Source organism: Lepidochelys kempii, chromosome 3 (assembly GCF_965140265.1).
Source record: "Lepidochelys kempii isolate rLepKem1 chromosome 3, rLepKem1.hap2, whole genome shotgun sequence".
Lineage (NCBI taxonomy): Eukaryota > Metazoa > Chordata > Testudines > Cheloniidae > Lepidochelys > Lepidochelys kempii.
This window is the reverse complement of record NC_133258.1, coordinates 67,271,413-67,559,770: the sequence shown is the minus strand read 5'-3', so window position 1 is coordinate 67,559,770 and position 288,358 is coordinate 67,271,413. Positions and strand designations below refer to the sequence as shown.

Sequence of the window (288,358 nt, the reverse complement as noted above, 5' to 3'; positions counted from 1 at the left end):
TTTCATATGTCATCTCATGGTTTTATACCATCGTGTCACTCTGCTGACTTCAGTAGAGTTACTCCTGATTTATACTGATATAAATATCATAGCCCCCTGTATTTTATGGCTTAATATCAGTACTATGTGTGTCATTTTCACCATTTACCTAATATATGATGCAGCAGGCAAGCAGTTAAGAAACATATCATCTAGGGTCTAAATTATTTGAATTGCAAATGGTGTTTGTTATGTTATATCAAATAATCCTTTTGTGTGTGTGTGTGTGTGTGTGTGCACATGCTCATGTGTGCATCTATAAAAGATGGAAGAGACAATATCCTTTATCAGAGAGGCATGAACGAGGATTAATTTAAAAACATTAAACTTCAGATGGTTATCACAGAGTGGCTGATGTGTGACACAATCAGCTCTTTAATATTCCATTTTTTTAACCTTGCTTGACTCTGACTGGGTAAAGTCAGTCTGAAAGCGACAGCTACTTTATAGACATTATGACCCTGGGACTGGCTGTTTGCTAACACAATTTCCATTAAGTGGAGGCTATGTTGAATAAAAGGTTTTATTGAGAACAATATATAGTCAAGGTTGGGCCTCATTAAACACATTTGTATTTATTGCCCCCTCAGTGTAGGAAACAAATAAAATTACCTCTCCTTTTCAGACGATTTAACTGACACAAAAGTCTGCTTTGATTTTTTTTAGAACAAAAGAACATAAGAATGACTATATTGGGTCAGACCAATGGTCCATCCAGCCCAGGATCCTGTCTTTCAACAGAGGCCAACGTCAGACGCTTCAGCGGGAATTAACAAAACAAGACAATTTCAAGTGATTCATCCTGTCATCCAGTCCCAGCTTTTGGCAGTCGGCGGTTTAGGGACACCCAGTGCATGGGGTTGCAACCCCATGCACCCCTCACCACCTTGACGAACCTATCCTCCATGAACTTATTAATTCTTTTTTGAACCCAGTTGTCCTTCTGTTGTAGTTCCTTTTAGGAACCTTGGAGTACATTTTCAAAATGCTATATACTATTTACATGTGTGAAAACCAAGCATTGTGCCTGTGTTTCTGTGCACTGACTGCTGCAGGCAAAGTTAAATCCATGTAACGTGTAAGAGTGCACTGATTGCTGTACCCAACATTAGGCAATATCCACTGGGGAAGTATTAGAAGGAAAACAATGAGAAAGATGCAAACATGGTAGCATCTATGATGGGCAAAGCACTTTGTCCTTTCAGGAATGTCTGGAAAGGTGCTAACACTTTGTGGGTGCTGTCTCATTCACAAAGAGTAAAGCTAAATGCAGATTATGTTGAATCAATGGAACTTTATTAACCTCTGTATACAGCTCTGTTCACATGACTACATTGCTTACTTCCTGCCTAATTCCTTGTATTCCCTGGTGTCCCATCAATAACAGTCCCTCCAGATAACATGGGCCTTCTGACTGCAGTTCCACTGATCCTGACACAGTTATTAGCAGAAACAAACTAACAATAGCAAAATTTGTTTTCCTTCTGATATTTCCTTTCCATTCCACTCTCTCTTAATTACAGATGCAGGCATAAATATACTGACGCATGAAGAGAAGGGAGTTACCTTACTAGTGGAAAACCAGTGTTGACAGAACCAATTCAATCAGGGTGGATGCGGTCCACTCCCAATAATTGATGACGAGATGTCAATACCAAGAGAGGGAAAATTGCTTTTGTAGTGAGCCAGCCACTCCCAGTCCCTATTCAAGCCCAAATTAATGGTGTTAAATTTGCAAATGAATTGTAGCTCTGCAGTTTCTCTTTGAAGTCTGTTTTAGAAGTTTTTTTGTTGAAGTATGGCTACTTTTAAATCTGTTATAGAATGTCCAGGGAGATTGAAGTGTTCTCCTACTGTCTTTTGTATGTTACCATTCCTGATGTCTGATTTGTGTCCATTTATTCTTTTACGTAGAGACTGTCTGGTTTGGCCAATGTACACGGCAAAGGGGCATTGCATATATCACATTAGTAGATGTGCAGGTGAATGAGCCTCTGATGGTGTCGCTATAGTAGATATGGGGACAGAGTAGGCATCGGGGTTTGTTACAGTGATTGGCTCCTGGGTTAGTGTTTCTGTGGTGTGGTGTGTAGTTGCTGGTGAGTATTTGCTTCAGGTTAGGGGGCTGTCTGTAAGCAAGGACTGGCCTGCCTCCCAAGGTCTGTGAGAGTGACGGATCATTTTCTAGGATACGTTGTAGATCATTGATGATATGATGGACAGGTTTTAGCTGGGGGCTGTACGTGATGCCCAGTGGTGTTCTGTTATTTTCTTTGTTGGGCCTGTCCTGTAGTAAGTGACTTCTGGGTACCCGCCTGGTTCTGTCAATCTGTTTCCTCACTTCCCCAGGTGGGTATTGTAGTTTTAAGAATGCTTGATAAAGATCTTGTAGGTGTTTGTCTCTGTCTGAGGGATTGGAGCAAATGTGGTTGTATCTTAGGGCTTGGCTGTAGACAATGGATCTTATGATGTGTCCTGGATAGAAGCTGGAGGCATGTAGGTAAGTATAGTGGTCAGTAGGTTTCTGGTATAGGGTGGTGTTTATGTGACCATCACTTATTTGCACTGTAGTGTCCAGGAAGTGGATCTCTTGTTTGGACTGGTCCAGGCTGAGATTGATGGTGGGGTGGAAATTGTTGAAATCATGGTGGAATTCTTCAAGGGCCTCCTTCCCGTGGGTCCATATGATGAAGATGTCATCAATGTAGCGCAAGTAGAGGAGGAGCACTAGGGAACAAGAGCTGAGGAAGCGTTGTTCTAAGTCAGCCATAAAAATGTTGGCATACAGTGGGGCCATGCGGGAACCCGTAGCGGTGCCGCTGACTTGAAGGTATAAATTGTCCCAAATCTCAAATGATTGTGGGTGAGGACAAAGTCACAAAGTTCAGCTGCCAGGTGTGCTGTGGCCTCATCAGGGATATTGTTCCTGACAGCTTGTAGTCCATCCTCGTGTGGAATGTTGGTAGAGAGGGCTTCTACATCCATGGTGGCCAGGATGGTGTTTTCAGGAAGATCACCAATGCATTGTAGGTTCCTCAGGAAGTCGGTGGTGTCTCGAAGATAGCTAGGAGTGCTGGTAATGTAGGGTCTGAGGAGAGAGTCCAAATAACCAGATAATCGTGCTATAAGAGTGCCAATGCCTGAGATAATGGGGCATCCAGGGTTTCCAGGTTTATGGATCTTGGGTAGCAGATAGAATAACCCTGGTCAGAGCTCTAGAGGTGTGTCTGTGTAGATTTGTTCCTATACTATAGCAGGGAGTTTCTTGAGCAGATGGTGTAGTTTCTTTTGGTACTCCTCAGTGGGACCAGAGGAGAGTGGCCTGTAGAATGTGGTGTTGGAGAGTTGCCTGGAAACCTCCTGTTCATAATCCAACCTGTTCATTATGACTACAGCACCTCCTTTGTCAGCCCCTTTGATTATAATGTCAGAGTTGTTTCTGAGGCTGTGGATGGCGTTGCGTTCTGTACGGCTGAGATTATGGGGCAAGTGTTGCTGTTTGTTCACAATTTCAGCCTGTGCACGTCTCAGCATTTTCCTCGAGGCATTTGAAAACTGAGGTGAGGGCAGAGAAAGTTGAAGGGTGGGGAATTGTCGGAATAGGAGGGGCATTCGAGATTTTTAAATTGTCTAGCTCACTGGTGGTGGTTTATATTAAAATACAATACAAATAATAAATATAGTAATGCAGCAATACAGTTTAAGTTATGACAAGGGCACCTAGGATGTATGGACAGGGACCTTTTATGTACAGAAATGCTGTAGCAGTATTAAGGCTAGCAAACTCTCTTGGCCAGCCACAAGAGGGCAATATAAGCAAGCACACCCTTGAGCATCTCTGCCCTTCCACCCAGAATAAAGAAGTTGCAGAGTTCAATCCTGCAAGGTGCCGAGTGCTCTGGCCCTCATTCAGAAAAGCCGTTAGGCTCATGCATAACTTTAACCATGTGACCAGTCCCACTGAAGCCAATGAAACTGCTCATGTACTTAAAATTACACACATGCTTACTTGAACTTGCATCGCTGAATCAGGGCCATACATGTTAGTCTGAACATTAAAACAACAAGACAAAGTGTGTATGTGTGATATGTTGGTGTAGCCATGTTGGCCCCAGGATATTAGAGACAAGGCAGGTGAGATCATGTCTTTTATTGGACCAACTGCTGTTGGTGAGAAAGACAGGGACCTGAAAAAGAGCTATGTGTAAACTCAAAAGCTTGTCTCTCTCACCAATAGAAGTAGATCAGGTAAAAGATATTACCTCATCCACCTTGTCTCGCTAAAGCTGTGTATGGCATTCACAGGACATTATTCTTCAATTCTATGAGCTATAGATTGAAACAATGTGGGTTCAAAATTACAAACCACAAAATAATAAATTATGTCCACATATTAAAATCACTTTAATCCAAAAAAATATAAAATGAAAAGATGAGGTTTTAAAATGTTTTTCAAAATCCTCCAGAATAAATTGTATTAAATAGGAACTATTTAATAATAAACCAAAACCATGGATTTTTAACATAATAAAAAAAAAAAAGGCCATGCTGTCTGAAATATCTAAACTGCTAACTTTATACACACAAGCCAATTGTAGCTTTATATTTAGAGCTATATACCTAGCTAACTAACTCAATATAATAAGCACACACTGTAAAGTGGTTTTCATAGAATCGTAGGACTGGAAGATACCTTGAGAGGTCATCTAGTCTAGACCCAGTATTTACTAGACCAGGCAGGATCAGATTAACCTTTTGTGGGCCTTCGTGGCTGGATCATAGCCACACACCCCACTTCACCCTGAGGCCCTGCCCCGTGCTCTGCCCCAAGGCCCCACCCCTGCTTGACCTCTTCTCCCAAAGGCCCTGCCCACTACTCACATGGGGGCTGAGGGCAGAGAGGAGCGAGCAGCAAGTGAGGGGAAGGGATGGAGAGGAGTGAGCAGGGGGCACAGCCAGCAGGGGGCGGAGAGAAGTGAGCCGGGGGAAGAAGCCAAGCAGGGCCTTAGGGCAGAGCACAGGTGGAGCCAGGGGCATGGCCACAGTCTGGACACCAGCGCCCCTTCTGAGTGTGGGCCCGATGCCACGGCACCACTGGCACCATTGTAAACCTGGTTCTGAGACCAGAGGTGGCCAAATTTACTGACCGTCTAAGCTGAATACGATTTTTGCCAGGGTTTGCTGGCCCCACTCAGTCACATGGTGCTGCTGGGCCCCCTCCCAGCACATAGCTCTGTGGCCATGGGGAGAGGCAGGTGGGAGCTGCGGGGAGAGCTGCTGCTTTTGCTGATGCCTATTCCCATGGAGCTAAAGCAGTGGCCCCTCCCTGCAGTTCCCAGCTGTTTGCCACTGCCTCTCCATGCGGAGCTAACACCTGGGAGCTGTAGGGAGGGGCCACTGAGAGTAAGAGTGAGGGTGTGCCTGGGAGGGCATGACTCAAGCTGCTTGGGGGTGGTGAACCTTTAAATTGTGCCACCTCACTCTCAGCAGGCACCTGTTGTCTCTGGCAGAAGTCCCTAGCCGCACCACAAGGCAGAAGCTCATAGCTCCTTACACCCCACACCCCGCAGTCTGGTACGTGGAGAATGGAGGGAACCTGGGGGGCTCTGCAAGCTGGACTTTAACTGTACAAAAGCTGCATGCAACTCACAAACTGCAGTTTGGCCATCCCTGATCTAGACCATCCCTGACAGGTGTTCGTCTAACCTGCTCTTAAAAATCTCCAATGACAAGATTCCATAACCTCCCCAGGCAATTTATTCCAGGGCTTAACCACCCCGACAGTTAGGAAGTTTTTCCTAATGTCCAACCTAAACCTCCCTTGCTGCAATTTAAGCCCATTGCTTCTTGTCCTATCCTCATAGGTTAAAAAGAACAATTTTTCTTCCTCCTCCTTGTAACAACTTTTTATGTACTTGAAAACTGTTATATCATGTCCTCCCTCAGTCTTCTCTTCTCCAGACTAAGAAAACCCAATTTTTTCAATCTTCCCTCATAGGTCATGTTTGCTAAACTTTTATCCATTTTTGTTGTTCTCTGGACTTTCTCCAATTTGTCCTGAAATGTGGCGCCCAGAACTGGACACAATACTCCAGTTGAGGCCTAATCAGCACGGAGTAGAGCCGAAGAATTACTTATCGTGTCTTGCTTACAATGCTCCTGCTAACGCATCCCAGAATGATGTTTGCTTTTTTTGCAATCGTTACACTGTTCACTTATATTTAGTTTGAGATCCACTATGGTCCCCAAATCCCTTTCCGCAGTACTCCTTCCTCGGCAGTCATTTCCCATTTTGTATGTGTGCAACTGATTGTTTTGAGTGCTTATCTATGCTAATGCCCTCTGTTTGAGGAGTGTCTAATCTAAGTGAGAGAATGTGCTACCAAGATAGCATGCCAATACCCTTTGAAAATCACAAGAAAAAGCATGTGCATGACAAAAGCTATGAATAATTGTAAGTATAACAACACATACAAATATGGGAAGGCCTAGGATAAAGGGGACTGGAATATGTATCAGCTTGGTAATGCAATAATGGTCCCTTCTGACCTTAATACCTATGAGTCTATGAGCCATTCACCTCTAGACAGCTGGTTCAAATCTAAGGTTGGTCAATAGTAAATGAAAGTAGCTGCCATTTGGTGGCCTATACATAAGGAGTTGATGGCCTCAGTCAGGTATCTGTCGTCATCAATATTTGTACTAGTTGGTGTTTACAGCAGAGGCCAAGGGTTAAATGAGCATGGAACTACCCTCTCATCCTTGAAGTCGGTTCCCACCAGGACAGAATACCTTGAGAGTCAACTGGTGTTTAATTAACCCTAGTACCAGCAACACAATACCAGTCTCACCAATTTTAAATTGAATGCCTAAAGGAAATACTTAACATATTAACATCAATTGAGGAGTAAAGGGCTTGTTTTCATTGCAAAGTTAACTCATGTTATAACTCGAGTGTTGCCCCTAACTCAAGTCCCATTCCCACCCACATACCCTTAAATCTAGTGTAGCTTTTAATTCAAGTTAGCTGGCCTGAGAGATGGGTAAGGACTAAAATTCAAGTGAGCACAATTCATCAGCTGCTAACACAACACAGATTAGCTCCACTTGCGTGCCAAGAGTCTTCCAATGCCTTTCTACCACTCCCCCGTGTGCCCAGAAATTGCAGACAAGTTCTCCCACAATTCACTGGGAAACAATTCATTACAGCTCAACTTACTGCAGCACAAAGAACCATGGGATCTGTCCCAGAAGTCCTAAAGCCTCACACTAGTGAATGCAGTGCCCAGGTGGACACAGTGGCTTTGAGTTTATTTTGCAGTGGTCAATCTCACTTGAGTTAGGCTAACTGCAGAGGAGTGACTTAAATTAACTTTGTCTACAGTGAAGTCACACCCAAAATTATACATGGCACCACTGGGGCCATGATTACTCCCACAATACAGTAAAGAGAGTTAAGGGGGGGCTCCAATCCAATCAGCTGATTTCAGGGGGAGAGAGTCAATGTAGGTAGTGGGGAGACAGGGTGTATAAGCCACAAAGCATGAGTACCACACGGTGGTGCCCATTCAAACTGGCTCTGAAAGTTGCTTGAAACCTCAGTTATTAGAGTGGCTTTGTGTTATGACGCTTTAGGACTATCATGTAGGCTCATGAGGAATGTGCCATGGCAGTTGGGGAGAGGATGTTAACGTGCGCATATTTCTTTTACTTCACCACTGTCTGTAGAGAAGTGAAATTAGGAGGCACTGAATAGCTTCTTCCTTGTTTTTAGAATTCATATAGAGTGGTTTTAAATAATTAAATAAGCAGAAATAATTGTGCGTGCAAAGACTAAATTAAAATAATAAGAGAAAGTACATAAAGTTCTTCGTGGCAACCCTTGCCTGCAGCGACTCTGCAAGTTTCAGATAAACATAGCAGACACTGCAAGAATCGCTTAGAGGTTAATCAAAACCTCTAACACAACAATAAAATATTCTCACAGCTGGAGCTAGAGAACTGCATTAATATTTACTAACACAGATGCATATATTTACATGAAAGAAAGAAGAGAATTTTAAGAGGATTTTCCATAAGGCAATTAAGGCATAAACATGAGCTAGACGGAAAATAAGATAAATCTTCCACATATTGATACCTCTGCTAATGTACTAGCCTCTATAAATGTACATTTGAGGCCCTCGCAATAGGTGATGGCACACTGTGGTTTTTATCCTAGCTAAACTGACTCAAGTCAAATCTAGCATTAAAATATAGGACAGAATAATGGAGGACAACGCTTAAATGTGGGATTAACTTTTTTAACATGGATGTTTTCTGTAAACAAAGTTTCTTGATTAGGACTTGTGGTGTAATGCACAAACATTGGGACAGCAGTAGAACCCTGTGAGAACTGCTGGACGAAAAATTTGTTTGAAAATAACCAGGGGAAAATGTTGAGACAATGCCCCATAAATCTATTGTGGAACTCTCAGTGTTGGGGCTTCAATCTGGGGTAAGATGTAATAGCAAATGGTGCTGGATTTCAACATGAGATCTTGTAGCGCTTGCAAACTATTAGAAGAGTGGGGGCTGGTCAGAACGTGAATGGGAGACCTCCAAGGTAAGCCTCTGTGTTATAGGAAATGGTGTTGGTGAACGCTTCCCTTCTCTTCTTGTGGAGAGCTTGTCTCTACTAGTTTTTGCTCTTGTTTTGACAAGCAATTAGTGCAAGCTAATTAATTTAAATTAGGATTTGTCTATATACAAACGTTTTACCAGTTTACCTGAAGGTGTGATGTTGCACTAATTTAGTTAAACCAGTGCAACTCCACATATGGACACTCTTCCATGGGTGTAAACCTGGTTTACATTGATTTAGGCCTGGTCTAAACTAGGAAATTAGATTGGTATAACTATGTCATTTGGGGCTGTGAAAAATTCACACCCCGAGCGATTCAGTTAAAGCAACATAACCCATAGTGTAGACAGCATAGGTCGACAGGAGAATTCTGCCATTGACCTAACTGCTGCCCCTGAGGGACACGGATTACCTGTGATGATGGGAGAACTCCTGTCAGCATAGGTGGCATCTTCGCTGAAGCACTACAGTGCCACCACCAGTGCGGCCCTGCGTGCAGCTTCATTCCCCACCCCGGGACCCAGACAAGAAAAAGAACATTCTCTCTTATCTCCCCCCCAGTTTTTCATTCTTTTTTCTTCATCCTCCTCCTATATTATAAGTAATAGGAAGTAAATGAAAATAAAGTGAGGTACTAACTTTAGTCTAACTTTTTTTTCACAGACCACTTGAAAATTGCTGAAGGTCTCGGTGGACAATTTAATGATCTTTCCAAATATTGTTTGTACCGTTAGCTAACTATTGTGAAGTGCTTTGGATAAGAGTGCATTATAAAAAAAGCTCAATAACCTTTCCTTTATCCACCTGAATGGAGTTCTCAGACCACCGTTTGAGAAAGCCTGGTCTAGATGAAAGCTTGTTTTTGCATTACGCTAGTGTGAAAAATGTGTAAAAATAAAAAGTATAGATGACACATGAATGGAAAAATAAAAGTTAACTTCCTTGGAAGAAACTTTTTCAATTTGGAAAAAAAAATTTATTCAGATAGCTTTTTTCTAACTTTTTCTTTACAATATCATCACTTAAGTCATCGTAAGTAATATTTTGTAAAGAGGCACTTTCAATTGTCAACATTGCCGAACTTGTCAAATGTTCCTGACTCATTGTATTTCTCAAATAATTTTTAACTCATTTCAATACAGAAAAAGAACATTCACCAGAAGCATTTGTGACAGGTATTGTTAAAAAAAAATTCAGATGTAATGGTTTCTACATTTGGAAAGGCTGCCTGCAAACCATCACATACAAGTCTATACAAATCAACTGGTGATTTCGAAGCACAGACTTCATCATTTTCAATAAAATGAATTAAATGTTTCACTTCATCTTCAAAAAGATTTATGTCTATGTCCTCACTTAATTTCTTACTGTAGTGGCTTTTAACATTTTCGTCAATACTTCTGTCAAAAAACATGCAACATAAATCAACAGTTTTCTTTAGAAATTCACCTCTACTCTGCAATTGCACTATTATTGTGTGACAGATAACACTGACAGTCTCAGTGATGATCTTCTCTTTCCCTTTTAAATTGATTTCATTGTCTCTAGTTTCATTGAAAAATAACTTCCTGCTTTTTTTACACTTCTCAGCGGATATATCAGAGGAACTTATCTTTTCTGTTGATGTTAGTGCCTCTGCTTCCACCGAGCTATAGTCATTTTGAACTTCCATGACAAAACTTTTAACTGAGGCTAACAATTGTGCAGCATTCATTACATTTGTATCAACCTTTTGCAGCGATTTGCTGGCGGCATTAATTCTTTGAAGTAAATGATTCTACAAAAGAGTAAAAACAGCAACATTGTACTTTGCAAACTTTTCTGCTAATGATTTTGCTTCAGTTTTCGCAGAATTTGATGTGGCTATGTTTAAGAAGGTTTTCTTTATATCTTCATAGCTCATTTTCAAAGCCAAAACAGCATCTGCACGAGCAGACCACCTGGTGTCACAAATTGTTTTGACCATCAAATGTTTTTCATTTGCCTGCTCCAAGCGTGATTGTAGCACACTTCACCGATGTGTGGAAACCGAAAAAAAGGCATACCTGTTTTGAACAAAGTCAAAAAAATTTGTAGCTCCTTCACAAGATTCAGCTGCAGCGTTGCAGATTAAATTTAAGGAATGGCTGGAACATGGTATGAATAAAGCAGAGGGGCTTGCATTGTTCAGTCTTGCCTGTAGACCTGAATATTTTCCTGCCATATTTGCGATGTTATCGGAGCTCTGCCCATTGCCATTTTTGAAGTCCAAACCTAAATTTGCAATGATTTCCGAAACAGTTGTCTCTAGAAATTCAGAAGTGTGGGATTTTAGCAGGACAAAACAAAGAAATCACTCTACAACTTCACCTTTGCCGGTCATGTATCTTAAAATTAATGTTAATTGGTCTACATGAGTCACATCTGGTGTTGAATTGACTATTATGGAATAGTACTTGGCATCCTTTACTTCATCAGTGAATTGGTTTCTGAGCCGCTCTGCCATTATAGTGATGAATTCATTGTAGGTTTGGTGCATTAAAAAGTTGGTCTTCCCTGAGTCACAATACTGATAATTTTTCAAATGTTCTTTGAGAAAATCATCAAATTCACTAAGATAGTCAAGGCAGGTTAAAAAATTTCCTTTTTGATTTGACAATGATGACTCATCATGTCCTCTTAGAGGTAGTCCCAAAGAAGACAGCAGTTTGACCGTGGCAAAAACACGTCTCAGCACTTTCCTCCAACCAGAACCTTTTCAAGCTGAGCCGATAACACAGAATCAATTCTTCCAGATAATTTACATCTTTGAACAAACTTACACATAGCATTAATATGAGCTTTGGAAGTTTCATGATCAACAGTATGTCTTGCAACGTTTCTCCAATTACAGTGTCTGTCAATGAATGTTTGTTTTCCGTTACTATGGTCAGGGAATAATTTGCAAACATAACAGTAGACTGCCTTAATGTTTTCCCAAAAAATCAACCAAATTCTCATTTCTGTTGTCCCATTTTTCTTCATCCTCAGAAAATGGGATTCATGAAGACTTCTAAATTACTTTCATCCTGCAACCTCATATTCTTTTCTCAAATTTTCCATATTACCTACATTTTTTGGTTTATTTACTAAGAAATATTCTATCATATCCAATGAAACAGATTTTGGCCATAATGCAATGTCTTCAGGGTAGGTTTCTTCCCTTACTTCGACAAAATTACCAATATTTTGTAGTTCCGTTGTCACTTCAGAGTCCACTTGTTCAACTTTTGCAGTCATTGTGGTCTCCCCACAACTCGGCAAGTGATCAGATAATTCAGATGTTTCCTTGCCCATACTTTTTGATTAATGTCCATTATTCAATACGTCAAGTTTTTTAAAATAAGATGACAAACTGTCTTTTTGCTTAGCTTTGTCTTCTTGTCTTCATTTTTTTGCGTTTTTGACTGCCAGACTCATAGTGTCGCTTCATTATTGCTAAAAAACTGACCTTGATTTTAGGCAGATTAAAAATGTCTAAAAGAGCAGGGCGTAGCCACGGGTGGGCCTGGGTGGGCCGTGGACCACCGAATTAGGTTTAATATAGTTAATCCCATGTTTTTATCAGGTTCTGTAAAAATGGGATTTTGAACCATTACATACTAGTGACAAATCATGGGCATTGTTGCAAAGTGAGGGGGAGGGTGCTTTTGTTCAACTGGATAATTGGTCAAGCAGATAGACTTTGATTGGCAAATGACAGTTTTGCATAGTTGCTGTTATGCTATTGCCGAGACAGCAAAAAAAATGGCAAAGCAAAATTCTTTGCTAGACTACTTCTAAAAACCACATTTAGAACACAGTTCGCAGAATGCAGAAAGCCTGGACTGCTTCATGACTTGTAACACTTATTAAATTCAGTCATTTGTCCTGCATTTTGGGGGCCCCAGTCATTGGGGGCCCCATGCCACCGCACAGTTTATTTCATGGTAAATCCAACACTGGGCACCATTGCAGTGTTTTAAGTGTAGACAAGCCTTTAGATTGCCCCTAAAAAAATGTAAGCCAGGTTTAAATCTATGTAGAGTGTCTACACACAGAGTTGCACTGGTTTAACTAAATTGGTGCCACATCACACCTTCAGTTAAGTTAGTGCAATGTTGTGTCTAAGCCAGGTAATATATTTGTAAATACTAATCTAGATCCTCCACAAATGCTTGTTCCAGGACACACAGATTTGTTACTTACCTTAGGAATAGTCATATGCTCAAAGTTAAGCTTGTGCTTAAGTGCTTTGCTGGATCTTACTGTATATATTACCACAACAGTCTGCATTCTATTCTGGCATTGCAGATGTATTATTATTAATTATTATTATTATTAATATGTATTTGTGTTATAATAGCATCTACCAAAACAGACTAAGGGTAGGAGAAAGGAAGTATTATTATTCATTCTTTGAAAACTCACTTGTGTAGATTCTCTGTGTCTTGGCAAGTTTCCTCTATAAATAATAGAGATCACACCACAGTCAAACTATAGTACTGCGTCTATTGCTGCCAGATTACTTATTCGGTATTCATATTGCAGGCTTTGTTAGAGGGACACTGTCAACTTAAAAATAATATATTGTAAACAAACAAGTTAGCTTAGATATGTTACTAATAACATTGGTTATTAAAAAGGACATAATTTTTAAAAATTCAATTTATGTACGTGTGTGTATGTGCGTTTCTCTCATCTTGGATTAATGAAAATTCACCAAAGCCAGTTTCACTTCTATGGCATTAGTTTCACTTTCATGTTCTTGGTGCTCCAATGTTTGGGTTGCTATTGCCAGTGGTGCCGGAGGAGCTTTATTGCTTCAAGTACACTTGTTTCCACTGGATTTAGAGGAAAATAGCATGGAAATATTTCTATTGGGTGAAGGTTTCATAGAGGGTTATGGTTGTGTGTCTTGTTATTTTTTTTAAACAAAACCAAAGGTTGGGACTAGATTTGAGTTAACGGCCAGTATCTCTTCAATCTTCTTATTTCAGAGTAACAGCCGTGTTAGTCTGTATTCGCAAAAAGAAAAGGAGTACTTGTGGCACCTTAGAGACTAACCAATTTATTTGAGCATGAGCTTTCGTGAGCTACAGCTCACTTCATCGGATGCATGCCGTGGAAACTGCAGCAGACTTTATTTATACACTTTATTTATACACATATATACATTCTCTGTGTATAAATAAAGTCTGCTGCAGTTTCCACGGCATGCATCCGATGAAGTGAGATGTAGCTCATGAAAGCTCATGCTCAAATAAATTGGTTAGTCTCTAAGGTGCCACAAGTACTCCTTTTCTTTTTGCGAATCTTCTTATTGAATGTGGAGCCTGCCAGGCCAATTTGCAGCAATCAGTGAAGTATCCCTTCAATAACAAGTATTTTTTCTGCACTGGAAGAAAGAGATTACAGAATTATCAACTGCCTAACCAATCTATACCTAAAGCTGTCCCTGAGGTTAAAGGAAACCACTAATCAAGACTTCAGGTCATGTACAAGTATCACATCTCCTCTACCCCGTTAACAGCATCAGCCCTGATTAGAGTATATGGACACAAAAAGTTGCCTGATTCTGACCTGAGAGTGCAGTTTAAGGTTGTTTTTCTTATTTAAACCATTTTGTTATTCCAACCAAGGGTGCTAATTTTGTTTCAAATGCAAGAAACAAAATTAGCATCCTTTGAAAGGCATTTAGCAGCTCTCTGTATAGGAAGGATACAGGCCAGAGGACAAATGATTGACCATACCTCTAAAGAGCTGATGGAAAAGGGCAGGTCTGGAACCATTTTTTATCTATGCTTTCCTATCTTCCTTTCTAGCACTGCATAAAGTACCCTATAAGTCACATTTTCCAGAAATAAGTCTGAGGAAAAAAGAGAAGAAAAGAAACAGAGAAGTATATCACTATGGAGCAGGACACAGATAAGGAAAATAAGCTGTCTAATTTTAAGATGAGACATAGAAAGAGGAATTAAGAAAACTGATGGATTTTATAGGCAGAAAGATGTTGGGGAAGGATAAGGAAAATAGAACTGTTTCTTTTGGGTGAAGATACACAAAGCCACACCCTATTCCTAGTGCACAGCCCAAGTAACCAAGTTCTGCACTCGGGATTTTCCATGAGGTTCAGAACTCTCCCCAAGCCACGGAAAAGAAGTAGGATCCCTCCCTTGTTGCTACTATAGCTTTGGGCCTAATGTAGACCCCAGTGTCCCTGCAACCCTTTCTGTGGAAAGACATGATTGGTGGATCCCCATCCTTGGTGATCCACCAGCCCTCATTCCACTCCCTAAGTCCGCCTGCCTATCAAAGCACAGGGAGCCCCTATGAAGCACAGAGGGTGCAGATCCCCTACGTGAGGTGCCAGTATGCCAGCCTGTCCGTAGGTGCAGTTCTGCTGTAGTCAGGGCTTTCTACATCTGGAGGACAGTGAGTGGGAGCACGGTTTGCCTCAGAGAGAATAAGAGGCTCGCAAATACTCCGGAGCAAAGAGAATTCTGGAAATATGCAATCACAATTTTTGGAGAAGTCACATGGGCACAATTACTTTCTGTGAATGTTCATGGGATAAATTTCACAAGCACAAGTGTTTGCAGAAAGCAAATTCTTCACCCACTTTAAAATAAATCATTCAGGCTAAAAGTAGATGGAAAAGCATAATGGGACAGATCCGTGGCCCTGTGAAGAAGCAGCACAAAGGCACCTCAAAACATTCTCTCAATAGGCAACTGAGGATTCCCCTGGCATGGAAAAGGGAATGCCAGTAAGAGTCTTCTCCTATGCAAGAGCATGTACGTGACAGCTACATTTGCTCTTTCCTGCGGTCAGCATTTATAGCAGAAAAGGAAAAGCAGTATCAGCCAAGCAGGTAAGCAGCCATTGCTGTTGATAAGACCTTGAAAGCTGGCAGTGCAGGCTAAAGTGGATGTGGATGTGGATGTGGATGTGGATGTGTTTGGAACCTGCTCAACAGCTGCAGGGGCTGAATTTACACTGACACAGTTTGGACTGTGCAATCAATCACAGAACAAAGGCACTAGCTATGCAGCTGCTCTAGACACATTTTGCATTGTTTACTTTGCCCAGTGCCTAGTTTTATTTAGGCTCTGTCTGGGACTAAGAAGTTCTCAAGTGAAGTCAGTGAGTATGCCCAAACCCACACTTCAGATAGATTTTCCAGCTGTTCTCTATGTCAGGAAAGACATGTGACTAAAGCTCTGTTCACATGTCAAAACCACTATTTGGGGATGGGGGAACATAGGAATTGTCATATCAGCTTTGACCAGTGCTTCAGCTAATCTGGTATCCTGCCTCTCATAATAGTCAATAAGAAGAAGATGTAAGAAACTCTAATTTATTATTATGGAATAATGTGCTCATTTTATGCCCTGAGTTGTAAGGGTTTATATTTCTTTTAAATGTTTAATTTTATATAACGTAACTATGGACACTAAGCTCTTCATCTCAATGATATCTTGTAGCAACAAGGCCCATGGGTTAAATTTGCATCATGCTAAAGTATTTTCTTTCAGTGCATAATGTGTTTAAAACTACGAGAAGAATATTATGAGGGATTCTATCTCAAAGAGAACGTTCTTATGTATTCAACAGGCCCTGTATGTAATTCTAAAGGCATGGCTATTTAGGATCATATTTGTACCTGGGTTACATTCAGGGAAAAGAAGAGTATCCTATTTTCCCAACAGACTCATTTCCTTGATCCCATCCTGACACTGTCAGAATAACTGGTAGCTTCACACTCAGCTGCAGGGATTTTGCCAAATTATGATTACACCTGTTGCTTGAGTTTGGACAGAATTTCCCTAAGCTGTTGTGACCACTTCAGGGCTCTTGACAAATCACTGCATGGACTCTGGAAGCAGAAAGCCAACAGAGATTTACTGAAGGAATTCATCCCCTTTAGCATAGGCCATGGGTATAATAGGCCAAGGGAAACTCTGGCCCCACCCATACGCTGTCCTCTCCCCAAGCCAGTGGGACTAGGAGCATCAGCTCCACGGCCAGCTGGAGGCCAGAAGGCTGGAGCAGCCAGTGGCCCAGTGCTGGGGCCGGTGCTGAGGCCCGGCACAGTTCAGCCAGGGCTCCTCTGGCCGGGGGACGGAAGGGGGTACTCAGGGCTCCAGTGGATGGGGTAGCAGCAGGGCCTTGGACAGAAGGGGCAGGGCTGCATGGCTAGCCTCCCGGAAGGGGGGGCTCATGTGCTGCTCATGCCTTCAGGGCTGTTGACAGCAGTAGTCCCATTCAGCAGGTCCTGGGTAGAACAAAATACTCCAGGTCAAACAGGGATCACAACAGTCCGATGCCAGACCTACCTTCCCTCAGGGAGGCTCTGGCATCTTGCAGTCCCTAGTTCAGTCCTGGACCCAGCCAGGCCTTCCTACAGGGATCTAGCACAAGAGATCTGCTCTCCCACAACTGAACTGACTCTCTCCTTTTAGCCACCCCCTCCAAGCCTCACAGTTCTTGCAGGTGAAGCAGGACAGGTTGACTGAGCCCACAGAAATTCACTAACCCTTCCCTAGCCAGTGTGGGGATTGTACAATCTCATCATAGTTTCATTTGGGCTCACAGCCAAGTGGGCTCACAGCCAAGTTTTAAAGTGATGCCTAAACCAAGGTTGAACTTAATTGCAGCCACATGGGATTCTGAAGACATGGGTTGCCCACCTCCTGTGGATGGGTCCAAGCTGCGTTAGGTCCCTCTTATACTGACAAAACTACAGTGTTCAGCTGCATGTGTTATAACAATGGTTCCTGGATCGTGTTATAACATGGTTTGTTCTTATCTGTGAAGACGGGACTAAATAATTTCATAACCAATTTGAATCATGTTTCAGCCATGAGGGGGTGAAAAGAGAGTGATGTGTTTATCCAGGAATAACTGCATAGTTAGTCCCCATAATCTGTGATGGGCTGTAAAGTGAGCAAAACAATTGATCAAATCATGTTATAACATGGTCAGAAAGTATCAAGACATGTCATAACACCGTCACACAACATCATAGGTTTTGTAATCCACAATTGTTTTCCTTAAAGCCTCAGTTCCTGGCATCAAGTGGAGATGTGATGATTTCAGCCTTCATTCTTAAAGAAAAAGTAAGTTTCTAGCCCTCGTGGCTGTGGAGAAAGCTTCAAAATGTGACCCCAGTGCACCCTAAAGGCTCCAAAAGCAGAAGGCAAATAAAAAGAACACCCCATCTATTATTTTTACAAAATCTCATGATTTTAAAGCAAATTTTATGATTTTTAGTAAGCCTGACTCATGATTTTTGAACAATACTGAGGCCATGGCTACACTACCACTGTGGTCGGTATAACTCATGACACTCAGGGGGTTGAAAAAACTACCTAAATTACGACAGAAGTGCCAGTGTTGGAGGTGGCTACAGGAGCGATTTCACAGCAGTGCAGCTGCGTCAGTACAGCTGTGCCGCTGTAAGCCTGCTCTCGCATCGACATGGCCTGAGGCTGCCTCCCCTACTCTTCTGCTTAAGCACTCACCCTTCTCTGGCTCTTTTCCCTCACAATACAAACATGCTTAAGTCTCTCCCATCTCAAAAAGGTTTCAGAGTAGAGGCCGTGTTAGTCTGTATTCGCAAAAAGAAAAGGAGGACTTGTGGCACCTTAGAGACTAACAAATTTATTTGAGCATGAGCTTTCGTGAGCTACAGCTCACGTCATCGGATGCATTCAGTGGAAAATGCAGTGGAAAATTCATTTCCACTGAATGCATCCGATGAAGTGAGCTGTAGCTCACAAAAGCTTATGCTCAAATAAATTTGTTAGTCTCTAAGGTGCCACAAGTACTCCTTTTCCATCTCAAAAACACACTCTTGACCCCCACTAACCTCTCTAACTATTGCCTCATCTCCTTTACAGCTCTTGACTTATTGAATGCAGTTTACAATCTCTGTCTGGAGTTCCTCTCCTCCAATTCCATCTTGGACCTTCTCCCTTCCAGCTTCTACTCCTTGCACTCCACTGGAACTGCTCTCACCAAAGTCTCTAATGAATGACGTCTTCTTAGCCAAAGCTCTAAACCAGTACTCCTGCCTCATCCTCCTGGACCTGTTAGCCACCTTCAACACTATCAACCATGCTTTCTTCTTGAAATCTTGGCCTCCCTTGGTATCCATGACTCTCCTGGTTCTCCTTCTACCCATCTAATTGCTCCTTCAGAGTGTCCTTCAGTGGAGCCTCCTTATTCCCCATCCAACTTTCTGTGTGGGCTCCACAGGGCTCTGCCTTTGGTACCCCTTTTTTTCTCCCTATACCAGTGGTACCCAAAGTTTTTACCTCATGCCCCTCCTTACCCTTGTCCACACACACCACGGTGCTGGGGCCAGGAGCGGGGCTGCAACTCCGGGAGGGGGCAGGGGAACAAGGACATGGGTAAGGGAGCCAAGGCTGGGGCCATAGCTGCGGCAGGGGCAAGGCTGGGAGCAGAGAGTCGGCCAGGGGCCGGGCCCGCAGCTGGGACCCTGGGCACAGGGCCAGCAGCCAGGGCTGGGGCCAGGAGCGGAGCTGGATGCCTCCCATGGGGACAGGCTTGGGCCCCAACCACGGCCCCCTGAACATTCCTCCACAACCCCCTAGGGGGCATGCCCCACAGTTTGGGGACCTCTGCCCTACACACTTTATCTCTGGGTGATTTCATCTGTAAATACAAATTCAAGTATTATCTCTATGCTGATGATCACAGATCTACCTCTCTGCACCTAGAGTGACCAGATGTCCTGATTTTATAGGGACTGTCCCGATATTTGGGGCTTTGTCTTATATAGGGGCCTATTACCCCCCACCTGGTCCCAATTTTTCACCCTTGCTGTCTGGTCACCCTATCTGCTCCAGACTGGTCTCTTTCTGTCCAAACTAAAATCTCAGCCTGTCTGACAGCTCCTTGTGGATGTCTAGCTATCAGCTCGAGCTCAACATGGCTAAAAAAGAAGGTTTTATATCTTTTTCCCGCACCCTAGCAATCCTCCAATGTCTCCTTTCTTAATCACTGTGGCCAAACCATCCTGCCCATCACTCAGGCCCAAAACCTGGATGTTATTTTCATCTCACATCCAGGCTGTCTAACTCTTGCATATTCTTTCTGCATAACATCTCAGAGATACAGCTTTTCCAATCCATTCACACGGCTAAAACTCTCACACAGGCTCCGATAATCTTGTATCTTGATTACTGAAACATTCTCTTCTCTGGCCTTGACAAATTTTGCTCCACTCATATCCACTCAGAATGCTGTTGCAAACACCATTCTCCTATCCTAATGCTTTGCACACATCACCACTCTTTTTGCATCCCTTTACTAGCTCCCCCTTCTCTATTGCATCAAACTGAGCTACTTGTCTTCACTTTCAATGCTGTTCATGACCTACCCCCCCTTAGCTATTATCTTCCACTCATTTTCAAGATGTTGACTCCCACATTTGATCAGCCCATGATGCCAGCCTCCATCACCCACGTATTACATCTTCAAACAAGCACCTTTGTGCTTTCTTCCTTGCTGCCCCTCACTCTTGGGAGGAGCTCCCCACAAACATCCACAAAGCTACTTCATTATCCTCCTTCAGATCCCTCCTTAAAAAACTCTCCTTTGCCATGATGCCCACAAAAACCTGGACAGCAGTTAGACTGCTGGTGTGCTGAGTCCACTGCCTCTCATACTGACCAATATTGCCTTTTTTTTAACTGTTTCCCTGTTGGTCTGTCTATCTCCATCAATTGTCTTATACATAAAGTGTAAGTTCTCTGGCACAGGAACTGAGTTATTTTGGCTGTGTAGTCCCATGACTAGGCCTCCTAGGTGCTACAGTAATACAAATAATTAATAAATAATAATTTAAGCCATGTTCAGGCCAGTGTAGACGGAGCCTTGAAGCATTGCTGTGGACACTGGTTGTCTAGTTCAGAGCTATATTCTAATTAGCCTTTTGGGCCTTTCAGTGATTCCACAGCCAGGAACCATCTCCCAGCAATGCACCTAGTAGCCACTAAAAGAAAAGGAGTACTTGTGGCACCTTAGAGACTAACCAATTTATTTGAGCATGAGCTTTCGTGAGCTACAGCTCACTTCATCGGATGCATGCCGTGGAAACTGCAGCAGGCTTTATTTATACACAGAGAATATGAAAAAATACCTCCTCCCACCCCACTGTCCTGCTGGTAATAGCTTATCTAAAGTGATCATCAGGTGGGCCATTTCCAGCACAAATCCAGGTTTTCTCACCCTCTACCCCCCCCACACAAATTCACTCTCCTGCTGGTGATAGCCCATCCAAAGTGACAACTCTTTACACAATGTGCATGATAATAAAGTTGGGCCATTTCCTGCACAAATCCAGGTTCTCTCACCCCCTCACCCCCCTCCCAAAAACCACACACACAAACTCACTCTCCTGCTGGTAATAGCTCATCCAAAGTGACCATTCTCCCTACAATGTGCATAATTAAGGTGGGCCATTTCCAGCACAAATCCAGGTTTTCTCACATCCCCCCCACCCCCATACACACACAAACTCACTCTCCTGCTGGTAATAGCTCATCCAAACTGACCACTCTCCAAGTTTAAATCCAAGTTAAACCAGAACATCTGGGGGGGGGGGTAGGAAAAAACAAGAGGAAATAGGCTACCTTGCATAATGACTTAGCCACTCCCAGTCTCTATTTAAGCCTAAATTAATAGTATCCAATTGACTCCCTCCTCAGGCCCTACGCTACCAGCACTCCCAGCTACCTTCGAGACACCACTGACTTCCTAAGGAAACTTCAATCCATCGGTGATCTTCCTGATAACACCATCCTGGCCACTATGGATGTAGAAGCCCTCTACACCAACATTCCACACAAAGATGGACTACAAACCGTCAGGAACACTATCCCCGATAATGTCACGGCTAACCTGGTGGCTGAACTTTGTGACTTTGTGCTTACCCATAACTATTTCACATTTGGGGACAATGTATACCTTCAGATCAGCGGCACTGCTATGGGTACCCGCATGGCCCCACAGTATGCCAACATTTTTATGGCTGATTTAGAACAATGCTTCCTCAGCTCTCGTCCCCTAAAGCCCCTACTCTATTTGCACTATATTGATGACATCTTCATCATCTGGACCCATGGAAAAGAAGCCCTTGAGGAATTCCACCATGATTTCAACAATTTCCATCCCACCACCAACCTCAGCCTGGTCCAGTCCACACAAGAGATCCACTTCCTGGACACTACAGTGCTAATAAACAATGGTCACATAAACACCACCCTATACCGGAAACCTACTGACCGCTATTCCTACCTGCATGCCTCCAGCTTTCACCCTGACCACACCACACGATCCATCGTCTACAGCCAAGCTCTGCGATACAACCGCATTTGCTCCAACCCCTCAGACAAACACCTACAAGATCTCTGTCAAGCTTTCTTACAACTACAATACCCACCTGCTGAAGTAAAGAAACAGATTGATAGAGCCAGAAGAGTTCCCAGAAGTTACCTACTACAGGACAGGCCTAACAAAGAAAATAACAGAACGCCACTAGCCGTCACCTTCAGCCCCCAACTAAAACCCCTCCAACGCATTATTAAGGATCTACAACCTATCCTAAAGGATGACCCAACACCCTCACAAATCTTGGGAGGCAGGCCAGTCCTTGCCTACAGACAGCCCCGCAACCTGAAGCAAATACTCACCAACAACCACATACCACACAACAGAACCACTAACCCAGGAACTTATCCTTGCAACAAAGCCCGTTGCCAATTGTGCCCACATATCTATTCAGGGGACACCATCACAGGGCCTAATAACATCAGCCACACTATCAGAGGCTCGTATACCTCCACATCCACCAATGTGATATATGCCATCATGTGCCAGCAATGCCCCTCTGCCATGTACATTGGTCAAACTGGACAGTCTCTACGTAAAAGAATAAATGGACACAAATCAGATGTCAAGAATTATAACATTCATAAACCAGTCGGAGAACACTTCAATCTCTCTGGTCACGCAATCACAGACATGAAGGTCGCTATCTTAAAACAAAAAAACTTCAAATCCAGACTCCAGCGAGAAACTGCTGAATTGGAATTCATTTGCAAATTGGATACTATTAATTTAGGCTTAAATAGAGACTGGGAGTGGCTAAGTCATTATGCAAGGTAGTCTATTTCCTCTTGTTTTTTCCTACCCCCCCCCCAGATGTTCTGGTTTAACTTGGATTTAAACTTGGAGAGTGGTCAGTTTGGATGAGCTATTACCAGCAGGAGAGTGAGTTTGTGTGTGTATGGGGGTGGGGGGGATGTGAGAAAACCTGGATTTGTGCTGGAAATGGCCCACCTTAATTATGCACATTGTAGGGAGAATGGTCACTTTGGATGAGCTATTACCAGCAGGAGAGTGAGTTTGTGTGTGTGGTTTTTCGGAGGGGGGCGAGGGGGTGAGAGAACCTGGATTTGTGCAGGAAATGGCCCAACTTTATTATCATGCACATTGTGTAAAGAGTTGTCACTTTGGATGGGCTATCACCAGCAGGAGAGTGAATTTGTGTGGGGGGGGTAGAGGGTGAGAAAACCTGGATTTGTGCTGGAAATGGCCCACCTGATGATCACTTTAGATAAGCTATTACCAGCAGGACAGTGGGGTAGGAGGAGGTATTTTTTCATATTCTCTGTGTATAAATAAAGCCTGCTGCAGTTTCCACGGCATGCATCCGATGAAGTGAGCTGTAGCTCACGAAAGCTCATGCTCAAATAAATTGGTTAGTCTCTAAGGTGCCACAAGTACTCCTTTTCTTTTTGCAAATACAGACTAACAGGGCTGTTACTCTGAAACCTGTCATTAGTAGCCACTAAAGATTTATGTAAATTAACTTTGCCTAACTTTCAGCAAGAGGGCCCCCCCATTGTGCCTCACAATCACCTTCATTAGGGTCACTCTGCATCACAATGCAGAGCAGACAGACAACCCATTGCAACAATGCTTCACTTCCCTCAATGGTTTGATGCTCCCACTACACAGAAGTTACCCATCCTCTTAGAAGTGCTACGTATCTAGGAACTATGGTTTTCTAACACAAGCAGTCTAGACCAGTGCTTCTCAAGCTATCTGATGTGGGAGACGAGCATTTTTTTTCCCCAATGTGCGCCCAGACCGGCAGCCGATGGCTCGCAGACCCGCATCGGTCTGCAGACCACCACTTTGAGTAGCACTGATGTAGAGGATTTCCAGAACCTTGCAGGAAGTAGATTTTTTTTCCCCCCTCACTTTTGCTATGGGTTAGACAACATGAGGGAGAATAGGGACCAGCTGCTGTCTCCGCTGGGGACCCTTTCCTACTGCTGGTGGAGCTGCACCAATGGTGGGAAGTCTGAGGAATTTAAAGTGTAGGCTGGAGACAGCCAAAAGCTGAGACAGGGTGGGTGAGATAATTGAACCAACTTCTCTTGGTGAGAGAAACAAGCTTTTGAGCATACATAGAGCTCTTCTTTACACAGAGCTCATTCTGAAGAAGAGGTCTGTGACAGCTCAAAAGCTTGTCTCTCTCACCAACAGAAGTTGGTCCAATAAAAAATATATGTTACCTCACCCACCTTGTCTCTGTAATATCCTGGAACTAACACTGCATACAGCCAAAAGCTTTTGATATTTAAAAACTTTCCCAGCCATGAGTGTCACACCAGGATGTGCATTCCTAAGCTCGTTTCACTTCTAGGGTACTTGAACCTCTTGTCATGACTTATTGTTAGTAGAACACACTTAAAGAAAACCTTCCACCACCTAAGATAAGTAACATTAACCTCCTAATGTACACCCTGTTGTAGCTAAATGGTGTAATGATTCAAAGGACCTCTGGCATAGAGTCCCCATTGCCCTTAAGCACCCCTTACGGGCTATTTCGTGAGTCAATTAAGGCAGTTAAAGTTTTATTGCCTATTTTCATTGCTTTGAATTTATTTAAGATGTGCCCACACATTAAGCTAAGTGCATGTACACCATTTGTTTGCATCAATAGGACTAATTTCTCCAATTAAAACTCCTTCCAACACACCCAAATTAAGACTCTCCTCCCTCGTCCATTCCCACCCGCTCAACATCCCCACCCTGATTAGTTTTGCACTAGGACTGAATAGTGGCATATTTGAGCTGTGATGAGCCAAAGGGGAAAGAGAATTCCAGAGTCAAAGATTCTTCTCTGGAAAGGGCTGACCTCCCTCCTCTCTTCTTTAATCCCAGATAGCATTAACTCCAGTTACTGCTGATCCCTGCGTCTTAGTTATCTGTAATTATCTTCATATCTGTTATTTGTTATATATAATGCCATGGGTGTACATGGTCTATCATTATTCTGAGGCCTCCCCTTGAGAAACACCCAGCAAGGCTTGTCACACCTAACAATGGACAAACACATTTGATCACTTGTATGAAGGATAAGACTTCAGACACCCATTAGCAGAAGGCTTTGCTATAATTAAGCTTGGGAGAATTCAATTTTTATTTTTTTTCTAATTTCAAGGGATGATATTGATGTTTATTTTTAAACAGTTTTTATTTTCATCCATTTACATTTTCACAGTTGTGCAAAATTATGACAGTGAGATGCTGGGGGCTTGTCTACTCTTAAAACACTACAGCCGCAAAGCCAAAGCACCGCAGCTGCACCGCTGTCACACATCAGCGTAGACATTACCTACCATGACAGGAGGGGTTCTCCTGTCAGTTTAGGCAATCCACCTCTCTGAGACGTGGTAGCTAAATCAGCAGAAGAATTCTTCCATCAGTCTAGCACTGTCTATTCCAGGGGTTAGGTCAGTTTAACTATATTGCTCAGGGGGTTGGATTTTTCACATCCCTGAGCAACATAGCTCAGTCAACGTAACTTTTTAGTTTAGACCAGGCCTCAGATTCAAAAAGTTAAAGCTTTATAACCATTGAATCCAAATTTGTCAACATCACTTGCCAAAATGTACATGTATCCTTAAATCACATGCTAATTATTCCTCAAGCAGCATTTTTCTTACTTTGCCTATCTGTACATTTGAATTATTATCAACGGAAATATTTTTCGTTGGTTTGAATGTGTACGGTGGAATCAACATTTACTGATAAAAAGCTAATCCTTCCAAGCCTAACTACAACAAACCACACTTGTCTACTTTTCTCTTTTTAAAAAACAACCCCTCAGTTCATGGAATTTAAAAAATGAAGCTTTTTCCAGGTCAACCAACAGCTCTGTTTTATTTTCTAGGATTTCTAGCCTGAAATATTGTACAATTGTGCTTTATAAATATATATATAATGTACTGTTTGATAAACAGAAGAAGTTTGCTCTCTAGTGGCTGAATTTTTAAAATGGCTCTGGGAATAACATACGCTGTTTGAGAGAGAAAAGGTTTTAGTCAAAATTATATTTCATTCCTTAGCCTTTGTGCATACAAACCCAAATATTTGCTCCTCGATGCTATTTTATCTCGAAGAACTGCCTGTGATCAGTATCAGTGCTGAGGACAGGCAAATTATGTGGTTTTAAAGATACAGCCTGATGGATTTTCTGTGTGGAAAGGGGGTCATTTTGGACTTCAAAAGGTTCATATTGAGAAGGGGATTAATTTGGACCTGGGGAGGTTCATGATAGGGGAGGGGGATTAACTGGTGTTGGGAGAGATCGCTGCATGAGCCAATTGACGGGTGCCAAGGGAGATCACAATGGCCTAGGCCCTCACTAGGGGATTCTTCTTGTTCTCATATAGCCTGAGAATATGTATAAGGCCAGGTTTGTATCAGAACATTGGAACTAGCTCCTGAAACAATTTTCACAATTTTAGGTCTTAATTTTTAAGGGTTTTCTTTAAAATATACATTTTTTCTTTGCTTCTTTTTTAGGTTCCAGGCACCAACTACCAGGTACCTCAGTGTGTACCAGCCTTTGCCACTAATAGCACTCAGGACATTTCACAGCTCTCTTGTCTGTTATTATGATTCATTATTTGTATTCCAATAGCGCGTAGCAGACCCAACAAGACAGACAAAGGCTTGGAGGGGAAATAGTTCCAGGGAGTAGTGATCAATGGCTCCATGTCTAGTTGGCAGCCGGTATCAAGTGGAGTGCCCCAAGGGTCGGTCCTGGGGCCGGTTTTATTCAATATCTTCATAAATGATCTGGAGGATGGTGTGGATTGCACTCTCAGCAAATTTGCGGATGATACTAAACTGGGAGGAGTGGTAGATACGCTGGAGGGGAGGGATAGGATACAGAAGGACCTAGACCAATTGGAAGATTGGGCCAAAAGGAATCTGATGAGGTTCAATAAGGATAAGTGCAGGGTCCTGCACTTAGGACGGAAGAACCCAATGCACAGCTACAGACTAGGGACCGAATGGCTAGGCAGCAGTTCTGCAGAAAAGGACCTAGGGGTGACAGTGGACGAGAAGCTGGATATGAGTCAGCAGTGTGCCCTTGTTGCCAAGAAGGCCAATGGCATTTTGGGATGTATAAGTAGGGGCATAGCGAGCAGATCGAGGGACGTGATCGTTCCCCTCTATTCGACATTGGTGAGGCCTCATCTGGAGTACTGTGTCCAGTTTTGGGCCCCACACTTCAAGAAGGATGTGGATAAATTGGAGAGAGTCCAGCGAAGGGCAACAAAAATGATTAGGGGACTGGAACACATGACTTATGAGGAGAGGCTGAGGGAGCTGGGATTGTTTAGCCTGCAGAAGAGAAGAATGAGGGGGGATTTGATAGCTGCTTTCAACTACCTGAAAGGGGGTTCCAAAGAGGATGGCTCTAGACTGTTCTCAATGGTAGCAGATGACAGAACGAGGAGTAATGGTCTCAAGTTGCAGTGGGGGAGGTTTAGATTGGATATTAGGAAATACTTTTTCACTAAGAGGGTGGTGAAACACTGGAATGCGTTACCTAGGGAGGTGGTAGAATCTCCTTCCTTAGAGGTTTTTAAGGTCAGGCTTGACAAAGCCCTGGCTGGGATGATTTAACTGGGAATTGGTCCTGCTTTGAGCAGGGGGTTGGACTAGATGACCTTCTGGGGTCCCTTCCAACCCTGATATTCTATGATTCTATGATTCTATGGAGGTGGAGCGATTTGCCTCAGGTCTCACAGCAGGTCGGTGACAGAGCTGGAAACAAAGCCCAGGTGTCCCAAGTCCCACATCCCTGCCCTATCTGGACGATGATGCCTCTCAAATCTAGTCAGTCAGTCACAAGGTCTGAGGGAGGTTTTTCTGTCAGCCAAATAACTGTTTGGGATTTGTACTGAAAGGGAGCGGGGCCTGATTCCTGTCTGCCCAGTGCAGTCATTTAACTTAAACAAAGGGAGTGCAAGTGATTCTGAGCTGGCAGCGTGTTATGCTCACTTTGCCCAGGCGTGTTCATCTACACAGGGTGTAAGGAATCAGACCAAGTGGAGTTACACTAGTGTGAGAGGAAAACCAGACACAGAATTAAAAGGACAGCGAGAAGATCCAATATCCTCCCCTCTCCCCATGCCACCCAGCCACTAGGGCTCTCCCTTTTCTAATTAAAAAGAACACCACTAAATCCCCAGACTGCTATAGGCCCCTTCTATCAAGACTAACTGAGTTGTTAGGACCTGTTGTTTTCATGGGCAGCACCTCCACATTAAAGATGAGGTCAACTGCAGGCCAGACTTCTACCACCCCTGTTTTATTGCTTTTGGTTAGAGCATGTATTGTAAGTTGAGCTGAAAACAAAGCCATTAGTGTGACAGGGTTAGCCAAGGAGCAGAAAAGAACCAGACAGTTAGTATTAATAATTACTGAGAAAGAAAAAACAAACTCCCAAACAAGTCCAATGTCATGGGTTTTTCCCCCTTTTCAATTGTTTTTTTAATGGGAAAGCCTGCAAGTTATTCTTTATCAGCCAGCTGGAGAATGAAACAAGGTACCTGAGAGTCAACAAGGCTCACCCACTCCCAAGGTCTAGTCCCAAATATAATTGCCATTCAGCAACAAATTCCTTTATAACTAAACTGTTGTATTAGTTATGCACTTGTGCACCTTGTGCACTAAGGTGAGGCAGAATGGCACTGATAGAGGGGTCCAGCCAGTACCCACTGATATCAATGAGTGCTTTGCCATTTATCTAAGACAGGCTAAGAATAGATCCAGCAGGGGCATTAAATAATAATCTATGAGCCAAAATCTGCTCTCATGCTAATGTAAATCAGGAGTAACTCCGCTGAGACTCTTTTCCACGCCTCTCTCGCTCCCTTTGGAGTGCTGTGCACCCCAGAGGAGTAGTCACTTAAAATTTAGATAGGTCGGCTTAATTATGGCACACCCTGAGCAACGTAGCTTGGTCTAATGCCCAGGGTAGACACAGCTAAGTCAATGGAAGAATACCCATAGTATCACGGGTGGCAGGTATTGTAGGCCAGGAAATGCTTAGTGCCCGCCCCCCAACCCAGGCCATGGCCCCACCCACGCTCCACCCCAAGGCCCTGCCTCCCTCCCACGCTCCCCTGAAGCCGGCAGGGCCTCAACTCCAGACGGCAGCCTGAAGCAGCCCAGGGGTCGGGCTGGTGGCTAGAGGCTGGGGCAGCCAGGGGCAGCTCTAGACGGCCGGTGGCCCAGGGGTCGGGCCGGTACTCGGACCAGCTGGTGACCTGAGGGTCAGGCCAGCCCGGGGGTTTGTCCAGCTGGCGTGGCTGGGGCGCGATGACTGGCGGCTCAGGGCAGCTGGGGCAGTGGGGCCAGGGCTCCTCTGGCCGTGGGGAGTGGAAGGGGCTCAGCTCAATGTGGGGCTTTAGCCACAGGGGGCGCTCAGGGCTCCAGCGGGGGTGGGACTGGCCTTCCCGAACGGGGGGGGAGGTTCACCCACCGCCCATGTCTGTAGAGATAGGAGTGCAGGGGCTGCACTGTCAGCATGGGAGCTGCAGTTCTGCTTTGTCCATACATGGACTGCACAAGGTGAGGTTGGCTCATAATACCTTCATCCCACACACTGCACACCCACCCAGTGTCAGGATCCAGGCATAATCTCTGTGGGGTTCAGTGTAGGGTTGCCATACGTCTGGGTTTTCCCAAACACTGCCTCTTTTTTGATCCTCTGCCCTCTCTCTGGGTGGATTTTTCAAATAACAGGAAATGTCAGGGATTTTTGTGGAGCAGACATTGCAGCTCAGAGCTCCAGTTGGTCCCTCCCCTGCATGCGCATCTGATTTGTCCCTCACAGCTACCAGATCCCTCCCACCCAGGCCCCAGCTCCCAGCCCTAAGGAGTAGGAGCTACACGGGGGGCACTGATTGACAGCGGTCGCTGCATCCTGGGTCTGTGCCAGCCACCCTGCCACTGTGACAGGGAGCAACACTGCCCTCCCACCTCATGAGTGAGGCCCAAGGTACCCCTGCCCAGTACACATGCACATTCCTTCAGCATCCCCCAAATTCCCCTTCCAGCACCTCCCCAGGTACTCCCCATTACACACACACCCCTCCAACATTCCCCAACTGTACCCCCTCCAACACTCCCTCCCTCCCCCAGCAGTGTCCTCTTTTTGGGAACCTGAAACATGGTAACCCTAGTTCAGTGATCACTCAGTACTTATATTGCCTGCAAGAGCTCTGCTTTAGTCTGTGTCTGGTTCTACCTAGTCCTGCATAACAAGACCTTCACAGCACCCTGCCCAGACTCTGTCTGGGAAGCTGAGTCCTTACTGGCACTATCACCAGTATCAAAATCTGGCCCTTAAAGATTAGTTCATTGACAGCAAAACCAAGCTCCTCAAAGGTATTTCAGCACCTAATTCCCAGTGATTTCAATGTAAGTTAAGCACCTAAATATTTTGGGGCATCTGGGCCCTAGTGTGTGTCATTATGAATCACCATAGCCTAGGTGCAGGCAACATTTCACCACTTCAGCACTCATCTTTACTGCTCTATTTCTAGCCAGCTGCCCAGTTCTCATGCTGCCCTGAATTGACACTTCCTGAGCAGTGGACCAAAGAGAGCCTATATTTTGGCGTATTTTCACTATGATCTGCTTTTGCTGCAGTGTACTTATCATTGTTGCCAACTCTCACACTATCATAAGCCTCATGATTTTAGGTGGTTTTAGTTTCTCACAATCTCCTGACAGAGGGACTAAGTCCTGGGGGATGAGTGGGGGAGGCGAGAGGCAGAAGAGTGATAAGGAAAAAGGAGGAGAAGGAAAGAGTATCAGCTCCTCCCCCCCTGCGGCCAGGAGAGGGTACACGGGGTCTTCTTTGCACCCAGAGGAAACATCCAAATTTACAGTTGAATTTTCATCCTGAAACAAATCACACCCAAATTTGGGCAGATGAGGGGACCGTCCACAGCTCTAAAGTGAGACTGTACCATTATTAATTTTTGAGGATGTTGTCTAACTCATTTTTTTTAAAATGTACAGTTACTGGGAAATGAAGAAGCAGCTTTGGAAACTATTTCTGGGATGTTGTTTAATCAGCCTACTGGAGATGAGGAAGTGATGCAATTGCTGTCTGTGACTGTCTTTAGCACCCATTGTTGCCCATTACTGGCTAGTTCTAAGAAGAACGGCCTTAGCTCAGCCCCAGAAGAAGCCAGTAATTCTTTCTTCTGGCAGGAGGTGGGGATAATATTACTGATGATGGCGTCTGGAAAAGTGTCTCAGATCAAACAAACAAGAGGCATCACAGCACTGTAAACCTGACAGTTCTCTTTCAGTGAGGGTATTTATTTCAAAAAGCCTCAAAAGAAAATTTACCCTCGGTCTCACTGATTGTTTCAGACCCTCCTGAGAGGCACCCACCCCCAAATCATTATTTTTTAAAAAAAGATTACAAAGCAAGTTGATAAAAGAAGGAGTTTTACCTACCCACATTCCTCCCAAAAGACCATCAGCACATCCCAGAAACCTCAGATCTCTCTACATCTTGTGGAAGGGTTACTGTTTATATACTCCTGGATGTATGACTTTATATTTGCCTTATGTAAACATGTATTGTTTGCTTGCACTCAGTTTACCCAGGATCCAGGTCGAGTGGTCTCAGTGACCTGTCCTCTTCCTTATTTACCTCTCACCCAATCTTTGTAGCATTTGCAAACTTTATCAGTGATGGTTTTATGTTTTCTCCCACATCATAGATAAACATGTTAAATAGCGTAGGGCCAAGAATTGATCCCTTTGGGACCCCACTAGAAACACACTCGCTCAATGATGATTCCCAATATACAAATTACATTTTGAGACCTATAATGTCTCAGCGACAGACTGGCTGGAACCACCAAGAGGCAGTCTGATCCCTCATCAGTGAGGAGAGAGGACAATTCTTGTCCTCATACAGATAGAACTTGGCCCTAAAGCCAGAGTTAGCAGCACAGAGTCCTTTATAAACTTGAGTCCACTTCTCCGAGACTACTTTCTGTCTCTCTGTGACAGTCTCCCCTGTCCCACAAATGTTTTTGAAGGCAAACCTTGAACAGAGTAATGCAGTCTCAGGAGAGTTCCCCTCATAAGCCTCAAATGATCTGCTGATGAAACATGAAGCAACCAAGGTGATGAAATGTCTTTCATATATTTTTAATTTCTTAAGAAGGTTGGCAGACATAGTAAAAAGAACAGTGTGTGCATGCATGTGTGAGTGAATCGGAAGAAAAAGGAGGCAGAAGTGGAAAACGTCTAAGACCAAGCTCTGATGCCTGAGGTCCCTAAAATGTGCTGGAAAAATCCTCTCCTATTTCCTGTCCAGGACTTCTAAGCAAGTGAAAGAAATGCTGCCCGGGGACAATCCATCCAAGGTTTTACACACAAGAGGTAGTGAATGCTGAATGGGACACACTGGAAGTTTACAAGTGCATCATAACTAGATATATTCAATAAAAGCTGCTAATTTATCTCTGTTGGGTCTGAATTAACACATTAAAGGCTCCCAGTAATCTAAGAAACAACAGAGCCCAAGGAAAAAAAAGGTAGGGGCCAAATTTTTCTCTCACTCACACCATTGCTGTCAGTGGTGTACAGAGAATAGGATTTGGCCCTATTTACACAGGCATATTTCTTCAGAGGGTTTTATTTAAGTGAATTTTCATGTTTTATTGTGAATATTGCTTGTGGACTGACACCCTTATTCCCCCCAGATTTACAGCTGTAGCTTTCTATAGACTACTCCTCACGTAATTTTGCACCACTGCACATGCACAGAATTTATGTCCCCTGCAGATTACTTTGCTTCCCCACAGAAAAATGACTTTCTGACGCGGATGCAAAAGAAAGCCACAAGAGCGATCATGCGACCCTCCCCAGCAATATGTTTTGGGTGCCCAGGGCAGCGGGCAGAGAGGTAAATCACTGTGGGGCAGGGGACGGGACTGAGGAAGATCTGGCTGGTAGCTTCTACGCTGCGCCAAGCTCAGCTGCTAGTCCCAGCTAGGCTAGGGAGGACGGACTTCCACTTCCCCTGCACAGCATTTGGGGGTGGGGCTGACTCCCCCCAGCTGCAGGAAGCTCTGCAAACTCCCTCCACTCGCTTCCTGCACCCATCACTCCTGATCTCCCACCTCTGTGCAGCCAGTGGCTGGTGCTCCCCAATGCCATGCTGGAGCCTCCACATTTATTTGACATATAAAATTTGCAGAATTTTAAAATATTGTTCGCAAAATATTTATTTTTTGGAGCAGAATGCCCTCAGGAGTAATAGATTTAAGTCATCAGTTGATCAAGATGCATAAAAAAGCAGATTAAATATATTAAAAGTAAGATTACTGAACTTTTCCAGGTAATGCTGCATGTCATCAGATCATACTGAAGAGATGACCGGAGGTTTCAGATATATATGCCTGGTAGTAGCTAGTGGCTGAGTGCAGTGTGTAGGTGAAACTGCATTTGGTCTCCTTTTGCCCCATCTAACAGCCAAAGGGGATATTCAGAAGAATGCCTGACTTTATTACTGTGAATGACTAAACACCAATTTAAACATTGCCCTTGATGAAGATATTCTTTCTTACTGTAAGTGTTGCTAAGGAAACCGTCTTTCCGCCCATATGCTCTGCATACTTATCCCAATTTGTCTTTGTCTTCGAGTGCCTCTGGGAAATAATAAAGGGGGGAGATAGAAGGGTGGAACCTTCCAAAACATAATAAGCAACACTTTGGGATGGGTAATGGGATACAGAGCCTCTCAACTCTAGGTCATGGGTTAGGATTCAGCCCAAGTCAGTAGTGACTGAAAGATGCTCCCATTTGATGGGCATTCAGTGGTCTTTATGTAGCACGTTTAGTGTTCTCTATCCAGTCCCCAGTGGACGTCACAGACACCATAGGCTCTGACAGGCATCCTGGTCAGCAGTCTCAGCAGAAAGGCCAAGGGCAAGTGGGCCTTGGAGACTCACCACTCTCACCCTTAGAGGTGGTTCTTCCACATCAAGGTTGAGACACATTTGCAGAGTGCTGCCTGGGCAGGTAAATAGAGGACTTCAGCCTCTTGTGACATCCACCCAGCACTTTGCACACACAAGAACTAAACTAACTTTCCCTCCTCCAATCAAACAGAACATATAATAAGAGTGATGAAATTGTCTGACGTAGGATGTTCAGTATTGGGCCCAGAATCTCAATTCCTCCAACTGAAATGGAATGGAATGACTATATCCCAAGAGAAAGTACAGAAAAATAAGGGGAAATACATTAGTGTGTGTAAGGCACTGAATATCTGAACCCAGCAGAGAGGCTAACAGAGGGAGTGTACCTGGGAGTTCGCCTGGGGTGAGCCCACTGAGGCTTACATCTTGCCGGCTTCTCTGAGTAGTTACTACAACTCCTGAGGAAGCTCATAGAAGGAAGGTAATATGGATGGGGAGCATTCAGCTCTTGTGACCTGCACTGGATGTGCCATGTTTGTCTTTCTTCCACAGGACAGAAGTGACTTTGTCTGTACAAAGTGCAAGCTGGTCTCCATATTGGAAGAGAAGGTTCAAGGTCTGAAGAAACAAGTATCGACCCTGCGTTGCATAAGAGAAACTGAAGATTTCCTGGACAGATGTCAGGATATGCTTCTACGGACACAACATTCTGAAGATTCAGAGCAGGCTACGCAGCGGAGACAGAAGGAAGGTGAAGAAATTTGGCAGCATGTGACCTCCAGAAGAAGAAAGGGGAACATCCATGTACCAGCAATGCAGATACAGGTAAGCAACCGTTTTCATGTTCTCTCCACAGGTACTAATGCGGAAAGTGGACTAGATGATACATCTGAGGGAAGGGAACAGAAGGAGACTCTGCCAATTTGAAGGCATGAGATGCACTGTCCTAGGGATGAGGGTGCCACGGCCACCACTCCCAAGAGAAGGAGGCAGGTGATGTAGTCAGGGACTCTCTCCTCAGGGGGACTGAGTCATCTATCTGCTGCCCCGACTGCTGCTTGCCAGGAGCTAGGATTCACGATGTGATGGAGAGACTGCCAAGACTCATCAAGCCCTCGGATCACTACCCCTTCCTGCTTCTCCACATGGGCACCAATGATACTGCCAAGAATGACCTTGAGTAAATCACTGCAGACTATGTGGCTCTGGGAAGAAGGATAAAGGAGTTCGAGGCGCAAGTGGTGTTATTGTCCATCCTCCCCATGGAAGAAAAAGGCCTGGGTAGAGACTGTTGAATTGTGGAAGTCAATGAATGGCTATACAGGTGGTGTCGGAGAGAAGGCTTTGGATTCTTTGACCATGGGATGGTGTTCCAAGAAGGAGGAGTGCTAGGCAGAGACGGGCTCCACCTAACAAAGAGAGGGAAGAGCATCTTTGCAAGCAGGCTGGCTAACCTAGTGAGGAGGGCTTTAAACTAGGTTCACTGGGGGAAGGAGACCAAAGCCCTGAGGTAAGTAGGATACCGGAAGGAAACACAAGCAGGAGAGCGCGAGAGGGGAGGGCTCCTGCCTCATACTGAGAAAGAGGGATGATCAGCGAGTTTTCTCAAGTGCCTATACACAAATGCAAGAAGCCTGGGAAACAAGCAGGGAGAACTGGAAGTCCTGGCACAGTCAAGGAATTATGATGTGATTGGAATAACAGAGACTTGGTGGGATAACTCACATGATTGGAGTACTGTCATGGATGGATATAAACTGTTCAGGAAGGATAGGCAGGGCAGAAAAGGTGGAGGAGTCGCATTGTATGTAAGAGAGCAGTATGACTGCTCAGAGCTCAAGTATGAAACTCCAGAAAAACCTGAGAGTCTCTAGATTAAGTTTAGAAGTGTGAGCAACAAGGGTGATGTCATGGTGGGAGTCTGCTATAGACCACTGGACCAGGAGGATGAGGTGGACGAGGATCTCTTCTGGCAACTCACAGAAGTTACTAGATCGCAGGTCCTGGTTCTCATGGGAGACTTCAATCCCCCTGACATCTGCTGGGAGAGCAACACAGCGGTGCACAGACAATCCAGGAAGTTTTTGGAAAGGGTAGGGGACAATTTCCTGGTGCAAGTGCTGGAGGAACCAACTAGGGGCAGAGCTCTTCTTGACCTGCTGCTCACAAACCGGAGAAGAATTAGTAGGGGAAGCAAAAGTGGATGGGAACCTCAGAGGCAGTGACCATGAGATGGTCGAGTTCAGGATCCTGACACAAGGAAGAAAGGAGAGCAGCAGAATATGGACCTTGGTCTTCAGAAAAGCAGACTTTGACTCCCTCAGGGAACTGATGGGCAGGATCCCCTGGGAGAATAACATGAGGGGGAAAGGAGTCCAGGAGAGCGGGCTGTATTTTAAAGAATCCTTATTGAGGTTACAGGGATAAACCATCCCGACATGTAGAAAGAATGGTAAATATAGCAGGTGACCAGCTTGGCTTAACAGTGAAATCCTTGCTGATCTTGAACACAAAAAAGAAGCTTACAAGAAGTGGAAGATTGGACAAACGACCAGGGAAGAGTATAAAAATATTGCTCGGGCATGCAGGAGTGAAATCAGGAAGGCCAAATCACACCTGGAGTTGCAGCTGGCAAGAGACGTTAAGAGTAACAAGAAGGGTTTCTTCAGGTATGTTAGCAACAAAAAGAAAGTCAAGGAAAATGTGGGCCCCTTACTGAATGAGGGAGGCAACCTAGTGACTGAGGATGTGGAAAAAGCTAATGTACTCAATGCTTTTTTTGCCTCTGTCTTCACGAACAAGGTCAGCTTCCAGACTACTGCACTGGGCAGCACAGCACGGGGAGGAGGTGACCAGCCCTTTGTGGAGAAAGAAGTGGTTCGGAACTATTTAGAAAAGCTGGACGAGCACAAGTCCATGGGGCTGGATACGCTGCATCCAAGAGTGCTAAAGTAGTTGGCTGATTTGATTGCAGAGCCATTGGCCATTATCTTTGAAAACTCATGGTGATCGAAGGAGGTCGCAGACGACTGGAAAAAGGCTAATGTAGTGCCCATCTTTAAAAAAGGAGGAGGATCCTGGAAACTACAGACCAGTCAGCCTTACCTCAGTCCCTGGAAAAATCATGGAGCAGGTCCTCAAGGAATCAATTCTGAAGCACTGAGAGGAGAGGAAAGTGATCAGGAACAGTCAGCATGGATTCACCAAGGGCAAGTCATGCCTGACTAATCTAATTGCCTTCTATGACGAGATAACTGGCTCTGTGGATGAGGGGAAAGCAGTGGACGTGTTATTCCTTGACTTTAGCAAAGCTTTTGACACGGTCTCCCACAGTATTCTTGCCAGCAATTTAAAGAAGTATGGGCTGGATGAATGAACTATAAGGTGGATAGAAAGTTGGCTAGATTGTCGGGCTCAACGGGTAGTGATCAATGGCTCCTGGTCTAGTTGGCAGCCGGAATCAAGAGGAGTGCCCAAAGGGTCGGTCCTGGGGCCAGTTTTATTCAATATCTTCATTAATGATCTGGAGGATGGGCGTGGATTGCACCCTCACCAAGTTTGCAGATGACACTAAACTGGGAAGAGTGGTAGATACGCTGGAGGGTAGGGATAGGATACAGAGGGACCTAGACAAATTAGAGGATTGGGCCAAAAGAAATCTGATGAGGTTCAACAAGGACAAGTTTCCTGCACTTAGGATGGAAGAATCCCATGCTCCGCTACAGACTAGGGACCGAATGGCTCGGCAGCAGTTCTACAGAAAAGGACCTAGGGGTTACAGTGGATGAGAAGCTGGATATGAGTCAACAGTGTGCCCTTGTTGCCAAGAATGCCAATGGCATTTTGGGATATACAAGTAGGGGCATTGCCAGCAGATCAAGGGACGTGATCATTCCCCTCCATTCGACATTGGTGAGGCCTCATCTGAACTAGTTCTGTGTCCAGTTTTGGGCCCCACACTACAAGAAGGATGTGGAAAAATTGGAAAGAGTCCAGCAGAGGGCAACAAAAATGATTAGGGGACTGGAACACATGACTTACGAGGAGAGGCTGAGGGAACTGGGATTGTTTAGTCTGTGGAAGAGAAGAATGAGGTGGGATTTAATAGCTGCTTTCAACTACCTGAAAGGGGGTTCCAAAGAGGATGGATCTAGGCTGTTCTCAGTGGCAGCAGATGACAGAACAAGGAGTAATGATCTCAAATTGCAGTGAGGGAGGTTTAGATTGGATATTAGGAAAAACTTTTTCACTAAGAGGGTGGTGAAGCACTGGAGTGCGTTACCTAGGGAGGTGGTGGAATTTCTTTCCTTTGAAATTTTTAAGGTCATGCTTGACAAAGCTCTGGCTAGGATGATTTAGTTGGGGATTGGTCCTGCTTTGAGCAGGGGGTTGGACTAGATGACCTCCTGAGGTCCCTTCCAACCCTCATATTCTATGATTGTATGGTTCGGATTGTGGGTATGATGGATTAGCTGTGTGGGTCCAGCTCCCTCACTCTCCTGGTTGAGTTGAATATAGGCGAGTGCTTAGGATGCTAGTTTGGAACTCGAGTTAGCTTGGCTCAATGTCCTGCTCTGTTATAGACTCTGTGACCTTGGGATAATAGTGTTTCCTTAGCGCACAGAAGATAATTCTGTTAAAGATTGAGAGGTGCTCAGATACCCTGGTAAGGGAGGGCCATATAACTACTTAAGATATATGCTGCCTTTTTTATTAAAATGCTGTAATTGTGGATAGTATTCTTCTGCCCATCTTCCCCTGCCCCACAAACAAACAAATATTAAATAATGATTCCATTCTTCTAATTGTGCTTCTCAGACGGTGGCTTTAGATGTTCACTACAGGTAGTGCGCCACCTACCCAAAAAGGACCTCCTAGGAATGGAATCACCCCTTCGAAGAACCCACCCACTGACAAAACAATTATCTGCAAAGTGCCCAGTTATCTCTCAGGAGGTGGAGGAGCCTGTGAAAGATAAAAATAAAATAAAGGAAAAGGAGGAGGGAATGGAGGTAGAGAGACACAGGAGAGGGAAATAGAAAGGGTGAAAGAAAGAAAAAATGAGAGAAGGGGCTGGTCTACACAAGGATATTCAGCCACTGGTGCAGCTACACTAATGGAGCTATATGCCAGTACTAACCTCCTAATGTAGACGTGCTGCACTGGTGTAACAGTGATTGATGCTGGAGAGCATCAGTGCAAGGCATGATTTCAAACCAGTTCAGCACTAGCGCTGGGCATTTGCACTGATGCAGCTAGGAAAACTTTTCTTTTTGCGGATACAGACTAACACAGCTGCTACTCTGAAGCTACACTGATGTAAACATACTGGTGACTAAAACCCTAATGTAGACAAGGCCAAAGAATGTGAAGGGAGGAGAAGAAACAGAAAACCACACATGTTTTTCATATATATCTGTCTCCTTTTCCCCCACTTTATTAAACATTTATATTTCCCTATGTCAGGGTCATATTATAGTGGTGAAGCCCTCATCAAGAACTATATTGAAATATATTTAAACAATGTAGCTAAAAATATTTTTCAGTCTAGTACATGTTTTGGAGCTTGTAAGCCTGCTTGGCCTGTAAGCTTTTCAATTTAACAAGCTCCTGATACTGCAAACACTTAAGGTGAAATATTGGTCCCATTGAAGTTAAGGGCAGTTTTTTCACTGATTGCAGTGCAGCCAGGATTTCACTCTTTATGCTTACTGCCTGCATAGGTCCACCGATGTCAGGGGGACTACTCATGTTGTAAGCACTACGTCTGGCAGCAAGTGTTTGCAGAATCAGAGCCTCAAACGGGAAATGATAAACCAGATGATGAAAAGCCAAGAGGAACTTGACACTTTAACAACCAAATAGAACTTTCTGTACTTTCCTCTTCTTTTCAAAAGACGCATTCCCATGTCTTAACCAAATTCCCCGTAGGCCTGCACCAAGGTAATTCAAGTTATGTTTTTAAACACATTTAGTTAAAATAGTGCAAAATCCAGTGTAGCCGCTTTTATTTTGGTTCAAAAGTGCCTTATATTGATTTAGCTTAAATTGATTACCATCCAACTTAAACTAAATCAAAATAAATCACTCAAACTGATATGGGTGTCTATGAAGGGTCTCACACTAGTTTAACAAATCAGTTTTTAAACCCATCTAAATTAAACTGGTACACCTATATCATGTAGACAAGCCCTCAGTGACAACTGCTGGAGCAAAATTTGGCCTGCAGAATCCACTAGGGTTGATTCTGATCTTGACTGTATATATTTAGGAATTATTGGATTATTGTAAATACAGTGGAACTATCTTAGATATATAATATTTAACCATAACAAAGGTTAATGTTTTGCAATATTCAGAATAGAATCTGAAATTATTACACATTTTCCTGTCTCTTAAACCAGTACTCTCCCTGCAACTTTCACTTGTCCAGTCAATGAAAGGATGGGGTGTTAATATTGAAGAGAAGTGATTCTATTTTGTTAATTAAGAAAACAAAGTTCATGTGTGATGTTAAACGTCAGCTCTGGAACTTTGACTATTCGGTGGCATTTACTCTACTATTTAATGACAGGATAATTTTTCTAGCCCTTTTAAAATTATGAGTACATAGTCCCTAATGTTAAGCAAATTTCAACTTATAATTTGCTAATTCTGAATGTTTGAGCAGATGGATGTGAATTTCTCTTAGCTTATTAGGAGTTGAAGGTTGTCATACCGAGTGCCATTTAATTTCCCGTAAATTTCCAATACCATCTTGATTTGAACTATAACTTCTTGTATTTGACCTATAAGCTTGAACAGTCAGGTGTTAACATTACCTACTGAGTTCTGACAGTGTGCTTTAGGAGTTGACTAGTTAGACAATAAAGCATAGTGATAATCCACTCAGAGAGCAAGCTCCACCCACCTGAGATGCCAAAACAAGATGCCAAACAGTGGTTACCATGCTAAATTTCCATAGTGTAGGCAAAGACTATAGCCAGGCATTAACCAGGATCAGATGACATGTTAAACACAATCTTTGTCTAGTCAGAGGCCAGTCCTTGCCTACAGACAGCCCCGCAACCTGAAGCAAATACTCACCAACAACCACATACCACACAACAGAACCACTAACCCAGGAACTTATCCTTGCAACAAAGCCCGTTGCCAATTGTGCCCACATATCTATTCAGGGGACACCATCACAGGGCCTAATAACATCAGCCACACTATCAGAGACTCGTATACCTGCACATCCACCAATGTGATATATGCCATCATGTGCCAGCAATGCCCCTCTGCCATGTACATTGGTCAAACTGGACAGTCTCTACGTAAAAGAATAAATGGACACAAATCAGATGTCAAGAATTATAACATTCATAAACCAGTCAGAGAACACTTCAATCTCTCTGGTCACACAATCACAGACATGAAGGTCGCTATCTTAAAACAAAAAAACTTCAAATCCAGACTCCAGCGAGAAACTGCTGAATTGGAATTCATTTGCAAATTGGATACTATTAATTTAGGCTTAAATAGAGACTGGGAGTGGCTAAGTCATTATGCAAGGTAGCCTATTTCCTCTTGTTTTTTCCTACCCCCCCCCCCCCCCAGATGTTCTGGTTTAACTTGGATTTAAACTTGGAGAGTGGTCAGTTTGGATGAGCTATTACCAGCAGGAGAGTGAGTTTGTGTGTGTATGGGGGTGGGGGGGAATGTGAGAAAACCTGGATTTGTGCTGGAAATGGCCCACCTTAATTATGCACATTGTAGGGAGAATGGTCACTTTGGATGAGCTATTACCAGCAGGATAGTGAGTTTGTGTGTGTGGTTTTTGGGAGGGGGGTGAGAGAACCTGGATTTGTGCAGGAAATGGCCCAACTTTATTATCATGCACATTGTGTAAAGAGTTGTCACTTTGGATGGGCTATCACCAGCAGGAGAGTGAATTTGTGTGGCGGGGTGGAGGGTGAGAAAACCTGGATTTGTGCTGGAAATGGCCCACCTGATGATCACTTTAGATAAGCTATTACCAGCAGGACAGTGGGGTGGGAGGAGGTATTTTTTCATATTCTCTGTGTATAAATAAAGTCTGCTGCAGTTTCCACGGCATGCATCCGATGAAGTGAGCTGTAGCTCACGAAAGCTCATGCTCAAATAAATTGGTTAGTCTCTAAGGTGCCACAAGTACTCCTTTTCTTTTTGCGAATACAGACTAACACGGCTGTTACTCTGAAACTTAACACATGATGTAATTACCCAATGTAGAGAAGGCCTATGGATAGTTGCTTCAGGTGTTCCAGGCTGCAAATACAAACCACAGTTGTAAGACCCCCAAGGCTTTATCTAACACTGTAAAACCAATTGTGATGAGGGACCCAGCTATAACACATTTGTCTCCTGGCATAGCCGAAGCACCATTTGGAAGTGAAGTGTAGATGGTACCAAATTATGTTTTAACAGTGTCCTTAAGACATGGACTGTGGAATGGTTAGTGGACGCAGCTAAAGTATGGTTCAGTCTCATCTACACTGCAAGACCAAACAGTGCTCTACACATGTTGGGAGCCAGCCATGTTTTAAGAGGGTTTCCTGGCATAGTTCTACTGCAGTGATTCTCAAACTTTTATACTGGTGACCACTTTCACATAGCAAGCCTCTGAGTGCAACCCCCCTTATAAATTAAAAACACTTTTTTATATATTTAACACCATTATAAATGCTGAATGCAAAGCGGGGTTTGAGGTGGAGGCTGACAGCTCATGACCCCCCATGTAATAACCTCACAACCCTCTGAGGGGTCCCAACCCTCTGAGAACCCCTGTTCTACTGGAAGTGCAGACAGATAGGGCACTGAAGTGGTACCTGTTGAGACTCCAGTGTTATGCTATAGGTCTGGCTGCACAGCACTCTTTAGCCAAGCACTATGTAGCAACAGTTGGTGGGAAAGAGAGTTTTACACCCATCATTCATTGTAAAGCAATTGTCACTGTTGCAGCAATTGGGAAACAAAAGGACAATGATTTAGCCAAAGCCTTAACTCCAGCTGAGTGTTTGTGCCTTCTATTTCTGTCGCTTGAAATTGTTTGCATTTAAATGGTCCCAATTAAGCTTTAAAGATAACACCTCGGAGAGGAATGAGGTGGGATGGGTAGTACTTTACAAAGGTTTAGGTCTTTGCTCAGCTGTTACCTGGTTGGAGACAGTGTTCTGCATAGACAGATTAACAAGGTAACACTGTATCATTTTACATTGCATCTGTCATGAATGGGCTAGAAAATCTAACTAGTTTTTAAAATGGAAATTTAAATTCTATGGAAAGCAGCAAAAATCTCTGAGCAGCTATAAAATTCTGGGATCTGTGATTATTTTCAAGCACGCATTTCCATTTCATTTTCCAGTGATCATGACCTTTGCTTCTGGGTCATCTAGGAATTCCCTCCCCTGCTCCAGCAAATATATACCATAGAAAAAAGTAAGGGAGAAGGCTGATAATTCTAAGGTCTTCATCAACAAAGGAAGGCTAGCCCAACCGCCACGTGCACAACACAAACGACACAGTCCAGAAGAATTCATATCAAAGACAGAACCAATCTAGTTGTTCACGCACATGCTAAAACCACTAGCCAAAGACCACCCTACTTGCTTAAATTTAAGCATGTACCTAAGTGCAGCATCAGGGCCCCAAACCTCAGAAGGTGTAACTTGACATAACTCCATTGACTTCAATGGACTCTTCCAGTTGATGCAGTATTGTTGTAGCTATGTTGGTCCCAGGATAATAGAGAGGTAATATCTTTATTGGACCAAATTCTGCTGGTGACAGGGACAAGCTTTCAAGCATACGCTGACCCCTCTTCTTCAGGTTTGGGAAATGTAGTGAGAGTGTCACATAAGAACAGCCATACTGGGTCAGATCAATGGTCCATCTAGCCCAGTATCCTGTCTCTCAAAGTGATCAGTGCCAGGTGTTTAAGAGGGAATGAACAGACCAGGCAGTCACTGAGTGGATCCATCCCATCATCTATTCCCAGCTTCTGGAAAACAGAGGCTAGGGACAAGCTAAATACAAGTAAGTAGTTAACACATATTTCAAGGGACCATTCTTTGTGAAGTGGCCTGTTAACCGCGCTCCAGTCATGGGGGGAGGAAGGAAAGCTGAGGGGTGTTTAGTGGGTTATAGATGCTTGTAATCAGCGCTGTCCTTACCGATACAAAAAGTACGCAGCTGCGTAGAGCACCAGGAAATTTGGGGCACAAAATTTCCTGGTGCCCTGCTCAGCTGCATGCTGCTCCAGCCCCTGCTCTAGCTCTTCCCCCACCCCACCCCTTCTCACTCCTGCTCCACCCCTTCCCCAAAGGCCCCACCCTGCCCCTTCCAGCCCCTGCTCTGCCCCTTCACTGCCCCAGCCCCGCCTCTTCCTGCCCCTGCTCCACCCCCACTCCCCTGAGGAATGCTGGGGGGCGGTTCCCCCCTGACCCCAAGCCAGCACCCCCCACTGCAGAGGCCTGCCTCCCACCCCCGCAGGGGGGCTACGTAGGGCCCCAGAATAGCTAGGGACGGCTCTGCTTGTAATCAACCATAAATCCAGTGTCTCTATTCAGTCCATGATTTTTAGGTTATGTCTACAGTAGCACTTTTGTCTGCCGGTCAGAGTTGGTAGCAACAAGGGCCGGGTTCAGTATCTAGGGGATCCATTCCAATAACACAATGCAAAACCAGCTCGAGCCCCCACCCAGTGACCTGGGACAAATATATACCACCCCCGCTGGGCACCTCCAAGAGACAATACTTCCCCTCTCGCAAGCACATAGTCTGAGTGTAGCAAAAGCCTTTTAATAACAGAGAGAAACAATGTGGCATTATGTTGGGGAAACACCACCAACAGGATTCATAACACAACCCATGAGCAAAAACCCCACCGCAAGCAAATTGGGGCATGTCCTTTCCCTTTGGTTCTTGAGTCCAGCAACCCAAAATCACCCAAAGTCCCAAAAGTCCAACAACCCAAAAGTCTCTGTCCCTGGTCAGGGCAGCCCCAGAGTTCAAAAGTTTATCTGCAGAGTTTTACCTCCCAACCTGGGTGGAGATGGGGGAGGGGAGTTAAAGGGCACCTTTCATGGCCAAAGCTGATTGCCCACCTCTCCATAGGACTCTGTCCACTCCACCAGCCGTCCCACGAATTGCTCCACTCTGCCAGCCACCCCAAAGAGCTGCTCCAGGCATCCGACAAACTGCTCCACAATATATCTTCAGGCTCCCCCACTACTTAACACAACACTCAGTGATTTCAGCTCTTAGTAAGATTAGCTCTTTTGTGATTTCAGGTTGTAGTAGGGGAGCCTCAGTACCGGCGCACCATTAGCCCAAAGTGAATTCAGCTCAGCAGCCTGTAACTAGACTCCTAATAGAATCAAAATTAGCTCTGATATTCCACAGTGGAGAGAGGAGGAAGTACAATTAGCATGTAAAGCCCTTACCAGCAGGCCCATACCACCAAGTATTAATACCTATCCCCAACCTCTCTCCATTCACTGGGTTTTGGCACCCATGACCCTTGCCAAGCGAGTGCTGCTTAGCTGATGGTGAGTTCCTCCATCATAACAAAAGGCCAAGTACAGTTCCACTGTCCTTGATTCACATAATCAGGATAATAACAGTTTATTTCTGCCCCAATAACAGAGAAACTGGGGCTCGTACAGCAGCCAAAGTGACCATCTAGGCAGGGTGGGTGTGCCTATGCAAATGAGATCAGCCCCTGAAGTTCTTTTCCACAACCCACCATGACTCGCCACCAGATGTCAGGGTAGAGCTCATCCTGACTCTGCTTACATCAATAAAACTTTTGTTGGTTGGGGTTGTGAAAAGAAAACACCCCTGACCTACATAAGTTTAATCAAGAAGCATCGGTGTGAACAGCACTGTGTCGGCATGATATGCTTTCCTGCTGATATAGCTACCACCGCTCCTTGGGGTGGTTTAATTATGCCAACGGGAGAGCTCTCAGCATAGTGCGGCTACACAGGAGACCTTACAGCGGCACACTTGCCCGGTTAGGGCTGCGCCACTGTAAGGTCTATAGTGTAGACACATAGCCTTAGTGTCTAGCAAAGTTGTGGATTTAAGCCAGGGGTGGGCAAACTTTTTGGCCCGAGGGCCACATCTGGGTATGGAAATTGTATGGTGGGCCGTGAATGCTCACGAAACTGGGGGTTGGGGTAAGGGAGGGGGTGAGGGCTCCAACTGGGCTTGCGGGCTCTGGGGTGGGGCAAGAAATTAGGAGTTCAGGGTGCTGGAGGGGGCTCCAGGCCTGGGCAGGGGGTTGCAGTGCAGGTTGGGAGGGCTCCGGCTGGGGGTGCGGGCTCTGGAGTGGGGCTGGAGGTGAGGGGTTTGGGGTACAGGAGGGTGCTCTGGGCTGGGACTGAGGGATTCAGAGGGCAGGAGGGGGTCAGAGCTGGGGCAGGGGGTTGGGGTGCAAGAGGGGAGGGCTCCGGCTGGGGGTGCAGGCTCTGGAGTGGGGCTGGGGGTGCTCTGGGCTGGAACCAAGGGGTTTGGAGAGCAGGAGGGGGATCAGAACAAAAGTCACAGAAAGGCAAAGCATTTCCAGGAAGGGGCCCTAACTGCATGATTCACTCTTGACACAGCTATACTGTTGTTGCTCAAGTCAGTCCTTGTCATGCCAAAGCAGCCTGATAGTATCAGGAACTGCATACACATTTGTCAAACAGGATGACATCTAGAGATAGCATTGACCCCAAGGGGAAGGAATTTAAAAGAAAACAAATCACCATGGTTACAGTGTATGAGAAGTACAGCTCCGAAGTGTTCCTTAAGCACAGAAATTTGACTTTGGGGACCTTCATTAATATGGGCTACTTCTTCTGAAACAGAAATAATCTTGACAGGTTTCAGAGTAACAGCCGTGTTAGTCTGTATTCGCAAAAAGAAAAGGAGTACTTGTGGCACCTTAGAGACTAACCAATTTATTTGAGCATGAGCTTTCGTGAGCTACAGCTCACTTCATCGGATGCATGCCGTGGAAACTGCAGCAGACTTTATATACACACAGAGAATATGAAACAATACCTCCTCCCACCCCACTGTCCTGCTGGTAATAGCTTATCTAAAGTGATCATCAGGTGGGCCATTTCCAGCACAAATCCAGGTTTTCTCACCCTCCACACCCCCCCCCCCCCCACAAATTCACTCTCCTGCTGGTGATAACAAGAAATAATCTTGTTACAAACCTAGTGAAATTTAAAACAAAAATCTAACATCAGCTGAGTCCCAAGAAACAAGTACAGATGCTTTTTGAGTCAGAAAACTCTTCTTAATCTAGCCATTCAGTTAATAATAATGCTTAGTGTTTCACAAGTTCCAAGTGTGATCAGAGCATTAATGGATAGATTCTGACCTGGGCTGTGTACCCAAATGGCGGGGGGGGGTGAGGTGGGGGGAGAGCTTTGCTCTTCCTTGCACCAACCCTTTGTGCAGACTAGCCAGCTGTGTGTGGGAGTAAGGGGTGTCTGCACATCCTTTACTGCCCCCTGAAGGCAGGAGGTTGGACTCGTGCGTCTGCCACGTCTCACAATGCACTAGCCAGCATAACTGTGTTAGTGTTGGGGGCATAGTCCTGGCATAGTCCAGGAGCAAATTTCTTCTCGCCCCGCCTTGGAACCAGGGGAAAGAAAGGAGAGAGTTGTTACTGCGCCTCCCAGAAGCACAAGATGTTGCTCTGGTGCATTATGCACATGCTTACGGCACAGCCACTCTCAGCCCGAAATATGAAATTACACAGGAACAAGAATGAATGAACGCAAGGTCAATCTTATCCTGTCAATTTTACAGCTGGGGAAATGGAAGCACCTGGCAACCCAAGGGATCAGGGCAGTGCAGAAGTCCTTTCTTTTCTTTCTCATGTATCCTGCACTGAGTACAGATCTGAAGAATTCAAGGATCTGGGTTGGGGTCGCTGACATATAGAGATGACTGAGTACAAAACAAAATTAGGGATCAATGGGTGCACCATAGTTCCAAAACTCTCCTGAGGAATGTGGTTAAGAAGACGTATATTTAATGTAGGGTTACCATATTTCAAGTTCCTAAATAGTGGTCACTGCGGAAAGAGTGGGAGCTGGAGGCGGGGTGTGTGCGGGGGTATAGTTTCTATGGCAATACCATACCATGCCACCCTTACTTCGTGCTGCCTTCAGAGCTGGGCGCTTGGCCAGCAGCCGCTGCTCTCCAGCCACCCAGCTTTAAAGGGGGCGCCGCCACCAAGAGCAGCTCTGAAGTAAGGACGGCAAATCCAGTAAACATGCACGTCGCTATTAGTGCACGCTGGGAATTGCAATTCTACGAGAATCAATGTTGGAAAAAGGACAAGCAAGGAAAAATCACAGACATTTGTTCCTATTTCAAAAATCTGCCCACACGGGGCTCCAAGGACCCCAAAAGAGGTTATGTCTGGGAAACCCCAGGCGTATGGTAACCCGAGTTTAATGCCTTGATATCTCAGGGAAAAGCCATTAAAAGTAGATTTTCTCCTGAATTTTTCATTTGGTACACTTGCTGATGAAGGGCTTCTCTCCCAAGGTAGGATTTATAACTGGGGCAGGGACTGTCTTTTTGGTCTGTGTTAGTACAGCACCTAGCACACTGGGGGGCCTAGTCCATGACTGGGGCTCCAAGGTACTATGATAATATAAATAATTAGTAATAAAAATACTGTTTGTTCTATGTCACTATTCAGAGTTTTCTGTGGTGTATGCAACACCCAGGAGAGGGTAAAATTTGTATGAGGGGATTGCTTCCACAGGAAACTAGAAAGCTTAGTATAATCAGAGTGTGGTTAGCCAGTGAGAATTTGCTGTGGTGAAGTAACCTAGATAATATGATATTGTGCTAGGTAACTCTGGTGGGTGGAGGTTCCATGGAAACAGACAGAACTGGAAATCTCCATTTCAGCTTGCTCATGTAGTTTCAATTAAACTCAGCTGAATTAGTCTTTTACTCTCCAAGTCTGTTCTAATTTTTCTACTTAGCTTATGGCCTTCTAAATACACTTACTTCTAACACAATATTTCCTTCAAATTATATTGCTGTTGCACCCAAGAGTAATATGGCCTGTATACCGTGAGCAGTGATGAAGTTGTTATACAGTGAAAGTTATAACAGTATCTTCTACTTCTATAGTACCTTTTGTCTGATGGTGTCAAAGAACTTTACAGGTATGATTATAATGACATTTGTGTGCCTAATAATTTGAGAAAGTTATAAATAAACTGGTGGGCATCTGTGGAAAATACATAGGTTGGTATAATTGTGATAGAGCTAGTGACAATTCCTCCCTTCTCTTAACCCCAACACTCATTCCCCCCCTTTCCTTCCTTCACTTCTCCTTCTGCTGCTACCCTATGAAAGACTCCTTGTTGAGTGGTGCAATTGTGATGTTAGAATACAATAAAAGTATAGATACTTAACTTGACTCAAACCAAATGGCTAGACCACAAAATCATCCCCTCCAACCTACAGAATATCTTTTAGGAGTAAAGGTTCCAAGGGTCTTTTTACATAAAGGAATTTTACAAATCAAGCCTGTGTCTCTTGGTTTGTTGTGGGTTGTTTTAACCTCCTTGGTTTTTATCATAGAAATGTCAGGCATGTCAACTCTGGTCTTCCCTGATTTTTGTTGGAGGATCTCTGTGGGTGGATGGGGGGAATCTCAGGAATGTATTTTGTGAACTCTCATACCTTAATTGAAGGGAGGTCGAGGGGGCTGAACATTTAACCAAGATGTTTTTTCTCCAAAGTGTTATTTAGTCATTTAAGTTAAATACATGTTAACAAAAAACAGAATTTTTAACAATCTGACTGAAATCCCATTTCCTCAGCTGTCTTGCTTGATTTTTCTGATATCACTAGTTCTCCAGTCATCGCAGAGTCTATCAGGACCTCAATTTCTAATGTAAAATACAAGCAGAAATTTAAAAAGCAAAACAAAAGCAAGACTTTTCATACCTGCATTTTAAAGAAGTCAAAAAATGAAAAAGCTCCCCCCATAACATTTTTCTTCTCTCCCCCCCCCCCAGCCAGCCCCCATTTTCAGGTCACCTTTAAGACCAGTGAGCCAAAACTATAAATGGTCATGCAATACATGGTGGAACTGTATATATAGTATGACTAAGTCTAGAAAGCTCTTTGCGTAATTTACATGTAACCACTTGGTAACATAAACCATCTCATCATTTATTCCCCCAAACTTTTATACCAATATAGCACAGTTTCGTTGTTTATTATACCATAATATTGCAACATCTTAGCAAACCCTAATGATATAAGGCAAGCCTCAAGAGAACTTGTCGGAACTATTTACAATTGGTAGGAAGTGCAAAGGGGCTAGATGGGAATTTAAATTTGCTGGAAATCTAGACAAAAATTGGAAGGAAAATTAAATTCCAAAAACCTTCCAGTCTATAGTAGCAACATAATGAATGCTCTTGATTTGTGTTTCTTGATAAAGAGGCAAAAATTCCATGATAAACTGATGTAGCTCCTGGGACAAATAGAATCAATAATGTAATAACGCTGAGTTAATTCCTAGATGACATTGATTGAGAATGACTGCATAGAATTTGAGGTCTCTTTCCACATATAAGCAGATATTGGTAAATGCAAGACGGATTTCCAATTAAATGTTATTTCAATGCAAAATAAAACTAAATAATGTGTGATAAAGTGAGTATGTCAAGAAAAAAGTTATTTAAATGGAAACCTGCTATGCATGTAGTCTATGATTCCTGAATAGGAGTGTTTGAAGAAGTTAATAATGTCCTCAGAAGGTTTGATCATCTATGATATATTTTCCAGAATTATTGGTGTACAGATATAATTATTGGGGATAGGCTTAATTTAAGACTTTAGTTTAAAAAACCTGTAATCAGAGTAATGAATTAATACTCACAACCCTCCTCTTCTTTTACCCCACCCCCTCCAGTGAGATAGCTATATATTACTATTTTACCTTTTATAATGGGGAAACTGAGGCATGACTAGGCCTGATCCAACTACCATTAAGTTGCATTTCTTCTAGTGACTGTAAAACTAGCACCTTTGTTCTCAATAGACTTGTTCCCCCTGTGAGTATTCAGTCATAGTGCCGCTTGTAGTGAGGGGGCCTGGTCTCCCTCCCGGACGGACAGGAAGAGAACCACGACTGCCCCCTGGTGTGCAGAACCGGGACACCCCGTGGCAGCCCCGCCGGAAGCAGAGGGGCAGGACAGGCACTGGAAATATAAAAGACAGGCCCTCCAGCTCTGTGGAGGGAGAGCTGCCAGAGGAGCAGGCCATCTACCCTCTGCTGCTGGAGCCCAGACCCGACAGAGGTCTCTACAGTGCCAGAGACCCAGAGGGACTGCTGGAGCTGCCAGATGCCGGGGACCCCGAGGAGCTGTTGGGGCTGCCACTTGCTGTTTACCCCAGCAATGCAAACGACAACCCTGGGACCCAGATACCCCCTGACTGACAGTGTAGGAAGGAGTCCAGGGAAGCTGAATAGGGTTCGGCTGTGTTACTAACTGCAAGCCAGCTAGCGTGTTGTGGCCGGATTTCCCCGCTGACCCAGTGGCGGACCACTCCGCCACTGTTAGGGCCCTGGGCTGGGACACGATGCAGTGGAGCGAGTGGGCCTGAGTCCCCCTGCCAGCCCACCCCTGGGGGTGGCAGTCTCCCCACCTTTTGGCCAGGAGGTCTGCATTACTCTGGTGCCCGCCCGAGCTAGGACACCAGATGGTTTTGCTGGCTCTCTTGCCAGAGAGCTAATCCCCCCTAGACTCCTGTATTGCTCTACCTGACTGCAGGCCAAAGCCATTACCTGATTGCTGCCCCGCCCTGACTGAGGGCCTTGGAGCCTATAGACTTACTGCTACCCTGCCTGACGGCGGGCCAGAAGCATTAACTGCGTGCTGCCCCGTTCTGGCTGCGGGCCGGGGATCATAGACCCAGCTGCTGCCTGGCCTGGACTGCAGGCTTGGGGCTATCAACTGTCAGCTAATTCCCCTCTGAACGTAGTCGCTGTAGGAGCATTGCAGCGAGAGGGCGTGGTCTCCCTCTCTGACGGATGGGGAGAGAACCACCACCGCCTCACACCGCTCCGCTCTAGTTAAGGTTATGGGCTTGTCGACACTCACAGCACTGTAGTGGGGCAGCTGCACCAATGCAGCTCCAAGCATTGCTGTAGCACTTAGTGAAGACCCTGCCTGTCAGCGTAGGTATTCCACCTCCCCAACAGGCAGTAGCTATGTTGACAGGCGAAGCACTCCCTTTGACACAGCACTGCCTACACCAGGAGTTCAGTTGGTGTAACTGCATCGCTCAGGGGTGTCAAAAATCCAGAGCAATGTAGTTATATCGACATAAGTTCATCGTACTGTAGACCAGGGCTAAGCCTGCTTACATTTTGCTCAGCACAGCAGAACCAATACAGCTATAAGAAGTGTTGTAGCTGTGTTAGTCGCAGAATATTAGAGAGACAAGGTGGATGAAGTCATAATACCTTTTATTGGACAAACTTCTGTTGGTGAGAGAGAGACCAGCTTTTAAGCTAGACCTGATCTCTCTCTCACCAACAGAAGCTGATCCAATAGAAGATATTACTTCACCCACTTTGTCTCTTCAGTACAGCTATGGGAGAGTGAGCTGGATTCTAGTTTGGGCACCATGAGTAGATTTACTAAGTTCTGATTGCAGAAACTTCTTATTGGTGATGTGCAAGCTAGAAAGTAGATCTGATCAGGTACTTTTTGACAAAACCATTTTTCACTGAAACCAAACTGTTTGTGGGAATATACCAAAGTTCAACTAAAGTTTCATCAGGTGCAGGATGAAATTTATGGTCTAAACCAGAGAGAGCAAGAGAGCTCACACCCCAGAACTGCCAATAGCCTCAGCCACTCACCTGTGACATAGGAGAGCTGGGTTCAAGTCCCTGCCCCAAATCAGGCAGAGCAGGGACATAAGCCCAGGCTCGCACATCTGCAGTAAATGCCCTAACCACCAGGCTATTGGCATTTCTGAGAAGTTGGCTTGCTACTCTCTCAAAGCTTGGAAAGGTCTCACTTTTCTTCCAGTATGGAACAGGAGAAATCTCATTGTTCACAGGATGGGAAAACTGTTTCCCATCCAACCTGGCTTTCGGACTCCAGGTTGGGTTCACAGAACTGAGAGTTAGAGAAAAGTACATCTTGTAAACTGAGCAGATTTGATCATGAATCATTGAGAAACAACAGGTATGGAACCTCATGATGTCATTTATTGTATACAATCACTTTTAAGACTAGATTTACACTTTGAAGTCAATGGGAGTCTTTTCACGGACTTTAATGGGAGTTGCATCAAGATGAAGTGACTTGCCCAGAGTTATGCAGGAAGCCTGTGCAGATCCAGAAATACAACCAGATTTCATCATTCCTAGTCCTGTGCTTAAAACTCAAACCCATCTCTCCCCGCCTCCGGATGCAAGACAAACAGCAGCTGGATTCCTTCTGTGATGAAAAATTTAGACATATGCACACATATATTACAGCCCCACTTTCAAAGGAGATCCTCTCAGAGGCACAGCTCTTTCCCTGCACTGATCCAGGGGTGACATAGCTATTCATCACCCTAAGCACAGAACTTGTAGCAAAGCCACAGTCTATGTGCATTCACAGTAGATATGTGTCTGCACTGTATAAATCACTTTATTAACCAATAATAAATAATATACATTATCCATATATCTTTCAAATATACAGTTCAAGTCCTATATAAATGTACATATTTATTTGGGGTTTTTTACACACCAATCACTTGATCTTGCTCCCGCTAAATTAAATGGACTTTTTTGTCATTGACTTCAGTGGGAATAGCACAGAGCCCTTTTTGCTCTGTAGTGTTCTGTGCCAGACATTCTCATAAGCAAACTAGGGAAATGTGGTCTAGAAAAAGTTACTCTAACGTAGGTGCACAATTTGTTGAACGAGGATTCTCAAAGAGTAATTATCAAGGGTTTGCTGTCAAACAGGGAGGATGTATCTAGTCAGGTCCCACAGGTACTATTAAATATTTTCATTAATGACTAGGATAATGGAGTGGAGAGTATGCTTATAAAATCTGCAGATGACACCACGCTGGGAGGGGTTGCAAGCACTTTGGAGGACAGGATTAGAATTTGAAACAATCTTGACAAATTGGAGAATTGGTTTGAAATCAGCAGGATGAAATTCAATAGAGAGAAGTGCAAAGTACTTCACTTAGGAAGGAAAAAATCAAATGCACAACTACAAAATGGGGAATAACTGGCTAGATGGTAGTACTGCTGAAAAGGATCTGCGGGTTATTGTGGATCACAAATTGAATATGAATCTAAATGTGATGCAGTTGCAAATATGGTTAATATTCTGGGGTGTATTAACTGCAGTGCTGTATCCAAGACATGGGAGGTAACTGTCCTGCTCTACTCAGCACTGGTGAGGCTTCATCTGGAGTAATGCATCCAATTCTGAGCACCACACTTTAGGAAAGATGGGGATAGATTGGAGACAGTCCAAAGAAGAGCAAAAATAACAAGAACAAACGGATATAAACTGGCCATTGGGCAGTTTAGACTTGAAATTAGATGAAGGTTTCTAACCATCAGAGGAGTGAAGTTCTGGAACAGCCTTCCAAGGGAAGCAGTGGGGGCAAAAGACCTATCTGGCTTCAAGATTAAACTCGATAAGTTTATGGAGGAGATGGTATGATAGGATAATATGATTTTGGCAATTAATTGATCTTTAACTATTCATGGTAAATAGGCCCAATGGCCTGTGACGGGATGTTAGATGGGGTGGAATCTGAGTTACTACAGAGAATTCTTTCCTGGATATCTAGATGGTGAATCTTGCCCACATGCCCAGGGTTCAGCTGGGGTTGAGAAGAAATTTTCCTCCAGGGCAGATTTTCCTCCATGGGGCACGGGTCACTTGCTGGAGGATTCTCTGCACCTTGAAGTCTTTAAACCATGATTTGTGGACTTCAATAGCTCGGACATAGGTGAGAGGTTTATTGCAGGAGTGGGTGGGTGAGATTCTATGGCCTGCATTGTGCAGGAGGTCAGACTAGATGATCATAATGGTCCCTTCTGACCTTAATATCTATGAATCTATGAATAATGATAAAAGGGTCAGAAAACCTGACTTATGAAGAAAGGTTTAAAAAAATGGGTCTGTTTAGTCTTGACAGAAGAAGACTGAGGGGAGACCTGATAGCAGTCTTTAAATATGTTAAGGGCTGCTATAAAGAGAACAGTGATCAATTGTTTACCAGGTCCATTGAAGGTAAGACGAGAAGTAACTGGCTTAATCTGCTGCAAGGGAGATATAGGTTAGATATTAGGAAAATTTTTCTAACTATAAGGGTAGTTAAGCTCTGGAATAGGCTTCCAATGATGGGGATTCCACAGCCTCCCATGGAAGTTTTAAATAACAGGTTGGACAAACACCTGTCAGGGATGGTCTAGGTTTACTTGGTCCTGCCTCAGCCCTGGGGCCTGGACTTGATGACTTCTCCAGGTCCCTTCCAGCCCTACATTTCTATGATCTTGTTTTCTAATTGTAATGTCTGCTGTTTATGACTGTAAGAAGGGAAGGAAGCTGCTACTGCAGTAATATCATACAGGGATCAGGAGACCATCCATATTCCTGTGTATTATACAAAAGAACTAGGGGTTATTTGGCCACAGTGTAATTCATTCAACTTCTCCAACAAAAGTAAAATATCAAATTCCCTTATTACAGTCAGCCACCCATAACAGCTATTTTCAGTCCAAATAGCTAACATGGATAGATAATCACAAATAGTTTAGGATTTGTAAGTAAAACAATTAAGGGTTAAAAGGACAACTTGGCATGGGCCTTTAGTGAACATAAATTGATCTGTTTATTGTTGTTCATTGGTTCAAATTCAATTCATAAGCTTATCTCCAAATTTCATTTTATATGGTACCATAAACAAACTCCCACTCAGCCTGATCAAAAGCTTTTCCGGCATTGAGAGACTAAGCAACAGTCCGTTCCCTTGTTCATTTAGCCAAGTTAATGTTCTTAATCAGAGTAAAAACATTAGAAGCCAAATGGTGGTTTTTAATAAAACTGGTTTGATCAGGCTCCAAGTTGGTGGCAGTAATTTAAGCAAAGAAACATTCTCCTAAAAAATGCAGGCAGACACTGCAAACTACAGGACTATGAGAAGGCCATGTGGCACAGTGAGGGCTGCCCTTCCTACCATAGGAAAAGAGATTTACCATAGCCTTTCATTCTAATCCACCACAAACCCTGAACCCTCTCTGGTTCTATACTGCTGAAATCTCATTTGTCTCAGTTCCTTCCATTAGAAAATAATCAAGCCCCTAGGCTTTGCTAGAGATCAAAGTAATTATTGCTTCAATTGTCTCAGTTTAAAAATCTATCATTTCCTTTAACTTAATTGCTGCTGCTTATTCAGCCAAGGCAGTTTTATGGGAAAAGGAAAGTCCACAGCACTGAGAATACGGCCAAGAAGGCTTTTTTGAAGTTACTCAGAAAGCACAGCATCTGTCTTTCTAGGCATTTATATCACTCATGAGTCTCATCACTATAGCACTCAAGAGGAGGCAGGTACAATGTCTTCAGGTGCACTGCAGAGAGCATGCTCATGAATGACACTTCTAACACCTGCAGAACAGCTATAGCATGCACTCCTCTCAGTGTAGGCCCACAGCCACTAGCCAGGAAACAGTGGCCATACCCTCATGCCACCCAGACATATCCCCTTTCAACAATTCAGCACTGACAGAAGTGCTGGATAATTGTGATGCTAAGAAGCCAGCTCTTGCCAAGTCTGTAGGCATCAGCTGAGCACTGAAAAATTCATAGCTGGAAACCAGACCAGCTCACCTACCTGTTAATGTTGTTCAAGAGAGATATTAGACTTGTAAGGATGTGTTTAGACTCCATAAAAGGCGTGTAAATTGCTGCATGCATTAATCTTACTTGTAATGTTTGTGTTCCATGCTACAAGGTAAAATATAAGTTTGTTTTATAATTTTAAAAATGCCTGCTTTGAACTTGTGAACTCAGATGGGAAGAATGACTCCCCCTGCCCATCCAGGAGAACTATCAAAATGAAGTGGGCCATTGTAGGACAAAAGCTTTGTTGATTGCGAAGGCCTCATCCCATTGGTTGGAGTGCTGGAAGAAGGAAATAAAGATAGTTGACATCAAGATTTTTCATCTCTTTGCTGTATGGACTCTTACAAGGGCTGGAGCTAAGAAACAAAAGCAGAGATCCCTCAGTTGACCTGGATTAAGCCCTGAGAAGACATAGAATGCTGACATTATTACTACTTCTCTGTCATCTTTTGGAATCATAGTCTGAACTCATTTGTGCATATATGTTGCCTGCTTTAACCTGTAAATAACTCTCATTTCTTTTTCCTAGTTAATAAATCCTTAGTTAGTTTACTATAGGACTGGCTACCAGGGTTGTCTTTGGTGTGAAAGACAAAGTACAAATTGATCTGGGGTAAGTGACTGGTCTCTTGGGACTGGAAGCAACCTGAATATTTTATGGTCTTTGGTGTAAGTGACCATTTATTACTAAGTCTAGCTTGCCTGGGTGGCAAGATAGACTGGAGAGCCTAAGGGACTGTCTGTGACCCCATGGTAAAAGTATTACAGTGATCCAGGAGTTCACATTTGTTACTGGGTTGTGAAATCTAATTATAAAACCTACAGCAAGTTTGGGGTGTCTGCCCTGCTTCTGAAAGTCTGCCCTGAGATTGGCACTCACAGTGGTGAACCACTCCAGACAGCGTGACAATAACTTCCTCCCTTGAGCTCTTGCAGTGCAAGCAACCAAATTATATCTGCTTCTTGCATGGAAGTGTTGGTGGGGCGGGGAAGGAGATCCCTTAATCCCCTCTCTCCTACCCCAGTCCACCCATGATAGAGCAGCCATAGTTTGGTTCAACATTTTAATACTTGGTTATTTTGGTTGAGGAGTCAATGGTCCTGTTTACAACAGAAAATCAATTGTACCAGAGTTCCTCTGGCAGTGCCGATGGTTCCTCACCATGTTTAAGCCATGACCCCAAATCATGTTAAAGCTCCCAATTCTTTAGCATGATTTGGGGATGCAGTTAAGAAGACACAGTTGAGTCTCATCTGAATTACAACATGGAATTATAAAAAGAAAAGGAGTACTTGTGGCACCTTAGAGACTAACCAATTTATTTGAGCATAAGCTTTTGTCAGCTACAGCTCACTTCATCGGAAGCTCACGAAAGCTTATGCTCAAATAAATTGGTTAGTCTCTAAGGTGCCACAAGTACTCCTTTTCTTTTTGCGAATACGGACTAACACGGCTGTTACTCTGAAACCCGTCAACATGGAATTATGTTTTAATAGTGCCTGGGGGCAGCTGTGCTGTAACCAGGTTTCCTGGTGGCCTTCCAACACAGATGATTTTGCATTATTGTCAGGATCTATGCTGGAAATTGTATTCTATCAGTTTGCTAGAATACTGGCTGCCAGAAACCATTTTACTATGAGAAGACTAGCTCAGCTCTGTGCGTCTATATAGCTGCAATAAAGAACAATCATCAAACAAAAAGCGCTGTCTGTTGAGCTTGGATTGAGAATCAGTAGGGAAAATGAGGCCAGTACTGAGATAAAATTACTTTTTTTATTAACTCTTGATTTATAAAACATTTAGGACCAGTTAACTTGATGTGAATTAAATTTAGATCCAGGTAATTAAACATTACTCTGTTCGTGAAAAATGAAGGTAAAAAGACAGTGGTGTTGTTTTAGTTTCACACGCTGGGGAAAATGAATGAAGATTAGGGCACTTTTGTATTCATGGCCTCCCCTCCTCTCTTAAAAATGCTGTACGCAGAAGTTGGAGATAAGGCCATTACTGTGGAGACTGCTTCAGCAATGGTTCCCTGATTCCACATACACTCATATACCTGTGAGCAACAAACACAAAGACCAGTGGGCGAGGTAATGTCTTTTATTGGACCAACTTCTGTGGATGAGAGAGACACGCTTTTGAGCCACACACAGCTCTTCTTCAGACCAACACGGCTAAAAACACTGCAACTTGGGGAAACTTTCACACTTAGCAGAAAGACCCTTTTCTCCCACTGAAATAGTCTTTATTGGAAAATATTACCTGCCAACATCAGGTTTGCCAGACAGATCTCTGCTCCAAATAGGGTAAAATGTCTGGCTCAACCTTTTTTTGAGAACCACTTGAGCAGGTCCCTGCATCTGTGCGGAGCCTTACTCATAGGGTTTGTGTGGGTGCAGGGATCTGCCCACATATGTTTGTCAGTCCGGGGTCTAATGAGGCCTTAATGTGACAAGTAGGGACATAATGTCCACTGGGAAGTTGGAACCATGAGGAAGGACACAGCTAACAGATTTATGCTTATATGGATACTCAGTTTAGGCCTACTTGTACCTTGGGGGTTCAAATGTGTGTGGATGGTTTTTTGTTTGTTTTAAGAACTTCAAGTAAAAGGCAGGAAGGGTATCTGATCCTTAACTGGTCCCTACTGGGTTGTTCTACTTTTCTGCCAATTCAGACAGAGAGCATAACTCAGGAACCCTTTTGCAGATTTCACTCTAAGGGAGGTCCTTACTCTGGACGCAGCCCCTCCCTGATCTATTACATGCACACAAGAGGAAAGGAGGGGACAGCAGACTGAAGTTTTTAGCTGCTCAGCACTTTTGAAAAATCAGTCTATTTACTTAGGTGCTTACAGATGGACTTAGGACCCTAACTTGCTTTAGGCACACATGTTTGAAAGTCTTGGCTGATTGTCTGAAAATGATCTGTGAGTAACTCATGTCTTCAGTAATCATACCTTCCTGAACATCAGTATTGCCCCAGTTTTCAGGGCCTGCCCTTGTGTCACTACCAGTTTTACAAAAAAAAAAAAAAAAAAGTGTTTTGTCCTGGTTTTAGCAAACCTTGGCAGATAGGCTGCCTGATGGAACCTCAGCTGAGCTGGTAAATTGATGAGACCCAGACTGAAGACATGTGCCCTCAAAGATCTCACCCCATTGGGTCTGTCACTTGCTGACAATTTCTTCTCCCTCTAAACCTTCCCGTGAGATTCTGCTCTATATAACTCCTGAAGCCAGCCCTCCCCAACCCATACAGTTAAATCCACAGGGAAACAATAGGAGACTGATTGGCTGAGGAAAGGGAAAAGAGGCACCATTTTCTCTCACTTTTCTCCGGACATCTCCCCTGATGCCCATTAAAACCATCTCCTGTGTGTGCTCCAACCTTCCGTCTTTTCCCACCCACTGCAACAAACATCTCAATTCTTCACTTTGAAAATCTCATCACACTATCCATGCTACATATTGGTTAGACTGTAACCAATGCCACATCTGCCGATCCATTTTTGGACCTACACAGTAGGTTACGATCCAGGTCACTCGTTCAGCTTCCGTTAATCCCATTGGCCAACAAGCATGATTTCAGTGTTAGAGTTTGCGTGCAGTGGAATTCAAGGACCAACATTCACCAACTGTAAGGTTCGAGTCAGGAAATTTCTAATAGTATATTGTCCTTGTGCTGCTGAGCTGTCTCTCTCTGACAATTATGAACTAGGGACATAATGAATCCAATAAAAATGGATTCTTCAATAACATCAATCAGAAGCCTGGGTAGTAGGGACACATCACACAGTTGCCTGAAAATAATGTCTTATTTATTCCTATAGTCTATTGACATCTATTGTGATCTACCCTACTGTGTGTATGTGTAAAATATTGTTCACATGTGTTTTTTCTGTACAAGGCACCTGACTGCATGGCAGAAAATGTTGATGCAGGGCAGCTCTAAGATCACCATTGGGTGAGGCAGTACCCAATATGCCTCAACCTAAAATGGGATCCACAGAGGAATTGGTTGCTTAGAAATTATAGATATTGACTTGCTGTCATTCTTTGTCATTATATTTATTACCCTGTGTACTAGATTATTAAGGGCTTGGTCCTGCACAATCAAAAACATTAGAAGTCTGGCTATTGACTTCAGAAGGAACAGGAGTAGGGTCTCACTTCTTTTCCTATTTTTATTTTGCTCAATAAAGGGAATTAGGAGGCAAGAAGCTGAAATAGCAAATTATAAAACCCTCATGTTTCCAGGCTTAAGACAGCCACTAACAGATAGTGGAAATTTCTTTTAAGCCTATGAACTGTTTCATAGTTGTCCACCACAGTGCTTCTCACATTGTCCTCGGAAGCAGCAAGCATTGGCTCCTGTCTGAAACAGGACACTGCACTAGGTGGGTCTGGTCCAGCATGGCAATCCCCATGACCCTGTGTTCCGATAGATCTTTTATAGTGAGGACAAGCTATGTCAGATCTGTGCCCCTACAGTGAGATTGTTGTGGCCAGCAACCTTTCCCCATTAAAGCTGCGCTGATATGACAGCAGCTGTGCAAGGAGGAGGCAGTTCAAGGACTGTCACAGGCCATTCAGGGCCATGATGCACCACATCAGAGTAAGTTGATACATTTTTCTCTTGGGATTTTATGTTATCTTTACATTGTGTCAATAATTTTAGCAGCTGTGAGGGCTTTTTTGTACCTAATTAACTTAGTTTTTTTCTTTCATTCAAGGAAACAGTGGAAAGACTGAGAGCAACAGCCTGAGGAATAGGAAGCGTTTTTAATTATAAATGTCTGTTTGTGTAAAACTTTGCTGCAAACCCTTTGTAATTGTAATGTAATTTTACACATGGAGTAGGGGCTACCCATATGCACAGAGTTACTCACACATGTAGCTGTTTGCAGGATCATGGTGAAGATTAGAATGGATGGTCAAGATTTTCACAAGAGTAACTTGGGGGCGTAACTTGATACAGCTTCAGATTTTCAGAAAGTACTCCCAAAATCAGACCGCTTTAAAATGTTTCATTTTTGGAACCCAAAATTGGAGCTCTGTGGCAAACAGTTTTCCATCCCAGAAAAATGTTCCCACTCTGCATCAGGACAAACCTGAGACCTTTCACGTTTTGACATAGGTTGACATCTCTGCTCTGCTGGATACAGTGCTGGGGAAGTGAACCTGGGTTTCCCTATAGCCTAGCTGAGCGCCCTAACCACTGGACTCTTGGCTATTCTGGGCGGGACTCCCACATTTTGATCAGAAATTCCATTCTGGGCCTAAGAAACCTTTTTGACACATCAACATTTTCCAACAACAACAACAAAACTTTCATCAAAAAATTCCCAAGCAGCTGTACCCAAACATCACTAGGTGCTTTTGGAAACCCTGACACTATTTTCCTTGTTTTTTTAGGACCCAGTGTAAAGCAGCTGCAGGTTTATTCTTCCTTCATTAAATTGGTTTTTCTCAAATAGAACTATTTCATTCTAGTGCTGGGCAGAGACGGGCTCCACCTAATGAAGAGAGGGAAGAGCATCTTCGCAAGCAGGCTGGCTAACTTAGTGAGGAGGGCTTTAAACTAGGTTCACCATGGGAAGGAGACCAAAGCCCTGAGGTAAGTGGGGAAGTGGGATACCAGCAGGAAGCACAAGCAGGAGCGTGCGAGAGGGGAAGGCTCCTGCCTCATACTGAGAAAGAGGGACGATCAGCGAGTTATCTCAAGTGCCTATACACAAATGCAAGAAGCCTGGGAAACAGGCAGGGAGAACTAGAAGTCCTGGCACAGTCAAGGAATTATGATATGATTGGAATAACAGAGACTTGGTGGGATAACTCACATGACTGGAGTACTGTCATGGATGGATATAAACTGTTCAGGAAGGACAGGCAGGGCAGAAAAGGTGGAGGAGTGGCATTGTATGTAAGAGAGCAGTATGACTGCTCAGAGCTCAAGTATGAAACTCCAGAAAAACCTGAGAGTCTCTGGATTAAGCTTAGAAGTGTGAGCAACAAGGGTGATGTCATGGTGGGAGCTGCTATAGACCACCGGACCAGGGGGATGAGGTGGACGAGGCTTTCTTCCGGCAACTCACAAAAGTTACTAGATCGCAGGCCCTGGTTCTCATGGGAGACTTCAATCCCCCTGACATCTGCTGGGAGAGCAATACAGCGGTGCACAGACAATCCAGGAAGTTTTTGGAAAGGGTAGGGGACAATTTCCTGGTGCAAGTGCTGGAGGAACCAACTAGGGGCAGAGCTCTTCTTGACCTGCAGCTCACAAACCAGGAAGAATTAGTAGGGGAAGCAAAAGTGGATGGGAACCTGGGAGGCAGTGACCATGAGATGGTCGAGTTCAGGATCCTGCCATAAGGAAGAAAGGAGAGCAGCAGAATATAGACCCTGGACTTCAGAAAAGCAGACTTAGACTCCCTCAGGGAACTGATGGGCAGGATCCCCTGGGAGAATAACATGAGGGGGAAAGGAGTCCAGGAGAGCCGGCTGTATTTTAAAGAATCCTTATTGAGGTTACAGGGACAAACCATCCCGACGTGTAGAAAGAATAGTAAATATGGCAGGCGACCAGCTTGGCTTAACAGTGAAATCCTTGCTGATCTTAAACACAAAAAAGAAGCTTACAAGAAGTGGAAGTTTGGACAAATGACCAGGGAAGAGTATAAAAATATTGCTCGGGCATGCAGGAATGAAATTAAAAAGGCCAAATCACACCTGGAGTTGCAGCTAGCAAGAGATGTTAAGAGTAACAAGAAGGGTTTCTTCAGGTATGTTAGCAACAAAAAGAAAGTCAAGGAAAATGTGGGCCCCTTACTGAATGAGGGAGGCAACCTAGTGACAGAGGATGTGGAAAAAGCTAATGTACTCAGTAGTTTTTTTGCCTTTGTCTTCACGAACAAGGTCAGCTCCCAGACTACTGCACTGGACAGCACAGCATGCGGAGGAGGTGACCAGCCCTCTGTAGAAAAAGAAGTGGTTTGGGACTATTTAGAAAAGCTGGATGACACAAGTCCATGGGGCCAGATGCACTGCATCCTAGAGTGCTAAAGGAGATGGCGGATGTGATTGCAGAGCCATTGGCCATTATCTTTGAAAACTCATGGCGATCGGGGGAAGTCCCGGACGATTGGAAAAAGGCTAATGTAGTGCCCATCTTTAAAAAAGGGAAGGAGGATGATCCTGGGAACTACAGGCCAGTCAGCCTCACCTCAGTCCCTGGAAAAATCATGGAGCAGGTCCTCAAGGAATCAATTCTGAAGCACTTAGAGAAGAAGAAAGTGATCAGGAACAGTCAGCATGGATTCACCAAGGGCAAGTCATGCCTGACTTATCTAATTGCCTTCTATGATGAGATAACTGGCTCTGTGGATGAGGGGAAAGCAGTGGACGTGTTGTTCCTTGACTTTAGCAATGCTTTTGACATGGTCTCCCACAGTATTCTTGCCAGCAAGTGAAAGAAGTATGGGCTGGATGAATGGACTATAAGGTGGATAGAAAGTTGGCTAGATTGTCAGGCTCAACGGGTAGTGATCAATGGCTCCATGTCTAGTTGGCAGCTGGTATCAAGTGGAGTGCCCCAAGGGTCGGTCCTCGGGCCGGTTTTGTTCAATATCTTCATAAATGATCTGGAGGATGGTGTGGATTGCACCCTCACCAAGTTTGCAGATGACACTAAACTGGGAGGAGAGGTAGATACGCTGGAGGGTGGGGATAGGATACAGAGGGACCCAGACAAATTAGAGGATTGGGCCAAAAGAAATCTGATGAGGTTCAACAAGGACAAGTGCAGAGTCCTGCACTTAGGACGGAAGAATCCCATGCACTGCTACAGACTAGGGACCGAATGGCTCGGCAGCAGTTCTGCAGAAAAGGACCTAGGGGTTACAGTGGATGAGAAGCTGGATATGAGTCAACAGTGTGCCCTTGTTGCCAAGAAGGCCAATGGCATTTTGGGATGTATCAGTAGGGGCACTGCCAGCAGATCAAGGGATGTGATCATTTCCCTCTATTCAACATTGGTGACGCCTCATCTGGACTAGTACTGTGTCCAGTTTTGGGCCCCACACTACAAGAAGGATGTGGAAAAATTGGAAAACATCTAGCGGAGGGCAACAAAAATTATTAGGGGACTGGAACACATGACTTATGAGGAGAGGCTGAGGGAACTGGGATTGTTTAGTCTGCGGAAGAGAAGAATGAGCGGGGATTTGATAGCTGCTTTCAACCACCTGAAAAGGGGTTCCAAAGAGGATGGATCTAGACTGTTCTCAGTGGTAGCAGATGACAGAACAAGGAGTAATAGTCTCAAGTTGCAGTGGGGGAGGTTTAGGTTGGATGTTAGGAAAAACTTTTTCACTAGGAGGGTGGTGAAACACTGGAATGCATTACCGAGGGAGGTGATGGAATCTCCTTCCTTAGAAGTTTTTAAGGTCAGGCTTGACAAAGACCTGGCTAGGATAATTTAGTTGGGGATTGGTCCTGCTTTGAGCAGGGGTTTGGACTCGATGACCTCCTGAGGTTCCTTCCAACCCTGATATTCTATGATTCTATGATTCCAGGTCTGTGTTTTGAGGTGCTTATTGTCAATCCTCTCAGTGCTTTTATGTGAGTGGTGGGAGGGAGTATGAGGGAGGGCTTAGAGAGGCATGTTGGGTAGTATGAGGAAGAATGGAAGAGGAGCCTGGTTATCCACTACCATAATCATATACACTTAGATAAAGTAGATGTAAAATGCTGCCATCTCTGTAGGTGGAGAATTCTGATTTAGGAGCTAGTGAAAGAGGGGAAGCAGGCTGAGTAGCAAGAAGGAACAAAAAGAGGACCAAGCTGTATTTACATAGTTACGTGGCTGTTGCCATGTTAAATACTATTCAGACATTTTGCTGTTAGGGCTGTAGAAATATGAATCTGGCAAAACTGTCAGATGTGCACAGATTAGTTGCGCTGTGGGGAATTGTCACACCCCTTGCTAGGTAGTGGAGGAAGGAAAGCAAGATGGTGATGTTTCCCCTTCAAGGTAAGTCAATCTTGTGATGGTGGCAGGAGCACCCAAGTGTGGGGCAAAACAGGCAGTTTGCCCTGGGCCCCTCTTTGAGAGAGGCCCCAAACCAACTGGAGTTCCAAACTGGCATGCTGGGTCACAGCGTCGCTCAGGTTTGGCCTAGCTGCCCCTCTGTCATGCTGTGGAGGAGGGTTGGGAAAGACTTGAATGCTGTGACCCTATGTACAAATCACAGTGCCCAGAGCGGGAAGTCAGGCCCAGCCTCGTGGGACAAAAGCTACTGCTATGGGATAGTGCAGTCCTGACTGCTCTTAACTGCCACCAGACGTCTCCTTGGTGGTAAATTTTCTGGGGAAGGACGTGGGGTGTGTTTGTGTCTGTTTTTGGTCCCCAAAAAATTCTGTATGGCTCTGAATGCAGGAGCACCCAAACTTTTCCCAACTGAAGGCTGCATTAGCAGCTTGCCAAAAGTGTAACTGCCATGAAATGGAGATTGTTACAGCAACCCACACCTTCAAAAAAGGGTTGTGGCCCACAGTGGCTTCATGCTATGGCATGCAATTGTCCATCCTTACCTTAACGGCCCTCTAGTTGATTTAGCAGCAAACATGTGTGACCTGCAATCTTCACAGGCCTTACCTATATACTATCGGTGGGACTAGTAGTACTGCCTCTTCAGGTTGCCTGACATGTCCCATTATAAGTCCTTGTTTTCAGTTGCTTACAACTTTACCAAACATTAACTATTTGAACTAAATGTTTCCATGTCACCAGTGAAGGAGTGGCCTTTGTGTCAGGGCTGTACCTTTTGCCATCCCAAATTTGGCCAGGTTATAAGACTTTGAAACATTGCAGTTGGCAAATGCTCAGCTGAGACATTCCATTTTAGTAGCTAGAAGTCCTGAAGATTCCATCTTCACTGAGCATGCTCAAGTCTAGTCCCAGCACTGACCAGACTGTACACGCACCATCCTCACAGAGCAACTAAACATGGGACTGGGAACTGGAGGTGCGGAGGGCAGGCAGGAACTGGTTGGGCAAGGAGCCTGGAATTAGGAGCCAGGTGGGTAGAGTGGGACTGGGAACGAGTGAGGGAAACAGGATGGTCTAAGAGCCAACTGACTGTGGTAGGGATTGTGGGACCCTGAAATCAGACAAGGAACCGAAGGAAGAGAGCTAGACTGCAACTTGCTGGACAAGGAGACAGGGACTAGGAACCAATGGGGGGAAATGAGTGGGTGGGAAGAGATCTGACAAGGAACTAGGGTGTGAGGAGGGGTAGAACTGGGAGTAGCTGGGCAAGGATACTGGAACTGGGTGTGGGGAATGGGAGAGACTAGGAATGAGGGAGATTAGAACTCAGACAGTGAGCCCGGAGCAGGAGACTGGCTTTCTTTGTTTTTGCTCCACTTCTGATAGGAGTGCTGCTGAGTTTCCTAGCATCTGGGCCACCAAGACAGAAAGGATGGGGTTTACAGCACCACTGGAGGTTAGAAACATCTTGTTTTGGAATGAACATTCAGAAAACTGTATATGGACCCCACCGAATGAGACTAAATATATGAAACTCTGAGATGTCATTTTAATCATACTTCTATTCATGAACACACTTTAAACCTCTCAGAAGATTATAATAAGGGGTTGCTCATCATTTTCATAAGATGACAAAGTGTTCTCTCTCTCTCAACCCCTAACTGTGTACAAATTAGCAAGTTAAAACATGAAAATGTACACTGCATTCAGAACACTCCTCCACCCCCATGAAGTACCATTTGTACTCTTGATAAAAATGATGAACTGCTTCTAACAGCTGCGCTAAATACTTTAGCCTAACAAGGTAAACACTGAGGTCACATTATTTCAAGAGTCCTATCAGTTAAAACAAAGGTTCTCCAGCAAATTCCCAAACCCGCTAAAGTACCACAGCGCTCTACCCATACGATAGGGAGCTGAGGATCTTGTTGAATCATTATCATTGTACAATAATTTCAATCATTAACACACTGGCCCCAAAATGGCCTCTTCCTCCTCATTGAGGTCTTTGGTTTTCTGTCACCCTGACCCAGATGAAGAGAAAGGGTAGAAACTCAAATGCTGAGAGCAGAAAGCAAAGGCTGATACAGACAGGATGAAACATTAATTCCTCAAAGTCTATATGGAGGCCATATTGTACAGCAAGAGAGCCGTCCCTTCAGCCTCCACTGAAGCTGCAAAATCTCACCCCCAAAAAGCTATCCAGGGTAGTAAGCCGCTTCATCAACTCTGAGTGCCTACAACCTGCATCAGAAGTGAGCAGCAAGTGCTACAAAGAATTATCACCCTACTTCACGAAAAAAGATCACGTACATTCAGAAAGCCTTCTCAAACAGCATGCATCCATTCTGCCTACATCCACCAGCCCACCTGCCTTCCTGGAGCTCAATACAAACAATCATCAAGAAGTTCTGGACACCCTAATGGATTTTCAACCCAAGATCTGTGAATCTGACCCAGGGCTTTCCTGACTTGGGAAAGACAGTCATGAACCACTGGTGCCACTCCTGACAAAAAGAGCCCGTGCATCACTCAGAGGAGAAATCTTTCCTTTCTCCTTGAAACATGCAATATCACACCACTACCACCAATATGGCCCAGTGTTTGGATGAGATCAGCACATGGATGAACAGGTAGGTGATGCTAAACCTGAGCAAAACAGAAATGATCCTGGTGGGCAGAGGAAAGAATCTAACAGAGTTTTCAGCCATTGCACAGTCTCCTTTGGTTGAAGGCACTCACCCACAATTGGTCAATTCAGTCTGAAGTTTAGGAGTACTGTTGGATTTGTCGCAGATGCTAAGCTTCCACATAGCAGCATCCACAAGCAATGCTTTCTACCATTTCCAGTTGTAGGATGCAGACCCAACCTCAGTTATTCATACCCTTGTCACCTCTTGGCTAGACTACAGGAATGTGGAATACCTGGGCATGAAGCCTTCTGCACTTAAGAAACTCCAACTAGTACAAAATACTGCAGCATGTCTCGTCAACAACACAGGCTACCACAAGTACATGAAACCTGTCCTCTGCTCTCCACACAGGTTTCTCATACAGTATCAAATCTAGTTCAAGGTCTTGGTCCTATCTTCAAGGTGCTCCATCACCTGGGTCCAGGATACCTAAAAGCCCACCTAAAGCTCCAGGATGAAGACTGTGGTTGACAACTCTGCTTCCCTGGCAGAATGGAACTTTCAACAATAAGAGTAAAGCTTGTCTGTGCAAGAGAGAGAACTTTCTCAGGGATGAGCCCAGACAAACTCCCAAAGAAATTAAGGACCATTACAAACCTCACCACCTTCCATTCCAAGTGCAAGGGGCATTTATTTGACCTTGCCTTCACTAATACATACAGCAAGACTCTCCAGTGCCTATGCATCTCCTCTTGGGGAGAAAGTGAGAGACCAAGTAGCATGTGACAGATGTTTAGTCACATTGCTTAATGCACTTCTAGAAGGCACAAAGATATACAACGATGAGCACTGTAGGAGAACCTACGCAGAATAGTATATGTGAAATTCTCTGTGTTTCATGGATTCTAGTCTCTCTGACTCTCTTGATTTCCCAGTGACATGGTAACAATTTGTGCACATTGTTCTAAAGTCAACTACATGGGTACTTTAGGTAGCTTTTCTCCCTTGTACAAACCAATGTCTTGTTCCTTTAAACCCCATTTAAACTTAGTTTGGTTCCTGTTTCTCTACATGGACAGGACATACACAGGGAAGTGAGAGTGACTATTTATGCTCAAATAAATTGGTTAGTCTCTAAGGTGCCACAAGTACTCCTTTTCTTTTAGTGACTATTTCTGTTTCACTTCACTGCTCTGTACAGCATGTCTGAAACTGTACAAGGGACACTGATATCTTCTAGTGACAGGGGTGAAAGTAGGCCGGTACAGCGTACCAGTAAGAAGTGGCCGCCAGTTGCAGCCCATAAACAACCGATGTTAAAGCGCTGGTGCTTTAACGTCGATGCCCCTTTCCCCCCTCACCTCTGTCAGTAGCCCTGCTGGTAGAGACCCTACCAGGGCCACCAGTGGGGGTGAGGGCAGTAAAAGGGGCAACTGCCCCAGGGACTGGTGATTTAAAAGGGCCTGGGGCTCCTGGCCACTGCTGCTGCAGCAGAAGCTGCAGGCCCTTTTAAATCGCTGCTGGAGCCCCGGGTGGCGTGGGCCAGGCAGGGCGGATGGGCTGGCTGGGGGAGTCTGACCCCCAGCCCCGCCCCTTCCACCCAAGGCCCCGCCCCTCCTGGGGGCCCAGAGCCAGGCCCCATACCGGTAAGTCTTCTGTGTTACTTTCACCCCTGCAGTGATTAGTGAACCTCTTTCCAGTTCAGAGCAAAAGGGATCCTCAAAAATTAAATTAACCCCTAAGTACAAAATTACACACACACACACAACAACACACTTGTCTACAATGGGAATCTGCTCTGATTTTAGCAATTTATGGCCAGCCACTGGTGTAGCATCACCAGTGCAGACCCCATCTGTAGAAAGGAAAGCCACAATTTCTATCAGTGGAGCTCACCTTGTAGGTTAAAATAAAAGGTAAAGCAAATAGTTTATTCATTTAACTGACTATGTTTAGTTGGCTCTTTTGCAGGGCCCTGCTTGTATTTGAGGATCCTTGCTCCTGAGGCTACCTCCAAGGCTTTCAGAGATGGTGATGGGGTTAGTGTTATGTAGTTGCTATAGGAATCCCAGGGTGCTGTTCCTTTTCTGGCTTTATTCACTGGGAAGTGAGAAACACTTGAATGAGTGCTTTCATCTAAGACCGCAACTAGATAACTCCAAGACATCTAGTGTGACTCTGCAATGGAAACAAATTGAGTTTGTACCTTCCCCCCCCCTTTTTTTTTATGATGTACATAGGCAACCTGAAAGGTTATTTTCCCCTTTTTTTAATAAAAGGAAGAGGGGAAAGGTGAGGGAGGGTGTTGGCTTGCATTTTAATTTAGAAATACAGATTATGTCTCTTCCTTGACATCTATGGAGAACTGATAGGATTATGATCTCTCTTGAGATTGAAAGCTCAGCTTTTGAGACAGGGAAGGACATGCAGTGAGACTGTTTATAACTTTTGGGGTTTTGTTTTGACCTATTTAATGCCAATGTTTAAAACATTTAGGAGAAAGGTGCACTTTGTTAAAAAATTGATAATCCAGCCCGTTCATTGGGGTTATGGGGTGAGAAAAGTCACATGTAATAGCTCCAGCAAGCCTTCCAGCAAAACTAGGGAAGATCAGACTGATATTCCTCAATTAAAAAACAAACATATCCTGCCACTAATCCCCTTCAAGACACTTCTTTATACATCATAAAGTAGTAAAAAGGGATACAACCCCTTTTTCCCCATTCTGCACATAACTTCTAAACATTATTCATTTATTCTTTATTACCATAGCACTAGAAACCCGAGTCGTGGACCAGGACCCCATTGTGCTAGGCACTGTACAAACAGAGCAAAAAGACAATCTCTGCCCCAAAGAGTGTGCAATCTAAATATAAAAACTTGTCTCTCCTCTTCCTTTCTTTTCATCACATAATGTCTATAAGGACACGTGGTTTGGCAAGTGACAGGAAGAGGCCAGGTTATCATAATTATTTATGTATTTATATAGCTCCTAAGAGCATGCTAGGAATTGTTGAGTAGGGTGGGAAGGCCTCACAATGGACAAATTGTGCTGCCACTCCTTAAAAAAAAAAAAAAAACTTAGAAAAGATAAAGGGCAGTCCAGTCTTTTGTGTATATCATGCAATCTAATATGAAATAAATATCAGACATTAGGCAACTGGCTTTCCACACCCTCTTCTACCTGAATGACATTCTTCCATGTCTCAAAACAAAGATTTTGTATATAGAATAAATTATTTGCTACATATTCTCAGTCACTAGAGCTCACACATACTCAAAGGGGATAACTAGACTCCTCCAAAACATTCAGGCTCATTTAAAAAAGAATTCCAAAGATGATAAAGTTTTCCTTTACCAAAACTACTGGCAGTATGACAGAAATGTGATCTTATCCTTGAAGCAGGGTGTTTCTTAGGCTCTCAGCCAATGTAATTGGCCTAGTCATATCCTTCCTTACCAGGTTACCTCAGGGCAATTGACATGTTGGAAGCCTATAAACACTGATGAGTCAGTGCATGAAAACCAGAAATATTGTTCTGAGTCTGACATGCGCCTAACAGTCCCTCAGCCACAAACTAATTGTTGTTGGTTGGAGCAGCCCAACAGACACTAAACCTTTTCCTTCCCCCTCAGATTATCAAAACTGGAGAGGCTTCCAAAATGCAATTTGAAGGAATGGGGCATCTTTTCCTTCAAATAGGTTGCTAGGAGAAAATCGTCCAGGAACGATGTACAGGAAGCTGTTGGCCACCAGGGTAGGCTTTCATTTTTGGACTCCCAACAATCTCATTCCAGATTTCTTCAACGAGACAACTGCTCTGCCGCACTGTACATATGTCCCTTTGAAGGCATTGGCTCCCTCTGATTTTCCACAGATAAAGCTCTTGGACTGAGCTCTAAAGAAAGACAAATATGGAGGCAACTTACTTCTCCCTGGCCACAAAACACAACCTCCTCTCTCACAACATATCAACCACTGGGCATTATTTAGAGATTATGGCCTTAGCATAAAGTGGTGCAACTTCCATTGGTATCAAGGTTTCATTAATTTACATCAGGGCTGAATCTGATTTTATAGTTCATGTGAGAAATATTCCCCAGATCCACTCAGAATGCACATTTACCACCAAAAAATTAAAGCACCAAAAGATTGTCAGTCATTCATGAACAAACAAGAGCTTTGCTTTGCCACTTCCCTGAATAAACATCCTGGGTATTTATAAATTTCCTCCTGTCCCTACTCTCACCCCGCCCCTGCCATGTGCAGCATTAAAAGTTTACATAAAATCCCCCAGAAAGCTTTAAAAAAACATACTTCAGGTACATCCTCAGGAAGTCTGAGTCTTGATTCTGACACAAAAAAAGGCAGTCATTCAGTATACCTTCAAAGCAGAATACCATCATGCCATATTCAAAGAGATACCTTTTCTCCTTATGTTTTATGCCTCTCCAGTATATAGAAGAAAGTTTCTTGCTTCAAAATCAAAATATAAATGCCAGCTACAAAGCAGCTAATGCTAAATCCACTCTCTTTCTGAATGTTTCCATTTTAATTTTTAAAAACTATCTCCACACTTAATAGCTCTCTCATAAAGACTACAAAGCAGCATTAATCTGTTTGACAGCAAGATTTACATAGTCTTAAGCAGGGTAGATAAAAATCAATTACTTTTTTAAAAATAAAAAAATCAGATTTTTTTATTTAAATTGGATTTTTTTTTATAAAATGCTTTTTGAGGAAAAAAACCTATCTAAAGATAGGTTTAATTAAGATACATTATAGCTCAAAGATATCTCATCATGGAACAGGGATTATAAATTCTAATTCTATAGTATGAGACAATATATTCATGTAATGTTTAAGAAAAGTTTTGTAAATGAGTTCCAATAGTTCATGTATTAGGGACCCAATTTTATGGGATTCCAGGGGCTTCTGTATAGATTATTTAGGTTAATCTTTCTATCTACCCAATGGGACTTAGTGTTTAGTCTAGAAGATACCATCAGAGATACTTAGTTTTGCAGTTCTCAAACTGTGGATTTGTGTCTCCAGAGATTACATGCTTGTTAACAGCAAACATGTTTTTCAGTACATAAATAATATATAGAGGTGAGAAATAACAGACCTCAACCCTATTGTCCCTCTCCATATTTGTGTACACAGAGTCAATCCCTTACTTTTCCCTAAAAGTGAAAAGTTTCAAAAAGTTCAACTAATAGAAGATTGTTGGGGGCAGAATAGATCTGGACAAGGAGAAGAAGTCTAGAGATAAATGTGAGAAGGGAGGAACTGGCAGTAGAAACAAAAGTGAAACTGTTTGAGCAGCATATTCCAGAAGTCTTGAGGTCTTTCTGAGTATAGCCTTCATTGATTTGAGATCTACCATACCATTCTCTCACTAGAAGAGAAAACCTATAATGGCAGCAGGCTCTAAAAGAGACCCCGTTTGGGAATATTTTAATGAAGTTCCTCTACCTATGGCTAAGACAGGCATGCATGCAAAATGCAAGCAGTGTAACAAAGAAACACAAGGCCTGGTTGCCTGAATGAAACATCATCATGAGAAGTGTTCCATCTCAGGAGGAAGCTGCACTGAAGATGATGAAAGGAACACGTCAGAATATGCAGGATCTTCAGGTTGGTAAACTTTTTTATTTCATACTTCTTTCTTAAGGACTGCCTGTCTTCCTTCTGGACTATTCTTAAATTCTTGTGTTTGAGCAAAAAATACAGTTGTTACTCTATGGTACTATCATTTTAGATGCAGTTGTGATAAAAAATAAATAGCTTAAATAGGCAGATCTTCCTTTTACAATTTCACCTTTAAAGTAGTACTGAGTGTCAGTGAATTCAATGAGTAATACTAAATGAGCACTGTGGTAATAATAATTAAATAACTGCATTGACTTACTTTGTTTAGGAGAATCCATCCTCAACATACAGGATTCTGAAGACTATCCACCTTCAAGATCACCATCATTTTCTATAGTTTCAGAGTTATCTGCCAATGATAGCGTTTCAGTCACATCATGTATGTCACGTAGCCACAGTATATCACCTGCAGCAAAAAGAAAAAAACAGTCTCTGTCATCCAGAAACAACCATAGGTAAATTTGTGATAAGAACCAGCAGATTACAAAAAGAGGTAATTGATTAAAAAATTGCCCGGTTTGTTTATGGAACAAACTGTCCTTTCCGTATGATTGAGAACCCACACTTCATTAACATGGTTCAGTCATTAAGACCAGGATACTGTCCACCCAACAGAGCTGATGTCGCGGGCAAATTGCTGGATAAAGTGTATAAAAGAAAAATTGAGCAGTGTTCAAAAGTCTAGAGGGTGAAATTGTTAACCTGAATCTTGATGGGTGGAGCAATGTCCACAATGACCCTGCTGTAGGTGCTTGTGTGACAACAGAAGAAGGGAATGTCTTCCTTACAGAAACAACTGATACATCAGGAAATGCACACACAGCAGAATACTTACAAATAGCAGCAGTAAAAGGTATAACAAACTGCGGGGAAAAAATTCAAATGTCCAGTACACAGCTTGGTCACAGACAATGCTGCAAATGTATCCAAGATGAGAAGAAATTTAGAAGAGAGTGAAGAGAGTCCCAAGCTAATGACATACGGTTGCAGTGCTCATTTGACGTACCTCCTAGCCAAAGACTTCAGTGTTCCAGAAATAAACCCTAATGTTGTTGAAATTGCAAAATTCTTCCGTAACAACCACTTTGCAGCAGCTGCTCTGAAAAAAGTGGGAGGAACCAAGCTAACTCTCCCACAAGACGTGCGATGGAACTCAGCAGTGGACTGTTTTGAGCACTACATCAAGAACTGGCCTAATCTGATGACAATTGTGAACAAAATCGTGAAAAAAATAGATGGCATTGCAACAGCCAGGGTTCTCAACATTGGGCTTAAGAGACATGTTGAACACACGCTGAGTACTCTGAAGCCTATTTCTGTAGCCTTGAACAAAATGCAGGTAAATCGCTGTTTTATTGCTGACACTGTTGAAAATTGGAAGGAACTGAGTGAGATCTTAAAAAGAGAAATATGCAATGACAGAGTTAAATTACAAGCATTAAAAAAACGAATGGGACAAGCACTATCTCCAGCTCATTTTCTTGCAAATATTCTCAATACTTGGTACCAGGGTCAAACCTTAACTGCTGACAAAGAGGAGTTGGCTATGACATGGACATCCAGCAATCATCCCTCCATAATGCCAACTATAATAAACTTCAGAGCTAAGGGTGAACCATTCAAGAAATCTATGTTTGTTGATGATGTTTTAAAGAAAGTCACACCAGTGACCTGGTGGAAGTCACTTAAGCACTTGGGTTCAGAGACTGTTGAAGTGATAATCTCACTTTTAACAGCAGTAGCTTCTTCTGCTGGTGTAGAAAGAAAATTTTCTTCCTTTGGACTAATTCATTCCAAATTGAGAAATCGTTTGGGACCTGAAAAAGCAGGAAAGCTTCTTTTTCTTTTCCAGATTAAGAACAAACAGGAAAATGAAGGTGAGGACGACTGAGTTAGCTGCAGAAGCCAATATTTTAAGTTTCTCATGTTGACCTGGCTGACATAGTCGATTTAATTTTTGTTTTGTTTTTTAAAAATTTCATTTAACTATTTTAGTTAAAAACAATTTTAACAAAAACAAACCTGATTTTAAAAAACTTGAATGTTTAACTGAATTCAAAAATTCATATGCTTATTTTGTTAAAATATTATATGTTTGCTGTTGAAGAAAAAAAATCCAGAATACATAACGTTGTTGTTTTAGTTATATAAAACAATTTAAATGTCTGGTGATGTTCTCCTCCTAATACAGCATGGCAAGAAAACCCTCCAAATATTAATGATTAACCTGTTCAATTGGAGATAGTTCACCGCCCAATGACTTCATAAATATCTGTTTATTTATCTTTGGTAAATGAAATAACCAGACAATCATTCATTTTCTGATATAGCTGTAAAGCTAATCTGAAAAGTTTTCAAAATAAATCACTTTAAAAATATATTGAGTGTACCTTCTAAAACTGAAACCTACATCTATCTCTGAGTTGTGAAGAATATATATTAAGGTTATAACAACCAACAAGAATGCACTTTTATGTAGAAATCCATGATTAAATCAAGTCTTCCTGGCTAGTAATTTAAACCATGATTTGGTTTAAGTTTGATTTAAATTTGATTTAAATCAATCCACCCTGGTCTTAGGTAGCAACAAGTTCCCTTATAAGGCAGCCCTCACTATTCTGATATTTGCTCTTTCTCTTCAGAATATAATTTACTAATAGAGTTTTCGGTACTTTGTGCACATTTAATATCTACCCCAGATTTAACACATTTCTGCCATTCCAGCATCAGTATTCCATAATCAGACACTTTTGAATCAGCACAAATACCTCAAAGCTGACCTGCTTTTTTGCACTGGCATTTTGTGGTTAGATGTGTTATATATCTATATGACCTACCTGCATATTAAAACTTACATACAGCAGTTCATTCATATTTGCATATACATATATATAGACTATAATTATCTGTGATACTTCTGTATGTATACATATTGATTTTAAATAGCATTGATCATCCAAGTTTTATAGAACTGTACAGAAATAAATAAGTAAATACAAATTAACAACTCTGTGGCTTTTAGTATATAATATAGGTAGAGTCTGTAGATATGATAGAGCTGGGATAAAGAAAATTTGACTCAGATGCAAAGAAAGACTACAAAAAGGAAAAAAAAACTTTTCATAATAAAACATAGCTTCTGTGAATGGCAAGAGGGGTTCACTCATATTATATCCAGTTTCAAAGAATCATTTATACCACAAACAATCCAGTGCATATAAGAAGTCCCCTGTAGGAACTGATATTTCAGAGTATTGAGGAGGTACAGCATATCCAACAGCAATAAACCAAGAACGGTTACAATGCAGTCCAGAGAAATCTGCACTCCAGATCCACTGCAAGAAATCAAAAGCCTGGCAGCCCTGAGGATTCTATTTCTTTGATCCACAATGAAAAGGGATAATAAGACTGTATGTACTCTACCCACCTCTAGTTTTCACTCTCTTCAAGGGAAGAAGTAATGCTGATTCTGGACTTTAAGCAAGACCCCCTGAGAATTTTGTTCCTATGTTCCAACATATCAGAGCTCTACTTTAAAAAAAGTTCTCAAGATTTTTCTGTCTCTTTACGTAATCTAATTCATTACAAAATTCACATATCTTTGGTGCTCATCCCCAAAGTATATTTAGCATTGTGGATGATCCCTCATTTCATAGCTGAATTTCAAAGGAGTCAGTTCTGACCTTAAACTCTTTTGTTTACTTTCAAAATCATTTTGAACAAGTTGTACTCCTCTGAATTTGCTTCAAGGACAGAATATTTCCTTGAGTCATTCTAATACTTATTCTGAAATGTCTCAAACTTAGGATCAAGTACAGAAATAAAATTCTATAGCCCATCTGTTCTCTTGTTAATAGCATTGTTGCTGGTCATTCATTTCAGATAGCCACCTAAAATTACATGTTGAAGATAACAACACAGAAAATGATGCTGAATATTTGCTTATGTTATCTTGCTTATGGACAAGAGAAGCTGTGATTGTATTTTACTTGGAAGTGACTTGTAAGGATCCAACTTTCAAGTAGCCCCACAGCTGAACACCAATATTTCTGTCACTCCTTTTGCAACCGGGTTGACTGCTGTAATGGATGCCATCCCTCAGCTGCTTTGGATCTACCTAGCAGAGGAAGTTGGTGTGCTTCCTCACATATTTAAGTCCTAAACCAGCAAAGCACTAAACCACACACTTAACTTATGGATGGAGAACCTGCTCCTGCTCCCCCTGAAGTTAATTGAAGTTCTGTCACTGACTTCAGTAATCATAAAAGAAAACTTCTTTTCTGTTCTTTAAACAACAATCGATATGTTTTATGTGGCTACTTACTTATTATAGCCATGCTTATAATTATTACAGCAATGCCCAGAGGTTCCAGTCAGGATTGGCTGGGGACTACTGAGTAAACTAGGCATTGTGCAAACACATAGGAAGGGATGGAATGCTGGAAGTCATATAATTCCATTTGAGAACATCTAAAGTCAGAAATAGCTAATCTCATTGTTTTGTAACTAGTGTGGGTGTATTATTATTATTTTCATTTTTATGACAAGAAAAAGAGTGATGGGAAAGGCACTCGACTTTATGGAAGAAGTACATTTCGTGGAAAGATCTAAAAGAGAAAAGGGTGGATTTGTTTTACAAGATCAGGACAGTTGTTCCAGAAACAAAGCTCAGCATGAAAGAAATTACTAAGGCCTGGTCTAAACCCAAAACATAGGTCAACCTAGCTACATTACTACATTCGTATTCCTGAAACACATAGCTAAACTAGCCTATGCCCCAGTATAGACACTGCTAGATTGACAAAAGAATTACTAGCTACTGCCTCTTGAGGGTGAGGTGGGGATTAACTGTAGCAATGGAAAAACCTGTTCTGTCCCTGTAGCAAGTATCTACACTATTGCACTACAGTGGCACAGCTGCACCACTATCGCCATCTTTCGTGTAGACATACCCTAAGATGAGAGGTAAGGAAGGGGAAGGCTTGGGTTGAACAACTTGTGTGGGAGCAAAGACAGAAAGGCAGTAACAAAGCTGTGCAGGGCCCTGAAAGTGAGGACAGAAGATTTTACCTGATGCAGAAGGCAATGGGTCCCAATGAAAGCATTCAAAAAGGAAAGTGACATGGTCTCAGTGGTGGCCAACAAAAACCATTTTAACAAATGAATGGTTGATGGACGAGGGCGGGGCAAAGTGAGAATCAGAAAAGAGAGGCGGGAAGAGATTTCATGCTTCACAGATATAGTGCTTTGAGATACCTGATACAAGGATCTATAGAAGCATAACATAGTAACTGAGGCAAGAGATGACCTACAGTTGGAGCAGAGCTTTGGTAGTAAGGATTGATAGGAACGGGCAGGTGTAAGATGTTATAAGGAAGAATTGACAGGTTTGGCACCATCTTATATATAGTGGGAGAAAAGGAGTCAAATGTGACACCACAGTTGTACAGCTTGGTGATGGGGAGAAGAAGCACAGAATTATCAATGGTAATAAAGAAGGGAGGAGAAAGGGATTTTTTCAGAGGAAAATTAAGATTTTCTTAAAAACAAAGACAGTAGGGCAAACTGAGTGTGAAATATGCTGTGTGGGATGTCAGAGGCACACATAGATGTGGGACTGAACAGGGAGGTAGATCAGAGATGGAGAGGTGGATTCAGGAGTCATTGACATAGAGATGGTAGTGGTGCCCATGAAACACATGATGTCCCCAGGGACAGACTGGGTGTAGAGAGAGAAGAGGATCCTGAAACCAAAGCCCTCTGGGATACTAGAATAAAAACTAACAACACAGGAGAGGAGAACAGGAGGAAAAGCTGATGTGGCACATGGAAAGAGCAGTCTAAAAAACAAGAAAAGAACAAGGAGAATACAGAATCATGAAAGTCCACAGTTCTTACTTGCTCATTGTAGAGGAGGGCTAAAGGGCTAAGTTTTCAGCAAGTCTCTGTTGTGTTTACATGCAAAATGTGTCTATATAAACAGTAAATTTGCACACACAAATAAATATGCATTTCTCCCATTTGCACACACAAATAAATATGGGTTTTGTATGAGTAAACAAAATGTAGGCTGCCTGAAAGTTTGGATGTTTGAAGAAATGTTTGGTTAACAGCCAGTCATTGATTTAAATTGTGTTTATATTCTCGGAAGTGATAGTAAACCACACTGGAATTTCATGTTTGTCTCTTAATGTCTTGCTTGGCTAACAAATTATTTTTTCTAACTGCCAATATTGCAAACCCAGTCTAAGATCTGAGTATGAAAGTTATGTTTTCTCCTTTATGCATCATAGTTAACAGTTTGGTTGATGGCATATGAGACACCACCCCTTTCCTCAACTGTACTTTTCAGCTGTTACCGTACCCTTTGTAGTTCTCTACTCTTTGATCTGCTCACATAGCTGAAATCCATGGTTTTCACTGCATCTGGGCACCTTACCCAGCTGCACAAGTCTGTTCAGGGACTTCAGTGAGACTACTTGTGTGCTTAAAATTAAGGATTTGATTAAGTGCTTTCCTGGATCAGGCCCTTGGCCTATAATTTTTCCACCAGTGTAGTTTAACTTTAGATGACTCTGTTCCACACTCTGATTATTAAGCAATGCTTTACTGTTCCCTTAGCTTATGGGAAATGGCATCTGCAAAAAGTGAACACGTACTCTTTTGGAAAGCTATGAACAAAAGGATTCATTCCCCTTTATGCTAATATGTAACATTTATTTAAGCTTCAAAGACCAACACTAATTTAAAGTTTAGTTTAGTGCAGTGTTTCTCAACTTTTTGAGGCCGGAGGCCCCTTACATGAAGAAAAAAAAATTCACAACACCTCTTACATATTTACTCTTACTTTTGTAGTATCAATGATAACAAGGAAAAGCCTGTATAACTTATGTGTGCATGTTTTTCAAGAGATTGACAGAGAATACTTGACCCTGAAGGGTAAGGGCGTGCAAGGAATGAGTGAGTGAGATTTTCTTTGGTTTAGATCAGTGGTGGGGAACCTGCAGCCTGCGGCTGCACACGGACCATCAGGGTAATCCGCTGGCGGGCCACAATACAGTTTGTTTACATTGACCATCCACAGGCACGGCTGCCCACAACTCCCAGTGGCCGCGGTTCATTGTTCCCTGCCAATTCTTCAATTCTCCTGCCGTTCTCCAACTCTTCCCCTGTTTCAGTCTTAGTGTAGCCCCATCACAGGGGCCTACATGAGACGTAAAGAGAGCGAGGGGAGGATAGAAGATAAAAAAAAAGAAAACTAGCAAGATATTGAGATGGCAGAACAAGGGGGAGAAATAGGGTGAGGATAGAAAGAACGGGAGGACAGAGGAAAGAAGATAATGTAAAGACTAATACTCAAGGAGCCTGAAAAAGAGGTTTGTCATAATTGTCCAAAAGTTATAAGCTAGAGCAACTATTCCACCACTTCCTCTAAAACCACAACAACGTCCAAAGCCCTGGGCTACATCTGGCCTTTAGCCCTTTTAATAGGTCTTACACTTGAAGTACAGAATTAATAAAAGCACAGCTATATGGCATCACTACTAAACAAATCATTTTTTCAATCCCACCCTTCATGTTAATACAATTAGTGGATGCTACTTGTGTAAAATAAGATTATAAAATATAGATTTTAACAGGATCGTGTATAATTGATTACAGTACAATACATTTTGTTTTGACAATAAATATATATAAATATATAAAGAAAGAACAATAATATAACAAATAGATTGAAGCCCTGACTTTAAAGGTATTTTCAACTACAATTAAATTGGAAACATATGCCCTCTGACAACCCTCAACCACTGTTACTGTTACTGGACATTTTGCTGCCTTAGGGCTCGTCTGCAGGAAAAACTGCACTGGTTTAGTTTAAGGTGTAACTTTAAATTGCATGAAACTGGTGCAAAAAGTTGTGTGTATTTTGGTTTACATTAGGCTTATTTCAATTTAGTTTAACAGATTTAAGATAAACTGAAACCTGTGCAAATTTGTGTATAGACAATGCCCTAGTCAACTGCTTCTTCTAACTATGGTCCTGTCTCTCTGGGCAAAAAAGCTGTATTTTCAGTTATATATCAGTGTATGCGCAATGTGCCCAGCCATTTGATGGCATTGTCATCAGCCAGGTGGAGAGGCAGTAGTCTGTCACTGAAATAAGTCAGTGGACACTCGTCAAGGATATGTGATATAGTCTGAAGTTGACGGCTGCTGAATTGTGGGTCATTAGAAAAAACCCATTTAAAGCGACTGTCCACACAGCTGCCCTGTCCTGTTCAAAACTGGTTCAGAGATGGCCACACAAGTGTCTTGGTAGACAAAAATCTAGCAGACAGATGGTTGGGTCACAGATGAGAGAGTGATTAACGACTGTCATCCCTGACCACTCATTGCACCAAGCAGATTCCACCGTCATGTCCTGTGGTGGCATAAATGACCATAAAGGGTGTCTAGAAGACAGGCAAGCTGGATTTTCAGTTAAATTAGCTCAATTGAGTTAGTTTACCTTGACTGACTCGCCCCCTACCCCAACATTCAGGTAGACACAGCTCAAAGTATCTTATTGGACTAAACTGGACTAAATCATCAAAGGTATTTTGGCGCCCAGCTCTCTGATTTCAATGGGAGTTGGGCACCTACATACCTTTGAAGGTCTGGGCCATTGTGTCTATGTGGCTGTTACGATGGGAAGCTGGAGCAGAAGTACAGCTGAGTTAAGCTAACTTGACTGAGCTAACTCAATTGGAAGAAAGCCCCTTTTTTGCTAAGATAGATAGGGCCTATATGATAGAACCAAATGTAAATTAAACTTAGAGGATATGGATTATGACAAAACTTGGTATAACTGATTATATATTGTGCCAGAACAACAAGTCTCTCAAAATGTAGATGAAGACAGAGTCAGCTTTCCAGGTTCTGATAGGTCTTGAGCACTCTGCTAGGTGTAAAACATACGTTGAGAGATGGACAGGATTACCCTGATTCAAAGCCATCACTGTAAGAAAGCTTTGCCTTGGTCTTATTGGCTCATGGAATGTTTCATTTTACCGTTTAAGTCAGTTATGTGCCCATATGAACCCTTGTCTACATGAGGAAATTTATCAGCATTACTATACCAGCATAATTGCACCACAGTAGTTAGACTTGTCTAAGTCCCACCATGGGCTTTTCCGGTTTAGCTTACTTTGCAAATAAAGCTGAACTGAAAAAAGGCCATGTGACGGGTTGGATCACAGAAACCCCTTTGGGACTGCCACCTGATGTGCTGAGACTACCTCTGAGCCTGTTTTCCCTGCCAGCTTGGGACTTCAGTGCCCTGCCTGATTTGAGCCAGACACTCTAGTCTGCTACAAACACAGACCCAAGACTGAACCACGTCCCCCAAAAGCAGCAGGCTTAACTGAAAACAGTTGAAGAAGTGCTCCTGTCTCCAGCACTCAGATACCCATCTTCCAATGGGGTCCAAACCCCAAATAAATCCGTTTTACCCTGTATAAAGCTTATACAGGGTAAACTCATACATTTTTCACCCTCTGTAACACTGATAGAGAGATATGCACAGCTGTTTGCCGCCCCCCCCAGGGATTTCTCATGACTGCAGCCCCCTTTGTTCTGTTCTACCCCCTTATATATCTTTTGAAGAAGGCGGGAATCCTTTGTCCCTCTCTGGGTTCCCACCCCTCCTTTTAAATGGAAAAGCACCAGGTTAAAGATGGATTCCAGTTCAGGTGACATGATCACATGTCACTGTAAGACTTCAGTACCCACTTGCCAGCACACAGGTATACAGGAAGACTTACAAGTAAACAGAGCCATCTACAGTCATTTGTCCTATTTAATGGGAACCATCAAGATTCCAAACCACCATTAATGGCTCACACTTTGCATAATTACAATAGGCCCTCAGAGTTATATTTCATGTTTCTAGTTTCAGATACAAGAGTGATACATTTATACAAATAGGATGACCCCACTCAGTAGATTATAAGCTTTGTAATAAGAAAAGGAGTACTTGTGGCACCTTAGAGACTAACCAATTTATTTGAGCATGAGCTTTCGTGAGCTACAGCTCACTTCATCGGATGGGGTTTTCATAACCAGATGCAGCTGGAAAAGGGTTTTCCTAACTTGAACAGACCTAAAAGTAACTAACTCCTGTAGCAAACTAGTTCTTCTTACTGCAGTTTCCACGGTATGCATCCGATGAAGTGAGCTGTAGCTCACGAAAGCTCATGCTCAAATAAATTGGTTAGTCTCTAAGGTGCCACAAGTACTCCTTTTCTTTTTGCGAATACAGACTAACACGGCTGTTACTCTGAAGCTTTGTAATGATACCTTACAACAGACCTTTGGTAGGAAGCATATTCCAGTTACATTATATTCACACTCATTAGCATATTTTCATAAAATCATATAGAGTGCAATGTCACAGGCCAGTTATTCTGAATAACAGTGTCCTTCCAGGGAAGAATAATTGTAACAGTATAATCATATTGGTATAGTAATGATGGTACTTTTCCTCATGTAGACAAGCCCTTAGTCATGTAGGGCCTTGTTTTACATGTTGCCTTGGTTAAAGAAAGGCTTATCAGAATCCACTTTAATGAAATGTTTTGACTACTTCAAGTCTGTCCAAAAGAAAAGACAACAGTAAGAAGAACTAGTTTGCTACAGGAGTTAGTTACTTTTAGGTCTGTTCAAGTTAGGAAAACCCTTTTCCAGCTGCATCTGGTTATGAAAACCCTATTCTAGTTATTCCAGGCCTGACATGTGCTATTGTTAACAGGGAAAGCAAGTTATTTATTATTTATTCATATTAGAGTAGTACCCATAAGCCCAATCGGGATCAGCCTGATAGTGCTAGGAACTGTACAAACATGTTGTCATCAGGATAATTAAATGTATATTTAGACTGATATGACCCTCTTTTGGTTTAGTAGACATTACTTATACATTAATCTTGGCCTGTAAAACTGAGATTCATTTCCAGATGTTAGGTTTTATTCCAATGTATAGTCACATCCTTTAGAGAACTGTTTGTTTGATTTGTTAAAAATAAGACAAAACCCAAACCCAAGTAATTTATGAAAGGGACTATTTCCCTAATCTCTAAAAATGTTACTAATTTACCAAGAACATACCGTATCTTTATCTTTTGTTGCTACTAATAGTTAAATTGACTGTTATATTTTGCACAGTGGTAAACTGTAGTTTGATAGGTTTCAGAGTAGCAGCCGTGTTAGTCTGTATTCGCAAAAAGAAAAGGAGTACTAGTGGCACCTTAGAGACTAACCAATTTATTTGAGTATAAGCTTTCGTGAATGAACAGTAACTCACGAAAGCTTATGCTCAAATAAATTTGTTATTCTCTAAGGTGCCACAAGTCCTCCTTTTCTTTTTGTAGTTTGATGTTGCCCTATAGAAAACAGTTTTTTAAACCTATTCCCCTGCCCTCCATTTGCTTCCTTCTACAAGATAGCAGTTTAAGTAATTGTAAGAATATCACTTTATCATATTGAAGAAACAATTTTTCAACTAAGGTCTTTTCCAGTATGTTATTAGTTAGGATGTGTACCTGTGTTCTCATATTTTTTTCTATTCACACACTATTGTACTTGTTGGTACAATTCTGACACTAAAAGCTTTTGAGACCACAAATTTTACTTAAGAGCATTTGTGCAGTATATTTTACTTGTTGTAAAGTACCATGTACACCTGTGGTGTCATAAAGAAATAATAAGAGTTTGTGCAGCATCCCAGCAGGAGTGCACTTACGTATAAAATCACTATTATTGCTGAGAACAAGTAATGCTCCTTTCCTCAAACAGAATCTTAGATTGCCAGCCCCAACCATATTCAGAAGGCCTCTTCCCTTTTCATTTCTTATCTTCCTGATCTGCTTTGTGGTTCAGGAAATCTTGCCATATGAACTTCCCCCCCAAGAGTTAGGCCTATTTTCCTGGGTGCAACTGTGTTTTATATTTCTCTCAGCGCTAAAGCTCTTCTTCCCTGCCTGCCTGACTGTTATTTGCCTGCTTTCTGCACTAGAGACATATAAGGCTACCACTCTCAGTCACTTGTCCTTTAACCTACATCCCACACTGCAGCCTCTGTGGGATTTAAATTCTACCCCGGAAGTTAGGGCTCCGGCGCGCTGCATGGCGGGAAGTGTAGTTCATCCCCACTCCCTTTGAACGCCTTCGCATAGTGCCAGGGAAGACGGTAAAAAACCACAAGTCCCCTGAGCCTTGGCGGTGGCCACCGCCCCTGCTACGCAGGCGCAGTGAAGAGGGCTGGTTTTTGAATCAGCGGCGTTGTTATTGACGCCATATTGCTGGTGTGGGAGAGTCACAGAGGGAAGTGCCGCCGCTGCCGCTGCCATCGCTTTTCATCGGCGGCCCCTGACCGGCGAGCCGAGCCCAGCTCCGCACCTACCGTCCCAGCAACCGTCCCGGGAACGGCCGGGGGCGGAATTCGCGAGGGCGGGGCGGGCGGAGAGCGAATCCGTCGGCGAAGGCGCCGCCGGGGGGGCCGGAGCCGCTCCCTGGAGAGGGCGATAGGGAGGAGGCGGAGGCCCTGACGCAGCTCCCCCTCCCATCCGCCCCAGACGGTGGGGAAGGCGCCTCTGGGCTGGGCCGGCTGCTGCCGTCTCCCCCCTCCCCTCGCACCGAGCCCCCTTAGCCCGCTCTCCCCGGGTCTCCGCAGCCCCCGGCCCGCTCCCCCCCGGCCATGGCTTGCGGCGCCACATTGAAAAGGACTCTGGATTTCGACCCTCTGCTGAGCCCGGCCTCCCCGAAGCGGAGGCGATGTGCGCCATTGTCAGCCCCGGCCTCCTCGGCCGCCGCCGCCGCCTCCTCCTTCGCCGCCGCCTCGCCGCAGAAATACCTGCGCATGGAGCCCTCGCCCTTCGGGGAGGTGTCCTCCCGCCTCACCACAGGTGGGTGCCGGGGGCCCCGTGGTGGGTGGGTGGGTGGGGGGGGGGGCGTTTGGGTGGGGCAGGGAAGCGGGTCCTGACTGGGGGGGGGTGGCGCTGTCGGCCCTCCTGGGGAGTGCGCAGGGCCGGGGGGGGGGGGGGGGGAAGAGCCCGGCTCTGGGTAGGGGAGGAGGGCAGCGGGGTGGGTCCCGAGTCTCCTCCAGCCATTTTCTCTCGGGCTGCGGGAATGGCAGCGGCACAGGCGGGGAGATTCCGGCTCTGCCTGGCATCGCCACGGAGGCGACACAATAGAAATGGCCGTTGGCAGCGGAGGGGGAGGGCTGGGCCGATGCCGGCCGGGGGGTGGGGGAGGTGCGGGCTGAGGCGACAGGTCGGGGCCGGGCTGGCTGGGGGATGGGAAGAGCCTCTTTCTAGCCAGGGGGCGCCGGGGTGGGGGGCGGGTTTCTTTGCGCTGGGGCGGGCGTGGAGGGTTTCGTTGGGCGGCTGGGGAGCCGCAGGGGCGAGTCAAACTGCGGAAATCCTGGGGGCGGAGGGGGGTGAGCATGTACGTAGGGGCGTGGGGGCGGCGCGATCGCACCCGGGAAAGGTGCCTGGGCTCGAGGCCCCTCTCTCTGGTCCCCCGATCGATTTGTTGCAGCCATTAGCGCCGGGAGCGAGTGGTGGTGCCTCAGTGAGGCGGGCGGCGGCACCTCCTCTCCTGCTGTTCAGATATTGGAGGGGGAGGGGGCATGTCCTGTCATCAATCACCCACAAAACGCCACCTGGGTAGGGGCGAAAGCGAATACAACAAAGGGAAAATGCCTTTTCCAGTCGCCTAGTGTGTGGCACGGACCGAAATGACAGTCTGTGGTGTCTTTAAAGTTTCATGGAAAAAACAGGTGATGAAAGCGATTGGCTTTAAATGCGTAAGTTGCCTTCGGGGCAAATAAAATGTAATTAGCGAGTCTCCCTCGTCACAGAGATGTTGGAGGAAAGAAACCCTTGCATGTTCTTCACAAGTAAGAGAAGATTCAACTGGTGGCCCTAAGACTTAGCTCTAGGCATGTTTGTGCAATTGTTTCAATTTTAAAAAACAACTTGATCAATTTCACAAACGAACCCAGGGGAAAATGAATTTTGGCTGAGTGTGCAGAGTGCTGGCTTCTGTGTCAAGTGTAGCCTACAGCTTCCAGTAATGCACTTCACACCGTTTGTCATCCGTGCATTCAGTCATGAGTTTTTTGTGGTGCTGCTGAGGTGTAAATCTCTCCTTTGTGTGCAGAAAAAGCCTTTCCTAAATTGTCACTAACTCAGGTCCTTTGTTAAATTTGTTACCCCTTTTGATAAGAATTGCTGGATTCTTATGTTTCCGGTGCTAAACTGTAGTTTTAAGTGTGTATTTTAAGTTCTTTGTTACTAGGACAGTTCTAATCTTACTGTAGCTTGCTTAACTCGATAGACAGCAGGCCCTGACTAAACACTTCTGGTTCTACAGGCTTTAGTCAAACACGAAAAAAGATCAAGTTTAAGGAATCATGATATTATAAGTATAAAATGGTAGTTTCTTAAATTTAGTGATGATGACTTAATATTTGATTTTTTTTGTAATAAAAATGTTTAAAGGGTTTTGAATGGATCACCAGGCAGCTTTGTAAAGGATAACACTGCAATAAGACATTTAAATGTCTGTACATATGTAATCTTTAAAAACAGGCTTAGTTTGCTTATCTTTTCAAAATATGGGTTACTGTTTAAATACTAAGATTTCAGTTAGATAATTTCTTAGGGAAATGGAAGGATCCATGCTATGAATAATTAATGTAAATGAGGTTTAAAAAAAAGCTGGTCAGGCCACTGCACTGTAATAGTAATACATCTTGCTCAAGGGAGGAGGAGTATTGATACAATTTCAAGGCATGGGCGGTAGTTAAAATCATTTCCTATCTTAATGCTAAATGGTCTTTATAGGGCCTTAAGATAAGATTTATTATTGGTTGATAATGTTGAGCATATATAGTTGGCCTGTCTGGGGTCCCTACCTCATCTTTTCTTTGAAAAAACTTAAATTCAAAGAATTTATAATGTCAAGAATATATATAATAATCCAGTAAATGCATCTTAAATGAACAAATTAAAGAAATTGTTCAGGTAGGAAAGATTATTATAATACACTAGTTTTTGGAGGGAAAATGCCAAAATCTAAGTGATTCTGTACAGCTGATCCAGATTCAACATCAGCTTTTATTTATGGGTCTTTGAATCCATACACCAGTTTTTAAACTTAATCTTCAAAATAAAATGTAAGAGACATTTGCTGTCAACAATTGTCAGTTTGGCAATGTCTCTAATCTCATCCAGCTGTCTGAATAGTAATGATAAAATGTTGAATAATAATTCAAGCATTAAAATTTCATCATAATTGATTTTTACTTTCCCAGCAGAAATAAGTGTTATAGTAGTCTTTAAACTGTGTTTTCCACTATTAGGTTCTAAATTGTGATCTTTTGATATGGTGTAGTTGGTTCTAATTATCGGAGTAATTATGGTGGCTTTGAATTATAATGTAATAAAAGATAAGGCACAAATCAATAAAAATGTTTGTGTTACTGAATGGTCTTGAACAACAACCTTGCTCAATTTAATTGGGAGTTATGCATGCTCACACATGGGTGTGCTCTGACATAAGATTGCTATAATAATGTTGTAATAATAGGAGCTTTTGCTTTGCCATGTCTCTTTAGTGTTTACGGAGCATATTGAAGTTCCGCCTAATTTTATGCTTTTCACTAAACATAGTTATAAGTAACATTTCTAAGTGTATTATTATCCTGGTCTTGCTAATACACTATTTAAAAATGAGAGCCTTCCCTTTTAAAGGCGCACTGTAAAGAGCCATAGTGCCTGTAGGTATATAACAGAGAATATTTTTTAAAAAACATTTCAAATTTAACCCAAACTTTCACTACTCAATTAATTTTTGCACTTATGGACAGTGAAATATACTCACAATAGGTAGAGTTTAGTTAATTTCACTCACGGTTTCTCAAGTACAATGCCCTAGTGTTTAGGTTTTCAATGCTTGCAGCCAGAATTTGTGTTAAATTTTGTTTAATGAACAGATTTCTAGTAATTTGAGACCTAAATTGTGTATGTAAAACAACTTGATGCTGCTGTTTAAATCAAGATGGTACTTCATACAACAAATACATTATTCTTTCTTTGACCTGTCAGTCCTGGTGCTGTTTAACTCCAGTTTATGTCTGTGCACCTCAGTATTTCAACACTTGATTGCTCTTTTCAGAAACAAATGTGTTATCTGGAAACAAAATGCAACTTGAATGGCAATAGTGTCTGCAGGAACACACATTGTATGCTAGCCAGATGAGACACCAGCTGTCTTAAGTATAAAATGCTTATAGGCAAATAAATGATATGGCTATTTGGGAGAGGGATGACTTTAGGATGAAATTTATATCTAATAGGAATGTTTTAATATTTTGTGGTTATTTGGACAGCTGTTAAGTCGCTTTTAGTTTCTCAGTGGATTTGACAGCTGAATTGTGTTTTTGTGGTTTCTCATCTATACCTCCTGTAGATCTTGTATCTAGTACTGTTATGACTATTTTGAATCATTCTTCCATTCCATAGCATGAAGTGTTTTGCATCTGTAAGGAATTATCTATCTTAAACTTTTAAATCAGGGTTTACTTACATCCACTATTTGCAGTGTGCAGACAATGCTATTTACCTACAACGATTCTGGTAGGAAAAGAGTGGCACTATCTTAATGTTAGTAAGATTCCCCCCCCCCCCTTTTTTTTTTTGAGTAGATTAGTCTTTGTACTCTCACTTGCCTGAAATTCCTTTTACGTATGTTCTAGCTAAGATTTGATTAGGTAAGAATATTTTGTGTGTATGTATATATAGAGGAGAGGGAGAGACAGACTGACTAGAAGGACAGAGCACTTTTTATTATAATTTATATTTGTTTGAAGGGCTAGGATTAAACCAAAATCATCAGAGGTGCTCACTTTCTTGTATCTGGAGGATTTCCCAGTGCAACATGGATTAGAATACATGCTTTATTGTGGTACCTCAAAAACAGATTGGCGGGTGGGCATTTAACTACAATGTAGTGAGTGATTTCAGTTATTCTGAAAATAAAGCATAAATGGTAGTGTCTTGAGTGTCTCCTTTTTTTAATAGTGAGGCCCAGGTTTCTCAAAGAGGCAGCCAGTTGTGTCAGGGTTTTTTGGTGGTTTTGTGTTCTGGGCACATAGGGACTAGAATGAGTCCACCAAGTTCAAATTCATTTGTGGCCTTGGCATGACTTTAAGCTTAGGTGTCCTGTGATAACTTGCTGTACCTTAAAACTTTCCCCTGTGAAATCTTAAAGCTACTGTGATCTTTTTATCAAGCTGATAAATGTAGGTGGTGGAAGTGGTGGGCGGAATGATGTATTTTTCCTCATTAAGATGTCAAGACAGGTTTATCTTCAATTGCTTTTGCTGAGGAGAGGAACGTATTCAGGGCAAAAATAGTAGTAATATTTTACTAATTGATAATTCTAGCATTGTGCTTATAATTAAAAGGCAGACTATGCTGTACTGGCTACAGGCTCTTCTGAAACTGAAGCTTTTAGGTTGATTGAAAGTGGGTCGGGTGGGAAACCGTCCAAAGAAATAAAAATACAGTGCAGATCTCGTCACTAGCTGTTTTAAATCTCCTTAACACTGATAGTAACTTCAGATGGCTTCTCTGCATCTCTGCTCCAGATTGCATATTGTACCTTTAAACAAACTCATATTTCAGGGGCATGCGTCCTTGAAAATGGCTTAGTCTCAAAGGTTAAATAGCAGCTAATACCTTACAAAATCATGAAAAACGTGTTTAGAATTAGCCTGAAAAATCTCTATTAAAAACACACGAACAAGATCTTTGAGTTCATCTACATTTGCAGTTTATTTTCCATCTGAAGTAATCATTCTCATGAGCATGTCCCTAGTAAGTAATTGATGTTACAAACCAAAGATTATAGGGGATGGATAGCTATTGGGAATACAAGGCCTTTCATTTCAGATGTCACTGGTTCAAATCCAGGCAGAGATTAGTAGTGAATGAAACTAATTAAACTAGTTCAACTTCCCAGATACCATCAGAAGTCTGCTTTTTCAGTGAGCACATATCCACATCACAAACCCACAATCTCTAAGTTCACCTTTATTGCTATCCTTGGCATAGAGGCCACTAATTGAACAGGTGTAAAAAACCGGATCATCTTCTCTAACTCTAGTTCAGGATTGAGGCACATTGGTTGATGATTTTGAAGAATACTGTATAGCTTTTGACCATGCTGTGTACCTGTTCTCATCCTTCATGAGTACTAAATTATTCTAAAATGGGATTTAACCTTCTTCTCACCTTCCCTTTTAAAGATATTGAAAAAGTGGAAAACAAGCAAGGACAGATGAATTCTTAAGAAATGCAGACTTCTGTTTTCATGCAAATATCCCTAGTAACTGTGGGCAAATGTGGTAAAGGAAAATTGGCTGTAAATAGTTTTTCCCTTGAGGTATCATTGAATATTTATTCATGAACAGAGATTAGTTGAGGATTTTGCCATTCAATATGTTTTAATCTTTCACAGGAAATTTTTACATCTAATATCTAAACCCAATTATAGTCTTAAATTATGCAAGAAAAAGAAATTGCCATACTTAGAGAGGAATAACTGTGTTGAATCTACCCTTGAGCTATCTTTCTCCTTTGACCTGTGAGTTACCGTCTCAGGAAACCTGCTCCTTCTGTCTGAAACCTAGCAGGCAGTGGCCAAGCACAAGTTTGAGAACCAAGACAAGTAAGTCTTGAAGGCCTTAAGAGGAGATGCACCATGTTGTTACTAGCAGTAAACAGAATTTAAATAGAAAAATTATCTTGTGCACACACTCATTAGCAGGACAGTTTGTCCTTGTATTATCATGGCAACATGCCAGGATTTTCAAAATACCCCAGTATCATAGAACTTTGTTCCCTGAATTAAAATACACTGGCTGTATATGAACTTGTTAAATGTTTACCTCATCTTGAGAGGTGATTTTTGAGTCTTATTAGGTGTATAAAGTGATTAATAGGCTGATCTTCAAATGTGACCTAAATGTTGAATTTATCCTGCATGTTTAGCTTCCAGTTTGACAATAAATTTATGATGATTGTAGAAAAATACTGAAATGCCAGTTGTCTGGCATATTTCACATTGTCTGTTCTATTATTTTTTATTCCTTAAGTCCCTGACCCAGGGATCTGGCATTTTCTGAAATGTCACATTATTGCAAAACACACTAATGCTAACGTGAATGCCAGACGTGGAGCAGAACCTTCATTAATTTGTGGTCCTGGATAATTGGATCTCATGAGGATGCCAGTTCTGCACCACTGGGTCTTTTGAGAGGTTCTGCTGGTGGTCCTGTAAATATGGGCACTGGCTGTGAATGTCAAAAACATGTTGATTATGGTGCCATCGATAAATATTACACAGCCCTTTAAGACAAATAATATTTTCAGTGTCAAAAACCAACAGATATTTTTCTGCCCCCAAACAAAAAAAGACATTGAAGTGACTGAGCATGACCAAAGCAAGAGAATGCTAAATGTCTGGATCTCTCTAAAATACATATCTTCATTAATTTTTTTTTCAAGATATCTTGGTTGGGTTGGCAGATTCTGGAGTGAGATCTGTTACTAAATGAAGAGCATTGGGGCCTCAATTGATATCCCGCTGCTCTCCCAAGGCATTTTCCTTGATGGTGAACTGGGGTAACAGCTCGTGGAAGTATCCTTGGCTGGTGATCCCGGAATCAGAGGTGTGGTGGCACCAAATGAAAGGCGTATGAACAAGGTGGACAGGCCTTGGCTAGTGAAAAAGCTGTCAATAAGTGAGATCATAGTAACTAGGAATTAATGAACAGTAAAAAAGTTTATTTAAAAAGGAGCTGATTCCTTTCTTACTCCTTTATGATCTATAGATATAGATAACATCATGGTAGGTTTCTGTTTGTCTCCTTCGTGAAAATCTCAGGTTTGGTTAGGTTCTGCGTATGGTTGAGCATTTGACTGGTGCAAAAATGGTTGGTCAAATAATGTTAAAAATTATCATATTTTAAAGCATTAATTTATTAGAACCATAACAAAAGAGTAAGACGTTATGATCTCCATTAGGCTTTTTCAACAGCAACTCATGTCGTCTAGCATATTTTAAGATCTTTGAGACATTTAAGAGAAGGTGCCCATCAAATAAGACAAGGATTACCCAGTCATGGATGAAAGTGACTGCTCTACTACGTGGCACTGAAAAATGTCTGCTGGTACTTCTATTTTTGAAAAATTTGACAGTGCTTTTCATTTTTGACATGTGATGAGAAAGTTGTCAATCTTCAACATGACCAATGAAAAATAGCATCATAGGGCAGCACATCCAGAAGGTGGTTTGGATACTCCTTATCAGCAAAGCCCCAGCAGCTTTCATATTTGTAAATCAAGAAGTTTTTAATTAGTTCACTTCAGGTTTCAGTTAGTTCACTTTTTCCCAACATGTAGCATTAGCATATAGTAAAGTGAGTGATCGAGGCATTTAAGTAGGCTTGCTAACAGATGGCACCATGATGCAATCAAAAAGGTAGGCCATCGGCTACATTAGAGTATTCTTGCTCAAATAATGGGTGGTCAGTTACGTTATTTGATCAGCTTGCCAAGCCCTAGTTCTGAGGGATTCTTTGGTTTGGTTCTAAAGAAATAAATTGGAAGGTGACATCACAAACTGAAACCTGAGCTTCAGGTTCCATTTCAGGGCTGGGAAAGCTGCCACTTCGATTTCAACCTACTGAATCACCATCCTATTTATTCTGCTAAAGTGTCTTTCAGCTCAACGACAGAAGCCAGGAACCAAGATTTCTGAGAGTGCTAATATAAAAAGCAGTTAAAAAAACAAAACAAAAACCCCAACATAAGGGGAAACCTGACAGTAACTCTAGACTTCATAATGGGAATAATGTTCCTTCCTTCCCAATTTTTTTGCCTTATTTCTTAAAAGTGAAATGCAGTTGCAATTTTAAATAATTTCTAGATAATTATTGGCCAGGGTGGGGTGAGTGACTGACGAACTCTAAATTAAAAAAACAAACTTTTGACGACCCTTAATCATGCATTAAGGAAAGTATGAACTATCCAACAATTGTTTGGAAATGGTTATTCAATCTAGCACTCTATTAGCATGACGAGTCATATGGCAGCATTGGCAGAGCATGTAGAGATGGCACTTAGAAGTACCTAGTTGATGCTTGGTTCAGTAATGGGAGGGTTATATGTAGCAAATGAACTTGTAACTTGGAGCATAAGGGACCAGAAGGCTGGCTAATAGCCTAGGTCAGGAAACACAGGGGATTGGGAGGGTGTAAAACATCGGTTAAGCTTTCCTTTTGTCTCTGGACCCACTCAACTTAATGGATGCTGTTCATCTTCCTGCTTATCAGCAGGAAAACAAAGACAAAGCTGACTATTTCTGTATTTAAACTAGGGGATGAGGGAAGCCCTACATTTTTTGTCTGAGTTTAAGTGCAGTAATTTTTTGTGTAAATGTAGACTTGTATGCTTTCTGTTGTTAGACTGTGTCCAGGAATTGTAAAGATGAATAACCTTCACTCCTCCTTAGAAGTGGTGGCTCTTTGATCTCCCTTTCTCTCTTCCTCCCCCCCACCCCCCCTTCAGTCAGTTACACTGGCAGTAGCATTCCCCAAATCATCATTCATCCCAACCTGCAACCCGATTTCTAAAATTGATCGGGGCATGTAATGCAGAGGCTTAACTGTTGCTGCCGGTGACATGCTTTTTCTTTGGGTACAAAGATCCATATTTGTAATTATTTTAATGTTGCGACCTTCTATAAAGCAGTACATTCAAGTTTCACAAACATTTTTGAAGTAAATTTACTATCAACACTTTTTCCAGATAATTGTGTAAACGAAAGGTTCTCAAACTGTGGTCTGCAGAGCGCTCGATGGTCCGCAGAGCTGTGTGATCATATGACATTGCTTCTTCCAACTGCCAAATTGAATTGAAGGTAGCTAAAATACAAAATTACTTAATTTGACTTTTTTTGTGTGTGTGCAATTGCTGCACTTCCAGCCTCATCTTCACCACGAAAAAGGTCAAGTTTCATGACTTAAGTGTGACCATTTTTTCTAGTCTTAGTTGAGACAAAGTATATCTGGGTAGATTAAAGACCATGATTTTTTTTTAAACTTTTTTTATTTAAACTAGATTTTTAACATTCAGATCAGATTTTTAATAGAAGCATTGTTCATTCCTCACTTTCTTCCCATTTTATAGACTTTTAAAGTAGCTTATTTGTACTGGTTTCTTTAGTTACCTGATAGTTAGATTTCAGAGTAGCAGCCGTGTTAGTCTGTATTCGCAAAAAGAAAAGGAGTACTTGTGGCACCTGAGAGACTAACCAATTTATTTGAGCATATTGAAGTGAGGTGTAGCTCACGAAAGCTTATGCTCAGATAAATTGGTTAGTCTCTCAGGTGCCACAAGTACTCCTTTTCTTTTTGCTGATAGTTAGAATTTCAGTTCCCTCCCCCCCCCCCGCCCCCCTTCTAAGAAGTTTCACACTTAAAATGCTCATCAGTGCTAGAAAGACATGCCCGTGGCCTCATTAACATCATTATTGCGAGACTAACAAATTCAACCACAGAATTGATAAAGTAAATAGCCCCTGCTTTATTTGCAACTAACACCACCTTTCTATATATTGAACTTCCACAGATCAAGAAATCTGACATGTTTTTGACCAGGCTAATGCTCCTCCATCCGGGAGTGCAGTTAGATAACTGTGTTTAGGAGCTGACTTTAGGCTACTGTTTTTGAAATTTTGGGCCTAGGTATAAAGAGGTCACTGACTTTGATGTATTGGAAGTTTAAATAACTTTTCACTGTTAACACCAAAGCGGTTTTGGTTTGAAGTGACAGATTTTGTGCAGTCAAGAAGTTTTTAATTAAAAACTATTTTAGCTAGTCCTTAATGCTGCAAACACATGCTAAATTATAAGCACAAGGCCCATGATTCACATGATTTGAAGTCAGTGGGACTGTTCATGTTATGAATCTGTTTACGTGTTTATGGGATATGGGCTTTCATTTTCAGTATTTTGTTTTTGGCCTATAGCAGTTTTAGTACAAATAAAATAAGATACCATTGTGGCTTAAACTTCAGCACCTACACTTAAAGCTGTGCAAATAATCAATTTTATAGTTTGCTGGTTGAACCAAAACCTTTTTTAAAAAAATCCTTTTAGGATATACACAAGAATTTTTTCTGTTTTCTTACCAAAACAAAAAACCCTGACAAAAGTTTTGAATGAAATACTTTCTTTTGCTTTGGGGCATTTAAAGTGTTTTTTCATCTAAAGCAAAGGAACTATGAAACTAATGGAGGAGGAAGCGGTGGTGCCCCTTTATATTCTGAATCCCAGGGGAGTGCTCTACCCATGGGGCTGTGGGAGACCAGGGTTCAGGTTCCCCCTTCCTGCGTGAATTGCCTAATCACCAGGTTATATAGTCATTTTTTCTCTCTAGCTCAGCTAAGCATCTGGAACAAGAGATGGTTGTGGTGCAGCTAAACCAGTTTTTAACAAAAATAGCCTCTTCTGCAGGTGCAAAGAGTATTTTCAGTTTATTCAACTAGTTTAGTTTATTAAAAATGGAGAAACTGAGTTGAAAAAGCAGAAAAGCTGGTTTATTGTTCCAGTCTGTGAATAAAAACTAGATATGAGAGAATGAAATCTACTGGTAGTAAAAGCTTGAAGGATGTGGTGACCAAAATAGTAAGTTCAGTTCCCTAATTAGATACTTCTTTTGTTTAATAATTAGGTTAGTTCCAAGTTTAGTTAACTTCGAACTAAATTATTAGTTTTTTCCTTTCTAGCACATGGAAGATAGTTTTATTGAGCTAATAAAAACAATTTTAAATTGCTGTTTATGTGCATTTTTAATTGAATTTAAATTTCCATCTAAATAGGGCTTCATAAAATCATAAGTAAAAATTAATCTAATAAATGAAATGGAACATTCCCCATTATCTAACATAAAAATGTAAAAATTCAGAATGTGAATAAAATGTGAGTTAAGCTATATAATTGTTTAAGTATCTATAGATACAGTATATCTGCTTGGTTAGCAACAAAGCACAAAATTTAGTGCAAAGGCTGTATTTAGTTGTAAATCAACATATTTTAATAGTTACCAACCCATGAGAATCGACCTTTCTTTAGGAAAATAAAAAGCAGTGTTGTAAAATAAGACTCAGACCCGTGATTTAAATCCGCGTTTCCTGCTTGCTGATTTAAATTATGATTAAAATCAGTGATTTAAATTGCTTTGATTAAAATTGGTCCAACCTGCTATCTGCCCTCAGTCTTCCTAGAGTTCACATAACCATTCCATGACAAAAAGTAATTGAAATACTATCATTTCTGATAAGAGTAAGAAAGTATCTTCCTTGAGTTCCTTGTATCCTAGACAGTAAAGGAGAAAATGTGTTGGTTTTGATTGTTCACTCCATACATGCTTATTGTATGTTTTGCTATGTAATGGTTTAGGGACTTGGAGTAGTTTAGCTTTTTTTATCCCAATTATTGTATTTCTGCTTTTAAGGTTTTTGTCCGGTGCCTTGAGTCTCAGTGGGATTTTTTTGTTCTATTCCTTTGCAGGGGTTATTGATAAAAGCTTGTGGGTTTTTTGTTTGGTACTCTAGTGGTAGACAGGAAGAAGTTAAACTGTTTTGGTTGAGATGGCTTCAGAAATCGTTCGTTTTTTTTTAATTAAGCCAGGGGAATTCCCCTTATACTCTCAGTTACAGTTGAGAGTTTGTGTACATCTAGTATTTTTTGCAGAACTGCAGAAAAAGGCTTCTGTTGTGGTTTTGTCATGTTTGAAGTTTAATTGATGTCTGTAGAGTAGGTGAACCCAGATCTTAAAAAATTTACTTGACCCAGACTAGCCAGAGTGCAACATAGATGCGGTGGTGCCACACGCTTGAAATGTAAGCTGTCGGGGCTTGTCTACATGAACCCCTGGACTGTGGTAAGCTGGGGAGGGAATCTACCCTCCACTAGCCTGCTCGGTCTAACTGTGCACATGAACTTCGTGGATGCATATTAATAGTTAATGCGCTTTGATCTAGTCTTTGAAATGGGTGCACATGGATAGTAAGACTGCGACAGGCTAGATTCACACCCCAGCTTGTCACAGTCTGTTCATGTAGACAAGCCCTAAGACAGTTGAGAACTACTACAATACATATTTTTCATAGTGTGGAACACACTTTAACACAGAACTGGTTGTCCTCCATTTCACAATCGCATAACATCTCAGTAGCTACGGCAGCACTTGGTTGTATAGAAAAATAATATTGAGGAAAGTAGTTAACTCTAAATGTAACTTAGTAGCTGGAAATGTGGCCTCAGCACCATGGTGGCCAGCAAGTGCTTCCTGGACCACAATTTGAGAGCCTCTGCTGTATTTCATTGTAACGCGTTGTGCATACGTATGCTTTTACAAATGGATTAGAAAGCCTAACTTACTATGTCCCTTGCTTTCATTATACTGCCTTCCTTTCTGGCTTCACTACAGTTTTTTAATATTCTATGGATTATACACCATGGTCTATCATCGCAAACGAGAAGCCCGCTTGCTGAAGGTGCAAGGATACCTAGGAGGGGTCTGACACTGCCCCTGCCCAAGTGATCTGTTTTTTGTAACCTGTCGCTAGGAGGTATCTGATATTTGAAGCCTCCAAACTCCTCTGACTGCTGAAAGGCAGAGAGAGAAATACGAGAGGAAGGATAGTTCTGTGGTTAAACCTCTGGGCCAGGAATCAGAAGATCTGTTTCCTACTACTGGCTCTGCCACAGACTTATCTGATTTTGGGCAAGTCACTTAAGCCTCTATACCTCAGTTTACCTATTTGACAGTAGTGTTAAATTAATCCATTATGAGATGCTTAGACACAGTGTTGCCTACAGGATTCTGTATAGCAGAACCATGTTGCAGTTTAGCAAAAAACAAAGGAGCAGCAGGAATGTACTGACTAAAGTTGTCTGTGGATTCAGGGAGGCAGCATGCCATTACTTTCTGTTTAGCTGACATTTGGAAAGTTATCTTTGCCCTAAGGACTAGAAACTTAATTTTGTAAAATGAAAGTCTAGAGTCTTCAGAAGCTAATGATCATCCTGGGAAGTGTTGTTTTTGCTGCGAGCAGTAGGTTTTTCCAAGCCGTGGTTTGACCTGCAGAAATCTGAAAAATGCCTTCAGTGGGAGAGGGGTGTCTGTAAGCATCTGGAGGCCTTCTTTAAAGAGCAGAAAGCCTGTCGATTTTTTTCTTCTAATTGCCTTTGAAGGTTTTTTTTATGTGTTTTGTGAAACTGGGGATGGGGGGCCAATGTATGTAGTTCTTTGTATTATGTTGTGTAATTCATGTGCTGATGCTTATGTGAGCAAAAGCTATGAAAGTTGCTAGAGGTAACTGTTGTAGAGAAGGCAACATAGGAATGACTTGGGGGGACGGGGGTAAGGGAAGGGATGTTTCGGTTACACTTTGAACATGTTTCTAGAAATTATTAGATGCCAGATTTTGAAATAAAACTTGTGTAAAACATGTAAGAATTTCTATTTTCTTATTGTATAGCAGTACCTTGGGGGTAATGGGAATTAACAATTAATATTACTTTAAATTGTGGGGAGGTTTTATACATAGCCACTTAAAAATTCATTGGGTATAATTGTGACATTTCAATATGTATCTCATTTGCATATTCATTTCTTAAGTTTAGAAGAGCATATATACCAGTAGTTAACAACACCTGGAATGATGATCATTTAGATGCTATATTTTAAATTATTGAGATTAGATTATTCAAGTTACTTAAATATTACCAAATTATACAAATTTTGAACTCCATATTGTTGTGTTCTTCAAAAGAGAGCAAAAATTGATCCATGAAACATTACTTGTCTGGCCCATGGTTTAGAAAGCTGCTGATCCTGAAAGTTTTTGTACTGATTTGCCTAATCGATTGTAGTCCTGGGAGATGTCAAAATAATAGTCCCTCTATACAATCCTGTTATTCTGATTACTCTCGTTTTCTTCCCCTTAAGTTGCAACATGTTATCAGCAACTCTGGAAAAAATTAAAAATCAATATTTCACACTATCTGGAAGCTTGGAGTATCTGCTTTTAAATGATTGGTTTCTAATTATGGAGGTGTGTAGATATCAGCCCTTAATTAAGATGAGATATAAGGGTGGGGTCAAAGGGAAGCAAGATAGTAATCAGAAGGAACTGCATTAAAATCAAATAGGTCAACAGAAGGTGGATAGTGCTATTAGAACTGGAAGGTTGAAACTCCCAGGTTTCCAAAGGTGTCTGTCATTTACTTCTAACCATGATAGTTCGTGACCGTAAAACTGTCACTAATTATTCACCCTCAGAGGGCTTTTGAGGTTGGTCTTGTACCTCAGATCAGTGTAACTTGTCACTTGTATCTTCAGTTTTTTATCATGAATATTATGGAGTGGACTTCTTTAAATGTCAGATTCTTTATTTATAGTTGCATTTTACACATGAATATAATTGATAAAATGGCCCCTTTAATGGCTTGCAGACTTACACATCACTTTAGGAACTGTTACTGGTGTCAGTTAATTATCCCGGGTGCTTGATATCTGAAATGGAAATAAAGTTGAGGGATACTGTAAAGTAGTCATTACTAAGTTAACTTTTGTTTTAACTCTTGTTTTAGAACAAATTCTGTACAACATAAAACAGGAGTACAAACGCATGCAGAAGAGGAGACATTTAGAAAATAGCTTCCAGCAGACAGATCCTTGTTGTTCTACTGATGCACAGCCACATGCATTTCTCCTTACTGGACCAGCTTTGCCAGGTATCTAGCCACAACTCTGTATAACTTTGCTATATATACACACCTCATGACTCCATGTGCGTAGATAACTTTCCTCAAGTTCTCACATTCCCTGTGAACCGACTCTTGCTCGAGCCATATCCTTAGTGTTGGTGGAGTTACATTCATTGCAAGCATTAATGTCGTGGCAGATTCCAGCTTTGATTAAAAGAATTAAAATAGATAACCCCTTGAAGGTTTTGTTAGCTCATTCCCAGTAAATCATTCTGCAAACAAACTTTTTGTAAACCATTGAGCAGCAGATGTCTTTACAGAAAGATCAGCTGATACTTTAAAAACGGATGTAACTTTACTCACAATGAATGCTTAGGATCCTTAATGAGGACATGTTTCTGTATGACATGTCTTTTCTTTTCTATAATAGACATTTTTGCATGTAGTAAACACTATTTAACATTTTTTGAGGCTTTTGTTATCCTTACAGCATGCTGAACTGAGAGCATAATTTTAGATTACTTCCTTTAAGTGATGGTATAAAATATTTCCAGTATCAATAAAATTTGGAAGTATCCAAAAATTAAAGCAAGATTTTGCCAAATGTTTCGTTTGGAGAACACATTTAATGTAATAGAGATGATGTAGAAAGCTGGAAGATGTTGAAATGTTGACTTTGAGTTACTTATGTGTAAATATTTAATCATAGGTACTTCATCTGCAGCATCATCACCATTGAAAAAAGAACAGCCCCTGTTTACTCTCAGACAAGTTGGAATGATCTGTGAACGTTTGCTGAAAGAACGTGAAGAGAAAATCCGTGAAGAGTATGAAGAAATTTTGACCACAAAACTTGCAGGTGTGTTTGAATTAAATGTAACTTGAAAAAATTGATTAATATATTGGCAGCCTCAGTAATTTTTGTAACTTCAATGTTCTATCCGGTTAAGAAATGAGATGCCCAAGTGGAAAATTTAAGTTTCCATCTCTGGACATAGCAGAAGTGATAACATAGTGTCTGTTGTAGACTATCTGGCCCATCTTCTGTGCTGCTATGTACGGAAGCTATAGCTCCATGGGTATTTCTACACCATCAATTGGTGGAAGAAAAGTTTTTATTTCAAATAGAACTTTCTCTTGCTGGCATATTTGAGCTGACCATCTCCTCCCTATTTTATGTCTACACAGAGAAAATGGCTTCCTATTTGGCTTTCCTAAGAGCCATTTGCAAAGTTTTTTTTTTCCCTTGGGAAGGGCTTTTTCCTTAATTTTTTATAGGAGTTTTGCATTTGATGTAGAGGGGACAGTATATGGGGCAGATACCTTTAGCACAGGAAGTTTCCCATTTACCAACCCTGATTAATCCCAAACAACCATCAGTGTTTGGCTACTATTCAGGTGCTTTTCCAATCAGTGGCATTGTTACTTTCTTCTTTACTACACAGTGGATTGCCTGTTTCCCCTGCTCCTGAAACCTTTTTCATTGTGGGCAGTTGCATTCACTCCTTGCTCTTCGTGCTGGATTGCTGGCTCACTGACTTAGTTCAATTAGTGGAGGCGAGGAATTTTGGCTTTACTTGTGGCTGGGCATCCCACAGGTCCATCTTAGATCTGAATGTCCTTAGGCTCAAAGCAGTGTAAAAATACACATGTAAATAGTAGTTTTTCTACCATGTTCACTTTTAAGCAGCCCCGGTATTCCTGAATACCTGTGTTAGGTAGATGGCTTCACAGTGCTGTAGTACCTATGTATAATTTTAGAGTCTTTCCCTCAGGATCATCAGGTGCATTCCTTCTTAAGTGTTCTCTACTATGGTATGATTATAAAAGCTCAGTTGAAGACCAGGAATGTTTACGCATTCATGTTCTGGATAACTACAGGTTTCCAACCTAGGAGGTTGTCTGCATGACCAGTACTTCCTGAAAAATCTCTAGTTAGACACTCCTCCCTCAGTCAGAGTTTCACTGGAGACTGATCTCTTGGGGAGACGAGCTCATGTGGTGATTAGTGTGCTCTTAGGGCAGAGGTTACCAAAAAGAGGGTTAGAAATACCATAGGATCATATTACCTCATTCGTATATGGAGCAATGACAGATGTTCTGTAATATACGGGAACTTTTGAGGAGAGAGTGCCAAATTAAAATCCAGAGCAAGTCCCTCGGCAAGAGACCAGTTAAGTTGTTTTTTACCACCACAATGGTTGTATCCCCTTCCAATACACACATCCTTTCCAAGATGATAGCTAGTCAGCATGAAAGGATAAATCAGTAGAAATCTAGTCCTGGAAATTCTCTAGCAGATCTTAACCAAATGGCTTTCTCCGCCTAAGCCGACTTGTTCACCACTTGGTACTTTTCAAAGTTCAGAGTCTCTTCTTGCTTCTGCAACTATTAGGGTTTCTTTATAGTTTACCGGAGAGCTCCTTTTTTTCCCATCTTTCATTGTGTATGGATGTCTCTCAAACAATTGAATTTTCCAAATAGTGAACCTGATTCAGTGGTGTTCCTTTGTTCTTCCTTATCTCCACTACCTGGAACCGTAATCAGCATTCACTTGGGCTTAGAATCATTAGAGATACTAGCCTCAGTAGGGCTCTGGCTAAAACATTATTCCTCTTCTATTCCCTGTGAAAGTTACTCTGGAGTTCCCTATATAAAAGCTTTTTCAGGTCTGAGAAGGTTAGTTAGGTTCAAGTCACAGGGTACTGGCATATATTGATATCGCCTGCTGTATTCTTACCTAGCACCATGGTATTTCTCATTCCTTTGTAGTTGTGGTGATTACCTACTTTTAAGGCAACCTGGAAAAACCCAGAGTTCTAATGTTGTGCTACAAACCCTCATTAAAACTAATTTTAAAGAGCCAGCTGGGGATTTGTCCCTTTCCTGTGACATACAGTTTGATGAGAAGGATAAGTGATCATGGATTTCTGTTTCATTTGGAGACCCGTACTTTGAGCATACTAGATAATAGTATGCAAACCAGTGCTGTACTGAGCCAAATTTAAATTCACAAAGAGAACTTACAGGGTGGCCATCTGGTTTTTAATATATTGTTTTTCTAAAGATTCTAAAATTGAGTTGCTGCTGGTCTTGGATACTGTTTCTGGGCAACCAATTGGCTCACATTGGGTATGTCTACACTGCAATTAAAAACCTGGGCTCTGATGAAAGGGCTGCTTAATTATGGTGTAGATGCTCAGCCTGGAGCATGGAACCTGCAAGGTGGGAGGGTCCTGGAGTGCCCCAGTGCCTATACCGCAGTTAAACAGCCCCTTTGCCTGAGCTGTGTGAACCTGAGTCAGCTTGCATGGGCCAGCCACAGGTGTCTAAGTGCAGTGTAGACATACCTGTTGTGTTATCCCAGTATTTTGGCTAATGTCCTCATGTGGCTGAGGAAGAGTTGGCTGAATCTGAATTCCAGTAAGTTAGAGATGATGCTTGAGGGGAGAGGGAATACCTTTTAAAAAACTGGCTGCCTTGTTACTGGACCAGTTCCAGTCAAAGTTTTGAAGGCACACAGATCATCAAAACCATCCACACTTAGGAGTTCTTTTGCACTGCTTGCTGATTACTGATTCACTGTTTACTTTGCTCATCCCTGCAGGAGGATGGGACTTTCATGGGGGGGACCCTCAGACTGGGACTCTTCTGTGGAAACCCAAGAACTACTGCTACATTTTTGGTTGAAGATTGCTTTCTTTAACCTTGCCTCTTCTAAGAACAGTGCAGAGCACTTAAAAGTAATAACCCAACACACCTCACATGCGGTTTTCCACAGGGGAGGAAGGGGAATGGAGAGGAGCTGCATCTGATAGATCTTCTTTAATTTCCTAATTCTAAAAGTTAATACCATGTTGATGGGTGCAATATTAGAAACTGAAGAGAATATGAAAAAATGTGTTATGTATGTGATGTATAGAGATTCCTTCTGGAAAGGACTAATTTTGAGTTCAGAGTGAACTGAATATTCTTTATAGCATCATCTTAATCTTAGTATTTAGTTTGAGGAGATTACTCAATAGCTGATTTTACTAAACCCGCAGTCACCTGTTCCCTATTGTGACTATTTTTGCTGTTGAAATAAAGCAAATATTTTTCACTTAGCTTTTTATCCCATAGTTACCTGTTTCTTGCTTGTTCAACATTTTGGCAGTTAGTGACAATTTCTTGATTGTAATAAATCTTTTTTATACTTCTGTGCTGTCATTTCCCAGACGTTTAAATTCTGCCCTTTTGTAACTCTGTTCAGTGGTTAGAGGACGGAAGCTGAGTTCTACTTCCAGCCCTGCCACTCACAGACATTGCTCAGTTAACCACTCTGGGCCTTCATTATGCATCTGTAAAATTGGCATAATATGACCTTTAGGGATAATGTGAGAATTTGTGTGTTTGAAGTGCTTTGAGATCCTCTCTCTAAGTGCAGCATATTCCTTTGCCAAATTCCTCTGTCTTATTCTGTGCTGTAGTTTGCTTGTCAAGTGAAATCCAATTGATTGGTAACATGGTTTAATGGGGTGGATTTTTTTTAGGGGGCAGAGATGAGATGGCTGTATTGAATAATCCATACTTGCCCCTTACAGACTGTCAACGTTTGTTTAATTGATATAGCTTGCATGGCATAAAAAGTAAACCTTGACCGTTTTTTTTCATGCTAAGTTAAAAATTTGGTACACTCACTTCTAATGTTACTGTTTGCAGAACAATACGACGCATTTGTGAAGTTCACGCATGATCAGATCATGCGACGATATGGAGAACAGCCTGCTAGTTGTGAGTATCTCAGCATCTTTAACATCAAACAGGAACATTACATCTCTTGATGGTTCAGTAATTAAAATGGCCGGTAGTATCACTGTTTTTTTGGTCTAGATTTTAACTGAAAAGCACTGAGTTGAAAGCTTCAATTCATAATGCTATGGAGAATTTAGGGTGAAGTGAAAACGTGCTGTATAATATATCATATATGTGCATCAAATAGCTTTGCCTCCTGTAAACCATTGGGGCTTTTCGTTTTAAAGTGATTTTTGCTATTGTCTTAACTGATTTATATTCAGTTTGGATTCAGTTACCTTGTTAGTAACCTTTTCTTTTTTTCCTTTTTTCAGATGTTTCATGAATCATGTTTTCTGCATACGTGGGCTGCCCTATACACCCTAATTGTTGCAAGCTGTCCCAGTAAAAGACTTGCAGCAATGCCATATTTTCCCCCTTTTCCCCCCACCCCCGTGAACACAGGTTATTTCAAGCTTTTGTCAGTGGCAACCACTCTTATGCAGCAACTGGTTTTGGAGTGCTCCCTGATGTCAGTACCACCTGGATGTGGACCTTTGCTACCTGTAATAATACCAGTGGCCTCATTTGCTGTATCATTACGATTTGGCTTCTTATGTTAATAAGTTTGAAAAAGTAAAGGATTAAAGCTGGTGTTCTAGAACTTGCCCTTCACTGGTTGTGTAAATAAAAATGTAGAATGACACTTCTGACTGAAGTTAGTGTGGTTTTCGTAACTGTGCACAACAACAAAACTGTAATCACAGTTAAATTAGAATGTAACCCCAGGACAATTTTAAGCAACTAGCCCACAGTACTGCCTGTGAAATAGTAAAGGAGGGCATTTCTGTATTCCATGACTTTTTGGGGGGTTAAGAATGGGTTTATATGATTTCTCATTTTTGTAGTTTTTATTTATTCTATCAGTCTTTAACAAATGTTTATTGCTGCAATTTTTCAGTGTATCATTGTTTTACTGCCCTTGTAGTACTGGAATTTAGTTGGAAGAATAAAACATTTACTTCTAATCTCTTGGTTTTTAATAGACAGGTGGCACTGCTGCTCTGTCTGAATAAAATGTATCCATATTTAAATGAAAATTTTATTTACTAGCAACTGAGGTAGGTGAGAGTTTAATTTAGGAGAGTGAAGTAGACTGAAATATTGAGTCATTCTGCAGAGATAAGAGATCATGCCTCTGTTACATTTGGATGAGCTGCTTCATGTGGAAGCATGTTTTTTATGTAACTGACCACAAACATCTGATTTGATATTAGTAATGTACTCAGCATCTGTTCTTTTCTAACCCCCAGATTTCAGTGATATCAAAGAAATGTGTTTATAAGACAGACTTGGCTATTTTTTCACTCTGGGAATATAAGCTGTTTAAAACATAGCTTTTGATTAAGCTGCAGTAACCAGATGTGTCTATATGCATGTTAGATCTTGACATCCCACGCCCACTATTGTGTTGGGAAAAGGTTTATTTTGTCTTATTTTGGTATTTAAAGTTGAACTGCAGTGGTAAAGTTTCAGATGTTGGGATGTGAGCTAAGTCCTCCTGTTTGGCAAACTGGCTCTAACTGATCTTTACAACATCCATTTTTGGAAAGCCTTTCTCTTCTCTTCAGTCCCTCATGAATGCTCATTTACTGGACTAGTGACTTCACTAGCACCAAAGAGATGCAAATAGCTCTATTTGTATTCTGAATTTCTGTGACAGAAGAGGAGCAATGGTCTCAAGTTGCAGTGGGGGAGGTTTAGGTTGGATATTAGGAAAAACTTTTTCACCTGGAGGGTGGTGAAGCACTGGAATGGGTTACCTAGGGAGGTGGCGGAATCTCCTTCCTTAGAAGTTTTTAAGGTCAGGCTTGACAAAGCCCTGGCTGGGATGATTTAATTGGGGATCGGTCCTGCTTTGAGCAGGGGGTTGGACTAGATGACGACCTGAGGTCCCTTCTAACCCTGATATTCTCTGTGGCTGCACACAGTTTACTCTGCTACTCACTGTGCTTGGACTGTTGAGGGTTGGAAGACGAGTATAGTAGACAAGGAAGCAAACTCCTTTAGATCCTCTGTTATACTCTGGCCCTTTTCCTTCTTGAGGTACAGGGAAAAATACTTAGACCCATTCCTTTCAAAATCCAAAGCGTGGAATATGAACTGACATCTCTAATGTGTCTGCTTAACCTTTCTCCTTCATACTGACTACTTTAGGGCAATTTTCTGCTGTTGAGCTGTGGATGTGGGGAAGAGCACTGCTGCAGCAGGGTGGAGCCTTAGCTAAACGCCAGTGTCCTAGTATATTTTGTCTCCTGCATTGTTTTTCAGGACATCCCTCCTCCTAAATGATTAGCTAGGTGGTGTCCACATTGAGTGAATTATAGCGATAAGTGCACTATTTAGTACAAATTTCTTAATATGCTATGGTGATTGGGCATTGTAGAATGGGGCTAAGAGAATCACTGACTGGTTGATCTTCCCTTTTATGGTAAGCATGAGGGGGAGGATAGTTAATGTAAATAACATGTGCCATCACCCCACTATAGCTATGCTTAGGCTGACCCACAGTCTCTCCATCTCAAGTACACCACCACTACAGTCTCGTGTGTATTCTAAGTGTAGCTTGCTTAATGCCAGTTTAAAAACTTAGCATGAACCAGATGGATAAGAAAATGTTGATGATAGATACCTGAAAGGCTCTAGGTAACCTTAGCCAAATTCAGGGTGGTTTTTTTATACAATTAATAGCATAGGTGGTCGTGTTTAAACATTTTTTACTTTTATTTAAATTTTCAGTTGTGGGAAATTATAGAGGACTTAGACAATTATTTAATGACAGATGGTGAGATTCAAAAAGTTAAAAGCATAACTCTTAAAACAAGTATCCCTACATCAAGCTCAGTTCTCAAGCAGCATTTTTCTTCCTTGGCCTATCTCTATTTTCAGGGGGTGTGTACAGTAACATAGGCTTGGAATGATTAATATATCATTGAATGTCAATCTCTAGACTTTTTTGCTGCTGCTTGTTTTTCGTCCCCTTTTCTCCCTGAACTTGGTGCTATTCGTATGCATTTCTAGCATCTGAAGGCATGGTGGGCTCTTGCCATTTGGTCTCACGCTTGAACTTTTCCTCGAAGGAACTGTATAATCCTCTCATTTAAAAAGGTGGTAGAGAAAAATGTGTATATTACAATTAAGAGCCTCTATCTGGCATTTTCTGAGATTAATCAACTATCACTAAACAAGGGGAAAGATGCATTGGTCTGAAACAGGTGGGTGGTATGTGTCTTGCCAATTCTTTCCTCAAGCTGTAGCGATTTTTAGCCTTCTATAAACAAATGCTGGTATACCAAGGGTCATGGTGAATTCTCCATCACTGCCAATTTTAAATCAGATTGTGTGCTTTTTAAAAGATATGCTGTTGGGATTATTTTGGGGAAGTTCTATGACTTGTGTTACACAGATTAGAGCAGATCCGTGATCTCTTCTTGGAATGTATGAACACCTTTTTTGCCCTTTTTTCCTTTCATTTGAAATCTCTTGAAGTGCAAAGCCTGACTTCCACTTTCCAAAGCTTTTGGAGTAGGCCAGGGCCTGACCTGCAGGGATGTGGGGAACCTGTTAAAATCACCATGCTTCTGTGGAAGCGCCTGTGGCAGAATATTCCATTTAGGTGTTCCCTGCAGTTGGATTATTGCATTTTTGGCACTGACTTGTGGCCTGCACTAATGTTACACTTAAGAGTTAAATTTTTTTTCCCGACAGGCTTGTGTACAGCTGGAGCCTATAATCCAAAAGCAAAAATCAGTTGAATGCAGTTACCATTTTTTCATTTAATAGAGTGACACTAAGGAGCTGGGTTAGCCCACTCAAGCAACCAGTTTATAAATAGCTGTCCATTACTAGGAGCTATAGTGTAAGGAAGGAGCATCCTGTTCTACCAAATCCTCCCTGGTGCCACTTACTTAAAGCAGCTCTGGGGTGGCAGCAGCATGTGCCAGGGCTGGCTCCCTGCCTGCACCTCACTGCTCCGGGAAGCAGCTGGCACCACAGCCCTGCACAGCCCCAGGGGGGAGGGGGGCAGCGCAGGGCTCTGCACACAGCCCTTGCTGCACCTCCAGGTACCTCCCTCAAAGCTCCCATTGGCCATGGTTCCCTGTTTCTGGCCAATAGGAGCTGCAGGGGGCGGTGCCTAGAGGCAAGGGCAACACATAAGTCTTTCTACAGCCCCACCACCCCATGATGCTGGCCGCTTCTGAAAGCAGCACAAGGCTTGCAGCACCACTGGGCAATCCTGCTGGTCAGATCCGGCCTGCAGTTTGCCCAGCCCTAGTCTATCAAGTCCTGTTTGTCTCATTTTCTAGTCAGAGTATGAAGGGTTCTCTCAAAGATTAGTACAACATTAAGCCTAGAACTAAACAATAATTGAGCAGTAGTACTTGAACACAATCTTATTTCCAGTTCCTGTTTCTAAGTAGTAAGGGTGTTAAACACAACATGGATAACTAATATTTTACAGTTGAGGGCAGGCTAATGATGCACTAGGCTGTGGCCCAGCACACAGTTTTCTAGTTTTAATAGAGCCCATCAGACAAACAGCACATTCCTTCAGTCTTTTTAAAAAGAAGCTTCAGTCATTTGTGCCTTCCTTACTTTTCACAAACTCTGTAGCAATTGAATTTTACTACATAAAACCAATGTAGGTGTACATATTTACAGAAACTAGATCTTAAAATTCACACAAGTACTTGTCCTTTGCAGTCAGAACATACCATGTGATCTCTTACCAATAACTAAGCAACAAGAATATTTGTCAATCCCCAAAATTAAAGCATGTGAAAAGGTTCGAACAACAGTGTAATTCACATTTAATCAAAATTGGATGCTGATGGGGGCTGGCTCGATTGAGGATGTTGATGCGCTGTCCAGCTGCTCAGTTTTACCTCAGTTGTAAGCATTTTTCCATTGTGCTTATTGGCTCTGTTGAAATTTGCACACAGGATTTTAGTCATTTGGTAAACCACTCTGTGGTTTCCTATCAGCAGCAGCTTCAGCTGCTTATCTTTCCTTGCTTTTTGCTTTGTTATTCTCCTCTTCTGCTTTTCTCAAGAGTTTGTTGGCCTTAATATGCAGGAGTATTTCAGTACCTTCTTCCCTTGATGGGATGCTATGTTTCTTGGCTTATCCAATTCTTGTTCTGCCTCTGTTGATATCCACCTGGGAATGCTGCGGCTTTAATCCCATTATCTTGGAGCACTGCCCATTTTTCTTCCAGTACAGTCTGTCTCACCTCTGCTTTTGGCAGTGCCTCCAATCTGTTCCTTAGTTACAGTTAGGATTTCTCACAGTGTTTTGATTTTTAATTTTATACTTTTTTCTTTACCACTTTCTGTTCAAAGCTGACCTTAACTTGCTAGGTCTGATCCTGAGCACAGTTCAAGGAGTGTCTTGCCATTTTGTTGTTTGTTCCCAGTGCATGCTTTCCTCAGTTGCTCTTTCCATTCCTTGGTTGTTATGTTCTATTTTAGCATTAAAGTCACCTGTCACAAGGAGTAAGTCATGTTTAGGTATTCTGTTGGTCACATTTTAGAGGCAATTACAGTACATAACTCATCTTTATCCTCTTCACCATGTTCATCAGAACAGTGCTGTATGATTGACATCTTTAAGAATCTGGTTTGGAGTCTGCTGTATATGATGGATTCAGGTTCCTAGTTGATTGATTTTCCCCCTTCCCTGAAATCAGGCATAATGAGCACTACTCCCTGAGCATTTGTGTCACAACGACCAGAATAAATGAGATTTCTTCTCTTGCTTGATCTAGATGAATCTTATCTCATTGATACTCAGGATTCAAGTCCATAGTTGTCTATCTCCTTCACAATCTGGAAGATCTTTGAGGTTTGAAACACCATTCTCACATTACACTAACCAACTCTGAAACGTTTTTGTGATGCCAGCATCAAACATTGTGGGGTCTTGGCATCCAGAGACTAGTTTTCACTAGGAAACCTGCAGCATGAGGGGTTGACAGTGTCCATTTTTACTGGAAGGGTAGCATGGTGGTTTTTGTAACCAGTGAAGTGTTTTCACAAGACTAAGTGGTTGGCCTTGGGCTCAACCCTCCCCATTTTATCCAGGCTTGGGACCAGCAGCCACCTCAATGTGCAACAGGCTGGATTCAGGCTCAAGAGAGCCAGTGTACATCAGATACTCACACTAAGGACCATCACAGAAAAACACATAGGAGGGCAAGCTTCCCTATTCATTTTTTTTTCTGCCAAGGCTTTTGATAGTTCACAGGGATAAATCGTGGAATATTCTTCAGTACCACATAATCCCAGTTAAAATAGTCAAGATCATCAAGGCCACATACAGAGATGCAAATTGATCTCTAAGGGTGAACAGCCAGAGTGGTTCAATGTGGCTATTGGCATGAAATGGCTACATGTTATGACATAGACTTAATTATCCAGTTTATGACAATTAGCAACACAAACACCAGTATAGCATGGTAGATGACAAATGCCTAGACTGGTTTTCACCCTGTGTGCCAACAGTGATGATTAAAGATGAAAGATTATTTAAAAAAAAAAAATAAAGAGTGAAACAGCAGACAATTTAGCAAAAATAGCAGGTGAAGCAGGGCTCAAAATTAGTTTTGGTAAAACAAATATCCTTGAAACTCAGATGTGCGACAACAGCATCATATAAAAGGCAAAACACATCAAAGTAGTACAGTTCATCTACATGAGTGCAGCACCATATGAGCCAACTGTGACCTCAAGAAGGAAGTGACATCAAGGATAGGAAAGGGATCCATAACATTTACTCAACAATGCTTAAAATCAAAGATACAGCAATAGCACAAAACTAAGAATTTTCAGTTGAGATCACCAAGATTAAACTGTCTTGATGCTAACATACAGCTGAGAGCTGGAGATCAACAAAACAATACACCTTTGAAAATAAGTGCCTACAAACGATATTGTTTGGAAAGACTTCATCACCCACCAGCAGCTTGTTTCCACCCAAATCAGAAGGAAATGCTGAACATGAAGCTGTCAAGTGGAAACACCTAGTGTGAAGCAACAATGCATGCAAGAGAACCCTTACAAGGGAGGGCAGAATCATCAATATCAAAGATTCCAAGGCCAAAAGGGACCACTGTGATCGAGTCTGACCTCCTGTATAACAGACCATAGAACTTGCCCCAAATAATTCCTAGAGTATCTCTTAACACCACAGGGCAAATGGAAGCAGCAGCAAATGACAGAAAGGAATGGAAAGAATGGTATCCACCCTGTACATCAACACTGGCATGGGAAGAGGATTACATCATAAATAAATAAATATATTTTAACCTGTGCTTGTGCAAGGGATGTGGGGTATCCCTTATCTTCAGAGAATCCACTAGCTTCATCGCCTACCTTCAAACCTGACATCTTTCTGGCCAGGCTCATTTTGGTAGTCCCTATTGAACCCATCAACAATATATCTTCTTGAGTCAGAGGGGTTGCATTTGAACAAGACTTCCTACAATAAGCAATATTGCCATGAATTGTATAGTTAGCTAATAAATGTCTGTCTGAATACATCCTTTGTTATATTTTCCTATTACAGAGATTTAAACATGTAATTTCTGTTAAGTCTACCACATTTAGCCTTTTCAGGTACATCCATGATCAGCTAGACACATTACTAAAGCATGGAATTTTAAAACTCACTTTAAAATAAAGCTACTAAGCATGTGTGAACTTCAGTTGTTTAAGAGGAAAAACGCTAAGAACTAGTAGATTATTGAGCACTTCCAAGGATAAAGATTACAGAGATTTTTTAAAGTTAAAGCTACTTACAGATTTAGAGTGTAATTAGCGCAAGTGCAGAACAAAAACTGGGCAAAAATAAGAGAGGAGCAAAGTAGTCAAAATAAATGTGTAGAATTTATTTTTCTCTGCATATGAGTAAGTGGGTTCTTCAGAAATGTAATTACCGGCATTGCAGCAAACAAGGCAACCTGGGGAGTCCTCTCCCCCACCCCCCAAAAGAACTAAAGATTTTATGGGTAGAAGTCTTTTTGGACAGCATGCAGTTACCTGTCAAAGTTTCCACTCGTTGGGCTGGGAAGCATTGGTTGGGCTTTAGGAGTAAATTCACTAACCCTTTAGCTGTGCAGCTCCTAGTAACGGTAATAAGACTCTCTGGGCTGAAGTTTGCACACACCACATTGAGAATGTATTTGAGTACTTTTGGGGGGTATCAGCTCATCAGAAAAAATATAACCTTGGTCCTTGCTTTGAAGTAGGCCAGCTTGCCCACACTATTCCATACTGAGATCTTCAGTCTAACTTAAAAAGTCAAAAACACTGCACAAAATCATTTTTACTTCAACTATTTATCTTCCTGGGGAAAGAAATCACAATAGATTACTATATCAGGACAAACCTGTATTGCAGATTTTTAATGCTGAGAAACAGTGTAGCCTTATTTTAGGCTCCCACATTGTACCTCCAGACTGATGGCACTTTACAAACAATTCAGAATTGCTAGGTTTGTGATCTGGAGTGGTTCTGTCTTAATGTCTACACTTCACTATGACAGGACAGCCCCATGGTTAAACTTGTTTCATTCCTTGCACAGGGCACAAATGGTTTGGAATGTTCCATCTATCAAGTGATATCAGTGGCTGAACATCTGTCAGTTATAAAATTATGTCAACAATTACATTATTCCCACACAGCTGTTTCCCTTGCTTGTCCCACTGCCCAATGAACAAAAATCTGTGGGGGAAAAGGGGAGACGGAGGGAGAGAGAAGAGAAATGATGACCTTGTACTTTAAATGGGTATTTTATTACCTTCCTTCAACACTCCTAATTGAGCAATGTTCTCGTATCTCCTATGCGGATAATGAAATCTGATTGATAACGCAGGTTAGCTAAAGGAGTATTTTTGAAATAGTCTTATTTACTGTCCAGCTATGTTATCAAATTGGATAGTAACAATTGTTTTTGTCCCTTCAGAAACACTTTTCCTTTATTTTCTAACACAGAAACCTGGTTTTCTTCTGTATGTAGACAAGTCTTCCCAGGGCACCATCACCAGGATCATCAAATAGTTCTGCTCAGAGTGGCTGGTACTGCACACTGCAAGGGGAGGGCTCAGTGGGTTCTGGTCACAGAGGCTTGTTATTTCAATTCTCAGCAGAATGATTTTTTGAAAATATGCAGTATCTGGAGAACATTTCATAACATGACCATTTAAATCCAGATAGTGAGCAAATTAAATTCAGCATTCATGGTTACACATTAAAAGAAAATCGCACAACACAATCGCATTCTGGCCTCCTAGCCTAAACCACATCATACATAAGAGAAGATGAAAACTGGTACAGAGCAGTGGTCAGAACTTTGCAATTTTAAGAGAATATTAAATCATGTACTAAAGCTGACTCCTTGACTCCATACAAACATGTATAGAAAAGAGGTAGTATTTTGTTGGCTATTAGAATATAGTACATAAGAGGTCAAATTCATCCTTAGTTTAACTCCTTTAACATCAGTAGAGTTACATAAGGGATTAATTTGTCCCAATGGCTGCATTGTCCCCCATATGCCATAATGAACTTTCACAGGCAGCATGCATACATTGGTTGGTCTTTCTCAACTTGTTCTATCATTTAACAGCCTCCCCATGTTAGCCTTGCCACATGATCTGTTTTCTGTTTGCTAGGCTTTATGAACCCTAAGAGTTCCAGTTCTGAAACAGCTCTAATAAAACGAGCGCTGGAAGTTCTTGTAAAGGAAATTAACAAGTATATATGTCATGATTAAAATAATTGAATTGAATGAAGTAAGCACTTACATTTCTCTCTGGTATGGGAGGGATTTATTGGTGCATAGTAAGCACAAAATTGAAATTCATTTAAATCAAGGCAACATGACCTCTGACCTACAGGATAAAGTAGCTCTTGCTCTAACTCAGGGGTTCTCAAACTGGGGGTCGGGACCCCTCAGGGGATCACGAGGTTATTACATGGGGGGTTGCGAGCTGTCAGCCTCCCCCCCACACTCCACTTTGCCTCCAGCATTTATAATAGTGTTAAATATATAAAAAAAGCGATTTTAATTTATAAGGGGGGGTCATACTCAGAGGCTTGCTATGTGAAAGGGGTCACCAGTAAAAAAAATTTGAGAACCACTGCTCTAACCTGTGCCGCTGTTTGGGTTGGATGTAGTGGTGACTACGGAGAGGTGAGGCGAGAGGGCTACACAATATTAATTTTGTAAACTCATAAAATATTTAGGGTTATTTTGTTTGTACATCCCTGGACAACAAAACTGGAAGAATGAGGGGAAGAACCCCAACCACCTGAATGAAACCCATCCTCTGGTTGCAGAAACAATGCCCCAACTTTTGACTTCAATTCAAGCATTAATGCATAATAGGTGAGGTGATGCTTTGATGTGTGCCATTCATCTCTCAACACCTAGATATACTTGATTTTAAATGGTAAAGGATTTAACTTCCTTAGAAATATTAAATGCAAGTTGACATTTTTAAAGGAAATCTACAGTATGCTACGGAATAATGAAATTGGGACATATATTATACTAACAACATTCTCTGGCACTTGGGACCTCACCTCACCCAACCCTAAAAGAATTAAGGTTTTGGCAAAAAGCGCCATATGACAAATGGTCAACCCTCCTTTTGTATTTTTTTTATTATAAGAAGATTAATTGAAAAGTATTTAGCCCTCTTTCAGTCAGTTCTCAGTGCATGGGGAAGCTGCATTTGTAAAAGCTTTGTTCATCCACGAGAAAAAGGCCACTGGTTTGTACGTATGTGAACATTAAAAAATAAATTCAAGCGAGAAACAACAAAGGATACTGGATAATTTCATCCACCTGGTCTGTGGCCACTGAATCTGGGTCTGTTCCCTCAACCGCCATTACCACCGTTGAAAAGGCCTAAAGAGCAAAGATAAGATGCATAACCCCTCCAATCACACATATCTCAGAGACAGTACTTACATTACACAGGCTTTTCTGTGAAAACGTGCATCAGCAAATGTTAAAAAGCTAAAGAAGAAAAAGTAGCTCTGTAAAGCATAACATTTGGTTTACACTGAACATAAACAAGGTACAAGCAGCAACAGGGATTTTCATTGTTGGGATAGCAGTGCTGGTAATAAATGATGCCCAGCACTAGGAGGGGAGGTTGAGTGGGATGGTGATTTGTGGGCCTTACAAGTACTTGCAGGGACAGGAATCAGTGTGGCATGAGAAGACTGGCTTTCAAAAGTGATGGCACTGAAGAGAAACAAAAACAAAACAAAGAAAAGCATGCAAAAAAAAAAAGTCAGCAAAATCTAGAGACTATACACATATATAGTTAATATTTTCATCTTCACATACCTCTAACCAGTCAACAAGATTTATTAATCTGCCGCACTCCAAATGAAGTTTATACACTATGCATATGTCAGGAGCAGTATTAGAAATACATCCAACGTCACTTTTCAAAGTTTGATTCTGATAAAAAAAATAAACAGAGAAAATGAAGGCAGTAGTTTTCAGAGCATATTTTATCTTTAAAGATCTCTAGTGTTGAAAGCAAATACGATCAACCCCAGATAACTCAGGAAGTTAGTACTGTCGGTATTTTTTCATATTTATTGTTTGTGCCTCTAGAAGTATGGTGATGAGTGCAAAAAAACCCAAAATCCCAACACAAATCCACTGGGGACGTAAGAAATTAAATGATGCATCATCTGGTTTGCAAAAAGAAGTTACTCACCTTGTGCAGTAACAATGGTTCTTTGACATGTGTCCCTATAGCTGCTCCCCTTTAGGTGTGCTTGCGTCCCTGCACTGCTGATTGGAGAACTTCGATAGCAGTGTCCGTTAGGCCCTACCACGAGGAGAGTCAGCGCACATGGGCTAACCTCCCTTAGTTCTTTCTCTAACGCAGAGTAATAGAAAAGAACTCCAAAGTAGAGGGGAGAAGGGTGGGGTTGTGGAGCACACATCAGGACACACATCTTGAAGAACCATCATTACTGCACAAGGTAAATAACTTTTTTCTTCTTTGAGTAGCGTCCCTATGGGTGACTCCTGAGCAGTATCCCTATTGGAGGGCTGGGACTTTGGAGTTGGGTCCGTTACAGATGACAGTACTGTGGTGCCGAAGATGGCATTGGAGGCGGAGTCCCCAGTGATTGCATAATGTTCTGAGAAGGTGTGGACTGATGCCCATATCACCGCTCTACAGATCTCTGATAGGGACATTCTTGAAGAAGGCGATGGATGAGATTGACCTCGTGGAGTGTGTGCGAATACTATAAGAAGAGATCATATTGCAAACTTGGTAACATTGTCTAATACAGTTTGAGACCCATTGGAGAGTCTCTGAAGTAATACTGCTAAGAGCCTTGGACCTTTCTCCAATAGAGAGGAAGAGCTTAGGAGAGTTTCTGAAAGTCTTCGTCCTATCCAGGTAACAGGAAAGGGGTCTCCTGGCTTCTAATGTGTGTAATATAGCCTATCTGTTGTGTCGGTAGAAGGTTGGAAGGTGAATCAATTGATTCATGTGCAATGGAGAGGTTAACTTAGGGATGAATTTTGGATGTGGCCTGAGCATAACTTTGTCCCGAAAGAATACTGTGTGTGGAATGTGCCATCAGAGCTGCCATTTCTCCTATTCTCCTATCTAGGGTGATTGCTTACATACCTCTCAATGAAAACGGCCTTCCTGATAGCAAACAGGTGGCTATGGGTTCGAAGGGAGACCTAATCAGTCCTTGCAATACCAGGTTTGCGTCCCATGTGGGGATAAGAAGTCAGGGCTATGGGAAAAGGTTTACTATACCCCTGAGGAATCTTAGTGATTGGGTGTGATAGTACTGGGTATCCCTCTACTTGTTGGAGGAAGGCTGCTATAGCTGCTAGGTGCATTCCGAAAGCTGAAAGATAATCCCAATCTTTTTAGGGTCAGTACATATTCTAGGATCTTTGGAATAGCTGCAGATGTTGGGGAGATCTATTGGGAAGAACACCAAAAACGGAACCTGGACCATTTTTGCAGGTAAGTATGGTGTGTTTAGGACTTTCTATTGTGTCGTAATACCTCTTGTACCTCCTTCAAGCAGGAGTTCTCTAGGTGTTGGAGCCATGAAGGAGCCACGCCTTGAGGCGAAGAATCCCTAGGTTGTGATGCGGAGTCCGTCCTTTGTTCCGCGAGAGGAGGTATGGAGTGCAAGGGAGAGAGATCGGTGGTCATGTTGTGAGCTATGACAAGTAAGGGTCAGGTCTGTCTTGGCCAAGTAGGAGCAATCAAGTATGACGTGCTCTCTCTTTTTATTTTTATCAGGACTTTCTACAATAGGGGAAAAGGAGGAAAGGCATAGAGAAGATGAGGAGGAGAGCACTGCCCATGGACTGTTGTCCTATCTCTGATCTGGAGCAGTAGCGTAGGTAAGTGGTGAACTGTTCTGTGGTTGATGTGCCCCACTGCCTGAATAGGTCGTGAAGTACATCTGGTTTATCTCCCACTCATGGTTGTGTGGGAATCTGTGACAGACAGTCTGCTGTCAAGTTGTGTGTACCCAGGAGGTAAGCTGCTGACAGTGTGACGCCATGGGAGATATACCAGTTCCATAGTCTCATTGCTTCTGCACAATGGGAGGGGAATGCTGGCTCCCCCTTGTCGACTTATGTAGTACATACATGCCATGTGGTCTGTTAGGAGTCTCGTTTGTGATCCCTTGATCAGTGGGAGGAAATACATTCCTGACCGCCCTTAGCTCTAGTCTAGTCTGTTTGGTTTGTAAATAGATCTGAAGCACATCTGGAGGCATTGCATCTGACGCCTGGCATGTGGTATCATCGCTGCTCCTTCTGCCATATGCCCCAAGAGTTGGAGGCAGTGTCTGGCTGATATTTGTGGGCTCTTTTGAATGGTCTCTATGAGTGTGGCCAAGAAGAGGAATCTGCACTGAGAGCGGAGTGCTCTGACCTGTAACTAGTTGAGGTCGGTGCCTATGAATCCCGGGAGTTGAACTGGAACGAGGGTTGATTTCTGGGCATTGATCTGTAGGCCCAGTTCTGTGAAAAAGTCTATTGCAGATTTGGTGAGTCAGCGAGGGACTGAGTTTGGAGGAGGCAATCGTCCAGGTAAGGGTAAATCATGATCCCTTAGGAACGTAAGTGCACGGCCACTTCTGAGAGAACCTTGGAGAATACTCTCACAGCAGATGATAGCCCAAAGGGCAATACTCTGTACTGGTAGTAGCCTTGTCCTAGGTTAAATCTAAGGAACTGTCTGTGAGATGGTAGGATTGAGATACGGAAGCAGGTGTCCTGAAGGTAGACAGCTGAAAACCCATTTGCCTTCTCTAATGCTGGAATAATTGTTGCTAGAGTGACCATCTTGAATTTTTGAGCTCTGACAAACTTGAGTACTCTGAGGTCTAATATGGGTCTCCAACCTCCCTTCCTCTTGGGTATTAGGAAATAACGAGAGTAAAACCCTTTGCCTCATAGATGTTGAGGTACCGGTTCTATGGCTCCTAACCGGAGGAGATGATGATCTCTCTCTTGTTGTAGTAAATTTATGCAAGAAGGGTCCCTGAAGAAGGGAAGGGTGTTGTTGAGGGGGTAGGGAGGTAAAATGGAGTACGCATTATGAACAATCTCTAAGACCCACTGGTCTGATGTTATGCATTCTCAGATGCTGCAGAACGTTACGAGACGGTGGCCAAATGGGTGGAAAGCAGCGGTCAGCTGTAGTGGTTGGGGGGAGTGGTCTATCGTCGCATTGACCAACATGTCAAAATTGGTGCTTGGAAGTGGATGGCTGGGATGTGAAAGACTGTGGGACAGACTATTTATGACTAGTAAACTTAATTTTCTTCCTCCGAGGCTTGTAGTAGCGTTGAGTTGGGTATTGGAAAATACATGGTTTGTACTGGGGCTGCGAACTAAATTTTCTCTTGTCCTGGTGTGTAGATGCCCATGCCCAGTGAGCAGAGAGTAGCCCTATACTCTTTTAGGGTGCAAAGAGAGGAATCCATCTTCTCTGCAAAGAGCTTGATGCCTTCAAAGGGAAGGTCTTCAACAGTTGACTAGACTTCATTAGGGACGCTCAACAGATGTAGTCATGGAACATGTCAGATAATCACCACCATGGAGATGGACCTGGGGCTGTGTTGGCTGCATCCAGAACAGATTGTAGTGTTGTCTTGGCCACTAACTGTCCCTCCTGAATGATGGCTTTGAATTGGTAGCGGAGCAGGTCAAGCAGCTGATCAATAAAACTGCTGATTTTCTAGTAATTCACATAGTTGTATTTCACAGTTAGGGCTTGGTAATTGGCAATTCAATAGGCAGAAGAGTAGGCTTTCCTTCCAAAGAGGTCCAAATGCTTCCAATCCTCATTGTAGGGAGCAGGCCTCATTTGGTGTTGATGGCCACGAGAGCTGACAGCGTCCATCACAATGGAGTTGGGTGGAGGGTGGGAGAAGGAATTTCATCTCCCTTGCTGGGGCATAATATTTTTTGTCGGCCCACTTGCATGTAGGAGCCACAGATGCTGGGGTCTGCCATATGGTTTTCGCGGGGTCCAGAAGAGCCTCATTAACAGGAAGGGCTATTTTTGAGGATGAGAAGGAGTGGAGTATGTCAAGGAACTTGTGATGGGTGCTCTTGACTTCTTCTAATGGTATCTGCAGAGCATCTGCCACACTCTTTGCTAGGTCCTGGAAAAGGCAGAAGTCATCAGCCAGGGATGGTGTGGGAGGCATAATGGCTTCATATGGGAAGGAGGATATGGTCCTCAGGGTCACCTCTTCCTCAATGCCGCCCTCCTGTTCCTCCACAATCTCTTCTGGAGGTTCCGAGGCCCTGGACACTGTGGCGGAGTGGGAGCGTCTCAGGTAGGACTGGAAGCTTGAGAGGCATGGGCCACTAGCGTGGTGGAGGCATAGAGCCCAGTGGTGGTGCCAACGGTTGACTGCACCAAGATGGCAGTGGTGGGACCATCTGAGGGTATGCTCGGGGCCCTGTTGGTATTGGGCACCATAGGGAGCCTGAGAAGAGTATTGCGATATAGCCGCCTCTGGTTCGCTGTCTGAGTCGGCACTAGAGAGCAGGGGTGTGTGGCAGGGAAGACTCCCGTACCACAAGAAGACTGGGTGTGGAGGTCCCAGTACTGAGACAAGGAGACACCAGTATGTTGGATATGCGGAGGTCTCTCAAGTGTCGGAATTCCAGTGGTACCGACTGCCTTGGTGCCACTGGCAGTACCGGGGGAATGGAGATCTTGCCCGCACTGACCACTCCAGTGCTCAATGGGGCATTGATGACGGTGCTGATGGAGTAGTATGTACCGGCAGCATCTTCTTAGTGGAGTGCTGACTCCTGTCCTTGTCCTTTGGTGCTGTTAACTTGGTGCCTGTGCCTGTTGGGTCCTTACGTGTGTCAATGGCATCTGCCACTGCAGATTTTTGTGAGTCATGGGTACTGGACTGAGATTGTCTCAGTGCAGATGGTACAGAGGATACCCAGCATACTGCAGATCGTTTACGGTCGGCTTGGGGCTCATTATGGGGACTTCCCGCTCTGTTTTTCAATGACTTATGAGAGGGGTCAGGGGCTGATTTCTTCAACCCACAGTCCTTGGAAGTTGAGGGCTGTGGGGAAGAATCACGCCTGCCAAGGGACTCTTTGGTGGGGTCCGGGGAGGGTTGGAGGGCTGCCTCCATGAAGATGATCTTCTGGTCTCAATTTCCTGTCCTTGCATGACCGGAGTCTGAGCTGCTGGCAGAGACCAGGAGTGCTTGTCTGCTACAGGGATAGCCTCTTTGCAGGAGAGGCACTTCTTGAAGCCCGGTAAACTAAGCATTATCCTGTTGGGGGAAGGGTCCCCAACCAAAAAAAAAAGCGGGGGGGGGGGGGGGGAGATGAAGCCCTCCCCCACCTTTTTAAGAAAGAAAATAGAAAAGAAAAAAAACTACAACTACAACTGGGGAGACTAGCTATAGAAATGTAAGTGAAGGTAATGGTCGTACTGGACTGCCAATAGCTCTGTCTCTAGCTGAGGCAGTTGAGAAGGAGCTGAGGGGGGTTAGCCTGCGCACGCTGGCTAGCCCTGTGGCTAGTTTGGAGAGACAGTGCGTGTGTGGGCGTAACAGACACAGCTATAAAAGTTCTCTGATCATTAGCTTAGGGACGCAAGCACACCTACAGTGGAGCACTCACAGCAGGTATTTTATTAAGTTTATTCCCCTTCTCTCTTGCTTGTTCTATTTTGTACACCAGAGTAAGGAATATTTAATTCTATAGATCAGGTAAGATAAATTGATTAGCACTTCATCTCTGTCCTCGCTATCTAATAAATAGATGTCAGAGCGCTTTTTGTCCTCAGGGGGGGAAGGAATATAAACATAAATCTGTCTACATGCATTAACAAGTTTATTTGTTTTTCTTATAGTTTTATCTTCCGTGTGTATAAACCATCACCTCTCTCTGGTTTGAAAACCAGTACCTGCAAAGCTGAAGTCTGATTTTCAGAAACCATTCCACATGTCAGGAAATCCAAACTGACAACACTTTAGTTAGTTGACTGTGAAGTTAAAAAGGACCTTATCTAAGAAAAAAAACTTCTATGCTATTGTTGCAATCCATAGCACTGTGACATCAGCTCATAAATTTATCGATAGTACTTTAGCCACATTAACAGGTCAGGAGCTTTTTCTGTGAACAACACCATTGATTCTGCTGCTATCAGCAGCTAATAACGGGTCTAAAACCCATACTTCAACATTTGGTTGCATAACAGGTCAGTTAGAAAATAAGTTTAAAAGATGCCTAACCAAGGACACCATCATAAGCAAAGGTTTTCAATACAGAGAAAAAGATGAGGCAAGCAATTACCTTCATTTCCTGTTCATTAAATTTCTAAATTTGCCTTTTACAACTGATTCTTCCAGTTTGTAAGCTTTAGCTTCATGATTGGGATCAGCAATCCCAGTGCCTATGGGAAGTTCCCTTATAGAGTTTTCAGAAATTCAGTCTAACAGATTTTCAGATTCAATTACACTATGCAAAGACGACAGAAATTGAAGGTATTCGGTATTACGTCAATTTACCTGACAGTTCAGTACAGATGGTTTCAATCTAAATAGTGTGACTATTAACTAATGCAGCTCATGTCTAGATTGATAAATTGTACTGTATCATTGGTGAGCCAGTCTGCAATTCATGAAAATAATGTAATTCATTCCCTATGTTACCATTTTACCAACCAGTAAGATCACTTTGATTTGGTTGAAATCAAACAGCTGTGTAAAACAGGGCAAGTCCCAACTTCTATAGTGCAGGCATTTGGACCGTACATAGGAAACAAGGAACTAATCCAGGGAGAATACTATTGATCAGCAATGCATGATCTATGCCTGAGTTTGGAGAATGACAGCTTGCTTATGATGTTAAGGCCAGGTCTTTATAGCATGCCCTGAGGGAGCTGCAGCAGTGCTCATGGAAACCTCAGCTTCCTGAGGTAACAGCAGATAAGCTGTCTCTGCCAGGAAACAACTACATACTAAGACTGATAAGCAGGAAGTTGTTCTAGAATGCAATCATTAATGAAAAGGAGGACCTTAAACACCAACATTACATTTAATTGACAACTAGCGCTGCTTCCAAGTAAGGAGCATAAACAGATACTCAGGAACAAGTTAAAAACCTGGCTGTGCTCTTTTGAGGGGAGCAGATGGAGGAAAAATAAGTTTTTCAGGATCTCTATTTATTCCCTTATCAAGGGTCTTGAGTCAAAGTATTCCTCCCTCCAAAAAAGGAGAGCTAAATGCAGCTTATGGATTTTTTTTTTCTTTTTTTTGCTGCTCCAAATATCCTGGTGAGATGGGAATTATTACTCAAGTTCTGTGTGAAACTCTCCCTTTCTGCAAGATCAGACATGATGCCTTCATGATTCTCTAAGCCCCAGGGATATTTTGGGCTCAGATTCCCCATATCGCACTGACACAAGGCCAAGCAGTTCCTAGCTGTGGTATTTTGAATTGCCAGTAGCTGGGTTTCCAAGCAATCCATCAGCACAGAAAAGAAGGTTACCGTTTCGTAACTGTTGTTCTTCAAGATGTATTGCTCATGTCCATTCCATTGTAGGTGTGCGTGTTTGCCCCATACACTGGTGCTGGAAGTTTTTCCCTCAGTGGTATCCATATGGGACTGGGTCTGGCGCACTCTAGAATGGGGCATGTATGCTCCTGGTGAGCCTTGGCATGGTCCTGGGGAACCAGGTGAGAGGCCCCTGCTATCGCCTCATCATGTGAAGATGACGAGGAGGCAGGTACAGGTGGGTCAACCAACTCCACCACTTCTGCCATGGGAGCCTCAGCCAAGGCTGGCTGAACCTGCGGAGCCCACTCTGACTCCGCATCAGAGTTGGGGGAGGGAGGTAGACTGTTGCCGACCATTTGTTGGATGCCCCTGAGGCCGACCTATGCACCTGCGATGGTTGGGGAAATCCCCAGGGATTCCAGAGTTGCCAGGGGGCAGGCCACTGGCCCTGGGGCCATGTTGCTACTTGTGGCCCAGCAGGGAATGGGTGGCCCTGGCCCGTGAGTAGGATTTTCTCGGAGCCTGAGGATGGGGATACATGCCTGGGGGACCAGGACGGTGCCGAGACTGCCTGTCTACCCCGATCCCATCGGCTCTGGTCCTGGACTTCCGCTGAGGATCTGTACGAGGGCGATGACGCTCAGTGCTGCAATCCTGGTGATGGCGTTTGGTAGATCGGCGACGGTACCCTGGTGATTGACGCCTTATGTTTAGCGAGCGATGCCGTTCTGTTGAGCAGGAGCAGGAATGTGAGTAAGTAGACCCATGTGTCAGAGACCATTGACACGTTTGCAGTGAACTGTACTGGCGTTCCGGCGATGGGGCTCCAGGGACAGGTGTCTCGACCCTCCAGAGCAGTGTCATGAGCTGGAAGAATGACTTGGGTGCTCCTGGCACCAGGGCTCTGGGGACTGGTGCCGCACCTCTGCGCCAGCCCACCGCACCGAGCCCAAGGAACGCTGCCTGGTTTCCAAGACTGATGCTGGGAACTCTAGCAGGTAAGCCAACTTGCGTCCATGGGCTGGTGGTGCTGCTCAGGCGAGTGCTGACGGGACATCCCCTATGGCGAGAAGCAGTGCTGCACTGATGGGGACCGTTGGAAAGGTCCCAAGGCAGATTGATCCCTCAAACGAGGCCCTCTGAGGCAGTGTGGATGGCACCGCCAGGTGCTGAGTGCCTCTGATGCTCCCCGGGGTGGCAGGTGGGTCTTGGAGTAGGCTTAACCACTCATGGGAGTCAGAGCCCAACCTTTGTCTAGAAGCGAAGAGCTGCCCCTCGCGTGTCCTTGCTCTCCTCTGGCCCTCTCCTTCCCCTTTATGGGACATAGGAGAACATCCCCTCCCAGCCTTTTTTTGCTTTTTTAGCTGGAACTGGGGATGGGCATCGGTGCTGGTCTAAGACCGGTGACGTTGGAACGCTCTGCACTAAGGCCAGAATGCTAGGAGCGGAGTCTGACCTGGTCGGCTCTGATGCCGGTGTAAGGCCCAACTCCATAAGGAGTGCTTGGAGATGAATGTCCCACTCCTTTCTGGTCTGCAATCTGAAGCTCTTGCTTGTGAGACACCTGTTTCATGCTTGTGTGATTCTTGTCGCTAACGTGGATTTCCCTTAAGCAATTCAAACAGCTTCTATGGGGATCACTGACTGGCATGAGTTTCTTGCAACAGTCACAAGGTTTGAAGCTTGGGGACTGGGGCATGCCCCGTCCCTAGGCTAAGTCCCATTCAGGACTAAAACTAAGTCTACACTAAGTAGGGTTGCCAACTTTGGTTGGACGTATTCCTGGAGGTTTCATCAGATGACATAATCTTTAATTAAAGATTAAGCTTTAATTCCTGTATACTCCAGGACAATCGTGGAGGGTTAGTAACCCTAACACTAAGGGAACTATAAAACTAACAAAATTTCTATCAACTAGTTGAGAGGAGCAAGCTTGCCGAGACAAGAAGACATTTCAGCACCGTCACTGGCAATAAGAAGGAACTGGGGGTTGGGTGGAGCCCCTTATACCGGTGCACAGGCGTGCCACTCCAGAGGGCGCCAGAGCCGGTCCCCTACAGATACCACTGAGAGAAAAACTTCTGGCACCGGTGCATGTGGCAAGCACACATATGTACAATGAAATGGACATGAGCAAGCACTCAAAGAAGAATTACAATTCTTTTTTACACGTTTTTGTCAGGCTAAATACCAATCCAGTTCCCATTTTGCTGAAAGAGAAGCTCGGTTAGAGTCCCATGAGAAATGGCATCATATCATTAACCACTTGCTGGTACTTTACAGTGGCAGATTCTTTCCTGCCTGAACCTTTTTGGTAGGAACAGCTCTGGATAGCTAGATGTTTATCAGAGAAATTTTGCTCTGGTTGTAGCCCATGAAAGTACAAACTCTGCAGGATTTATACACAGTTGGAGAAATTATATCTTCAGTTCAAACAGATTAAAATAGTAGTAATGCACTGCCACAGCCAGTACTCCTACTGGACACTGAGTTAGATACCCAACAAGCACAGGAAATGCATCAAAAATGCAAAGAACAAATGTGTAAAGATAAAGATCTAGGTCTTTTACATTTCTGTAAATTCAATTAAGAGACTATTCATTAAGCACATTAGAAACTGGATTTAGCTGGCTCTCCTAATCTTAGTCTTTTGTGTTTTTGTAACAAGATAAAATTGTAAAGGTGTGTTCTTATAAATAAGCACACAGACAAAAAAACCCAACACAGACTGGATCACAGAATTCAAACACTTATCCAGTTTGGTTCCTGCTCATCCGTCTCAGGCAGCAAGCATGCAAACATCCATGAATGTCAATAATCTTATTTTTCCACATAATGGCCACATTTTTAACGGGAAAAACTGGGACATGGGGATGGTTTGGGTGAGCATCAGGGAACTGTGCATGAGAGTGGGAAAGAGAAAAGAATGCCCACTCCTGCCTCTCCTCAACCAAGGAGCCTCTCTCCCACCTACCCCTTCTCCTTCCCTGACACCCTGTGGATTTGACTATGTGCAGGGGGGCTGGTTTAGTTCAAGAGCTCATGGGAAGGTGATGTGTGGATCACTGCAGGTCTGGAACAAGAAGGGGTAGGGCATCACTATGTGATGGGCATGAGGAGGAGGGAGTCTTTTAGATACTTTTGTATACAGCCAGTCTGTCCTCAATTTCAGCAGCTCCATCAGGTAGCCAATCTACATGAATTTACAAAGACACAGGACAAAACACTATATTTGTAAAATGAACAGGGTCTACCAGGTTTGGTAACTGGAGGACTCTCCTGTCAGGGACATTGGGTCATCCAATCAAAGTGGAGGGTGAGAAAGTCTTTCTGCTTATCTCTGTAGAGAAGGCTGTTAAAAATGAGGCTCTGGAAACTGCCTTCCCACCCAAAAGTCTTAATGAAGCAGCATCAGCTTTCTCCTGAGTCAGGCAGATTCTCTGGCTCTCAGCCAGTTCCCCAGCTGCTTCATAAAGAGCCACTTGCTAGTTCCTTGTGACAGACCCTACTGTGTGCCAAATGTTATGAAATAGCAAAATTAAAATACACACATTAGCCTCACATAGACCGTGCACGAATTACACACAACTATGAACAAGTTACACAGTTGTCCATTTCTTACTTTCAGGTAGCAATAGGGGTTGTTCAGAGCTGTGTGAAGAGCAATCCGTGGTGCAGCATTCAAGTGCTCACGGAGGGTGTTAGCCGTGTGGAAATACACCACCTCGTTCAGGGTCTGCATCTCTGCAGGAGCAAGGTAACTTCTAAAAGAACAACAAGGGTTGTATGAAAAAGACAGCTCTTTAACTGAAGGGACATTACGAAACCACACTGAGAGCTAAGCTTTCACAGGGATAGCAAGAATGTGCATTTCAAACAGGCATGGGCAGAAAACCTCTGAAAAATAAGATACCACAATACCTAGAAACAACTTCTAATAAAATGAGAATTTCAGGAATTATCAACTCAGCCTCCCACTTCAAACATTTCTTAATTAGAATCCTACCTACATCGGGAAAAATTCACCCAACAATGCAGGCAAAACCCAGAATGCAGACACCAGTCATCTGCCTTACTCATTACTCCTACACCACCCATCCAATCTTTCAACCCCTTCACTGGCTTCCTCTCACCTTTGTTTTCAAATTCAAGCTCCTTGTCTTGGTCTACGTAGCTCTGTACAATCTAGCTCCTGCCAACTTCTCTGCCCTAGTCCCTTTTTGCTCCACACTTTTGATCCTTCCCTCTACTGAAGATGCACAACTAACAGCTGCCTTCATATCCTTCTCCAACCCTTGTCTCCATACTGACTTCTTTGTGAATGCTTACACTTGGAACTGCCTCCACGAGCCCATCTGCCGTGCCCTGCATTAACCAAAATTGAAATGCATATCACAACCCTAGCCTATACAATGCGGAAGAGAAATAATGGATAGACCAATACTAATTATGGTGTGGGCCATTTTGATCTTGTCTTGTCAACTGCCATATTTTTCTTCATCTTCTGCAGCAGCAGGAATGAGTTGTACAATTTGTGTTTCAGACTCCTTACAGCATGGAAAACAGGCATTTTCAGAGCCCTCATCCAGACACAGATGGCTGCAAGGATACCCAACAGCAACATTTCACAGAATTAAAAAAGAGTGGGGAGGACATGTCTCATATTGCAGGACTACCGCTGTGATTTTGACAGCAGTTTCTCCCAAGTCTGAACTGTTTGGTAAACTGTTGTTCTGTGTGCGTGTGCATGTATGTATTTTTGTATGGCATCTTATGATACTGTATCAACTATTAAAGGGTCCAAAGAACAGGAAAGCTTACCTTACCAGGCTGTCTATAAAGTCAACAACTTCAAATCTGAGCATTTCAAACTTCGTTAGTTTCTTAGATCTTTTTGATTCTTTCAACTCCAGCAAAGTCTATTAAAAAAAGACAGAAAATGCACAGCCCAGTCACTTTGGATGGCAAATCCTTTCATCTAGAGTGATGCTGACAGGATTATTGCATTTTAGAAAGCAAGACATGAAAAATGATTGCCATGGCTCTCCTAGGTAACACATATTAATCTAAACAGAAATAAAGTTAGACTGACAGTACTGTGTTCCCTGTTCATATACCTTTTGTAAAATAGCATACAAGTATCTGCCTGCTTAAGAATGGAAATAAATGTTTTCATTGTGAGAGTCTGTTTTACTTAGACAGAGCTAACACTAATCTGAATCTAACACTAAACTCTGAAATTAGTGCCCTAAGGCTAGGGCAAGAAAATTTCAGATTGCTTTTTCTCCATTCCTAAAATTAACATACATTATGGAATTATAAAAAGGAAAGGGAGAGTTGTCTCTTGGACGGAGCCAGGGACTGAGACATAGGGAATTTGGATTCTTGCCCCAGCTCTGCTTCTGATTTGCTGTGCAACTTTGAACAAGTCACTTAGCCTTCCAGGGCCTCAGTTTCCACATCCATAAAATGTGGATAATAATATGTACCTATCTCACAGGGAGGATGTGCAGATTAAAAGTCTGTAAAATTCTCAGATGCATGGTGCAAGGTGCTATCAAAATGCTAACTGGCATTATTATATGAATTTGTTAGATGCAATGAAGTCTGACTCAACATCTGCCCTTAAAAATATAAATAAAAGCACCTTAAGTGCTAACATAGGTATTGATGTACCAATTTAGCTACAACAAAATAATGGTGTAGAGAGATGTTGAACTATACATTAGAACACATCATAGTTGCACTTCATACATACCTGGTTTTCACAGACTGATACCAGGCTTGAAAAACCAACTTGCCTAGGGCAACTAGAAATTTTAGTCAGAGTAAGGCTGGAGAGCTTCTGGCTCCTTCCTTGCAGGGCTGCTTGCCCTTTCATCAGGGGGTAGGGACAGGGGGAAGAGAAGAGGTAGGCAGAGCCAGTCAGATGCTACTAACTCTTTTTTTTTAAGAATGGGGTGGAAGGAGATGAGAAACCCCTGAGCTGCTTCTCCTCTAAGAAGAAGAAAGGGGTAGAACAGGGAGCAGAAAATCCAGATGTAGGAGAAGAAACCTGGAGGCTGAAGCTCTCTGCATGCTAAGGAAAGCAACAGTAGCATCTGCAAGGAAGCTCTACAAAGAGGTAGAAGGTTAGGATCAGAATTGATTGATAGGTGGGGGACGGGGAAGGAGGTGTGGTATAAAACTGTAAAAAAGTGATGTATTCTTTGTGTGGGGAAATCTACTTACGGGAGGACTGTCAACACATGCCAATGGAAGTTAAATATGCATGGGACTGTGGTGCTGCAGGCTATTTTTTTTTTTTTTTTAAATCAAGGCCAGTATGTTTAGTCAGAAAGATAGGAGTCAGGGAAATTCTTCAAGCCTGTGGCTTCTTATCTGACATTTAGGTTGGGTAGGATGTTAAATTTTCAAGTGACTCACAGAACATTATTTGCTCACAGCTATGGTGTGCAGGGCAGATCTAACCAAGAATAATTAAAACCTCGAAAAAAATAAATCTTGAAACTAGTTTGGAGAAAGTGAAATTGGCCTGACCTTCTGAAGATGATAGAGGTCCATCTTCTTCTGGAGTTCCTTTTGTGATGACACACACACATCTTGTGCCTCATTGGCTTCTGCTACTGGAACAAAACCAGTGTTCAACACACGGGGTAAACTTTTTCTAATATCTACAGAAACCCGCTGACCCAGGCCAAAGTGAGACAGGGTCAATGGTACTCTTTCATGTCGGATGAGGACCCAAGTCCAGTTAGCTATTAGATTTTTCTCCTGGGAAGCAAAGGTCAGTAACACTTCACTTTGTAATTTACATTGTAAATAGTTATTCAAAAACAGAAAATTCATTCCTGTGCAGAGGGCCAGCACAAGGCCTACGCACCACTTACATTTCACCTTAAACTTCTGGACCACATCTTCAACAAGTATAAATTGCCAAAGCTCCACTGATCTCAGTGAAGCAGCCACTTAATGAGCTTTTAAAACTCCTTACATTATAAATTTACATTTTTCCCATGCAAAATTTTTAAAGAGAAAATAGGTTCTTTTCTGCCATTCCCAAACGGCGTAACCTGGATTTATTGAAGTGAGAGCAAAGTGAAAAATAAAACATACTGAAGCATTTGACTGACCCAGTTTTATCTTAATTTTAACCTATGCCTGAATTTTGCTTTCAGAACCCTGTAGTTTGTATATCAATAATTGCATCAATAACTAGCAGCTTTGCTTTAAAAAATCCTGATTATTTGGTGGTGGGTTAAGTCTCAATTTTGATTCATTTTAAAACAAACAATTCCTATCACAGTAAGAACTAATAATATTCAAAGCAACAGACTGTTAGGTTACTTGCATTGCTTATGGGGGTTGTTCCCTGTAGGTCACAGGTTTAAGTCTGGTTCAGGTCAGTGGTGAAGTATGATAGCTGTTTGGTGGGTTACATGAAATGAGTTGGTAGTTGCAATCCAATTTTAGTGGACAGGTGTCAACATCTTAAAATCCATCATCACAGTATCAACAAAAGCCAAAGATTCAATAAGCACGGAGACTACACTGCCCCTTCACACTAGAAGTGGTTTGTCAAAATCAGGGTGAGGTACATTAATGAGCACAGGGAAGACTGTAGATGTGCTGCCTATTTTCAGTGTTGCCAAATTCTGCAATTTTATCATTACTCTTGTGATCTTGGCAGTCTTTCTTAAAGCCTCAGTTCCTGAAGACAACTATTACGGGATAATGTCAGCTTTCATTTACAAATAAGGAAGTAAGCTTCTAGCCCTCATAGTTGCAGACAAAAGCCTGAAAACATGGAGAGTGTACCGAAGGCTCAAACTAAAGGCAAACAAACAAAACAAAAAGTCCAAATGTATTAATATTTTTTTTAAAATCTCAATTTTTAAGCCACTCATGATTTTTGAATGCTTGAGATTGGCTATACTCTATGCTGTCCCTGTGCTGCGGTTACAAAGAGGCTGTTAATATAGGACCTTTTCTTTTTCCTTTTGGGCTGCACTGTTGAACTCTACAGGTTGCCACTGGCCATTACTACTGCAATCAGGCCACCCTGACCTGAACAATCCATCTCTTATTTGGATCTGGCTGTGACTTAATTTGCACATTTTTATTAGCTGGCATGGTAATGAGCCCAAATGGATATGTAAAGGAATTTGCTACTATTAATTTTTCAAGCTTTTGACTTATTCAAGAAATATTGTTGAAAGCTGTAAAGCATTTGGTATTCTTATGTGGAGAACTTTCTGGATTTGATCTCAAAATAACATGAGACATCAGAGTTGTTCTCTCTCTCTCTAATGTAAATTCTCTGACGCCATTTTATAGCAGATTGATGACAGACACTTTGGTAGTATGTTACATGCTCACCTTCCAGATTTTGAAACCGTGTCAGGAACTCCCCCAGTTTCTCTACCGTGTTACTAAACTGTTTTCCAGAAGATGATGTAAAAATCTCCACACATTTTTGAAGTATGGCCACCAACTCAGCCTTAGCCAACATCCTGAAAAACAGAATCAAATAGCTAATGATGTAATATAACCAGCAAACAAGAAAAGCATTTGTTGAAGTACTTAGAATAATGTTCAATACTGTATTTTCTACTCATCTGAAAAAAGAAAAAGAAATCCCCAAAATCTGTAATTTAAAGCTACCTGTTTTCTTGTAAAGTTGATTTCCTACAGAATAAACTAAGGCTGTTTAGCTTTTACATTCAAAGCTCAATATTTAAAAAGGGCTGAAGTACTGGCCGAGCTAGAAGATATCCTTCAATTTCCCCCTAGAGTAGATGGAGAATAGTTTCTTCAGAGTACCCAGTCTACGAGATCATCTAGAGCTGGAAGCACCTTCCTATGTCTTCCCTCTAGGATCTGATTTAGAGGTGAGAACTTGGACTTAAAGCTTGACACGGGTTCATGATTCATGCCAAACAAGGTGTGTGAATTATAAAAACCAGAATAGCCTCGCCTGGCATTTCAACATCACAAAACTCATTACATTCTGGGATCCAGAATGAACTTGAAACACAGTCAAAGTTAATGATTCATGTATTTAATTAATATAAAACCACCACTGCTTTTTATTTATACAACACTTATAATCTGTAGATCTCAGCATTTTATAAAGATGACTAAGGATTGCTTAATCTCAATATTTTCATTCTAAAGATATCAAATCAAACATCAAATATAAATTAAATCTAAAAGTATCTATATAATAATGTTCCAGGATCGTCTCCTGTCTGTGTGTCACTCTGAAGACTAGACTATCTGTTGAGTCAGTGTGAAAGAATGGAAACTACAAGCATGGTTGAAAGCTCTTTGTTCAGAATATCACCAGGTTCACCATCTGTTACTGTTCAACTTTTAAATTCTCAGCCATTTTGACTTTACAAATTACATTTTTGCAACAGCAAGGCCTTGTGATCTAAGTCATTAATACCTCCTTAGTGTTATGGCAGTGGCCATGGCTCTGGTAGCAGAGTTTGAGGTGTGTAGCAAGCTATGTTGCTATAGATATATGGACACTGGTTTTGAGGGTTCACCTGCTCAAATGGTTCACCCCTCAAGTATGGCACTCTTATTTTAAATTAGCGTTTTCACCTCTTGCCCCAGCAAACCCCTTTGTTTGCAAGGTAAAAGGTCTTTGTAAATAGACCCTTTGTACATCCAAAACAATAAAGGTAAATTATTAGCTAAAAGGGAGTGCAAGGGGGCATAATGTAAACAGGTTGTAATGTAAACACATTTGTGAATCAGCCTGTCACTCCCATCCAATTTTTTCAATTAAGAAAAGTCAAAGAATTAGTCCTTGATTTAAAGCCCTATAAAAGGAAAATAAAAATACTGTAAAACAATTTGGCAGCAAGAAACCTTACTTCAAGAAACAAAATTACTTTTGTAGGACCGCTATCTCCTATCCAGAAAATAGTTTTTGCTAGTCGTAGTGAATTTCTTTTTCAGACAGCAGTGGCAGAAAAGTGGTTGAGGCTCTGGTAGAACAGACCCCATCCTTCATTAGCCAGAGTTTTCAGGGACTGTGGAAAGGATCAATTTATCAGATTAAAAGTCAGTAAACGCCAATAGCAAATGAGAAAGTTTTAATTCCCACAATCTTAATGGCTTTTAGAATAAATTCCATTGCCTCAACTCGCCAATCACCTTTTAAGAGGTCAGAAGAGAAATAATATTATTTAAGCATCTTCTATGGCAAACCAGTGATTCCCAAATTAAGAAAATTAAAATGGATACATACCTGCAATTCTTGCGCAATCATATACACAAGATGCATTGGTATGTAGTGGTTAGAACTGGCCAATTTTAATAAAATTAAAAAAATTGGAAAGTTGGTAACCAAGTCATGCTCTTTTCATATAAAATATCAGGAGCATGGTTGTTACCACAGGTGGTTAAAAGCATATCACCTTAAACTGATTTATTTGTATATAAAATTCAAGTAACTAGTAAATCACGCAAAGTAAATAAAGTTTTACCATGCTAATCAATTAAAGTTGTACCAGGAAAAAAGACCTCTCCTTTGCAGGTGTCCAACAATTCAAAATCCTCAGAGGCCAAGTTGGAACAAGCACACAGCAAAATGCTGTTTGTCCTCTGGAGCAGCTTTAATGTCCTCACAATTAATCTGACGCAAGCCCAGGCCTTTGGAGCACCTTGTCTGCAGAATGCACAGTATCCAGCCAACAAGCTGACTGAAAACTCTTGATCTCCAGTACTTGACTCCCATATAGTAGAAACAAAGAAAAGGTACTTTCAGGTAAAAACTCCAGACAGTGTGAACCCTAACATTGTAGTAACTGTGGTCTGGAGCTGACAACAGCTGTCCGCTGTAAGAACACCTGGTGCTGCACTGGTAACATCCTCAGAACAGTATGATCTCACCTCCCAGTGGCGCTATACCTGAATTTGGAGAAGACTAACTATCAAGATGAACAGTGGGGCAGTACGAAGTTTAAAACCTGGAGTAATGGGACTGCATTAGCCCTACACAAAGTGTCAATTCATTTCCCCTACTCCAGTAGCACAATCAAGAGAGCCTACTCCTAGCAAGTCCTATCACATTGTAAAGGGCCTAATAGGCAAAAGTGTGACCCTTAGCTATCAGCTACTGGATGTAAACGTGTCACCTTAGGTAAACTGGAAATAGATCTTCCCCTGATCAATAACTCTGTAGGGGAGGGAGGGAAGGCAGTTACACCTATAGCAGAGGTATTAATCAATCAGGTTCAATTTATGTATGTTCCTGTTGTGTTAAATCTGTTAAGTGGAATATGGGTAAATTCAGTTATTAGAAAGACACCAAAGTGGCCTCTTTCTTTTCATTACTCCTTGTGGAGAAGGTCACTGCTTATCAACAATGGATGAAGGATATTATAAATTTGGAAATCCATGCCAAGCATCAATTATGTATCCCTAGGGGAAAAAAAGGGGAACTGATCCTTTGTGGATCATAAAAACTATGTCAGGGTTATTTAGAAATGGCATGTCAATTTGGAATCAGGTGGATGTTGAAAAGTTAGGAGACACATTATGTGTTACAGGGACAGGTTGTCAATCCAGTGCTGCAATGGATAAAAGATTAATCAAACAAGGAAAGATTTATAGCCGATAATATGCATGAAAAAGGTAGACTGTTTAATGAAACTGAAATTAAAATTAATCAGTCAATTAAACAATAATGATCAGGAAAGGTATCAGTATACAGGGAAGGAAATGATTTGTTCAGCATACAGGGAATATGTATTAATACCATCAGCAAGGCACTGCAGTTCTTGGAACTAGGAAAGGTCACAGATTTAGCCAAGGATGAGCAGCTGCTAAACTGGTATTGTCCAAAATGTTTTTAAAACCACAGGGAGAAAAGCTAATTGTTTAAATTCTTGTCAAAAATTATCATTGGGGTTAATCAGAAATATGGTAATACTGTGATACAGCACTCTAATCTTGACTTGTGTTATTTAACAAAAAAATTGCATCATATCAAAATCCTTATGTCTCATCTACAGTCTTGTTGCCTCTGTTTGATCCAGATGAGGTGTTTTTTTTTAGCCAATTGGTAGCTATGGACTCAAAAGGTCACCTAGAAGGCAACATCTAAGAGGAACAAATAAATGTACCTCCTCTGGTGGTCTATCATCAAGGCATCCAAATGTAGAAAGTTCCATGAATTGCCTGTTGCTCTGACAAAAGGCATCAGTACATCTGCAGGTATAATGTGTTTGTGGCAGACATGCCGCTGTGTGGCCAGAAGGAAGTTCTGCGGAAAAGGACCTAGGGGTGACAGTGGATGAGAAGCTGGATATGAGTCAGCAGTGTGCCCTTGTTGCCAAGAAGGCCAATGGCATTTTGGGATGTATAAGTAGGGGCATAGCGAGCAGATCGAGGGACGTGATCGTTCCCCTCTATTCGACATTGGTGAGGCCTCATCTGGAGTACTGTGTCCAGTTTTGGGCCCCACACTACAAGAAGGATGTGGATAAATTGGAGAGAGTCCAGCGAAGGGCAACAAAAATGATTAGGGGTCTAGAACACATGACTTATGAGGAGAGGCTGAGGGAACTGGGATTGTTCAGTCTGCAGAAGAGAAGAATGAGGGGGAATTTGATAGCTGCTTTCAACTACCTGAAAGGGGGTTCCAAAGAGGATGGCTCTAGACTGTTCTCAATGGTAGCAGATGACAGAGCGAGGAGTAATGGTCTCAAGTTGCAGTGGGGGAGGTTTAGATTGGATATTAGGAAAAACTTTTTCACTAGGAGGGTGGTGAAACACTGGAATGCGTTACCTAGGGAGGTGGTGGAATCTCCTTCCTTAGAAGTTTTTAAGGTCAGGCTTGACAAAGCCCTGGCTGGGATGATTTAACTGGGAATTGGTCCTGCTTTGAGCAGGGGGTTGGACTAGATGACCTTCTGGGGTCCCTTCCAACCCTGATATTCTATGATTCTATGATACCAACTATGGAACCAATCATCAGCAGTGTCATAAGATGACCAAGCTCCCACAGAAAGGGTGACCTCTGGTGGAGATGGCCAATGTTGTGTAGTGACCAACCATCAAAAATATCATCCTTGTAAGAGTGCAAGGTCGTGACTATGGGCTTGTTTACACTACCCGCCGCATCGGCGGGCAGCAATCGATCAACTGCTGAGTGCTCTCTCGTCAACTCCGGTACTCCACCAGAATGAGAAGCGCAAGCAGAGTCAACGGGAGATAGTCAGCTGTCGACTTACCGCAGTGAAGACACTGGTTTCAGAGGAACAGCCGTGTTAGTCTGTATTCGCAAAAAGAAAAGGAGTACTTGTGGCACCTTAGAGACTAACCAATTTATTTGAGCATGAGCTTTCGTGAGCTACAGCTCACTTCATCAGATGTTTACCGTGGAAACTGCAGCAGACTTTATATACACACAGAAATCATGAAACAATACCTCCTCCCACCCCACTGTCCTGCTGGTAATAGCTTATCTAAAGTGATCAACAGGTGGGACATTTCCAGCACAAATCCAGGTTTTCTCACCCTCCACCCCCCCACACAAATTCACTCTCCTGCTGGTGCTAGCCCATCCAAAGTGACAACTCTTTACATAATCAAGTCGGGCTATTTCCTGCATAGATCAAGGTTTTCTCACATCCCCCCCACCCCCATACACACACAAACTCACTCTCCTGCTGGTAATAGCTCATCTAAACTGACCATTCTCCAGGTTTAAATCCAAGTTAAACCAGAACATCTGGGGGGGGGGGGGTAGGAAAAAACAAGAGGAAACAGGCTACCTTGCATAATGACTTAGCCACTCCCAGTCTCTATTTAAGCCTAAATTAATAGTATCCAATTTGCAAATGAATTCCAATTCAGCAGTTTCTCGCTGGAGTCTGGATTTGAAGACACTGTGGCAAGTAGATCTAAGTACGTCGACTTCAGCTACGCTATTCATGTAGCTGAAGTTGCGTATCTTAAATCTCTAGAACTGATCAATGAAATTGGTTTTAATTGTTCACTTTATTAACATAACTTCATAAGCAAAGTTTTATGAATGAAACAACATTAATTCATAAAACCGGTTACCCCAATAACTGGCTAATTGAGTTTCACTTTCAATCCAATTGCTGCTTAAATTGCTGAAAATTACACTGTTTCAACATTGTAACTTCTGTTCACTGTTCGCCATTCCTTACACTTGTCCATATTGTAACTCAAACTCCATTTTAAAATGCTCACTTTATTTTGTAAAAGCTTGCTGCAATCTTCATTTTTGCAAAACCCTGCTGTAATCTTATTAGTTTAGTTTAGATGTGTGAATGAGGTATGTATGGATGATAGAATCAACCTCCAGCCCCAGCCTGTCTTGATGAAATAAAGTGTAAACACCCAGCGGCTGAAGATGCAGACAACAGCCCTGACAAAGTAAGAGGAGTACACCCTCAAAAGAAAAGAACAAAAGTACAACTGAAGAAACATCAAAGCCAGGTGCCTAGGCTGAAAGTCATGTCTGCAATTGACGGGTGATCAATCACACCGAACCCAGAGGCAGCGTGACACAGCAAGACCTATACCTACAAAAACGATGGGTGAGATGGAAGACTTTGAAGAGTAACATTCTGCTGCCAACATGGAAGGGCATCGGTGCATGCCCAACAGAGACCCAGCTCTCCCTTGTGCCCAGCTTTCCTGGCCAGTTAGCTGCCACAAGCTACGAACTCAAGCTACATTCAGGACTGGTAACTATACAGCAGCTGCAGAACCTGTGTATATGTATGAACGAACATGCGAATGAATGTGAAACTTGAATGAAATGTTATAGCTATAACTGGTTTCAGAGTAGCAGCTGTGTTAGTCTGTATTCGCAAAAAGAAAAGGAGTACTTGTGGCACCTTAGAGACTAACAAATTTATTTGAGCATAAGCTTTTGTGAGCTAAATAAATTTGTTAGTCTCTAAGGTGCCATAAGTACTCCTTTTCTTATAGCTATAACCGACTGCCTACTATGATTCTTTTTGTATTCACAATAAATGTGACATTTTGTCTTATCCCCTTTAATAAGATCCTGCTGGTTTTTATTTTATTGGTATAACAAATCGACCCCACACGTAGCGTAGACAAGCCCTAAAAATTTCTCGTTTTATCCAAAGGTGCATATGTTAATTGGGAATATGGCAGTTTCCCCAGTACCTGTTTTAAAAAATGAAACAGTTTTCACTGTTAAACCAGAATATCAGGATCTAGTCCGACAGAGCACACCAATGTTGCAGCTTCATATTGCCCCTCTTAATTTAAATTTAAGCTAATTAATGAAGTATAAAGATTCACACTTGATAAAAATTAGTAAATATTCACCAGGTTAATGGATGGAGGTGATTAGGTGTTGATTATACCTCTATGGATGGAGATTGGACTGAATAGATGAACCTGTAGTGCAACTGGAGTAATCTTTGTTTTATGCATTGTAAAATCAGAGGTCTAAGCGAACGGTATTAAGCACTCCCCCAAACACTTCCCCTAGAAAGCCAACCCCAGACTGTCTCCATTCAGAATCCTATTATCTCGAAGGAGGTGACCAATTAACCTCAGGTAACCCAAACTAAGGAACAATAGTGTGTGTCCAGGCAACCAGCAGCAGTATACCAGGTACATGAACATTCCTATCCATCTATTCATCCATATCAGCCAATATAGCGTCTCCATGTGGATGGTATATGTTGTTAAGACCCAAGATAGTGTGAAAGGGTTCATTAGCAAATCACCCCATCGAGGGGAGGGGAGGTGACCTGTAGTCAGCTATTTTATTATACATATAGGGGCATACACTAAGGTACAGGTGTGGAGTAACGTAAAAGCCTACATTCTCAAGCCTGTAAAGACAATAGCTAAGCCAAACTAAGGCCCAAGGCTTAAACACTTGGCATACCCAACTAACCAGTAAATGACCCTATATCACAAGACAGAATGCTGTTATAAGCAAGTGTTGCTACACTGCTGACAGATAACTACAAGATGCCAGCTTACACCAGCTTTAGATATTTTAACTTTGGACATCTGCTGATTTGCCTACAACAATGCCAAGGTAACTAAATTATGTATACGCTAATAAGCTTAAAGTAAAAGACAAAGTAACCTACAGGAGAAGGGCATCACAACATTAGTAGGGTGAGGAAATACAGATAAAGAGGCTGAAATCCCTACTGAATATGCACTGGACATAGGAAGCATCACCATAACCTCTGATAAAAACTGGCACTCATCCATGGGTGATCCTGGGTGATTTCTTAGAACTTGTCGGCCAAGAACCTCTCATGGATCATTCTAACTTCTATGGGGGTCCCCAGCAGATGATGATGATGTGAGTATGCAAGTTTTGATGCTTGTATTATCCCTGTCTATTTTGCTACATTGTAGTGTTTGTGATATTGCTGATTGTGCTAATAAAACTATCACAAATTCAGAAGATCTTCCCTAAGTGTGTGCGTCTCTTCCCACATACGCTGGCATCCTCGCTCCCAAACTAACTGTAACACTATGGCCTATCTCAAAGCAACTGAACCCTGTCAAATGATGTAATGTTCATTGGAAACTTTAACATCACTTGACCTATTGGTTAAGCAACAGATTTCATAGGTCTTAGCAGATTCCTTCGTCCAAGGTGGCTAGTATAGTGTTAACGGAAAGCCACAACACATACTTATATCGGGGCACGACAGCTTGATAATTTGCCACACGGAAACCCATGGAAGTAGAAGAATAAACCTTTTCTACAATAGCATCCAGTCTACTCCCTTTTCTATCCAAGGGATCACACAAGGATGCCCTGTTACTTTTAAATAATTCCTGGGCTGCAGACACTGACATAGAAATCAGCCAAGGAATGTTGTAACAATTCATTAAAAAAAAAAAATAGCATGCCTCCGACTGTCCCCCCCAAATATACTGGTGGTGAGGACACAGGAGAGCACCAAATGTCCTTTGCTGGACTGAGTAGTCCTTGAAGAACAGGAAGTGTGATTTTGTCTTTTGTCTGCCATTCCAGGATATTACAAAGAGGATCAGATGTGTCTGGTGCCAAAACTCCTATCTGTAACTGCAGGGTATTAGCAAAAAGAAAAAGGAGGACTTGTGGCACCTTAGAGACTAACAAATTTATTTGAGCATAAGCTTTCGTGAGCTACAGCTCACTTCATTGGATGCATGCAGTGGAAAATACAGTGGGGAGATTTATATACACAGCCATCCTCCCTACCAGCTCCTGAAATTGCTTCTATTCATTTACAGGGGAGACAAATGAAGTTCCAATTCGATCCTTAAAGGACATACCATCAGTATATTCTTTGACTGGTGACTGCTGCACTTGCTCTGAAGGACTCTCCTCCCAGTCATCATACACATGCCACTCTCTGAGGAGGCAATGTTGCTCGTGCCAGCACGGATGGCGCTGGTCAGATCTGTGCTTATTGAAACATGGGTCTACTTGAAGGCAATGGTGCTTGAGAAGACCAGTGCTGGGAAAGCTCTTGGCACCAATAGAGGTGCTGGTGTCAGCGTTACCAGTGTTGAAATAGGTGCCATGTTGGTTTTGATAGCACTGAGCAAAGCCTTCACTGAGTCCTGAAGGCACAGCCACATTAACAGGGTACCTGGCATCTTTCCAGGGAAATGGAACTTTCAGCAAGGGAAGATAGCTAAGGCTCTCTGGAGCAAATTGTAAGAGCTTGTGTGTCAGTTTCCAGGGAATCCCATGCTCCTGAAGGACGTTCTGGATCTACACCAATGACAAATATTTCTGCATAGTCAAGCAGCAGAGACAAGCCAAAAGCTCTGAAAGAGGTTCCTCAGTCATGAGAAGGGAAATCAACTGCATTAGAGATATGTGCACCGCTGAGATGACTAAATCACTCAAGTACAGAACCTCAAGTTGAGGAGACGTGTGTGCCAAGTGCAGTGATGAGACTTAAGGAGGTGACAAGCAACAGAGGAGGAGGAAAGCAATACCACCTCCTTTTTTTTTCCTCAGGCTCCTTTTGTGAATCAGAATGCTTCCTCTTTTCCTTTCACTTGCCCAGAACAGGTTACAATGAGATCTGGAAGCACTTCTCTCACTCTTGGAACCAACTGGTGTCAACTCTAATGATGCTGTGTGAGTTTTTGGTGCCAACAGCCGTGTGGACGTAACGGTGTTGCTAGAGTAGTCTGTTTTGATGGAGCTGGGGACCGAAATTAAGGGTGGAAAGGTGTGTTTCAGGACACTTCACAGAAGATCTCAGCACAGAGACAGACCTCACAACTCCAAAAGGAGTTTTACAACAGTCCAGTTGAAGGTTTAAGGTAGCCAAATGCAGCTGCAGTCTTAAATCTCTGTACTTCCTCATCTGAGGGGTGAAGAAATGGCAAACAGTACACTGAGACGCGCTATATGAGCCTCTCCCAGGCATACTACACACAAAATGTGTGCATCTCATCTCAGGAAAGATGGCTGAAGCCTCTCTGAAGTTTGGGACCCCAGCACAGCTCAGATATAACCCAAGGCAAGTGGCTCCAGATACTCTAACTATACTATAGAACTGTAACAAAGTAACTATGAGGGATGGCAGGTCTCACCCTTGGGCCACCATCCAGCAGCTCACTGGAACCAGTGGAGAAGGGGGCTAAAGGAGCTCGAGCTCATCAAAGGTTCTGCCCTTGAAGTTCCTGATTGGGTGAGTCATCTGGCCCCACCAATTGGCTCAGTTGCACTACTTAAGTCAGAAGAAGGCACAAGTCGTCGTCCAAGCAACTAAATAAATCTCCGCCTGCCACTTCAGACCCTGCCTTCTTGCTTGACTCCTGTGCCCTGTACTTCTGCCTGCTCCTGTCCACCCTATCCCAGATCTGCCTCTGTTCCTAGTTCCCACTTTTCTTGTTCCAAGTCCCTGCTCCTCTACCCTACCCAATGACGGCTTTGCCGCCTAGTTTAACTCCTTACTCCAACTCCAGGTTGGCCCCTGGCTCATCCTAAGTCTGATTCTGACTTCAACCCTTCACTTGACTTTGGACTCTGTCTCAAGCTGCAACCAGTGGCTCCACTTCCTCTCTCCTGACTGACTACAAGGCATGACCGCCGATACTCTGATCCCTACAGTAACTAATAGTAAAAAGCTAACTAGCTTGTGGACATGAGAGAATTCCATTCAGATCTCTGCAGTGGCAGCAAAGGAACTGTGTCACTCCAATGTATAGAGAGAAGGACATCATCCTAGTGGGAGAGAACTCTTGCACCCCTCAAAATACATGGCTTTTCTATGCAGTTTCACAGCTCCACGTCAGAGGTGCCAAATCCCATAAGTGGAAATACCCCAACTCTGTGCTTATCTGCTCCTTTTTTGTGTGCCAGCAACAACATGAAATCCTATTGTCTGAGCATTTCATGGTATTTGCACCTGATCACCTGCCATCATAAAGAACATTTGCACAAATGTTTGTAACTTTAAGGTGGCAACCATGTCATATCTTTTCAAAAATTGGCTTTGATGTTGTTTCTATTTTAAACACTGCTAGTCAACAGGAAAGCTTGATTTGGTGGAACCTTTACTGAAATTAAAATGCTAAAGAAAATATTATGTAGGGGCCATCCTGAGGATGAAATGCAAATCTGTGAAGCATTTTATAAAGAAAAATAATAAAGCTGTAAGCAGGTCACTTGGAACACATTATTGCAACTTTCAAAGCACTTGGCTTGCCAACACTGAGAGACAAGGTGGATGAAGTAATATCTTTTATTGTACCAACTTCTGTTGTGAGAGAAACTAGCTTTCAAGCTAGAGAATTCTTCAGGTTTCCCTTTACCCAGTGAAATCACTAAGAGCAGGGCTAAATGATTTAGTCTCAGAACATAACAGAAGTGACAGCAAGCAGCAGCAGTGATAACAGTGGCAGAGGTGACAGCTAGAGCCCTGCGCGAGACTATTTTTAATCCGACTCCTGTCACACTCCCATTATTATATGACAGTGGGCCCTGCGGGACCCCACAGGATCCCAGTCCTGTTCAGGGGGACTCGGCAACAGCGAGACAGGTGTACAGGCAACAGCAGAGGCATCTTTTCAGGGATGGGAAGTGAACCCATGTGAAACCACCTCTGAACTCTGTGTCTTCAGTGACCAAGCACAACCATTGTGAGTGGGGTGCAGTGGAGGTAAATGGGAGTGGCATGTTAAAGACCCATTCGTTCATTGGACTTTCATACCACAGGGTGGGATACTGAGGCAAATGACGCTGCCCAATGTACCGTGGGGTGGGTGTTTGCTTCCGGTTACATGCTTTTGAATCATGGTTGAAGTGTTTTCCCAAATTAATGCTGGGTTCCCTTTCCCTTTGAATAAGAATTTTTTTTTTTTTTGGCTATACACAGGCTCAGTGATTGACAGTGTGGAAGTACTGTCTCATAGAGATGCCCAGTGGTGGTGTTCCATTTTTCCAGATTATTGGGTGGGGGCTAGAACCAGTTCTGTTCTGTAGTATTTAGAGGAATCCCCAGATATTGAACCTGGCTGCTGACTTGAACTGGCAGAGGGGTGGCGTAGCTCAAACACTTTTCACCAACAGAAGTTGGTACAATAAAAGATATTACCTCACCCACTTTTTCTCTCTAATATTCTGGGACCAACATGGCTACAATATCACTGTAAACACCACTGACAATGATTCTTGACTGTTAACAAAAAAGTATCACAAAAAAGTGCAACAATTCTATTAATCAAATTATGAAGATATAATACATTAAAAAAAAACAACACACCATCATTTAAATAAATATGCCAAAGAAATTACCAAAGGGCAGATTCTGATACTCTCATTCACGTTGAATAGTCTCAATGATTTCAATAGGACTACTTAAGGAGTAATCACCATGAGGGAAAGATATCAGAATCTAGCCTCAAATAGCTTCTGGGAGTTCCACTGAAAAGAACAGGCATGCAAATTTAAAATGATAGCCAATTATATTTTCAGTCAATCAGTAATGTAGTCCATTGCAAAACTTCTTGTCCGGCAGCGTTCTAAATGTAAAATTCTAGAGAAACAGATGGAAGATATTCTACATGTCTAAAACAAAACAAGAAAATGGAAAGGAGAAAGATTACCTCAGTAACTGAACAGCTGACCCATATTCATCTGTTTCCCACACTCTCTTTCCCAAACATGCACAGTGCAGCTCTCTGATCTGTAAACCAGTACATGAGTAACGGGAATACAATGTTTTACAAAACAAATAATGGGTTGGTTTTACATTCACTTTTCAAAACAATGACTGACTCATTCAAAGAGTGAGCCTGTGAGGAGCTGAGTGCTCTCAACTCTCACTGACTGCAATTCGAGGTGAAGGCATTCAGCATCTCTTGGGACTACGCCCTCACTGTGGCAAAAATATGCTTGCCGCTCAGCACTATGTTTTAACAGGGTCCATTCAGGTGACAGGAATGCAGGGATTAGAAGTGAACCTGAATCAAAACCTTTGATCCAAACATTAGGAAAGTTCAGAGTGAATTCACAGCTAAGATCCACATCTAGTAACAGTGTATCTGATACATCTAGAATCAATGGGGAAATGCACATCATGGAATGTTCTGCAGCATTAATAGGAGAATGTGGGGCAAAAATAACTGCTTGGTATGAGAAGTTGAGTTTGGTCACACAAGAGCTCTAACACAAGTCAATATACAACTAACTACTAAGAATACCCATGGCTGTCCCATCACTGCTATGTTGTTCCTGCCAAAAGGATGTCAATTCTCATCTGAATCCAACCATTAGGCAACTACTTGATTGATGATAGGAGGAATGGAAAATTGTCTGTACTGCATATGAGAAATCCAGACGCATAAAAGCCAAACACAACACAGAGGCACTGGCTGTTCTGTGCATTTGCTTCTCCCTACAAGCCCTCTGCTGTTTACTCACAACAGAGTATGACAGGCATTGTTAAAGAAACGATGTTCCCCCACTCCATAATAAAGACAAAAAATATCTGACTGTATGTGTGAAGTGTATGAAGGGAAAAGAGGGAGTGGACTTGAAATTTGTAAAGATGTCAACCATGAAACAAGAGAGGTCGAGGGAATGATGGTACTTCACCTGTTTTCCCAAAGGGTACTTTGGAAGGGAAGTTGTGAAAACATGAAGACATCTCAGAACTGGGAAATAATTCTCATGGTAAATATGCAAGTCTTCCAGTAATTCCTGTGTTACTTCCTAAAATGACAGAATAACAGTTTAACAAAGTAGTTCAATATCCATGAGAACAAAGCAGTATGAAATAATCACAAAATGTCTTTTAAAACACATAAATAAAATATTTTAAGGGAATACTAAAGTTCTCACAAACTAGGAAAGACTGATTTACATTAAAGTGATTTTAATAATGATTTAAATCAGCAAGCAGGAAATCTTGATTTAAATAATTGATTTCAATCTTGTTTCACATTTGTACCTTTTTAGTTATTTTCCTAAAGAAAGAGTCATTCTCATTGGTTGATATAATCATTAAAACATTGGTTTGAAACTAAATATGGTCTTTATACTCGATTTGGTATTTCTTTTTGCTAATCAGCAGGACAAACTGTATCTATACACATTTGTTTAAGCAATTATATGGCTCAAAATACATTTATTTAGATTCTTAATTTTTCAGATTTTTATTATGTTAGAAAATGATGAATGATGTATTTCCTATTTACTAGATGATAATGTCTTACTCATGCTTTGTGTCAAGTTGCATTTGGACAGAAATTGGAATTCAATTAAAAATGAATAAAAACCAGCAGTTTAATTTAAAACTGATTTATTAAAACAAAGGAAATATTAAATGTAGTTAATGACTTGACAGATTGAAAACCTGGCTCATGGTGACCAGAAAAAGGTATTTAGAGGCAAAGAGATGTTCCAAAGTGCCTGAGCAGTTTACATGCCTAATTTCCACTGAAATCAATGAGAGGTAGGCACTGGACCTACTTAAGCACTTCTGAAAATCCCATTAGGTACCTCTGCATTTGTAGGTGCCTAAATACCTTTGAAAATCTATCTTATGTCCTTCAAGTTTTTAGAATTAGTAGATCTCATCCTCACCAGCTGATTTTTATTCATAGACTGGAAGAGGTAAATAAGCTTTTCTGATTTTCAACTCTTAAACAGTTTCTCAACTTTGAATTAAGTAGTCCAGGTGAAAAAATATATATTCTCCCTGAACTTGCTAGATCAACTGAAAGTAACAGTAATTAAGGCAAAAGCTTTTCTGCACAACAAAAACGAAGTACACTGGACCCTCGCTAGAATGCACGTCTATATAGTGCAAATTCGCATATAACGCGGTCGTGGCCATGGATCCCAAATTTAATTACTTTAACTGGAATTCATTTTAACGTGGTCCCTGCGTTAATGTGGTACAGCACATAGATCCCAAATCCTGTGTTCTAGCAAGGGTCCAGTGTACTTATATTTGAAAAAAATGTAAATAACAGCATTCGCTCCATTGTAAAGACTGAAAATAATATAGATAACTTATGCAGCACTTGGATTTATAACACACTGAGTCTGGAAGTACATCAGTTGTGAATGAACAAAAAGGTCATAGTTCTGTTTCTGCATATAGGGTGAGATTCTGTGCTAAAACTCCCAAGTCTAGGGCAGACGGGACTACGGTAGCTTTAAGCCATCTTTCTGCCCTCCTTATCCTGGGTTGCTCTCAGGGATGGGAAGGCCCAGAGTGTACCTTAGATAGCCCTTGGTGTCTGTCTAAATTATGCATTTTCCTCAGGTTGCCCTAAGGGTGGGCCACAGCACAGCCTCGAATCCCCACAGTGCTGTGCATTGCAACATTGTCCCTAATATACCCATCCTGCCCCCAGCACATCCCCTGTGCTACAGCTTGCAAGGGAGTCTTTGGAAGGCAGCCTCATGGAAATCTTATGAAGTGCCCGAGTCAGAGGAATCCTTCCCTGGCTACATACAGAACTTTTAAGGTCCCTTTTATGCTGCTTTGGCCCTTTTACCTGGAATAAAAGAACCACAGCAGGGCTGAGGATCTCAACCACAGTGTAAACCTATAACTAGTCTCTCATCATCTACTTGGTTCCTTTTATATTAGGGTCTAAGTAAAGCTAGGTCAAGTATCTTTTTTTGGATGGCTAAAAGCAGACTTATTCCATACATGTGTGCCCTTGTATTTTGTTGAACATATAAGAGAGCTCTCTCTTGGTTATCAGATATGCAGGTTGTGAAACTGATTAGTGCAGATGGCTAACAAAATGCCCAATAGAAAACCTCAGAAAAATTAAGATGATATTTTCAAAGTTCTGCTCTGAGTTTACAGAAATTGGCATATACTCCCCACGCCACTGCATAAATAGCACATTTCTTCAGAGATGGGAAAGCATTTCATTAATTCAATCACAAATTAATCCTGTTCTGAATGATAAATACAAAGGAAATGCATTTTTGGGTAAAATAAACATTGCCAAATGAAATATCAGGTGCATATGATAAGGATACTCACACATAATCTGAATGGATTTAATGACTATTGGCCAGTTTCTGCCACCCTTACTCACAGTGCGATGAACCTTACTCCTCAAGATTTTGGTGTAAGGATGCCAAAATCTGACCTTAGATAATAGTGTCAGAGTTCCGCTCGATAAATAAAGGCTTTGCTAATGCTTTTTTGAGGGGGTGGGGGGGTTATTCTGTTATAATAACTATTAATAGTGTTATTTTCCTAAGATTAAGCAATTTAACATTGAAGCTGGGAGTCTAAACTAGAAATACGAATGCAAAAAACAGAAATGGAGTATGAATTAAATACCATTGATTCAAACATCTCTGGGTACTGGAAAAGATTTGATTCAATTCCAAAGTATGTCACAGGGTTTAGAGTCACAAACACCACTGAAACAATGTGGGGTGATTTTGAAAAGCACAATGCTAAAATAAACTGTTCTGTTTTCATTCAAACTTTCAAAAATGACTTTGGTCTTGGGTTCTTTTCTTCATACCAAAATTACATATTTGGGTAAGAGAAATCAATATTGTAGATGAAAGAACATCCAAAAGTAGCTCTGATTTTTTTTCCTAGTGCCACATAGTTCCTTGGCATTGCTATAACTTTAATAAGCAGTGCCTTGTGGCTGATGGACCTAAAGCCAAATCCTTTCCATCTGACACATGACAGGTTTTTTTACTTGATGGACAATAAGTTCATAATATCCTTTCTGCTATTAAGGAAACAGAGCAAGTGAGGCAATGACTAGACTGAGATTAAACATTTGCACTACTGTGATTTGGATGGCTATTTTCTTAGTACACAGATGAGGAAGCTGGCATTTCCTTAGCAGATGCCTTAAAACAAAATAGTTTCATTCCACTCCATTCTGGAAGGATTGTCTAGTATGAGATCATATCCTTCACTTATGCCAGAATTTAAAAATAAACAAAAAACTCCCACAAAAAACTATTTAGTGTAATTGCATTTCAATCTTTAAATAAAATAAGATACTTCCCAAATGAAGAAAGTTGGGACTAGTTTTATGCAAGCTATATGTTTTGTAAGATGAGGAAACAGTGGGAAAATTATTGATGAGTCAGTGTTATTGGTTGCAGCTCCCCAACCTTCTAGCAGAGGTTATAGTTATTATGAATCCTGTTTTCCAGGAGAGAAAGATGAACTTAAATCATTGTGGACATGAAGGGGGTTTTTGATCTGTGGAAGAGTCTTAAATCCCAAGATAGTGAAATGGTGTTTATGATGAAACTCAGTTTAAGTCTTTTTGGACATTCAATATTAAAATTGATGCTTCCTTTGTCTTATACTTTTCAATCTATTTGTAGAATGTTCAAATGGGACATAAGCAAAATATAATAAACCTTATCTGAAGGGCAGAATAGAAAGTTCTGTCAGCTAGAGAGCATAGGGGGATTTACTGTTTTTAACTCCTCTGTGAATTGTAGAAAGAAATATCATTCACTTGGCTACACACTGACTTTATAGATCCTGACTGCAGAGTAAGTAATACTCTGTCAGAGAATTTATATGTTTAGATTCCTCCTCTCAGCAGCAGCCCATCTGCAGAAGAGGTTATTGCAGTAATGGCTGGTTATTTTACTGGGGGAGGAGGGAGAAGAGTTATTGGCAAGATGAATTTAACTGTAACAATTCACTATCTTCTAGGTCAGTGTGGGATTATAGAAGCTATCTGTTTTCCAAACTGTTTTAGTTTGAGATCTTAGGATCAGTAGTACAGAGAGACATCAATCAGAACAACATCTTCCTGACTTCTGAATGATTGCTTGTCAGAAACTTTCTAGCATGGAATTATACGTGGTGGCATATACATCTGTGATTGATCAGATGTTTCATCTCTGAGACTGGTTGTTTCAATTCCCACTCATGAAGGCAGATCTTTATCATTCCAAGGACTTCGGCTTGGCATTTCATGGCTGCTAGAATATGGATTGTTGTCAAATGGATATCACTTCCTTGGAAGTATTGCACGAGTTGCCATGTTTCACAGCAATGGGCTTGTGATCTGCTACCTCTTGGTTTGTTTACCAAGAAAACTTCCTCTCTTCCACTGCAGAAATACTAATACAACAGATCACAATAAAATGTGAAATCATTATAAATAAATAGGTTCACTCTGTCCGCTTTAAGAATTTCTCCTTAAGAGACTGCTGACTAGCTAATTCCAATTCTGTATTCCATGACTGCATTCAGAATACAAAAAAAAAAAAAGATATGCATCTTTTGGCTCTGTGAAAGCCATCCCATTCTCTGGTTAGCAGATTTCTATTATCTGTCACACATCAAATTTTCAGGAAAAGTGACTCATAATAAAGTCCAGATTTTAAAAATCCAGGGAGGTCTATATGAAACTGCAGAGATACTCCTCAACTTTCAAGCAGGCAATTTGGAAATTTAGATAATGGCCATAATGAATTAAACCAATGGTCCATCTAATCCAGTATCTTGTCTCTAACAATGGCTGGTACCTGATCTTTCAAAGGAAGATGCAAGAAACTCCAGAGTGGATAACCTTACCATAGACTAAATTTATTAACTGTGTAGTTAGTAGCTCCAAAGCCGGAGAGAGTTCCTCTCTCTATTTTTATAATCCTATCTAATATAATGTGGATGTTTTCACGAACCATTCAAACATCTAAACCGTTTTCCAGTTATATTTGTGGCAGTAATTTTCATAGGTTAGTTATGTGTTCCGTAAAGAAGTATTTCCTTTTATGAATTTTAAATGTATTGCTTACAATTGAATTGACTGTCCCCCTGCTCTTGTGTTATGGGAAAGGATAAATAGGAGAGCATGATTTATGTGCTCAAACCATTGGTTATTTTGTTTCTCTCTGTCATGATCCCTCTAATCCACCCCCTCTCTAAACTAAACAGTAACGGCCTTTTCAATCTCTTTTCAGAAGGGACTCTTTCAAAAGCAACAATCAGGATTAATTATTCATCTCTTGTTCTGGCAAACACTCCATTGAATTTCATGGGTTTTTTTGCCTGAATAAGTAATAAGAGTGGGTCCTAAATAATTGAGCTTCACAATCTCCCTGGTAATTATTTTATCCATTTTACAGATGGTAAACTCAATGCACCGAAAGGCTGAGTGACCTACCCAATACCCCACAGAGTAGAATTAGGACTATCACGTAGACCTAAAGCCCAGCTCTCAAATCATTAGACATATTTTGGGATATCTACCAAATGAAAGATGCATTCTACCCTAGTTTCCTCTCTTTTCATGCAAAATGATGGGGGGTTTGGAAGGTTGTTCCTATCCCCCAAATGATTTTACACTTTACCTTTAAAAAACTGTCCTCAGTCAGAAGTGCAATTTGTTTTTCCGAGACTTGACTTTCCACATATCTGAAGTAAAAACCAAACAAAAATATTTGTGCAATATAAAGTTACACAATACATAGTTCTAAAAATGGTGGCCGTCAGGATTCTGTTGGGTCTGTGGCCACTACAAAATCCTGCAGTTTAAGTCCCGGGTCTGCCATAACTTCTCAACTGATTAGATCATTTGTCAAAAGAAAATGTTTCTACACGAAGGACAAAAGGAAAAAATGGATCTTTCAACTGACGGATTTTACAGCAGGTTATTTTACACAAAATAAAAGTTGCATTCTTTAGACAGAGATTAAAAAATTTCAGAAGTAATTCACAACTGTCCCTGTTTTATGTAACATACGCACATATAATTACACATTTCACAATGCTCTATTTACAAGTTTTTTTAAAAAAAATGCTGATTGAATATAGGGCTGTTCAAAATATTTATTTCTCCTTTACCTTCTAAAAGATGGCAGGCTTCGAATGTTTTCACACTGATTGTGTGATAAAGAATATACTCTCTTCTTAGCTTCCAGGAGCTCGCAGCACAACACACTGAGGGGCTGGGAATAGAAATGCTCCACAATAGACAGCTGAAAGAGACAATGCAGTAAAAACCTGTAATACCTATGCAGTTCACTTTCCTTGAGGTGTCCTAGCTTTTAAATAAGTTAAGCAATTTATTAACAATTGCTAAAATGACAGTAATGACATTTATTTAAAAATTGTATTAGAGAGTCTACTCAGTCAACACATCAGATGACATTAATAATCTTCTACTTTCGACTGCCACTAGAGGTGCTTGATTATTATTCAATGAATAACACAGGCAACCTCACTTTGCAATTTTCTTCTGCTCATATCATTCAGTCAATTGCTTTTTGTTTTATACGAGATCTATAGCAGCTCAATTATTACTTGATTAATTTATTATTTGAATAATAGCAAAATTCAGCAATTACATTAGGTATTACATAATTTGTTGGGTTATGTGACCAGGCCCAACCTCACAAATGCCAAAGCAGCAAGTAAAGAGTGTATCATTTAAGGTACAAACATCAGCTAGAATGCATTAAATGAAACAATGGAACATGACAAGATCCCACATTTCACATATCTGAAATCATACTGTTAGGCCCTGATCCTGTAAACATTTACACATGTGCTTAACCATGCTACTTTGAGTTGTTCCACTGATTTCAAGTGCGTAAGTGTTTGCAGGTCTGGGACCTTACAGTATAGTAGAAAACATACTTCTGACTCAATGTAATTTTTTTGAAGACTGCACCACAGTCATTCTGAAAAAAAAAAAAGGTAGTACAAAAACTGGGCAGGTATATTGAGATGGAAAACCGTTTCCTATCACAAAGTTCTTCACATGACTGAAGATTTTTTAGTATTAGCATGCAAAATTGAAAGACATCAAAAAATACCTATAAAATTAATAGAAAATTTGTTTCTACCCTTTCAGGTTTTTGTTTCTAATTTTTTATTCATATGACTTGTGTCACAGAATAAGCTGTTTCTAAACTGCCTTCCCACAATTCCTGCTAGCTTCCCAAGAGCTTTCCCATCCCCCCTCCCACCCCGCACACTCACAAAAAACCCACTATTTAGACACCCGATCTCAGCTATAGTATTCAATGGGAATTTTGCCACTGACTTCAATGGGATTAAAATCAGGCCCTAAAAAACTGAGTACAAGTCTGCTGCCATGGAGTAATTCTATTGCATTTTCACCACTGCCTAGCTGTAATTGAAATTCTTCTTACTCCTGATTACCTGAAATCCTTTGATAAAGTTCTGGACAGAGAAATCATGGTACAAAAATATGTTGATTAGAACTTGCAACACTTTCTCACTTAGTTTAAAGGGAAACTCAGTTGTCAGAAGTAGCTGCAGGAGACAAAGGGAAAAAAAGATTTCCTTGCTAAATGTTACCAGAATAGATTACATTTCAAGGTAAATGTAACTGCTAGTAGCAACAGCCAATTATTATAACGTTACTTCTTGAATATGTAAATAGCAAAGCAGTTAGATCTGCGTTTGGTTTAATTCTCAGAATGTGCTAAAATTAAACTATATTAATTGATTAATGCATGTAGTCATCTTCAGCCAAGCCATATTTATTTCCATTGCTGCAAAAACACACACTTTTCTTTAAAGCTTATGATTCCACCAAATCCTGAACTATATATTGTCTGATTTTATAGTAACAGCCGTGTTAGTCTGTATTCGCAAAAAGAAAAGGAGTACTTGTGGCACCTTAGAGACTAACCAATTTATTTGAGCATGAGCTTTCGTGAGCTACAGCTCACTTCATCGACCGATGAAGTGAGCTGTAGCTCACGAAAGCTCATGCTCATGAAGTGAGCTGTAGCTCACGAAAGCTCATGCTCAAATAAATTGGTTAGTCTCTAAGGTGCCACAAGTACTCCTTTTCTGTCTGATTTTAGTTATGTTCAAACTTGGCATTAATTTTACCTATAATTTTTCAAATTATGAATGAGAGAACAAACATTACAGCAGGCATCAGGGACAAAAGTACTTTCTGCAAGCATATGCAATAGTTCTGCTGGCACTTTACAAATGCACTCCACTGAAATCACACGAGCAAAGTGTCTACATGATGGGACCTTATATTTGGATAATTCTGCTCATTTTCAAGGGGCTGCAGAATTCACATTAAGCTGCAATATTCAGTATAAATATAAGCGATGTGAAGCCATCTCTATTTAGAATGAAGTCAATCTTACTTCAAAGCAGCACTATAATAAAGGGGAGTGAATGAAAACCATATAGTTGTGTGTGCATGAATGTTAATACAAACAAGAAGTGAAGATATGTACTGAATAATTTCTGAATGGTCTCCAACACTGTGTGAAGAGGAAACTCTCAACACATGTAAGTGAGCTTAAAGACATGGTTTTCAGAGAGAATATTCAGAACATATGGCTCTCAGGAACAGATCCCACTTTAAAAGCTTCACACTAGTCTACTTTGAAAGCATAAGATGCTATGTATACATACACCATACTTGTACATATCCATTCCCCGCCTCATCTATCTAGAAATTGAATTACCTTGTCAATTACTGTAGCCAGGTGCTCCTTGCAAGAAAGAGACTGGAAAAGCTCTATACACAGCAGAGAAGAAACAGAGTGAGGAAGTAACCTGTGGATGATCATTGGAGACGTGGCAATTCCGAAAATGAGTACAAGAGGGAATTCATGTATGTGCTGACTAGACCACAAAGTGGGAAAGGAAAAAGAAAACACAACAGTTATGTGGGTTTCCCCAGCACTGTATGAAAACACAACCACAAGGCAACACAGTATATTCCCAATACAGCACTACCAAGAAAAAAACAAATCAAACTGTACCCTGAGGACCCAATCTTCAGGAATATGCTTGTAAAACTTCTGCCTTTAATGTTACAGTACAGGAAAGGTTCCCCTTTGCTAGTTTTACCTAGCTGAAAAATTCCAAAATATAGTCTTCTAAATATGCCTTGAAATTATTTGTATTAATAAATAGTGTTGGAAGGCTCACATGGATAAAAATCATTAAAGGGTAAATGAAATTATTATTTACTCTTTGAATTGCAGTAGGACCTAAGGGCCCCAATCATAGATCAAGGCCTGTTTTTTGAGATTCTACAGTATCTAGGACAATACAAACAAACAAGAACCCCAAGACTTTAAAAAGTATTGTAGTTTGCTTAAAAAAAAATAAAATAAAACAAGACATTTAGAATTAAAATTAAAAGAAACCCAACTTTCTGAAAGTATGACAATTCAAACAATTGTAACCTTCCACCCACATTAACATCCTGAGAGGAACCAGAAACATTATTCATCTGAATTCCAAATTGCCGTATCAGATCTGACCAAAGTTCCTATGTTCACTAATCTTATCTCTGATAGCAACCAATAACAAATCCTTCAGAAGACGGGGGATAAAGTGATCCATAATTGACATTTACACAAATTAGAAAGACAAGGTGAGTGAGATAGTACCTTTTATTCGACCAACCTCTGTTGGAGAGAGAGAAACTTTCAAGCTGCACATAGCTATTCTTCAGGTCTCAGAAAGATACTCAGAGTGAAAAAGAGCTCTGTGTAGCTCAAAAGCTTGTCAGAAGTTCATCCAATAAAAGATTCTACCTCATCTACCTTGTCTCTCTAATATCCTGGGACCAACACGGCTACAACCCTGCATATTTACACAAATTAGCATTCCTAGGAGAGAAGTTAATTCTGTCTCCTAGAGAGTTTTCTGTTTGGCTTAGTATATGTCTTAAAGAGTTTATATTCCTTCTGTGGGTGAAATCCTTTCTCCCTTGACTTCACTGGGGCTAGGACTTCATCTTATTTTTTTATCCTAGCATATCTGTGATTGTTATTATTCATATATTATATTTATTACACACACCTCTTTTTAAAATCTAACTAGGCTCTGCCTCAACAACATATTGTGACAAAGAGTTCCACAGTTAAATTTTTGTGATGTAATTCATGTATTTTTAGCAGTTTTAAATGTACTGCTTTTTAATTTCACTGTTTATCAAGCTGTTCATGTGTTATGAGGAAAGGAAAATTGGAATGCCCAAATGGCTCTTTCTACATATACACACAATAAGTTATAGACCTACAATATACTCACTCACTTATTCCTTCTCTAAAACAAACAATCCTAAAACTTCTAAATTTCTTTTTGTTTTTGAGTTTTTCCATTTCTCATCATTTTTGCCCTCTCTGGACCTTTTCTATTTCTAGTTCATTTTTTTCTGACATGTGATGACCAGAACTGAGCACGGTGTTCAGATGAAGATCTATCATTGCTTTATGCAGAGGTATAGCCTCTTCCCTTTTCTAGTTTCATGTTATCCAAAAATGTTGTTACCTTACAATTTAACACTGCCCCTTAAAGATCACTAATATATTAAATAATACTAGTCCCATTACAGATCTTTGTGGCACCCCACTACTAACTTTCTTCCATGATGAAAACTGACTATTCCTCCAAAACTATTTCATTTCCTTAGCCACTTTTTACGAGGGATTTTGTTGAAGAATTTTTAATCAATCTTAAAAAGTTATATACAGCATCTGTCCCTTCTCTACTCTTCTCCTGGCTATGTCAAACAATTCTAACAGATCGGAGAAGTAGGATTTTCCGATGCAGAAACCATGTTTTGTTTTGTTTTTTTAAACTTTATGTCATCAAGATGTTTTAACTCCATCTTTAGTAACAGGCAAATTAGTTTGTAATAACAAAGTAAAGTGCATCTGTCTAATTTCCAGGGACATCCCCAGCACTTTCTTTAAAAGATAAGGCACAACACTGACTGACTTCTAGTCCAGCAGTACAGTACCTGATTTTAAGGAAGACAACTTTTAATTGTACAGTGATTGCACTGACACTAGGCTTCTTCTACGCAGAGGTCTTCTAAGGGGTACATCAACTCATCTAGATATTTGCCTAGTTTTACAACAAGCTACATAAAAAGCACTAGCAAAATCAGTACAAACTAAAATTTCATACAGGCAATGACTTGTTTATACTGCTTTATATAAACACACTATACACTGAAATGTAAGTACAATATTTATATTTCAATTGATTTATTATACAGTTATATGGTAAAAATGAGAAAGTAAGATTTTTTCACTAACAGTGTGCTGTGACACTTTTGTATCTTTATGTCTGATTTTATAAGCAAGTAGGTTTTAAATGAGGTGAAACTTGGGGTACGCAAGACAAATCAGACTCCTGAAAGGGTACAGTAGTCTAGAAAGGTTGAGAGCCACTGCTCTAGCAAACCACAAATATCCTAACTTATCTGCTGCTGGAACCCTCCCACTGAACTTTAAATATGTGACCTCAGCTATTCCCCATTAGACAGGCACCATGACAATAACCACCCCTTTAAGACTTCAGAACACCGGAAATTAGGTAATATTCTAACAGTTCATCACTTCTACTGCCAACAGTGCTTGTTTTCCACTGCCTGCTCACCTGCACCACTATTGCGATTCTCCAAATTTCTGATTCAGTTTTCAATCCTCTTCATGCCCTTGTAAAGGGATACTGCGTGTCCCAGGATTTTACAATCAAAAAGGGGTATGTTGTCACTCCAGAGTTAGCTTGGGTGATCAACAATGAAGTCTGAGAACCCTGTTTAGCCTAGCCTGGATCTCGGCAGCTGCATTGAGAAGCTGTACTCGAGTTACTATGTCCTTACTGCTGCAGCACCCCCTCAACCACCAGTGTCGCTAGGACTTCTGGGGGCATATCCAAGGGTTCTTTGTGCTGCAGGTAGCTGAGTCACTCTACAATTCTTTTCCAGTGAATTATGGAGAACCTCTCTGTCCTTCTGGGCATATGGGGAGAAACGCTGGAGAATGCAGGCCAAATCAGCACTTAAGTGATTTGGCCTGCATTCTCACGGCAAAGTGGGCAGGTTACTACCTCAAGCAAAAAAGTGACACCTGAGCTCCAGCCTTTAATTTTATGGCAACAACTAGAAAAAGTGGAAGAGAGTAAAAGAGCACCAGTCCAAAACCTCAGGGCACATTACCTGCTGATAACTATGAAGTCCTGAAGTACTTTCGTTGTGAAACTTTCCATGTCCTTGAAGATAACCACAATTGGAGGAGATTGCCAGTGCCTGGAAGAGGAAGTTCTTTTTTTGCTTGGAGTTTCAGAACCTGTTTTCTTCAAAGCCATTGTCCATATATTATAAAACAAAAGTTGGGAAAGGATACAGAGTAAGTCTCTTGTCTCCCATGATATAACACTTTATTACCACATGGACAACTTAACCAAAATAAACAAAACGTTTTGTTTAAGGAACACATGGTACTTCTCTAACTGTGTACAGTACCACTGTTCCTCTCCTGTGACCTAAATGAAATAGCTATAACAGAGAATAGGTAAGAAAGCTATTCTTCAACAAGGGCCAATCCAGCCCTTACCTCTGCAGAGCCCTCTGGTGTGGTTCCACTGGGCAAGGGGAGGGACAATTTGGGGTGGGCACACAGATGTGCACCACTTCTTGTGAAAATCACAGGAGCTAGTCAGGCATGCCTGGGAACCGAAAATGGATGAAGCATCCCCAGTTGCACAGATTCTCTATTACTCTGCTTCAGGAGCTGTGCTAAGACCATAACATCTATTCCAAATTAGGTTAAAGAAGAATCTGCACAATGACTTCCCAGCACTGGGAGTAAAGAGTAGGATTCTTTTTCCTCCTGTCCCTCAGTAGATCTCTCCTGTATCTCAGCTGAGATACTGGAGCATGGATATTTAGGTCCCAATTTAGCAGAGACTTATGAACATACTAAAGTCCATTTCTATTCAGCAAAGCACATAAATCCCACTGAAATCAATGTAAATACGAAGTAAAAAGGAAAATTATTCTATGCTTTTTTGTCCAATTACCCAGTAAGGAAACCAGAGGAGACCTTCAGAGTCTCAATAATTTTGGTAAAATATTTGTGTTCCTAATTTTTAGTTTTTCAATAGTGAGAAAATATAAAACATTTGGAAGGTTTTCCTTTCTTATTAACTGCCTGTGTAGTGCTGGCTTCAGATAGCTTGTGTAAAAGGCTGATCATGTGCCTTTCCCCAGGTTATCTGTTCTTCATACTTTGTTTTTCAAAACAAATACTTCAGGGATCTTGTCTGGAGAGAACAACATTTGGTAGGAAGTCAGATTTGAGTTTTAAGCTTACACTTCCAAACGATTAGCATAAAACAACCTTTTTTTTTTAATTATGAAACACACTTTCAAAAGTTACTTTTCAAAAAGACAATATTTAATTAGAAACTGAATTCATACTGGTGAAAAAATACTTTTAGGTTCTGATGATCTCAGGGTCAGGTATCACCTACTACTAAATGAAAAACTAGCTTTGCTAGTTTTGACTATTAGATACAAGACTGAGTCATGCAATTAAAATTTTATGAGAATTAAAAGCCAGATATTTCGTAAACTGGCAGTATGAAAGCCTACCTTTGTTACATTCTCGTACCATTTGGAAAGAGAAGCCATTGAGCAGTGTATCTTTTTCTGGGAAATGTTAACACATTCATCCTCCTCAGATGAGTCCACATCTACAGAGCAGTCCATTAGCTGTCCCATCAGTTTCTGCAGCAGATGTTTTATGCCTTTATAACATATAGACACACAATGAAGAGACTCTCACCTAGTTACCTAGAATTCTAACCCCGCACACACCTTCTCCCCCCCATCCATCCCCCAGGGTCATCCTGTTTTTGTCTTTTCTTCCCTTTCCCCACCAAGCTCATCGTCTCTGCAGAGCATTATTTTCATCTTCCCCAGGCAGCTCCCAAACCTCCCTTGATCAGGATTGCTGTGTATAACAACAGTTAACCCTACTAGCTTGTCTGATGGCAGAGGGAGGAAATCAAAGGGTCAGACACTGATCCTGCCTCTCCCCCAGGCTTGAGCAATGCACTGTTTGTGCACTACTGGATTAACCTAAAGTTAGACTAAAAGGCTAACCAAGAGATCTGAATGTATTTCTAGGATTGATTTTAGTCTTTTGAGCTGACAAAAAGTATATATTTTGAAGAAAATGTTATTCCAGATATTCCTGATTGCAGTAAAATAAGTTGCTATATGTACATAATGAAACATATACATAAAGCTTTACAGAACAGATGATGTTACTTTTTCATACAATATAAATACGTATCCATGAGGCCTGTTCTTGGCATTAAAAAAAAAGGGATAGTATTTTTCTGAAAATATGTAAAAAACTTTTTTTTTGTAACAGGTGTGATTCTCCTCACTATGAAAATGTTTCAGAGACATTAAGTTGGTGGCTGAAAGAGAGGAGACTAGGGTTTGCAGAGGGAGATTTCAGTTTATAATAGAATATTTCCTGTGACAGATATTGCAAACAATGCAGTATCTTTGGGGACCACTTAATAAAATTTATGAATGGTTTATATATGTTTGTGCTCTACTCTATGGAAGAGGGTTACCACAGCGCCTCCAGAAACTAAAAACTGTGTATTGAGGAAGGTGATTAAGGTGAGTCACTGTAACTAAACAACTCTAGAGAGGTACAACCCTTGGGGAGGTTGGCATATATTATTTCAAACTGGATGTTCCAGAGACTCAAACGGAGAAGTGGCTTTTGGTATAAAAAACTGAGCTTGAACTGACACAGGTTCTTCCTTTTTATTCAAAGGAACAGACCCTGCTGAAGGGTTGGAAAGACTTTGCCTTTCTAGGGTCCTATAAGACTGGTGGGTGACTCCTGATCTGTTTAGTGTGTGTTTAAATCAGTTTATTGGGGCTCTCTCACACACACACAGCTTTTGCCCTAAGAATAAATGTACTTGCTTAGAAAGAGCTATTTGGATTACTGGTAAAGCACACCTGTCATGGCACTTGGAGAGAAAGATAAGCCCAGGTGCTCGCCTTAAGGCAGACTGTCTTGCTGCAGATGTCACACTGTATCGAATGTGGCTATGCAGCTGTAAAACCCCCGGTTAAAAAAGGGAGTGTGACAGAGGTCCCTTCCCAGAGACAAGTGATGGCTGGAGGCCTGACACATGATTGGGCACCTCTAGAGTAGACCACGGAGGGAAGAATACAGGTGCAGTTACCCTGAAATGATGATGAGTGTTACATCTGCTTCTTCCCAAGGCTTAAAATAAGAAATGGTTGGACCAAACATAAAATCATTAAAAAAAAAAAAAAAAAATCTTAATATATGCAACAGCTTTATTTCAAATTGAACAGGATGACAAAGCTAGAACAGTTTCCCACAAGAAGTGGTGGAATCCTCGTTGTTTTAAACAAAACCGGACATAACTAGAAAATGTATTGCAGAGAACAATCTTGCATTGTGAAGAGATTGGACTAGATGGCCTAAATGGTCTTTTCCATCCATAATTTTTATTATTCAAAAATATAAGATAGAATTTATGGTTAACGGCATTCACCATTTGAAGAGGTTGTTAAAGCTATTACGGTATATACCTGGGCATTCTTTGGCTTGCAGTGAGACTACATAAGGAGTAACGTTATCCTGAAGAACCTCTGAGAGACTTTTAAATGTCATTGCATGATCTGTAACATTTACACCTAGAAGGAAGAAAAATCAATACTGTATTATCCCCGTTTATTATCAGAATCATTAAATGAGAAGATATCTCAAATAGACAAGAAAGAGAATAGTGAAAAAATGACAGGTCACCTATAAGTTATGAAGAAAATTTGTATTCAGAATTTCATATTAGTGATGGCTGATTAAAATCAATGGTATCACAGATTATTTTATCTGTCTAGAGATAGCAACAGAAATATCTCTCAAGCTCCTTCCAGGAGGAAGGAAGGTAACAGGCACTTGAGATCTGAATATTTCTCAGTTGTTTTTTTTAAAAACAGCTGTTTGATCCCTCTTGATGTAATTCTGTGCTGGAGTCCACTTAACAAGCTGTCAAGAATACTCTCAATAGCAAGAATGAGGAAAAACCAGTTCTTTTGTTATTTAGAATTTTGGAGGGATGGAGAAAGACAATGAATGAATCTTTGCCCTGGTCTACGGGGGGGGGGGGGAGAGGGCAAATCGATCTAAGTTACACAACTTCAGCTAAATGAATAACGTAGCTGAAGTCAACATACTTAGATCGACTTACCGTGGTGTCTTCACCGCGGTGAGTCAACTGCTGCTGCTCCCCCGACAACTCTGCCTGCACCTCTCATGGCGCTAGAGTACAGGAGTCGACGGGAGAGCACTCAGGGATCGATTTATCACATCTAGTCTAGACGCGATAAATCGATCCCTGCTGAATCGATAGCTGCCTGCTGAACTGGTGGGTAGTGAAGACATACCCTTATACTACCACTATACAAGATCTCAGAACTCAAGAAGGTTTTATTATCTCTCTCCCCACCACACCCTCCAAAGAGTCTAAAGATTAGCAATGTACACATTAGATTTTTAAGGGGAAACAAACGGAGCTGCTTCTTTTATCCCCACTTCCAAGGAGGAAGGATTGGAACTCGGAAGATCTGAGTTCAACTACCAACTCTGCCATAGACTACCTGGATTTGTGTACAATGGGGACATTTTCTAACCAATTGTAAAACTGTTTCAGCTAAACCAAATGTAAAAAACATATAGAACCATAGCATAGACCTAATTTTAGGAGGACCCTGAGGGGGCAGAAGGTCCTAGAACCCGGGCTCCAGCCCGAGAGTCTACACTACAAATTTACAGCCCTACAGGCCAACCAAAGGTGTTTTCTTGACATGCAGACATAGATTCATAGAAGATTAGGGTTGGAAGAGATCTCAGGAGGTCATGTAGTCCAACCCCCTGCTCAAAGCAGGACCAACCCCAACTAAATCATCCCAGCCAGGGCTTTGTCAAGCCGGGCCTTAAAAACCTACCCTAAGGGTAATATCCTGGCCCCACTGAAGTCAATGGTACACTCCCATTAATTTCTGTGAATAAAATCATTGCCCAAATATCTTTTTTTCCTCAGTGCCTCATTTGTCAAAAAGAGAGACAAGAAATACAACTGTATCTAATGTTAAAAAAGCAACTTTAGACTAAGCCTTATTCACCAAAAGACACCCCCCACTTTTTTTTTTTTTTTAAATATAATGATCCCCCATGAAGGCTCAATTATTACAATTATTAATGGTAATAGGCCTGTAACAGGGTCAGCACCCGCCTCTCGTGTGTGCCTCCATTTCTCTGGCAGATAGTGCCTGCAAACACAGTTCTTTTCATGGAGGGGGAGTACACAAATCTCGTGGATGGCCCCCTTTCTCTTGGTTAGGTGTGAGCCTGCTTTTGGTTTTTTGTTCTTTCAATGGGGTGGCACCCTCCTCTCGTGAGCACCCCCACTCCCTCAGCCCATGGTTCTCTCGGCTGGTCTTCGGTAGCTCAGCCCTCTGGCTAAGACGCACACGCTGTCCCCCCTTCCAGGGTATACAGTCCCAAGTTCTTATCACGGCTCTGATATGGGGCCATAACTCTTAGGCTTCTTCCCAGAGACATTGCCTTCTTCAGGCACCTAGCCAGGGCCACAGCTCTCCCTGGGTTCAGTCTTTAAGTAAACCAGTAGGGCCTATCTCGGTACTCTCGCCTGGTCTGGCCAGGTTTTGGTCTACGTCCCCCGGGCTCAGCCTGCCTGCACTGACCTTTTCATGGTCCTTCTGCTCTTCTATCCAGCCAGACAGGCACCCAGTCTTTGGCAACCTTCTCTGGCCTCGGTTCTGCCTCCGCAGTGAGCTATCCAGGGACCTGCTGCTCCCTCTTCGAGCTCCAAGCAGGAACTGAAGGCTGCTCTGCTGCTTGCTTTTTATCTGGCTCTTCTGACCAACCCCTTATTGGTCGCTCCAGCAGCCCCTCTGACTAGCCGCTCTTCTACAGCCACACTAGGCTGCCCTGAGGACTTATCGCTGCTCTATTCTGGGACAGGGTAATACAGGGCTGCAAGGCCTCCAGACCTAGTCCAGCCTGCCAGAGTCTCATAAATATGGACTGCTGTTGGTAATGTAATTCCCTGGGTATTGCATTAGCTTTTATGTTTTGAGAGTGCCCCAATATCTATTTCTCTTATGAGGTGGGTCAAAGGACCAGTTTAATATTGGATGCTAAGTTGAAGCCCTCCCCCTTAAATTTCATCCATGGATGTATTCCTGATACCTGGAGATTACCTGGTAACAAAGCGGCATGGTCCCAATGATCAACACTGGTAACTAAAAAAATTAATCCTGAAAAAATGGAAAAGTCAATCCCCACCAAACACTGATGCGTCACTCAGTGATATGGCTGACTTTGCATCTGACAGACGACTCACATTCTGCAGAAGGAGAATATTCAAAAAATTCAAAGCAATTTGGGCTGACTTTTTAAGAGGTCTATGATTATTGTAGCTTGTTAGGATATAGATATTCAGGCCTGTCTGCAAAGGCCTGTACTCTAAGAATTTAGGTGTATTCTTATCACTTGGCTAGTGATAGAGGTATAAAAGAAAGAATCAAAATCACTGTCTGCTGGTGTAAGGGCCTTCTCTTACTGTGACAGTTTGTTGCCCTGTGCTTAGGCTCAGGCCTTTGGCTAAGCAGCAGAGGCAGCCATAAGCTGGGAAGCGAACGGTCACATCCTCGCATTCCAAACTAGTCACATTGAAATAAGGTGCTATTGGGCTGTTAGGCACTATCAGGACAGGATTGTATTCCTATCACCTCCAGAGAAAGGGAAGTGCCTAGAAAATGTAAAAGGAAACTTAGTTTGATAGCATCCTGTCTGGCAAGAACTCACTTATCAATAGCTGGGATGTGAAATCCTCACTTCTGTATTGTTTTGTCATTATAGTTCCCACTTTGCTATTGTTTGTCTGTATAATCTGTCTGGTTCTGTGATTGTTCCTGTCTGCTGTATAATTAATTTTGCTGGGTGTAAACTAATTGAGGTGGTGGGATATAATTGGTTACATAATCATGTTACAATATGTTAGGATTGGTTAGTTAAATTTCAGGAAAATGATTGGTTAAGGTATAGCTAAGCAGAACTCAAGTTTTACTATATAATCTGTAGTCAATGAGGAAGTGACTGGGGTGGGGGTGGGGGTGTGGGTGGGGGCGGGCATGGGCATGTGGGTGTGTGAGATGGGAACAGGGAATGGGGGTAAGAAAATTGGAATCATGTTTTGCTAAAGGGGGAGATGGGAACAGGGAATGGGGGTAAGAAAATTGGAATCATGTTTTGCTAAAGGGGGAAATGGGAACAGGGAATGGGAGTAAGGAAGTTGGAATCATGTTTGGCTAAGGGTAGGAATGGGAACAGGGACACAGGTGTAAGGCTCTGTGGTGTCAGAGCTGGGAAGGAGGATACTAAGGAAGGAAACTGGAATCATGCTTGCTGGAAGTTCACCCCAATAAACATTGAATTGTTTGCACCTTTGGACTTCAGGTATTGTTGCTCTCTGTTCATGCGAGAAGGACCAGGGAAGTAAGTGGGTGAAGGAATAAGCCCCCTAACATAGCTCTTTAAAATAGATTATGTTGCTACCCCTCCCATCCCCGCTCTTTAATCTAACCTCTTTACTTACTTTGAGCATTATGCTGAATCTGGTGTTTTGGTATATTTGTTGTACTTGGAAAAATAAAAACTGTAAATAAAAAATAAGGACAATATTTGCCTATCTAGAAGGAGGATTGGGAGAATAAATTCATGAGGCACTCATATCCCATGGTAATGGATGCCATATAAAAAAAAAAACAAGATAATCAGACAAACCTCACACAGCACGTTGGTGGTAGAAATGGGAATAGAATCCAAATGTTCTGATGTCCACTTCCTCCTATTGCCTAAGGCAAAACCTATGGTGGAGATGCTCTCACACTGTGCCTTTATACATATGGGAAAAACAAGAAAAACTGACACAGCTTTCCTCTGAATCTTGTCTATTAACGTTTCTGAAGTTCAAGCTGCTTGCTCCAATAGCTGGAAGGCTCCAACTCAATTTCCTTTGATCTTTAACCTAATTTAGAGGTTTGACAGACAAAGTGTCTTAAAATGCAAAAAAGTTACCTAGGACAAGAGCTGCAGTAGGAATTTCACTGGATTTCATCCGACACATCCATTCTGTCTTCTTTGTTTGGAATTCAGAGTGAGATTGTCTCAGAAAACTTATTAAGTTATCAAATAATTGTTTATTCAGTTCTTCTTGTATTTTCTAGAAAACAAACACACACACATGGCTTTTATTATACACAGGCGGGGAGACACTGGAGTCCCCCCTTTTCCGCTTCCCTCTTGTCACTTTACTGGTTGTTAAAAGCCCCAAAGCAAATTATCCAGGGTCCAATTCTAAATTAATATTCTGTTTTTCTGCCAATTATGACCAGAGTGTATAATTTATTAGGTGGCAGAAACAGAAGTGTTGCTTTCTGTTTTCCCTTGACGCTTTGATCAAGCATCTCAATAAATTCAGGAATACTGCATCTTTGTTTAAGTATGTTGCTGCATGACAGGTTGAACAGTAATCTTAAAAATGATTCAGGCACAGAGGAGAAAAAAAATGTATTTAGCTACGAAAAAGCAAGTGACCTCTGGATGTACAAAACAGTGCAATTATTTTCTGGCAGGACGTCCATATCTACTCCTCTAAATCCCTATTGTCTTACAGAACACCTGAAAGTATTTTCTGTGTGAATTCTACAGTTACACAGGAGAGTCAACATTCAATTCCTTTAAATCTAAACAGGAAAAAAAATCAGCTAAGAAAAGTATTAGGCTTAGATGATGAAACAATATCTTCAGCGAACACATGCCTTATTTGTCACCATAACTCTACTCCCTTTTATCCTTGAAAAATTATTTTCATACTGGGATCAACGTGAAAAAATAATTTAAAAAAAATCAATAAAGACAGATATACTTTCGCAGTATTTTTCTATTTCCTTCAATTATCAAATGTGTTTATTTGTGGCTCTCTATTTCCAGCCTAAAATATTCCTTCTGCTGGAATAGACAGTGAAGTTGTAGTCCTGTTTAGGAATATCAGAAAATGTAATGGACAGATGGTTTCATCTCTACCAACCAAAACCTAATCACATACTTCTTAGAACAAAAATCACTTATGGGGTTGGCTTTAGGCGCTGTGACCAGCCAGCTGCTGCTGCCTCCTCTGAGCCTTAGGTATCTTAACACTTTATTTGCTTTTTTGACCACTACTGCACATTGAGTACATGGTTGCACTGAACTGTTCTACCAAGACCCTAGATTTTTACTAGAGTTGAGTGAATAATTTATTTTTTGATTCAGTGGTCGAACAAAAAAATCCACCCCCCAAATTTGCTTTGTTTCAAACCAAAACCTGAAATTTTTCATTGTTTCCTCTCTGAAATGAAAACGCTTTTATTCTGGTTCAATGAAACTTTTCAAACATCATCTCAAAATGAAATCTTGAAATGGTTCATTTAGAAAAAATATCAAAACAAATCAGTCCGACTTTTTCAAAAATTTCCCCCCTCATCTTTTTGTGTCCAAAACTATTTGCAGAAGTCGACCTGAATATTAATAATAACGAGCTTCATGGGAGCAAGCCCTGATTTAAACATATATCTTTGGAAAACACAGCCAGAAAAGTATAAAACCCCACTACCTATCACTGCTTTTATGTTTTCAGTCAGATATATTAAGTTCACTACAGGGTGCAAGTTCTTCTTTAAACAGGGGGAGGAAGAGGGGAGAAACAGGTGAGGAGGGAAGACTAGTAGGCAGAATATCTTCTGGGATTGCTTTCCCGCAAAAAAACCCATCATAATAAAAATCTCTCTTCATCTGCTCCATCTTGCAATGTTAAACTTATTAAAATGTTTTGGGCTCCTAATTATAGGTTACTTAATTTCATAAGGCCTCAAGTAACCAAGAGGTTGAGGAAACATTTTATTTTTCCTAAAACAGTCTGCTTTGTTTGAGGTAGTTATCATTATAGGACTTCTCACTGGTATACAAAAGACACTGTTGATACCAGTTCATCAGACTAAGCGCTCAGTCATATTAGCACATATCTGTCTTCCATTCACCAGCATGTATTCTAAGGCCTGGTCCACACTGGTGGGTGGGGGGGGCGGGGGAGGAGAGAAGAAATCCATCTAAGATATGCAACTTCAGCTATGAGAATAGTATAGCTGAAGTCGATGTTTCTTAGATGGACTTAGAATCACTTACTTGGCGTCCTCGCAGTGCGGAATTGACGGCCGCCGCTCCCCCGTTGACTCCGCTTCTGCCTCTCACTGTGGAGGGGTTCCAGAGTCGACGGCAGAGCGATCGGGGATCGATTTATCGCATCTACACTAGATGCGATAAATCAATCCCCAATAGATTGATCACTACCTACCGATCCAGCGGGTAGCGCAGACGTGGCCTAATCCACCATGGATCTTGAGATACCCTATACCCCACAAAACTGAGGTTTATAGCAGCCTAAACTTCACTGTGGCTTAGAAAAAACACACAACTGGATTAGAATCAGACGTGGCAATACACCAGGATACAGCAAAGAGGACCATTGGTAAGGTAAGGCAGGGAAGCTTATGCATCAGAATTGGTATGTGTGTCATGGTTAGAAACAGTGTACCAGTGGTGTTTTTTATATGTTTCTTATGAAGGTTTCAGTCGCACTTCACATTTCTGGCTCTCTTCCTGCCAGACCATTCATCTTGTCAGCAGGTAAAGGAAATCACTCAGAAAAATAAGAACAAAACAAAACACCAGAATTGATTTAAAATGTAAAAATTATAGTTAGTATTAAGTAGCAGGACCCACCTCCGTTTCGGAATTGATCTGCTTCCATAACAACTGACAAGTAGCAAATCGAAGACCACTGTCCTCTGAATCATTTTTAGCTTCACTAAAATAGTCAGCTGGAAAAATAAAAATAAAAGGCAATCATAATGGTGTTTATAAAAACAAAACTTTTTTTTCATAAGAAAACTATACAATGGCTGAAAAGGAAATCTATCCTCATTCATAACAAGCCTTTATTTATCTACTAACTGCATATATCTATCAGGTAGGCAGAACAAGAGAGGGAAGTATGCAGAAGCTGTTGCCAGGAGGAGTTGGTGAATGAGCTGACTTGCACCATTGGTCCCAAACTGAGACAAAAAGATAAATGAATAAATACATACATACCTACCTAGCTCTTATATAGCACTTTTCATCCACAGATCTCAAAGCAATTTACAAAGGAGGTTAGTATCATTATCATCATCTCTAAAATGCAGGAACAGTGACAGAAGTGACTTGCCCACAATCAGCCGGTAGGCCAGTGGCAGAGCCAGGACTAGAATCCAGATCTCCTGAATCCTTGTCCAATACTCTTTCCACTATGCCAGGGGTTCTCAACCTTATCCTTTCTGAAGCCCCTCTCCCAACGTGCTATAAAAATTCCACAACCCACCTGTGCCACAACAACTGTTTTTCTGCATATAAAAGCCCAGGCCAGAGTTAGGGGGTAGCAAGCAGGGCAATTGGCCAGGGCTCCATTCCAAACGGGGCCCTGTGAAGCTAAAAAGTCACTCAGGTTTCGGCTTCAGCCCTGGGTGGCAGGACTTGGAGCCCTGAGCTTCAGTCTCAGGCCATGGGGCTTCGGCTTTCTGCCCTGGGACCCAGCAAGTCTAATGCCGGCCCTGCTTGGTGTACCCTTGGAAACCTGCTTGCGGCCCCCTCAGCAAGCCTTGGACCCCTGGTTGAGAACCACTGCATTGGGCCACCTTGCTTGGCAACCATCCACACCCCACCTTGCAGCTGGATAAACTAGCAGTTGTCTCCCCTATTACAAATATCCCCCTCCCCAAACTGTCCAACTTGCTTCATTCCATCTCTCAGCCCACTCAGCCAGCCAGTCATGGGGTCTTCCACAGTGCTTGCAATAGGGTCTCTGGTCCCCCTCCATTATTCCACAGTAACATCAGGTCTATACTAGAAGGCTTTGCCAGTATAGCAATATTAGCAACCTCCCAGTGGAGATGCAGTTTATACCAGAAGACACTAAGGAACTTGGGCAGGGACCATCTTTTTGTTGAGTGTTTGTACAATGTCTAGCCCAGAGGTTCTCAAACTGGGGGTTGGGACCCCTCAGGGGGTTGCGGTGCGAGGTTATTACATGGGGGGTCGTGAGCTGTCAGCCTCCACCCCAAGCCCCGCTTTGCCTCCAGTTTTTATAATGGTGTTAAATATACAAAAATGTGTTTTTTAATTGGGGGGGGGTCGCATGCAGAGGCTTGCTATGTGGAAGGGGTCACCAGTACAAAAGTTTGAGAACCACTGGTCTAGCCCAAAGGGGTCCTGGTCCATGATCAGGGGTCCCAGAATGGCATAATACAAATAATAACTTTTGCCACTATATCTTATTCCAGTTCCCCAAATGAAATAAACTACACCAGAGAAAGCACATTTGTGGTGGTATCACAGCGTTTACATTTGCCAACATTCTTACGTCAGCTGGAGGTGCATGTGATTTTTTCACACTCCTGACATACACTAGCAAAACTTTTAAGTGCAGACCAGGTCTAAATTTCTGGTCCCATAAAGAGCCAACATGGAGGTGAGGAAAGGTTGGAGATGGGGAAGAAGCTAAGGGACAAACTATCTGGGCCTGAACGTTAAAGTTAATAAGCACTTCTTAAATATCAGACCCTTTTTGTTAGCAGTGTCCTAATGTCTCTCTGCTGAGACATTCTGCACTCAGCTTCTTAGGTGCTGCTTTGCTTTAGAACCCCTAAACCTGCCTTCAGCCAAGAAGTAGATGCAAAGCTGGAAGGAGAAATGGGAAAATGCATTTGAAAATAAAGTAATTTTTCAATTAAAAAAAATCCACAACTACAATCTTACTTCATGTAGGATTCCTCTTTTAAAAATGTGCATGCAGAGCCTGTAGCTACCTTTAACTCTCACAAATGCAATTCAATCAGCATGACTTGCTGTAGCTTAGAGCAGTGGTTCTCAACCAGGGGTCTGGGGCTCCCTTGGGGGGCCACAAGCAGGTTTCAGGGTTCTGCCAAGCAGGACCAGTGTTAGACTCACTGGGGCCCAGGGCAGAAAGCATAAGCCCTGCCATGCAGAGCTGAAGCCCAGGACCCTGAGCCACACCACCCAGAGCTAAAGCAGAAGCCTGAGGCACTTAGCTTCATGTGGGCTCCTGTGGCGTAGGGCCCCATGCAATTGCTGGCCCTGGCTTTTATATGCAGAAAACAGTTGTTGTTGCAGAGATGGGCCGTGGAGTTTTTATAGCATGTTGGGGGGGGCCTCAGAAAGAAAAAGGTTAAGAACCCCTGGCTTAGAGGACAGCTAACACTACCTGGAAGGATACAATGGCTGAAGGTTAGATAAAGAGTTCAGTTAACTGTCAGGGCAATGCAGGATGGATACAATGATTAACTTTTCTCTTTGAAGTAGCAAAGATGTCATAAATATAAAGGGAAGGCTAACCACCTTTATATCCCTCCTGGACAGAGGAAAAACCCTTTCACCTGTAAAGGGTTAAGAAGCTAAGATAACCCCGCTGGCACCTGACCAAAATGACCAATGAGGAGACAAGATACTTTCAAAGCTGGAGGGGGGAAGGAGGAACAAAGGGTCCTCTCTACCTGTGTGATGTTTTTGCTGGAACCAGAGCAGGAATGTAGGTCAGAACTCCTGTAAAGAGTTAGTAAGCAATCTAGTTAGATATGCGTTAGATTCTGTTTTGTTTAAATGGCTGATAAAATAAGTTGTGCTGAATGGAATATATATTCCTGTTTTTGTGTCTTTTTGTAACTTAAGGTTTTGCCTAGAGGGATTCTCTATGTTTTGAATCTGATTACCCTGTAAGGTATTTACCATCCTGATTTTACAGAGGTGATTCTTTTACTTTTTCTTTAATTAAAATTCTTCTTTTAAGAATCTGATTGCTTTTTTCATTGTTCTTAAGATCCAAGGGTTTGGGTCTGTGTTCACCTATGCAAATTGGTGAGGATTTTTATCAAGCCTTCCCCAGGAAAGGGAATGTAGGGATTGGGGGGATATTGTGGGGGGGAGACATTTCCAAGTGGGCACTTCCCCTGTTCTTTGTGTAACACTTTGGTGGTGGCAGCTTTTAACCTAAGCTGGTAAGAATAAGCTTAGGGGATCTTTCATGCAGGTCCCCACATCTGTACCCTAGAGTTCAGAGTGGGGAAGGAACCTTGACAAAAGACATGAAAACAAAAATAATGTTACAACAGAACTGCAAGTTCCCTTTAATGATCAGATACTGAACAATCAGCTGCAGTCTAGTGTCTAGAAATTACTCCTGCGGGGATTCTGCAGGACTGCATGCCCGCAGAAAATACACACTCCCAACCCCGCAGATTTCCTGTGTTTCCCTGCAGAAAACAGCAGGGAAGCAAAGAGAAGAGCATGGGGGCAAGGAGAGGAAGGCGGGGGGTGACCATGGGTGCAGTTTTCTGGGGGGGACTGCCCCCCTCCAAACAGTGGTGAGGCATGGGGGGGGCCCCACAAGGGTTTACATGCCACTTGTCCCTGCCCCCACATTCTGCAATCGCAGAGCTGCCCAGCTGAAGGAAGCTGTCTCTCCATGGCTCCAATGACTCTGCAGCTGAACGCAGCTTCCTGGATCCTAGTGCCAGTAATGCTCTCCTTCTGTGTTCTGGGAGCCTTCCTGTTTTCCATTCTGTGCAACAGTGAGTGCCCGTGGTTGGGCTGAGTAAGGGGGGGGGGGGGGAAGACAGTGGGGAAGAAAGGGGGTGGAATAGGTCAGGGGGAAGGAATGTGGGAGTGAGGGGAGGAGGATGGAGAAGATAGGGGAATCATGGGGGGAAGTGGGATCCCGGCATGCAGTGTCCCTTCAGCAGCAGCTGGGGCTCCCCCATTAAGCAGACCCATTGAACCCTCACCCTGACAAGCCCTACCCCCTTCAACTGGACCTCTCTGATGAGCCCCCAACCCACTGATCCCCAACCAGCTGCACTTGGACCCTCTCCCCCAGCACCCAGATCCCCCACAACCAGACCTACTCCCCCCCAAGCCCCAACCACCTTCATCTGGATCCCCTGCAGAACCCCATTGCCCCTGCACCTGGAACCCACCAACGAGCCTCTGTGCATCCAGATCTCCCACTGAGCTGCTCACACCCAGATTGCCCCACCCAGAAACCTCTCACCTGACACCTGGATTCCCCCAAACTAAGCCCCTCCACACTTGGATCCTGCTGGGTTGAGCCTGCCCACCCACAGCTGGCGCAGAGGGGCAGGGCCCTGGGGCATTTCTGGGGCAGGCCCACCCCTTGCACTGTGTCAAGAGTCAGGTGCAGCCTCACTGCCGAGTCTCTGTACCGGGGAAGTGGCGGCTTCAGGGTGATCTCTCACCTCAATACAGCCAGTGGCCTGTGCTCCCCACTGCCATATTGGAGCCACATTTGTTTATTGACAAATAAAATGTGCATAATTTTAAAATACTGTGTGCATAATTCCCTCAGAAGTAAGAAATTAATCAGCTGACGTGCCTGGGAACGTATCACTATTTGTGATTAACAGAACCCCCATCAAAGATCTTATTCTTTACCTACACCTGTGGTCTCCAACCTTCTTTACGCCCAAGATCACTTTTTGAATTTAAGGGCAACTCAGGATCTACCCAGCCACTTCCCCAAAGCCCTGCCCCGCTCACTCCATCCTCCGCTCTCTACATTGCTCGCTCTCCCCCAACCTCACTGACTTTCACTGGGTTTGGGCAGGGGGTTGGGGCTGAGGGGTTCACAGAGTGAGAGGGGGCTCTGGGTTGAGCCTGAAGCAGCAGGTTGGGGTGCAGGAGGGGGTAAAGGGTGCAGGCTCTGGGAGGGAATTTGGGTGCAGGAGGGGGCTCTGGGCTGGGGCAGAGTGTTGCAGTGCAGGAGGGGGTTTGGGGTGCTGACTCCAGAAGGAGGCTCAGGGCTGGGGTGCAGGAGGGGGTATGAGGTGCTGGTTCCTGGAGGGGGTTCAGGGATGGAGGTTGGGGTGCAGCGTCCCACTGGGCAGCGCTTACCTCCAGTGGCTCCTGGTTGGCGGTGGGTGCACTGAGGCTAAGGCAGGCTCCCTGCCTACCCCGGCCCCACACTGCTCACAGAAAGGGTCAATGTGCCCCTGGTGTGAGGACAGCAGGGGACACGTGGCTCTGTGCGCTGCCCCTCTCTGCAAGCACTGCCCCGCAGCTCTCCCGGCTTGCGGGCCGAAGCAACACGAGGGAGACCCCTGACCCCCACCCCCGAGGCTGCAGTGGCCGCTTCCAGGAGCAGCGTGGGGCGGGGTAAGCAGGGAGCCACACTGCACTGCTGCCAGAGATCGCAATCGACTGGGAGATCCTCTACGATCGACGAGTCGATCACAATCAACCAGTTGGTGACCAATGACCTATACTAACAAAGCTATTTAAATGGCTCCAGGATCCTTTGTGTTGCTTTTAGTTAATTAAAAAAGAAAAGACCTGCAAGACCAAACTACCATGTGTGATCATACCAAATTTTTTTTTTTTTTTTCCACAAGCCTCTAGACAGCAGATGCTAGGTGCAAGTCTGCACAAAGATCTGGTCCTGAGAGGTGTGGTGTACCAGCAATTCTGTCTGAAGTTAATGGAATTTGAAAGTACTCAGCATCTTGCAGTACTGGGCCAAAAAGCTGGACATACAAACAAGAGAGCACTGCCTATTTCTTAGGCCTTAGTAGAAGTCTGTGCATATGCAGGGCCTTCTCTTCCACCTATAAATGCATACCTGAAGTCCATTTTCTGAATGGCCAGAAAGAAAGGTACACAAAATCAGTGTCTTGGACTGAGGGACAGACTTACAGGTATTTAGGTGCCTAAAGATACATCTTGGGACCTACCGGGATTTTCAATCAGATTTTCATAGAATTTTAAGCCCTAATGGGCATTAGACGCATAGGCACTTTTGAAAATTCCACCAGGTACTATACCTGCATCTTTAGGTACCTAAACACCATTAAAAATTTAGTCCTGAGTAGATGATGGAAGAAGGGGATGTGTGTGTGCAAGCACGCAGTGACCAGCCAATATTTTTAACAATGGCCAGATCCACATGACGAACAGCTAAAAGATAGAGAGCTGATTTGTATATCTGGTGACACACCGATTCTTCCTTTCCTCAAGGTAAAAAAAATAAAAATACATAGATGACTCCTACTCAGTTGAATGTCATCTCCTCTAGGACTGTAGTAATTAACTAGATATTTCACTTAATCCAGTAGCATGCTAAATCTCCCAAAAATATATTTAAAAGATTATTCTAAACATTGACTGGTTTACAATAGCAAAATTAGTTAACATTTGTATTAAGTTTCACTGAACTATTCCCAAAGATAGTGATAACACATATTGGCTGCTAAATTGGAGCAACATCAATTTTAGGAAGATTAATTTAGCAGAATGTTAACACAAACAAAGGTTTCAGTAAAAGAAAAATTCTACTGTGATGTCCCAAGTCTATCCCATGATAAAATCCAATCACTGTCTTAGTTATCTAGTAGTGCTCTGTACTGATGGTTAGAAAACCTAGGCTAGACCTCCTAATCTCAAGCTCCTGGGGTTTCAGACATGCCAGGCCTGGGGAAAGAAAATCATTTTGGATTAATTTTAAAGCAGGTGTTACAGTATATCCCTCTGGTGATAAAGGAGTCTGCAGTGTTTTCCAATGAGATTTAAAATCTGGCTCATCTTCCCCCCCCGCACTCTTCTTCATTCAAATTATCACTGCTTTTGACAGCTCTGGGGCTAGCAGGGATTAGGAGTGCTGCCAAGGCAGCATTCTCAACCTGGGAGTAAGGACAGGACGTCCCTTGCGTTGCTCTTAACAGGAACTGAGCAGCACTACTCATACGTCCAAGGGGAGTCGGTCCTGTCTAGTTCTTCTCTGATGGTGAATACTACATGGGGGCTGACGGATGGGAAGCATAAATAATGCAGAACAAATGGACAAGAACCTTAGGGGTACAAACGGCTTTTTCCTGACCTCTTCCTCACCAAAATCAGACAAGCGAAGTAAAATATGATCAGCATGCTGAATGATGCATCATTTCTGATTAGGTAAGAGTATTCAGTGCCTACCAATCGTGGTTCTCCTTTGATTTAGCAGTTATTGTTTACTGGCTTGACAAAATATCTGTTTATGACAGTATGGAGAAAAAGTTTTCCTGAAAAAAGATTTCTATAAAGATGAAGAAGGCAATGAAGGCAGAGCTCTGGAGATGAAGAAATTTCATAGCAGTTAATAACTAGCTGGGATGCTGCTGCTGAAGAGATGACAGCTCTTCAATATTGTGTTGGCATTGGGGAGTAAATGAAATCCATATGTGGACATTACAGAATAAAATCAGAGTTGAGGCTTATGGGATCAAGTGGTCCTTTCTAAAGCATAGCAATATATATCAAAATGTACTAACCTGTTTGTGAAGATATCCTTCTCTTCTTGGAACTTGGTTTAAACACAAAGCAGCCCTAGAGGGTAGCAAGCAAAATGTGAACTTCAGAGTGAGTTTCCATTTCATCAGAATTTTTGAGGTGTACAGGAAACAAGCAGAAAAAGACAAATATCCCAATGTTCCAATAAAACAACATTTGGTAATTCTGAATTGGCCTTTCAATGTTTTAAGGACATTATGATTCTGTGATTCCAGATGGACTAATTTCTCCATTGCTGTGCTTTCACTTCTTCTTTCAAGCTGGAAACCTATGGAAAGTAGTGTCCCCTACTTTGTTCTTTCCAGAGCCCAAAGCATCATCTCTGAACTTTGGGCTGGAGTTTTCTACCTTTCCATGGGTTTTTAACTCCATCTACCAACCAATGTGTTGTGACAAAAAATATGACTAAACAGTAATTGATAAAGTGAAGAAATGAAAACAAATCAATTGATTCATGGAAGGAAGAGCTACTGTAATTAACACTTTAAAAACAAACAAAGATACTGAGACTAAGCAGCAAATTAATTATACTGTATAGAAAGAAGAGTATGATGCAAAATTCAGATATTGAAATCAGACAGAAATCAACAACCATGGGCAAATGTGAATTGCTAATATGAAGGTTAAAGATTAATTTTTCTTCAGTGGCACTGTTGAGATGAAAGAGACTGGAATATTTTTTATTAAGTTATCAAAACATTTTACACCTATGACATATCTCTAAGAATTCTTCCAATTTTAGGGGACATACTTTGTTCACTGAAGTATATACTTTGACAGTAACTACAAATCTAATAATATAAAAACACTATTAGTAAAATAATGCAAACAAATCACAGACAGCTAGACAGAACACCTGGCATGGAAATCAAATGGAAAACATTCTGCGCTGTCTTTTACAGTAATTGTCTGTTCGCTGCCAGTGGATATACTAAATTTCCCATTAGTATTTACTAATCTCCGATTGGTCACTATAGAGTTTTATTAGCTTTAGGAGAATATTTTAAAGATTTATCAGTTTTGACTTTGAATGATGATATTTACGTGGGCACAATCCAGCAGATCTTACTCCTGTGAACAATCCCATTGAGTTTAAGACTACTCATGTGAATGAAGGATGAAGGAGCAGACCAATATATCAGTATTATATACAGTGACTAAAATATTATATGTATTTATATTTAGGGCCTTGTGTATTTATGTGTCATACAAATTTGCAGTCATAGAACTTGCAGCAGATTCTATCCCTTGCTGCAGAATTGTGCTCCAAAATCCAAGATGTAATTTTTAAAAATTATGCCCTGGTCTACTCTAGGACTTTTAGGTCAAATTTAGCAGCATTAAATCGATGTAAACCTGCACCCGTTCACACGATGAAGCCCTTTATTTCGACTTAAAGGGCTCTTAAAAATCGATTTTCTTACTCCACTCCTGACAAGTGGATTAGCGCTTAAATCGGCCTTGCCGGCTCGAATTTGGGGTACTGTGGACACAATTCAACGGTATTGGCCTCCGCGAGCTATCCCAGAGTGCTCCATTGTGACCGCTCTGGACAGCACTCTCAACTCAGATGCACTGGCCAGGTAGACAGGAAAAGAACCGCGAACTTTTGAATCTCATTTCCTGTTTGGCCAGCGTGGCAAGCTGCAGGTGACCATGCAGAGCTCATCAGCACAGGTGACCATGATGGAGTCCCAGAATCGCAAAAGAGCTCCAGCATGGACCGAACGGGAGGTACGGGATCTGATCGCTGTTTGGGGAGAGGAATCCGTGCTATCAGAACTCCGTTCCAGTTTTCGAAATGCCAAAACCTTTGTCAAAATCTCCCAGGGCATGAAGGACAGAGGCCATAACAGGGACCCAAAGCAGTGCCGCGTGAAACTGAAGGAGCTGAGGCAAGCCTACCAGAAAACCAGAGAGGCGAACGGCTGCTCCGGGTCAGAGCCCCAAACATGCCGCTTCTATGATGAACTGCATGCCATTTTAGGGGGTTCAGCCACCACTACCCCAGCCGTGTTGTTTGACTCCTTCAATGGAGATGGAGGCAATACGGAAGCAGGTTTTGGGGACGAAGAAGAAGATGATGACGATGAGGTTGTAGATAGCTCACAGCAAGCAAGCGGAGAAACCGGTTTTCCCAACAGCCAGGAACTGTTTCTCACCCTGGACCTGGAGCCAGTACCCCCCGAACCCACCCAAGGCTGCCTCCTGGACCCAGCAGGTGGAGAAGGGACCTCTGGTGAGTGTACCTTTTAAAATACTATACATGGTTTAAAAGCAAGCATGTGAAAGGATTACTTTGCCCTGGCATTCGCGGTTCTCCTAGATGTACTCCCAAAGCCTTTGCAAAAGGTTTCTGGGGAGGGCAGCCTTATTGCGTCCTTCATGGTAGGACACTTTACCACTCCAGGCCAGTAACACGTACTCGGGAATCATTGTAGAACAAAGCATTGCAGTGTATGTTTGCTGGCATTCAAACAACATCCGTTCTTTATCTCTCTGTGTTATCCTCAGGAGAGTGAGATATAATTCATGGTCACCTGGTTGAAATAGAGTGCTTTTCTTCAGGGGACACTCAGAGGAGCCCATTCCTGCTGGGCTGTTTGCCTGTGGCTAAACAGAAATGTTCCCCGCTGTTAGCCACAGGGATGGGGGAAGGTTGAGGGGGTAGCCACGCGGTGCGGGGAGGCAAAATGCGACCTTGTAACGAAAGCACATGTGCTATGTATGTAATGTTAACAGCAAGGTTTACCCTGAAAGAGTGTAGCCACTGTTTTATAAAATGTGTCTTTTTAAATACCGCTGTCCCTTTTTTTTCCTCCACCAGCTGCATGTGTTTCAATGATCACAGGATCTTCTCCTTCCCAGAGGCTAGTGAAGCTTAGAAAGAAAAAAAAACGCACTCGCGATGACATGTTCTCCGAGCTCATGCTGTCCTCCCACACTGACAGAGCACAGACGAATGCATGGAGGCAAATAATGTCAGAGTGCAGGAAAGCACAAAATGACCGGGAGGAGAGGTGGAGGGCTGAAGAGAGTAAGTGGCGGGCTGAAGACAGGGCTGAAGCTCAAATGTGGCGGCAGCGTGATGAGAGGAGGCAGGATTCAATGCTGAGGCTGTTGGAGGACCAAACCAATATGCTCCAGTGTATGGCTGAGCTGCAGCAAAGGCAGCTGGAGCACAGACTGCCACGACAGCCCCTGTGTAACCAACCGCCCTCCTCCCCAAGTTCCATAGCCTCCACACCCAGACGCCCAAGAACGCGGTGGCGGGGCCTCCGGCCAACCAGCCACTCCACCACAGAGGACTGCCCAAAAAAAAGAAGGCTGTCATTCAATAAATTTTAAAGTTGTAAGCTTTTAAACTGCTGTGCTTAAAGTGCTGTGTGGCATTTTCCTTCCCTCCTCCGCCACCCCTCCTGGGCTACCTTGGTAGTCATCCCCCTATTTGTGTGATGAATGAATAAAGAATGCATGAATGTGAAGCAACAATGACTTTATTGCCTCTGCAAGCGGTGATTGAAGGGAGGAGGGGCGGGTGGTTAGCTTACAGGGAAGTAGAGTGAACCAAGGGGCGGGGGGTTTCATCAAGGAGAAACAAACAGAACTTTCACACCGTAGCCTGGCCAGTCATGAAACTGGTTTTCAAAGCTTCTCTGATGCGTACCGCGCCCTCCTGTGCTCTTCTAACCGCCCTGGTGTCTGGCTGCACGTAACCAGCAGCCAGGCGATTTGCTTCAACCTCCCACCCCGCCATAAACATCTCCCCCTTACTCTCACAGATATTGTGGAGCACACAGCAAGCAGTAATAACAGTGGGAATATTGGTTTCGCTGAGGTCTAAGCGAGTCAGTAAACTGCGCCAGCGCGCCTTTAAACGTCCAAATGCACATTCTACCACCATTCTGCACTTGCTCAGCCTGTAGTTGAACAGCTCCTGACTACTGTCCAGGCTGCCTGTGTACGGCTTCATGAGCCATGGCATTAAGGGGTAGGCTGGGTCCCCAAGGATACATAGAGGCATTTCAACATCCCCAACAGTTATTTTCTGGTCTGGGAATAAAGTCCCTTCCTGCAGCTTTTGAAACAGACCAGAGTTCCTGAAGATGCGAGCGTCATGTACCTTTCCCGGCCATCCCACGTTGATGTTGGTGAAACATCCCTTGTGATCCACCAGAGCTTGCAGCACTATCGAAAAGTACCCCTTGCGGTTTATGTACTCGGCAGCTTGGTGCTCCGGTGCTAAGATAGGGATATGGGTTCCGTCTATAGCCCCACCACAGTTAGGGAATCCCATTGCAGCAAAGCCATCCACTATGACCTGCACATTTCCCAGGGTCACTACCCTTGATATCAGCAGATCTTTGATTGCGTGGGCTACTTGCATCACAGCAGCCCCCACAGTAGATTTGCCCACTCCAAATTGATTCCCAACTGACCGGTAGCTGTCTGGCATTGCAAGCTTCCACAGGGCTATTGCCACTCGCTTCTCAACTGTGAGGGCTGCTCTCATCTTGGTATTCATGCGCCTCAGGGCAGGGGAAAGCAAGTCACAAAGTTCCATGAAAGTGCCCTTAAGCATGCAAAAGTTTCGCAGCCACTGGGAATCGTCCCAGACCTGCAACACTATGCGGTCCCACCAGTCTGTGCTTGTTTCCCGAGCCCAGAATCGGCGTTCCACAGCATGAACCTGCCCCATTAGCACCATGATGCATGCATTGGCAGGGCCCATGCTTTCAGAGAAATCTGTGTCCATGTCCTGATCACTCACATGACCGCGCTGACGTCGCCTCCTCGCCCGGTATCGCTTTGCCAGGTTCTGGTGCTGCATATACTGCTGGATAATGCGTGTGGTGTTTAATGTGCTCCTAATTGCCAAAGTGAGCTGAGCGGCCTCCATGCTTGCCTTGGTATGGCGTCCGCACAGAAAAAAGGCGCGGAACGATTGTCTGCCGTTGCTCTGACGGAGGGAGGGGCGACTGACAACACGGCTTACAGGGTTGGCTTCAGGGAGCTAAAATCAAAAAAGGGGGTGTCTTTACATCAAGGAGTATTTCAGGCAGGACTTCACGGAGGGTTCCAATAAGAAATGGTGCACCTAAGTTATTGTTCTTATTGGAACAAGGAGGTTAGCCTGGCCTCTGATTGATACATGGCTAGATTTACCTCGCTGCACCTTCTCTGTGAGTGACTGCAGTGTGACCTAGACGAATGAGTCCCCTAGACAGGGGAGGAGGCAAATGAGTACAAAACAAATCTGGTCTATTTCTTGTTTTGATCCACTCCATCTATCTTTTACATCTTTGGCTGGCAGCAGACAGTGCAGAAGGACTGCATGCCATCCACATCTCATGGCTGCTCGGCAGAAGATGGTACAGTACGACTGCTAGCCATCCTCATCTTTTGCCTGCCCGGCAGAAGATGGTACAGTACGACTGCTAGCAATCCGTATCGCCTGCCTGCTCACCATAAGACGGTTCAATAGGACTGACTGCAGGACTAAAGAGAATGACCTGGTCAAGTCACTCCAAATTTAGTCCCTGCGCCCATGTCTGTCCAGGCGCTCCCAGCCGACGTGGCCAGGAGCACCTCGGACATGACGATGACGGCTACCAGTCGTACTGTACCGTCTGCTGCCACAAGGCAAGGGGTTGCTGCTACTGTGTAGCAATGCCGTACCGCGTCTGCCAGCACCCAGGAGACATAGGGTGACGGTTACCTGAGCGGGCTCCATGCTTGCCGTGGTATGGCGTCTGCACAGGTAACTCAGGAAAAAAGGCGCGAAACGACTGTCTGCCCTTGCTTTCACGGAGGGAGGGAGGGAACGGGGGCCTGATGATATGTACCCAGAACCACCCGCGACAATGTTTTAGCCCCATCAGGCATTGGGATCTCAACCCAGAATTCCAATGGGCAGCGGAGACTGCGGGAACTGTGGGATAGCTATGCACAGTGCAATGCTCCGGAAGTCAACTCTAGCCTCGGTACTGTGGAAGCACTCCGCCGAGTTAATGCACTTAATGCACTTAGAGCATTTTCTGTGGGGACACACACACTCGAATATATAAAACCGATTTCTAAAAAACCGACTTCTATAAATTCAACCTTATTCCGTAGTGTAGACATACCCTATGTTTCTAGCCCAACATTGTGAAGACAACCTTGAAAACGTGTATTCAATGTTGTCTTCCTGCGTCTACAGAAAACCTGAAACAACAGTTCTGCTCCATTTGTCTCACTGAGTTAACTCCAAAACCTAAAGATGGCATTTAAATGTCAATACTACTAACTATTACACTGTTGATCACTGTAGCAGAAAAAATATACAACAGAACAAATCATCAACAAGGCTCAGGTAGTAAACCACAAAGACACAAATACTAAGTACTAACTCATCTTGCTTCCTAAAACTACATTCTTTATAAAAAATGATAGAAGCTTTTTAAAATACAAAGAATTCATCAGTATAACTAAAACCTTGCTTTACCACAAAAGAAAAACTCATGGGTGTGGAGGGATCTATGAAGACTCCCAGAATCTAGATCTGAAAACAATTCCTCTCTCACCCCCATTTCTTCACACTTCTTCTCTCAAGAAGTGACATAGAACACAACAGGAAACAATGCAGATACTTTAAGACAAAATGAAAGCAGGTAAAGCATGTCTCAGAGTAGAGTAAAGAAAAAATACAAAACCTGAAGCTTTCATTCATAGATTATAAAAGACACAGGCTCTGCCTATAGCTGGAAAATAATTTTAAAAAGTTTCCCGCTATGGCTAATACTTAGGGCCCTACCAAATTCACGGCCATGAAAAATGCATCATGGACCATGAAATCTAGTCTTCCCCCCATGAAATCTGGTCTTTTGTGTGCTTTTACGCTATACTATACCAATTTCACAGGCAAGACCAGAGTTTCTCAGATTGGGGGTCCTGACCCAAAAGGGAGTTGCAGGGGGTCACAAGGTTATTTTACAGGGATCGTGGTATTGCCACCCTCACATCTATGCTGCCTTCAGAGCTGGGCGGCTGGAGAGTGGCCGCTGTTGGCCAGGCGCCCAGCTCTGAAGGCAGCAGCGTTTTGAAGTGCGAGTGTGGTCGTGCATGAGTGCTGGGAGAGAGCTCTCCCAGTGCTCCTGGTAATCCTCTTCCACAAGGGGATACCCAGTGTTCGGAGCCTATCCACACTAGCACTTTAAAGTGCTCAGACTTGCTGCGCTCAGGGGAGTGATTTTTCACACCCCTGAGCCAGCAAGTTAGAGTGCTATAAAATGTACGTGTAGACAAGCTCTTAGAAGCTGATTTGTCTAATTACTACAACACCCTGGTGTGGACATTCTGAAATCAGAGTGCCTTATATTGATTAAGCTAAATCAATTTAAGGTACTCAAAAAGATTTAATAAAAATAAAAAAATTTAAGTCTAGAAGGGACCATCATGATTATCTAGTCTGACCTCCTGAATGCCACAGAGTTTCACACAGTAATTCCTGTGCAAAATTCTACAGCTTGTGTTATGCAAGAAATGAGACTAAATGATCATTGTGATTTAAGAGTATCCACACCATGAAGATACACAGATTTAACCAAACTGGATGCAGACTTTCCTTTACTGGCAGAAATAGGGCCTGAGTCTTCTCTCACTGGTACTGGTGTAAATCACCATCCATTAAATTCTGTGAAGTTACACTGACATAAAATTGATGCAAGCAAACGAATAATGAGGTTCACAGGCTATCTTGAAAAGGGTACATAAAGACAGAAATTCAATCACACGACATCTCAATAATTTCACAGTGATCATTAAAAGTAAAAAACCCTGGAATTTGTTGATAAGGCAGCAGAACCCACCCTATTAACACATGGAATTTCCTCCTCATATTTATAGATTTAAGATACATTTACAAATCACCCGTGTAAAGGAACTCAGGGGAATAGCCTCAACAAAGCTGTGTGCAGCAGTCATGGGCTTCTTATTCCCTCTGTAACACTGGGTAAGAGACAAAGTAACAAAAAAGTAGGAAAAAAATAGCCTTTTGCCCTGATGAAAACTGACTAACAGTGGGGCGCCTCAAGATTATATTAAACAACATTGGACGTGGTACAGATTTATTAATGAGCCAGAACATGGGATTCAGCAATGAGATGGCACAATTTGAAGGTAAAATAATTTATGTTAGTCAAGGGCAGAGAGATCTCTGAGGAGCATCAGAGGTACCACATCAACATGTGAATGTACAGGGTGACAAAAGTGGTTCAACATCAATAAATGTAAAATAACTATTCACACATCTTAATTAATTCCTTCTACTCAGCAGAGGGACTTGGGGCGTCACTGTAGACATCTCAATAAAGACCTCTGCTTAATGTGCAGCAGTGGTCAAAAAAGCAAACTAGATGTTGGGATGCATATGGAATGGGATGGAGAATAATTCAGAAATTATCACAATGCCATTTATATAAATCAATGATAGACCCTCATCTAGAATACTGGGTACAATATTGGTCACTCCCTCTTCAAGAAGACATTGCAGAATTAAAAGGGGCTCAGAGAAGGACAACAAAAAAAAGATTAGGGGCATTAAAAAAACCTCATACAAAGAGAGACTGAAAATATTAAAATTGTGTATCTTAGAAAGGAAACAAATAAGAGGGAACATAAAATAACGGATGATATAGAGAAGGTAAATCGAGAACTCTTGTTCTTGTGTTACGTGACAAGGAGAACAGAAGGCATTCAATAAAATTAAAATATCACAAATTCAAAACCAAAGAAGAATAACTATTTTTTCCACACAACATGTAAATAAACTGTGGAGCTCATTGCTAAACGATGCTGTTGGGTCCAAAACCTTAGCAAGATTCAAAAAGGGATTGGATATTTACATGGATAAAAAGTAATAGTTAATGCTAACATATACTGTTGGAAGAGATATTAAACCTCATACTTCAGAGTTTAATCCAATCTCTAACAATTAGGGATCAGGAGGAGAATGTGGAGGGCCGATTATCCTATATCTGTCTAATACATAGTTGCATGCACTTTTCACTGAAGCATCTGGTACTGGCCACTGTAAGAAACAGGATGCTGGATTAAAAGGACCACAGTTCCAAGAAAGGAAGGCTTCTACAGCAGTTCAGGCATTAGTCTGGGACTTGGCAGATTTAGGTTCAACTCTCTGTTCCACCACAGATGTCCTGTGTGACAAGCCACTTGGTCTCTTTGTGCCTCAGTTCCCGATCAGTATAATGGGGTTAATTCATAATACCCACCAACAAAGGCGTTGTGACAATAAAAACACTAAATATTGTGAGGTGCTCAGAAACTAAAGTACTGGGGAGTACAGAAATACCTAAAATAGATAGTCTGATTTTGTATGTCAAGTCCTATATTTCCAAATAGGAACTTCTATACAACCAAAGAAAGATTACTAAACTGAGACTAGAAGATTCTGACCAGTAGTGAAAGAACTTCCCCTACTTCTCAAAAAGGTAAATTATAAGAGGCAGTGTAAAAACAGATATCTGATTAATAATGTGAGTCCAGAATAGATGGAATACATATGAATAGAAAAAGCCCAATTTTCAAATGTCAGACAGGAAAGCATGAACTTTTTTCTTTTCATTGCACATATGAATATATGCATCGGACAAGCTGTGTGCCTAAGTGACTATTTGCAGGAACTATTAGAGTAACTGCAAGTGAAAATTAGACATGCAAATATATATGCATTTGTGTATGTACAAATGCACCCCTGCTCTCAGATACCAAATGTTTTAATTTCTAATAAAATCACTTATGGCCCAAATTTTATATTTTGTTTTAAAACAGTTTAAAAAACTAAGTATGAACACAACATTTCAACATATTTTACATTCAATTAAAGCATGTATAATTTAAATATTTCCTCACAGTGCTGGAAACCTGGGTGGATGCTTTTAATCAAAATGATTTAAATCACAATTTTTTTTTAAGTCATTGATTTAAATCAACTTGATGCTTTGTAAAACAATTTGAAACTTGTGCTATTGCAACTTTACATTAAAATTTATAAGGAACTAAATTATAAATTCTAGAAGTTTTAAAATGTTACTGACATGACATACGAGTAGAGGTATAGCAGGTTTGCAGATATAGCTCTACTAGTATGTCTATACCACCAAATTCTTTTAAAAAGTTGTAGGAAAGGTCATCAACTGGGTGTAGACTTTGTCATCCAACCCTTCTCAGAGCACTAACTATACTCACACTGTCCACAGTGGGATAATTAAGGGATTCCAAAAATTTGCATAAACAGGATTAAATGAGACAGTGGTATAAATGGCTGCTCAGCTGACAATAGTTTCCCTCACTGGTAACATCAGTGCAGATGCATCAATACTGAAAAAATGTGCATGAATTTTCATAGCATAGCTGGCAGGTTTCAGAGTAACAGCTGTGTTAGTCTGTATTCGCAAAAAGAAAAGGAGGACTTGTGGCACCTTAGAGACTAAGAAATTTATTTGAGCATAAGCTTCATCGGATGCATTCAGTGGAAAATACAGTGGGGAGATTTATATACACAGAGAACATGAAACAATGGGTGTGACCATACACATTGTAATGAGAGTGATCACTTAAGGTGAGCTATTACCAGCAGGAGAGCCGGGAGGGGGGTGGCAATGACGACCTTTTGTAGTGATAATCAAGGTGGCCCATTTCCAACAGTTGACATCTGAGGAATAGTGGGGGTGGGAATAAACATGGGGAAATAGTTTTACTTTGTGTAATGACCCATCCACTCCCAGTCTCTATTCAAGCCTAAATTAATTGTATCCAGTTTGCAAATTAATTCCAATTCAGCAGTTAGGAGGTTAGCTTTCGCAGAGCCAACAAACCTATCTACTCGTGCTAGGAAGCCTGCTAACAGCTGCAGTGTATACATACCATGTAGGCATCATTGGCTGAGCACATACTATTATTAAGGTTGTCTGACACTTCCCAATATAAGACTCAGTTTTCAGTTGCTTGTAACTTTGTGAATTTTACCATTTGGGCTGAAATTTTTCAGGGCTAGTATCTGCCTCAGGTTGAATTTTTTTTGGGGGGGGGGGGGGAATTCCAGCTAAAATGGTTTAGCTGCTTCTGAGAACCAGGCTACAGAAAAATATGTTGTTTTGCCCTCTTAAAAAAAATCTGGCAACCTTTTCATTGAATAGCTCTAGTGACTGTGGAACAGGGACTTGAAATGTGGCAGGAGAGTGCATTTTCATGGATGTGCCTTTTGCCGTCCCTGTGAAAATTTACCCAAACTTGGCCAAGTTGCAAGCCTTTGAAAAATCACAACTCATCGATACTTAGTTAAGACTTCTTCAATTTTAGCAGCTAATTACTCTGAAGATTCCAGTCTCACTAAGCACATTTGAGCTTCTCAGAGCTCCTCATGCGGACCTCCAGACTGCATATGTGCCATCTCCATAGTGTGACTGAGCATGCTCTGTCCCCACTCACTGGGTCCCAGACCCAGCCCAAACACACCACAATTAAACAAACATATGAGCCCAAGTCAGGCCAATCACGGGTTTCAAACTGCAGTTAGACATATTCTCAACGGCCTGCTCTGCTGACATCCAGGCTGCTAGAAGAGGAAGCCATCCAATTCAAAAACACAGGGTATAAAAGCTGAACTAGGGGTAAGAAAAGGAGTAGACTTAACAAGGCATCTGATGAAACAGACTGAAAGGGGGACAGAAACTGGGACTGGCTGGGCAAAGAGGCTGTGACTGGGAGTTGGGGGCAGAGGGAAGGCTGGAACCTATTGAGCAAGCAGACTGGGAGCCAATGAAGGAAATGGTGGAGGGGAAGGGAGTGGGAGACAGTTTGCAGAGGTGGGAGAACACTAAGATCAAACAAGAAGTCTGGGTCTGCGGGGAAATGGGACTGGCTTAACAAAGAGACAGAGTCATGGAGCCAGGTAGGGGGAAAACTAAGATTGGATGAAGTGCCCAGGGAGGGAGACTAGGACTGGGAGCCAGTGGGGACAGGAAGGGGAGAGAGAGATTGGACAAAGAACTGGGATGGGAAACCTGGGACTGGTTAGACGGGACGGGGCAGGAAATTGGGACTGAGACACAAAATAAGCCTGGAGGGTGAGTGTCATAAATATAAAGGGAAGGGTAAGCCCCTTTAAAATCCCTCCTGGTCAGAGGAAAAATCCTCTCACCTGTAAAGGGTTAAGAAGCTAAAGGTAACCTCGCTGGCACCTGACCAAAATGACCAACGAGGAGACAAGATACTTTCAAAAGCTCGGAGGAGGGAGAGAAACAAAGGGTCTGTGTCTGTCTGTCTGTTGCTTTTGCCGGGCATAGAACAGGAATGGAGTCTTAGTACTTTTAGTAAGTAATCTAGCTAGGTATGTGTTAGATTATGATTTCTTTAAATGGCTGAGAAAGGAACTGTGCTGAATAGAATGACTATTCCTGTTTGTGTGTCTTTTTTGTAACTTAAGGTTTTGCCTAGAGGGATTCTCTATGTTTTGAATCTATTTACCCTGTAAGGTATCTACCATCTTGATTTTACAGAGGTGATTTCTTTACTTCTATTAAAAGTCTTCTTGTAAGAAAACTGAATGCTTTTTCATTGTTCTCAGATCCAAGGGTTTGGGTCTGTGGTCACCTATACAAATTGGTGAGGATTTTTACCAAACCTTCCCCAGGAAGTGGGGTGCAAGGGTTGGGAGGATTTTGGGGGGAAAGACGTGTCCAAACTACGTTTCCCAGCAAACCCAGTTAGACTTTGGTGGTGGCAGTGGAGATCCAGGGACAAAGGATAAAATTAATTTGTACCTTGGGGAAGTTTTAACCTAAGCTGGTGAAAGTAAGCTTAAGAGGTTTTCATGCAGGTCCCCACATCTGTACCCTAGAGTTCAGAGTGGGGGAGGAACCTTGACATGAGGAATAAGACTTGCTGGGAAAGGAGACAGAAAAGTCTGAGGAATGGAGATTGGGACAAGAAACCAGGGGTGAGAGATAACACCTGTTCCTATCCCAGTTCTCTTTTCCCTCATCTCTTGCTAGATCTATTAGGGTCATAGGAGTTTACCGCAGGAAAAGCGGCAAAGAGTCCTGTGGCACCTTATAGACTAACAGACGTATTGGAGCATAAGTTTTCATGGGTGAATACCAGGCATCCGATGAACCGGGTATTCACCCACAAAAGCTTATACTCTAATACGTCTATTAGTCTGTAAGGTGCCACAGGACTCTTTGCCACTTTTACAGATCCATACTAATACGGCTACCCCTTTGATACTGCAGGAAGGCTTTAATGAAAAAATAAGACTTGGATTTTTATAATGGTCAAGCTTGGCTGCACTGGAAAGTCCTGCCCCCAACATCCAAATATCTAAAGTTAATCTTTGGCTGCACTGTCTGCATGAAGCAGCTAGATTTTAGTTGGTTATGGATGGTTAGGTAGTCTTTGTGAGTCAAATTCTAGACCAGGTAGAGAATTAGAGATTAGTAGCCTGGCCCAAAGCCTATTAAGTCAATAGGAGTCTTTCCACCACCTTCAAATGACTTGGTATCAGACCTTAGGACCAGGACTTCAAATTCAGTTTTGAAGAAAACTAAGAGTTAGTGGCATGCATGGAGTTCTGAAATGATGTACTCACATTGATTCTGATGCTTAACAGATAAAGTTTTTTGCATGAGGTAGGACCTGTACCTCATCCACAAGTAAAATGAGCTGTAATAGTGTAAACTGTGGGGATGAAGCCAGGAATCATAGTAGCCAGTCCATACTTTGGCTGAACGCTATTTTGCTTTTATTTTTATTCTGATTTCTCTTAACTGTTGGTTGTCAGTCACAGGCGTTTTTATCAATAGTAGGGTTGCTTATAAGTTTAAAAGTCTGTATGTCTTCAATTATCAGTGTCACTAATTAACAAAGCACACTGATGTTCTTGTAGTATAAAACTGAATAAATAATATCCCCTACCTTATGTCATATCCACCTCCTCATCGTTACAAAACCTGTATAAATCTCTCTCACTCTAATATCACCCACTACCTCTGCACAGTCTAAAACAATGTACATGACACAACAGCAGGGCAGTATATTAATCACACTGGTGTAGCAAAATAAAAATTACATATCCCCATGGTCTCTATCCGGCTCCTCCCTGTACATATCGCCTCTGTTATATATGGCACACCACTATGGCTGGGTGTCAGGGCCAGATCCTGCCAGCACTTATTTAACTTTAGTCGTGTGAATAAAGTTCTGCACGTGCTTAGATGTCTGGAAGACAAGCTGGCCGGCCCCTGTGGGTGCGTCTGGAGCCGCAGTATATGTATTTACAGTACAAGGGAAAACCAAATGCAAGGCTGCTGTAAACAGCCCTAACAAAGGGAATCAACACAGCTCGCTCCGGCGCTGACGGTGAAGGTGGCCCCGGGGACTGTATGGGGAGAGGGATCCCTAGGGGATGGGGATACACAAACCGCCTGCCCCTCCTGCGTGCACACGTGCCCCACCTCCCCGCTGTACCACCTGCTTCTTACCCACCCAGGGTCGGGCCAGCAGCCCCACAGGACAACGGGCTCTTCTCCAGCCCCACGTCCTTGCCGGGGCGGGGGGGAGGGGCTCCACTCCAGGTTCCATCCTTCCGCGCCAACTGGCGGGGCTCCCGTGGGGGGAGTCCCCCCAACACCCTGGGCGGACAGCCGGGGAGCGGACCCGTGTCCCCCCCCCCCGTCGGCACAGAGCGCGGCGCGGGAGCCGCCCGGACACCACGGACTAGGCCGCCGGGCGCGCGGGCTGAGCTACCAAACAGGGCCCCAGCGCGCGGGCCAGCGGGGCTGCCACGGGGCGGGCGGGGGGCGCAGCGACTCTTCTCCCACCCACCTTGGAGACGGAGCTCGTGCTCATTCTGCCCCCACGCGCTCCCACGGCAACAGCACCTCAGCCCACTCCAGCGCGCGCGCGAGAAGCTACGGGCGCATGCGCAAATCGCCGACAACAGGGCGAGTTCTCTTCCTCCAGTCGCAGAGTGAACTCGGAAACTACTCCCCCCCCTCTTTACACGATGGGATGGGATGGTCCATCCCCTGCGGCTCCGCCCCGCGAGCGGCGCGGCTCAAACACCGGCGCCGGGGAGGGGAAAGCTCCTGACACCCCCGAGGGTTGTACAGGCCACCGCCCCTTCAGCAGCAACGGGAAGGAACGGCTCCTCCCCGCTGGGCTAGTCCACGCGCGGTTGGGCGACGGGGGTGCACGCGCGGCTGGTTCGACGTGCGCCATGGCGGCTTGTCCCTTTCGGAGGAGCATCGCCGCTCAGGTAGCGTCTCCCCTGCGCAGAGACTCCCCCTGCCGCTGCACGCGGCCCGCCCCCGCCCCGGGGTCCCTGTGGTCGGGACCGGCCGGGTGTCCGTCCCCCACCCCTCGCGCTCGAACCCGCGGCTCCCAGACTCCCCTTTGGCCCTGTCCCCTCACCCCCGGGGCAGGGCTGTGCGGGTAACTGAGTCCGCGCTGCCAGGCAGCCCGGGGGCCCGGCGGGCGCAAGCAGCCGCGCGGACACTCCGAGTCCGGTTTGAACCAGGCACGTGCCGGGGGCCAGGGTGATCTTCTGTCCCACCCCCTGCCTGGCGCCGGCCACGCAACTTCCCCGGGCTCGTTCCTCGCGAGCTCCAGCCTCGCCGTTAGCCGAACAGCCTGTCTTGCGCTGGAAACGGGTGGCGGTGGAGAAATGCCCTGCCTGCCACCCTTGGTAAACTGGTGCATTGGTTACTTACCCTCGCCTCGCTGTTAGAAAACGTATACCTTACTTCCACGTTGAATTGGTCACGCTTCAACTTCCAGCCAGTTTTCTAGACTGAAGAGTCCATTATCCACTATTTCAGTTTATTTTAAACTGATTAAAGGAATCTGTTTAAACCTCAAAAAGATGCTCTTAAACCTAAATAAGAGCACCTACTAGGCGTTTGCACCGGTTTCAGTTAAACCGGGGTGATTTTTTTCACATAGATGAAGCCCTGAGACTGGTCAGATACACTGCGATTGTTCCGGTCCCTAAAGGCAGAAGTGAAATTGTCAGGTGTATGCTGTTCCAGTGTGTCTGGCCTGCTACTCTCTTGCTGCAATGGTCAGGTGGTTCTGGGATGAGAGCAGAGAACAACACACGGGCTCCTCCTTTCTTTCACTCCACAGAGGAGTGGGGATGAACCTTCAAATGCACCATGTGTAAGATTCCAGGAGTGTCACTCTAAAACCTAAAGTGTCTGAACAATCAGTGTGAGGCAATGGAAACAACTACAAGCATACCTGAGAGCTCTTTTTGTTTAGAAATATCACCAGGTTCAACCACCATTGGAATTTGCGGTCTGTTACTGTCCAGTGTGAAAGTTCTCAGCCATTTTGGGCTTTTTACACACATGACTTTACTGACTACACCTGTGCATCAGTATAGGTTTTCAGTTACTAGTACACTAAGGTTACATGTACACCACACACTTCTTACAGCAGTGTGTAGAGTATATATACTGCATGCCCCAACTTCCCAGTATGGGTATAAATCACAGTGTTATATGGTGAGGCACTGCTTAGGTGAGTAAAGATACACCAGAACCCTTAGGGTATGAACCCCAATACAACTCTGTGTGCCCAAGCAGTGCCTCCCCCATCTACACTGCTATTTTTTAAGCAGCATAGTGTCCCTCTGATGGAGTCGTACCCTGCTGCAGAGGAAGGCTCTGGCAGAAGGAAAAGTAGCCCCAGCAGGCTGCTAGAGCCTTTCCCTGCCACTGTGAAAGACTCCAGCAGCATGGACAAGTTCCAGCAGTATAGGGTTAGATAGGTATATAAAGCATTTAATAAGTTTGGCTAAATAATATATATGCTTTGCAGTTTACGTAAAATGCAGTTGTTTAGCAGTCGTGGGAAGGCCTTGAAAGGTGCTGTGATTAATTGAAAATACTGGGCTTGGAATGTGGCTTCATTGGAAAAACGACCTGGAAGGTAACTGATAAGATAGGAGAAAACTCTTTGAAGAAAACCCCCAATTATCAAGATGATTCTGACTGATTTTAACAAAGAAAGGAATTCAAGATGCCGTGATCATAGTCATGTAGGTTCCCATACTAAGGTATAAAAGGATAAAGTCTTCAAAGTTCCTTGCTAGTACCAGCTGTCCAGTTGGAGCTAGCCAACATAGGTTTGAGCACCCAGGTCCAGTCCTGTTATAAGTAGGTGATCAATTCTTATAACTTCATGCTACTGTACAGTTGTAATTATTGCTTAGGCATTTAAGGCACATTTGGATAAATACCATTCAGCCTTTGAATTTAATAAAGGTACTTATGGTTACATTGATGTTGTGGTGATACCCTGTATTAATAATAATGAAATCTGCGAGTTTGTCACACAAGTCACTTTCTGTGACTTTCCATGACTTCTGTAGTGGCCAGTGTGGCTGGCCCAGGCCTCCTGAGCGGCTTGGGAAGCCCTCGGGCCAACAGCACCGACTGGTGCTGGGGCAGTCTTGGGCCCCTGTCCCCCAGCAGCAGCAGGAGTTTGGGTGGGGGCTGGGGGTTGGGGTGTGGGAGGGGGTGAGGGCTCTGAGCAGTGCTTACCTCGTGGTGGGGGAGGGCTCCCTGGAAGTGATGACATCCCTCGGCTCCTAGGGGAAGGTATGGCCACGCAGCTCTGCATGCTGCCTCCTCCCCAACTGCTGGCTCTGCAGCTCCCGTTGACCGGGAACCGCAGCAAATGGGAGCTGCGGAGCCGTCAAACTGCAGCCAATGGGAGCTGCGGAGCTGGCGCTTGGGGAGGAGGCAGCACGCAGAGCTGCGTGGCCATGCCTCTGCCTAGGAGCTGAGAGATATTGTCGCTTCTGGGGAGCCGGGTGGGGAGCCTGCCAGCCCCAAACACCGAGCCCCCAGCACCAGCGGGGGTCCCAGGCTGTGCGCTGCTGCCTGCCCCCATGGCACTCCCTGGCCCACCTCCCAAAGCACCTGCAGTGCCCCCAGGCCTTCCCCCGCAGAACCCCGTCCGCCCCCAAGTTTTAGTCATGGGTATATAGTACAAGTCATGGACAGGTCATGGGCTGTGAATTTTTGTTTACCTGTCTATGACTTTTATTAAAAATACCCATGACTAAAACATAGCCTTAATAATAATAATTCTAACAGGCAGCTCTCCGCTGCCAGATTATTTCACTGATGTGTATAACTGTGCAGCTTGTTACTGTGGTGTGTCGCTACACGTACCTTACATACTGCCACCAGTAACCTTAAGCCTTAGTAACCATACAGATTGGCATACACTCACTTTTATTTAGCGAGTGCATAGTTGTCTAGCCAAGCGATGGCATCTTCAGTGGCGTGATGCAGTTCTTCTAGGCCACCACTGAACCTCGTCAGCAGGCTTTCATTGACAATGTGCGTCATCGTCTGTGTTGCACTGCAGCTGCACAATGGGCGACATGATGGCAAACGTGCAGCTGGTGGTTTAAAAAGGTCATTGTGGAGCAGTAGGCTTGAGTTGGCGCTTATTTTCTCCAGTAACTTGCCAGTGGCAACCACTCGTCTGATATGAGGAGGAGCAATATTGCTCAGAACTGGAAGCCATGGGAGTGGAATCAGACGCAGGGTGCCGGAGATGATAAGCATGGTGGCAAGTAACTGTGTATCCACCAGTTTGGTGTGTGACAATCAACTCCAAACTGGTGCGCAGTACTCCGCCACCGAATATGAGGTGGAAGAGCTGACGTCTGCAAAGTTGTAGCACGAGTACCCCATGATGAACCTGTCAGTTTGCTAAGAAGATTATTGCGCATCTTAACTTTAGCTGCTATCTTCTTCAGGTGGGCATGGTAACTCAGTGTGTGGTCTAAAGTCACAGCTAGATAGACCGGTTCTACTTTGTGCTTCACCTTCTGACCATCGACTCACTATAACAGTTTTACTAGCTGCACCAATGTCATATCTCAAACTATGTATGAGAGTCCGTTCTAAAATGGGAATGGATGATCTAGAAAGAAAACCAAGAACATTGACTCTCCTTTTCTTGAGGACATCTGGAGTGCGGTTGACAAAAGTAACTCATGCTCACCCAATCACTGGCATTGAAAACCACTAAGGACAGCAAATACAGGTTCCAGATGGAAGCTCTTCCTTGGCAACTGAGTGGGCCACAGAAGAAGAAACTACATTGAGACCAAGAAGTGGCTTTGTGATTATAAGGCCATTGTTATTCAGAGACAGATTAGTTTGTGGTGATCAGTTTTGGCTGGTATCATGTTATGTCATAATTTAATTTTTTTAAAAAGTAATCATAACCACTTGAATCAGTGTGTGGCGATTCAATGACAAGACAGAACACAGCTTTTAGCAAGCAAACGGCTGGTCTGCTAACAGGCTTCTGCCTGTCTGCTTTCCACCTTCCCCTTTATTCTTTCTCTCCCCCCGCGCATTACATTCTCCAACAGATAAAAGGAATACACTGGCTTTGTTTAACATTCTTATTTACCAGTTTCTATCTACCGCATTCCTTGCTCTTGGGCCTTGAGCCCAGTCCTGGGAGGCTTCCCACGCTTCATGTCATCTGGGCGAGATTCCAAGGTTGATGCCCTTGAAAGGAGCTGTGTGTGCACAGGTCCAGCACAACACTCCGGGTGTGCCCTGAATGTTGCCAAGCACATAAACCTTGTATGAATCCTACATCAGTGGATGCTGTCGAGGGTTATCAGACTTCCAGGATTGCCCTGGGAGTCTCCAGGAATTAAAGATTATGTCATGTGTTGAAACCTCTAGGAATATGTCCAACTAAAACTGGCAACCCTAATGTTGTCCCCTGTCATTTGCCGTGACCTTGTAACAGATCCGGGTCATGTGAAGGGGGCTATAATAAAAGAAGCCTCTGAGCAAGGGTCCAGTATCCTTATCATCATGGTAGGAGTCCAGACAGTGGTGGCTTCTTTTCTGTGTGGTGTCCCTGGGTGGTGTGGTCCCTCATTTTACAGAGGTCCTTTGGTCTAGGCCCCTGGCTGTTAAGTACGTGGTAGCTTTTAAATCCTCTGTATGAGGGAAGGTGTGGGTAGTCTGGGGTGTAAGAGAGAGTGACTACATAAATTAGGAAAAAGAATTAGGGCTTTCAGAGAACAGAGGGAGGGAGAAAGAAAGGAAAAGTCTCTGTAAACAACACAGGAAAAGCTATTGTAGGAAAGAAGAGAGGGGAACATGGAGCGATGCCAGGAAGAGAAAATATGAAACAAAAGCAAAACTGAGTTAGTGTTTGTCTACATATCAAAGCTAGTACGGAATAAGGTGGGGGGGGGGCTAGAATTTAATGTGGATTAACTATTTCTCAACGCCATTTGTGGACACACTTATTCCAGAATGAAAGTACCTTATTCCAAATAATCTTAATCCATTTTGGAAGTGGATCAGGAATAGTTATTCTGGAATAATTCCCCATGTAGAGAATCCCTTAGTAAGTAACTTTTAAAAAGTTGATTGATGTGTTAAAATTAAATGTAGCAAACACACAGTAAACTGTTTAATCCTTTAATTTACAGGGAGTGTGGTCTCAGGGACATGGTGACATGGATTTTTCACCTTGGCTAGCACATTCAGTTTTCAGGCTAGTAAGTGCTTCAAAAATTCACTCAACACTACATTTCTATAATACCATAAACACAGTATCTTGCACTGCCATACTGTACAAGGTGATACAATATAGTATAACAAAGCAGTTCATATTTATTAGAAGACAACCACCCACCCTTTAGGAGGAAGTGGCTATTAGAGAATGTCGGCTCCCATCTTTTTTTTTTTTCCTCTCTGTAATTATAGTGAAGAAAGAATGTACTAAATTTCAAAAGTATAACTCAAGCATATGATTTAATATGAGATTTGTAAAGAGATGCAAAGTTGATAAAATTAAGATATTGGAGGGCTACTCAGAACAGCGGGAGACAAGCTCTGGTTTTTGTGTGAGAAGAGAGAACAGGCTGATGTTAAAAAAGCAGAATTAGCAGGCAGAATAGAGAGAAAGGAACAAGAACAGTGAGGAAGATTGGAGAGGTCCATTTAGGGCTTTAAAAATGAAATCTACTGTCACCTGATTTCCCAAAGGCTTTTAAAGTGTTAATCTCTCAGACTCTTACTGCCTCTGAGCTGCATTTGACTGGGGTACAATAAGTCCAGTGGCTAGACCCAGGAACTGGATGTTAGGAATAGAATTAAAAAATCCTAATATTGAAGTACCTTATTCATCTCTTCTTTTTTCCCCAACATAATGTTTTCTTAATGACCTGGAGTAAATTTAAGTGTTCTGTCAGTTTTGCTCATACTTCACTGTGAGGCAAACTGGAGGGGGGTTGTTTTCCATTTAACATTGTTAAATGATTATTACCAAAAATATTCTCTATTTTTAGGATTTTGTTTTAACAAAAGGAATCTGATTTTCTAATGAATTAACTTCCCGAACTGTGTCTACTACTTTTCTGAGCCACTGTTGGTTGGCATGTTTTTTGCAGGGAACTTCACACCATGGGCCATCCTTCGTAGATGAAGCTCCATTGACTTCATTAGAATTGCATCTGCTTCCACTAGGATTAAACATAACCCAGTATGACTGAAGATCCCACTTATTCAGTTACCCTCATGAAAGATCTTAAATTGGGACAGCAATTGATCATCATTCATCTTCCATGCAATAAATAGTTTATATTAAAATAAAATTTCTCTTTTCCATTCCAATAAACAGGTCTCTGCAGCCTTCCTTCTACAAATAAGAGGTTTAGAGCTGCAAGTTTTGATTAGTACAGCTTTCTCTAAAGCGCCCTTTATATTTTTTCATTGACTGTGTTTGTAACACATTTTTAAAAACTGATCTTAAAATAGCTTCAGCTAACATTTTTGCCACCAGTCTGGTTGGTAATAAATTTATAAAAATGTATGTCACATCTGCATTGGAGCCTAAAGAGGGAATAACTTCACTGAAAATCTTTCTTATTATAGTTTTGATCTGTTTCAAATCTAGCTTTCAAGGGTTTTGAACCTGCCACCAGAAAATTTGATAAAGTCCATATCTGCACTTCCTGTCTCCAAAAAACGGTAAAGTGTTTACATTTTATGTTCTAATAAAATTTTTTTGTGTGGTGCTTAATACTATAAGATCTCAGTGAACTTTTAGGGAAATACGAATACAGAAAATCAAACAGTACTGGCTAATATGAAAATTAGTGTATATTTAAATCCCAGTCAGTTTTAGAGGGACATTTAACTTAAATCTGGCTCACCATTTAATTTTTTTTAAAAACAAACTTTTATGAAATCTCAGAACCAACAGAATCACTTCTGATACTTAAAAATGCAATTGAAATAAATATCCCATTGTAGTGCCTGAAATGCAAATATTACAGCACTAAAAATCTGTAAGTGAAACGGCTTAGAAATAAAAGTAACATTCATATTGATTTTCATTCTCCTGTCTGAGAGATGCAAAAAGTAAATTGGATTTTATTACAAGTGTTATGCCCTCAAATTGTATACAAAGTGAATATAGTAATTAGGGGGAAAATGAAAAAATTATTAATTGTACAACATTTATCTATGCATCATAGTAGGTTGGGCTTTTCTGTAGCCAGGCACGTGTTCAATAGTATCATTCATTCTTTATCCTACAAATGCCTACTATCTGGCATAGAAGTGAGTAGTCTTATTGATGTCAATAGGACAATTCACATGCTTAAAGTTAACCATATGTTTAAGTATTTTGCTGGATCAGAGCCCTACTGCGATAATGTTTATAGTATCAAGCCCTAAATAAAAACAGAATCACCAAAATGGAGCCGCTGCTGGAGCGGAGGACTGTAAACCACAAGCACATGGCATACAGAATAGCAGTTGGAATGGGGGAGTCTACCACCATTTCCTTAACCTGTACTCAAGATAGTTCTCCTGACAAAGGAAAAAGGATTCCTTTAAACTAGCTAACCAACTAATTGCACCTATACTCCAGCTGTTCTGTAAGTAGTCTTTGCCTTAACACCTTTTATACTCCACGAGCGTGAGGTAATCGAAAAATGCTAACACAACTGCATTTTCCATCCTACGATATCATTGGGAATCTAGATAATTTCCTCAAGACTAGTGGTCTGTCTCACATACACTCATGAAATATTGTTTGCTTATTAGACTTGGCTTTTGAAAACCACTAAAAATCACAGACATTCTGAAAAGTTTTAGGGAAGTAATATTTTTCTACAGGCTGTGTGATTGCATTATTGAATATTTTTCCTTAGCCAGTATCTTTCAGACATCATAGATAGGACAAAACTGAACATTCTCCTTTAAATTGAACAGGAGAAGCCTCATACACTTTATGCTTGTGTAGGTTATGCACAGTCGTCAACAATTGTCTCCAGTATCATTTACCTTTTCACTGGTCTGCCTAATCAATATTGATATTCCTTTTTAGCAGATACTGAAATTTACAAGTGGTTATTGGAAAAAATCTGTTAAAAGTTCCATTATTACTCAGATGAAATTGTGATGTGCTCTTGTGGTTCTTCTCAGAGGATATTGGGAACAGGCAAAACATGTTTGATGCTCTTTTGTTTTTTGACATGAAGGCTTTGAGTGAATGCCTAAATGGAATTATTCCCTACAAAAATGGGATATTAACATTTAGTAAATTTCCCCAGCATTTCAATAGATTTTAGTAACAGCAAGCTCTGTTTTTTTATGTCTTTCTCTAGGCCAGTTGCTGATTTCCAGCTCTTTGTGGGCTCTGTGATAGAGAACAAGTCTAGTGATCGTTCAAAGCCAGATCTTCAGCTTCAAACTCAGAGGCTAGCAGAGAAGGTACTCTGGCACAATAAGCTTCTTTATTTGATACGATAACAAGCTTATTAGATAAAGAAAATGTAGCAAATTCCTTAGAGAAAATGGTACTCACACATAGACAGCTCCTACTGATTCCAATGACAGCTGCACCCATTTGAGTGAGTGTAACATAACAGCAGCCATTTGACCTAATTGCACAGGACAACTTCATGGGAAATTAGAGAAACAGGGTTAGATAAGAGTACTATAAAATGATGTCACAATTTGATTTAAAACAAAAATAACCTGGGAGTAATTAATTGTTCAGTGTGACATTGAGAGGTGATGTCTAAAGTGTATACAGAGTTCATTCTGAGTCCACGCTATTCAGTATTCCCCTTAATGGTTTAGAGACTGTTAAATCTGTAGATGATACAAAGCTGATAAGTATCACAAATACTTTGGCAAATAGGATTATAATAGGATATGATGTTAATATACTGGAAAAATGGATTACCATAAAAAAAATGAGATTCACTAAAGGTGAATGTAAACTAATATGCCTAATACACACATAGAAAGCTGTGTGTAAATACTACAAAAGGATGTTGTGCAAGATTGAATGCATTGCCTGGGCAGTTTTGTCACAAAAACGAGTAAATACTAAGAATGAGTTATACCGATAGAGGAGTGTCACATGTAAAAACAACTGAAGTAACGATTGAGTGCTGGCTAGGCCTTATTGGGATACTGTGTTCAGTTTTGACACTACACTTCAAACAGACTGGAGGGAGTTCAGAGAAAAGCAGCAAAAACAAGAGGTTTGGCAAGTGAGACTGAGGGAAAGTGACAAGATCTGGGCAAGAGATGGGACGATTGAGGGAAGATGTAACGGGTACTTTGGCCAAGGAGTGCTTTGTGTAGCTCAAAGATGGAGACAAAGGCCTAAAACCTGATCTGATTTACACTGGTTGCCCGTAGCCACAGGGGAGTATTCTGGAAGCTGGGGATCAGCAGAGAGTAAAGGAGCCCACCCAATCCCCTACACTAGTGGCCAACAAAAGGTTGGTGGGATACTGGACTAGATGCATCATGGCAATTCCTATGTTCCTTAAGCAGACTGAGGAATCTTCTTCAGTGGAGATGAAATGTTTCTGCTTAATTCCATCACTAGTTAATTTGAAACAAAGATCAGTAACCAAATAATTTATATTAGAAGTTATGCAACTCCTTATTTTCATTTCTCTAGGCAGGTTTTATTGGCCATAGAAGTCTGCCCATTTAATAAGGAAGAGGCCAAAACTCTCAATTAAAGAGAAGACAAAGTAGCCAAGAAAAAGCTACGTTAACTCTGATTGCCATTCAAAGTTAGATGTGGAGTTCAAATATACTTTTGGGGGCCAATTTTCAAAAAAAAAAAAAAAAGTCATATAAATTTTAAACCTAATTTTGAAAAGTGTTGAGCACCCAGCAGCACTCATCAGCTTCAGTTGATACTGTTGGGTGCTGAGGATTTGTGAAAGTCAGGTCTCTTATTTAGGAACCTCTATAAGGATTTTGGAGCCTAACTTCGGGCTCCTATGTTTTAAGGTATTAGTGACTGGCATTATAAACACTAACATGTGTCATGCAAGCTGTCACATGCATCTCAGTATCTATCTATCTATAGATATAAAAATCAACTCTTTCATTCCATTAAAATGATAAAAATGTACTAGATCAAAAGAAGAGAGAGTACAATATCTGAGGGTCAACTAGATATTCATGTGTTGGAGATGGTTTGGAAATAATGAACGCAAGTCTACCTTTCTATGAGGAGATGAATTTATTAGATGACCCACTGTACGTCCTTTCCATCCTAAGGAATTCTAGCCAATATAATATTGCATGTCTAATGAAGCAAATGATTTATTCACCTGTTTTTATGTGTTTTTTAGCTAAAATGTGATACGGTAGTGAGAGAAATCAGCACTGGTCCAGGAACAGTGAACTTCACAATAAATAGGGAATTATTAGCAAAGGTAAGTATTTTAACACACATGAAATATTAACAATAATGACAAAATTAGCCCCTCTTCATAGAAATGAAATGAAAAACATCTACTGTAGTCTTAGTGTAGAACTTTACATTCAAACAATCATTGTTTCAGTTTAAAAACCATATATTCCCTCTCTAAGGATTGACTAAACAGCTGTCTTATTATGCATGCTGAGAATTTGGAATCAGGTTCACAAAGATCTCTTCTTAAAAATATAAGGAAGTAGTTTCTCTGACACAGTTTAATAATTCTGACTTTTCTTCTTCCCCTTTTCCCTTCAAAGTATAAATTTGGTCTACAATTTAGGGTCAGGTCCTAAATTGTGCAAGTCAAAAATTTAATCTTGGTTCTTGTGCTCCAAGGCCTTTGCTAGAGGTGGAAAATACTATTTTATAAAGACATCTAGAATTGTAATTTTTGCTCTTCAGATTTTACCATATTATGGTTTGTTCAAAACTTCAAAGACTGTTGGCTAATTGGAAAAGATAGCTTAAATGTTAAATCAATAACTTGCTGGAGGGAAGTGGGCCACTCACCTTTGTCACTGGTGGTATTATCCCAAAGTAGACTCTGATTTCTGGGTCCTTGTTTCAAGATCCTTAGGGAGACAGGTGGATGGGTGGTACAGCTAGACTCAAAAGTCCTTTTGTAGGTTGGTTGCTCAACTAGTTCACTGAGCTAGAAGCATGTTATGAAAATCTAAACCAGAGACTGAGCAGTTTTTAGAGTAGCAGCCGTGTTAGTCTGTATTCGCAAAAAGAAAAGGAGTACTTGTGGTAGAGACTAACAAATTTATTTGAGCATAAGCTTTCATGAGCTACAGCTCGGATTTGACAGACTGTCGTCTTGGAAAACTGATTGCCTGTTTCTGGGGAAGTGAAAATTCTCATCTATATTGGTGAAGCCCAAGAAGTTGCCTTCTCCTATAAAGACTTTTGCTGAATACTTTTACGTTGTGGTCATTGTGACACGTTTCAATCGGTCCTCCAAGCCTCTAGGGGCGATGGAGAGCTAGGTCCCACTGGCAGGCCTTAATCACACCTTTCGGGCGCTGGGGAATTAGCGGGAAAGGTGTGCTGGCCAGAGTCTGCAGCGCACCCCTCAGGCAGGGGCGCACTGGTATGGGTTTGTAGCGCACAATTCTGCTACCTAAGGCAGGCTGGCCGGGGTAGGGGAACGCAGGCCCACCCAACTCCACGGTTCAGTTCTGCCCCTGGGCTACTTCCTACCCGGTCTCTCAAGCGGGTCTCTCTGGTCCCTCCAGCTCATCCGGGTATTCCGCTGCTGGCAGCTCCAGCTCCCCCGCTGTGTTGGGCTCACGCTGGCCCGGGCTACAGCCGGGCCCCTCCAGGTCCTCCGGGTACTCAGCGGCTGGCAGTCCGGGTCGCCACAGGCCTTCCTCCCGGTCAGGTTCCTCCTGGGTCGGCAGCAGGGTCTGTAGGGAGCAGCCTGTGTCTGTCTCCCTCCCTGGTACTCCTCTCTCTGGGCAAAGGGCCCCACCCTTTGTACTTCCTGTCCCACCCCTCCCCTTCCGGGGATTGGCGTAAGCTTGGTCTGGTCCCGCCCACTCAGGCTGAGAGGGTGGCTCTTTACCCTCTGGTTCAGAGGGAAGCCACCCTGGCTCCCTACAGTCATCAATTTGTATGTAATAGAAATTAAGAATACTCTCTTTCAGTCTGCTTCTTAGTTATTAGTGCTATGTGCACTTCTATTGATTAGATTCTTTTTTATTTTTTTACCTTATCCTACGAAAAACATTAACATAGTTACAAATGCCATAAAATTATCATTTAATTTTAAACTGGTCACATATAATCCACTTTAACAATATGTGAATTTAGTGTAACTGTTCAATCAGATTTTTACTGGCTCTTGTTTCAGAGCTGATTAATGGGCAAGATTTGGTCAGATTGTCAGTTAAATCAAAAGTTTCCTCTCTTAGGGCCCTGTTCAGCGCTCCTTATTCAAGCACAACGCCCACTGACTGCCTGACTTCAGTGTGAGTTTTGCCAGACTCAGTGCAGAATTAGCACATAATCATGCCCCACTCAGGTTATGAGGAAGAGACGAGAAGTGTGGTAAAGAGACAGAGAAGGAAATGGGCAAAAAAACATAGACCCAAATCCCTTTAAGTAGGGGAGAGGAAAATGAGACCACTGGCCATTGTAATTTTGGTTATCTAATGGGATGGGCCCTGATACTATAGTAATACTGTAAGTGCCATTATAAGAGCGTAAAATATTTCTGTTGAAGAGCAGTTCAGTTTCTGTGTTTCTGCATGAGCGGCCTTTAACGAGTTCTCCGGAATCCTTATATTCTTTGTGAAAATCTTTGCTCTTCGTGGATATGTCATTTCATATGGTTACGGTACCATCTACCCTTCGGCAAGCCCCCCCAGTATCTGTAGCCCAACATGCTAAATTTTTTGGACACTGAACTTTCTGTGACAGACAAGTACATACAGAAACATATTTTTACTGAATTAATACAATCCTTCTTTATATATTGTATTAAATAAAAATTTCCATTTTTAATGTTTTTCAATATATTTTAGTCAGCCCTCCACAATTTCAAGGGACAAAGTTGCAAAATGCAGGGTGGTGCAAAATGTTGTGGGGTGAGGAGCCCACTAATCCTAGCCTAACCCTACCTCTGCAGTTTCTTCCTTTGCCCTCTAACCTGAGTGACAAATGGTGATATTAGTGGAAATCAGGCTTTTCTGATTTTTCACCAAAATCAGTGCAGCCTAGAAAATTCCCTGAAATTTTGGAGTTGATGGGATGCAGTTTTCAAAAATTGTTGTGTTACAGACACACAAATCAAAATGCCATGGGGTTTAGTGTGGGGCCTTGCTTTGTCTGGCCAACTATACAGATAACCCTCAGTGAGATTGCTTACATGCATAAAAACTGCAGGATTAAGCTTTTAGGCAATTAGTAAAACATTAAAAAAATTCTTTGTTGATTGCTCTTTTTCCAAACCATTTTTTTCTTGCTTTTTAGACTGTGTTGCAGCAGGTATTTAAAGATGGCTCAGAATATGGAATAAAAAGTGAACTTTTCTCTACGCTTCCCAGAGGAAAGATAGTGATTGAGTTTAGGTGCGTACATGGGTGAAGTCCTTTTAGAAGAATCAATAAAATACCTTATGTTCTTTAATTACAAAGGTGATACTGCTGCATTGTTACATGTATGGTATTCAGCTGCATTAGTACATGGGTAGCTTATTTGCAAATACAACATAAATCATATTTGGGGCTTTTTTCCTCCTAGAACTGTTAAAGATATCTTCACTATTTAGTTGATAGTTCAAGCCTCATTAAGAATGTTCTGATTTGGAGGATGATGGTCTTTTTCGTTTTAATTAATTCTGTTATGAAGAAACTAAGGCTGAATTTTCACCCTTTAGCCTCAATTTTTTAGGCTTTAACTGAGCTTCAGTTGTTGTGGGTGCTGTTCCGCACCCACAGTTATTTGCACCTGCAATTTAGATCACTTTGATGCCTACATCCAAGATTTTCAGGAGCAATCAAGCATTTGGATGTCTAAATGTCCTAAATTGCAGGCACAAAACTACTGGTGCAAAATTGTGTCTCCAGTTATTTGTTCCTGAAAAAACAGGTACCTGGTTAAGACTCTTTATTTCAGGATATTTGCACTGTACTCTGGTTTGCTTGCTCACTTGTGCATCTTCCACCATCTGGTTAGTTTGGCAACTGAACAACAATGATATTGTCAGGTCAGAAATAAGTAGTTGGCTTTTTTAAATTTTGGGCTGGATGTTCAGACCCTGGCCTGAGTATTTTTTTCAGGCACAAATAATTGTGAGCACAATTTTGTGTCCACAAAAAATGGACCTTGATCTCTAAAAATCTGGCTCAAAATTATAAAAAGACCTATTTGCCTTATCTTCGCTGTGCTGTGACATGGACAACCTGCCAGCAGAGGAAGCACAAGAGAAGTAGTAAATCAAGGTGCCACAAGTCCTCCTTTTCTTTTTAAGGATAGTACTGTACAAGTGTCCAGGAGGAGTAAACTTGAAATGCCCTGAGGTTAATTAACCTAAATGATTCTGACTTACAACTGAGGAAGTAAATGAAACCACTTTGGTTGTTCTCAGCTGGTGCAGGGAGTAGGGAGGAGGTGTTCTGTGGGTTTGAAAATATTTACCAGAGCTCTGCTCTTGTTTGGTTCGACTGAATTTAATTCCTGCAAATAGTAATACTTGATTGCAGTTACTTGGGGTTGGTATTTGAAAGGGAGTATGCCCTGAAGGGAGCTTTTTATGAAAGCCTTGCAATGGAGTCACATTTACTCCTAGGAAGGGAGGTATTATATAAAAGTAAAGGTCTGTTGTGAAAAATCCCTACTTGCATAATTTTTATATAGTGACAGAGATTGGTGCAAGTACTTTGTTATCTATTTCGTATACAACTTTTCAAATACAATCCTAATTGGGAAGGCAACATGTTTTTTTTTTTGATGCCTTGCCTTCTGGAGCAAAATTGGGACCTGGCTCCCAGCTCATAATTAGATCAGCCTAGGAATTTTATTGGAAAGGGTGGGAGCTGTGTTTTCCTTTAGCACTTTTCAGGACATGGAAAGAGTGTAGCAACTGTTTGGATGTGTGTTAGGGGAGACAATGATCGAGCAGTTCTATGTTTTGTACAGTGAACAAACGTTAACTGTGGGTATTTATTGCAGTTCACCCAATATTGCCAAAAAGTTTCATGTAGGACACTTGCGGTCCACGATAATAGGTAAGTACACATTTAACTACAGCCTAGAAAATCTTCTGTGTATCCTCTGTGGAGTTCAATACAAAATCCTATTGAATTTCATTCCTATAGTGGAGAGGCCATGTCTGGCCAACCTTATGTTTAATAAGAACCTGCTACCGATTAAACAGTGAAGGAAGGGAGTAAACAACAAAAACTCAGTCTGTTACGGACAGATTTATTAATGAGCACATTATTTAGTTATAGTACAGTGAGCATTAAATGAGGAAATCCCAAATTAGAGACTTAAAATGGCATCCTAGAAAGACACTGTTAGAAGCCTTTGTTGGTATATTTTAAGTCCTTTTAAGACTAACTTTCATTTCTGGTTTGTCCGGTTGTCTTAGAGGTTGTCTGATATGAGGTTTGTTTATAATACATTAACTACTATATGTCAATATTGCTGTCATGGTGATTATCGGCCCAGTTCTGACCTCAAATACAGGGGATAAAACTCTCGTTGACTCCTGTACATAACTGAATTGTTGTGCGTTAGTTTACCACTCAACATTCCAGTGGCACAAAAGCTATTAAGTGAAATTTTAGCTTCACTGTTTTTTCTCTTTCAGTATTTCCCCATATCTGTGTATAAAGTGCTACTTTACTGACAAGGATAACTAGATGCTGCATCATCTGTTGAGTTAATACTGCGTCCAACCATTATGTACAATGTCATTGTTAACTAAGTGCTACAAGGTGTCGTAGCTCATCCTTTTCACACCATCTCCTGTGGGGAGGAGCATTCCCCAAAATAACCCTAAAGATCACTGTCTACACGGAAGGGACAAAATAAACTGAATAGCATGAATGAATCTAATAGAAAATTATGGTTGGATGCTCTAACATGGTGTCAGGATAAAGGTTCCAGGAGAAAGAGATAGAGCTCTGCAACTGAGTCACTCTGATATCAGACCAGATGGGTCCTTTTATACTCCTGCATCAGAGCTAAAAGGGTTTAAGCCCCTTTAAAGCAGGGGAAACCAGGGGCAGAGACACAGAAGTTAAGCAAGGAAAAATCTTAAGAACAGCCCAGCTCAGGAGAAAGATGTGGTTGAGGGATTTTTTGCATTTTAATTACAGTAATATTAAAAGCAAGCTTTAGGAAGGGGTTAAAAACTGGTCCCTGTTTCATGGGTATAATGTATTAGGAGCCGGGTTGGAATGCAGCCTGTTTACAGATACTGTGATGGTTCGAGCACAGCACTGGAAGTCGTGAGTTTTCAGTACTTTTCCTAGCTTTGCCACTAACATGATAGGTGAACTTGGGCAATCACTTAACTTCTTTGTGTCTGTTTGCCTATCTGAAAAATGGGGTGGAGGACTGATACATTCTGCGGCAGTGTTGTGAGGATGCACTGAGGCTTGAAAAGCAATTTGTGATGGTCAGCTGAAGAGCACCATATAAACATAAAATATGATGATTGTTTTCTGTATAACAATGAAAGAATATACAGCGCCTTCCAGTGCGCAAAAACCCCCACAAGACCTGAAAGAATTAACAGTCTAACTGATTCATTTCAGCAAGAAATTTGGTAGAACAGTACATTTTATTGGATTTGTAATGCAGAGTGTATCAAAACAAAACTAGTATTAAGAATGAGAGAACACTTACTGTTTTGAGTAATAATAATAATTTTGATTACCAGGGAATTTTGTAGCAAACCTCAAAGAAGCACTTGGACATCATGTAACAAGAATAAATTACCTTGGAGACTGGGGCATGCAATTTGGTATGTTTATTTTCTCTTTCACAAATAACATTATCTAGGCTTACAACCTCAATTTCTTGCTGCCTCACTGGATTTGGCTATAGCAAAGATTAATAATTGGACAGGCTCATGCTGCTAAAACAAGTTATAGACAATAAGTGAATGGTTAGAGCTGTATATATCCTAATACTGAATTCTTTTGTCATGCAAAACCCTTCATGTCTTTGGGAGTTTTGCTTGTATAGGAACTACAGGAGTCTGAACCCACTGTACTCAGTTTATTTACCTAACACTTGTAGACATAACCATAGAATAAATTTCTTATTTTGTGAAACAGTAGAACAATTTGAATTCGTATTGCACAGTTGCTCTCCTGTCTTGCATTCTGTTTTGTGCCTTTAGCTTATCAAACCCCTTTAGGCCCATGCATACTAATGTACAGAACTGTGCATGGTTGATGATAATTAAAAGTCCCTGTTTGCCAGCACTAAAATCAAACATCTGAGAAATGTTCAAATAGCTGCTATTTAAAAAGTGCTTGAAGAAAGAAGAGGGTAATATCAATATCAATTTTACCCCCACAATTGTAGAAGCAAGGACTGGAAATTATACTGCTCTGGAGTGTAAGATGGGCAAATGTTTATTCTTGCACCAATGACTGCCCTAATGTCTCATATTACATGAGCCACCATGACTGTAAATATTTATTTTATATCATAGGAGACCTGAAATTCATTCCCAGCTTCATCATTTTTTAACCCTGTCAGTCTGAAAGATATCAAACCTTAACTTCACCGTACGTTTGCCCCTCCACTTCCACGCCCTCCAAAAGAGCTATTTGTGATAGTTTTCTAGAGGTTTTAAAAATGTATTAGTATTAACTTTCTGTTACTCTGAGACTGGGTATATTCATGGTAGCTAATACATTCAGACTTTGAAGATAGGTAAAAAAAGAATAGTGCCAACAAAATTTTGGTTTAAAAAACAAAAAGCAGACACAACAATTTTTCTAAAATGTGTGGCATAAATAAAATAGTTGTGTATCGTGGTGCATTTATGTAATTCGATTAGAGCGATTCTTAACTCCCAAAATCATATCAATAAAACTTCTATGCCCCTGCATATTATTGTGTTCAATCTCCTCTATGTAGATGATACATATATTAAATGCCAGCCCTGCACAGTTCTACCTGCCCTCTTGTTTGGGACAAGTATCTTTTAGTTTGGTTGATTAATTGTTTTGGACAGATGAGAAAAATGTTAGTGTATTCATAATCCTCGTGTGGATGGGTGGATGTTTTCACATGACAGTTTTGCAAGGCAACTTAATTGCATTTTTCTGACACTTTAAAGGCAGGTAACAAATATTTTGCTTTTTGTCATGTTATTTCAACCAAGTCTCTCTAGGTCGTGAACCAGTGTCACTGAAGTCAAAAGGGAATTTTGTTATGGACTTCAGTGGGCACAAAACTGAGCCCTGTGGAATTTAATAAGGAGGGATACTTGTATGATGAGTTGCCTTAAAATTAGACTGACTTCATAGTTACATGTTTTATTTTATTTTTATCCCTTTGATATGACTTCATTTTTTTTTTCTTCTTAAAGTGTATACTGCAACAATATTTAAATAGCAAAATAAAATCTGGTTAAGGCTGCTTTTCCCTGCTGTGCTTATCTGCTCTGTTAGAAAAATAGAATATTAGCGTTGTTAGAGACCTCAGGAGGTCATCTAATCCAGTGGTTCGCAAAGCCGGTCTTATGCTTGTTCAGGGAAAGCCCCTGGTGGGCCGGACCGGTTTGTTTACCTGCCGCGTCCGCAGGTTCGGCCGATCGCGGCTCCCACTGGCCGCGGTTCGCCGCTTCAGGCCAATGGGGGCTGCGGGAAGGGTGGCCAGGATGTCCCTTGGCCCGCGCCGCTTCCCACAGCCCCCATTGGCCTGGAGCGGCGAACCGCGGCCAGTGGGAGCCGCGATCGGCCGAACCTGCGGACGCGGCAGGTAAACAAACCGGTCCAGCCCACCAGGGGCTTTCCCTGAACAAGTGGCGGACCGGCTTTGAGAACCACTGATCTAATCCAATCCCCTGCTCAAAGCAGGACCAACACCAACTAAATCATCCCAGCCAGGGCTTTGTCAAGCCAGACCTTAAAAACCTCCAAGGATGGAGATTCCACCACCTTCCTAGGTAACTCATTCCAGTACTTCACCACCCTCCTAGTGAAATAGTGTTTCCTAATATCCAACCTAGACCTCCCCCACTGCAACTTGAGACCATTGCTTCTTGTTCTGAGATCTGCCACCATTAAGAACAGCCGAGCTCCATCCTCTTTGGAGCCCTGCTTCGGGTAGTTGAAGGCTGCTATCAAATCCCCCCTCACTCTTCTCTCCTGCAGACTAAACAAGCCCAGTTCCCTCAGCCTCTCCTCATAAGTCATGTGCCCCAGCCCCCTAATCATTTTCTTTGCCCTCCGCTGGACTATCTCCAATTTGTCCACATCCCTTCTGTATTGTGGGGGGACCAAAGCTGGAAACAGTACTCCAGGTGTGACCTCACCCATGCCAAATAGAGGGGAATAATCGCTTCTCTCGATCTGTTGGCAATGCTCCTATTAATACAGCCCAATATGCCGTTGGCCTTCTTGGCAACAAGGGCACATTGCTGACTCTCATCCAGCTTCTCATCCACTGTAATCTCCAGGTCCTTTCCTGCAGAACTGCTGCTTAGCCAGTCGGTTCCCAGCCTGTAGCAGTGCATGGGATTCTTCCTTCCTAAGTGCAGGACTCTGCACTTGTCCTTGCTGAACCTCATCAGATTTCTTTTGGCCCAATCCTCTAATTTGTCTAGGTCTCTCTGGACCCTATCACTACCCTCCAGCATATCTACCTCTCCCCCCAGCTTAGTGTCATCTGCGAACTTGCTGAGGGTACAATTCATCCCATCATCCAGATCATTAATAAAGATGTTGAACAAAACTGGCCCCGGGACCGACCCCTGGGGCACTCTGCTTGATACCGGCTGCCGACTAGACATCGAGCCATTGATCACTAGCTGTTGAGCCCAACAATCTAGCCAGCTTTCTATCCACCTTATAGTCCATTCATCCAATCCATACTTCTTTAACTTGCTGGCAAGAATACTGTGGGAGATCATATCAAAAGCTTTGCTAAAGTCAAGATATATCACATCCACTGCTGTCCCCATATCCACAGAGCCAGAGCAAGATAACTTCTTGAAGTAAATAGTTTGATTGCAGAATGGTGCTTTCAAAGAACTTTGAATAGCAGGGATTTTATATATTGCCACATACATCTTGCTGTCAGGAAAGGTAGTTGGAAAGCATATTGTGTACATGCGAACTTTCAATCTAAAGCATAGATGGTAGGTCATATTTTTGAGCTACTAGTTTTAACTGTCCCCCTTAAAACAGATGTTCTTTTATATTGGCATATTCAGTTCCGATATTTAACAGCTTTTATAAAGGATGTGACCACGGTTCACAAAATTATAGCTTAGGAATTTTATTATAATGGTACTTCCCAGAAGCACCACTGTAGTTAATGAGCTGTCAGCATTTCTATTATAGCCACCATTTACGAGAAGTTTATAACTTAGCCTTCTAAACTGTATCCAGCTGAAACGTGGCAGGCAAGTTCCCAGCCAAGAGGCAACTTTTAAAATATAGACCTGAATTTAAATGGGATTAGCCCTTCTTTTATTTTTCTTTCCAGGATATTGTCTTGCTTCCCTTACTAAACTCCTCCTAGGACCTCCTCTGTGCTTCCAACAGGAAGTGGACAAGACTCTTGAAGTACTTCCTTTATCAGCTGGAGAAGTTATTCCAAAGTGGTACACACCCTCCCTCTTCAGGGATACGTGTACCATCTCCCCAGCAGTCCTAGTCCTTGACAGCTCAGAGGGAATATGGATTTAAAATCCACTCCGACTCTCCTGAATGGCTGCAGAGGCACTTGGACAAGTTCTTTTAATTTAGTGATGAGGAAAGGATTTCAGTTTCTCAGCCTTTGAGGCAATCTTGGGGCAGTTCTAAAGCCTCTCAGGTGATCTAGTTCAAACAGGAATTAATTCAGGGAAGTCCTATGGCCTGTGTTTAAACAGGAGGTCAGACTAGATGATCACAGTGTTCTATCTAGCCTTCTAATCTATGAATGTTTGGGAAATTCTAAAACCAACCAGATACATTTAAAGAAATAATCAAGTCATGCAATTTCATGGGTTTGATTCACTCTTGGGTCTGTGGCGACTACACACAACAGAGAGACTAGCTGAGAGTCTTCGGTAACAGGATGTGCTCATAGAAGGAGGTTACAGCAGTGCAACATGCCTGTAGCCTCTTGGTCTCTCAAGACTGCTACTAAAATGGTTGGTACTGGTGAGGGAGGGAGCATGACCAGGGACCTGGGGGATATGCTGTCACAAGGCAGCCTGTGGAGCCCTGGCTGCAGTTTAAAGCTGTCTTTCTACAGTGGAACTGTCAGGGGGGTGGTAGAGAAAACACCTCGAGTGAATGCCCTTTTGGGTTCTGCCACCCCAGCTACATGTGCTGCAGAGTGTGGACACGCTGAGTAGTTCAGGTTCCTTGCTTTTATTGGGTTCAGGCAGACTCTTCCTGTCGTTCTGAGGTAGAAATTGTTACATTTAAATGCTATTGTGTGGGGGGGTTAAATAAGCCTACTTTTTTTTGCTTCACGTTCCTTGCAGTATTGTAAGGCCTGTTGGTTATAATCAACTGGGGCTTGAAAAATCCCTTCTCTTTCTCACCACTTGTGGAAAATAGGAAGCTTTCTCTGGAGAATGGGGGGACAAATGCCATCAACTTCTGCAGAATAGAAGAATGCATTTTTTTTAAAAAATGAAGGGTACGGTTCACTGATGCTATGACTGCTCTGCAGCACTAACCCTGACGGAACTCCCTGATTCAGATGGGTTTGCAGCAGTTTTGTGTCACTAGAACAACAGCTGTAGCAGACTCTTGCCCTTGGCCCAAATTTTTACTCTTACGGCTCCAGAGGAAGCTTTCCAAACAAGAAGTGAGCATTGTCCTCATTCTGTAGACAGGAAGCCCCAATGTTTGTGTTGCGGCTCATATTTTTCGTAAGCTGCAGCAGAGTGAAAGCTGACCAGAGTCTAATCGGCTTTCACTGTTACTGTTGGGAATGCTGAAGAAACTGATAGTCTCGTCAATTTCTCTACGCTGCCCCTTGGCAACAGGAGAGGTGGGGCATGGGAGCTATTCACCGGGAAGGAAGACCCAAAACAAAAGTGTAAATAGAGTAGTGGAGATCAGACTCTTGGGGTATGTCTACACTACCCGCTGGATCGGCGGGCAGCAATCAATCCAGTGGGGATCGATTTATCGCGTCTAGTCTAGATGTGATAAATCGACCCCCAAGTGCTCTCCCGTCGACTCCTGTACTCCTCCGCCGCGAGAGGCGCAAGTGGAGTTGATGGGGGAGTGGCAGCGGTTGACTCACCGCGGTGAAGACACCACAGTAAGTCAATCTAAATACTTTAGCTACGTTATTCACGTAGCTGAAGTTGCGTAACTTAGATCGATTTGCCCCTTCCCCCCTCCCCCCAGTGTAGACCAGGGCTTGGAGTGGTCCAAAGACTGGCGAAGGAGCAGTCATGGCAGCCAGATGACTTTGATGTGAGGAATAGGGCAGCACCTTGTTTCCTGCAGACATAGGGGATTGGTGTGTGGGCTTCAGATTTCAGACAGCTTCTAGCTAAATGCTGATGTGAAAGATGGATCCCTGCAGCAGGTTCCAGGGTTAGGAATTCCAGCAGCTGTGGTGTTGGAAGGGACTTTTCATTAGAAGGATCACCCCTGTCTTTCATACCAGTCTTCGCCTATTATGGTTTTTCAAGCACTGGAATAATCCATTTCTTTTCTGTGTCTGTTGTAGCAGACACAATAATGTTTTAAAAATATTTTGGCGTGTATTACTTTCATTACTTATAATGCTAAGATACAGATTTGGTTGTACGAAGCTTTTAATCGAGATACAATACACACTGATCTGTTTTCTAATGTCCCATTTTAATAATTATTACTTATTCTAGGTTTACTGGGAGCTGGTTTCCAACAGTTTGGCAATGAAGACAAGCTAAAATCCAATCCTTTAGAACACCTCTTTGAGGTAAGTTGATTCAAAAGTTATCAAATAATATTAGCAATATTCTTTCAACATAGTTATTAGCTCTTAGATGTATGAAAGCATATGTCTTTAAAACAAAAAGCTTTAAAACATTTGTTGCTTAAGCTATATTATGCTCCACTAAGCATTTATAGTGCTAAAATACCTTCTATTGTTCTTAAGAACATGAGAACTGCATACTGGGTCAAACCAATGGTCTGTCTAGCCCTGTATCCTGTCTCTGACAGCCAGGACCAGAGTTTCAGGGTAGTGTACACAGAGGACAGTTGGAGTGATCTATCCCTGTCTTCCCCTCTTGGCTTCTGGCAGTCAGAGGCTTAGGATCACCTCAAGCATGGGGTTGTATTCCCTGACCGTCTTGGCTAATTGCCATTGATGGATATATCCTCCATGAACCTATCTAATTCTTTTTTGAACCCAGTTATACTTCTGGCCATCACAACATTCCCTGGCAATGAGTTCCACAAGTTAGTTGTGCGTTGTGTAAAAAAGTACTTCCTCTTGTTTGTATAACACCTGCTGCTTATTAATTTCATTTGATGCCCCCGGGTTTGTGTATTACGGGAAAGGGCAACTAACACTTCTTTAGTCACTTTTTCCACATGGTTTATGATTTTATAGACCTCTGTCACATCCTCCTTAGTCACCTCTTTTCTAAACTGAACAGCCCTAATCTATTTAGTCTCTCCTTGTATGGAAGCCCTTCCAATCCTTTGATCATTTTTGTTGCCTTTTACTGAATCTTTTCCAGTTCCACTATGTCCTTTTTGAGATGGGGCAACCAGGACTGGACACAATATTCAAAATGTGGGTGCACCATGGATTTATAGTGGCATTATGATATTTTCTATCTTAGGAACTATTAGGAAAGGGATAGAAACTAACAGTCTGTTAGTCTTTTTGACCATTGCTGTGCATTGAGCTGAAGTTTTCAGAGAACTATCTGGGGTGACTCCAAGATCTCTTAACTGAGTAGTAACAGCTAATTTATAACCCATCATTCTATATGTATGTTTAGCATTATTGTTTCCACTGTGCATTACTTTGCACTTATCAGTGTTGAGTTTTATCTACTATTTTGATGCCCAGTCACCCAGTTTTGTGAGATCCCCCCTGACTCTTCACAATCACTTTTGGATTTAACTATCTTAAATAATTGTTTAACATCTGCAAACTTTGCCACTTCACTGTTCACTCCCTTTTCCAGATCATTAATGAATATGTTGAACAGCACAGATCCCAGTACAGATCCTTGGAGGTCCCTGCTGTTTACTTCTCTCCATTGTGAAAATTGACCTTTTTATCTGTGTCTGATCATTTTGTTCTTTACTCTAGTTTCTATCAGTTTTGCCAGTACTGAAGTTAGGCTTATTGTCCTGTAATTGCCAGGATTGCCTCTGGAGCCCTTCCTAAAAATCAGTGTTATGTTGGCTACCTTCCAATCATCTGGTATAGCAGCTTGTATTAGCAATAGGTTACATACTACAGTTAGTAGCTCTGCAATTTCATATTTGAGTTCCTTCAGAACTCTTGTGTGAATACCATCTGCTCCTGGTGACTTATTACTGTTTCATTCATCGGTTTTTCTAACATCTCATCTACTGATCAATCAATTTGGGACAGTACTTCAGATTTGTCACTCAAAAAAGATAGCTCTGATGTGGGTATCTCCCCCACATCCTCTGCAGTGAAGATCAATGCATTTTGCTTCTCTGCAATGGCCTTGTCTTCCCTGAGTGCTCCTTTAGTACCTTGGTTGTCTAGTGGCGACACTGCCTGTTTGGCAGGCTTCCTGCTTCCGATGTACTTAAAAAGATACTTACTGTTAGAACTCTAGCAAGTTGCTTCTTGTCAGGAAATGCCTGTGTGCCCCAGGCCAGCATTATTGCCTAGTAGCGAGTGTTCAGGACCACTTTGCCTAGTGGCTACAGTTCACGGCCGTGTCTCCCAATGTGGAGAGTCAAGGGCCGCTGTGCCTAGCGGCTGTATTCCACAGTAGCGTTGCCCCGTGGCGAGAGTTAAGAGCCGCTCTGCCTACCAGCTATAGTCCCAACAAGGAGGTAGGATAACTTGGGCCCACCCAATACCAGGTTCTGACCCAGGGCCCGTCAGAGCAGTAGGTCGTATATGTGGCCTAGGGTCTGGTACCTTACTTGTACTCCCTGGGTCGCTTCCTATCCCTGTACCTCCAGCAGTGCCACGGCTCTGTCTTGGGATCCCTCCTGGCTTCATCCCAGGATCGTCTCCGGAGCCCCTGGTGACAGTGAGTTGTCACTCTCTGCTCCCACGGTCAACGGTCTTCCATCAGCTTGGCTAGGCTTAGTCCCAGCAGCTTCTCAGCAGGAGGCTGCTGCACCCAACTGCTTTCCTCCTCAGTCAGCCCAGACTGAGCTGAGCTGCTCCCTTTTGAGTGCTCCCTACACTGGGAGCATGCCTGGCAAAGGCGAGGGGTGTGGCTTCCTGCTTCCAGACCAGCTCCTTAACCCTCACCTCAGTAGTGTGGGGTTGATACACCTCATCACACTTCTCAAATTCTTTATTGGCCTGCCTTATTATACTTTTACACTTAACTTACCAGAGTTTGTGCACCTTCCTATTATCCTCACGAGGATTTGACTTCCAAAATTTAAAGGATGCCTTTTTGGCTCTGACAGCTTCCATTACTCTGCTATTTAGCTGTGGTGGCTTTTTTTTTTTCTTTTCTTTTTTTTTTCCCTCTGATTAATTGTCTTTTCTGATTTGAGGTATACATTTAGCCTAAGCCTCTATTATGGAGTTTTTAAGTAGTCCCCATGCTGCTTGCAGGCATTTAACCATTGTGACAGTGCCTTTAAATTTCCATCTAACAAGTGTCCTCATTTTTGTGTACTTCCCCTTTTTAAAGTTAAATGTTACAGTGGTGGGGTGTTTTGGTATTATCCCCCATACAAGGATGTTACATTTCATTACAATATGGTCGCTATTACTGAGTGATTTAATTATAGTTACCTCTCAAACCAGATCCTGTGCTCCTCTTAGGACTAAGTCGGGAATTGCCTCTCCCCTTGCAAATTTCAGGACCAGCTGTTCCAAGAAGCAGTTATTTATGGTGTCTAGAAATTTTATCTCTGCATCACGCCCTGAGGTGACAATTACCCAGTCAATTTGAGGATAGTTGAAATCGCCCATTATTATTGCACTTTCTGCTTTTGTGGCCTCTCTAAACTCCCCTAGCATTTCAGTCACAGTCACTCTCCTGGTCAGGTGGTTGGTTAGTATTTTCCTACTACTGTACTCTTATTTTTCAAGCATGAAATTTCTATGCATAGAGATTCTATGGTACAGTTTGTTTCAAGTAAGATTTTTACCTTATTTGGCTCCATGCTTTCTTGTAACATGCCACCCACCCACTAGCATGGCCTACTCTGTCATTCTTATATATCTTGTACCCTGCTATTCCCATGGCCCACTGAGTATCTTCAGGTTTCAGGGTAGCAGCCGTATTAGTCTGTATTCGCAAAAAGAAAAGGAGTACTTGTGGCACCTTAGAGACTAACCAATTTATTTGAGCATAAGCTTTCGTGAGCTACAGCTCACTTCATCAGATACATTTACATCTGATGAAGTGAGCTGTAGCTCACGAAAGCTTATGCTCAAATAAATTGGTTAGTCTCTAAGGTGCCACAAGTACTCCTTTTCTTTTTGAGTATCTTCATTCCACCAAGTTTCCCTGATGCCTGTTATATCAATATCCTCATTTAATGCCAGGCACGCTACTTCATCCATCTTAAACTGCTTTAAACTTCTAAATATTCTTTTTATTGTTTAATTCACACTAGAAAACATGTAAAGGTTACAATGTTTGTTTTAATTACACCTTCAACAGCAATTTTGGGAAGAGGATCTTAAACAAGATCTTTAATCTGAATGCAGTCTACCATGGATGTGTGGTGAGAAGTGATTGTCACCATGCGCAATTTCAGAATTCTCTCCTGGCTGTGCAAAATGGGCTTATCTTTCTTTATGATTGTAAAAGTGAACTGGATTTAGAACAGCTTCTAGGCAGCTTCCATCAGCAGGGATTCTATTGTGCCCTTGTTGGTGAGGGTTAAAGCTGTCCTCTCCTAGGCGAATGGCCTTCCTGGGACACAGGGGGCAAGCTGGTACAGCAGTTTGCATCTCCCTGCACCAGAAGACAGAGTCTGACCCACTGACTGCACAATGGGCTCTTCAGACACATAAGGACAGATTATTTGGATCAAACAAATCTCCTTGCTGGTTCAGAGCAGATTGTGTTTTAGGATTCTGAGTCAGTCCATCCAAACGTGTTCCACATGCAAACTAGTAATTCATTTGATCCTTCTCTCCACCAGTTTATATAGAGAACATTACTATTGATTGCATTGCATGCTATGAGCAGAGAGCCTCACTGAGCCTTTGTAATATGAATAAATAGTCTGCTGGCTGATTGCACGCATCAGCTATCAGAAATGGCCAAGTATAGATTTAAGGCACTTAGCAGAACAATTCCAATCATTCTGGAGATGGCCAGGCACAAATTTTGAATTGTAAAAAGTTCTGTGCCCCACTCTTTAACGGTAAATGTACCAGATCTATACTGCTATTCAACAACGATTCATACATTCTGATATGGAGTTTTGTGTATCACAGAGAATCAGTGATCTAATAAAAAGCTAAACTACACTTCCATCTGTATTGGGCTGAAGATGGCAGCTGCTGCTAAAGCTGACATTCTGGTACACTAACCAGACATTATGTCATGGAATGATGGTTTCAAGTAAATCTAGTTACTGGCTCAGACATAAGGTGTGTTTGAGTATTTCAGTGCATTCCACCCAGCTGTGTATTATGTGCACAGAAATATGTACCGTTTATACAATAGAGTAATGGTTCTGGCTTCCAAGCCATTCACCTCCTTTGACTTTTAACAATCTGCATATATTTTCTCTTTCCCCTTGGGCTCCCTCAGTACAATTGATAAATAGCTCTAAGTACATGATATAGGAGTTGAAGGATTAACTTCAAGGTCCAGCCATTAGGAGACAACCTAGTCTAGAACATAATGCTTCCATGATCTTTACTATTTAGTTTGAATTTCTCTCAATCAACAGAAATGGTGGCACTTTTTCTTTCTTTGCAAGTTTCCAAATAATTTGGTATGTGGTTTGTACTGATACCCTGTAGGATTTACACACTAGGCAATGAGGTTTCTTATATACAATTGAGTTTTATTATTCAAAATTAAGCTATTTGAATCTGGCACAAGATAGGCATTGTAACGTTAAGATATCTTTGCTTGCTCCTTCTTTTCCTTGATTTGATTAATGAATTAAATATTTAGGTTTATGGTGAGATGGCCCCAAATCACCTTCAGCATTCACAGAGAGAAACATTCAGTGCAGGTGTGGTGATTTCTAATGAAGTAGGTTTTTTATTAAACCAAAACACAATTTCACAAATACCCACAATCTTTGACTGCTGTAACTGTTTAAGTATGCCTCTGATTTATATCTGCTATTGATGCAAGTTTGTATTATATTGTACTGTGTTGCCTTTCTGATATGTATAGAAATGCTATATATGATACATTGGATTGGTTTTCCCTGCTGTTATTTAAAAGGAAAAACACATTGGGAAGATTTTTGTGTAATTAAGCGTCTAAGTGAGAATCCCCTCTAGTCATAGTTGTACCTTAAATTATGGTTGGGCATCAGATGTGGGTAGCCATTCATAGCTGCAGTTATTGTTTGCTTTATAAAATCATCTGCAAGGAGGGAAAAACTGAATGTGTTCAGTTACTGTCTTTTCATAGAAAGGGTTAAATCTTCTCCGAGCTTAAATTCCATTGTCTGTGGCTAGGTCGTAGAAACCTTAATCTGCTCTCAAATTTGAGGCTTGTTGGTAATACTGTCTGGTTAATTCAGTATCTCTGAAATTCAAAACCCATAAAGGGAAGGGGAAAAGTTCAAGAATGTTTAGTTGATGAGAGCACGTTTTACAGGCTGAGACCACTACAGCAAGATATTTTGGCTAAACTCATGGAATTAGTCAAACAGGACTCTCGTAAATTGGAGAGTTAGTGTCTCACTAATGTTGCAATAATTCAGTGGCCTAGCAGGATTAATTTATAAAACCTATCAAAGTGGGACAGTATTCCATCAATGCTGACCTGTATGGGTCAAAATATAAAATTAATGGTCATGGTAAATTTATTTTTAAAGGGCATTTTTATAATTTTGCTTTCAAAACTTTGCCTCTCATTTTCTAAATGCTAAATGCAAAAAAAAAAAATCACTCTGAACTGAATCTACTTCTGGCCTTTAACAACTAAAGGAATACAGTGTCCAACCAGAGGAGCCAACGTCTATATACGCTAGCAATGTTGAATGCAACAAACTCTTTTAGCAAATTAACATATGGGCTCCCTCAAACAGCATGCCAAGCTTTTCCTTTGGGGTTTAATTGACGTGTGCCAATGATGTGATCTACAACATGAAATGCATCCTGGTTTAAGACTCTATCATTGATTCCTTTACATACAAATGAATTCTTCCATATTCTGTTGCTTTGGGTGCTTCAAGATTGGGATAGTATGAGAAGCAGTATCAGAAGATAGAGCAACAGAAGTAGCAGTTGTGGGATTACAATCTGGATTTTGGGAAAAACTAATAGTTCCCACAGCTGGTCTAAACTGTGCAGTCTGGCCAATATTCTAACTATTAAAAATAAGCTGTGTGTTCCTAATCTCACTCTCCTGTGCCGTTCTTGTAGACCTTCCTGTGTTTTTGACTTTTATTTTCCTTTGAGGGGAAGATTGTATTTATTGTACATTTTCTATGCCATTGTATTTTAGGTATACGTACAAGTTAACAAAGCAGCAGCAGAAGATGAAAACATAAAGAAGCTGGCACAGGATTTCTTTAGAAAACTGGAGGCACGTGATGAGCAAATACTGTCAATGTGGCAACATTTTAGAGACTTCAGTATTGAAGAGTATGTCCGGATTTACAAGGTGCAAACCATCAGCTGTTGTCTCTGTGCAGTCCTAGGATAGTCTCCTTTCGTCCACTGTTCCATCACACCAATAACTGACATCTGCATAGCACTTTTTCATCCCTGAAACTCCCTCAGCTCATCACAAACTAAATACGTACTCTGCTGAAATTCAGTCACCCCTGGAGTGGAAGGAGCCATCAGGAGCTCAGCCATTTCACCTTTTTACAGTATGCTTTACAAGAGTAGGGAAAGGGAAAACCTTTCCAAATATGCTGGGGCAAACACCTTTCTCTTACCAAAAGTGCCATGGTTTATTTAATATCCAGGCAGAGCACAGTAAATCTTAGTTGCGAAGATCTTAGACAGATTTGTTTCGTGAAATCCATATAACTAGACATTGGACTTTCCGTTCTCAGTTTCACAGAATCCAAAAGAAGAGTGCTGAACGACAAAGCAAATTTATGCCTATTTAATACATCTTTAATAAATTCCAATCCACTAAATTAAAAGGTTCCATGTCATAAATGTATTGGTAAATTGCTTGTTTTAGCTTAGATTAATCTAATTTTATTATACAGAACAGCAAACATTGCAGACTCAGTTGATCATGAGAAATTACAATAACTGGAAGTTACAGTAATCAGTACAAAAGCTGTCTGCAGATAGAGTGCAGTTAAAGTGAAGTCCTCTTTCACACACTGACACTGAATTAAAACCAGTTGCCATTATTTTCTGGGAGAAACTTGTATTTTATTTTCATTTATAATAAATATTTATGAAAGAACCTATCCCAGGCTCTAGGCAAGTGCCTTTGCTGTGAATTAAAATAAAATAGCAGCTGTTCCTCACCCCAAAACCAAAATGTAATGAACCAGAGATTAAATTAAAACCAGCATTCCTTCCTTTTGACAACAAATACTAGTTGTTCTTGATAAAAATCCATCGTCACTCTTCCCATCTGGATGGCCTACAGCACAGACCCATCATCTGACTTATAGCAAATGTAAAGACTTGAAGAAAGTGTAAGTCTCACCCTAACAGTGTTTTCCTTTCTGTTCCTGGAAACTTTCAGCGTCTAGGTGTGCATTTTGATGAATATTCTGGAGAATCATTTTATCAAGAGAAGTCCCAGGAAGTTCTAAAGATGTTGGACGCTAGAGGACTCCTTCAGAAAACAATGTATGAAAGGTTATTTTGTTTACATTATAACAGTTATGATTTTTTTAACTCTTTGCTATTGTCATATTTCATATATAAAAGGTGTGGTGGGGATATATATATATATATATATATATATATATAATGCTGCTCAATAGTTGTGGGTTTTTTTCCCCTTATACAAGTACTTTCAGTATAATATCATGTGGAAGAACCTAATCTTCCTCTTCCTTCTAGCTAATGGAAAAGCAGTGGAGTTGCAGCTACTGGGCACAGTAAAAGTTTTTCATATTGGGAAAAATGGTCTTCCAGACTAATTACTTAGTTATATAGCACCATAGTGGTACATGGTACTTAATAAATTGAGTTAGATGTGTCCCTGCCCTGAGGTAGTGACAATCTTAACTTATATGGAAATAACTCTCATAAAAGATGAGCCACAAGAGTGAGAGCAGACAATTTTCTGATATCAGCAATGGAAGGAAAGGTGAGAGAGGTGGTTATGAAAGAGAGATCATAGAAGATTACGGTTGGAACACACCTCAGGAGGTCATCTAGTCCAACCCCCTGCTCAAAGCAGGACCAACACCAACTAAATCATCCCAGCCAGGGCTTTGTCAAGCCAGACCTTAAAAACCTCCAAGGATGGAGATTCCACCACCTCCCTAGACAACCTATTCCAGTGCTTCACCACCCTCCTAGTGAAATAGTTTTCCCTAATATCCAACATAGACCTCCCCCACTGCAACTTGAGACCATTGCTCCTTGTTCTGTCACCTGCCACCGCTGAGAACAGCCGAGCTCCATCCTCTTTGGAACCCCCCTTCAGGTAGTTGAAGGCTGCTATCAAATCCCCCCTCACTCTTCTCTCCTGCAGACTAAATAAGCTCAGTTCCCTCAGCCTCTCCTCGTAAGTCATGTGCCCCAGCCCCCTAATCATTTTCGTTGTCCTCCGCTTGGCCCTCTCTAATTTGTCCACATCCTTTCTGTAGTGGGGGGCCCAAAACTGGATACAGTGCTCCAGATGTTGCCTCACCAGTGCCTAACAGAGGGGAATAATCACTTCCCTCAATCTGCTGGCAATGCTCCTATTAATGAAAAGGAGATGTGAAGGAGTAGAGGGAAGATCCTCTGTGCACAAGAGGAATGAGACTGTTCCAAGAATAGCGGGCAGCATGAGGAAAGATTTTTTTTTTTTAATTTTTTTTTTAAATGTATATGTCATCTGGTTTTTTTTCCTGGATTCTGTATTTCAATTCTGGTTTGCAATTATTTCAAATGATGATGTGTGGTTGGGGTTTCTTTTGTTTGTTTTTCATTTTCAGCAAAGGAACAAGAGTAGTGGATCTTTCTGAAAAAGAGACCTCTCATTGTGTTCTACTGTAATGCGTAGTGATGGGACATCTCTTTATATAACAAGGCAAGTGTCTGTCTATGCTACACTTTGGATTTAATTCAGTGGTAAACTCTTGTGTAATTTACATTAGTAGTCTCTTTTAAGGATTTAAACACTGGAAGCTTTTTGTTATAGGAACACTACAAGATACTTACTAGTCAATAATCTGAATAACTGAGGGTTACAGTGACACTATAACTATGGAGAGATAGGTAGTTACTTTAAAAAATGAAGCCTTGTTTTTCTAGATTTATCCTATGAGTCCAATAGGAAATCTACTCTATTTATAAGTCATTTTTTTGGTTCCCGCTACCAACTATATAAATAGCCTGAAAACAAAGCTATATTCTTTTTGCTTAACAAATAATTTACCACAACAAAGATTTTAGAAGAACTTGACTAGCAATCTTATTCTTGAAGCGTGATGTAGACTAGCATAGTTTGCTCTTCCACATCTTTATTGGCTCTGCAGTGCTGATAGCCTGCTACGTCAGTTGTTACCACCATCCTTCTGGCCCCATCATCATAGTATTTGAATCCTTCCAAAGTATTTTAAAATAGAAATAACAGTCACTTTAGTTCATACCACAGGCTGACAAAAATCAAACTTTTTTTAGTTTTTGGGATGGGAGGTGTGTGTGTGAAGAACTTCTTGAGAAAAGCTGCATTGAGGAAGTGCTCTGCATTCAGATCTGAGACTGTGGTTAGAGATCGTTCTTTTCTCTTGCAGGAGTGAGCTCCATAGTCTTATGTCCAGGTCCTCTGAAGGTTCTATCTTCTTTGCTCACAAGATTCCCCCAGTTGTTTGACCATTTCACTGTCTCAGTAGGGACACAGACCAGATTGGTACTCTGTACAAGAAGTCATTTTTCCTGCTTGTTTTTCTGACCATAATCAATGGGCTTAAAAAACAACAACACTGAATTCTAAAAATATGTAATGAACAAAGACCAGATGCTCACTCTTTTGCATGAAGTATGCATTGGTCCATTTAACCTTGTATCCTCTCTTTGGTAGTGGCTTCAGTACAAGGTGAAAACCCTCCATAATGCACTTGTTCATTTTTACAAACCCTTCCTTTCCACAATGGTAGAGAATTTTCCCAGCAGGCAACCCATTCTAAATAATGAGCTGTATTTAGTTTGATTGAGAGTTTCTCATTTATCTCTTCTAGAGATCTTGCTGCTGCTATAGACCGAATGATGAAATATAACTGTGAATCTATGATTTATGTGGTAAGTAATTGTAGATTCACACAACAATTTGAATTTAACTCTCTTAAAAATGCAGGGCCTCTCTTGCTCCCAGAGTGACTGTGGCACATGGTAATTGGCATCACAATAGACACTTAGAGGACCTTACTGCACAGCAGCTATTCCATAGTGTCACACAATGATTCTCAATCCTTTTTTGGTTCATGACCCACAAAATGGCTGAAAAATCATGTGGGGCTCACCATTTTAAAATGTACTTGTAATTTCCTCAAAAATAGCTTTTACGCAATCAACAGATCATTTTTCAGATAAATATTGTTGTTAAATATTGAATCAAGTTAAAGGTTGATTCTTATAATTGTTTGTGTATGAAAGGATATAAAATATGCTATTAAAGTCATGTTCTAAAATCCATTTACAGAGAAGTTTAATTTAAAGTCCCAATATATTGTCACAAATGTGAATTTTATAGCTTGTTTACAATACATCAGTTGCTCTATTGTTGATTCACTTGGAATTGCACATCAAGAGCCATTTAATCCATCTGGGCATGCAGTTGCAGACTGGGAGCATTTTAACTGTCTGCTGGTTTTTTAACATGACTTCAGCAATATCAGTAATGGATAGTAGGATTAGCTCCTTGTCTGTGTGTAAAACTTCTTAGCTTTAGCATTCTAAAGATACAGCATATGATGCCGTTAAGGTTTTTTCAGAGATAGGGGTAACCTTTTGAAAACCACTTTTTAGTATATGGAGTCAGTTAATGTCCTCTGGGAAGCAAATCTACTGGTTTTTTTGGCATGCTCCTTATGATATGTCTGGAGATGTCTATACAACATGCTTGGTATCATGCTTTCATTAGTCAGTGTAATGTTACATAATACAATGCCTTTGGAAAAATCATTGGAGCCAGTAAATGTAGAACCAAAACCCCAGACCTCTTTAGCTCTTCATTTTCTGGCTCCAAGGAGTTTCCATTAGCTTTTCTTCCCCTCTTGTGACATCGGAATAATGCGTTTTCCACCAATAGCAACATGCTGCATTCCTTGTCACCAAGGAGCAGCATGCCAACAGAGAAGCAATGCTCCAGAAGTTATGGACGTTGTTACTGATGTAGCAGTAGCTGGTGCATGCAGTTGCTCATCTGTGTTTGCTCCTGTGATTGCCATGAGTTACAAGAAAGCAACAAAGTGGAAATAATGAAACATTTCGCACCAAAAGAGAATGAAAGCTGAAATCGATAATAATGAGATGGACCAGTGCAGAATCAGTTCCCTAATGTAGCCCAAGAAAGAGCAGCAGCCTAAGGATATTAGTGGCCAGTCCCCTGAACTTTTAGTAATTGTTCAGTCCTTATGTCTAACTTTCTTCTTCTCCCTGGCTTAATCCTTATGTACTTGCAACAAAAGCTGGAACCTGAGAGTGTGGCCATTGAAATTACAGTGTCTCAGAGAAGTTAGAAATGGAAAACACCTGCCAGATCACCTAGTCCATCTCTCATCTGTACTCTTCTATAACAACAAATGCATGAATTACTAAGGGTTTTTGATACTACAACTAATACTTCCACTTCTTTCTCTTGTTGTTGGCTGAAATTGGTGCTCATAAAAATAAGTGATTAATAGCTATTGTCAGGCAAACTGCAGGTAGGCCTTGTCCAATCATCCCCACACACCTCTGCCAGTGACCTGACTGGCCCCAGATCTCTCATGAGTAGCACTTCCAATCTCACTGAATTGTACCAAACTGCATGATAGTGTTTTGTAATGTCCATCAAACTCACTGCCTCATGTGGGTCAAGCTGGATTTTACTCTAGGTTATCTGAGGTTAGACTTCCATGAACCTAACCTAGATGATTTTTAGTCTATGTTTGGAGATATTCAATTATTATATACAAATATATTTTGAGTCCCAATGTTTAAAAGCTAGTTGGAATTTACTCAGAGGTCTCTAAATCTTATTTCATGAGGTTATAAAGGTTTTGTGTTTTTTTTTTTTTAAAGAAAATCAAACCAGTTTATTGCTGGTAATTCTGTAAATTACTATATAAATTCATTTATAACAATTGTTTGTTTACCCTACTATTTATTTCATAAGGGCCTGTAAGAGTGTAAAAGCATGACATCCAAAAAGGTATAAAATACTCAAGGTTTATTATAGAGGTGTTGGTAAGGATGCCAAGTTAACGTTCACTGTAGTTCAGTGTTGCACTTAAAGCAGGGATTGAACAGGGATCTTTGTTATATGTGAAAAATGTGGCGTATCCTCCCCTGTCAGTTTTCAAATTTCCCATATAGTTAAAACTCACTCCATAGGCTACATTTCAATTTTTTTTTTTTTTTAAGGATTAATGGTCATTTTTCACTGTTATTCTTCATATTCTCCCCTTCAGCAGAAACCTTAATTTTGTACAGTAGCGTCATCATGCAAAAACCATATAGTTATGATTAAGCAATTTTAGTGTCTGTGGACCAGGATTATATTAAATGAGTCTTTTAAAAATCTGTTTAATCCCCCTCCCGCCCTCACCCCATGATGTCACCAGAGGGCAGAGTTAGTTATTTGGGTGCCTGAACTATGCATTTCCATATCTTTTAGCCGGTTTGGGATTATTAATTTTTTTTGGTTTAATGTTAGCTGTGAATTTCTGGGTTTTGAACATTTGATTTTGGAATAGTTACCAGATGCTTGTAGTGTAGTTTACTCTAAGTTAGTGATGTAAGTTACTGATATGTATTCTCAACTGTAACTGTGTTTTAACATAGTTTTTGGTTGGAATTTTTATACTATTCTAAACATTTTAATCCACTTGAGACTACTATAAAAACTGTAATTTTATATATTACTCCTGAATTTACATCCTGATTAAAGAAAGGGCACTGTCCAAAATGATGCTTGTAAAATTAGGTCAACCAATGTTGTTTTAGGCCCCAATCCTGCAAATATCTACAGGTGTGCTGCACTATATGTTCTGTGAATAGTTCCAGTGAAGTCAGGGGGTAAATCTTTGAAGGTTCAGAGTCTTGGTTTGTGAGTAAACAGCATCATTCCTCCTTGCTGCCTGACTACTCTATTCATATCGTGAAACAAGGTAGATTTAAATATAGGAGAATCATACCTCAGAGACCAGGATTCTTCGATATCTCAATACTTGGCCTGCTGGCAGGAGCTGAGAAAGCTGCACGGCTGGTGTGTGGTAGTGTCAGGAGTAGAATATGAACTCAGTGCTAGCTCTGGAAATTCCTGGCCTGGGCTTGGAAAAAAATAAAGGAGAACAAAAATCATTCAGTTCTTGCAGTAGTGGCCTGTCAAATATGGCCTGGGAGGCTGTAGTTCAGGAGCAAACTAGAATGAACGCGTGGTGGTGAGTCCTGCCATCTTAACTAGGTGAGGGGACCTGCAACCCATGATGCCTGTAGCAAACCTGTTGTTGAGTACAGACAAAGGCTAATTCCAATGAGAAGTCTGTAACAGTCACAAGAGAGATGAACTGAAAGATGAGGAGAGCAGCAAATGTATATTTAATTTAAAATATTAATATTTGAGAGATGAGCATTATCTGTTAGTATGGAAAAAAATCAAATGTACAATTACAAACTAAACTGTAACGAGGCAGTAGTACTCCTGAAAAGGATGTGGGGGTTACAGTGGATCACTAATTGAATATGATGCAGTTATGAAAAAGGCTAATATTCTGGGGCATATTAACAGGAGTTTCGTATGTAAGACACGGGAGATAATTGTTCTGTTCTACTTGGCACTGGTGAGGCCTCTGCTGGAGTACTGTGTCCAGTTTTGGGCACCACATTTTAGGAAAGATGTTGATAAACAGGAGAGAGTCCAGAGGAGAGCAACAAAAGTAATAAAATGTTTAGAAAACCTGACCTATGAGGAAAGGTTAAAAAAACTGGGCATGTTTAGTCTTGAGAAAAGAAGGCTGAGGTGAGACCTGGTAACTCTCTTCAAATATGATAAGGACATTAAGGGCTGTTCTGAAAAGGACAGTGATTCAATTGTTTTCCGTGTTCTCTGAACTTTCTAACTATTAGGATAGTTAAGTACTGAAATAGGCTTCCAAGGGAGTTTGTGGAATCCCTGTTGTTGGAGGTTTTTAAGAACAAATTACACAGATAACGTTTCAGGTATGGTCTGTGCATGCTTGGTCCTGACTCAGCATGGGGGATTGACTAGATGTCCTCCTGAGGTCCCTTCCAACACTATATTCCTACGATTCTATGATTATACAGCATGTGTGTTTAAAATATATACATTTGTCTCTGGCCCAGTGCCCCAGAAGTGCAGAAATGTCACATAAGATCATAAGAATGACCATACTGGGTGAGACTAAGGGTTCATCTAGCCCAGTATCCTGTCTTCTGGCAATCACCAGTGTCAGATGCCTCAGAGGGAACAAACAGAACAGGGTAATTTCAAGTGATCCAGTCCTAGCTTCTGGCATTTGGAGGCTTAGGGACAATCAGAGCATGGGGCTGCACCTCTGACCATCTTGGCTAATAGCCATTGAGGGACCTATCCTCCATGAACTTATCTAGTTATCTTCTGAACCCTGTTATACTGTTGGCCTTCACATCATCCCTTGGCAATAAGTTCCACAGGTTGACTGTGTTGTGTGAAGAAGTACTTGTTTATGTTTGTTTTAAGCCTGCTGCCTATTAATTTCATGTGGTGACCCCTGGTTTGTGTGTTATGTGAAAGGATAAATAACACTTCCTTCTTGACTTTCTCTGCACCATTTGATTTTATAGACCTCTGTCATATCCCCGTTTAGTCATCTTTTTTCTAAAATGAACAGTCCCAGTCTTTTTAATCTCTCCTCATATAGAAGCTCTTCTGTACCATTAAATCATTTTTGTTGTCCTTCCCTGTATCTTTTCTAGTTCTAACATATCTTTTTTGAGATGGGGTGGCCAGAACTACACACAGTATTCAAGGTGCGAGTGTGCCATGGATTTATATAGTGGCATTATGATATTTTCTTATTTCTGTCTTTTTCCTAAGTGGTTCCTAACATTGTTAGCTTTTTTGACTGCTGCTGCTGTTGCACATTGAGCAGATGTTTTCAGAGGACTATCGACAATGACTCCAAGATCTTGATCTTGAGTAGTAACAGCTATTTTAGACCCCATCATTTTGTAGGTGTAGTTGGGATTATTTTTTCCAATATGCATTATTTTGCACTTATCAGTGTTGAATTTCATCTGCTGTTTTGTTTGCCCAGTCACCTTTGGCCTTAACTATCTTGAATAATTTTTTATCATCTGCAAATGTTGCCACTTCATTGTTCACTCCCTTTTTCAGATCATTAATGAATATGTTGAACAGCAAAGATCCCAGTATCCCATGGGAACCTTGATGTTTATTTCTCTCCATTGTGAAAACTGATAATTTATTCCAACCCTTTGTTTCCTATTTTTTAACCAGTTACTGATCCATGAAAGGGCCTTTCCTCTAACCAATGACTGCTTAGTTTCCTTAAGAGCCTTTGGTGAGAGACCTTGTCAAAGGCTTTCTGAAAGTCCAAGTACACTATATCAATTGGATGACCCTTGTTCATGTGTTTGTTGATCCTTCAAATAATTCTAATAGATTGGTGAGACACGATTTCCCTGTACAAAAGACATGTTCCCCAACAAATTATGTTCATCTGTGTGTCTGATAATTCTGTTATTCACTATGGTTTCACCCAGATTGCCTGATACTGAAGTTAGGCTTATTGGCCTGTAATTGCCAGGATCAACTCTGGAGCCTTTTTTACAGGAGACCGTGGGGGATGGGAGTGCTGAACAGACAGAGAATTCAGACCACAGCAAGGAACTGCCTTGTGGAAACCTTTTCAGCCAGTGCTGGTATTTCATTTATAGGATCTTATGGGTTTCTGCCAGGTATTCGTATTGATGATGTAAATCAAGCGCCAATGGTAGGGGCTTCAAGTCTCAGCCCTAGATATGAATGCATCCGTTCTGATGGGAGATTAGACAAAATATATGAATTCAAAGGTGATATTTAAAGTAGATTAATTCAAAGGCCTGTACTAAAATGATATAGAATAAACTGTTTTCAAAAAGATAAAGTGTTTTATCATTAGTAAGATTCTAGAGTGGGTTGATGTCAAAGTACTTTACGCTATTATATCTTTCAAATTCAGTCTGGTTTCCTAGATCTTAGTTCTGCTGTCTCTCTACCTAAGCAGGGATATATTCTAAAATGCACCCATTTTTTCCCTTAAGACAGATAAAAGTCAAAACGCTCACTTTGAACAGCTGTTCCAAATACTGAAGCTCATGGGCTACCAATGGGCAGAAAGGTAAGTGTGGGTGTCATAATTGCTACTTTTTTATTGGGGTGGGGATATATTAAAAAGGAAAAACGAGCAATGATCAGAAATTCTTTAATAGGCCCCTTGAAACTCCTTGGTATGAACAGTGGGGTACATAAAAGCAAGAAAGGAGGAAATGTTGCCTGTCAAAGACATTACACCTCAGTATCTGTACACTGTGTGCTCATATAGTAATAATCTTAAGAGCTAATATACTTTTATGAGTGTAATATTTTACATCCTGCCTCATCTTAGCTTATTGTACTGAGTCTTCTATATTAAAGCCTAACACAGCTGTTAGAAAGTACCAATCTCCTGAGAGTGTATGAATGACCAGGTTATCATAATTCTGGTCCTTTCTGTCTAATTATAAGGTGTGCATGGAGAGATGTTTTTTCTGAAGTGAGGTAATGATGACATTGTTGAGCTTTCTATGTTGAATGATGTTTGTTCAGCTGTTACTACTACATCCTAGTTCAGGGCCTTGCCTGAACAAACATTGCAGGCATTTCTGTTGATTAAAACGTGATTTTAGATCCTGCTGTTTTCAATGCAGGTGTCAGCATGTGTCTTTTGGGCTAGTGCAGGGGATGAAGACACGAAAAGGAGAAGTGGTTTTCCTGGAAGATGTTTTAAATGAAGCTCGCTCAAGGATGTTACAAAACATGGCTGCTGCAAAAAGTTAGCTGATTCAGGTTTTATTCATTTCTCTTGAAATATTCCCATGCAGATTACAATATCCCTTTCTCCTTCCCCCTCTATCACTCTCCCCCAAGTCCAGTAACCCAGAGCAACAGGCTCTGATCTGTGTCTTTCCACCATCTGTGATGATATAATTAAAGTAGTAATAACACTTTGCCCTTCCATAGCTAGAATCTCAAATAGCTTTCCCGAAGCATAGGAGGCCATACAGCTTGAAAAACGTGAATGAACTTTGCCTCACACCCAACCCTGCAATGTAGGGAAGCTATTGCCCCTTTTGATGGACGGGCAAGGCGCTTTTATCTTACCGTGATGCAGCAAGTTAGTGGCTGAGCTGGGAGCAGAACCTGGGAATGAATGGCACTTAAGCTCCTAAATCACTTTTGAAAATGGAACTTAGTCTCCTCACTCACACAGGCACTTCTGAAAGTTTTACCCACAACCCTTAATCTTGCTCTTCCTCACTTCCTAACTTAGAAAATGGCAATAATTCCCTAACTCACAGAGTTGTTTGAAGTGTTTCATTAATGTTTGAAGTGCTCAGATACCAGGGAGGGCATTTCCAAAGGCACTTACCTGCCATTTGTTGCTTTGAAAATCTTATAAATCTATAGTGATATGGGCTATTAAGTGTCTCATTGTCCTCGCCGTTAAGACTGCACAACTCTGTGCTGCTTGCATTTCCATTCTTGTATCCTCTTTTCCCCCTACACCGTCTCACAAGCCCTATCTTCAGTAGAATCCTCTCTCCTTCAGTAGAATGCTCTCTCTGTTCCCTGCTTACTCCTGGGGGAGTTCTGTGCCAAAAAATTAAAAATTCTGCGCATAGTATTTTAAAGATCCATATATTTTATTTGTCAAAATAACACAATATAGTCATGCCAGTTTCAATTATTTTGATAATTTATTTCAAAATGCCTGTCAGCAAGTATGTCCGTAACAATATGGACAATAAAAAAGATTCCCCCAGAAGTAGAGAGTTCAAGAAACCTCTTCGACAACCCACTTCCTGTTTCTTTGTTATGCTTTTGTCGGGCACCTCAGTCTGGGTGTGTCACACATGCCAGGTGGGCACAATTTAGGGGAATAATATGCCCTCCCAGTCTTTTAGTCAATTCTCATTTTTCCAGCCCCCATATGGTTACCGTATTTCAAGTTCCCAAATAGAGGACACTGCCAGGGGGAGCTGGAGGAGGGGTACAGTTGGGAGCTGTTGGAAGGGGTATTTGGGTGGGTCTGCAAGGGGACTCCCCGAGCCCAGAAACCCACACTCCCTTCCTTTCCTGAGCCCAGTCACGGGCTCCGCCCCGCACAGCTTTGTTACTGTCCCACTGGGCAGAGATGGCCTGTACCTGCTGATAGTGTATGTGTGGGGATGTCACTTGAGTCACACACCCCCACCTCAGCAGACCCCTTCTCTTATCCTCAGTCTCCCTTCCCAGAAAGCAGCAGCCTCTCCCTGCAGCTCCCAGCTGTTGCTCCTGTTTCTCCCTGCAGGGTGCAGCCCACCGGCTCCGGCAGTTGCTGTGCAGGGAGGGAGCCCGGCCACACTATGTGACCAAGCAGGGCTGGCAAAGCTGGGAACCACAAGCTGGCCTCACCTCCTGCGCAGGCGCGCTGCGAGCTGGGGAGCCATATTCGCTGGGTCCAGTGGCACCTAGTGGCAGTCAGCAGCTCTGCAGCACCAATTCTGTGGGGAAAAATGAAATTCTGCACAGAACATTAATTCTGCGCAAATTTTGCATTGCAAGTGGTACAGAATTCCCCCAGGAGTACCTGCTCCCCCTTGTGCCTCTGGATCTTTTTCTTGCTGGATCAGCCTCTCTTCCTGTGCAACAAACATCCACTGCCCTCTCCTTCAAATATCTCCTTATCATTTCTTCATAGCCTTTCATTATTGATTGACCTCAACTGTGACTGCTTCTACCCACTCCAGCTTCCTTGAATTGTATGTGTCCTACCTCGATTGTGAACTCCTTGTGGCAGGCACCTAAGTTGTGTTTTGTAAAGCACTCTGTAACCCTATTGTGCTAATAAGTAATACGTAATAATTTCAATCATTATCTGATTCTGTGGGATTTTAATACATTTTAATTTTGAGGGGAGGCGGAAGGGACATCAGCACAGAACCAGGGAATTGATGGTTTTTCAAAAAGATTTGCTTAAGTGCTCCAGGTTCCTATAAATGCAGCAGACTGTGGGTGAGAGTCATCCCTGTAACTTCATGGCATCAAACTCAGGATCAGCTGTGCAGCAGGGCTCCTAGCACCTATGCCAAAGGGCTTGCCATTGATCTCTCTGGGCTCAGAAAGTGGTGGGGCTGGAGATGCTTGTTTTTATGTCACGGTGGGGTAATTGTGAGCAGTTGGCCTTGTGGGTTTTCTAGTTACAGCAAGGATTGTCTTTCCACCATGTTGCCAGGGAGAATTTGCTTATGGTGGTGTTAAATACTTGGCTTGCACACTAGAACTAACCCACTTAAGGTAGCTAACAAGCCCCTATGACTGGCTTATATTCTGCCGTATTTAAAATATAAACATCTGCCCTTAAAGTTGCAAAAAAAAAAAACCCTTCCAAACATGAACAGTGTAACCAATGCAGCGTTGTCTTCCTAAGCAAGCAGGCGGGCAAACAGTTCTAAGCGATGTGAATCGCCCCCACTCATCACAGCGGGGCATTAGCGGTGAAACCCAAGGATGACACTTTGAAACAGAGTTTTTCAAAAATTAAGGTGCACAGTTCTCACTAATTTGGACAATTACCTCAGTTGCATGTGCAAATAGCCTAACAAATGGCAGAGAGAAATTCTAAATGTGCACTGCATCTTTGTTTCCTATTGAGACGTGTTTAGATTTTACACAACAGCCATATCCTCCCCTCTGTCTTTATGCAAATCTCCCCCTAGGAGATCAGCTGTGGATGGAGAGTAGTGTGCAGCTCTGGCTTTGTAGACTTAGTCCATAGACCAGAATTAAAAAGGTCCTCTCCGCAGAATGCATTTGGCAGCCTTGTCTTATAGGAAACTGCACTAGGATCCTGCTGCAAATAGGAAGAAGAGACCTAGATAGAAGGCAGATATTATCTGAATTTAAAAATGGAATGTTTTAAATAAACCAAGATTATCACCGTGTTAGGTGAAGTTAGTGAGTCCAAGCACAATTTAATATATAGCCTGAAGATGTGGACTGGTGCACCTGGAGCTAACATTCCTTCCAAAACAGTGGTGATGTGTGCAGTCTCTGAATGTCTATGTGAAGGGTGCTATGATCCCAGCCTAGCACTGTGTACTCTCACCTCTGGGGGGGGAAATAGGAATAAAACAATCCCTTCAGTGGATAGCTGCAGGGGTGAGAGAGCTGCTTGCTCACTGAGGAGTTATTGCTGAAAGCAGTCACGAAATAACTTTCCAACCAAGGTTCTTCCAACAGCTGCACTGAAACAGATATCCTTTGTTAGCCTATTTATCAGTGATGTTTCAAGGCAGATAAATTAGTCTCACAATGAGAGATTTAAGAAGTTCTGTCTAGTTAGCTTATCCAAGAGAAGGCTTAGTGGGGATTTGATCATAGTCTATAAGTACTCATGTGGGAGAAGATTTCTGATAGTAGAGGGCTCTTTAATCAAGCAGGCAAAGATGTAATAAGATCGAGTGGTTGGAAGCTGCAGCCAGACAAATTCAGACTAGAAATAAGGTCCACATTGAAATAATTTACCTAGAAATGTGCTAGATTTTCCATCACTTGAGATCTCTCTGGATGTCTTTCTAAAAGATATGCTGTAGCTCAACCATGGACTTGGTGCCAGAATTACAGGGTGAAATTCGATGGCCTGTGTTACGTAGTGAGTCAGACTAGACTATCCCCTTGGCCTTAAAATTTAGTAATCATATTGAGTATAAGAATGGCCCTACTGGGTCAGACCAAAGGTCCATCTAGCCCAGTATCCTGTCTTCCAACAGTGGCCAATGCCAGGTGCCCCAGAGGGAATGAACAGAACAGGTAATCATCAAGTGATCCATTCCCTATCGCCCATTCCCAGCTTCTTGCAAATACAGGCTTGGGACACTATCCCTGCCTATCCTGGCTAATAGCCTTTGATGCATCTATCCTCCATGAACTTACCTAGTTCTTTTTTGAACCCTGTTATAGTCTTGGCCTTCACAACATCCTCTGGCAAAGAGTTCCACAGGTTGTGTGTGCGTTGTGTGAATACTTCCTTTTGTTTGTTTTAAACCTGTTGCCTATTAATTTCATTTGGTGACCCGTAGTTCTTGTAAAGAAAGGCAGCCTTGATGTGAAAGGTTTTACATTCGGACTTTGTCGGCCTTTGCAGCCTGACAGTTTGTTTTATTGCTGGTATAAATTTTAATCAAATCTGCCTTACCACCAGCTGCTGTCATTCTTACCCATGAGCCAGTTACACTGTTGCAAATTTTCATCATCTGTTTTTGCTTGTATCTGTTCAGCAACTAAAGAACTGGAAAACCCTCTTGAGACCGCCGAAAAGATTGGGCTTGCAGCACTTATAATTCAGGTCTGTTTAAAGTGTCTTCTGATTATTCCTTCTGTGAGAGACTGTACATTGGCCCTGGGAACACTAGCTACATGATGCTGAATAGCAACTGTTCTCATTTTAGGATTTCAAGGGTCTTCTATCATCCGATTATCAGTTTAGTTGGGACCGGGTTCTCCAAAGTCGGGGAGATACAGGCGTATTCCTGCAGTACACACATGCCAGACTCCACAGGTAAGAAGAGCCTTCCAGAGTAGAGAAATTTTCTGTTTTTATTAACATCTATTTGACTCCAGTGACTGAGTAACATTTGTGATGAATCCTTTCCTAAAGATTCGAATCTCTCATCCGTTCAGTTGAGACCTCAGATGGGAAAACCAAGGAAAATGAAACTTGCAAGCCCTCTCCCTCTGGCTGGGGCAAGCGGCATGGCCAGGCTGTCTCTATGTCCTAGTAATTCTTGGCTGCTGTAACAGCCGCTTGGGATGACTGGTGCAAATTAGGGCATGGCAAAGAGTGGCCCCAAGATCAGTGGTGCTCTGCTATAGCCAAGGAATCTGGCCTGGAGTCTTCTGGATATGCGAAATACACCTTGCTACAGTATTTAAACTGTGATTTGACTGAACTTTCCCGAGCAGCAGTGACCGACTCCAGCCTTAATTCTGTCCTTTTGTGATCACCCAAAATTGTATCTTAGGGAATTTTAAAAATCCATAGGAGAAATACCGAGATTGAAGATAAAGCACTTGGTCAGACTGTCGACATCGGCATTGTGTCATACTCCTGAATTGATTTTTAATATCAAAAAGGTCAGACTTGACAGTGCCCTTTGAAACTGTCATGTTCTTTCAGGGGATCTTTCTGTAAAGTTACTGACGTGTATATTCAATGCTGGCTCAAGTAAAATAGCTTTTTGTCTTGGATTTAACTCAGCTAATCTAACTCAGATGTTTTAGTCATCTTGCAAACAGTGTATCTAGATTCAAATTTTGTTCTCCTTTAAGTGCATGTTGGTTTTAATTCTTATGAAGCTTTGCTGGTGAAGGTTGTTGGGTTTTTTTTAAATTTATAAGAGCGTTTGTTTTCTCACACTGGGCTTTTATGTTTTCTAGTTTAGAGCAGATGTGCAGGGACGGGCAATCAACTGACATTAACACAGCTTGTTTACAAGATCCACAAGCCATCTCTGTACTCCAGCATCTTCTCAGGTATTTACTATTTGTCTTTCCAAGAAGCAGATCCATCAGGGTTTGATGCCTGCATGTTGAATAAGTTATTAGTTACATGGCAGTGGAAGAGTAGAAATGAACATCTTAGGCAATGACTTGTTGATCACTGGGCCTACTGCACAAGCCCATACTTGCAATATACATGTTTAGATGTAAATGAATGTGTTATTTCAGAAGCTGAATGAAAAAGGATCATGTGGGGAAAATACCTTTGAGTAATTGGATGCCTGTTAATAATTGTTAATACTGTTCACAGTTTTGGGTGCCTGTAACTAATTGTTACTTAGTTGCTAATGAGGAAAGATTAGTACAGTTCTTTTGTAAATGTAATAAGCTATATAAACATTGGTCATCATCATAAACATAGACCTGGTGGATGGGATCTCTGGATCCCATGGGAAAAGGGGTGTGGAACATCCACCCACTTCCAGTAGCCATGAGGGACACCCACACGCCAATCCCTAATAATAGTACTTAGTTTGTATATAGTGCTTTTCATTGATAATTCTCAACATTCTGACAAAGCTGAGCAAGCATTATTCATAGGTGTGAAATCTCAAGCACAGAAAGGTGTGAGGACTTTCCCAGTGCCACACAGGAAGTCAATGGCAGAGCTGAATATAGAGCCCAGAACTCCCAGCTTGAATGTCCTAGACCTTGCACCATGCTGCCACTCTTCATGCCATCCTCCCTCCAGGCAGTCAAGAGCAAAAGCCTTCCTAACGGCTTAAACCCACTTTCATTGCTTTGATTGTGGCCTTTGACAATATAACAAAAATACTTGGCCTTTGATCTGGTCAGTGTTAAACATCATTTACCTAGATGATGATCTTTGTAGACCAGTGAATCTCTTGGAATGGTAGATTTGTGGTAGCACATTTTCCTTGAAGAAGCTGACTTATTCCACTTAACGTAAGATTGGCCATACTGGGTCAGACCAATGGTCCATCTAGCCCAGTTTCCTGTCTCAGTGTCAGGTGCTTCAGAGGAATGAACAGAACCGGCAATCATCAAGTGATCCATTCCCTGTCCTCCACTCCCAGGTTCTGGCAGTCAGAGGCTAGACAGAAGAACTCTTTAGGAGAGCCGCTCAGGAATTTTCAGACAAAGCTGAAAATACCAATTTGTTGAAACCAAAATGTTTCATGAAAACATGTCGGTGTTGATGAACTTTTGATGGAACACAGGGCAGCTCAGCCATGTGACTGCCCCAGCACAGCAGACCCAGGACTTCCAGGGTCCCCAGCTCTCATGGTTTCCAGGCTCTCTGTCACAGAGCTGCAAACCCCAGCTCCCAAGCTCTGAGGCTCCCGGCTCAGTAGTGGTTCCCAGGGCTTCTAGGCTTTTGGCTCCCAGGGTCAATTTCAAAAAGTTGTAAACTAATTTTTTCTAATTTCCCTTCCACAGCAAATTTGAAATATTGTTTTGTTCTGAAGCTGAACGGTTTTGTTTTTTAATTTCCCATGGATGGGAAATTCTGACTTTCAGCCAGCTCTACTCATTAGTTTATTTCATGTGGCTACAGATTGCAGTAGCAGAGACATGCCTCTTCATTTAATAGCCACTTGACAGTTCAGTGAACTTGGTATTAGCAACCAGCTGTGACAAAGTCAGGCGGGACGGCTGCAAGAGGGTGTGGGAAGGCTGATATGTTAGCCCCAGAATGTTAAAGGTCCTTTTTCCTACAGGCTGATACTCCTGAGGGAATTATGTGCCAAAAAATTAAAAATTATTCACAAAATATTTTAAAATTCTGCAAATTTTATTTGTCAATAAATAAGTGTAGCTCTAGCGTGGCAGTGGGGAACACAGGCCACTGGCTACACTGAGGTGGGAGATCACCCTGAAGCCCCTACCTCCCCTAGTCCAGGGACTCGGCAGTGAGGCTGCACCTGACCCTGACACAGTGCAAGGGCTGGGCCTGTCCCAGAAACACCCTGGGGCCCTGCCCCTCTGTGCCAGGCGCACCAGGTGTGGGTGGGCAGGCTCAGCCCAGCAAGACCCAAGTGTGGAGGGGCTTAGTGTGGGGGGATCCAGGTGTGAGGTGAGAGGTTTCTGTGGGGGGCAATGTGGGTGTGGGCAGCTCAGTGGAAGATCTGGATGCACAGGGGCACGTTGTGGGGTTCCAGGTGCAGAAGTAATGGGATTTACCCAGGGGATCCAGGTGATGGTGGTTGGGCTCAGCGAGGGGGTCTGGGTATGGGGAGATGGGGCTTGGCTGGGGGAGGTGTCTGGATGTGGGGGCGTGAGGGGGGGGTCTGCATGCTGGGGGAGTGGGGCTTGGAAGGGTGGAGGTCCAGGTGCAGCTGGTTGGGGCTCAAGTGGGGTGGGGGTCTGGGTGTGGGGGGCTTGTAAGAGGGGTCCAGTTGTAGGGGGGTAGGGCTTGTCAGGGTGAGGGTTCGATGGGCCTGCTTAATAGGGGAGCCCCAGCTGCTGTCGAGGGGATGCCACATGCCGGGATCCTGCTGCCCCTCGCCCCATGATTCCCCTATCTTCTCCATCCTCCTCTGCTCACTCCCACATTCCCTCCCTCTGCCCTATTCCACCCCCTTCCTTCCCCACTGCCTCTTCCCCACCCCCACCCCTACCCTCGTTTCCGCCACTCCCCCTTACTCAGGCCCACCGTGGGAACTCCCTGTTCCACAGAAAACAGGAAGGCTCCAGAACACAGAAGGGGAGCACAGCTGGCACTAGGACCCAGGAGGCTGCGTTCAGCTGCAGAGTCTTGTTGCTGGACAATGCAACCTCTGAGCTGGGAAGCTCTGCGTTTGCAGAAATAAGGAGGGAGGGGGGCAGTGGCACGTAACCCCATGTGCTCCCCCCCCCATGCATCGCCTCCGTTTGGGGGGCAATTCCTCCCCCCCAAAAAAACTGCATACACGGTCACTCCCAGAGCGGCTTCTCCGTCATTTTCTGCAGGGAAAAGCAGGCACTGTGCGGGGGGGCGTTTTCTGCTGCGGGTCCCCCCAGAAGTAACACTGGCACGCACATACGCGCAGCCCCCCAGGTGATCACGCAGGCACGCATGCCCTGTCTCTGAGGCTGCTCCAAGCACGCTGGAACGGACGCGCTGACTGGGCTACCGGGGACGAGGCACATGTCCCCCAGCGGATTTTGTTTGGCCTTTTTCTGCGTGGGGAGGGGGGCACAGAAAAATGCGGGCCATATCAATTCTGCGCCCCCACGTTAGTGCAGAAATCCCCCAGGAGTAAAGCTGATGAGGGGTTACCTCAGGTCAATTAGGGACACCTGAACCCAATTAAGGGCTGCCTGAGGCCTTTAAAAAAAAAAACCTCTGGGGAGAGAAAAGGCAGGAGAGGGAGAAACTACTGCCAGGCTATTGGTAGCAGGGAAATAAGCTTCTCCAGGCTAAGGGGTTGAGCTCCTTCTCATAGGGGAACAGCCAAACCTGAGCACCTGCTATGGGGCAAGCAACGGGATGATGCCTGCCCCAGCGAGGAGGCAGGGGAAGTATCCCCCTTTTGGTTTTGTGTTTGAGACGTTTTCCCTTTTGTTTGGTGAAGGATCACCTCTTAGACCGACCTTGGGGCCTACCCTGGAAACACGGCCAAAGGAACACAGAAGGGGGAAGGCAAACACTGCCCAGAGTGGGGCTGATTTACCCCAGGCCCGCCATTGCTAGAGCGGGCGAGATGAAGGAGATGTCTTGCCACACAGCTCATGGTGTTCTTAAGTACCTTTTAAATGGAAACCAGTGTGTAATACTGACCACTTCACTCATGAGACCAGCAACTGTTATTGTTTTTAAAATAAAATCACATCTTGTGGCAACACAACTCACCTTTGGCTAGCAGCTGCTACATTTCCCCCAAGACCCTACACATGGCCACTGATGCAGCACACGTGCATGAGGCTGTGAGCTCTTCGGGGCAGGAAACGTTTTTCATCATGTGTTTAGACAGCACCTGGCACAATGAAGTCTTCAGCCATGACTGGGGCTCTTAGCGCTACAGCAGTACAAAAATAAATAAGTCAATTTTGGTTTGCATGCAAGGGAGGTTAATGTGGAGCAATCATAGAAGTGCAGTTCCTCTAAGATCGTCTCCTGGTTGCTGAGTCCTCCCCCACCCTGCCTGCCCTGCTGTGTCCACTCCCCAGTTTTGCTGTAACTTGACCACAAGAGATAACACTACCAGGGAAGCTCTGCTTTTGTAAGAACGCACATTGGGATGGGAGGACGTGGAAATCTATCGAAGAGCAGAGCGGAGTGGCAGAAGATCCTCTTTCATAGTTCTGCTTTGGAGGGGACCCTGCTCTGAAGGCCAGAGCTGTCAGGTGCAGGATTATTCCTACTAGCCTGCCAGAGAGAGCATGCAACAGAACTGTTCGGGAAAATTTTCTCTCTGCAGATCTGTACATGTTTGAGTTTTAATACTGTTATTCATCTCAGCTGACTATATTTCCATATTTTGAGAACCAACTTTTTTGTTTGTATCTACTAATTGTAATTTTATGAGAGTCCCTTTAAGCTGTTGAAAATTCTGAGTCCCCTTTATTAAAAGGCCACATCCTTTAAGGTACTGCTTTATGACAGTGCCTCAAGTGGTCATTTTAATGTAGATTTTTCTTCTAATAAGGACCCACAGTGAGTGATAAGATTTAAAGCAGAACATAATATTCCAGGAGCAACTGTTTATTATCTTTGCTTTTGACCACCTGTTGTGAGCTCTGAAATCTACAGTATGTATTCAGCAAGTTTTAAATGTACTTCCGTATTATGATGATGCTATTCCCTTTCTTTATTCCTGTTCTAAGAACTTTAGTTAGTTTTCTTGTGATTGCAAACTGAGCTCTGAACTGTCCCTTACTTTCTCCCCAGCTACGATGAGGTACTGTATAAATCTTCTGAAGATCTTCAGCCCAAGCACATTGTCAGCTACCTCCTAACGCTCAGGTAAGGAAAGAAATATTTGCTATTGCTGAACAGCTTTAATTCTCAGTTTCACTAGAATCAAACTCCAGCAACACAGACAAGTCAGTACAAGCAAGCGTAGACCCTCCAGGCGTCCGGGTGCACTGTTCCCAATCTGAACTCCGCAGCTAGGCCTTGTGGGCAGACCTAAAACCCCAAATCTGCATCCCTTTGCACATGGGACAGGGTTGGATCTAGATCTAAATGTGGTGGCTCAGGCTCTTCTCTTGGAGGCGGGGAGAGGGAGAAACAAAGGAGGATAACTGAAGCAGAATAAGTTGATAATACAAATCAAACTTGTAATCACTGACGCAGGAGTGGGTGTCCCTTCGGAAATGTTACAGTGCCCCAGACCAAATAACGCTTTGGTCCCTATCTCATATTTCCAGTATGTTCTTCTAAAATCGTATCTGTACCAGCAAGCAAAACTAGTAATTTCTTCTTTTATGAGGCAGCTGTGAGACATAAAACTCAGAATCCAGTCCTGAAAGGGACCGTTTGCCCAAAGGCCCTTATAAACTGATCTTAGTCTGGTGATTGGGGGTGGATCTTCTAGTTCTGCTGCTTTCTGCAGCCCATGTAACTGCTCTTCTTAAGGGAATTGCTGGTTCTAATCCACTTTTCTGTTTCAGCCATCTTGCCGCTGTGGCTCATAAAACGCTCCCTGTGAAAGGCAGTGCCCCTGAACAAGCCCAGGTATTGTGCATTATTGCTGTGTGACTGTAATTCAGTGTACTTGAGCTGTGTAGCCAAAGAGAAACACTGCCTATCCGGCAAACGACTGCTTACGAGGACCACACCTATTCACACTCCAAACAGTTGAAACTAAGAGGCGCTCTTGGAAGCACTAACTGTAGGAATGGCATGAGGCTGGTTCTGAGCTGCAGAATTGCCCTTTTTTCCAATGAAGGAGCAGGAACTCATGGCTGCAAGCCCACCCTGACTGCCAAGGGCTCTCTCTGGACCTCTTCAATGTGACTCTGAGCACCACTTAGAGGGAATTGCTTCAGAGCAGTTGTTCCCTTTCTCTCTCATTTTCTTCTCCCTAATATTCCGGAGAGTGTTAAACATTCTGGGACATTCCAAACCGACATTCTGATGGTTTCCTCAGCTTAAGTGGGAGGACAGAGCTATGTGAGGTGACTGAACCCCCACTCCGTAATTCCACCTACACAATACAAATTGTCTATACTGCTAGTCTGCCAACATAGGCTGTCTACTCCTATGTGCAGTTCCACCTAGATGCAAATTAGAAGGCTGTGAATCTTTGGGCGAGAGATCTGATCCCTTAACTATTGAGTAAATGCTACCCTAATTACACCATCTTTTGTTCTGCCTCATACTGATTTGAAAAGTAATTGCGTATCTGCCTTTGATGATGACTCTTCCTTCAGGATTGAGCTTTGCAATGTTCTGTTGTGAAAAATAAGTGAGAAGATTACAAAGAAGATATTCCATATGGTTGATCTTAAAGCTCCATTGACTTTAATGCACCTTTTAGTAAGCACAACTTTTTTGATAGACGTGAGGTCAGATTCCCTGTAATTCTGAAGAGTGGTGAGAGTTAGGTCCTCCCCCTTGTCTCCTATCTTTTGAGCTACATTGAGCTCTTATTCAGGTCTGGGAAGGGTACTCAGGAGTGGCACAGCAAAGTTTGAATTTAACCTCCAACCAAAAATACCCTCTCACCTGTGGGTGAACACTTTTCACAAAGCGATCGCTCTATATCTGACCTGCCTGTCCCCATCCTCAAAGAAAACCTGCACAACACTTTCAAAAGACAAGCCTGGGAGCTTAAATTCATAACTTTGCTAGACACTACAAGTCAAAGACTGTATGAAGTCACAGGATTTATGGTTTATTACAACAATCTATAACTCACTGTACCCCTGTTTTGGCCTATGACTGCAGGCATGTTAACAGGCCACTTCAACTTGCCGGTCCCTTAGAATATGTGTTAATTACTTAGGCTAAAAAATCTGTTCCACCTTGTATTTTGCGGTGACACTCGGGCTTGGTCTACACTACAGTTAGGTCAACATAAGGCAGCTTACATCAATTTAATTATGTCAATGAACACACTACAGCCTGGCTTCCGCAGATGTAAGTGCTCTACTACACGGACGTAATAACTCCACCTCCATGAGGCGTAGGGCTTATGCCAGTGTCATTAGGGCGACACAGTGTCCCTGCAGACACTGTGTTACTTACATCAGCTGTTGGCTGTCATTCTTGACAATTTCACAGCTCCATGCTGGGAGCCGTGAAATTGACAAGAAAGCTGCACTGTCAATCGGGCAGGTGGGGGGCTCCAGCTAGAGCTCGGCTGCCCCCAGGTACCTGCTCCCAACACAGCTGCTGTCCATGCTCCCCGCTCTGAGCTTCAATGCAGCTGCTAGACTCCCCACAGGGAGCCAGGATGTGCCCCCCAGCTCCCAGCCAGTCGGCTCCCTGCGGGGAGCCTGGTGACTGCCCCAAGACTTCCGGCTCCCCTCCAGGAGCTGCCCAGACTCTGAGTGCAGAGCTCTCCCCCAGGAGCCCGGCTGCGGTGGGGAGTGGAAAGCCCAGGAAAGCAGGTGGGCTCCTGGTGGTGGGGAGCCGGGAGCCTCCAGGCAATACCAGGGCTCCCCGTGGGGAGCACTGAGCCTCCAGGCAGCAGCCCGGCCCGGCTCCCTGCTGATCCTATGTTAAGTCATCTTACAACTATTGCAGTAATTACTGCAGCAGTTCATGTCCAGGCTATCCTTCTTCTGTAAGTGGTGCGTGTCGTCACCAGGAGCATTTCCACTGACTTCAGAGGGGCAGTGTGGGAGGCTGAAAGCCCCCCACTTATATTTTTACCGTAGACAGGCCTTGTGAGTACCTTTCCCAGACCTGAAGAAGAGCTCAGTGTAGCTCAAGAGCTGTCTCTCCAACAGAAGTCGGTGCAATAAAAAATATTACTTCGCCCACCTTGTCTCTCTAATATCCTGGGACCAACACAGCTACGGCAACAGTGCAACCAAACCGGAATATGCTAGGCTGTCAGCCGAAGGTGAGAGGACATGTCTATACTCAGCTTCTCAGAGGTCCAGTGTGGCCACAAGGTGTCTGTGTCTTACCTGTGTGCTGCTTGGAACTCCTTGTTTTTCTGACCGTTGCTGTGGCTCAGATCCACTTAAGGACTTAGGCATCGAAGCCCCAGAATTAGGTACCACTGCTAGCCACACAATCCTCACTCAATTGCTGCCTAATCCTCCAGGCACCGAAGTTACTGCCTCACTCTGGGCATCCACAGCCTTTTTATGCCTACGCGTCAGTGCAATCCATGAAGCAGGGAAGACAAGCACTCCTCTGCCTGGCTTCTTATGGGCTCTAATGTGGTGGGCATGTTAGCTGCACGTTCCAAATCTGACCAGTGGAGGAGGTGCCGCCTGCCTCCCTAACGCTTACCCCAGCGGTTAGAGCGCTCACCGGGGATGTGGGAGATCAGGTTCACTTCGCCCCTTTGCATGATGGGGAGAAGGGATTTAAATAGGGGTCTCCCACCTCTGAGTGCCCTCCCACTGGTCTAGTGGATATTCTGATTGGGAAAGGGGGGTCCTTGCTCAGTCTCTTCTGCTGAAGCTATTCCACCTGGCATAAGAGTGATTTGAAGCAAGGGGGACTGGCCCCTGCAGCTCCCACCTTCCAGCTGGGTGCCCTAACCACCGGTCTGTGGAGTCAGTCTCTGTGGCCCAGTGACTCTTTCAGTAATTATACCAAGTGGAATGGCTTCAACAGGAGATATTAGACTATCCTGATGGTTTGGGCACACTCTTTAGAGGTTGGAGATCCCTTCTCCCCTGCAGGCAGAGGGGGGAACCAAACCTGGGTCTCCCACACCCTGGGTGAGTGCTCTAATCACAAGGGAGGCAATACTACGTCCCCACCCTTCTTGTACAAGGAGCCAAGGGACCTAACTCAGGTTTTATGGATCCCATTATTGTTCCAGAGGTGTCTAAAAGATAGGCATTGCAACAGCTGAGTCCCTTTGTGGATCCAGACCAATTGTCTCGTGTTCCACCATGGCAGCTCTCCACTCTGCTTGCTCCTATGCTAGGCTTTATGCAGCAGGGTCTTGTTCCCTCGGTCAGGGAAGCCAGGCTGGATGTGGCTAGAGACCTGTTTGTGACTTTGGCTTGAATGGTCTCCACAACATTGAGAATAAATTCCGCCACTTTCACCCTTAGATCAGTTGTTCAGTGCTATTGTGGCGGAGGATGAAAGTGGCTTCCTCTAGTCCTTGAGCTGCTACTAGTATTCAGCACTTTGTATCTTCATAATGTTGAACAAACCCTAATCCTCAGACTCCTTTTAAATAAAGATGACACACAGATAGCGGTCTTCATTTTTAACAGGTTTCCTCCTAGCCCTTTCCTTGAGACTATGCTCCTTGGTCACGGAAGTATAAACTGCTGTTCAGATGATGTGACTGCATAAGTTGATTGTTACTTTTATTTTGCAGGCAAGACTCCGCCTCTTCCAGGCTGCACGTTCTGTTCTAGCTAATGGAATGAAACTTCTTGGAATCACGCCTGTAAGCCAGATGTAACGAAAAGGCCTCCTGCAATGTAAATTTAAGCTTCTTAGTAAAAGTTCTTAATGAGAATCCAGCCACTGTTATGACCCTCAGAGTCCTGCAGACTCTCTTCTTGTCTGGTCTTTGGTGTTCTCCTGTGCCTCTGGCAAGTGTACTAACAGCTGCTCATGGGGCAGAACCCTGTTGTCCATTTCCCTGTCTCACTGCCACTCATAACGTTGTACCCTTGATAGTGCTTCAAGCCATTTGGAAATGTTGGCTGTAATCCCTGTTATCGATGAGGGAGGGTCATATGTTTGCCCAGTTACAACAGCTTGGAGCACTTAATTTGCCCTTTTCCTAAGAGAATTGCCATTGAACTGTATACCCCATTGAACAAAGGCTCTCCTCCACTTGAGATCTACAATCCTAGTACTTCCGTTTCCTCTCTACATGTAAAAGAGCTTTCAGTTATTGGATAGATGTCTCCCCTTTTCTTTTCATACACCTGGGTCAGCATGGCGATCCATTTACATCTGGCCTTGTTGGCATCTTCTGTAACTCCCAAGTTCTCATTTATATCCAGTGATTCTGTTAGTGGATGGTATGCAAGGTATCAGGGAGGGTTTTGGTTCTTTTGCTGGGGCAGGGTGCCTTTGCTTGGAGACAGATTCAGTGTTTCACCCTCACATGTCCACAAGCATTTGAGTCCCTACTCTTGCACTTGCTCTCACTAAAAGCGTCCTCCCTTCAGTTTATTTCACTCATGTTTTTAGTCTCTAAGGTGCCACAAGTCCTCCTTTTCTTTTTGCGAATACAGACTAACACGGCTGCTACTCTGAAACCAGTTCAATATTACTTACTCTCCCACCCACCCACCTTGAGCCCTTGTTAGTGATTAAATCAAAATTTATCTAAACCTAATAGTGTAATGGCAGTAGATGCTTCATCTACTGCTGCAATGCAGTTCATACAAACTATGATTTGTTACGGGCTGTTCTGGATTTCCCCTTGCCTTTAGGATCGTTCCCACTTCAACTATATGGCCTAGACCAGCTGCCAAACCTCCTTTTGCCCCCCAGGAGACTTCTCCCCAGTTTCAATAGAAAAGATGGCTCTGAGAAGTGGTTTTGATTTTTTTTTTTTTTTTTTTGAGATGAAGAAACCGCAACATGAGAACCACATCCTAATCTAAGGATAAAACCACCGAGCACAAGTTGCGACCTTGGAGCAGATGTGCCGTAAAACAATATGATAGTGGAAAGGAGGGGAGCCTAGCATATTACCCTATTGCTATTTCATGACGAGCAATAGAAGGCCCTGGCAGAATTTGTCTGTGTTTCCTGAATAAAATCGAAGCGTCTGTGTACTTGGAAGACTGGTTCTAAGTACAGCCCCCACCCCTGCCAGATTAGCTCTTTATCCGCTACTTAAAATGGATGGAGCTGCACAGCTGCTCAATTCGCCTCAGAGGGAGGGGTAAAGGAGAAAGTTCATTTTATGAATCAGCTCAGTTGTCACTACATTTCCTCGTGTTGAAAGACAAGCACCACAGAGAATGAGGAAGAGGAACACATGAGCTAATATTTACGTTTCTATCCTCCATTGAGCATGTTATCTTAACCAAGCCTAGGGCTCCCCTGCTAATCAGTCCCTTAATGTGTATACTCCTGGGGGAAGTCTATGCCCTGTGGGGGGGTGCAGAATTCCTACCTTCTGCTGATTTCTTGGCTCCCCCCCCCCCCCCCCACAGAAAAATAGGGGAGCAAAAATCTGTGGGGAACACGCCCCTTCTGCAGCAGCCCAGGGAACATCTGTTGGGAGCGGCCAGCAGCAGATCACTGAGGTGGGGAACAGGGAGGCTGGGCGTGCCTGCAGAGACATTAAGGAGGTGGGGTTGGGCACCTGCCTGCAGAGCTGTCCCTCAGGGTTGCAGGGCCCAGGACAATCCCCCCTGCTGCCGCCTCCACCATCCAGCTGCCACCATTGCAGGCCACCCCACCTATGCCTCAGAGCCCAGATACTGGCTTCTAGCCTTTAGATGCCCCTGGCTGGGTTTCCTAGTCTTCCCTAATAGCAGTGACAACACTTAGCAGTAGGGGATTTTCCAGGCCTGCTGAGGGTCACAGTGCATAATAAACCCAAATAAGGTCTTTTGTGTACATTCAGTTTTGCTATTGCCCCTCTATAGTCAAGTTAAATTTATCTTATTTTGTTTGTTGGGGGTTTTCTTTACCATAAGAAGAATTTTAAAGAATAGGAAAAGGTCACAGTGAAAAGGCGGTGGGGTCCCAGGAGGGGGCAATCAGGGGACAAAGAACAGGGCAGATTGGATGGGTCGGGGATTCTGAGGGGGGCAGATAGGGGGCAGGGACCAGGCTGTTTGCAGAGGCACAGCCTTCCCTACCCAGCCCTCCACACAGTTGTGCAACCCCAATGTGGCCCTCAGGCCAAAAAGTTTGCCCACCCCTGCGATACACCTGTTAGTCAAAGGAAAGGTTCTTCTTTCCCTACATTTGGAAAATCAGACCAACATTTTCAGAATTCAGGAGCCAAATGAGTGCAAGGAGCAGCTTTGGTAATGAGATCTCCTTTAATAGAGCTTCTGAAGCCTTTGAGTATTTCTGCCCATAAATGGCACAATATAGTCATTCAAATATACAGTCGGAGAGAATGTCCCTCTTTTATATACAACAGAAGGTTCAATTCCTTCATTCTGCATTGCTGGTAGGTGGGCTCCTCACAGTCCAACATGAAAGGAACATGCCTTACATGAACAAGCTTCTTCAGGAGCTTGGCAATAATGGAGAGTCTGTAGCATCCAAAGAAAACCCTTCAGTTTCTTCCAGAATTAACTGCTGCTTTTATTCTGTCCAAGTTAAGTCTTTCCATGACTAGTTTAAGGCTAATTAAAAACAGGGGTTTTTTCCCCCGCGTCTTTCCTTTGCAGTGTCTCTTGTCCTTTGTTATGGCATACATCACATATTAATAAGTTTCTCTTTCAAACTCACTGTCTCTAATGATGGCTGGATTTTTGTGGTGTCTTGTCGAGGTAATCCATACAGGTATATAGAAATACAAACAAGGAAAGCACCAAGAGCAAAGCTTATAGCTGGAAGGAAACAAAACATTGTTTAAACACTCAGCTCCAAATGACAACAAAAAAATAAAACTTTCAAGGGAGACTTAACTGAGAAAGTTACAGTCTACTATTCCAACATCCTCCTTAATTTATACAACTCTAACAGACATGTGAGCTGTCATCCTAATAATTTGTAAGTCATATGGTGAAGGTCAGAGGAGCAAGTCTGAAACAGACATCCTACCATTCTGTATTTGTTCTTCCTTAGTGACTGCTGGATTCTGCTCATTCAATGTGGTCAAAACAAACCCATGATTGGCCTCTAATCAAAAAATATTCCGTAACTGGAATTGTAATCTAGATACAGTTTGCTTTTCCAAATCTAGTCTGACTTTTGAGTACTATTAGTAAAACTGAGGTTCTGTCACAGAAGTTAGATCAGCCACTCCAGGAAGTTCCCTCCAGTGCATTTTCTAGTGTTTTGTCCAGTCTAGTTTTAAAAATGACAGTCAAGCTTCTACCACTCACCCTGGGGCACTGTTCCACAGCCCATCAGATCTAACTCTTGGGAAGCTTTTCACTTTATGCAAAATTCCCTTGCAAGTTTCACCTCATTAAGTCATACCACCCCTCACATTCTTAAGTTCTTGCACCACTGCCCTCTGCCTCTTCCTGCTGGGCAAATGTCACCTCAGACAGAATTCTGACCGCAGTGTAGTTGTAGCCGCATTGGTCGCAGGACATTAGAGAGAGAAGGTGGGTGAGGTAATATCTTTAACTGGACCCGCTTCTGTTTGTAAGAGAGAGAAGTTTTCGAGCCACACAGAGCTGACCTGAAGAGCTCTATGTGGCTTGAAAGCTTGTCTCTCTCACCAACAGAAACTCGTCCAATAAAAGATATTACCTTTTCTCTGCAGTGAAGGATGTAAGATCTGTCCTTAAACCACTACGCTGGGGTTTGCCTGATGCACACAGGCTAGTCATGGCACAGTGTAAACAGGACAGTAACAGTCATTACAGCACTCTATAGAACAACTACTGTGGACTGGGAATTCCTATTTCAGGAATAATTGAGAAGTTAACTTAGGACTGGCTCAGAGTTAGTGAATGCTGCATGAAAATATTGTAGCAGTTCCTTTATTAGCTACTCTCAGCAACTCAACATCTGCCAGAGATACGGTAATACTAATTTTTGCATTAGCCACAGGATCAGAAACTGACAGAACGGAGCGACTTAACATGAAAGAGTTCCAGCCTCTGGTGAACATGAAAATGAAAGGTTTTGATATTCAGCCTTTCTCAGTAGCAAGTGAGGGATGTTGGGGGAAGGAGGGGCAAATCTGAACCCCCCCCCCACGAACACGAAGCATACTATTACTAGAACACATAGGACGACAATACCCAGGAAATATGCTTCAACACAGCTTGAGCGCTAGCCAACATCAGTCCTAAAAATTACATGCCAAGGTTAAAAAAAACCAACCACCCCACAGTAGACTGTAAAGTATTATAACATGCACTGTAACCAGCCTACTCGGGAGGATGAAACAAGGATATGAGGTCACTTCAAATATTAGCCAAAAACAACTTACTGATCTGTAAACCAAACAGCATCACCGATGCAACAGTAGAAAGGACAATGGCTGCTGCTGCAGAAAACCCTTTCATAATGTTGTCTGTGTATTTAACAACAACCGAAGTGTAGAGGCCTCCAACACTGGCAAGCACTGGGAAGCAAATAAGACATTCTTATTATTAAAGTTTTGGTGTAAAAATGATTTGTTTAGCCCAGTAATGGTGTATAGATTGTTTGTACTATGATCTGATCTTGCTAATCTGTAATTTTAAAAACCACACACAGCAAAATAGATCGTCTAAATGGCATCTAGCAGAAAGGACATGACTAGAATTATTATAGATGTTCTATTCATTAGTTAATGTGCTGAAAAAGCAGTTATTTAATTTTTATAAGGAAATCTAAATGTTTCCTCTCCAAACTCACTCCCTAAAGGGTGTTTACTGAATTTGAATGTTTTGCATCAATCGGTCGGAAGCAACATCACAGGGGACCAGAACTGAAAGATACTTACAGATGACAAACCCGACATAATATGTGTAGCCATAGAAAAATCCTTTCTCAAGAACTTGAGCTCCTTCTGACATGTAAACACCAACTAAAGTCACCACAATCCCAGACAAGTACATCTGAATGTTCCTCACCCACAGGGAAGTATCTGAACTCTTTAATACCTTCTCAAAATAGACTCCTGAAAAGAGAGAATTCAATAAAGGTAAATGCAAAAATCACTCTTAAAGGTTTGTAGATATACAGAGGTTTAAGGACTGAAGGGATCATTATATCATCTTCTAGTTGACCACCTGTCTATCACAAACCATTACATTTAATCTATTATCAGTATATTTAGCCCAGTAACTTGTTTGGCTAAAGCACATCTTAGAATCATAGAATATCAGGGTTGGAAGGGACCTCAGGAGGTCATCTAGTCCAAACCCCTGCTCAAAGCAGGACCAATCCCCAACTAAATCATCCCAGCCAGGGCTTTGTCAAGCCTGATCTTAAAAACCTCAAAGGAAGGAGATTTCACCACCTCCCTAGGTAACCCATTCCAGAAAGGCATTCAGTCTTGATATGATGAAATGGAGAATCTACCACTTCCCTTGGTTCTTTGTTTCAATGGCTAATCACCCTTACTGAAAAAAAATCATGTCCCAATTCTAATTTGAATTTGTTGAGCCTTAGCTTCTAGCCATTGGTTCTTGTTCTGCCTTTCCCTGCTTGATCTAACAGCCCTTTAGCACCCATTATTGTCTCCCCGTGAAGCTACTTACACACTGGAATCAAGTCACCTCAATCTTCTTTTAGCTAAGGTAAACAGATTGAGACACTTAAAGAGCTCACCATAAAGCGTTTACTCCAGCACCTGAATAATTTTTGTGGCTCTCTTCTGCACCCTCTCCATTTCTGAACATCCTTTTTAAAATGTAGACCCCACAACTGTACAGCAGCACCTGTTTGTAGTGGATACAACTATCACACTGGGAGCTTGTGTTGAGTTACCTGTCCACTATGACCCCTAAATCTTTTTCAGTGCCACTGCTTTCCAGCATACAGTCCCCTATTCTCCAGGTCTGGCCTGCATTCCTCGATCCTAGACGTATAATTTGCATTTGGCTGTATTCAAGTGCATTTTGTTTTAGTGGGCCCAGCTTACCAAGCAATCCAGATCACTCTGTGTGACTGCCCAGTCCTCATCATCATTTACCACACCCTGTTCACTTCCGGGACACTACGGTGCTAATAAGCGATGGTCACATAAACACCACCCTATGCCGGAAACCTACTGAACACTATGCTTACCTACATGCCTCCAGCTATCATCCAGACCACACCACACGATCCATTGTCTACAGCCCAGCTCTACGATACAACTGCATTTGCTCCAACCCCTCAGACAGAGACAAACACCTACAAGATCTCTATCAAGCGTTCTTACAACTACAATACGCACCTGCTGAAGCGAAGAAACAGATTGATAGAGCCAGAAGAGTACCCAGAAGTCACCTACAGCAGGACAGGCCCAATGAAGAAAATAACAGAACACCACTAGCCATCACCTTCAGCCCCCAACTAAAACCTCTCCAGCGCATCATCAAGGATCTACAACCTATCCTGAAGAACGACCCATTACTCTCACAGATCTTGGGAGACAGGCCAGTCCTTGCTTACAGACAGCCCCCCAACCTGAAGCAAATACTCACCAGCAACCACACATCACACAACAGAATCACTAACCCAGGAACCTATCCTTGCAACAAAGCCCGTTGCCAACTGTGTCCACATATTTATTCAGGGGGACACCATCATAGGGCCTAATCACATCAGCCCACACTATCAGAGGCTCGTTCACCCACACATCTACCAATGTGATATATGCCATCATGTGCCAGCAATGCCCCTCTGCCATGTACATTGGTCAAACTGGACAGTCTCTACGTAAAAGAATAAATGGACACAAATCAGATGTCAAGAATTATAACATTAAAAAAACAGTCGGAGAACACTTCAATCTCTTTGGTCACTGGATTACAGACCTAAAAGTGGCAATTCTTCAACAAAAAAGCTTCAAAAACAGACTCCAACGAGAGACTGCTGAATTGGAATTAATTTGCAAACTGGACACCATTAATTTAGGCTTGAATAAAGACTGGGAGTGGATGTGTCATTACACAAAGTAGAACTATTTCCCCATGTTTATCCCCTCCACTGTTCCTCACAGGTTCTTGTCAACTGCTGCAAATGACCCACCTTGATTATCACTACAAAAGGTTCCCCGCCGCTCTCCTGCTGGTAATAGCTCACCTTATCTGATCACTCTTGTTACAGTGTGTATGGTAACATCCATTGTTTCATGTTCTCTATGTATATAAATCTCCCCACTATATTTTCCACTGAATGCATCTGATGAAGTGAGCTGTAGCTCACGAAAGCTTATGCTCAAATAAATTTGTTCGTCTCTTAAGGTGCCACAAGTCCTTCTTTTCTTTTTGTTAGGATACAGATATTCAGGCATGTCTGTAAAGGCCTATACTCTAAGAATTTAGGTGTATTCTTATCACTTAGCTAGTTCTAGAGGTATAAAAGAAAGAATCAAAATCACTGTCTGCCAGTGTAAGGGCCTTCTCTTACTGTGACAGTCTGAGGCCCTGTTCTTAGGCTAAGGCCCTTGGCTAAGCAGCAGAGGCAGCCATAAGCTGGGAAGCCAACGGTCATATCCTCACGTTCCAAACTAGTCACATTGAAAGAAGGTGCTATTGGGCTGTTAGGAATACAATCCTGTCCTGATAATGCCTATTGCCTCCAGAGAAAGGGAAGTGCCTAGAAGATGTAAAAGGAAACTTAGTTTGATAGCATCCTGTCTAGCAAGAACTCACTTATCAATAGTAGGGATGTGAAATCCTCACTTCTGTATTGTTTTGTCATTCTAGTTCCCACTTTGCTATTGTTTATTTGCATGATCTCTGTCTGGTTCTGTGATTGTTTCTGTCTGCTGTATAATTAATTTTGCTGGGTGTAAACTAATTAAGGTGGTGGGATATAATTGGTTACATAATCATGTTACAATATGTTAGGATTGGTTAGTTAAATTTCAGGAAAATGATTGGTTAAGGTAGAGTTAAGCAGAACTCAAGTTTTACTATATAGTCTGCAGTCAATCAGGAAGTGTGTGGGGGTGGGAAATGGGAACAGGGAATGGGGGTGGGGAATTGGAATCATGTTTTGCTAAGGTGGGGAACGGGAATAGGGACACAGGTAATGCTCTGTGGTGTCAGAGCTGGGAAGGGGGACACTAAGGAAGGAAACTGGAATCATGCTTGCTGGAAGTTCACCCTAATAAACATTGAATTGTTTGCACCTTCGGACTTCGGGTATTGTTGCTCTCTGTTCATGCGAGAAGGACCAGGGAAGTGAGTGGGTGAAGGAATAAGCCCCCTAACACCCCCCCACTTCCAAACCACTGACGACAATGTTGAATAGCATCAGCCTAGTACCGATCCTTGCAGAATGCCCGTAGAAACACCCCAATTCAATGATGAGCCCCGTTGACAAATACTCTGAGGTATGTTAGTTAGCCAGGTCTTAACCCCTTTAACTTGTGCTTTGATATTGTATAATGCTTCTTTTTGAATGAGAAGCTTGAGTGGTTCTAACAATTTTGTAAGGTGTTTGACTTAGTATTACATCTATGCAGTTATCTTTATTCCACCAAACTTGTAACCTCATCAACAAATTAAACCCGTTTGACAAGTTCAGTTTTCCATAAACCATGTCAGCTGGCATCCTTTAATTCTTTATTAACTGAATCCCCTATCAGGTTTTCCATAATTATGACTGGGGTTGATGGCAGGCTAACCAGCCTATGGTTACCCAGTTCACCACACTTGCCCTTTTTTGAATACTGGCACAACAGAACTCATCCAGTCTTCGGAATTTCCTTTGTATTCCGAGATTTATTGATAATTAACATCAGTGGGCTGGAGAGCTCCTCAACCAGCTCGTTCAAGACTCTTGGGTGCAAGTTATCCAGGTCTGCTCGTTTTAAAATGTTTATCCCTAGTAGATGTTGTCTAACATGCTTCTTAATTACTAATAGTTTGGAAAGTATTTCATCATCCATGACACAAATACATTATCCTACTGCTTTCCAAATACAGAACAGAAATATTTATTGAACACTTGTGCTTTTGCTGCATTACCAATTTTAGCATCTTCACCTAGTAATGGGCTATACCAGGAGTGGGCAAACTACTGCCCACGGGCCGGATCTGGCCCATCAGGGCTTTGGATCTGACCTGCGGGATTGCCACCCCCGTGGCGCAGTGGGGCTAAGGCAGGCGAGGGCAGTGCACGAGGCCCTCTGCCACCCCCGCTCCCTACCGGGGGCTGCAGGGACATCGTGCCGGCCGCTTCCGGGAGCGGCACAGGGCCAGGGCAGGCAGGAAGCCTGCCTTAGCCCCACAGCACGCTGTTGCCACCCCAGAGCCGCTGCAGGTAAGTGGCACCGGGCCAGAGCCCACAACCCGAACCCCTCCTGCACCCCACACCCCAAGCCCCTTCCTTGAATAGGCACTTTGGGGGTCTGTATTATGAATGAGGCTGGTTTTGCGAAGATCTTTTTTCAAAAGGAATGCCTCCTGCCGCATGCCACACCCTTCCTGCACCCCCCAACCCCATGCCCTGAGCCCCCTGCCACACCCTGCACCCCACCCCCTGCTCTGAACCCCCTGCCGCACCCCAACCCCCTGCCCTGAGCCCTCTCCCGCACTCCGTGCCCCTCCTGCACCCCAACCCCTTCCCTGAGCCCCCTGCCGCACACCACACCCTTCCTGCACTCCAACCCCCTGCCCTGAGCCATCTCCTGCACCCCGCACCCCTCATGCATCCCAACCCCTTGCCCTGAGCCCCTTCCTGCACACCGCACCCCCTCCCAAACCCCAACTCCTGCCCCAGCCCTACATTCATGGCCCTGCATGCAATTTCCCCATCCAGATATGGCCCTTGGGCCAAAAAGTTTGTCCACCCCTGGGCTATACCATTGTTAAGATTTCTTTTACTCATGATATAGTGGAGAAAATTTGTTATTGTCCTTACAACCATGGATTTTTCTGTCTTTAGCTTCCCATATCAATTTTCTTGCTTCATAATTTCTAATTCATCCTGACTGTTCTCTCTTTCCCTTTTCCATTTGTTAATTATTGTATTTATTCCTAGTTGCTGCCCTCACATCACCACTGAACCAGGATGGGATGGGTAAATGAAGAGAAATGGGAAGAGGAGGAAGTGCTTGTATAACAGAAATTAGGGGCATAACTTTCACCAGCGCTAGACACCCACCACACCACCTGAAGTCAAAGGGAGCTAGAGATGTTTAGCTTCTTTGAAAAATCAGGGCCACGCTACTAGTTTACTGATGAAGAATAGAATTAGTGTTTAAGACCATCAGAATTTAAAAAAATACAAAAAACATAGCAAGTATGTATGAGACATACAGAGGCTACAGAGCAGATTTATAACTGCACATGTGTAAATACAAAAATTAAACAGGAAAATTGGACATCATTGCAGAGATATATACTGTAAGAGCAGAGCAAAAAAACCAAAGTCTGTGATTGATACAGTAGTTGTTAAATTCACAGTGGTCTCATTGTTCTGCTTTCCGCCCACTGAGACATAATTCATTGCAGCCAGTTGGAAAACTAAGTCTGAATTATTTTTTAATCAACTGCTCAATAAGCTGCTTTTGATGTCAACATGACCCATAAATGTTACCATCTCGGAAGAACACAACTGTCTGAGGCTGCTTTCCAGACCAATGATATAATACTTGAGATTTAGTACAAAACATCTGAATGCACACAAAAAGCACAAATCAACTGGGCAATATTACTGGGGGTGATGGAGTGGACAGCACTCAGGAGAAGCTATTCTTGATATAGACTGGAATTATTAAAAGGTATTCTGTCAGTTTACATTGGACAAAACCATTTTTATAGGTCCACTGGATCCCCAGCTGCTATTATCATCACAATAGCAATAGTTTCAAAGAAAGCTTTTTTTCCACTTTCGTATGGCTAGGAGATTCCAACTGTTTTTCAGATGTGGACTTTGCTAGACAAGCGCAACACACTCTACCTGGTCAGCCCTGAAACTGAAGCTAATGCAAAATGTATCAGCTAGCTCATTAAGTGGTTATTTTCACTGGCAGTACATGATACCAATGCACTGGGCTCTACAATGACTGCATAATGGTTTCTGAGTGGAACTTGGTGTTGTTTTGAACCTTTAAAGCCCAAAATGGCTTTAGATCTACCCATATCTTTCCCTATGCTACACTGCAACAATTGTTGTCAGGGAGGTACCTAGTCCTGATGCCCTCTCGCTATAGAAGAGAGGTGTCCCTCAACTCTGAATCTCCCCCACTCTGGTCCTAAATGGTTTGAATTTGTTGATCTTCAGGGTAGGCTGCCAAGGCCCACCTATTTACACAGGCTGCTGGGGAGGGAACGGCATGACATGGTAATGGCTGAGGTAGGTGGGGAAGGTGATGCTGGCTTGATTAAGGCATTTTGGTTTCAGGCTGAGGAATAGCTGCTGAATTAATTTTTTATTTGTATTTTTAACCCTTTGGAGAAGGCTGCTAGAGCCCTAGATAGGCACTTTGGGGGTCTGTATTATGAATGAGGCTGGTTTTGCGAAGATCTTTTTTCAAAAGGAATTAATTTTCTACTAATATAGCAATCAGCACATGTGTGATAAATAAAGTTGGGAGGATAGCTCCCTTTGATGGACAGCCAGCCAGTTAGCTGTAAAATCCCTCTTGGTAGGTGTTCTCCACTTGTTTTACCTGTAAAGAGTTAAAAAGTCCCCCACATAAAAAAAAAAAAAAAAGTGGGCAGCTGACCAAAAAAGCCAATGGGAAGGTAGAACTTTTAAAACTGGGAAAGAAACTTTCCCTTTGTCTGTTGTTCTCTGGTCTGGAGGGAGAGCAGCCATGCTATAAGCAACTTAAGCCAGGTATGATCATAAATCATCAGATCATGCCTAGAACTACTTATCTGAACTCCAAATGCATAAGTAAATCAGAATGTTTAGCTAGATGCGATTAGGGTTATTTCTTTTATTTCTGATTGGCTTGTGGACTCCTCTGTGCTAATCCCAGATGCTTCTGTTTGCTGGTAACCTTTAAGCTAAACCCCCAAGAAAGCTATTTTGGGTGCTTGATTTTTGGAATTGCTCTTTTAAAATCTAGCAAAAGCCTAAGTTCCAGATGTATTTTCTTCTTTTTGTTTTTAATAAAATTAACCTTTTTAAAGAACAGGATTGGATTTTTGGTATCCTAAGAGGTTTGTGCATGTTGTTTGATTAGATGGTAGCAACAGCTAATTTCCTTTGTTTTCTTTCTCAGCTCTTCTCTGGAGAGCGGCGGGGGGGGAAGGGCTTGAGGGTACTCCACAGGGAGGAATTCCCAAGTGCTCCTTCCTGGGTCCAAGGGGGGTTTTTTGCATTTGGGTGGTGGCAGCGTTTACCAAGCCAAGGCCAGAGAAAAGCTGTAACCTTAGGAGTTTAATACAGGCCTGGAGTGGCAAGTATTAATTTTTAAAATAGTTGCGGGCCCTACTTCTGCACTTGGAGTGACAGAGTGGGGATTCAGCCTTGACAACATGTGACAACCAGAGGAGCCTCACGGGAAGCTTCATGTGGTGAGAACTAGAAGTGGTTGGAAGTGATAATTCTTGGTTCATGACCAATTATTCAACTGAAAAAAAAACCCAGTATGATTTGCAGCAACTGACTCCACCAGTTCTAAGTTTACAGCCAGGAAAGCATTCCTTCTGAACCCTGTAAACTTATCCAGTAGAAAACACAACTGCAATTATCCTTTAACGGCAGTTCACTTGTTCCCAGTTCCCTGGCTCCTGTAGTGGTGAAAGGATAAAAGGCAGCAAGGAAAGACTCTATTTTTATAGAATTTCTTCTATGTTTCCTGCTTCTCCTCTCACCATCTAAAATTACACCTGATCCTGCTGCCTCTCATTGATTTTCAGCTGCACCCACAGGACTAGGGAAGGGCTTATTCCAGAGGCGGAACCAGCCCTAAAATTGAAATGAACTCCATTCCACACCTGGAAGAATGTGGGTCTTCTGTTCTAAATCTTAAGGGAGCTTTCACACCAAAGCAAACTTGGAAAAGGAGTTTTTATTTAAAAAACTGTACTGAGCAAGTCACTTTCTCATTTTCCTTTTGCATAACTGTAGATATTTATATATGAAGAAAGGCTCTTCCTCTCACAGGCCCGCCTCTCCTGCTTAAGCCAGCCTTGAACTCAAAACCATGGGTTCGTAACATCACTATATTTTGCAATTTAAATATTGTGATGTCACAAATCCAGTGTAACAACCACAGGAAATAGAAGGAAACTGTGTGCAGAAGGGGATGAAGTCCTTGCTTAACTCTCAAACAGTCTTGTAAATCAATAAGTATAGTTAATATAAGAGATGTGAAATGTTTTAGTTTTTCCCATGAGGAAAGGTCCTGGCCTGTTCTTTTAAAACAAACTGCATACAGAAATGTTTTACCTGCAAATCCTGAACATAATACAGCAATCGCTATAGCGCCGAACCCTAACCAGGGATTCTGCTCCAGCTGCAACATGAATCATAAACAAAACAGGTAGGAGGTTAGTTGTATAACTAGAGTAATTTACAGTCATTATTTCCAGAAGCCAATTTGTTAAGAGCACCACATATTAGCATTGTATTACAACATGAAAATGTGTTAGGTTATAGCTACAGTAAATAACCGTTTCTTAGCCACAGCTGCCCTACAGCTTAGCTAGCTCTATTCACCGATGCTTCACTATGGAGTTTGGTTTGCCAAGTATAGTTTACTAACCTTAGAAGTACTGAGACACACAAGTCAAATTACAAAGGCAAACCACCAACCCTATCTCTCAGCTTTTCAGACACATGAGGTTTCTTTATTTCCTCTAATCTTGTAGTAACTTTTTACACTCACACGGTTCACCTGCAGATTTTAAAGTATTTTATAGATTAACCCTTAACTCCCATGTGAGGACGCACTAGTAGTATGCAGATTGTCATTATATTTCAGTTTACTACAATGGTTATAGCTACTCTTTTAATTTGCACACCTACAGGAAGGCACTTAAGTGACCTTTTCAGGGGGACTGAGCACCTACAATGATCACGGTAAAGGAAGGCACTTCATCTGCCTAAAGTATGGATTTAGGTACCTAACATTAAGCACACAACTTTAAAGATGCTGGCCTAAGTGACTTGCTCATGGTCACACAAGACAAGACACCAGTAGAACTAGGAATGAAATGCAGCTCTCTGGAAGCAGTTTAGCCTGGTGGATAGAGCATTGGACTGGGACTAAAGAGACTTGTGTTCTATTCCCAGCTCTGCCACTAGGTGACTGGACAAGACACTTCACCACTCTGTGCCTCAGTTTCCCCATCTGTAAAATGGGGATGACACTTACCTCCATTTGTAAAGTGCTATGTAAAAGCCAGATATTATTATTACTACTGATTCCCAGCTCTTTGCTCCAACTACTAGAGTACACTCAACACCAATTACTGAAAAAAGTGAATTGCTGCAATATTTTCTATGCTATTGAATTTACAATAGTGGTAATTTATGCTACTTGTGGCAATCACTTCTCTTCCAAAAACCATAGGATATGGCAGAGCAACAAGCCTGTTTCAATCAGTACGAGGTTACTCACCTTGTGCAGTAACTGAGGTTCTTCAAGATGTGTCCCCCTGTAGGTGCCCCACTCGAGGTGATGTTGGGTCCCTGCGCCTTTGTTCGGAGAGTTTTGCAGCTGCCCATATGGGTCATGCATGCGTGGTGCCTGCCTCGCATGATGTTGGCGGTTCATCTAGCGCACACCCGACCCAGGCTCCTCAGTTCCTTCTCTACTGCGGAGTCTGCTTCAAACTCCTCCATTCCTCCCCAGTCGGGGCACCGACGGCTTACTGGACCCTACGGCCACAACCCTCATATGCTCACGACATGCCACCGGGGTATGGCCACCCATAGATGGCACCACTCAGGCCCTATGCTGGTCACCGGCCAGACTGGAATCCCTGGGGATCTTACAGAAGACCTACAGCAGGTGCCACAGCCCATGTAGGGAAGATGCCAGATCCCCACCTCCACCTTCAGAGACTATAGTCACTGAGACAGGGGGTGAACCCTTGGCAGAGCAGGAAGAGGACACTGCTCCGACACCTCACCAACCAACAACAAACCATCCTCCTCACTGGACAAGGCTACTATGCCTCCAACCACAGCAGATGACTTTACCCACATCCAAGACTTATTCAAAAGAGTGGCCAATGAGCTTAAAATTGCTCTGGAGGAAGTGCTGGAAACTCAACATGAGCTAATGGATATTTTACAGACATCTTCCTTCTCCAAGACAGCATTGCCAATCAGTGGGGTTATCATGGAACCTGCCAAGACTGTGTGGCAAACTCCATCCACCATACTTCCTACCTGCAAAAGGGCAGACTGAAAATATTATGTTTCCTCAAAGAGATTGGAATTTCTATTCCTACACCCAGCACTCAACTCGCTGGTAATGGAAGTGGCCAATCGAAGGGGCAAACAATAGCACTTTCGATCCACCCCCTTCAATAAAGAGAATAAGAGGTTGGACCTATTTGGCCGCAAAGTATACTCTTCATCCACGCTTCCGGTCAGAGTGGCAAATTACACGGCACTACATGCCAAATACGACCACAGTAACTATGGCAAATTTATAGGCTTTATTAACGAGATCCTAGAGGAAAAGAGGCAACAATTTAAATCTCTGGTCTCTGAAGGACAGATGATTACACGCATGGCTGCTGATATGGCCGCCAGGTCCATTGCTACAACCTTGGTCATGCAATGAGCCTGGTGGTTTAACTCTTCAGCATTCCCATGGGAGATAGAAAATACAGTCGAAGATCTCCCCTTCAATGGAGAAAAATTGTTGCAGCCAAAATCACTGAGGTACTGCACACTATAAAGGACTTGCAGGCCATTCTCCGGACCCTCAGCATTCATACACCTGCTATAAGAAGGAGACAATACAGGTATCAACCATATCAGAGGAATAGATACCCAACATACACACAGCAACACCAGAGGCCTTATGAACACCACCAACAGACAAAGACCATAACGACGATGCCCTCCACAACCAGTGGCATCTCAACCTCTAATACACAAATTTGAAGGCTTGGTCGAGGATCTAGAAGACCTCCCCCACATTCCAGCACTTACACCATCCACCCATCTGCTTGGAGACAGTTTGCTCCCATTCTACCTGAAATGGTCCGCCATCACCACGGACAAATGGGCCCCAGAAGTCATCCAGACAGGCTTATACCATTCTTTTCCTATCTATACTTCCCCTCCCATCTCCCCTCCCGGTCCCTCTTCAGGACCCCTCTCGCGAACATTTGCTACACCAGGAGGTAGATCATTTCCTCCAATTAGGGGCAGTGGAGACTGTTCCTGCACAACACGGGGGAAGGGACTTTAATCCCACTACTTTTTAACACAAAAGAAAAATGGCGGCTGGTGACCTATCCTCGATCTCAGGCAACTCAACAAGTTTGGGAGAAAGCAGCAGTTTAAGATGGTCACCTTAACAACTACAATATCAGCACTGGAGCAGGGGGACTGGTTTTCATCTTCAGCTCCTCCTCATCTTCAGCGCTCGAAAAAATGGGATGCTACTGAAGATAAATGTTGGTCTGGTACCGCTGGCCCCCCGTGAGACATCGGTGCATAAGAGAGGGGACTCCAGAGTCGAGGAGACCAACAAATCCTCGGGGTGCTGCAAATGGCGTGGTGCCAAGAGCCTCGGTGTCGATTGCATCGGAGGGTACAGTGTGCTGATCTGGTGCAGTTTGTGTCAGCACCATTGCGGTAGCAGCACTGGGCTGTGGCACGGAGATAGGAGTGGCTGTTTGTGCCATCTCCTTTGGAGCTGCCAACAGTGCCGTGGTGGAGGCGGGCAGCTTAGAGCTTTAGCCTCGGCACCAGAGCCCTGGCTTCCGCTGGCAGCCGCCGCGCAGACAGTGCCGTGCGGTGCAGGAGGCACCAATGAGAGCGACTTGGTCGGTGACTGTTTTGTGTTTCTCTGCTCTCTATGGGGTGAAGAGGATGGCCGGGGTTTTTTTGTGGGTTGTTTGGCCTTGGCGGTGAGGAGACCGGTGACTTATGCTAGGAAGAGGGTTCCTGCCCCAGGTCGGAGGCTGGTTTTAAGGATTTCTCCATCAGGATGAGTTTAAGTCTCAGGTCTCTATCCCTTCGGGCCCTAGCCTTCAATTTGTTACAGTGGGCACATTTCGGAGGAATGTGAGCTTTCCCCCAGGCAACGGACACATTAAGTGTGTCCATCTGACACAGGCATCGCCACTGTGCACGTTGTGCGTCTTTTAAATCCTGGTGAATCATGCATTTTCCTAACCTAATACTAACTGTACTAAGGGATGGAAAAATAAACCTTTTTTTTTTAAATAGGGGACGTAACTCTAATAACTGAAACTTAACTTGTCTAAACTATCCTAACTAACTAATTTATCTAGACTTATCTATTTGAAACGAAGGTTTTTAACGGGATTGCTGAGCTCCGTCACAGGCCGGGGACAGTTGAGAAGGAACTGAGGAGTCCGGATCGCGCGTGAGCTAGATGAAGCGCCAACGTCATTGCAAGCCAGGCACCGCGTGTGCGTGACCCATGCGGGCACTGCTATAAAACTCTCAGAGCAAAGGCGCAGAGACGCACCATCACCTGGAGTGGAGCACCCACAGGGACATCTCTCAAAGAAGCAAGCGGTGGTCCCCAAACTTTCTCTCGTGCTCCCCCTTACCCTTGTCCGTCCCCCACTCCTCCCCACAGGTCACAGCTGGGAGCCAGGGCTGGGAACAGGGCCATGGTCAGGGACAGGGGCTGAGGCTGGGACAGGAGTGGGTCTGGGGCCATGGCCAGCTGGGAGCTAGGGCCAATGCTGGGGCCGCAGAGCATAGCTGCAGCCAGGAGCTGGGTATGGAGCAGGAGCTGGGGACGGAGCAGAGCTGGGGGCAGACCAGGGCTGAAGGCTACCACGCCCCTCCCCAAAACGTTCCTCCGCACCCGCCTACGGGGGTGCACTCCACAGTTTGGGGACCACTGAATTTGAACAGATGATCAAACTAACATTTTACATTGTGAAACAGCGTGGCTGCAAAAAGAAAATGGATACACAATTGTGATGCACCTGGCACACATTATTACAAATACTCCACAGCCACCATACAGTGAGTGAAATAGATAGGTGGAGTGGCTCAAGGCAGCCTGCTATTTCTGATGAAATGTCCAGAGAAGGTATCCAAGTGATAAGGCTTACCTGTACTTTTGTAACCTGAGCAGGTTTCCACTGAACAAGTGTGACTCCACCGCACAACATAAAGACAGAGAACCACTGCAATTTACTTAGGGAACGGTTTAACATTAAGACCGTACATAAGGCTGTGCATGGGATCTTCAACTGATATGTCACCTAAAAAAGGGAAAACGGCAAATAGCATATGGTTACATGAACTCCATCCAAACCACAACAGATAGAATACTGAACTCAGCTATACACTGACATCAGCATATAGTATTTCATACTCAGATATATTAATTCCGTGCCTCATTACAGGCTAAATGTCATTTGCAATTACAAACATGTGAATCTGGAATGACTCCATCGCAGTTAATGGGTTTACATTTTATTGGCTGATTAAATTGGTTGATTATGAAGTGCATATGGTGAATTTTTAAATATCAATATTGTGATTAACACACGGTAAGGATAGTAGAATATTTTATACAAGTACCTTACCTCATTATTTCAAAATATTTTAATTTTTAAGTTTTCGGATGGGGGGTTATTTCTTTTCTTATGTAGTTTGCATAAGGGTTATATTAACAAATTGAGTTACTTTAACAATAAGACAGGTTTGTGGGGGGGGAATTTACTTACAACAAAGGTTTAATCACAATTCCTTCCACTATTAAATCTAAATACATGGTTTCAAAGTTTAACAGTAACAAACATAATTAGGGTTCTACTTTTCAACTTAAACCACACATGAATTATTCCCTTCTATAAAGGTTCTTATACCACCCACATCATCACAATATTTAAGCACCTTCCAGAAGTGTGCTAAGCAACATAAATAACATGATAAAACACTGAACAAAACTTGGTTCTAACTGAACACAAAAACATAGAAGATGGCAAGGCTGTTTTAGGGATTTACCAAAATTCATGCCTTATTCATATGCACAGTAAATTACAGATTGTATCACTTGATGTGCTCCAGGTTTTACTTCTTTCTTGAATTTGGCAAGTGTGTGGTAATCAGCTTTTTAAAGTGTAGCTACACACAATGCCACATGATGCCAATAATAAATCACTGTTTACAAGAGATGGGATTTTCCCCCATTACTAATGCAACCACCAATTTTCACACAAATGTGTAAATCTCAGTTCATACAAACTTACAAAGATTCCTGTCATTGCATTTTCTTGCATTACATACCAGGCCCCCCCATCCTCTTATTTAAATACCTCCTAAAAATTTGTCTTTTCTTCAAGACACTCAATCATAAGAGAAAAAATAGATTTCCTGATGAAAAATAAATACAGCATCTCCTGCCTCTGGGCCTCCCAGTACATCTTGTCTTTCAGTGTCTGTCCTGATGTGTGTCTTTTAATGAGCACTTTTCAGTGCTTGAATAATAATAATAATTAAATTCTAAGGTGTTACAACTCATTAAAGCAGACAAACCTACAACCTGAAAATGAGTAAAAATCGGGATTCTGTGTTTTGGTTCCTAACCATAATAATGCCAGTTACCTGGTAGACTGCTGCATCCAAATTGCTAAGAGCCAAGAAAGCCATGTTGTTTTGGACCGCATACACCACAGATGGAACACTTAATTTTAGCAATTCCTTCGGGCTGCCTAATATATTTTCTCTTAAAGATGTCATCAACCTACCCAGGCTTCCAGTTTCTCTGCAAAATAAAAGGTTTTAGCACAACCATATTTGATGACTCATTTACAGTGAGATGCATGGACAGAGTTCTTTGGAAGGTCTTTAAAAACATGCTTTTGGAATCTTCAATTAATTAAAAAAAGTACACGAAAATCAATTTGGTTCCCAGCAAGTACAAACCATTAGGGGCCAGGAGCAGATTTTGGAATGATAAAGGTCAGTCGCATTAACACATGAATTCTCAGCAACAGGTTGGCCCTACAGAGAGTTTCAATAACATTAGTTGCTCAGCCCTAAGTATACACGCTAAGTATACACACAGAGTTGCTCTTTCTTGCTACTAATATTGGATTCGTCTCAAATTTCTTTTGTGATTTTCCAAATCTCCTGCAGCCTCTGGGTGAGATTCTGGGCTGTGCCTTTAAGTGGTTCAGCACAGAACTCTCAACCCCAGGGAAGGAGGGGCTACTGTGGCTTTAACCTACCCTTGCACTCTTCTGATTCTGAGTTGTCCCACCTCTGGTGTAATTTACAAAGTGAATTAAGATAAACCAAATTAAGGCCATTTTAATTCTGAATAAAAGTGTCCACAAGGGGTTTAGTGCTGTTTAATTAATCCGCTTTAAATTTACATTTAAATTAATTCAGATTAACCTTCCTAGACAAGCCCTTAATCAGACCTAGAGAGCACCTCTTCCCTCCTGTACCTGTACTCTGCCTCTCCAAATACTGCTATGGGCAAGCAGTGTTCTAGGCAGAGCTATGGTGCCAAAGGCACAGGAAGAGATGCTGCAGCTCAGCACCACACGGTAAGTTTATACTGTGGAACAAAACATTACACAAGGATCTAATGTAATATGAGGTTTCTTGGTATTATTCCTCAAACAGCACATCACATTGCCTGGCACTGTACGATCCAGACCAGGAAGAAGATTTCTGTTTCTAAAGAATTATCTACATTAACTATGCTCTGTTTACAGTAACGTTTAACTGTTAGAATAAATGTGGAAAAATACCACAAAAGCCTGACCTTTTATACGATGGTATCCCACAATATATCACACATTTTGTTTGTGAAAAGCAGGCTGTTAAATAAGAAAAAAAAGGATAGAATTGCACCTCCCTTTGTTCAATTCTAATACAGTACTGTACTATTACAAAATAATGTACTTAAGCATGAATGATCAGGTCCAAAGGATAGTATATTGCTTGGCTGATCACTCAAAGTTAAATTATAGCAGTAATACGATGAACCAAAATTAGACAGTGGTTGTATTCCAGCAAAGTTACTGATGTAAATGATTAAACAAATCATACCACTTAAAGGAAGGATCTCTTGTGAGTACCAACCACTTCACTACAGAAAAAAAACCTGCAGTTTGTTTTACAATTTAGGAGAAATCTTTACACCCACTCCCCCCCCCCCACACACACACACACAAAAATGACCTCACATGCCAGGATTTTGTGTTAAGAGGAAGGGAGCACAACATACTTATTACAGCTGACCATACTTTCTTTCTTAGTTAGAAGACAGTTGAGTTTTCTTGAGCTTACATTGTTTCGATTTAGTTCTGTTTCATTGGATAGGTGTTTTCTAGTTTATATACATGTAGCCAGAGGCTGAAATAGTTACTATTTATACACAGAAAAAAATAAACTCAGCTGAAATACTGGGTAAGTGTAATGGACAGACTACTGAAACGTAATTAACAACTTAACAAGACACATGCCAAACTGTCATTTTGCTTGTTATGTTTCCCCTTTCCTCCATCTGTTCCATCCAGATTGTATTGAAGAGTAGGAACTTCTCTAAATCTTAGTGTGAGGTGCCTAAGAAATTTTTCGTGATGGGGGGGCATGGTAGCAGGGGCCTGGTGATTAAACAACAGAGTTTTCGTGTACTTTTGACATTTGGCATGGAATTTCAGTAATGAAAAATAAATGATGCCCCTTTAAACACTCTCGTTTCTGAGAACAGGAGCAATTGTTTTCATTATTCACACTCAATATTTGATTATATTTGAATATTACGGGTTCAGATATGCAGTCCTTCTGTGAGACCTCTTATCTGAGTTGGGCGGGAGAAAATAAAAAAACAAAAATATTCTGAATTAGACATTGTAATTTAAAGTTAAATTAGACACTGTGAGCACACCTAGATAGACTTAAACCCACAAAAAGTGTAAAAATTAAAAGTTAATAAAGAAACTTCATCCTTCACTCACAACACTGGCACAAGGAGTACAAAGATCTCACAACAGATCTTAATCACACATACTGCAAAACCAAGGCACATATGAGAAAGTAAATAAAGTGCTTTGGCTCTAATTCAACATCCTTGATGCTTCTGTACATTCATCTTGGAAACTTATTCTGTGTTTTTCATGGGACTGGATATGAGAGAGATATAAATGATAATCAAGCTTGTAATATGTATGTATGTATGTATTTGTTCAAAATGTGTAATCCCAAATAAAATTAGAATGCAAGTCAGTTTGGCTTTTCGAGTCCCAACTCTAAGAAGCTATAAATCATGTGGGAATCTGAACAAATTACTAATTCAGAGTTTAGGTGGCCAGGAGTAAGCCAGGTTCATTTTATTCCCATAATTATAGGCAAAATAAATAATTACACAGCTTGAACTGTAAGTCGTCTCCATTTCAAAAGGCAGTCATTTGTCATTTATTCAAAGCTTAAAGTAACATTTCATACTTGAACATACAACGCCAAAAATGCAAACAGTAGAGAACTACAGCAAGTGTACTTAATTACATAAATTCTATATTGGAACAGAACCCTGGTTTATCTTATTTGGTGTCCTGTACTTTAACAGTGATCAGCACTGGCTGCTTCAGACAAAGACACAAAATGCACACCAAGGGAGCAGACTGCTTTCTGAATCCATTGGGTGATCAGTTGATACACTGAAGCATCAACATTAATAAATATTATAAATTTTAATTCAAGCTAATATTACTGCAGATACTATGCATATTAATTAAAAAAAACTTTTGCTGGATCTTTTAAATTAACAAAAACTGAAATGTAAGCAAATATCTCAGTTATCTTGCGATAACACTGAATTTATATACCAGCTGCATTTCTTTTGCATACTAAAGAGGTTGCAAAGATTTGGGGGTTGTGGTAGATAATCAGCTGAACATGAGCCCTCAATGTGACACTGTGGCAAAAAGAGCTAATGCGATCCTGGGATGCATTAACAGGAATCTCAAGGAGTAGAGGGGTTATTTTATCTCTGTATTTGGCCCTGGTGCGACTGCTGTTTGAATATTGTACCCGGTTCCGGTGCCCACAAATCAAGAACAATATTGATAAATTGGAGAGGGTTCAGAGAAGAGCCACAAGAATGATTAAAGGATTAGAACACATGCTTTATAGTTTTCAGAGTAACAGCCGTGTTAGTCTGTATTCGCAAAAAGAAAAGGAGTACTTGTGGCACCTTAGAGACTAACCAATTTATTTGAGCATGAGCTTTCGTGAGCTACAGCTCACTTCATCGGATGCATACCGTGGAAACTGCAGAAGACTGCAGAAGACATTATATACACACAGAGACCATGAAACAATACCTCCTCCCACCCCACTGTCCTGCTGGTAATAGCTTATCTAAAGTGATCATCAAGTTGGGTCATTTCCATCACAAATCCAGGTTTTCTCACCCTCCGCCCCCCCCCCACACACACACACACAAACTCACTCTCCTGCTGGTAACAGCCCATCCAAAGTGACCACTCTCTTCACAATGTGTATGATAATCAAGGTGGGCCATTTCCTGCACAAATCCAGGTTCTCTCACTCCCTCACCCCCCTCCAAGAACCACACACACAAACTCACTCTCCTGCTGGTAATAGCTTATCTAAAGTGACCACTCTCCCTACAATGTGCATGATAATCAAGGTGGACCATTTCCAGCACAAATCCAGGGGTGAGAAAAATGCAAACGGACACACCTGCATATTGTGAGGTTTACAGAAGTGATTCAGAAAAAAGTTCACAAGCTCTGACATGCTTTAAATTGATTCTTTCACAGCATTATTTTTCAATGCCGCTCCTGCCCAGCTTCACAAGTACGGCATATAAAAAGAGAGGGTCTAGCTGAGACCCTCATGTCCATATGCGTTTATGTACATATATCTGCATGTGTGTGAGAAGAAGAATGAGCATGCAATTCCAGCAGTGGTTAGCACTCATACTTACTTGGCCAAAATACCCACACTTAGGAATAACTTGATAACTTCTGTAATGCACACAGCTGTGGTTGCAAAGTAGAGTTCTGTTTCTGCTATTCTCGTGTATCGTAGAGCTACAGTGTACGTTGCAGCCACCAGGGTCATCACCGTCAAGCAGTACAATTTAAACAGCAAACTGACATTCTCTGAAAGAAAAAATATAGCTCAGTAAGGAACATGAAACAGTCAAAGAGCAACTTGCTAGTATACTTACAGCAACTCAGTATGCTCCTCATTCTAAACTAAGAATGTTGGATCATATTAAAGAAGTTCTGTATTAAAATCACAAATGAGTTTGATTCCCCAGAGTTTAAATTCCAGGGTATTACTAATTAAGAGGTCTCTTGGTTTTTGGTACTGTTTCTCTCCCTCTATGTGTGAAACTTGCAAGCTGCTAATTGTGTTAGTACATTCTAAGACAGAGTCTGTTCTCAAAGCAATTCACAGAGAGAGACTCAAAGCAATACTCTGTAACAACAGAAACAGCACCCAGAGACTCCCCGCCCTTTTGTTGTATTAACAATTGTGATTAAAATAGAGATAGAGGATGTATGTGGATGGATGCTTGGTGTGGATAATAACTGAATGATCAGGGAGGTGCCAGCCTAAGAATCCAGTGTCCATCGGCTGAAGAAGGCGTCAATTGGAAATAACCAGGGGACCCCCCCCCCCCCGGAGGGCAGACTGGAATCCACCCAACAGCTTCAAGAATGGGAGAACCAAAGAACAAGATAACATCTAGCAGCAGGGAGCCGTCAGGAATGTGCTATCTGCTGATTGATTCAGCAACAGCATGATGAAGCAATTCCCATAGACTGGCATAGGAAGAAATTTCTATAAAAATAGACTCTAAAAAGTGAGAACTTTGGGGTCTGATTCTGCAAACCAACTTCCAGGAGCATCAGATGAGCATCTGACAAGGCCCTGCTCCCTCCTCATGTCCAGGCCACCTGGCCAGTGGCTTGGCATGAGCAACTCTAAGGCTGGTAACTATGATAACAACCTTGCAGAACCTGTGTGTGTGTGAGTTTGTATGAATGAATGTGTGAATAAATATGAGATTGAATGGAATGTTATAACTATAACTAACTGCTTACTATGATTCTTTCTGTATTCACAATAAATGTGGTATTTTGCCTTTTTCCCTTTAATAAGATCCTGCTGGTTTTTATTTTATTGGTATAACATTTTGGTGGAGAAATGCGAAAGGGGGAATATTGGTAAAAAACCTCAGTTATTGTAAATATTGGTGTGCACACCACCAGCTCTAGTGAGCTAAGCATTTCTATTAGGTTAACCAGACCTGCTAGCCTCCGAGAAGGTAGCAGGGGACCTGCTGGCCTCCAGGAAGGTAGCAGGGGACCTGCTGGCCTCCGGGAAGGTAGCAGGGGGAAAACGCATAGATTAAGCTATGATTTCAGAATCTAGGCTGTGTCATTTGCTAAGTAATACCAGCAGTGACAAAGAGATTGAAATATCCATGTTAAGATGTTTAAAAGAAAACAGGGTAAGCCAGTACCAGAGGGAGGAATGGAGTCAGAAGGAACACCAACCTCACCTTTTGTTAAAGAAATTACACCTTTTAAACAAATCCTTCAAAATTTGGGCACAGTCCTTGGACTAAACAAGCCCTAGCTGATGTCTGCACTATTTCGGACCTGGAGGATAGATTGGCTCAGTATATCCTCATAAACAAACCTTCTAGTGCTGCCAAAAGAGATGCAGCAACAATTTGGTTGTTGTGGGAGGCATGTTAGGATTCTTCCCTCTGCTTGTCTTCATGTAAAGAGGAAAAGGCACAAATGGAAAAGGGAGCAGACAATTGGAAGGTGCTGGCTACAAATACCCAAAGCCAGCTGAAAATAGTGAAAGAGGCACTCCAGGAATACAAAAAGAGTGAAAAAGTTAACTCTGCAGAGGCTCAAGGGACGCAGGTAAAGGGGGAGAAGGCCCTATGTACGGTACCCCCAGGCATAATTACAAAGAGAAAAGAGAGTAAAAAAAAAGTTAACTCTGCTGAGGCTGGAGAGAATTAAGCAGCTAAACTTTGTGAAAATGTTAAAAAGGAAAAGTGTTAGAGAAAGAGCATTCTTGGTTTCTTTGCAGCCATTCTGAAAGAAAAATGGGCCCTTTTCCAAAGGAATGTCTGTAAATTAGTCAGGCAAAAATAAACTATCTGATTAAAATCATTTGACTGGACAATTTAGTCAAATTTGCTAAAAGAACATAAGGGGGTTCTATTGGAACTTAGCTGCCTCAAATGTATAAAGGGAATGTAAGATGTAAAAAAAAAACAGAGCAGTGTGGAAGGGATGTTAAGGAAAAGAAAATGAGTATGTATCTATCTGTGTGTGTGTAAATATGTAAAGTTCTAAGGACCAGTTGCTTTTGTTTTTGTTTTAAATAATGCCACTAAAAATCCATTTGACTCTTTTATTCAAAGTTGCAAAACTGACAGACCTTTTTGCTAGACACAGGTAATTAGTGTTGTTTGGCTTTGGGATTTGGCATTTAACCCTTAAAAGGTAACTCAATGCTTTACAAAATTTAAAATGTTTTTAAGTTGTGGCTGCAGCAGGGCAGTCAAAATCAGGAGAATATAAAAAAAAATTTTTTGGATTCTTTTTGTTTGTTTGTTTGTTTTTGTAACAAAACAGCAGATGAGAGTTGTAGTAAAAAAAAAAATAAAAAAGACAGTGCCTCTCTGAAGCAACAGCAGGGGTGAGGTGCACAAAACAAAAAGAAGCAATGTTACAATGTTAGAAACACTGAGTCAAATCTATGTTTAGTTAAAAGAATTTCTCAAGTACCATTTTAATGCCATATTTTGCATGGTACCTTTGAAAAGTCCAGAATCTAAAACTTTCCAGTGGTTCAGAAATCGCTCTAGAACTCTTAGCCATTGCATTAAAACATCACCTAGTAATATTTTACAACTAGATTCACCACATTTGTTCAGGTTGAGCGATATCTTATTCTGCAAGTAGTCCTGTTTATTGCATTAAGATACTGTTCAACACAAGCATGGCTGAATCTGGCCCATAGCATAATGATACTGACCTCTTCTGTAAAGTGCTTTGAGATCTACTGATGAAATGCACTATAAAAGAGTTACATATTATTACTAATAAATAAAACCCTCTCTAATAACTCTCTGCAGGTTTCTGAAACGTAATATGTTGTAATGGAGGACACAGGGCATATATGTAGGTACCCTAGCTGACAAACTTCAGTGAAATTGCATTGTGCACTCTACAGCTTCTAGATTTTAATTTGCTTCCACTATTTCGAAAAAATGTAGTTTGATCTATTCAAATTTATTGTTCTCTGTTAATTACTGAATGACTGTTCTATGTTCACTGCAGGTGAGCTGATCATAATAATCATTTGGGTATGATTTGATTAATCCTGTACCTCCTGTACAGGATTAATCAAATCCTGTAGTTTGCTCATTTTAAGGGAGTGCTGCCTTTTATTGTAGAACATATTTCTACAAGGTACACTCACATATCCCACTGCTGCAATCATGTAAATTAACTACATCCTTGGATAGATAAAATCTTATATACTTCCGTATGCAAATTCAAAGGGGAATATCAATTGGCTTTAGGACCAACATTTAGATTTTGCAACAACCAGATGATTTACAAGGTCCAACCAGAGGGAAAATACAAACAGAAAGTTTTCATGACATTAAAGTTTTATTGTCTACACTGAAAAATGCAAAACACATACAACGACCCACGTATGAAAAGTACATTTGAAAACATTTAGTTGCCCACCCCAACCGCCCCATAGCCCCCTCCCCTCCGCCCCATTGCCCACCCCAACCGCCCCATAGCCCCCCTCCCCTCCGCCCCATTGCCCACCCCAACCGCCCCATAGCCCCCTCCGCCCCATTGCCCGCCCCATAGCCCCCCTCCCCTCCCCTCCCCCCGACTGCCCGCCCCAACACCCCCCATTGCCCCCTCCCCTCCGCCCCATTGCCCACCCCAACCGCCCCATAGCCCCCCTCCCCTCCGCCCCACTGCCCGCCCCATAACCCCCCGCCCCAATAATTAGCCCGGGACAAGCAGCTCCCACTGCGAGGGGGGCAAGGGGAGGCGGACGGCGCCCCGGATCTGTCTCGCGCGGGGAAGGGGGCTGACCCAGCCTCTTCCCCCGGCACCGCGTCTCTCACCTCTCGGAGGCGCCATGGTGTCCGCAGCTTAAATTGGCGAGATTGCGGGGGCCCGAGCCGGCAACCGGGCACCGCCCCCTCCGCTCCTCCCAGGTACCATAAAGAACGGCGAGGGTCGCCTAGAGCGGCCGGTTCAGCTGCGCCACCATAGAGTCTGAGGCCTGTCTGCGCTCAGTGTCCCCATTCCCCATTGGTTTGCAGGGCGGAGGCTCTCGGCGCCCGTCAGTTCGCCTCGCCCCGCCCCGCCCCGCCCCCGAGGGATTCCGCTCGCCGAGGGTCGGGGCCGCGTCACGTGGCGTGAGAGGCGGCAGAACAGAGCAGAGCAGAGCGGAGCGGAGCGGAGCGGGGCGGGGGGTCTTGTCTACACGAGAAAGTTACGGTCCGGTAGTGTCAGGTCCGCGTCCCAACCGGTGCAGACCCCTGCGGCTGTGGCCACTCTTACTCCGGTCTGGCTGAACTGGATGTCTGCGAAACAAAACCCAGGCAGGCTCAGACCTCAGCGAGGGCGTCCACACAGCCTTTTGCAGCAGTTCACTAAACCAGATTAACGCTGACTGACGTTCAACCGATGCAGCTTCTCCTGCAGACAAGGCCTCGGTCACCCCAGGCCTCTTTTGCTGGGCCATTGGCCTATCCGCCGCAGCAGCACAGCTGGCCTGGGAGATGGTGACAGGTGCATTCTGCTCAGGGGTAGCAGGCTGGCAAAGTTCACAACATCGCGTCCGCTGCTGTCCTTCGCTTCCACAGAACATCAGCCTACTGCTCAGGTCGTTGTCTTACTGCTTCAGCAATGCCCTCAAAGCTGCATACTCCTGAGGGGATTCTGCACCGGAAAATGCTGTGCACAGTATTGCAAAATTCTGCAAATAAATGCAGAGGCTCCAGTGCAGGAAGGTGGAAGATCACCCAGCAGCCTCCCCACCCGCCATCTCGGGGACAAGGACTCTGGTCAGGCTGCACCTGACCGTGACACAGCACAAGACCTGGGCCTGCCCCAGAAACACCCTGGGGCCCTGACCCTCTGCACCAGGCGCACTTGTAGGAGCAGGATTTTATAATTGTACTATAAGTCTAGAGGTACTAATGTATGTCTCGATTTCATTTTACCATAATTTCTAACCATCAGAGGAGTGAAGTTTTGGAATAGCCTTCCAAGGCAATCAGCAGGGGGCAAAAGATCTATCTGGCTTTAAGATTAATCTCGTTAAGTTTATAGAGGAGATGGTTTGCTCCTTGAAGTCTTTAAACCACCATTTGAGGACTTCAATAGCTCAGACATAGGTGAGAGGTTTTTCATAGGAGTGGGTGGGTGAAATTCTGTGGCCTGCATTGTGCAGGAGGTCAAACTAGATGATCATAATGGTCCCTTCTGACCTTAGTATCTATGAATCTGTGACCCTCTGGGACATTGGTAGGAATGCATCTGACAGACTGCCACTGTCTACACTGGTTTCAGAGTAACAGCCGTGTTAGTCTGTATTCGCAAAAAGAAAAGGAGTACTTGTAGCACCTTAGAGACTAACCAATTTATTTGAGCATAAGCTTTCGTGAGCTACAGCTCACTTCATCGGATGCATACTGTGGAAACTGCAGAAGACATTATATACACAGAGACCATGAAACAATACCTCCTCCCACCCCACTCTCCTGCTGGTAATAGCTTATCCAAAGTGACCACTCTCCTTACAATGTGTATGAAAATCAAGGTGGGCCATTTCCAGCACAAATCCAGGTTTTCTCACCCCCCCACCCCCATACACACACACACATTCGCTCTCCGGCTGGTAATAGTTCATCCAAAGTGACCACTCTCCCTACAATGTGCATGATAATCAAGGTGGGCCATTTCCAGCACAAATCCAGGTTTCCCCACCCCCACACACACACAAACTCACTCTCCTGCTGGTAATAGCTCAACCAAACTGACTGCTCTCCTTACAATGTGTATGATAATCAAGGTGGGCCATTTTCAGCATAAATCCAAGTTTAACCAGAACGTCTGGGGGGGGGGGTAGGAAAAAACAAGGGGAAATAGGCTACCTTGCATAATAACTTAGCCACTCCCAGTCTCTATTTAAGCCTAAATTAATAGTATCCAATTTGCAAATGAATTCCAATTCAGCAGGTTTTCGCTGGAGTCTGGATTTGAAGTTTTTTTGTTTTAAGATAGCGACCTTCATGTCTGTAATTGCGTGACCAGAGAGATTGAAGTGTTCTCCGACTGGTTTATGAATGTTACAATTCTTGACATCTGATTTGTGTCCATTTATTCTTTTACGTAGAGACTGTCCAGTTTGACCAATGTACATGGCAGAGGGGCATTGCTGGCACATGATGGCATATATCACATTGGTGGATGTGCAGGTGAACGAGCCTCTGATAGTGTGGCTGATGTTATTAGGCCCTGTGATGGTGTCCCCTGAATAGATATGTGAGCACAGTTGGCAAAGGGCAAATTGACGACCCTGAGGTGAAGGCAGGTACCCCTAAAGACAATTGATTAAATCAGAACCAGGACAGGATAACCCTCTTGGAGGTGCATTGGAATGTTTACATCAAACAATACACCAATTAAGATGTAACCAGTCACACACTGACACAGCAAAATCCATAGACTTCAACAGAGAAAAAAGACTATAAGAACAGGGTGCTTGACTATGAGACTTTGGGTTCGTCTTGCTACAATCCAGGAGCATCGGATCCCGACTGACAGAGCCCTGCTCCCCTCTGTGACCAATCTGGCTGGCCACTAGATTGATCCAGACTCTGGACTGGTAACCATAAACATCAACTGGCAGGACTGTGTGCATGGTGTGTGTGTGTGAGAGAGAGAGATTGAAAAGCATATGCTAACTGTTGTATTCTCAATAAATGCAGCGAGCTGCCTTCTTCCTTATAAAGATCCCGTGTGCTGCTTATAAGTATAACATACTAGGTGTGGGGCAGGCAGACTCAACCAGGCAGGATCCAAGTGTGGAGGGGCTCAGTGTGGGGGGATCTAGGTGTGGGGTGAGAGGATTCTGTGTGGGACAATCTGGGTGCAGGCAGCTCAGTGAGGGGGTCTAGGTGTGGGGGGATCTGGATGCACAGAGGCTTGTGGGAGCGGGGCAATGGGACTCTGCAGGGGCTTCCACGTGAAAAGTGGTTGGGGCTCAGCAGAGGGGTCTGAGTGTGGAGGTCTCAGCAGGGGGGTCTGGGTGCTGGGGGAGTGGGGCTTGGTGGGGTGGGGTGGGGGCCTGGGTGCAGCTAATGGGGGGTCAGTGGCATGGGGGTCTGCATTTGGGGGCTCGGAGTGCAGGGGGTTGGGAATCATCAGAGTGGGGGGGGTTGAGTGCAGGAAGCTCAGTGGGGGGTGATCTGGGTGCAGGGGTTGAGGTTCAATGGGGTGGGGTTTGCGTATACAGGGCTAGGGGGCTCTGGGTGTATGGGGTGAGACTTGGCGGGGTGTCTGGGTATGGGAGGTCTGGATGCATGGGGGTTGGGCGGATGGGGGAGCAGCTCCCTGTACAGTGACCCCTCCCCCTGCACAGCGGAGGATGCTGAGCTTCCTGCAGCTGGGGGAGGTTTCTGGGGGTAAGTCTGACACAGCTCCAGCCACTCCTTGCAGGGGAAGAGGAAGTCCTGTCCTCTTTTGTCTCCAGCCCAGCCAGGATTAGCGGCTGATCCCAGCTCAGGGTAGAGGCCACTGGCTGGGGTGTCCCAAGCCCTGTGGTGATTTACCTCTCTGCCAGCTGCCTGAAACGATGTACCTGCGCAACTAGAGAGTGGTGGTGACTGCTCTTGCAGCTTCCCTTTGCACAGTAAAAAACAAAAGAAATAGTATTTTTCAATTCACCTAATACAAATAATGTAGTGCAATCTCTTTATCATGAAAGTTGAACTTACAAATGTAGAATTATGTACAAAAAATAATTGCACTCAAACATAAAACAATGTAAAACTTTAGAGCCTACAAGTCCACTCAGTCCTACTGCTTGTTCAGCCAATTGCTCAGACAAACAAGTTTTGTTTACATTTTCAGGAGATAATGCTGTCCCTTCTTGTTTACAATGTCACTTGAAAGTGACAACAGATGTTTGCATGGCACTGTTGTAGCCAGCGTCACAAGATATTTACATGCCAGATGCACTACAGATTCATATGTCCCTTCATGCTTCAACCACCCCTCTGGAGGACATGCTTCCATACCGATGATGGGTTCTGCTAGATAGCGATCCAAAGCAGTGCAGACTGACACATGTTCATTTTCATCATCTGAATCAGATGGCATCAGCAGAAGGTTGATTTTCTTTTTTGGTGATTCAGGTTCTGTAGTTTCCAGTTCTGAAGTCTCTTTTAAGACTTCTGAAAGCATGCTCCACACCTCATCCCTCTCAGATTTTGGAAGGCACTTCAGATTCTTAAACTTTGGGTCGAATGCTGTAGCTATCTTTAGAAATCTCACATTGGTACCTTCTTTGCATTTTGTCAAATCCGCAGTGTAAGTGTTCTTAAAATGAACAACATGTACTGGGTCATCATCCGAGACTGCTATAACATGAAATATATGGCAGAATGCAGGTAAAACAGAGCAGGAGACATACATACAATTCTCCCCGAAGGAGTTCAGTCACAAATCTAATTAATGCTTTATTTTTTTTAAAGAGCACCATCAGCATGGAAGCATGTCCTCTGGAATGGTGGCCGAAGTATGAAGGGGCATACGCATGTTTAGCATATGTGGCACGTAAATACCTTGCAATGCCAGCTACAAAAGTGCCATGCAAATGCCTGTTCTCACTTTCAGGTGACATTGTAAATAAGAAGCAGGCAGCATTATGTCCTGTAAATGTAAACAGACTTGTTTGTCTTAGCTTTTGGATGAACAAGAAGTAGGAGTGAGTGGACTTGTAGGCTCTAAGGTTTTACATTGTTTTGTTTTTTGAGTGTAGTTATGTAACAAAAAAAAATCTACATTTGTAAATTGCACTTTCACGAAAAAGAGAATGACTACAGTATTTGTATGAGGTGACTTGAAAAATACCATTTCTTTATAATTTTTACAGTGCAAATATTTGTATTTAAAATAATAATATACTTTGTATTCTGTGATGTAATTGAAATCAATACATTTGAAAATGTAGAAAAACATCCACAAATATTTAGAAACTCATAGACTTTAAGGTCAGAAGGGACCATCATGATCATCTAGTCTGACCTGCACAATGCAGGCCACAGAATCTCACCCACCCAGTCCTGTAATAACCCCCTAATCTATGTCTGAGCTATTGAAGTCCTCAAATCATAGTTTAAAGACTTTAATACATTTCAACTGGTATTCTAATGTTTAACAATGCGATTAAAAGTGAAATTAATTGTGATTAATTTTTTTAGTTACGATTAATTTTTTTGAGTTAATAGCATGAGTTAACTGCGATTAATCGACAGCCCTACTGAAAAGACATGTTTGAAGTCTATTATCTGAATGCTTCTAGGTTTGGGCTCAATTTGAATTTTTTTTTTTTTTAAAGCAAGAAGTTGCACAAAAATTCTGTTCCCAGTGCCTGATAGTTGGAATCAGGGATCAATCTAGGCAATATGTAGTGGTACAACCTACCAACACATCTCTCAAACTCTTTCTGGTCCCCTAGAATCTCAGTTTTCATTTTGTGGTCTCTAGGAAAACCTGAAAATGTGAATTGAGTAACTGACACAGTCACATCTGCTTGAGTTTGCAGAGAGCCTAGAATAACAGCTCTGGGAGATATTAACTTCCCCATTAATTTTAATTGGGGCTATCAATTATTATACTTGATCAATGTTAACTAGTTTATTACTTATCAAAGAAAGGAGGTAAATATAATCAATCTATACAATTTACTTTGAGTGACAGCTCATTTTGGCATCACACAAGGGTGGGCTTGGGGGATTATTTTTAATGGGTACCAACATTTATTCCCCATCACTACCACAGTCAAAAAGATACCAAGATGTCAAAGATCCTAGTGATCATTCCCTCCTGCTCATGCACTTCACCTGCTGTGAGGGGAATGCAAGAGTCTGTGCTTTGCATCCCCTGAGTGCTCTACATCTCCTATGAAGTTTCTGAAGCCTCAGCAGGCTGCTGCACTGGTTCCTCCACTGGTCTTCTCTATCACCTTTCCTGGGCACAGTCTCTCAGTCTGCTCTCCCTTTTCAGAAATGGGGCTCCTTAATCCACCTGCCTTAAGTCCAGCACTCCCTCCCTATAGATACCCCAGTTAAACAAACCCCTTTCACAGGACTCCACCCAAAAGGTGTGGCGCTTCCATTCATAGTTTAACTTTCTCAGGAGCATACAGCAGTTGTGAAAAAACTCCCTCTCACACACATACACACTTTGTACAGTCTAATACCTTTATGCTCTTTTATATTTAATCATGTAAAGCACAGGAGAGTACAGTTCATACAAGATAAGCACTAAATGCAATGTCTCTGCCTCAGTTTCCTCATCACTCCAGCACATTCTCTGGACAGGGCAGTGGTGTAACAAGGCCCTAGGGCTCTAATTAATGCAAGAACAAGTTAGGGGCCCCCTTCCTGATTCCAAAATCTAAACTTTTGCTTATCCCCAACCTACCACCCCACTGTGTCTCATGCACCCCTAATGCCTCACCTCACAGTTTCCCAAACACTCCCCATTCACCCAATAGTTCACCTACAACTTGCCCCCCAGTCCCTCACCCACTGCCCTGAGAACTTCCAGCCAGGTCCAATTTGAATGAGTGGTGTAACAACCCCACTACACTGGAATGCTGCACTGTCTGGTAGGGCCTCCATAGCCATGAACCCTGGGTGCAACTACATCACTTGCACAATTTTAGCTACACCTCTGGAGCAGGGGTCCAAGTCCCTTGGGTTGTCCAAAATCCTTAGGGACATCTAGTTTCACAAAAGTAGACAGGGATGCCCTGAGGCTACTACATGTTGGATGGTCTCTCTCTTCTGGATCCCTCTTACCCAGGTTCTGTGATCTTGCTCTCTCTTTCCCCACACACTCCCTCTTCCTGTCTGGCTCCTATGTGTTTATTTTTAGCCACTCCTGGTCATCTGGCCTGTTTTGTTTTCCTCCTGGTAACTTTCCATTGCTCCTCCAGAAGAAACAGCTAAACTATTTTTATAAGGATGCAGCTGCTTTTTTTGTATAACCTTTGCGAAGTCTAAGCACTATCATTAACCTTATTTCCCTTTGCATCTGTCTGGGGTGTACATGTTTCAGGCCCTGGATCTATAAACATATAGGCACTCAAAATACAGCAGTTTTTCGTAATGTATCTTCACAGTATCATTCAGAATTTATAAATTGCACAGATATAGCCCCAATTCATCACACAAGCCTAAGCAGCCCTGCGTGGCATCTGAGCCCCACCAAGGATCTCCTTAGAGCCTAGGGGTATATATGAACATGACTGAAAGGGAGTCCAGGCCAAAGAATCCAGCAAAGACTGCATGATCATATTCTGAACATCTGTACTATACATTGAGAGCACCATCTCAGGTGGAATGAGCTTGGAAGCATACCTTTGACACACAGTTCGAACATACCACTAGTTCTGTCCCACATACTTAGTACAATCCTGTATTTCAGGGTTGTACTTACATGAATATAAGTGAAAAGATTAAATTAATCCATATTCCCAGCCATGATGACCAGCCCTACAATAACAAAGATGTGAGCATACTGGATGTTAAAAAAAAAAGTTAATTGGGTACATGATCATACTCCAATTAAAGTCAAGAAGAGCTTTGCCATTTACTTCTTTGAGAGGAGGATTGGGGCCTATGTAAAGACATTCCTGTTTAATGGTTCTAAAGGCTATTATATATGTATAAATAAACACGATTTTTATCCAAGACAGTTTCTTGATTAAAAATCCTTATTTGAGCTTTTGGAATTCAACACCTGTTTTTATGAGCATCACAGGAATTTGGTTGTGAAACTGCCCTTTGGGTGTTTCCTCAACCATAAACATTTGAATTTAAATTAATTTTTGCTGGTCTCCAAATAAGTACAAATGCTTGAACACAAACTGTACACAGCTGAAGTGTGCAACTCCTATTCCTAACTGATATTCAGGAATAAATGAAATAGCAAATAAACTGTATTTTGAATTCATTTTTAATGTTTATTATTCAGTTGTCACATGTTCAGATTTGCTAGGCCAATTATGGCTTGGCCAGTTTTCAGAATGGATGCCAACTGGTATAATTTATTAGCAAGTGGCAATGCACAGAAAGACCTGGCCATGCCAACGTCACTGAAGATGTCCCAAAATGCATCACAGCAGAACTGCAACTTCTGATCTCATGTTCTGAGCTCATGGCAATTGTGATAATTTACACTTTCGGTTGACTTCAGCGGAAGTTGGACAGCCTCAGTAAAGATGGAAGCTGGGTCAATGTTACACAGAGTATTTTCTTTGAAGATTTCAAAGTGATTTCTAAATAGTTAAGTATCACAAAACCCACCTTAGTCTGTGTAAAGTTTCAGCACCAACATAGTAAACAACATCATAACTGCCACTCCTACCCTCTCTAAAAGAAGAAGCCGTAGAAGGGAAAGAAAAATAGCTATAGATTTTTGTTGCAGGTTATAATGAAGGCCAACCATTTCTTGTCAGAATTGGTAAATTAAAGATATACTGATTTTTTCTTGGTGTAAAAGGATTTGAAAGTGCCCTATTATTACTTTACAATCTGATATTACTTACTGCATTCACAGTTTCAGTTCTTAAATTAGGAATGGCATCAGAATAAGCCACAAAAAATAAAGAATTATTATAATTTTTAAAAAGAGTTGTGCCAGGGGAAGAGAAGATCAAAGCACTCTGACATGATAGATGTACTAAGACAGGGGTCCCCAAAGTGTGGGGTGTGCCCCTCAGAGGGGCATGGAGAAACATCCAGGGGGAGGCATGGCGGGACCCAGGCCAGCCCCCATGGGGGTGGGGAGGGAGCGCCTCCCCACCCCCAGCTCTGCTCCAGTCATGCCCCCAAGCTGTGTCCCCGGGTCCTGGCTCTGTCCCCAGCCTCGGCACGGCTCTGCTCCAGGCCCCACTCCCATCCCCAGCCTCGGCCCCTGGCCCCAGACCCACCCAAAGCCTCATCCCCCTTACCCTGTCTGCCCCCCGCCCCAGTGCA

At 42.6% G+C, this 288,358-nt stretch overlaps 4 protein-coding genes and 1 long non-coding RNA gene across 9 annotated transcripts; 2 read left to right on the top strand and 3 right to left on the bottom strand.

The window, feature by feature from the left end:
• Positions 1-53,318: 53,318 nt before the first annotated feature.
• Positions 53,319-76,299, bottom strand: LOC140908773 (uncharacterized). Its single transcript, XR_012157989.1, has 3 exons — positions 75,161-76,299; positions 74,585-74,731; positions 53,319-53,558 (listed from the first exon to the last, which is right to left on the bottom strand). It is a non-coding gene; the product is annotated as an uncharacterized lncRNA (long non-coding RNA).
• A 10,336-nt stretch (positions 76,300-86,635) lies between these two features.
• AKIRIN2 (akirin 2) lies at positions 86,636-108,014 on the top strand. Of its 2 annotated transcripts, none has more exons than XR_012157988.1 (5): positions 86,636-87,265; positions 102,097-102,240; positions 102,923-103,072; positions 105,821-105,956; positions 106,915-106,992. XR_012157988.1 is itself a non-coding variant. In XM_073336640.1 (5 exons), exons 1-5 carry the CDS (start codon positions 87,058-87,060, stop codon positions 107,330-107,332), a joined length of 585 nt encoding a protein of 194 aa, XP_073192741.1. In that variant the 5' UTR covers positions 86,638-87,057; the 3' UTR covers positions 107,333-108,014. The 2 variants fall into 2 exon arrangements, 1 of the variants encoding a protein (XP_073192741.1); XM_073336640.1 differs by lacking the exon at positions 105,821-105,956 and adding an exon at positions 107,322-108,014 and having other exon boundaries at positions 86,638-87,265; positions 106,915-106,986.
• Positions 108,015-114,913: 6,899 nt separating this feature from the next.
• ORC3 (origin recognition complex subunit 3) lies at positions 114,914-194,175 on the bottom strand. 4 transcript variants are annotated; one of them, XM_073336633.1, is made up of 20 exons: positions 193,901-194,133; positions 178,996-179,050; positions 171,350-171,447; positions 168,608-168,752; positions 164,035-164,139; positions 162,031-162,185; positions 160,594-160,730; positions 157,094-157,253; positions 155,793-155,906; positions 154,470-154,603; positions 153,977-154,040; positions 148,247-148,363; positions 147,256-147,335; positions 134,509-134,642; positions 132,670-132,755; positions 130,951-131,048; positions 129,752-129,893; positions 118,408-118,524; positions 117,881-117,960; positions 114,914-116,772 (listed from the first exon to the last, which is right to left on the bottom strand). In XM_073336633.1, exons 1-20 carry the CDS (start codon positions 193,922-193,924, stop codon positions 116,667-116,669), a joined length of 2,151 nt encoding a protein of 716 aa, XP_073192734.1. In that variant the 5' UTR covers positions 193,925-194,133; the 3' UTR covers positions 114,914-116,666. The 4 variants fall into 4 exon arrangements, with proteins under 4 accessions (XP_073192734.1, XP_073192735.1, XP_073192737.1 ...); XM_073336634.1 differs by having other exon boundaries at positions 132,670-132,752; positions 193,901-194,131; XM_073336636.1 differs by lacking the exon at positions 193,901-194,133 and adding an exon at positions 193,562-193,745.
• On the top strand, positions 194,124-250,640 carry RARS2 (arginyl-tRNA synthetase 2, mitochondrial). The gene is given in 21 exon segments (XM_073336637.1): positions 194,124-194,333; positions 201,038-201,111; positions 202,758-202,863; positions 204,762-204,845; positions 207,866-207,963; positions 209,567-209,622; positions 211,287-211,370; positions 217,434-217,510; positions 224,382-224,540; positions 225,597-225,703; positions 227,008-227,033; positions 227,036-227,102; positions 228,253-228,313; positions 234,542-234,618; positions 235,187-235,311; positions 239,798-239,865; positions 239,969-240,078; positions 240,957-241,052; positions 245,914-245,988; positions 246,639-246,702; positions 250,493-250,640. Coding segments are annotated over 21 exon segments (1,740 nt in total). The 5' UTR covers positions 194,124-194,294; the 3' UTR covers positions 250,580-250,640.
• Positions 250,641-253,120: 2,480 nt separating this feature from the next.
• SLC35A1 (solute carrier family 35 member A1) lies at positions 253,121-279,398 on the bottom strand. Its single transcript, XM_073336639.1, has 8 exons — positions 279,200-279,398; positions 274,988-275,165; positions 270,625-270,784; positions 269,124-269,276; positions 264,286-264,352; positions 255,719-255,895; positions 255,221-255,355; positions 253,121-253,658 (listed from the first exon to the last, which is right to left on the bottom strand). The coding sequence occupies exons 1-8, from the start codon at positions 279,213-279,215 to the stop codon at positions 253,525-253,527; spliced, it is 1,020 nt and encodes a 339-aa protein (XP_073192740.1). The 5' UTR covers positions 279,216-279,398; the 3' UTR covers positions 253,121-253,524.
• Between the last annotated feature and the right edge of the window lie 8,960 nt (positions 279,399-288,358).

Bases quoted from the DNA above. Each gene is read 5' to 3' on its own strand.
- ORC3 (XM_073336636.1), bottom strand. From the start codon at position 193,657: ATGGAACCTGGAGTGGAGCCCCTCCCCCCCGCCCCGGCAAGGACGTGG. The intron at 131,049-132,669 runs GTCAGGCCAATT...TTTTTTTAATAG, and splicing joins ACCTCTATCATCTTCAGAAG to ACTTTGCTGGAGTTGAAAGA. The intron at 117,961-118,407 runs GTATGTGAAGAT...TTTGCTCTTTAG, and splicing joins ATCTTGTTGACTGGTTAGAG to GCCTTTTCAACGGTGGTAAT.
- AKIRIN2 (XM_073336640.1), top strand. From the start codon at position 87,058: ATGGCTTGCGGCGCCACATTGAAAAGGACTCTGGATTTCGACCCTCTG. The intron at 87,266-102,096 runs GTGGGTGCCGGG...CTCTTGTTTTAG, and splicing joins GTCCTCCCGCCTCACCACAG to AACAAATTCTGTACAACATA. The intron at 103,073-106,914 runs GTGTGTTTGAAT...TACTGTTTGCAG, and splicing joins TTTGACCACAAAACTTGCAG to AACAATACGACGCATTTGTG.
- SLC35A1 (XM_073336639.1), bottom strand. The intron at 269,277-270,624 runs GTAACTGGCATT...TCCCTTTTTTAG, and splicing joins TGGATGCAGCAGTCTACCAG to GTGACATATCAGTTGAAGAT. The intron at 264,353-269,123 runs GTAAGCCTTATC...TTCATGTTGCAG, and splicing joins CTCAGGTTACAAAAGTACAG to CTGGAGCAGAATCCCTGGTT.